General features: G+C 41.9%; 3 protein-coding genes, 2 long non-coding RNA genes and 1 pseudogene across 8 annotated transcripts; 2 read left to right on the top strand and 4 right to left on the bottom strand.

Moving 5' to 3' along the window:
• Positions 1–35,414: 35,414 nt before the first annotated feature.
• Positions 35,415–78,296, top strand: A1CF (APOBEC1 complementation factor; the record flags this gene model as incomplete). Of its 2 annotated transcripts, none has more annotated exons than XM_083364800.1 (11): positions 35,415–35,513; positions 36,392–36,526; positions 41,818–41,948; positions 43,399–43,637; positions 55,767–55,931; positions 59,484–59,581; positions 60,864–61,134; positions 63,136–63,320; positions 65,463–65,599; positions 66,765–66,898; positions 78,148–78,296. In XM_083364800.1, 11 exons carry the CDS (start codon positions 35,415–35,417, stop codon positions 78,294–78,296), a joined length of 1,743 nt encoding a protein of 580 aa, XP_083220926.1. The 2 variants fall into 2 exon arrangements, with proteins under 2 accessions (XP_083220926.1, XP_083220925.1); XM_083364799.1 differs by having other exon boundaries at positions 63,112–63,320.
• A 48,624-nt stretch (positions 78,297–126,920) lies between these two features.
• LOC310641340 (protein Shroom3-like) lies at positions 126,921–130,925 on the bottom strand. The gene is made up of 3 exons (XM_083364309.1): positions 130,760–130,925; positions 128,719–128,991; positions 126,921–127,029 (listed from the first exon to the last, which is right to left on the bottom strand). Exons 1-3 carry the CDS (start codon positions 130,883–130,885, stop codon positions 126,994–126,996), a joined length of 435 nt encoding a protein of 144 aa, XP_083220435.1. The 5' UTR covers positions 130,886–130,925; the 3' UTR covers positions 126,921–126,993.
• A 4,515-nt stretch (positions 130,926–135,440) lies between these two features.
• On the bottom strand, positions 135,441–240,645 carry SGMS1 (sphingomyelin synthase 1). 2 transcript variants are annotated; one of them, XM_083365026.1, is made up of 7 exons: positions 240,420–240,645; positions 210,041–210,097; positions 161,782–162,612; positions 158,194–158,311; positions 154,451–154,604; positions 139,745–139,911; positions 135,441–135,825 (listed from the first exon to the last, which is right to left on the bottom strand). In XM_083365026.1, exons 3-7 carry the CDS (start codon positions 162,402–162,404, stop codon positions 135,646–135,648), a joined length of 1,242 nt encoding a protein of 413 aa, XP_083221152.1. In that variant the 5' UTR covers positions 162,405–162,612; positions 210,041–210,097; positions 240,420–240,645; the 3' UTR covers positions 135,441–135,645. The 2 variants fall into 2 exon arrangements, with proteins under 2 accessions (XP_083221152.1, XP_083221153.1); XM_083365027.1 differs by lacking the exon at positions 240,420–240,645 and adding an exon at positions 228,009–228,098.
• On the bottom strand, positions 193,590–194,478 carry LOC310640890 (large ribosomal subunit protein uL10m-like; annotated as a pseudogene). Its single transcript has one exon. The product of its transcript is annotated as a large ribosomal subunit protein uL10m-like (transcript).
• A 4,674-nt stretch (positions 240,646–245,319) lies between the features above and the next one.
• LOC310641719 lies at positions 245,320–249,589 on the top strand. Its single transcript, XR_014492767.1, has 2 exons — positions 245,320–245,682; positions 248,514–249,589. It is a non-coding gene; the product is annotated as an uncharacterized lncRNA (long non-coding RNA).
• Positions 249,590–274,170: 24,581 nt separating this feature from the next.
• LOC310641718 lies at positions 274,171–286,970 on the bottom strand. Its single transcript, XR_014492766.1, has 3 exons — positions 286,654–286,970; positions 284,536–284,764; positions 274,171–274,251 (listed from the first exon to the last, which is right to left on the bottom strand). It is a non-coding gene; the product is annotated as an uncharacterized lncRNA (long non-coding RNA).
• Positions 286,971–288,358: the final 1,388 nt, after the last annotated feature.

Below are 288,358 nucleotides of genomic sequence, written 5' to 3'. Positions count from 1 at the left end.
TTTTTTTAAAATTTTTGGATTATTCTTTCAGTCACCATGTCAGTTTGGCAAAAAAAAAGTATGGAGAAAACTATACATCATTACTGTGAAGATAGGGGAACACTAGTAAAGGACTTTGTTGACTATACGGTATAGACTTTTCCAAATTGTCTTCTTCCACTTGGGTTGGGGCCACAGCTCCTGTGAAGTTGGAGAATTGTAATTCCAAGTCAACAAGAAAGTGTCACATTAGGAAAGCCAGCTCAAGCCTATTATATTTGAGATATGCAATGTAGGATCTTGCTACTTCATCACTGATGGATGTTCATCCTAAGCTTAAATGTTCTGTGGTGAAAGAGAAGATGCTCTCTCCTGTTTCTCCGAAAGCTTACTCTTTTGTTCAGCTGAAATATGTTTCTTCATGTCACTCCCACCTCCACCTTTGATTGTAAACCTGCTTGTCAAAATTATGGAGTTCTATGGTCTTTCCATTTATAATTGATGTTCTTTCAGTTAGAAATTAGGAGAGCCTGAAACATTTCATGTTTGTAACATCCAGCTTTTGGATTTGGAAGAAAATAGTGCAACTTGGCAGAGTAAATGAACCTTGCCAATTGGGCAATTGTGCTAAATATTTTTTGACCAGTTTTTGCCTGGTCAACGCAGTCTTCTGCTCAGACTGTTAACCTCTGCACACTTGAGCCAGGAAATATATACTTCAGATCTATTCTGGTGGCACTGCTCATTCTCAGAAAGTTTTCAGTGGAAAATTGGTGTGTAGAGTTTTAAAATAATAAGGAGCATACAGTATTCTCTGTAAGAAGTGCAGTATTCAATTATTTCATTGTTTCTGTAAGTCCTAGAATAAATGTACAAACTACCATGCTGACCCTGAAGAATAAACACTGCTCATATCTATAAGTTGTTTTTCAATGAATTGCTTTGCTTCAGAAGATTTTTTATAAAGGTATAGGTTGGAGGTATAGGTTGTTTATAAGGAAAGGTTATTAAAATTATACCAAAGCTGTATTATTTCATAATTCTGTTGTCTAGATTTAGAATAGAAGTACTTGTTATAACCGGATGATGTGAAGAACTTTGTAAGAATATCTGTGTGGAACCTTTCCAATTCAAACTTTTATAGAGTAGAATCAGAGAGCACTCATCTGCCAAAACTCAGCTGGAGTTCAAAACTCAAACAAAGAGAAAAAAAATGCTGCTGAGTTTTAGATATATTTCAGGCGAGCTCTTAGTTCAAAGAAAGCAAAACTATCAGGCGGTAAGGGGGGAAATCCTATATTTATATGATCTTCTCAAAAGTATTCAGTCACCTTTTCTTAGTGTATGGTGAATGTTGAAAAGGATATTATTTGACGCGATAGATTGCAAGAATTTAACTTTTCAATGCTTGCATTGTATTACTCTGGCAGCATCTACAAATGAAGATGAAGCAATTCTGGAAAACGAGCAGCTTCATGTGAAAACAGAAGCTAATATAAATCTTTCAATGATAGGCATCCAGGCTGCACTACGCACTAATCAAGTACAAAGAGTCATAGCTGCATTTGGTGTAAAATTATTAAATATGCAAGTTTATTTATATATTTCAAATGTTTTGTGCTTCTTCAATCTTCATAAATGTGGCAAAGCTGCTCAATGCTACAAACTCAATAAAACAGAATAATCCAAATAGCATCTTTGGTACAATTTACTCCCAAATCATGAGAGTGATACAAGCGCCTAAAATCTGAGTAGATAATGAAAGATCTAAGAAAAAGGCAGTATCTTCCAATTTCCTTTGCAGGAAATCTAACTGTGATTATAAATTTATCTCATATTCTATGGTTACACAAAAAACCCCACACTTTTGTCTGTTATCCATTTTTTTTAAATCATCAAAACTATAAGTCAAAAGTGCACTTGTTTCTGTTTCATGCAAAAGCTCTATCAGGGATTTCTAATCTGTTATAAATGGAAATATTGTGTTTTCTTTGATCAAATGTATCAATTAAGCCATCTCTGGAACTTACATCATTGCTCATCCATTGTTGGTAGTTTTCACTTTTGAGACTAATACTCTCACTGCAGTTGTCATATATAAAACAAAACTCTATGAATTCTTTCTAGTTGTTTATCCATTAGTTCCAAAAGAAAAGTCTGGTTCTACCTTAACCTTTAATATCTTCTGAATAAATGAATATATTTTTATCCTTTTTTTGGCTTTCTTACATGTCCCCCAAATGTGATAAAATGTCTCTTCATGTTGTTCAAATTTCCAGAAAAGAGTCAAAATACCTTATACATTCTCTATTGAGAGATACCAATGATATATCACTTTATAAAAATTATCTTTAAAGCTAGAACATAATGTAAATTTCAGTCCTTTGAACAACATATTTTCCCATTGATCCATTTGGATATTAGAGCCAAAATGTTTCGCCTATTTTATCATACATTCTTCCATACACTTGATTTTCAGTCTCATATTTCAGTAAATGTATAAACATTTTAGCAATAATATGTTTGTCATTAATCCATAATTCTATTTCAAACTCAATGTTACTTTATTCAAAACTGTAAAAAATATCCTCTTAAACAATTGTACATAAGAAAACCACTGACATGTACAGTATATCCTTCTGTTGTCGAAGCTTTCTTGTTTTCATTTTGCAATCAAGTCAAAGATTTCAAATATGTAGATGGAAAACTCTGTTTTCAGGTCTTATTCTCTTTAAGCAAACTGTAGTTATGGAAAAGATGGTTGACATCAAAATGTAAGTATAAAGATTGTTTTTTTAATTATAAAATCAACCTTTGAGTCAGAAATACTCTTTGAGAGTAGATCAGATCACAGATTAAATACATATAAACTGAAAAAGTAGCTTTTGCTTTATATAATGGGTTAGATCCAGATTTAGTTAAATCTAGAGTAAATTTAATCAAATCAATGAACCTTGTTCTGAAGTTAGTGATGAAATTAATCATAGTTACTTTCAGCAGGCTCATTAGAACTGAACATCTTCCAATTCCAATTTCAACGCTAATTCTATAATTTTCTGACAATTATTTCTATGAAGAAATAAAGAAAAAAACAGCTGCTTGTATGTAGCTCTCTTCTCTCAGCTGGCTTACCTTCTTCCCATCAGTTCCATGATAATTCAGCTCTTCCTTCCTTCCTTCCTTCCTTCCTTCCTTCCTTCCTTCCTTCCTTCCTTCCTTCCTTCCTTCCTTCCTTCCTGGAAGAACATTAAGGGAATAATAATAATAATAATAATAATAATAATAATAATAATAATAATAATAATAAAGTTGGAAGGGACCTTGGAGGTCATCTAGTCCAACCCCCTGCTTAGGCAGGAAACCTTATACCATTTCAGGCAAATGGCTGTCCAGTCTCTTCTTAAAAACCTCCAGTGTTGGAGCATTCACCACCTCTGGAGGCAGGTTGTTCCACTGGTTAATTGTTCTAACTGTCATACCATGGTGATTGACTCTTGACTATAAAGGGATGCAATTTTGTAGTTGTTTTCTAAGTTTAAGAAAGTGGTTTGACATTGACTTGTTTCAGTGTGTTTTCTAGTTTCCCACTTCAGCCTAAAGCTCTGATCGTCTCCAATGATTCAAGGGTCAATCAGATCTGATCCTGTTCAGCTTCTGAGCCCAGCTAAAATGGTTCATATCCCAAAAGTGCTTTTCCAAAGGCAATTGGACTTTGGAAAAGCACCTTTAGGACAGCCATGACCTGGATGACTGAGAATCTCCATAAACAAGTGGATCATATGTCGCCACATGCTAAGATAAGCTGACTAATACAGATAACTAATTTTAAAATGCCATTCATTTTCATATGGAATGGGCACAATCTAATGAGGAAAAAAATGAAAGTTTAAATATTCATGCTAATGGAAATGCATTTATACACAGCCAACATCACCACCTCCCAAACATTCTCAAATCCTTGCTTGCGATCTCCTTGCTCATGGCTGTTGTAAGATTGCTTGGAATTAACCACTCTGTTCTCCTGATATCTGACCAGAAATGGACCATGGCTGGTGACCCTTTCCTCTATTTCCATTTTTTGTGCTGCCATATTTGTTTATAGCAAGGAGAAATAACAAGTCATACACCTAAAGTCCCTGCGAACCAGTATGACATTCTGTAATAGCTTCACAGCTGAAGTGACAAAGGTTGACCCAGAGTTCATCCCCTAGGCTTTCCAGACTTCAAGTTTTGCTATTTAAGTTTTTGCATGGCTGAGCTAAAAACAAAAACAAAACTAGCTTACCTGTCTTAGTGGGAGACCACTTGTTGTGGAATTACAGCACAGAAGAGGAGCCCAGAGGCACTAGGCCAGGGGTAGGCAACCTTGCCTCTTTTATGACTCGTGGACTTCAACTCCCAGAATTCCTGAGTCAGCCAGCCATGGCTCAGGCTGAGGAATTCGGGGAGTTCAAGTCCACCAGTCATAAAAGAGCCAAGGTTGCCTAACCCTGCACTAGGCTGCTATGAAAATGGTAACAGAAATGCTGTAAGAGTTAATTTTGTGCTAAGTTATTCTTATGGAAATCAGAAAGTCCATTCTTTAAGCTTCTAGCATGATCAAAAACTACGATTAAGGTTTTAAAAATAACGGGCATGACGTTTTCTGAAATATGAGCAATTTTTAGTTTTTAATCATGGAAGCATCAGAGAGTCACTCACTCTCCTGGGATTCAGAAAACTCTTAAGGCCTGGCTCTATTCCCAGGCCTGAGGTTAATTTGTTTGGGGAAGCATTATTGTCTTTCTATTGTTAGGATTGTTTTTATTTCAGTGTGTCCATTTTCCCCCACGTTTCTAATTGTTTTTACTCTATTTTTTGAATTTTATAAGCTCCCCGCAATCTACTGGAGTGGGTAGCAATAACAAAGTTAATTTTTCTTCATCATCATTATCATCATCATGTTATAGTTTCTCTTCCCTTGCTCTTAGGCCCACATTTATATATATTTATATGTATTTAGGTTTGACTGTCTCCATTGATAATCCTAATTGCCTCAATTCTGACAGGAAAGGGAGACCTCCACACTTTCTCAACATTACTAGCCAGTAGCAAAACCATCAGCCAGTGATAGTATTGTAAGGATTACAGTATGAACTGGTGATTCCCAGCCCAGAGTTGGCCATTATGTAAACAAAGAAAGCCACTCAGTTTCAAGACCACCAGCTCATGCATTTTAGTAATTCAGAAAGGCAGGAGGGAGAAGCCACAAATTTAATCCCAAAATACATAAATGCCATTTATGTTTCATCATCAGCAATGGGAAATCTACTGTTGGATATGATTTTATTCCTGTACTCAATAATCCTAATGACTGAGGAAACAGTCTCACTGGACAACTCTCATTTTTTATTCAAAACTTGGATTTGGAGAACTCATGGCGTGTCTGAGAGCAGAATAGCAGAATGACAGAATAACAATGTTGGAAAGGACCTTAGAGGTCTTCTACTCCAACCCCCTGCTCAGGCAGGAAACCCTATACCATTCAGACAAATGGTTGTCCAGTCTCTTCTTTAAAACATCCAGTGTTGGAGCATTCATAACTTCTGGAGGCAAGTTGTTCCACTGATTGCTTGTTCTAACTGTCAGGAAATTTCTCCTAAGTTCTAGGTTGCTTCTGTCCTTGAATAGTTTCCATTCATTGCTTCTTGTCCTGCCCTCAGGTGTTTTGGAGAACAGGTTGACTCCCTCTTCTTTATGCAATGCTATCATGTCACTTCTACTCCTTTTTTTCATTAAACTAGACATACCCAATTCCAGCAACAATTCTTTATATCTTTTAGCCTCCAGTCCCCTAATCATCTTTGCTGTTCTTCTCTGTGCTATTTCTACAGTCTCAAACGGGGGATAATTGCAAGCAAAAGTGTCTATGGAGATTCTCAATCATCCAGATCACAGTTATCCCAAAGATGCTTTTTCACGAGGCAACTAGACTTTGTTTTTCTTTGAAGACGTTTTGCTTCTCATCCAAGAAGCTTCTTCAGATCTGACTGGATGTTGGGGAATAGAAAGATTTATGATTTATGTTTTAAATCATTCCATTTCCCACCATCCAGTCTGAGCTAAAGAAGCTTCTTGGATGAGAAGCAAAACTCCAATTGCCTCTTGAAAAAACATCCTTGGGATTGCAGGGAGAACTAACATCTAAAGACTCCTGATCTAGCTTGTCAGGGAATTAGGCGCTATCATCCCCCGAAGGCTTAGCAGCTGGGTCAATCAGATTTTAAATGAATCCTAGGCATGCAGACCAAGACATAATTTATTCCTGTAGTTCTATAGACTCAGTCTGGCATTGAAATATAACTGGAAGCTTTAGTAGATCTTGGCACCATGGCGTTTCATCACCCACAGATGTGCTGGAACCACACAGCTGTTCAGTCTCTTGATCGTCAGCTCTTCTGTTTAGCATGCCTGTCAACTTTTCTTCACAATTCTTTCTTCACAATGGGATTTTAGTTCTTAATCCCCTAAATGTTTTTTCAAATGGAGCCAGAAAAATGCCTCACAGTCAAGGAGGGATTTGTGCATGAAATAGTCAAAAGAGAGCCAGCTCTCTCACATTGGCTTCACTATACAGCTATGCAACCTACATTGTGGAAACCAGGGCTTTTTTTTCCTCATAGAATGCTCAGAACGGGGTTCCGGCACCTTTTTTGGATGGAACCTGGTAGGGTAGGCAAGGTGGTTTGTATGACATGTGTGAGTTCCGGCACCTTTTTCTTTTACAAAAAAAGCACTGGTGGGAACCATGAGTGTAAAAAGAGCTAATGGGCTTCATATCACATGGCTTTGTCGTAAACCGCAAGCCCTTTTTTACTTCTTTGCCAGATACCATAAAAAGTTATTGCTTGCTAGATTTTTGCGGGGGACAGTGCAAGACATTCAGCCAGAAGCTGCTACCACAGTACCCCTAGTCACTGTATCTTTGAAAGTCTCACAGTAGCAGCCTTATGTTTTGGGCATGCATTGGGTCCCTTAGTTTATTTATTTATTTAAAAAACCCCATAGAATAATTTAGGTCAATTGTATTCAAGAACTGGCTGTCAGACTCTTAAAGAAATGTTATTTGTGACTCATCTAGTCTGCTCAGCGTTTTTAGAGTTGCAATCACTGTCCTAATTTTTCTATACAGGAAAGCATTAGTAAAGTGTTCAAGTTATGTTCAAAAAAGTCAGAATGGCAGCTGAGACGGTTGGATCAAAGTTCCACCTATTTTTATGTGTATCACATGTGAAACATAAACAGGTGGAGTTTCAATCGCCCTGTCACAGCTTCTGTCTTGACACTTTTAAAGCATACCTGTTGGCACATCTGGAGTATTTTGTTCTATCCCAGGGGATCTAGAGCAACATTAAAGAAAAGTGAAATCAAGTGTAGTGTCTATGGATATACAATACATATGCATTTCTGAGGTTGTAATTAAACATTTAATTAGGAAAAAAATGCAAAAATCATTGCCCAGTGATTTTGCCTATCACGTGCTAAAATATCTGTCAGAGGCCAGTTTCCTAAATCCTTCTAAAAACTATTTTCTAGATATATTTTATAAGAAGTGAGATTTTGAACGAACACAAAAAGTTTATTCAATGATTGAATTATTACTATTTTATAAGCATTGGGGAAAGACTTGGGGAAAAAATACCCAGGTGACTTGTTTTTTTAAGTAACACTTTTAAAAACAAGGAAAGTTTGAAGATCTAGGTTTGGCTCCTTTTTGTTTGTTTTATAAGTCAACACTTCAAAATAGTAGCATTTCCCAGGCATCCTTAGGCCGTGCCATGGCAGTTCAAGCAAAATACCAATAATTCTGGAATTTGCATTAAGAGGATAGAACAAACCTTTGATGTTATGAAGATTCAATAGTATTTCAGAGTCACCTAAATTGATGGAAAAATTTAAAGTAAATATTGAGGTTGAAAGTATTAAAATAGCACCACTCTGGCCACACACGAGGCGCGCTGCTCCATGTATTGCCATATATTATGTCAAATAATTGCTATACCAGCAACACAAGAACATGTCTAAAAAGGGACTTCCGGTGGCGACGCGACGCCGAAGACAGCCGTCTCTGGGCTGTCCACTCCGCAGCTGTGTTTATTCCATCGAAAACAGCGCCGATCAGCTGTTTAGGTGGATCTGAAGCCCCCTCCTTGGGAGAAGAGGAGGGGGTGAGGCCCCATGTAGGGGTTGAGCTCTCCGGGGCCACCTGAGCTGAAAGTTTGGGCGGCTGAAGGATCGAGCCCCCCCGAAGCCTGGGTTGGCTCTGAGCTGCGCAGCGTCTCTGCTCCGTGATTTTTGGAGCAGAGCCAGGCGTTAGCAACCACCCCTGCCAGAAGGAAAGACTCTTGAGTATCAAGGTGCAGGCAGAGCGGTACAGGAGGTCAAGGTGAAGTGGACTTTTATCTTTACTCTCTAGCTCAGGGGTGTCAAACTCAATTTCATTGAGGGCCGCATCGGCATTGCGGTTGCCCTCAGGGGGCCGGGTGGGTATGGCCAGGGTGGGCGTGGCCTACTGGGTGGGCGTGGCTAGAGTGCATATGGCCTACTGGGTGGGCATGGCCAGCTCTACATCGTTTGCATCAAGGGTGCCTATGGGGGCCTGGGCAGGAGTGGGACAGATCTGAGGGTCTCTGGCAGAAGGAGGGTCTCTGGGCTGGGGCCAAGGCAGCGGGGGCCGTTCCCTCACTGTTTCCAGGATGGCTTCGCGGGCCGCATGAAACCACTTCGCGGGTCGCGTCCGGCCCCTGGGCCTTGTGTTTGACATGTCTGCTCTAGCTCAATGGATTTTATAGCTTTAAAGTGAAAGTGCGCAACAAGTGAAAGTGGGGAAAGATGGCGGCTAAAACTTCCAAAGCTCTTCGGAGTGCGGGGGCTTCCCCGGTGCAACAGACTTCGTTGCAAGCTTTGCTTCCTCCTGCACCTCCTCCGGCATTGACGCTTAAGGATTTACAAGATGCCTTTGAAAAGCATTCGCAATTAATGTCAGATATGATGGATGGAAAGATGGAAAAGCTGGAGGAAAAGCTGGAGGAGAAATTGGAGAAATTGGAGGAGAAGATGGAAGAGAAGTTTAGTGCAATGAGGGTAGACATTTTGTCTACAATTGAAAGTGTGGCTGAATGTGTGCAACGTTTGGATGAAAAAGTGGAGGATCTTAGTCAAAAGAACTCTATATTAGAAGTAAAGGTATTAGAGAATGAAAATATAAGGGACAAAATGGACAGAGAATTGAGCCCTGTCCAGTACCATCAGATGCAGTATGCTATTAGAATCAGGGGCTTAAAAGAGAATCCTAAAGAAGATTTAAAGCAGCTGATCTCTGAGGCTTTGGAAATTGAGGGAAGTATGGATAAAATCTTTCGTGTAAATTCATGGATTGCAAGACAGAGGAAGCTACCTAGAGATGTGGTGGTCTACTTTACAAAGAGAGCAATTAGAGATGAAGTTATTCAAGCTGCTTACGATACTAAATTTGTGGTTGTTGAGCAAGAAGTTCTGGTTTTAAAAGAGATTCCTCCAAAGATTTTAAGGAGAAGGAAAGATTTTGCATTCCTTGCACAGGAACTTAAGAAATGTGATATCAAGTTTAGATGGGAGATTCCAGTCGGAATGGTGGTGATGCACGAAGGTAAAAGACATCGTCTGGCTACTGTGACTCAGGCACGTGATTTTTACAGCAATGTGTTAAAAGCAACCCCCCTATCACTTCTGGAAGCTGCAAAGGGATATGGCGAGGGAAAGCCTGAAGACGCTGAAGGTAGACAGACAGAGGAGAATGGTGCTGGAGGGGATCAAGTTACAGTTTCATCGGCTGCTGCTGGAGAGCAGAGGATGACGCGTGCCGCCTTAAGACGAGCGAGACAAGAGCAAGAGCAAGACCAGCAGAAAGTTATGGAATCTCCAAAGCGTACTTACAGTGAAGCTGTGGGAGGGGCGCGGCCCAAAGAAGTTACAGGGGTCATTGCAGACGTGCTCCAAAAGCTTCGGGACGCCAAGAATGGCGGCTAAATTTCTAACTTGGAATGTTAATGGATTAAACTCACCACAGAAGAGAAGGAAAGTTTTTCAATATTTAAAACAATTTAAGACTGATGTTATTTGTTTGCAAGAAATGCATATTAGGGTTATGGACCAAAAGTACTTATCGAACTCAAGGTTGGGTACGCAATTTGTTGCTTCTGCGATGAACAAGAAAAATGGAGTGGTTGTCTACGTTAAAAGTACTCTAACAGCGGAACTAATTGAAGTAGATAAGCAAGGAAGATATGTTATGATAGATTTGCTGCTAGAAGGTAAAAAACGCTTTTAGTTGGATTGTATGCTCCTAATCAACAACAAGCTGACTTTTTTAACTTACTACATACAAAGGTTACCCAATTGGATTATAAATCTTTTATTTTTATGGGAGATTGGAATGGTGTCCTAGACGTGAAGGATGACCTGGAATTGCGAGACATTTGGCGAGATACACATCTACATGAAAAGGATTATACTTTTTTTTCTGATAGGCATCAATCTTTTTCTAGGATTGACTTTATTTTACTGACTAATGACTTTTTTTCTAGGATTAAGAAGGTAAAGATCTGTGCAAGAACTATCTCTGACCATAGTCCAGTTTGGTTAGAGATCAACAAGGACAATAGGGATAGGCGCTCTTGACGCGTAAATGAGAATTTGTTTAGAAATCAGAGAAATGTGGAAGAATGTAAACAGCAGATGAAGGATTTCTTTGAAATTAATATGAATAAGGATACCTCTATGGACATGGTTTGGGATGCTAGCAAGGCCTACATGAGAGGGGTGTTGATATATATGAACAATAAATACAGACGTACTTTGGAAGTTAGAAGGAAAGAACTGGAGAATGAAATTAGGGAAAAAGAAAAGGCCCTAATTTTGAACCCATTGGATGTGAAGATTAAGGAGGTCATTAACCTATTAAGAGGACAATTTGATAAGTTGATGGCTGACCAAGTGGCAACTAATTTATGGTTTGCTAGGCATAATACTTTTTGCAATGCTAATAAGCCAGGCAGATGGCTAGCCTACAGGTTAAGGAAAAAGCAAAGGGCTTCTAATATAGATAAAATTGAATATAAGGGAAAGGTTGTGTTTCAACAGGATCTTATTAAGGAAGCCTTTGTGGATTTTTATTCTAAACTATATGCTAAGGAGAAGATTAATGAAACAGACATTGATGTATATTTGAAGAATGCTAGCATCCCGGTTCTTACGCAAGAACAAAAGGAGGAGATTAATCAATTGATAACAGAAGAAGAAATTCTTATAGCAATTAAGGAACTGAAGGTGGATAAAGAGCCAGGTACGGATGGTCTGACTGCGGCTTATTACAAAAATCTACAATTGGAGCTGATAAAGCCGTTAAAGGAATTGTTTCAGACAATTCAGAGGGGGGAAAGGTGCCTCCGTCTTGGAGAACTGCTTTTATTTCTTTGATTCCGAAGGAAGATCAAGATGCTACTCAAGTAAAAAAGTATAGACCGATATCACTTTTAAATACAGATTACAAGATATTTGCCAAGGTGTTAGCTAATAGACTGATGAGGGTTCTGCAACAGGTGATTCATGGGGATCAAACCGGGTTTATTAGTGGTAGACAAATGAAAAATAATGTGAGGAATATAGTTTATGTGGTGGAGTTTTTGGAAAGGAACAACCAGATCCCTGCGGCGCTAATTTTTCTAGATGCTGAAAAAGCTTTTGATCAATTGAATTGGCAATTTTTGATGAAAGTTTTAGATAAAATGAATTTTGGGGATAAATTTTTGCAACCAATTAGGGCATTATATCAAAAACAAACTGCCCGAATAATAGTTAACAATAGTTTGACTGAAGTATGCAATATTGAGAAGGGCACAAGACAAGGGTGTCCGTTATCACCTTTATTATTTGTTTTAACATTGGAGATATTATTGGTAAAAATACGGAACTCGGAAAAAATTAAGGGTATTCAAATTAGAGATCAGGATTATAGACTGAGGGCGTTTGCAGACGATCTGGTTGTTATGGTGACTCAGCCAGAAAACTCTGTTGTGGACCTGATGGAGATAATAATGCAATATGGGAAGGTTTCTGGATTTAAGGTTAATGCACAAAAAACTAAAATTTTGGCCAAAAATATGACAGTATCGCAAAAGGCCCTTTTAGAAGGATTAACTGGATTTGAGATTGTTAAAAGGGTCAAATATTTGGGGGTGTATTTGTCACCCTCTAATACAAAGTTATATAAAAATAACTATGAAAAGTTATGGGGAAAAATTCAAAAAGAATTGGAGAGCTGGGAAAAACTGCAATTGTCTTTGTTGGGAAGAATTGCAGCAGTGAAAATGAATGTCCTGCCTAAATTTTTATTTTTATTTCAAATGATACCGGTCCTTAAAAAAGATTCTAATTTGGAAGAATGGCAACGGGGTATCAATAAATTTGTCTGGGCAGGGAAAAGGCCACGAGTTAAGCTTAAGATTATGCAGGATACTCGTGAAAGAGGTGGTCTTAAAATGCCTAATCTTAAATTATATTATGAAGCTACTGCGTTATCAGGAATAAGTGATTGGATTAATTTGACACAAGAGAGATTATTAAATCTTGAGGGCCATGACTTGTTATTTGGCTGGCATGCATATTTGTTGTATGATAAGAAGGTAGATAATATGTTTAAAGTGCATATTTTAAGACAGGCATTGTTGAGAGTTTGGAAGAAGTATAGACATAAACTAGATTACAAGATGCTGTTGTGGGCAATCCCAAAACACGCAATAGAAAACATAAATGTTGGCTTCAAACATGATGTGACTACGTATAAGGAGATTTTAAGCTTGGAAAGAAATGTCTGGTGTTTGAAACCGTACAATCTCTTGTGAGATGAGAAGATCGTTCAAACTTGGTTTCAATATACTCAGTTATGGGCCAGGTGGAAAGAAGATCAGAAAATTGGTTTTGCAATGACTGATGAAGATTTGATAAAGCAAATTAGAAACCAGGGTCCAGCACATATCAAACGGATATATCTTGCATTGATAGAAATTGATTCAGAAACAGAACTTGTTAAAGACTGTATGATAAAATGGGCTCAGAATATTCAAGAAGTTATTACAATGGACACGTGGGAAAAGATCTGGGTGAGGAACGTAAAATTCACGCAAGCCCAAAACCTAAGAGAGAACTTTTATAAAATGTTTTATAGATGGCATCTAGACCCCAAAAAGCTTGCAAGTATGTATCCGAATTATCAGCCTAAATGTTGGAGGTGTGGAGGTGAAGATGCAACGTATTTTCATATATGGTGGACCTGCAAAAAGGTTAAGGCTTTTTGGATAAAAATTTGGTGGAATATGCAGAAGATCTTTAAGCAAAGGATAAAGTTTTGTCCGCAACTGTTTTTGTTGGGCATAATTACAGAAGCTACTGTGGTGGACGTTAAGTTGATGCTGATCTTAATCACAGCAGCAAGACTTTTAATAGGTCAATATTGGAAAAAGGAGGAACTGCCGACTATAGAAGACTCTAAAAGTTTCTGACCTGGCAGAAATGGCAAAGATTTCGGCTTACCTGAAAGATCATTCGCAAGAACGTTATATTATGGAGTGGAAAAAGTGGATTGATTATATTCAGAACAAATATGGGACTAAGAAATTTCATTTAGCATTTGAGTAAGTTTTCTTTTCTGTTTTCTTTTCTTTTTATATGTAATATTAATATTGCTTGTAATCATTTTATATGAGCTAGAGGGTGATAGAATTAATAGTTTATTGTTGATAGCATATGGATGCTTATGATTGTTCTTTGTTCTTATACCCTGTATTTAGCTCTGGGAAGTCGGGGGGGGGAGGGGGGAATGGGTGGGAGGGATAGGGAGGGTTAGGTAGAGGGTTAGGTAGGGGTGGGGGGAGGGGGGATTGTTAAAGTTAAAATGTACTGTAAAACTTTTCAATAAAAAAGAACATGTCTAAAAATAATTATCACTGCTTTTGCCTCAAAGCCATTTTTTTTACAATGAAGCTAAATCCAAAATAACAAATCAGTCATTGTCCTGAGCCAGTTGTTTAACCTGGATCACAGACAATTTCAGATCACATCACCTTATGGATGGCTTGCTTCGGTGAAAAGACAAGACTTCCAGCTGGTCTACTGTATACAATAATACTTGGTTCAACATCGTAAAAATGTATAACCTTTAATCATACAATAAGCAGATTATTAAAAGTAAGGGATAAAATTTAAGAAATAAAACTCTGCAAAAACCAACATTCTGTACTTCCTTCTTCCAGGAATATCCTGGAGAAATTGCAACTTCAATCAGTCACAAAACGCTTACTGGTTCTTAATTCTTTGAACATGTGATACTTCTTCAGTCATTACTGAAAACAAATGTAAAGCAGCAGTCAACATATTTTTTTTTAAAAAAAAACTTTAAAGATGAAAAAGCTAACAGCACAGATAATTTTAATACCTCAGAAATAAATATCCTCTAAACCTGAAAACTTTCAAATCGCATTTATGCCAGAAGCACCAAGTCACTTCTGGGTTGAAAGGATTACCCAATGATATCACCATTGCCTGGGGGAATGCCCCGTTGGGGCCTCTTTCATGTCCCTGGCAGGAGCTGGAGCGAAGGATGGGAGCTCACTCCACCTCATGACAGTACCCGGCTCTCAAACATGGGCTTGCTAACCTCCAATCCAGCATCCTAACCAGGCGAGCCACCGTGCTCCTTAACTTTCAAATTTTAGGATGGTGTTAAAACTGGCCATGCCACCACCCGCCATGCTCATGAGTTCATCAAAGCCTGGCACTCCACAAGCAATTCCATCAACAGACACATTGACCTACAACCAGCCTAGGAACTCCGTAGAATCCAAATCAACCAACCAACCGGAGATAGCACCAACCCTTAACCAACCCTCACAAGCCCCCTTCCCCGCACTAGCAGCTTACCTCCCAATGACCCTGACCTGATGTAACCTCCCCATCACAAGACCCTCACTTGGCACACTCTAGAAAGAGAACAGGGAAGAGCAACAAAGATGTTCAGGGGCCTGGAGGCTAAAACATATAAGGAACAGTTGCTGGAATTGGCTACGTCTACTTTAACGAAGAGAAGGCAAGGGGTGACATGATAGCAGTGCTCCAATATCCCACAAAGAAGAGGGAATCAAAGTATTTTCCAAAGTGTCTGAAGGCAGGAGAAGAAGCAATGGCTGGAAACTAACGAAAGAGAGAAGCAACCTAGAACTAAGGAGAAATTTTCTGACAGTTAGAACAATTAACCAGTGGAACAACCTGCCTCCAGAAGCGGTGAATGCTCCAACACTGGGGGAAGTTTTTAAGAAGAGACTGGACAGCCATTTGTCTGTAATAGTATAGGGTTTCCTACCTGAGCAGGGGTTGGACTAGATGATCTCAAAGGTCCCTTCCATCATCATCATCATCATCATCATCATCATCATCATCATCATCATTATTATTTATTGTTATGTTGTTGTTGTTGTTGTTGTTGTTGTTGTTGTTGTTACACTGACACTGATATCCCCTAAACTCTGCTGAAGATGCTACCTAGCCTGGTAACGACACATTCAGAAAACCACCCACAAGCTTTTAGAACAAATCTTCACCCTCAGTGTTAAAACCACTTACAGAAATAACATTGATTTTCCTATCTTGTGAAAGAAGAAATATATAAGTGTTACAATATGTTTTCTGTAATTATGTAATTATATATACATAACTTACTCTATGTAAAAAAAAATACAACTAGCATTTAGTTTCTTTATCTTAGTTAGGGAAACAGCACTTGTAAAATCAGTCACTACTTATTTCATTTTCCTGAAAAATTGAAATGTAAAAGAGAAACTTCTTAATGCAGCTACTAACATACCAATGACAAGTGGGGAATGTTTTTAGGGAAGTAAATCTGAGGTTAATTTAGTTATCTGTGATTGTATGTTTGTGACTAGCTACAGTCTGTCAAGAGAAGCATCTTGTGAATACTTGCAATAGGCATACCAAATTAAATGAACTTACCTCCAACAACTGCAAAGGCTGAGCAATAATCTAATCTTCTATCATCTTCAGGAAGTTACACAGTCTTGAGCTGCTGTGTTTCAGACAGTTCTCTCTGAAGCAAAAATTGTTACTGGATAAATTTAAATACTTTAAAACTGCTGAAGAAAAAAATAATCTTTAATTCTATGTGCACATTTGCCAAAGTGACCCATCTATTCAGTAGTTACAAATATCTCTAAAGGGTTTTCCTATACTACTGAAAACTGATGAAACAGTAAACAATTTTACTTTGTTTCCATCATATTTTTTTCTCTACAATTCATACAATAATTATCAAGCTTTCATGTAACAATAGTCAGGGGAGAGAATAATCACACGTTTGTTCCTAACTGTGCAATGCACATTTGGTCTTGCATGTTTGTTCAGAAGCCTGTTCCACTGAATTTAGTGAGATAGACAAAGGCAATTTTTATAAGATTGCCTTGTTTTCATAGTCCACTGCATCACTAATGACATGTCTATAAGTCTAAACAAACGGTATCTATCAAGGAGGATCTTAACCAAACTGCAAATTAAAACACAAGCCACCTTCATCCTATATACAAACAGCTTTTTCCCCTCCAAGGAGCTGGAATAATAAACAGTCTTGCAGGAAACTGGGGGGAAAAACTTTAGAGATGCTCCTCTCAAAATTAGTCTAATGAGGATTTGTCATTGTGGGTAGTCATAGAATGCTAGATGGTTACTGAAAGATGAATATTTATCTTGAAAGCTGACTGGAAGTTTAAATATGACCACCACATGTGGTAATGCCTGAGGTGATCTTTCTTTCTTTCTTTCTTTCTTTCTTTCTTTCTTTCTTTCTTTCTTTCTTTCTTTCTTTCTTTCTTTCTTTCTTTCTTTCTTTTCCTTCCTTCCTTCCTTCCTTCCTTCCTTCCTTCCTTCCTTCCTTCCTTCCTTCCTTCCTTCCTCCCTCCCTCCCTCCCTCCCTCCCTCCTTCCTTGCTTTCCTTCTTTCCTTCTGATAAGAAGAATCAGTTTGGTGATGGTTCTACCAACATTAGCGCAATGATCAGATTATGGTAAATGAAAATGATGATGATAATAGTCACAACCCTGTGTAAAAGAAAAATTCTATTTACCTCACAAGTAGCCCGACAAGTAGCCCGAATACAGAAGAAATGATCTGAAGATTGTGCTTCAAAATGGGATCTTGAACTTGACACATTTGCCACCAATGTTCTCTTTTCTGTTCCTTTTTTTTTGTCCTGTTTCTGCTTCTTCATCCAAGAAGTTCAGATTGTATCTTACTAGGGGTCAAAGATAAGTACATTCAAATAAACTGTCCAACACAGAAAGAAAGACAGCTCTTTGACATTGTCTAGGCTCCAAGAGAACAGATGGATTTACAGGCCATATTGCTGACTCTTCTGGCTAGTTGTTAAGATAGACTTTCTCTCACAAAAAGAACTGAAGGAGATCTGATTTGTTGTCATACATGCATTTTGCAAGACTCCAGACTTATATTGCCACGGTTCCTTTTGAGATCCCAGTCCTGATTAATGTAAGATAGAAGAGAAGGAAAGACACCAATCAAAGCACCTCAATTTTCCCAGTGTTGTAATTTCTCTGAGTGGGCCATCATGCTGGCACCATGATTTCAATGGTACTCCCAAGAACTGTATGACCTTTTAACATTTTTTTGATCTTGAAAACCTTAGGGTCAGGAATTCAATGTGCTTTCTCCTCCAGTGTCTCATTTGTTCCAGGATGGTCCTGGAAAAGTGGTAAAATAGCAAAGATCTATGTGTTTTTTGCCACTTAAAAAAATACCTGTGATTGGGGAAATTCAACACAGAGAAAAGGCTATATTTCTCCTTGATATGCAGAATTTTAATTGTAGGTTCCTCTTACTCCAGAATGTATTTAAAAATTCAGAGCTTTGCTTTTGGTTCCAACAGTGTAAGACCATACAGGAACTATAATCTTGTACAGGTTGTCCTCGATTTACAACAGTTCATTTAGTGACCATTCAAATTTACAATGGTACTGAAAAAAGTGAGTTATGACTGTTTCTCACACTTATGACTATTGCAATATCCCCATGGTCACGTGATCGCAATTCGGATGCTTGGCAACTGTTTCATATTTATGACAGTGTCCCAGGGTCATGTGATCCCCTTTTGTGACCTTCTGACAAGCAAAGTCAATAGGGAAGCCAGATCCACTTAACAACTGCAGTGATTTCTTAACAACTGTGGCAAGAAAGGTCATAAAGTGGGCACAGTTCACTTAAAAAAAATGTTTCGCTTAATACAGTAGCAGAAATTTGGGGCTCATTTGTGGACATAAGTCAAGGACTACCTGTAATTCATAAAACCTTATCCTTTGGGCCATCTGACTCATCTTATACACAAAGCTAGTGGCTCTAGACCAGGGTCTCCAAACTTCACAACTTTAAGATTTGTGGACTTCATCTCCCAGAATTCCCCAGCCAGAGCATGCTGGGAGTTGAAGTCCACAAGTCTTAAAGTTGCCAAGTTTGGAGACCCCTGCTCTAGGCCCAAAACACTTAAAAAGGTAAAGGTTCCCCCGCACATGCGTGCTAGTCGTTTCTGACTCTAGGGGCCGGTGCTCATCTCCGTTTCAAAGCCCAAGAGCCAGCGCTTGTCCGAGGACGTCTCCATGGTCATGTGGCCGGCATGAGTAGACGCCAAAGGCGCACAGAATGCTGTTACCTTCCCACCGTAGTGGTCCCTATTTTTCTACTTGCATTTTTACGTGCTTTCGAACTGCTAGGTTGGCAGAAGCTGGGACAAGTAACAGGCACTCACTCTGCTACGCGGCACTCGGGATTCGACCCGCCAAACTGCCGACCTTCTGATCGACAAGCTCAGCGTCCTAACCCACTGAGCCACCGCTCAAAACACTTATTTACCTATTGTTATCTGTTATATATGATTGCAAGAGTAAAATGAGCCACTGAAACAAATAGCATCAATTTAAGATGCCAGACAACACCCATCCCGGGAGCGGGGTGGTGGTAAATGAATAAAACACAAACAAGTAATTAATAAAAATATACATGCGGAGTTCCAAATTTTGTTTCTCGCATAGATTTTAGCTGATTACACAAAATCACAATTTGTGTCTATAGTTATGCTTATGAACACCATGACGATATTCATGTACACTGTTTTTGAAAAGTCTGAGAATCTCTCATTTTAAATCATCTTGCTCTAAGGAAGAATTTATGAACTCTGTGTCCTGCTAGCTAATTAAGACTGTGTCCTGTTTAGAAAGCATAATATGAGACATGAACAAAAGAAATTAGATTCCTGTCTGAGAACAGAAATAGATGCTGCTCTCTTGAAGTTTCCATTATCTAATATCCCTACAAAAATAGCCTATTTCTCCGCTGAAATAGAAACTAGATAAGTCTTAATTCTAAGATACTGATTACTAAATTTCCCAATATGGCGATTACCAAGCATTTTCTCCTATATAAAATTTTACATTTTTTAAAGCCTTATAATTAAAAAAAAGCGGGATTTGCTGGCAGAGCAGCCTTCGTTGTTACTTTTATTTGTGTGAGCACTGGGACCAAGTTTGTTGAAAGAGTCAGTGTAAGGAGATGACAAATATTAGTGTTAGGAAACAAATTACTTTTGATTAGTTAAAAAGGAAGTCCTTAAACCAGTCCAATAGATATAGGCTAGCCACAATACTTTTTTATGTGTATTGGATGAAAAGTGCATGTAAAACCAGTGCTTCACATACATAGTCATAGGTGCCATTTTGTTTTTTTTAACCTCCCCCTCTACAAAACAATAAGTTTCTATGGAAGGGTAAGTTGGAGGAAACTGCAATAAATCTAATTAATTAATACTTTATAATTAATTATTATTGCTTTAGGCCCACTGCCATTTGCAAATGGGCAGGTCCTGCAACAGTTATTTTGCATAAACCGTGAGATATGCCCTGGTTTCCAAATGCTCTACATTTCCTCAGAAGTTGTGGATTCCTGATTTATAATTGGTATGTATATTTATTTTTCCTTTGATTACATTTAGAGTGTTGGGTATCGGTTTGAATGTGTTCAATCATACATATGCAGTCATAAATTCCATATAATATTTTCCATTTAAGTAACATAAAACATTCTCATTGGAGAAAAGCCTAACACTGGGAAAGATTGAGGGCAATAGAAGAAGGGGACGACAGGTAATGAGGTGGCTGGATGGAGTCACTGAAGCAGTAGGCATGACCTTAAATGGACTCCAGAAGATGGTAGAGGACAGGAAGGCCTGGAGGAACATTGTCCATGGGGTTGCGATGGGTCGGACACGATTTGGAACTAGCAACAACAACAAAACATAGACATGGTGAATATTCATTTGAATAAACTACATTAATATTGTTTTTTTAACAAGAGCCATTTCTCACTTTTTAAAATAATTATTTCAATGAATAGCAGATATCAAAACAAGTGCATAATGTAATAGATCTATATTTCATAGACCTACAGAAAACATAACCTTGCTAAAGATTTAAATGGAGTTCAAGTAGTCCTGAGAAGGATTGATGTGCTTTGTATTTATTTAAAAAACCAATATTTTAAAATGTTTAACAAGGATTTTGCCCCCTAGGAGATTGACAGACAGATGAATGGATGGATGGATGGATGGGAGTAGATGGAGAAAGAGAGACAAAGAGAGAGAGAGGTTTGGAAGTCTTATTTCCTTGCCACAGTGCCTAAAATGGTGCTAGCCCAGGCCATTGGGGAAGATGAAAAGTACTACTTCTCATGGTACAGAAACAGCAAAGCTTTTAAAAAGAAGGAAGGAAACTTGATTTTTGCAGTAGAAATTATCAGGGCTCCACAAATCTTCTGGAAGAAGTGCTTCATAATGTTAGGGAGTGTGTTCAAAGCATTTCTTTTGGAAAATTCCTCATTAAAGCAACTGCATCTTTACCTCAATCCAGAGCTGGATAGTTGCTGCAGTTGCATATTTGTAGCTATATGTGCACGCATACGTAAAACAGTCCATATGTTATGAAGTTCTTTTGAAGGTTTTGCATAGCTCTACTAATGATCTACTATTACTCCAAAGATCTACTAATTGTTGGAGAATTACTATTTTTTTCTTCTGCAAAAGTTTATTCGCTTTACTTGCCTGTGAGTATAGAATTTTCAGTGAAAAATTTTATACTGCTCTAAAAATATTTTTGGCCATAGCAAAATTCATTTTTCTTTAACATTATGCACTTCTGTTTATATTTCAGATCCTTACCTATCAACACTGGCTAATGCCTCATCACCAATATGTGCTTTACTCCAAATTGTTAGCGTCCTAGACTAAAAATGAGTTTACCAAATAGACTTTATAAGGATGCAGTTTTCTGAAGCTCTGAGGACAATTCAGAAGGAGCTATTCTAATGATAAGATAAAATTAGGTGGGGGTAAAGTTCTGTATCTGAACATTTTCCCAGGTAATCTAGCTGACCAATTTTTAAATGATATCCTTCTCACCTCATGGACATTTATTTAGGTCCACTATTGACTTGTGTCTTGTGGATTTTGTAAACATACGCAGTTTTTGTAGACAATGAGCAGCAGTGACCTAGCTATCTGGTCAAAGGGCTGCACAGAGCAGAGAGATAGGCCAGTTAAAATTTAACTTATAGAACTGTAAACCAACTAGGGGTTTGCTGAACCTTTGGAGCTAGATATAATGATTAGAGAATAGCCAGGGTGACACGTTGCAAGTTCGACATAATCAAGGAGAACTTTTCCAGGTGGTGGTTCTGAAATTGCTCAGGTATGATGTATGCCATTTTCCACCATAGTCTGGGTGGGGATTAACCATAGTATATAGTATTTTAGTTGATCAATGGGTCTAGTAACTATCTGTCTGTTACTAGAGTCTATAAAGAAAATCCTAATATCAGTGTTTTCTGAACTAGAAAGTTTTCAAATGTAAAAATCCAATTTTTGGAATATGTAGCTCCTAAGATTATCATCAGCCATAACTGAGATGGGAATTTCCCCTGATATTGTTCTGTAAAGTTAGTATCACAGGCAATTCAATGTTGTTTTTCCTAATTTTCAAGGCGGGCAGTTGCTGAGAAAGTCATGGGACTCAGTTAGTAGAAATCTACCTTTTTGCTATTTAGCTGATTAGATTACAGTATTTCTACCTTTCTATCAGCAGAATGAAACATTAATGACAGGTTTATGCAAACAGAAATGAAACAACCGACCAACATTATATTGCTTTCATTTATTTAAAAAAAGAAAAGTTCTAATTGTTCCCATTCTGCAATTAATTTTAGATTTGTTAAAGCACAATTTGCTGTAGCTAATCATTATGTGTGTCTTCATTTTTTCTTTACAAAACAGCCATTCATTTTAATATATACATGTTTTCAAACTTATTTAAAGTTTAGATTTAGATTGTTTTTCCAGGATAGATGGGGGGGGGGTTGTTTGACAGAGGTGTTCTCAGATTTTGAAATACCTAGCTAAGTGTCATTGAACAGTAATAACAATGAGATAAAAGAGTCCACATTAAATAATCTACATGTGCTATTTAATGTAAAGTAGATTAATAACAGCAAATGTATCTGTACTGGGGTTCTCTTCATTCATTTTAAAAATACTAAACTTTGTATGTGAGAAAATGGAAGATAGTAACTTTGTAGATTGCTCCCCTATCCTTGTTCTTATCACTGTCCACATAGAAGCTTCCTTTTTTCATGGAGCTTCTCCACCCAACATATTGCACAATCTAATTTTCCAAGGTTCACAATGTCACCATAGACAGCAGAGTCCCCACTGTGCACAGTAACACTCAAACTGAGATAGCCTATTCATAGTGTGTTCTCTCTATGTAGGCTGACACTCTTCCAAAATATGAATGCTTCATGTCCTGTTGTGAGAATTTTAGCAGGCAGATCATGGCAATGGAACATAAATTTATGTCATTGTTCAGCCACAGCCATTTATTATCTAAATAAATTATAATGGTGTTTTCCACCAAGTGAGAAAAAGTCACTTTTTGACAATGGTATTATCCTGTTTATGTTTGAGGGTAAAGATTAAAAGCAATAAAATATTTACACAGTGTAGATAGAACTATTATAATTATAGTTGCACATACTGAAAGTTTGCTGTATATTTGTATGCGAGAATGTGGTGAAAGAATTCATATATTTTATATTAGTGTTGCTTTGTATACTATGAATTGTCTCTTGCCTCAGCTCACCTACATTTCATTGTAATGTTACCATCAAACTAATTTACCGTGTCATGCTTAACCCTTAAAAGAAGGCTGTACTGTTGCTTTGACTTCATTTTAAAAAATTCGATATTTTAGCCCTTTTGAAAAGAACTTAGCATGAAAATCAAAGGGTCTGGAACTGTAAGCTGTAGTATTCTTTCTCTTCATTCAGTAATTTTTTGTTGTTTTCAAATACAAGGTTTTACCATTTCAATATGGCTTTGTTTTAGGTGTCTCTGGTAACGCAGTCTTTTCAAGTGAGTTGCTCTATTGATCCGCAAAAGACAAACATCATTTTTCCTTATCGTATTCATGTAAACAGTAACTAAGCTTCAAGAGAGTGCTGCTAACAGGCAACCTCAGAAGGCAAAGCACAGATGGTGGGAAAGTAATCCAGTAGCGACCTGTCTTCCCACCAGATTAAGAAATTCCATGTTTTTGTTCTTTGCAATGAAGAGGAAGACAAATGTGTCAGCAAAGATGGCAGTGGGTTGTCGGGGTGGTGTGTGTGAAGATAGACCTACTTAGAATATGAAAGTGAATATTGTAAACACTCTGAACAAAGATGTGGAAAATAGCTAGAAGTAGCTATCAAAATGAGATTGTATCATTCACCAATTACATGCTCACAGGTAAGAGTTTCAGGGATCAGGATGTTAGGGTAAATAAATATATATTTAAATATTTCCTATTATTGGATTTATTTATGTATTTATTCATTTAGCATATGAGTCCTATTATTGTATAATATCAGAGCATAATTATTTTTAAAAGAAAATAATAAGAAAACTCGCTTATATCCACAAGGCTGCAGCTGTGGAGGTGGTTAATAGTGTTAAATACCTGAGGGTGCAGATAACTAACAGTCTGACTTGGTCTCTTCGTACGTTATCTTTAATGAAGCGTTCAAACTAGTGTCTGCATTTCCTGTGTCAGATGAGGAGAGCACATCTTTCTCCTTCTGTCCTGGCCACTTTTTACAGAGGCACAATTGAGAGTGTTTTAACAAACTGCATCACTCTTTGGTTTAATGGTAGCAGTGCCTCAGATAGAAGGCCCATACAGACAGTGGTATGGACAGAAGATTATACGAAGCTTGCTTCCCCTGTTATTCGGGATGCTGCTTATAAGCACTATGTGCTTAGAGCTCAGAGTACTGTTAGAGACCCATACACCCACTTCACGGTCTGTTTCTGTTGCTCCCCTCTGGGAGGAGGTTTCAAAGTATTTATAGCAGGACTACTAGATTCTGTAACAGCTTTGTTCCTTTTGCCATCCATCTTGTAAATTAGCAGGATTCTTTTTTTCCCCATTTTCAAATGTATACATTTAGACTAGACAGTGATGTTTCTTTGTGTCATATGTGTGTGTATGTGGATATATGCATAATGGTTTTGTGTTTTTTTAGAGCTGAATGCAATGAAATTTTATTTTAATGTTTGCTGATTTAGTATATATTTAAAGTGACAATAAATTTTCTATTCTATTCTATTCTATTCTGTTCTATTCCATCCCATTCCATTCCATTCTAATTATTTCTATAATGTCCTTAAAAAACAGTTCCCTATTACTGTCAAGAAAATCCATCTACTGCCAATCAGAAGGAATTACTGGTAGTCCTCAAATTACAACTTAATGGAGCTTGTTTATTTTGATTATAAACCATGAATGTCATAAAGCAGGTCTTCACATAACCAAACTTATTTTATAGCTTCTTTTTGTGGTGGCCACTAAGCAAGACCATTGTTCACTATGGGGCTTTTTGCTAAAAAAAAAGAATAAGAAAAAAAGAAAGCACCAGTTTTAAGTAAAAACATTGTAAATTGATGAGCACCCAAAATGCAGTCATGTGACCATGGAGGACAGCTATCAGAATTTCAGAACCAGGTCATAAGTACATTTTGAGGTCCATTGTAGCTTCCGAGCAACCAGTCGTAAGTTGAGAACTAATCAACTATCTGAATAACACTGAATTTAAAAGGCATAATTTTTAAATGTTATTTTGGACAGTGTTTCATATTGGTATATGACACTGTACCTCAAAAAGGCCTCAGGTCCTGTGTTTTTGCAGTCTTGAAATTTACTTTAGACTTTATATGGAAGAGAGAAGATACCTAAGCTTTGTAGAGAAAGGGCAAGATAAAAATAAATAAAATAACATAAAAATAAACAAATAAGCAAAATAAACAACTATATCCCATTCTCCTTAAGGGAACTATATCCTACTATCTCAGGAATTCAAGAACTGCCCGAAACAGTCCTCCACAAAAGAACAGATCGTAATGTGAAAGCTGTACATTAAATAGCACTTAAATAGCATTTAATATTTAATTAATTAATTTGTACCCCTCCTTTATTATTTTACAAATAACTCAAGGCAATGAACATATCCTTTTCCACCTGGCTGACCTGGACTGACAGGGATTTTAATTATGTTTACAATTTTTAACTCTAATTTTTAATTTATTTTAATTTTTAATTTTAATTTATTGTACAGAGGCCTTTAATTTTAATTTTATCTTAATTTCTGTATTCATTGTATGTTATTGTTGTTAGCCACCCTGAGTCCTTCGGGAGATAGGGCGGGATATAAGTCCCATAAATAAATAAATAAATAAATAAATAAATAAATAAATAAATAAATAAATAAATAAATAAATATCCAACACATCTCCCTCCTATTTTCTCCACAGCAACATCCTGTGAGGTGAATTCGTGATCCAGCTGCTTTCTAGTCTGGTGCCTTAACCAATAGGCCAAACCTGGTCTCAAATATATTCCAAAATAATGTACACAGAAGAACTAATTGAATCTGGCAACATATATCTTCAAATTTCTTTTCTTCCAGAAAGTGAGCCAAGATTGGAGTTCTACGCAGAAATATATAGCGTGAAAAATTAGTCTTACTCTCTATTTCAGTGTTTCTCAACCTTGGCAGCTTTAAAACATGTGGACTTCAACTCCCAGAATTCCCCAAACACCAAATCTCCAGAGTTGAAACTCACATATCTTAAAGCTGCCAAGATTGGGAAATGCTACTCTATTTGAAAAGAAAGTTTTTGTATGATGAGTTGTTTGTTCATTTTAAAAAGTCTCTAGCTCTCAGATTTAAGGAAATTATTCTTCAGATAATTTAACAGAGTCTAACAGGTGCCTCTTTCTCTTTTTGATCCAAAAGATGCTATATTTGCAACGTCATTCAGACTCATTCCTGAGGATTATGTGATTTCCCACTGCTGTTTAAAACTCGTTCATTTCTAACAGTTGAAATTGAATGACTTTCTAGAGACTAAGACAGTTTCTATTCTATTCTTTTTTTTAAAAAAACTGGTTTTCTGTAAAGTGTTTATGTCTACATCAAAGCTATATTTAAAAGGAAGATTTAAAAGTCTGGACCAAAAAAACCTAGTACTGAAAGCTTATATTTGAAATAGCTTTGGATTAGAAATATGATGCAAATTGAACTGATCAATATAATTATTTTCTTTTTGAAATGGTACTGAGAGTATCCATCCAATAATAGAATTTGGGAATAAGATACTTGCAGTATTCTAACAGTAGATAATACTTATTCTGAACTGAGAACCCTCTCCACATTTAACCACATTAGAAGCAAAGTCACTTTTTCCTCCTACAGTCTTCTGCTATCCCAAAGATGCTTTTTCAGGAGGCAACTGGACTTTCTTGTTTTTCTTTGAAGACGTTTTGCTTCTCATCCAAGAAGCTTCTTCAGCTTCTGACTGGTTGGTTGGGGAATGGAAAGATTTATACTCCTTGCAGACAGCTGTTCATTTGCATTCTTTTAGTGAGTCGTTAATGCTACCTGGAGGCTTATCTGTCTTCAGGGTCACCTGAGTAGTGCAAATGTATATATCGAGCCTTCTTGGGTTTCAGGTGTTCAGGTTTCAGGTGTTTAAAAATGAATGTGTGTATTTTAGTGGACAGCGGTTATAAAAATGGGATACAGATTAAAAGTGGTTATAAAGATGACCCCAGCAAAATAACTTGAGAATTTTCAGACAGGTGGTATCAGGATAGTCATTCACTTCTCTCTCTTGGTCCACTTGGCAATTTAGAGGAGGAGGATGGACATCATAGTATCCTTCTAGACTAGAAACCTAAAAAAATCAATGGTTGAGTGGTTTCCTTTAATGAATTGCAGAAAGGTGCTGTGCTTAGGGGAGGCTGAATGCAATGATGAACAGGTGTAAAATGCAACTATCAATTGTGAGGCACCTGTAAAGCAAACCATGTTCTTGCACAAACAACTCCCAAAGTAAATACAACGGTGAATATTTTAAAATGGGTTCATCAAGATGGAAAGCCACTCACTGCTTACCTTCTATCTACACATTCTATGCTTAGAAAAATGCCATGATGCCCTTTTGCAGCATTTTCAAACTAGTGTACTAATCAATAAATTAAAAAAGGCTTTTTTTCTGTCTTCAGAATAAGAGCTAAGTTGAAAAACAAAAGCTGTTGTGGCTAAGGTTGGAGAAGGAGTGAGAACTTCATTCGGATTTGTACACCTCATTGCAAAAGTGGGTAAAAGTTACATCATATCTGAAAAGCCATCTGCCAGGTTGATGATAGGGAAGGGACAGCACAAGCTATTGGCAGAATTCTCTTGTTGAATAGCACTGGCCAGCATTGTATAAAGCCTATATTAGACTCTGCAGAGTTGCAGTTATTATCGTATGCATGCTAGGAAATATTTTGCAATACAAGTGGAAAAAGAAACAGACGTTTAAGAAGAGATTAGACAGCCATTTGTCCAGAATGTTATAGGGTCTCCTGCTTGAGCAGGGGGTCGGACTAGAAGACCTCCAAGGTCCCTTCCAACTCTGTTATTCTGTTATTCATAAAGCATGAATCAACGTCTGTGGAAAACATACAGTATAGGAGAAGTAATTTTGAAGGAATCTGTCCTGTTTATCACTGAGAAGCCAAGACTTCAATAAAAAGACATTTTAATCCATACTATCGAGAGCTGTGGTGGTGCAGTGGTTAGAATGCAGTATTGCAGGCTAACTCTGCCGACTGCCAGCAGTTTGATTCTTACTGGCTCAAGATTGACTCAGCCTTCCATCCTTCCAAGGTCGGTAAAGTGAAGACCCAAATTGTTGGGGGCTCTGTAAACGGCTTAGAGAGGACTGTAAAGTACTATGAAGCAATATATGAATCTAAGTGCTGTTGCTAAGTGCTATTGCTATTTGATTAATGATGATTCGATGAGCTATGAAATAGACAGGAAAGATGAGCTGGGAGAAACACTGAGGAAGCACCAGTTATGGATAGACTAAGAAAGGTGCTACTATATGCTTTAAAAAAATTGTCAAGTTTGAAAAAAACACCAGTTCAGCCCAGAAGCAAGTTGTATAACTGTAACCATAGTCAGAATGAAGCCTTGGATCAATTTTTCAATGTATGACGTGAAGAAATGAACAACAAATAAAAATATTGCCTTTCTATTTGGAAATAGAGTGACAGTGAAGGGGAAAGATCCTCACGAGAGTTTTCAAGCTGAGGAAAGAGATCAAAATATATTTTTTATTACAGGAATGAGGCAAATAAAGACACTTTGCGTGCATTCGAGTGGCTTGATCAAATCTCATACCATAATGATATATTTAGTGCTCCGAGTAGCTTTTACTTTCACTTTGGGTTTGTAATATCACATTTTTTTATGCAGGACAAGATTTCAGCATTTTTCTTCAGAAGTATGAATTAGAACAGAAGTGGTTTTTCCGACAATAATTTGATTTTTTTCCCATTCATGATTTCCCCCCCCATTATTATTCAGAAAATACCAATTAACTTTTATTTAATGTTTATTTAACTTTTATTCAAAATCCACCTCCATGCTGCAGAAGATTATTAAGGAATATGGGATATTAAGAATATTAGATAGTACTAGAATATTAGTTAAAGAACAGGGAATATTAGGAATATTTTAAAAAGGAATGCTTTTGAATCTATTCAGCAGTGTCTCTCAAGCTGAATCCTTTTATCTTCCTACTCATAATACCATACTGTATGCTTGATGACTTAGCCTTGGACAGAGTTCTGAAAGTCATTTTCAATAAAAAAATCCCTTCTAAATTTCTGGCTTTCCATACATGTTGAATAACCAGGATTTTTCAACACAGCTGTCAGGTGCCTCCTGCCAATTCTTTGGTTTATGAATGTGAATATGAATATGAATATTTCACATCTAATAGAAATGAAGAATAATAAAAGGAACTGAGTGAATGAGAAATCTGACCGTTCAAACTATCAGATATTAAGACAAATATCAATCTCTTATTAATAATTAGTAATATGTTGTAACTTTAGAGAAAGAGAGGTTACAAGACATTTGTACTTATAACTGCTGCAAAGAATATCAGAGGCCACTTCTTTATATATATTTTTCTTTTCTTTCTATTTTTCTTCAACTTTTTCTTTTTTGCATTGTTTGTTTTTTCTTTGATTTTTTTCTTTTTCTTTTTTCTTACTTTATATCAGTTTGTTTTAGTTTCATCTTCTTGTTTCAACATTTTATTGAATGTTATGTACAAAAAGACAAATATCAATTTCTTCATTTGAGCTAGGAACATCTCTTTGGCTGATATTTACTACTTGAAGATTTTTGCTAAAGGACATTTTTGCTAAAGAGCAATTTTGTGCTAAGAACTATTTTTACAACATGGCATGGAGTAGATTAAAATTTTCAAGGGCTAAATAAGTATTTCATTGATGATGATGCTGATGTGCCATAAAGTTAGCATCAGCTCTTAGCAACCACACAGAAAGATCTTGAAGATGATCTGCCCCAGTCCATTTCTTCAGGTCTAGCAGCTTGATGCTGGTTATCCTTTTCATCATTCCCAGCCTTATTGCTGTCTATAGAGCAGGGATCTTTTTATTTTTATTTTTTTATTTTAATCCCATTTATATTCCGCCCTTCTCCGGAGACTCAGGGCAGCTTACAATCTAAGAAGCACAAATCAATGTGCTTAGCAATAGCCTTCATTCTATGTATATTTATTTTATTTTTATTTTAATTCCATTTATATCCCGCCCTTCTCCGAAGACTCAGGGCGGCTTACAAGCTTAGCAGTAGCCTTCATTCTATGTATATGCCTGCTTATTAGGGCTTTTGGCCCCCACCAAGCGGCATTATTACAAAGTCAGCTTATTGCCCCCAACAATCTGGGTCCTCATTTTACCTACCTCGGAAGGATGGAAGGCTGAGTCAACCTTGAGCCTGGTGGGACTCGAACCTGCACTTTAAACTTTGCCCTTTTATGACTTATGGACTTCAACTCCCAGAATTCCTCAGCCAGCGTGCCTGGCTCAGGAATTCTGGGAGTTGAAGTCCACATGAAGACCCCTTCTATAGAGAGCTAGGTCATCACATAATATGTCTAAACTATGATAATTTGATTCTGGTCATTTGTGTGTCATCTGGCTTAATGTATTCAATTATCTGTTTGTTGGTTTTCTTGCCCATCCCTGGTATTCTCAGCAGTCTTCTCCAGCACCAAAGTTCAAAAGTTTCAATATTCTTTTTAGCCTGTTTCTTCAAAGACCAGCTTTCACTTCTGTTGATTGTCACAAGAAAAAATAATAATGCATTGTGTTCCTTGGCTTTTTGAAATCGCATTTCCCTTTCCATGCAGGTTCCTAACTTGTTTTGGGTGATCTAACAAGCATGTGACATTAAGGATACTGGACAATTGTTTTCACACACTGTTAATTCTACTTCCTTTGGTATTTGTAAGTAGACTCTTCCATCCTGTTGGCTAATGTGTCACTGTCCAGATTTGCTGGCACATTTGATTAGAATCTTTCATTCTTCTGCTGCTGCTTTCCATATATGTGTCAGTTCATGTAGCATCCCAATTTGGTAGTGATCAGAGTGCTGATCTACCTTCATCTTCTACTATTAAAGGTTTTTGTATGTTTGGGGAGCAAAATTTAAAAGGCCTATTTTAAAAGGCCTTTAAAATAAGGATTGGGGAAGCTACAGAAATGCAAATGATGTTATTCGCAAAAAAGTACATTCGTGTGACAATTGCTGAACACTTAAGAAAAATGTGTATACCAGATAAGGAAAACATTGAGTACAATCCCCTTCCCATTTTATATATTCACTGAATTTCTGAAGTTGACCTGGACTGGATGGCTGAATCTTTTTTTTTTTATTGAAAAGTTTTAAGATACAATTTTCCTTTAAAAAACCCCCCTTCCCCCTCCCTCCTCCCCCCCTACCTCCCCCCCTCCCTCCCCCCCTCCCCCCCTCCCCCCCCGACTTCCCAGAGCTAAATACAAGGTATATATAAAAAAAAGCAAACATAAACAACCATATACTAACAACTATAAATTCTAAAATCCATCACTCTCTAGCTTATATAGGATAAAACAAACCTTAGCAATATTAAATATATATAAAAAACTAAAATAAAAAAAGAAACACTCTCTAGCTTATATAGGATAAAACAAACCTTAATAGTATTAAATATATATTAAAAAACAAAAAAAAGGAAAAAAACCCCAAGATAGAAAGAGAAAAAGAAGAAGAAAAAAAAAGGAAAAAAGAGTTATTCAAATACTACATAATACTTCCCAACCCTATACTTATCCTAAATAGACTCCATCCATTTTGTCCATTCCATGATATAACGTTCTTACAGATAATCTTTCAAATTAACCAAAATCTTCACCACCTCAACCAAATCAGAAAACTTTAAAGTCAACTCTTCTATAATCGGCCGTTCCTCTTCCAGTGCCACATCTATAATTATTCCAAACAAAAAAAAAAATTGCGAACAAAACTTTAACCTCCATTTGAGAATCTTCTGTATATTCCACCAAACTTTAATCCAAAAAACCTCACCCTTTCCACAAAACCACCACATATAAAAATATATTGCGTCTACACCCAAACCTTTTCCCACCTCCCATACTTGACTATAAATACGTCATAGAAATTCCATAGACTTCTGCAAATTCTGCTATTTTCTCTTCTTAGATCGTTTTGCAGCAGCACGCGTCACCCTCTGTTCTATAGGATCATCCAACGAGGTTATATCTTGATCTCCTCCAACACCGTTGTCTTCTATCTGACCATCTTCAGCCTCTTGATGCACTCCTTCTCCAGATCCCTTTTCAGCTTCCAGAAGTGTTAATGGCGTTGCATTTAAAACATTATTGTAGAAATCACGCGCTTGCATCACAGTAACCAGACGGTACCTTTTACCTTCGTGCGTCACCATCAACCCAACTGGGATCTCCCATCTGAACCTTATATCTCGTTGCTTGAGCTCTTGCACAAGAAATGTAAAATCCTTCCTTCTCCTTAAAATCTTTGGAGGAATTTCTTTTAAGACCAAAACTTCTTGATTAGCAATCACAACTTTAGTATCATAAGCAGCTCGTATAACTTCATCTCTAGTTTCCCTTTTTGCAAAATATACCACCACATCTCTAGGCAACTTTCTCTGTCCAGCAATCCATGAATTCACACGAAACACTTTATCCATGCCTCCTTTTATTTCAGATGCTGGCTGTTTCAATACTACTTCGAAAGCCTCAGAAACCAGCTGCTTTAGATCTTCCTTAATATTCTCCTTTAAGCCTCTAATTCTAATGGCAAACTGCATCTGGTAATATTGAGCAAGACTCAGTTCCTTTTCCATTTTATCTTCATTCTCCAATACTTTTGCTTCTAATATAGCATTCTTTTGAGTCAAATCTTCTAGCTTTTCCTCCAATTCTTCCACACAACGAGCCACTTTACACACTGAAGACAAGATGTCTACCTTCATCACTCTAAACTTCTGTTCCATCCTCTCCTCCATTCTCTCCTCCAATTTCTCCAATTTCTCCTCCATCTGTGCAAATCTATCATTAATTGATTCCAAAATTACCTGGGTGTGTTTTTCAAGAGCATCTTGTAAGTCCTTTGATGTCAATACATCAGGAGGATGCAGCGCCTGCAGTAATGATTGTTGCACCGGCGAAGTTCCAGCACTCCGAAGAGTTTTAGGGGGTGGTTTAGCCGCCATCTTTTACCAATTGTGACGCACTTTCACTTCAGATTTATAATCCAAAAAAGTCCATCAAGCTGGAGAGTAAAATATAATAATCCTCTTCACCTTTTCCTCTTGTATCGCTCTGCCTGCTCCTTTAATCCATAGTCATTCCTTCAGGCAGGGGTGTTCGCAGACGCCTGGCTCTGCTCCAAGAAATCAGGAGCAGAGGCGCTGGCCAGCTGGGAGCAGCCCAGGCTACGGGGGAGTTCAATCCTTCAGCCGCCCAAGCCATAAGCTCAGGCGGCCCTGGAGAACTCTACCCCTACCTGGGAGCTCACCCCCTCCTCTTCTCCCGAGGAGGGGGCTTCAAATTCGCCCGAACAGCTGATCGGCGCTGTTTCGGGCGAAAATAACTCAGCTGAGCCGCGGGCAGCCTGGAGAGGCTGTCTTCGGCGCCGCGCCGCCACCGGAAGTCCTGGATGGCTGAATCTTATCTGGACTTCCTTGGAAAACATAGATTTGTTTTTTTGTGCAGTTGGTTCCTCCGTGGGTATTAGAATAGAAATCCTTTCATCAGCAACTATCTAAATATTTTTTAAAAAAATAAGGGGTATTTCATACATTGTTAGATACTTTAAGGTACTTTTTAAAGTATCGTGTTTACATGTGCAGCAAGTGAAATGGCTTGAAATGAAGTTCCTGTAAGTTTGAAATGTGTCTGAAATCAAGCTTAACTCCTGGTGTCAACATTTTGATAGATCTCATAACCATAACTTTTCATTCTACCATCAGGTTGGATAACGATGATACTGTTTAGTTGGTTAATATTCAGGACTGCAATAGAAAAAGATGCTTGGTGTCAGTAATGGTCTGTGAGAGCAACCTTGCGAGATAGGGGAAGGAGCTGTCCTGCAAAAGGCATCTCAGCCCAGAAAAGAAGGGGGTGGGGGGCACGGGAAGCAGATCAGAAGAAACCCTCTGTCAGAATCCATTTATATCCCATTCATAAATGTATGTCTAAAATATTATACCCTTCCCTGGATTCTGCCATTTTCCCGAGGGGAGAAGAGAAGATGTTTACTCAGCCTGCCTGTAGGCTGTCTTCAAAGACCAGGGAAAACCTTTTGAACTGAGGACAACAAAGGGAGGGAAGGGCGAAGGAGATCTGGTTTGTATCTCCATTTAAATCTGAAAAGGAAGGAGGCATAGTCATAAAGGCACAGGAAGATCCCTCTTTCCCAGGAAAAGGTTTGACACCTAAGTTAAATTGATGTGGGTCTGACCAAATGGGTTTGAGGGGAGGGGGTTGAATCAGGAACTCTTTATAAGGTATCAAAGTGTAACACAATGCCAGATCCTGTCTTGTATTTCCACAACCGATCATGTCCTAGTAAAAACTCCTTTTGGACAAGACCTGACTCCAAGAGTTCTTTCTTTTCCTAAGATGTGGATTGGGTTCGGTCCTGACACCCTCCCTTGTTTTCTGGGAGATTAAAGGAAAGGAAAGGGGGAAAGTGCTTTCATACTTGCAAGATTCTGTTTCTGTAACTGTTACTGTAACCTGCTACTGTTAGTAGTCATGGTTTGTGCTTCTTGTCTGGACTACCTCCAGGGGCAAAAAGCATCTGATGAGGTATAGTGATCCGTAATATTGAAGTGGGTAAAAAACATTGACCACAAAAGAGTGATAAAAGTTCACTCAGAGAACTTTGAAAATCATTGAAAAGATTACAGGGTGTTTCAAATGCTGCAAGCTAAAGCCAGGCATTGCTGTTAATGAAAGTTTTATACATTATTTTGGACTGGACCATCTGAACAATTTCTTGCTTCAAAGCCCTCACAAATCTTCTGGAGAAAGAAGATTCCCAGCCTGATTCTCTATCCTTTCTGAAGTTTGTTGGATTTCAAGTTCTGTTTTTTAATTACTCGTGAGTGATTCCTATAAAGACCTTCCTCATTGCTGTGATGGAAATTTCCTTTGCAGAACTATTTTAATTTACTTAATTTATCTTAAATTTGATTGCAGTGAGTACACCTAATTAACCTGATTTTTTGGTGGTAATCACACACAATGGAATCAAATAAAAAATCCGGGGATGGATTGACCGGCACAGAGAAAGAAGTTGCCCTTCGCACTTTAATTCAGCGCACAGGATATAGTTTGATTCAGGTAGGAACTTCCCTGTCACATAAATACAACTTTTAGGTTACTAATTTGAAAGTGAAATGAGGAAACTGAAGTCTACTACGCTTCCCAATGGCTTTCACCAGAAGTTCTCCCCTAAGTAATATCTTTTTTTTTAAATGAGGTTCAAATGTTACATGGGTTTTCCAGTGCCAATGGTTTCCATTCTGATAATCTTGCTGCCGGGGTCTTTCTGTGAACTGCCAATTCACATTGCAGCCCTGCATTCAACGTATCAATGTGAACTGAGCATTTAGCAGAGGGACAATTGATGATTGGTCTCAGATTTTTCCAATCAGTTGTTCATTTAATTTCCTTCATGCAGCTTTATGGCTTTAAATCCCATAGACAAAAAATGAATACATGCACATTTCTCCTAAATATACTGTATGCGTGGCCTAATATATTTCCTTAGACAATGCTTTTTACATAATATACATAGCTTTGTATGCAGCTTCCTCTAGTAATGCATTGCAACCTAATATTGTGATGTGCAAATATACACACACATGCACACATGCACTTAATTTACCGTAACGATTCAGAAAGTATATATTTGCAATTTAAATGAGACAATGAAATACAAAATGAACTAAGTTCTTCATTCTTGCACAATTCCAGCCATCTTTATAGGCTCTTTCCTCATGACTAGGTAAGTTCCTTAATCACTTGAGAGGTAAACAGAGGCTCTAAAATAAATGTAATGGAGTGAAGACAGGGCCAGGAGCAAATAAAAATAAGGTAAAATTCAAGTGCAGAAAAAGATATAACTACAGGAAGACAATTCAGTAATATTACTAGGGATATAAGTAATGTTGTAATTAATACAGTTCCAAATTTTGTTTTTGTTTTTTTTTATTAAGGAAAATGGTCAACGAAAATACGGAGGGCCACCACCAGATTGGAATGGACCACCACCAGAACGAGGCTGTGAGATTTTCATTGGAAAACTTCCCCGAGATCTCTTTGAAGATGAACTTATTCCATTATGTGAAAAAGTAATAATACCATTTAGTGGGTTTTCTTTTCCTTGGGGTATAGTCAAAGGAATGAAGTTATTGGCAAGACGCATACCTAAAACAAGTAAAGTTAAATGAACTGGATTTGTGCAGTGCCTGGAGAAATTGGACATCATTGATGTATTTTTGCAGATGTGTGGATGCAACACATTTCTTCGGATATATTTTTTTTTCTAGAACAGAACTGCATGTTAGACAGAGAGTCTACCACAGCAACTCAGATCTTACATTTTCTAAAGCAGAGGTCCCCAACCTTTGGGGCACTGGGGGACCTGTTACATGGAGAGTGGTTTTTCTGCGGACCCGAGGGGCCGTGGTTTCGTGGGCTGCCTGCATCCCACAAATGGGGCTTTGCTTGTTTTTGCAGCCTGGTTCCTGGCATGCTGTGGCCTGGTACCGGTCCACGGACCGGGGCTTGGGGACCCCGGTTCTAAAGCTCAGAGTCAAACCTTCTTGGCCTTTCCAGAGCAGTAGGTTGGCATGTATAAATCTTAACCTTCAATGTATCCATTGTTCACACGGTTCTTACAGAGCTGAAGTCCTGCTCCTGCTCTGCCTCTATCTCATTCACTTTTGATAATTGCACAAAAAATAACCCACTTTTAAATATTGACTGGAGTTAGTCAATTTGCAATTTCCAGTTAAGTATCTTGTTTTGGAACTCCATGTGTAATCTATAACAGTGATTTTACAAGGGCTACTCAAATACCTTTGTGGCTGCCTCTGTCATTTCTAAGTATTGTTCTGGAGACACAATAATCTTCAAGATGACACAGGATTTAGTGCTGTTGGTAGACAAATATGTTATGTAACTTACCTATAGTACTTACAAAGCCTTTTAGAAACTCTTAAAGTGGTTAAAGTATTACACTGACTAATCCACATTCATTTAGAAACTGTTAATTTCTAACTAAAATGATATGTATAAAAGCACATGTAATAAACCAACTAAGGAAATGTATCAGAAATAACTAAAAATCCATAATTTTTGATCCTTTGGATCCTACTTGTATATTAGTCATATATGACCTGAATTTATTAATTATTTTCATACTTTTATCCTATGTGATATTTCTCATATAATTACATAAAATAAGATATATACAGAGGTTTTCTTTCTGACAAATGGGTGTCTTTAAGCCTCACTCTTCAGTGTAAGGTAGATGTGGTCAGAATAGAAATAACTCTCTCCCAGGATACTTGATATCTAATGTGGAATTCTTATATATAGAAAATGTTTTCAAAAACTCAGTATGGTTCTCTATAAATTTCTATGGGGAAGGTTCTTCATTTCCAAAAAGACACTGATATTTCTTTTTTTTTCTCCTTTGATGTTTCCCCTTCAACCTATCAATTTAAATTGTAACATATTTAAAAGCTAAAGACTGAAGATATTTTACTGTAGCTTAACTTTACAAGATGAACCTATGAGGCAACACTCTTGTGTTCAATGGAATGTATTCCAAGCATGCATAGAATTTGCAGTTATAGTCTAGAACAGGGGTCTTCAAACTTGGCCGTTTTATGACTTGTGGACTTCAACTCCCAGAATTCCTCAGCCAGGCATGCTGGCTGAGGAATTCTGGGAATTGAAGTCCACAAGTCATAAAAGGGCCTAGTTTGAAGACCCCTCTTCTAGAATAGACATTTAATTTCCAATGGCTGACTTTTTTGTTTGCAAATATTTTCTTGTTTGGCATATCTATTTTTTAAAGTTAGACTATTAATTCTTTCATGAATAAAAAAAATATGTAACTATAGATTCTCCTTGGAATCATGAGCTTTCAAAAAAACGTCTTCAGAAAACGTAGCACTATTCCATCAGTAGATTTGCTACAATTCCAGTTCCAATCACTGTTTGGACTGAGTGTCTCATATATGATCCTCCCTTGCATTCCTGCAACTGATTGCAATGCTATGGGCTCTGAAATCATGCACTCTTTTAACTCTGTCCTGAAAGAACATTGTTACAACTTTCATTCACATCGCTGCTTGCCATGCACATCAGTAAAATTATTTGTGACAGCAACAGTTATAAAGGGAGTTTTGATGTCAGGGGCCAAAAACAAGGGAAGAAAAGGTAAAAAAAAATCCAAAGTGATCATGAATCCATGAAGCAAAAATGACAAACCCTTGATAACCGTGCAATATATTTTTAATTGAATAGCTGATTGAGACTGCACTCTGTGAGAGAAGCAGAAAATAAGATCTGCATGTTAAATCAGTATCATATAACAAAACAGCTATTTACATTATCCCACTGCCCTACTTAATGGAATCAAAATAGCAGCAGTAATTCATAGGATCAGCTTCACAATGTAGGAGGAACAGTAAGAAAAAAAATTAGCCCCTCCCCCTTCCCAAAGAATGAAGTAAGCTAAAAGAAGAGAATGGTGGGCTGAGTAGGTGAATAAGCATGAAATTCTATCGTAATGTTTGGGAGCATAACAGAAAACTGGGAAGGAAGGGAAATGGAATAGATAGAACAAAAGGAAGACCAAGCAGAAACATTGCGATTGGATCATTTTGTCACAGGAACCATGAATCTAACTACATTTTAATATCTGGAGCAACTTTCCATACTCCAGCAGACGAAATAACTTTCATAGTTTGTAGCTAATGGTTGCCTCTGGTTTATAACTGGAATTGAGAGGAGAGTATCTGGAAGATGGTCACTGGAGTTGGTTGATCTGTGTTACTATATTGTCTGCTGTGACTAGACCTTTGCTCTTATCAAAACTCTGGCTGTCAATAATAATAATAATAATAATAATAATAATAATAATAATAATAATAATAATAATAATAATAATAATAATAATAATAAAAAAGTTGGAAGGCACCTTGGAGGTCATCTAGTCCACCCCGCTGCTCAGGCAGGAAACCCTATACCATTTCAGACAAATGGCTGTCCAGTCTCTTCTTAAAGACTTCCGGTGTTGGAGCATTCACAGCTTCTGGAGGCAGGTTGTTCCACTGGTTAATTGTCCTCACTGTCAGGAAGTTTCTCCTTAGTTCCAGGTTGCTTCTCTCCTTGGTTAGTTTCCATCCATTGTTCCTTGTCTTGCCTTCTGGTGCTTTGGAGAATAGCTTGACTCCCTCTTCCTTGTGGCAGCCCCTGAGATATTGGTACACTGCTATCATGTCCCCCCTGGTCCTTCTCTTCATTAGACTAGACATACCCAATTCCACCAACCGTTCCTCATATGTTTTAGCCTTCCAGTCCACTAATCATCTTTGTATTGGAACCATCATAAACCTTGAAAAGAAGAGTTACTCAGTGCTACCAATCTGAGCTGCAGTCACCTCCATGACCATTAGATGATAGCAAAGTGTTAGACTTTTTAAAATGTACTTGGTGCCGTATAGTTATTTAGATTTAGGCAGCCTGGATCTGGTATAAAGCCCTAATAAGCAGGCATATACATAGAATGAAGGCTACTGCTAAGCTTGTAAGCCGCCCTGAGTCTTCGGAGAAGGGCGGGATATAAATGGAATTAAAATAAAAAAAATTAAAAAAGTAATTATCAAGAGCATGAGCCAAGACGTATATCATAAGCAACAGAACTCTCTCACTTAGTGGCACTAGGTGGAAGGCTAGTTTGCATATCTTGAGGATCAAAAGACATCCTATCAAATCCATCCTTTTGCCTTAAGGCAAAAATATGACTAGCCCTATCTTCATAGCCTGTGAGATAAATTTTCCATCTATCTCTTTCCCCCTGTTTTGAACTTCCACTCCAATAACGTTCACACCATGGCCACTGGCATCTGTAGGTTAGGAAGTATGGGAATTGAAATCAAACATATCTGGAAGATAGCAGTTCTGAGAAAATTGCTCTTCAGAGTACCCTTAATATCTCAGTGTTGCCTAAGTATACAAAAGCAGTCACCTGTCTGTTTATTTTACTTAGGCTTATATGTCATTTCATTCATAGCCAACTTTAAATGGACTATCCCCAGCTTTTTGCTGTTAATGTAGAAATATCCAAAACATCTCATGCTTGTACTGCATCGACGAGGGACCTATTTTTTCTACTATTTTTATCCTGAAGTATTTTTCTCAATGCAAACAGTTCATTGTAACAATATTGCAATAAATTTTACAGCATATTTATACTAAAAATTTAGCAATGATTTTATTAATTTATTATTACAGCTTAAATTAAAAACCAACATTAAACATATTCATTCAAGATAACATGACTTAAATTTAAATCAGTGTTTCTTAAAGTAGGGGGTCCCCCATTCTTTCAGGAGCCCTCAAAAATTAAAATTATTTGCGGGCCTACACAGAAAAATAATACCATATTAAAATCCTACCAAGCATGATAAATAGTACCGTGTTTCCCCGAAAATAAGACTGGGTCTTATATTAATTTTTGCTCCAAAAGATGCATTAGGGCTTATTTTCCAGTTAGGTCTTATTTTCGGGAAAATATGGTACTAAATGCGTCCATCTGGCTGATGAGCTTAACTGGGGCTTATTTTGGGGGTGGGGCTTATATTACGAGCATCCTGAAAAATCATGCTAGGCTGGGCTTATTTTCCAGTTGCGTCTTATTTTCGGGGAAACACAGTAGTAACAGCAGCCAATGTGTTGATTTTAATTTTTAATACAATAAATAAAATAACCCATGCATACAAAAGTTCTTTTGGCTTCCTTCGTAATTTTTAAAAGTGGGCAAGAATCCTAAGAGGGGAAAAAATTAAGAAACACAACGGACAGAAGTCTAAGATTCCTGAAACAAGTCAATTATTACCGGAATGTGTTAATAAAAATAATTCCTAACTTGCTAAGAGCCATGGTGGCACAGTGGTTAGAATGCAGTCCTGCAGGCTAGTTCTGCTGACTGCCAGCTGCCAGCAGTTTGGCAGTTCAATTCTCAGCAGCTCAAGGTTGACTCATCCATCCTTCCGAAGTCGGTAAAATGAGCACCCAGATTGTTGGGGGCAATATGCTGACTCTGTAAACTGCTTAGAGAAGGCTGTAAAGTACTGTGAAGTGATATATAAGTCTAAGTTCTATTGCTATTGCTATCCTGGGGCTTCAGCATATGCCTCTTGTGTTTGTTTGTTTCAGATTTATACATGGGTCAGAAAACAGATCTCAAATAAAGTATGTTGAAAGGTAACCTGTCCTAAAATGAAACAAGCATACAGTCAGAACTGTGAGGACAACAGACCTTGATAAACTGTAACACAGGTAGCAATTCCTTTTCTTAAAAAAACCAAAAAAAACTATGGAACTTTATGCTTGACTTTTCCAGATTGGTAAAATCTACGAGATGCGGATGATGATGGATTTCAGTGGAAACAACAGGGGATATGCCTTTGTAACCTTCTGCAATAAACAAGAGGCAAAGAATGCAATCAAGCAACTGAACAATTATGAAATTCGGTAAGCTGACTTTGCTAATTTTTATTTAGTGGACTGGTATTTTGCCTCCAAAGACCATTAAAATTTACTGAAGCCTATAAAAGTCAATGTCTGGATACCAAAGAACACAAAATAAAGCAACATGTGTAAAAAAAATGGATGGATGAAATGAGACCGTATTTTTCTTCAAATAGGACTTTGTAAGTCTGCTACCTTCCTACAGCTTGCTGCTGAGAATAATAAAAAAATACAAGACTTTTGCAGAATTCCAAATTCCAGGCAGACTGTCCTATATAAACAACGGCTGGAGTTAGTATTCAGTTCACTTGCCTTTTCCTCATTCCTGTTAACTCTCGGTGATTTGTTCTTTTCCTACAAAAAAAGTAAGAGTTGGCTGTACACACCTAAGCTGAAACCACATTTTTGGACTTTATTTTTCTTATACCGCAGCTGTTTTTATATTTACTGATTTGTGAAAAGCATGCCACTTATTTTAAAATCAGCGTTATTAGCCAAGCCACCTGTGATCTTCATTTCTAAAACAACAATACAAATACTGTAAACAAATTTACAGCAAGGATCAATAATTGAAAATCTCCACATCAAGTCCTGAAGTCTACAGATTTCAAGAAAATGATATGCATGTGGCTGGGAAGAGGCGACAGTTGTAAGAAAGAGAATTTGAGAAATCAAGACCTCAAAGTGAAGTCTTTTTTTCATACTCTAGCAGTTAAGGTTCTGTTGCCTACCTAATTTTAATAATTTTAGACAGGTCTTCCCTGAAGAGGGTAAAACTTGCCTTTACAACCTTCTTATGTTACCTACCATTAATTCCACCCTTTTTTTAAATTTACACAAGAAATATATTTAAAGAGAAGATGTTGTAATTATGCTCCTAGATGACTCCTAGCGATAGCACTATGAAACATCATTCTAAAAATACCCTTAATTTAACAAAGGAAGAGCAAAATAAGCGTTTGTGTAAAACTTTCTCTCACCATTTATCCATTTGTGTGAATAGGTTTTCATTAGGCTAGAGCTAAAATAGTCATTTCTCCACAAAAGCTTCATTGTATTGTTAATGAAACATTTAGTAATTTATTGATCACTTGACCCAAAGGGGCTTTTTCCAAAAGGTAACTGGATTATCTTGGTGTTTTTTTTCTTTGAAAACATTTCACTTCTCATCCCAGAAGCTTCTTCAATTCTAGAATTGAAGTTCAGTTCAGGACTGAAGAAGCTTCTTTGATGAGAAGTGAAACATTTTCAAACACACACACACACACACAGCAAACAAACAAAAAGTCCAGTTGCCTTTTGAATAAAAACACATTGAGAATCTCCATGGACATTTACTGATTATTTGGTTGTTCACACCAATCACAGAGCAACGTGGGTTCTAAATCATATTCCCAGCCAAGATTTTCCAAGGAGTTTCATCCCATCAATGAAATTCTCCTTTTTCATACAGGGACGGTCGGTTACTCGGTGTTTGTGCCAGTGTGGACAACTGCCGCTTATTTGTAGGAGGAATTCCAAAAGCCAAGAAAAGGGAAGAAATTTTAGCCGAAATGCGGAAAGTAACGGAGGGGGTGGTTGATGTCATTGTGTACCCCAGTGCAGCTGATAAAGCAAAAAACCGGGGGTTTGCTTTTGTGGAATATGGAAGCCACAGAGCAGCAGCTATGGCAAGACGAAAACTGCTCCCAGGTAAGCCCCCAAAATTCCCTAATACAGTGATGGTGAACCTTTTAGAGACCGAGTGCCCAAACTGCAACCCAAAACCCACTTATGTATCGTCGGGTGCCGGGTGAGCATGGCCCATTGGGTGGGTGTGGCCAATTGGGCGGGTGTAGCCCATTGGGTGGGCATGGCTGTGGTGGTAACGGCAGACTGGGTGGGACTGAAAAGTTCAATCAATTCCAATTTTGCGAGAGTCATTTCCCCCCCCCCACAAGAAGTAGAAATTGATTGAACCTTTTTTTTTTTGCACACAGTGGCGGAGGCCTAAAGTGAAAAGGTTTTATAAAACCCAGCTGAAGGCCTAGGCCTGGGGCAATGGCACGCGCGGCCACAGAGAGGGCTTTGCGTGCCGCCCGTGGCACACGTGCCAGAGGTTCGCCCCCACGGCCCTAATATGTAGCCAAAGCAAAACTCAAGCTGCAATTTGGGAGGGAGGGGAGGGGGTCAAGAAAAAGTAGCAAATTGCTACTTATTGGCTTTGCTAAAAGGTCTGCAGACTTACCCCCAGTACCAGTATTCACTTTAAAAAAAAAGAAAAAGAAACAAAACCCAAAGATTGATCACTAGTTCAGTGCAGTAGCACTTGATTTCATTCCTAGTGTTTTTGTCAAATTTCACGCAAGAAACCTGAGACAGAGGTCGCAGAGTTATCCCTCCCTCCCTTATCTTTCTTTTCAGTATGCACAACTCTCTATGCTGACTAAATTATTTTGGCACCTGAGATGAAGAAAAAAAAATCCCCCGCTTTGAACAGTGGAAAAACCTCTGTCCCTCCATCCCTCTTTTCAATGTGGCTTGGCAGTCTGCTAGCTGTTTTGCATCTTTGGCTGCCTCTGAGGAAGGGTGTAAATCTGTGTGGGTTTTAAGAGAGCAGAGAAGTTGACCAGAATAGACATTTAAGGACAGGACAGGCATTGTTAAAATGGTTAAGAAACTAGAAAGGTTGAGTTTACTCTGCACCGGAGTTTCTCAATCTTTGAAAGCTGAAGTCGTGTGGACTTTAACTCCCAGAATTGCCCAGCCACACTGGGAGATCTGGAGGTTGAAGTCCACGCGTTTTCAAATTGTCTAACTTGAAAGATATTTCATTATGTAGTAAATTGGGCCAAGCATTTGGAGGGTCAGGCATTCCAAACAGTCTTCTGATACTTTGGAGATCCCCCGGAGGATATCCAAGACCCACCAAATGGAAAAGGGATTAATATTTTTTTCAGTCTGTTTATGTTATTGTCACACCCCTGTCACTGGGACCCAGGTAAGATTTGGAGCCTCTTTTAAGACTAACTGTTCCCCTCCAATCCTTAAAGCACCTAGCCCTGATAACAGCTTGATAACCATCCTTAAAGCACCTAGCCTTGATAAGAGCCCTGATAACAGCTTGAAATATCTTGTCAAAATTCATCCCCATTTTCTCACTGAATTTTGGTATCTCAGTGGGGGATTTAGCTGCATGCTAAATCTGATTCAAGGAAAAAAACACTTTCCTTTTAACGTAAGATATGAAGCTAATTATAATAGCAACACGCTCACAAAATCCAGTTCCCAACCCTCACAAGATGAGGAGTTACAGTAGTGTTTCAAACACGATTGCAGTCCTCGACTTACGAGCAGAACTGAGCCCCAAATGTCCATTGCTAAGGAAGAAAGTTGTTAAGCGACTTTTGCCCTATTTTACAACCTTTCTTGCCACAGTTCTTTGGTGAATCGTTGCAGTTGTTAAGTTAAGTGAATCTGGCTCCCCTTATTGATTTTGTTGTAAAAGACGATCACGTGACAGAAGGGTATATAAGGTGACTACAGAGATGCTACAACTTTGAACAGTCACTAAATGGTTGAAAGTTGAGGACTTCCTGTATAGACTGTTGTTGTTGTTGTTAGCTGCGAAGTCGTGTCCGACCCATCGCGACCCTATGGACAACATTCCTCCAGGCCTTCCTGTCTTCTACCATCTTCTGGAGTCCATTTAAGCTCACGCCTACTGCTTCAGTGACTCCATCCAGCCACCTCATTCTCTGTCGTCCCCTTCTTCTATTGCCCTCGATCTTTCCCAGCATTAGGCTCTTCTCCAGTGAGTCCTTCCTTCTCATTAGGTGGCCAAAGTATTTGAGTTTTAGCTTCAGGATCTGGCCTTCTAAAGAGCAGTCAGGATTGATCTCCTCTAGGACTGACCGGTTTGATCGCCTTGCAGTCCAAGGGACTCGCAGGAGTCTTCTCCAGCACCATAGTTCAAAGGCCTCAATTCTTTGGCGCTCAGCCTTTTTTATGGTCCAACTTTCACTGCCATACATTGCAACTGGGAAGACCATAGCCTTGACTATACGCACTTTTGTTGACAGGGTGATGTCTCTGCTTTTTAGTGTGCTGTCTAGATTTGCCATGGCTTTCCTCCCCAGGAGCAAGCGTCTTTTAATTTCTTGGCTACAGTCCCCATCTGCAGTGATCTTGGAGCCCAGGAAAATAAAATCTGTCACTACCTCCATTTCTTCCCCATCTATTTGCCAAGAATTGAGAGGGCCAGATGCCATGATCTTGGTTTTCTTAATGTTAAGTTTCAACCCAAGTTTTGCACTCTCCTTCTTCACCCGCAACAAGAGGCTCTTTAGTTCTTCTTCACTTTCTGCCATTAGAGTGGTATCATCTGCGTATCTTAGGTTGTTGATATTTCTTCCGGCAATCTTAATTCCAACTTTTGATTCATCTAGCCCTGCCTTTCTCATGATGTGCTCTGCATATAAGTTAAATAGGCAGGGCGACAGTATACAGCCTTGCCGGACTCCTTTCCCAATTTTGAACCAATCAGTGGTTCCATGTCCAGTTCTCACTGTTGCTTCTTGACCCGCATATAGGTTTCTCAAGAGACAAATAAGATGGTCTGGTACTCCCATCTCTTTAAGAACTTGCCACAGTTTGTTATGATCCACACAATCAAAGGCTTTAGCATAGTCAATGAAGCAGAAGTAGATGTTTTTCTGGAACTCCCTAGCTTTCTCCATGATCCAGCGTATGTTGGCAATTTGATCTCTAGTTCCTCTGCCTCTTCGAAATCCTGCCTGTACTTCTGGTAGTTCTCGATCCACATACTGCTGAAGTCTAGCTTGTAGGATTTTAAGCATGACTTTACTAGCATGAGAAATGAGTGCAATGGTGCGATAGTTTGAACATTCTTTGGCACTGCCTTTCTTTGGAATTGGAATGTAAACTGATCTTTTCCAATCCTGTGGCCACTGTTGAGTTTTCCAAATTTGCTGGCAAATTGAGTGTAGCACTTTTACTGCACTGTCTTTTAAGATTTTGAATAGCTCAGCTGGAATACTGTCACCTCCACTAGCTTTGTTGTTGCTCAGCTTTTCTAAGGCCCACTTCACCTCACATTCTAGGATGTCTGGCTCGAGGTCAGTGACCACCTCATTGTGATTATCTGGGACATTAAGCTCATTCTTGTATAGTTCTTCTGTGTAATTTTGCCACCTCTTCTTAATCTCTTCTGCCTCTGTTAGGTCCCTGCCATTTTGGTCCTTTATCATGCCCATTTTTGCATGAAACGTTCCCTTCATCTCTCCAATTTTCTTGAAAAGATCTCTGGTCCTCCCTATTCTATTGTTTTCTTCTATTTCTTTGCACTGTTCATTTAAGAAGGCATTCTTATCTCTTCTAGCTATTCTCTGGAATTCTGCATTCAATTGGGCATATCTATGTTTTTCTCCCTTGCCTTTCGCTTCCCTCCTTTCCTCAGCTATTTGCAAAGCTTCCTCAGACAGCCATTTTGCTTTCTTGCATTTCTTTTTCTTTGGGATGGTTTTGGTTGCTACCTGTTGTACAATGTCGCGAACCTCTGTCCATAGTTCTTCAGGCACTCTGTCTATCAGATCTAATTCCTTAAATCTATTTGTCACCTCTACTGTATATTCAACAGGGATATGATTTAATTCATACCTGAGTGGCCTAGTGCTTTTCCCTACTTTCTTCAGTTTAAGCCTAAACTTTGCAAGGAGAAGCTCATGGTCTGAGCCACAGTCAGCTCCTGGTCTTGTTTTTACCGACTGTATAGAGCTTCTCCATCTTTGGCTGCAGAGCATATAGTCAATCTGATTTCTGTGTTGACCGTCTGGTGATGTCCATGTGTAGAGCCGTCTCTTGGGTTGTTGGAAAAGAGTGTTTGCTATGACCATCGTATTCTCTTGACAAAATTCTATCAGCCTGTGCCCTGCTTCATTTTGTACTCCAAGGCCAAACTTGCCTGTTATTCCAGTTATCTTTTGGCTTCCTACTTTAGCATTCCAATCCCCCATGATGATAAGGACATCATTTTTGGGTGTTAGTTCTATAAGGTGCTGTAGGGCTTCATAGAACCGGTCAATTTCATCCTCTTCAGCACTGGTGGTTGGGGCATAGACTTGGACTACTGTGATATTGAATGGTTTGCCTTGGATTCAAACTGAGATCATTCTGTCATTTTGAGGATTGTATCCCAGTATTGATTTTCCTACTCTTTTATTGATTATGAAGGCTACTCCATTTCTTCTGAGGGATTCTTGCCCGCAGTAGTATACCTGATGGTCATCTGAATTAAATTCACCCATTCCTGTCCATTTTAGTTCGCTGATACCTAAGATGTCGATGTTCAGTCTTGTCATCTCTTGTTTGACCACGTCCAGCTTTCCTTGATTCATGGATCTTACATTCCAGGTTCCTATGGAGAAAAAATCTTTACAGCATCGGACTTTCCTTTCACCACCAGACATATCCACAGCTGAGCGTCCTTTCGGCTTTGGCCCAGTCGCTTCATTCTTTCTGGCGCTACTAGTACTAGCCCTCTGTAGGACATGGCTTTTCAACCAGTGGTACGGGTACCACCTGTGGTACATTGGCACCTGGCAGGTGGTACGTGACCATCCTAGATTGTGAGGTGGTCTCACGAGTGAATCGTTAAAGAAGCTTCTAAGCAAAGGCATCACGCAGAGATGCAATCATATTAGCTTTATTCATGATAGATCAAAGAGAAAGAAATACTTGGCATGAAAGCATTCATGCCTGCATGTGAGAGAGAAATAAAATAAAACAAGCTAGCATTACATGGCTAAAAGAAGGACTAAGAGCTAGGAGAGGAGAACTGGAACTAGAAGGAGAAGTGGAGACTAGAACAAAGAGCAGCCCCTCATGCAGAGGTATTTATGGGGGGTCTTGGTCCCTCCCTGACCATAAAACACTCTCACCAATGGGACTGTAGGGTCCGAGACCCTTGGCTCATCAGTGGAAGCAAAGAAGCCTCTTTGCCTCCATCTGATGACCCTTTTGGGGAACTGCCAATGGCTGGCACTAATCATCTAACAATTCCCCTTCTTGCCAGCCAATGACAGGGACCAGTGAATGTATGTAAGGGGCGAGCAGGTGTCATAGACATGCATAAAAACATTCAGAAGGCCAAACACAAACGCTTACACAGAAGGTTGTGCTGGTCAATGGGAACAGGCTTGGTAAACATATCAGCTATCTGGTCAGCTGTATTACAGTGCTCAACATGTATAAAACCCTTTTTGGTAAGCTGCCTGACATTTTTATAGCGTATGTCTATATGGCGAGATCTGGATCCTACTGCATAAGCCTCCGAGATTGCAATTGCGGCAGTGTTGTCCTCTAGAATTTGGATGGGCAGAGGGGGAGATGCCCAGATGCTTGTTATCAGCTCATTGAACCAAGTCAAATCATTGGCCGTGTCTGACAGGCTGGCATATTCAGCCTCGGCCGTGGAGCAAGAAATAAATTTTTGCTGCCTAACATTCCAATGTATTGGGCAGCCATTTAGCAATATGAGGAAACCAGAAGTGCTCCATCTAGTTTTGGTGTCGCCAGCCCAGTCTGCGTCTGAGTAAGCGGAGAGCTGGGCCGTCTTCCCCTTCTCTGGTTCTAGCATAAGGAGAGCATCAGCTGTGCCCTTTAGGTATCTAAGCACCCTTTTAACAGCAGTCCAGTGGAATTCCTTTGGGTGTTCCACATGCCTGGACAATAGATTCACAGCTAAAGCTATGTCAGGTCTGCTCCAATTGCTGATGTATAGCAAGGAGCCAATCACAGATCTGTAAAGCGTGTTATCTGTGAACTCAGGACTGTCCTTATGGGTGTGGTTGTAAAAGTCGCTTTGCATTGGGCTATGTGTAGCATTTGATTCTGTCATTTTGCATTTGGCCAGTAATTCCTCTATCTTTTCTTTTTGAGATAGAGCGAACCCCCCTTTAGTGGCCAAAATATGCACACCCAAGTACTTGTCAACCCGCCCCAAAGACTTCAGAGTAAATTTTTCTTCCAGGGCCTTGGCAAATTCATCACACCCTTTCTTGTTAGGCCCTACATATAATAGGTCGTCCACATAAACTAACACCCGTTCTGTGGTTCCCTTGGAATTGCGTGTGAAAACACATTGATCTGCATGAGATGCTGAGAAACCAACTCGTTCTAAACTCTTTCTAAGACAGTCATACCATAATTTCCCTGACTGCTTGAGTCCATGTAACCCTTTGTGGAGCAACCATGTATTTCCCCCTTCTTGCTGGTAGCCAGGTGGGGCCCTCACGTAGATCTGCCGGTCCAAGTTGGCGTGGAGGTAAGCCGTCTGGATGTCGAATTGGAAGACTTCCTCTCCCAGAGCGGCTGCAGTCACGAGGGCGGCCTTGACGCTCTCTGCCCGGACGGTTGGAGAGTAAGTCTCCGAGTAGTCTTCCATATAACGCTGAGCAAAGCCCTGGGCTACCAAACGGGCGTTATACAGGTAGAGGCCATTGGCAAGTGGTTTGGCTTTGTAAACCCACCTTGTGCCAATGACTTTCCTCTCCTTTGGAGGTTGCTGGGGGGTGAAGACCTTAAGTTGTTTTAAGCTCTGCATTTCCTTCTCCATTGCGAGCTGCCATTTCTCTTGCTCTTCGATGGGTAGCTCCTGGATGTCAGAGAAGGATTTTGGGGTGACCACAACGCTGTTGACAGACGCGATGTGGCCAATGTCAATTCTCTTTGGCGGGACCCCTTTGTTGGACCGCTTTGACCTCCTTACCTTCTGCCACTCACCGCTCTTTTCTTCCGCGGGTCTCTGAGGCGTCGCTGGGGGTGAAGACGGCGTGTCTTCCTCCGTGGGACTGGATGCATCTTCGTCTTGTTCCTCACTTTCGTCGGTGGCAGGGTACGAGGTCGCCTCTGGTGATGTCGCGGTCGGTGTGTCCTTGCTGGGTCGGTTGGCGTATGGGCTCAGATCATTTGAGTGGATCTGGGTCCAATTGGAATCCTCTTCGAAAGAGGCAGATTGGGAAGTCACAGGCCTGCCCCCTTCTCCCAGGAAACGATAGGCCTTGGAGCCAGGAGCATAGCCCAAGAACCTTAGTCTCTGAGAAACAGATCTCCCCTTCTTCCGCAGCTGCTTGGGGATGTGTACCCATGCATAGGAACCAAACACGCGCAAATGTCCCAGGTTTGGTTTCCTACCGTGAACCAGGAAATATGGGGTCTGGTTCACAACACTGCTCCAGGTGCGGTTTAAAGTGTAATTGGCATAATGAATTGCCTCCCCCCAGTATGATTCTGCGAAATTTGCGTCCGCAATCAGACTACGCATCATGGTTTGCAGAACTCCATTTCTTTTCTCAGCTACACCATTTTGCGAAGGGGTGAACGGTGCAGTTAGAAAATGGCGGATGCCCTTACGCCTTACCCAGTCCTGGAACTTCTGAGACATGAACTCAGCCCCGCGATCGCTCTGCAATTGTGCGATCTTGGTCTTGTACTGGGTCTCTACGAAGTTGTACAGTGACTTTATGGCGTCAAAGGCTTCAGATTTTTCTGTGAGAGTATACACGTGACCATAACGTGAAAAATCATCAACGGCAGTGAGAAAATACCTTTTCTTTCCTAGGGATGGTGTAAAAGGCCCAACCAAATCAACATGCACTAGTTGGTATGGGTACTGAGCCTTACGGGATGACACCTTTGGTATAGGGGCAGCCTTCCTCTTTGTTTTCTTGCAAATGGCACAGTCCAGAAACACGTCACAGTCCTTGAGCTGGACTCCCTCAGCAAATTCTCCCATCTTTTTAACTACAGGGAAGCTTGCATGTCCTAGCCTTCTGTGCATGAGGTGGACGCACTTATTGTGAATTGGCTTCCCCATTGACACTCTCTTGGCTCTGGTTGCCTTGAGTGGTGCTGTAGGTGCCTGCTGGGATTCAGGCTTCTTGCCCACACTGCCCTTGGAAAGCCTTGGGGCAGGCTGTGGTGGCTTGGGAGAAAAATATGGTAAGCCATTTATGATTGTAATATTTCCAATGACCCTCTGGTCCCGGGTGACATGACCTCCCCCCTTGCGAAATAAAACTTCCACTTTGTCATCGTCACACAATTTGGTAATGCTTAAAAGGTTGTTGGCTATGGAAGGGGCGTGTAAGACACCTTCAACTTTCCCAAGTCCAGGTACAGAAACAAACCCCTCCCCAACAATCGAAGCAGTATCACCGTTTGCCACTTTGACAGATGAGTTAATTTTCTTTAACCTTTTTAAAACCTTGACTCATATTAGTAATGTGAGAAGAAGCTCCAGAGTCCAGTAACCATAAGTCAGTGGAGCTATCAGCCTTTGTTGTGGGGGTGAGGGAACAAGTATGCAGAGAATTTCCCTTGCCCCTGCCATGCCCCCTTCCTTGCCCCTTGCCCCTTACTTGATTGGGACCATGTTTAGGGGCTTGATGTTGATGGGGGCAGTCTTTCTTGAGGTGCTCCTCAGAGCCACAGATGAAACACTTAAGTAGAGTATTAATTTGCTCTGAGTTGTGGCGCCCCTTTCTGGCTTGCTGAGTGGTGACTCTGGCGTATTCTCCAGCATCCCGTCTCCTTCTATCTTCTTCGATCAGTCTCCCTGTGAGGTAGGACAGATTTAAGTCTTCCCTCTTGACCGCTTCGAGTGAAACAATGAAATTTCTCCAACTCCTGTCTAGGGAAGTAAAGATTATGGAGAGCATGTTCACATCAATTACGGGAAAATCTCGGGAAATCAATTCTGCCCTGAGTGCCTTTAATTTTGCAAGATGTTCAGGCATGCTGGCACCAAACTTCAGTTTGGTTGTATAAAGCTCAGTTGTATATCTGGTGATGGAACTAATGGTATCGCTGTTGAATAAATTGTATAATAATTCCCAGACCTGAGCAGCTCTGAGACCTTCTGGGATGCTGGGGAAGAAGTTATTGTCCAGCGAACTGAGCAGAGCAGAATAAGCCTGCAAGTGTCGCTGCTCTTCTTGACGTCCCCATGGGGGAGGGGGTGGTTTTTGAACCATTTGTAGAATCCCATTCTTTAAGAGATATAGCTGTATATCTTTACTCCAACTGCTGTAATTTTCTCCTCCCAGTTGTAGTTTTTTAAAATCTCTAGGAAGATCTGTGGCTAGAAACTCAGACCCATATTCAAAGAAATCTGAGATGTCCATTGACATAAAGGGGAGTGGAAAAGTGGTTCCTAAAGTAAAAGGGGTCCCTCTAGTGGTCGAGGAGGGAATCCTTTCTTGACTATTTAGTAACTCCAGATGGGCGTGCCCGGAAACCATGTGATCCGAGGGAGGGCGTTGTTCAGGATTTCTCCCTTCATCCCATGAGGCATTGGGGGGCGGAGCCCAGATTTGCGAGTTCGGAGTTGCCTCAATGAATCCTCTCGAGGTTTGCAGGCAAATGGATTTTCATCATTGCCTGGCTTGCCTGGCTGGTCCTGGAGACCTGAAGAGAAGGTGGGAGGCCGCGGGGGTTGATTGTTGGGAGGCTGCAGGCTGGATTCCCCCCAGCAGTTGGGCCCTGGGGAGAGGATGGGAGGCCTTGGGGGGGGTGGGCACTCCTGATGCTGGGGCCACTGTCTTGCTGGCCTCTAAGGCAGTGGCCAGGGCTTGCATGGCTGTCTGGAGAGCCGTTGTAACAGTTTTGGCTGGACAGACATCATTGTCATCATAGCACTTTAGGCTTTGTGGTGGGGAGAACTCAGGAATTAACATACTGCTTTGGCTGGAAGCCAGGGATTGCATGTCATTTCTGCTGTATGCCAGGGACTGCTGGCTTTCCAGACTTAAAAAATTCTTGTCTTTGTTAGACCGTGTGGGCTTACAGGGGGCCGCCATCTTGTTTCCTGTGCCAGACCACGTGGGCGGAGCCATCTTGTTTCCGCTTGCCCCAGGAAGCTGTAGCTCACAGCTGGGTGGGGGGGTTCGCGCCAAAAGCCCTGGGGTCCCGGGGTCACTAAGGGTGGCGGGCGCCATATTTGGAGGCCTCGTGGCCGCTAGGGAAAGACTCACCGTGTGTTCGGAGGCTTCCCGCGCGGTTTCCTGGGCTGCCCCCCTTTCCCCTGCATTGCAAAGATCTCTTTAAGCAGCTCTTCACGTTCCTGTGCAGTCAGCTTACTCACGCGGCGTTTGGCTTCAGCCAGGTCCGTCTCTGCAGCATCTGAGCAGCCTTGGGCAGTCTGCAAACCTTCTATGCTCTCCTCTGTGGCGTTCAGTTGTAAAGAGGCATGTGAAGGGGTCCTAGACGCTCTGCTGGATCCTCTGACGGAATGAAGGTCATTTATGCTCTCACCTGCAGCTGAGGTTGCTTCAGGGACTGAAGTCTTGGATGTAGGCAGGGACGCCGTCTTTGATCGATGACTCCTGGTCACGATAGTAGAAGTCCTGCCATCTGTTATAAGTGGATTTGAGTTGGGTTTTCCAGACATCTTGTTGGATAGGTCCTAGGCTGGCTTGGAAGCTTTCCTTTAAACCATCCTCTGCTACCAACTTGTGAGGTGGTCTCACGAGTGAATCGTTAAAGAAGCTTCCAAGCAAAGGCATCACGCAGAGATGCAATCATATTAGCTTTATTCATGATAGAGCAAAGAGAAAGAAATACTTGGCATGAAAGCATTCGTGCCTGCATGTGAGAGAGAAATAAAATAAAACAAGCTAGCATTACATGACTAAAAGAAGGACTAAGAGCTAGGAGAGGAGAACTGGAACTAGAAGGAGAAGTGGAGACTAGAACAAAGAGCAGCCCCTCGTGCAGAGGTATTTATGGGGGGTCTTGGTCCCTCCCTGACCATAAAACACTCTCACCAATGGGGCTGTAGGGTCCGAGACCCTTGGCTCATCAGTGGAAGCAAAGAAGCCTCTTTGCCTCCATCTGATGACCCTTTTGGGGAACTGCCAATGGCTGGCACTAATCATCTAACATAGATAAGTGGTAGCGGGGGAGGGGAATGAGCTGAACCGGTGGCAGCAACACACAAGCCTGAGAGAGAGATGGCTGGAGCTGCAGGGCTGTCAGGGCTCAGCAGAAGTGCCAGGATCAGCACCAGGCTCCAGCTGGAGCTTGGCACTGATCCTGGCACTTCTGCTGAGCCCAGAAGAAACGCCGATCAACTAGAATGTTGCAGCATCTCCAGGGTCTTGTGATTTACATTCAGATGCTTGGCAACTGATTCATATTTATGACGGTCACAGTGTCCAAGGATCATGTGAAGTGACTAAAACCTGCTGCAACCACCCAGCAGACCAGGGGAATGAAAACCAACCCCCCCACACCCCCGCTGCCAATCCTCAACAGAAATGCTCACAACAATGAAAACCTCAGACAGGAGGAAGAGCGCCGCCGGGCAGGCAGGCAGGTATCTTGCTCAGCTGTGGCTTGGGGGGACACTTTTTTCAGTGCCATTGTAACTTCAAACAGTCACTAAGCGAACTGTTGTAAGTCGAGGAATACCTGTACTTCATCACTTTTTTTTGTGGTGATCATGTTTTTGACGCCTTGCTAGGCAACTGGTGGTACTCGGATGTTGCCATATCCTAAAAGTGGTACAGTGGGTGAAAAGGTTGAAAAGCCCTTCTCTAGGAAGGTTCAGATTGACAGTTAAACTATAAAGTATGGGCAATGTAAAAAAACAAACAAACCCTAATCTACTTTTTCCTTGACCTTTTCAATCAACAGTATCTTTTACAATATTGTAGCATAAATTCAGTTCACCGCTGCATCTCTTCAGCACAAACCTTCTTATCTCCTTCAGTAAAGATGCTTTCCCTTTTTACATTTATTTTACTTCCAATTACATTGCAGGACGGATACAATTATGGGGACATCCGATTGCCGTAGATTGGGCAGAACCAGAAGTTGAGGTTGATGAAGATACAATGTCATCCGTTAAAATCCTCTATGTGCGAAATCTTATGTTATCTACTACTGAAGAAACAATTGAAAAAGAATTCAACAACATTAAGCCAGGTAAACAAAACAACAACAACAACAGCTTGGTCAATTTTGTAGTCAGCTAGGAAGTTTAATAAATCAATCCACCATTTATCTAGAAAAAACACTAATTACAATTGAAACATTTTTAATTTGTATGGATGCCAAAAAACTAAAAGTAAGAAAGAACTATTTTACTGTCCACAAACAATATTTGTTGGAATAAATTACAACTTCAGTTAACCATGCTAACCGTGGCTAATAGGTAGTCTAAAACATCTGGATTAACACAGGCTCATAATGTAATTAACTGTTTAAAATTGATCTAAAACACCACTATGTTTTGCTCAAATGAACATCAAAACCAATGTTTAAGTGGTGCATTCCAGAATTCTTAAATAAATTTGTTCTTCAAGACTCACAAACCATAATTTTCCTATGCAAAACTGAAGTTCATACTTCAGTAACCAGCCACAACACTAAGCAAATGATGTGTATACTCCCCCTTTCAAATCCCTAGTTATTGGTGATATCAACCACACATAATCTCTTAGTCTAACCAAGCTCACAGCCATGTTGTATGCATAAAAAAACCAGTGCGTTGTTTTGAATTTCCTGCAAGAACAGTAGATAATCAAGCTGTCAATCAATAAACATTATTGTAAATTTCCCATGGCCAAAGTCATGCTGTGGAACATTTGCTGTCCCAACAAAAGTGCAATGATAAGTCACAGTAGCAAAGTGAGTTGTGCTCGTCACTGATTGAACTACAGCATAGCCAGAGGCATGCAACTTCAAGCATTTTGGAAATCTCCTTATGCTAGAGAATTTGTATGTGCAGATATACTTTCAAAAAACAAGTGCTTTACTTATGAATCAATTTTTTACAGTTGTTCATATATCCAGTGAAACCCTGGATAGTGAACAAAATAAAACAACTAGTCATAAAACCCCTCAAAAGAAACCCAAAGAAGTAAGTCAATCCCCATAATTAATATTCTGGCATCAAAGCCTGAGGGAAGATCCAAGATTTCCTGGTCTTCCCAAAAGCCAACAGGGCTGAGGCCTCTATATTTCTGGAGGGCAGGTGCCATGACAGAAAAGTCACACTTCCTGGGACTTAGCAGGTAACACTGTTTCACCAAGGGGACCTGGGGATGAAACATGGATAGCAAAATGGATAGAGACCATCAGGGATAATTGGTCCCACATCTAAAAACACACATCTTGAATTGCATCCAGAAGCATGTGTAGACCACAAGGCAGAGGTTTACATGAGTGAACCATGGTATGCTCAATACTACATACGCACATACTACAGGCTTCATTGGAATGATGTCTTTCTTTTAGCATTTTTTGTCTACTTGGAGTCCATGGGGACAATTACTTAAATAGTAGCCAATAGTGTGCTGCAATAGCCAAAAAAGCCAATGCAATCCTAGGCTGCATTAATAGAGGGATAGAATCAAGATCACGTGAATTATTAGTACCTCTTTACAAAGCCTTAGTAAGACCACACTTGGAATACTGAATCAAGTTTTGGTCACCATAATGTATTAAAAAATGTTGAAACTCTGGACAGAGTGCAGAGAAGAGCAACAAGGATGATTAGGGGTCTGGAAGCTAAAACATATGGTTGGAGGAATTGGGTATGTCTAGTCTAGTGAAAAGAAGATAGCAGCTGCCACAGGTATGAGGGGGGTCAAACTACCGTATTTTCCAAAGCACCTAAAGGCAGGAAACTAATCAAGAAGAGAAGCAACCTAGAACTAAGGAGAAATTTCCTAACATTGAGAACAATTAATGAGTGGAATGTCTTACCTTCAGAAGTTGTGGGTGCCCCATCACTGGAGGCTTTTAAGAAGAGACTGGACAGCCATTTGTCTGAAATGGTATAGGGTCACCTGCTTGCACACGGGATTAGACTAGATGACCTCCAAAGTCCCTCCCAACTCTGTTATTCTCTGTTCTTTATTCAATGTACCTGCATTTAAGTTTCAAGCTGGTCCCCATTATAACTTTTCTCTATATAGCAATTTAATTCTGAGGCCTGCATTCACTCTCAGAGTTTTTGAGGCAGAGGGTGAAAACCTTCTGTCCACACGGCCATATAATGTTGTAAATTCAAAAACATCAAGTAAGGAATTTCCTTATATTCACACATTTAAAGAACACCAACAGATTTTCAGCAGTTAAGAGTATTTGAAAATTTCAAGGTCCGATGCCAGTACTTTTTAAGCACTTCTTAATGAATAGCTGGCACCAGAGTCGTTTTGTATAAAAGTAGGCAAACAAGAGAGATGTGAGAAAGATGCCAGTTTTTGCTGACAAGCGTAAATTGCGCACAAATTGGTTGTTACTCAAAAGAAAAAGTAACAGAACAAGCCAGCAATTATAAGGTACTTATGTTGTGTGATTTTTGCTCATCCCTTTGAACACTGTTTAAATTGAGAGTTCAGATTTATGCACCGTGTTCTTTAACATCCACAGGAACAGCCGAAACATTCTCAGATGGAGATTTAAACTTCACTGCCATCAATATATAGATTGCATCAAGTTCTAACCTCTCCTGTCCATCACTTGCCAGGAAAGCTCTGACATTTCTAAACCAACTAAGAAATCAATAAAGCTTTGCTACTACTCCAGTTTCTCTCAAATAAAGGGCTCCTAGTGTTATCAGAAAGCTGCAGTGTGTAACTACAGTAGTCCTTCTTTCCCACTTTATTAGATGTTTTTTCTAGAAATAGAAATAACCCCAAAAGTGATGAGAAAAATTCTAAATGGAATACAACAGTGTATGAGCTTCTAATATCATACGAATGACAATTGCTTATCCTACACAACACAGCCTGGTAGTAATGAGCTGTACAGGTATTCCTCAACTTATCACCACAACTGAGGCCAAAATTGATGTTGCTAAGCGAGACATTTGTTAAGTGAATTTTGCCCAATTTTACGACCTTTCTTACCTTAGTTGTTAAGTGAATCACTGTGATTGTTAAGTTAGTAATGTGGTTGTTAAGTGAATCTGGCTTCCCCATGGACTTTGTTTGTCAGAAGATCACAAAAGGTGATCAGATGACACACACCCCCAGATGACTTACAACCATCATAAATGTGAGTCAGTTGCCAAGCATCCAAATTTTGATCATGTGAACAATGGGGATACTACAATGGTCGTAAGTGTGAAAAATGGACATAAATCACTTTTTTCAATGTCATTGTAACTTTGAACAGTCACTAAATGAATGGTTGTAAGTCAAGGATTACCTGTGACAGGATTGATATGATGGCATGCTGCTTCTTGCTATGTAGAACAGGACACACAAAAGGAAATTCCCTTTTGGATGCAGCAACTGCTAAATATACCCATGGGGGAAAATAGTACAAAACTTTTAAACTAGTAGAGATTCAGACAGTGCAATTATGGTTCATGGTTTATATTGCCAGGATTTAATCATATGCAGCACAAAAATCGTAATTTAAAATTCAAGCATGAGATCCCAGCTTAAAGGCAGAGCATAAGCATATGCCTTTTAATGTACCAATATGCATACAACAGGTCTATCTTCCAAATCTCTACTACAGGTTCAGTGGAACGCGTGAAGAAAATTAGAGACTATGCATTTGTGCACTTTAATAATCGAGAAGATGCTGTGGAAGCCATGAACATCTTAAATGGCAAGGTAATGATGGATTCGTTCTGCAGTTGCTGGAAAGCAGACAGAGAGTTGCATGCATGTTGCATAATATGATTCATAATGTCAGTTCAGGTACTGGCAATACTGCTATTGGGGTATAGTGCACACAAATAATATGCACTATAAAAGGCTTGGCAGAGAGTCTGAAGTGAATTGCTTCATTTTGCACTCCAGCAGTTTTTCTACTATGAAATATGTGGTCCGTTGTTCTTTGGATTTTGAGCTGCCTGATAAATCATTAGAGCCAACCAAAAGCAACTGCATTATTTATAATCCCATAAATGTTCAGGTAGCAAAATATCAGTCTAAACTAGTCCATTTCAACTGTGCACAATTTGTTTTCAAAAATACCAAGTGAGCTCTGTGTGTATGTGTGTGTGTTCCTGTGTCTGTTTGTGTGTGTGTGTGTGTGTGTCTGTGTGTCTGTGTTATGATGTACCTCTCCTGCTGGTCTTCAAACATCTCTGCAAGTCTTGCCCCACTTATGTAGACAATTTTCATACAGAGATACCAAATCTGTATGACAGTAAATCCAGATTTATAGTACAGGTAGTCTCGATTTATAACAGTTGAAGTTGCCATTTGAAGTTACAATGGCACAAAAAAGTGACTTATGACCATTTTTCACACTTATAACCATTGCAGCATCCTCATGGTCATGTGATCAAAATTCAGACACTTGGCAACTGACTCATATTTATGACTGTTGCAATGTCCCGGGGTCATGTGATCAACTTTTGCGACCTTCTGACAGACAAAGTCCATGGGAAAGCCAGATTCGCTTAACAACCATGTTACTAACTTAACAACTACAGTGATTCACTTCACAACAGTGCTAGAAAAGGTTGTAAAATGGGACAAAATTCACTTACCAAATGTCTCACTTAGCAAAAGAAAATTTGGGCTCAGTTGAGGTCATAAGTCAAGGGATACCTATATGTATACGAGAAAATATTTTCAGAAACTATAATTGCAAATGAGCTACACACCAAAAGAGGCATTTCTTTCATTCCTATGACCCCTTGTTATATGTGCATATGTATGGGTTAGTATCTAGTATTTTATAAATTATTTATTTTTCTCATCCTATATTTCATATATAGGATGAGATATGTACTGAATTGGCAAAATATAGCTCAAGACTGTACTGGTTGGAAACATGTAGAAGAGGCCTTCATCCTGCAGTGGATAGACAATGGCTAGAGTGATGATGATCAAGATGAATGATATATCATATATCTTCCTTGTGTTCTCTTTCATCTTCAAGGTGTTGGATGGCTCTCCCATTGAAGTCACATTAGCAAAGCCAGTTGACAAAGACAGCTATGTTAGATACACCAGAGGTACAGGGGGACGAGGAGCAGCATTGCCAGAATTTACTTACACCTTTGGCCATGTCTATGATCCGGCCACAGCTTATCTAGGAGCTCCAGTTTTCTATGCACCACAAGCCTATGCTGCCATTCCCGGTCTTCATTTTCCTGCTGCTAAAGGCCATCTCACCAACAGAGGCATTATTAGGCCTTCATCTATTAGAGGTAATTCTATTGAGCAATGTGCAATGTGTCAGTGTTGTTACCTGGTTGAACTGTCCTTCATTATTTTTCCTTTTTGACGGGTATGTTCTGATATGGAATGGTTCGCTTTAATAAATACCCATTTTCCCTCTCTTACATATATGCACCCATTTTTATTTAAAGATCTTTAAGGAAATCTGTATTGCTCTTCAAAATAAAATTAGCCTGACTAATTGACATGTACTATATATGAATGAAATATATGGCCAAAAGAATCCTGGGTGTTGTGATATATATGACCTTTCTCCAATCTGGCATTTTTAAACTATATTAGAGCTCCCAAATTTAAATCTGCTATATTTAAACTACATTACAGTTTCCAAATTTCCAGTCAATATGCCAATGCCAAGTGGCTGTTATAAGGGTTTTAGTTCAATATAAAGGCACAAATTAGAGAAAGCTAAAATGTATGACTGAGATTTAATTTAAAAAGGTTATCTCATTCAGAGTATCAATTGTATGGATTACAGGAATATTGAGTGAAAATCTGGTCCATGAAGAATTCTTTTGCAACTCTACAAGCAAGTAGCAACTGTATTTAGCAAAAGCATTTAGACACGTTACAGCACTCTCTGGGAGATTTCCAATGTTGAAGCATTATTTGCATATTGCCCCCAGCACTCTGGGTCCTCATTTTACTGATCTCAGAAGCATGGAATCAATCTTGATTTCCATCAGGATTAAACTCCAGGTTGTGGGCAGAGTTTGCCTGCAATACTGCACTTTAACCACTGCCCCACCGGGGCTCTTTCTTAGATTTGGGTCATTTGATAGAGCATGAAGCTCTGCTTAAAGGAATAGAACAGACTGTTCAGTTTTGAACTAGACCTCTCTTGATTTGCCTTTGATGGAAAGCTTAATCAACTAAAAAGTGCCCATGGTAGTGAAACCAAATGTCTCTTTCTGAAGACTAAGAAATTCAGCGAGGAAATATCAAAAGTGATATACACAGATGTGTGAACCATCCCAAATGCTAACATAATGAACTAATTCCAATGTGTGATAGGGATGAGGTCAGTAAAACAATCATGTCAAAATTAGATTAAAATTAAAAAGCTTAACTTTAAATCCCAGTCTTTACAGCAATTGTGGCTTTGGAGCCCCTGCTTTTTACCTATAAATGAAAATCCTCCTAGAATTGGCTCCCAGAAAAAAAATGAAAATAATAACTGCAGAGAAAAGAGCAGATAAGAAAGTTATTTAGAATTAGTCCAAGACATTCAGTCCCCGAGCCTTCAGGCATTTAATGAAATGGAAAACGGGAAGGCCTATGTTACATTAATAATGACATAAATAGAAAATCAGTGCAGAAAATGTACAATGTGTAAACTAATATTGTGATTGCCCCTTGCAGAAGATTGCAATTCCCAGGTTCAGTGTTTTTTTTGTAGCCTGAAATATGTTTTTAAAAAAACCTAGGATACCCAACATCTGTGAGGTAAACTTACAAAGACTAAAAATAATTAGAAACCCATATGATACATCCCGGTTCACAATAAAATCCTATTGTTAGCTGTGCACATTGCTGTGGATTATCACTCTTCATTTCAAGGACAATAAAAAGAGGTTGTGCTTTGTGTACTGCTACTTCTCAATGAAGTACATTCCATTAAAATACTAAAAATAATGTCAGGAGCTGAAACTTATAATAGAGTATAATGTTACAATAGATCAAGGGTCTTCAAACTTGGCCACTTTAAGACTTGTGGACTTTAACTCCCAGAATTCTGGCTGAGGAATTCTGGGAGTTGAAGTCCACAAGTCATGAAAGGGCCAAGTTTGAAGACCCCCGCAGTAAAAGGTTACCGACTTTTAATTCTCACATCAAAACTCCACATTAACTCCTCACTGCGTGTGCAATCAAGCCTTCCAATACTGTAAGAATCAGGAAGATTTTCCTGTGATTTGATTCAGTTCAATGCCTTCTTACATTCCTAGAAATTTACATGAATGTACCTGTAGGGGCTGCTGGAATTAGAGGACTAGGCGGTCGAGGCTACTTGGCTAACCCTGCCCTGGGTCGTGGATACCAGCTGAAAGGAGAAAAAAGAGGGGAGGACAAACTCTATGACCTTTTGCCTGGAATGGAGCTTACGCCAATGAATCACATCAGTTTAAAGCCACAAGGAATTAAACTTGCGCCACAGGTGGGTAAAACAGATGTAAAGGAAATGTTTCAACTCTTGGCTACTGTTATGATTCAGGGTCAGCCTGTGGGTTTGGCAGTTGGGTCGGATGATTCAGAGGAGGAGGAGGGGGGTGTTGGAGAGGTTGCTGAGGGTGTTGGAGAGCTTGCTAATGAGAGCCCTCAGCCAGGCCCCTCCCACCTGGTTACAACGCAGACCCAGCTGTGTGAGCCTGACAGCGTGGATGAAGATGACCCACAGCTGGCCCTGTTCAAGGATGCCCGACACAGGAGGCAGTCAATCAGGAGTAAACAGAGGAAGGCAATGGGGCACCTCGGAAGGAGGCAGAGAGAAGCCACGCCCTGAACTGTTTAAAAGGGGAATGCGTGGGAGGGCTGGTTTGCTGAAGGCAACTGTTTGAATAGCTCCTGTTTCATGGTTTGTGTCTTGTTTTTGCTCTGTTTGCTTTTATGTCCATAAATTTGGCAGGCTTAGTTCCAGCCTCTTGCCTTCTTGTAAAGGGGTTGTCCCTGCCTTATCTGCAGGGCCGGTAGTAGGCTGGTACAGAACAGCTACTACCTTCACCGTTCCTGGAAGAAATCTTTGCAGACTGAGCATTTTTGGGAGGGCGGGGTGGGTATTCTATTTGATTTCACTACACACAGTTTTGACATGGAGCAGCATTCCTATAGTAACATTGCTTCCCAACTCCTTTCATGCACAATCAGATTATGCTGGATATACTGTCTGATTATAGGAAGTCATCTGTGAAAACGCATCCTTTTCTGCACGCACAGTGCCATGTTATTAACTGATAACCCAAATAAACAAGAGTAAACAATAGTTTGTACAGATCGGAAAACTCTTTACCAAAGGCGAAGGCATTTTATGCTTGGCAGAGAAAATGGAGCAAATGTTTGAAAGATTTTTATTTCATTTTGCTTTAAGTCATTGAGTCGGATTTATGCAAAAGTCCATGCAGTTTTCTTGGCAAGATTGCAATGGTGGTTTCCCTACTATTCTGACTTTTTCCAGGATGCTTTCTGTTTTCCCAGTTTAATGTTAAAACAGAGTGACTGACCCAGGTCGTCCTGTTGGTTTCCATGCCTACAGAAACATTGGTACTGGAGTTCCCCCCCCCTCCCTTAATACAGCATTTTAACGGGACCGGTCTTTTTTGGTTTTGATTTTATGATTGTTTTTATTGTAAAGTGACTCGACTTAGAGTCACTTTAATGTGAGATTGGCCGTTATGTAATATGCTATATTTAATAAAACAAAGTTATGTACCTTGATAGAATATTTACTAAAGATGAGAAAATGAATGGAGAAATTTTAAAGAACTTTGATAGGTTGCAGACAGCATGAAGCCTTCTGTGTGAGGAGATGCTTATATGGCTAGGAACAAGAGGATGCTTCCACCCTCTTTGTCATATGGTTTAGATTTTATGATTTTTTTTATTGTAACGTGACTCCACGTAAAGTCACTGTAATGTGAGATTGGCCGTTACGTAATATGCTATATTTAATAAAGCAAAGTTATGTACCTTGATAGAATATTTATTAAAGATGAGAAAATAAATGGAGAAATTTTAAAGAAGTTTGATGGGTTGCAGACAGCATGAAGCCTTCTGTGTAAAGAGATGCTTATATGGCTAGGAATAAGAGGATACTTCTACCCTCTTTGTCATATGGAAATGGGCATGTCAGGAGACACAGAAAAATCAAATGAGACAGGAATGGGATCTTAAAAATCATATGTGATAAAACAAAAAGAGGTCCCAAATGAATGGGAGCTAAATGAAAGTACACAGAATCGAGAAGAGGATTATCAATACAAGAGAAGTAGGTTGAAATAGTTTGGACCAGAAAATGATTGAGGCCTGATTTGCCAAAAAAATGCATGAAGGAAGAGTGAATGGATCAGAACTGATTGGAGGTGGAAAGCAATATATGAATCAACGTATGCCTGAGACGGAAGAAGGGCAGCTTGCACAAATAGAAAATTATGGAAGAAAGGTATAGTGTCAAGTAGATTTAGGTAGATTTTTCTGTGTCCTTATCACCTGCCTACTCACTTCCTTTGTGATTTGCATAATGTCACTCCATACGTGGTGGTTATATATGTACGGGAATGTCATTAGATTCATTTTGTCATAATAGATATTGGAAGAAATCTGCCAGAAGAATAACTGGGGGCAACCTGTTTACCAACTTTATTCTGCCGTTGGACAAAACCAAAGACAACTCTTCTTATATAAAATCACTATCCCTGCCCTTGCCACTCAGAATCCTACAATGTAAGTAGCTATTATAGTCACTGGGCTTAACTAGGGTTGAAGGGTTTTGTAAATAAACCATTACAATCCCTGGATAATTTGAAATTGCAAAAGAATTAGAAGGATGTGGAAGAGCAGCTACAGCAGCATCTATATTGAAATTCCATTTAAAAAAAACAAAGATTTTTTTATGTTTAGGCTTCAGAATAAATAAAGGTGAATTTAGATACATTGATACACATACGTGTATCTACAACTGTGTATGGGTTTCTGTAGACTGGACAAGAATATAAATGACATTTGAACATAAACCAGAGAAGTGGGTGCTTTTTAATAGCCCAACCAGCATGGCCAAAGATGAAGGATGCTTGGCCTTACATCTCATCAATATCTGGAGGTCCATATGTTCCTCATAAAATCTAAAACCTACACCGCCAAATGGATTCTTAGTGAGCCAAGAATCCTACAGTGCTAAACTAATTCTGCATGGTTTGGTATCTGTGCCGTGTAGCCTGATAAACTGAGGCATATGGATTCTCCATGGCTATTTATGTTGAAATGATGGCTTAGTTTAAGACTCCTGCCTAAATAGGGAGATTTTCTCATCATCGTTGGCACTTAATCTTATTTTGTATCTAATTTTACTGTTCAGTGGAATTCCTAATTCCACTAAATGCTACTTTTATGATTGAATGTCATACAATGAACTCTAAAAGCAGATGCAAGAGCCCCAGAGGGTGAAAAATAAGCTCTGACATACCATCCCATACCCACTAACTCTTTTCTCTGGTTAAATTAAGGATTAACAAAAAAGCCACAACAAAAAAGCTTTGAAAACAGCAAAGACTGAGAAGAGAAACACTTAAAATCAGAAGTGCCAATGCTGACTAAGGTCCAATGCATTTCAGGGGGGGGGGGGAAATTCCTTTCTTTATTGACATTCCAAGTGTACATAAAAATATACAAGATTACATTTACATTTCCTGGTGAAATAATTTACAAACTGGTATCTGTTATCAATTATTTTGCAGGCACTATTGATTAATGTAGGATTATATTAAATTATTAAATTATTTTAAGATGGTCAGTGATTCAGCCAGAGGAGGAATGCAAGGGACTGTTCCCAAAAGTGCTAACTTTGAGAAGATCAAAGCAATTACGGTAATATTTGCTGCTTTTTTTATAGACATCCCTTCACACCACCAAAGCTAAGTGCCTATGTAGATGAAGCCAAAACATATGCAGCAGAACATACTCTTCAGACATTGGGGATTCCCACTGAAGGAGCAGAAAACTCTGCCACTAATGTACCATTTCCTGGTATGTAATGGTTGTATTTTGCATCGGACTAACTTAAACTAAACTAAGAAAGTTTAGCAACAAACCTCTTCATAAAATCTTCTGAAATTCTGGTGATTCTTAACTATTACAGCCTGGTGGGCCATGAGGAAAAGAATTGATGCCAAAGGGGGTTTTGTGTGTGTGAAATATTACAATCCAAATATTTTCCCCCCAGGATAATGAAATGTAATCCTATAAACTGACTATTCATAAGGAAATTCTAAAGAATTTGCTTTTAGAAGAATGGGTACAGGTTTGCCGTCAGAGTGCGTATTTAAAGGTAGCAAAATCACAGTCACATTGAATTCTTGCACCTTTGCAAGTATTTAGCTGCTTCTCATTATAATAGTTCAGTTTTTAAAAATCACTGTTTCTTTGGGCAATTAATAGCTTAGATGGACTGCTACATACTCAACCAAAAATAGAAGTAACTGCATGTCATCAAAAGAAGTCTTAACAAGGGAAATGTATGAAACTGCTCTGAAACACAGAGCTTGAATTAACACTTTTGGTTTATTCCAATAAATGGCCTTTTTGCTATCACACTTTTTTATTTTAAATTTTGGCAGCCAGTGGCAATAACACCAACAAAGTGTGGGAGTGATTTGTGTGTGTGTGTGTGTGTGTGTGTGTGTGTGTGTGTGTTTGAATCCATTGACTCATTCTCCAGTTTTGTAAGCCACAATTACACTTCTCAAGCAAGAATGAGCACTGACATGCAAACAGCGGTTTCTGTGTTAGGGTACTATTTTTTTCGGAGTGAATTCCCTATCCTGCTTCAGTGATTTCAGTAAAGCCGGAGAAATGTAACAGATGAACATGCATGAGCACAAAGCTTTGAGTCATTTGCAATTTTTAACAATTACTAGAAAGCTAGTATGATGGACTAGGACAGGGGTAGGCAACCTTGGCTCTTTTATGACTCGCGGACTTCAACTTCCTGTGCTGGCTCAGGAATTCTGGGAATTGAAGTCCACAAGTCATAAAAGAGCCAAGGTTGCCTACCCCTGGGCTAGGAGAAGGGAGGAATCTCATGGTGGAAAAGCAAGGCATAGAAACACCTGGCAAGCCCCTACAGCCATAGAAGTGCACAGATACATATGTACATGAATCAGGACAAAGTGATAGTTCCAGTGTTAATATATAACTACAGATAGTCCACGACTTACATCCACAATTGAGCCCTAAATTTCTGTTGCAAAGCGAGACAGTTGTTAAGTGAATTTTGCTCCATTTTACGACTTTCCTTGCCACAGTTGTTAAGTGAACCCCTGCAGAGGTTAAGTTAGTAACACAATTATGAAGTGAATCTGGTTGCCCCATTAACTTTGCTTGTCAGAAGGTTGTTGAAAGATGATCACATAGCCAAGGACACTGCAACCATCATAAATATGAGTCCATTGCCAAGCATCATTGCCAAGAAAAGATGATTAGAGGACTGGAGGCTAAAACATTATAAGGAACGGCTGCTGGAATTGGGTATGTCTAGTCTAATGAAGAGAAGGACGAGGGGTGACATGATAGCAGTATTCCAATATCTCAGGGGTTGCCACAAAGAAAAGGGAGTCAAGCTATTCTCCAAAGCACCTGAAGGCAGGACAAAAAGCAACAGATGGAAACTAGTCAAGGAGAGAAGCAACCTAGAACTAAGGAGAAATTTCCTGAACAATTAACCAGTGGAACAACCAGCCTCCAGAAGTGGTGAATGCTCCAACACTGGATGTTTTTAAGAAGAGATTGGACAGCCATTTGTCTGAAATGGTACAGGGTTTCCTGCCTGAGCAGGGGATTGGACTACATGACCTCTAAGGTCCCTTCCAACTTCTTCTTCTTCTTCTTCTTCTTCTTCTTCTTCTTCTTCTTCTTCTTCTTCTTCTTCTTCTTCTTCTTCTTCTTCTTCTTCTTTTTCTTTTTCTTTTTCTTTTTCTTTTTCTTTTTCTTCTTCTTCTTCTTCTTCTTCTTCTTATTATTATTATTATTATTATTATTTGAATTTGAATTTGAATTTGAATTTTGATTTGATTGACCATGGGGATACTGCAAAGGTCGTGAGTGTAAAAAAGGATCATAAGTCACTTTGTTGTTGTAACTTCAGTCACTAAAACATCATCATCATCATCACCCGGTGAAGCACTACTTTGATGTGGTTGTGGTGCTTGTGTACTCTGAGGAAGATGAGAGCTATGCCAGAAGTTCAACCATACTGGACAGGTCTCATCAGAGAAGTCAGACAAAAAGTGTCTCTCCCATAAAAAAATAAGGTGAAACGTACATTTCAGAAAGCCATACTGGCTTGGATGTCGCCAGGGTTAACAAGGTCTGCGCTAGATGTTGGAGTTCCTGGATATCTGGTGAACAATGGATTACAGGACTCAGGACTGTTGGCTGAGCAACCAGGGCCAGCAGCTGCAGAACTACTGGAAGAAAAGGTGTTTACCCATCGCAAATACACAGTGATTGAAAACAGAGAAATAATGATCTGTTATTACAGATCAAGTCCAACAAGTAGAGGATATCTAAAATGAATGCACCAGTTCTGGAAAGAACAACATCCAGGATCAGAAATAACAGAATAGAGACTAGCAAATCAATGCTGATTTATAATACGAAATAAAGTATTCACAGAAACAGAATTGGACGAACTGCAAAGGTTTACCCAGGGCAAAGAAATCAAAGCCTTGCCAGAAGTAATTCAGAATGTAGAGGCAAACCGGGGGGGGGGGAGTTGGCAGTGAAGGAATCCAGCAGAGATATGCAATTGTTCTCATTTGGAAACCAGGCACCTCTTCCTCAGGAAGAACAAAACCCTCTAACTAAAGAAATAAAAGAATTGAAACAAAGAATAACTGAGCATCCAGAACAGCACAAAAACAAAAAAATAAGGCTGCCTGCATTGAAGATTGTTCCAAAGAAACAACTAGCACAAGCATTAAAAGATGCAAATACTGCAATATCAAGTATAAGCACCAATTCACTGCAAGAAACAACCCAACTAATGTACAGCACAGCGGCAGTTATAACTGAATACCTGGGATGCAAACTGAAGAAAAACAAACAAACAGTGCACCACAAAAATGGAAAATAAGATCAGCAAGTTAAGATCACATGCAAGCAAGCTAGAACAGATGAAAGAAGCTGAAGAACAAGAAGACCAAAGAATACCTAATCAAGAAATAACACTTAGAAACAAAGAAAATCAAGGAAGCACTGGAAATAATAAAGCAGGAAATAACAGCTATAGCCAGGAAAATCAGTAGATACGAAGCTCGAATTGCAAATTATACGCAGGACCTCCAATTTCAATCCAATCAGAAACATTTCTACCAATCCATCAATGAAGAAACTGCAATGAATCAGTCAGTACCTGACAAGGAAGAAACAGTGCAGTTCTGGAAGCAGATATGGGATAACCTAAAGAAATACAACAAGGATACGGCTTGGTTAAAAGAGGTGGATGCAAATAAAACAGAAGTTGAAATGAAAGAGCTAGTAATAACAACAAAATGGTAGAAAAAAAGAGCAAGGAAGATCAAAAATTGGTCAGCACCAGGTGAAGATGAACTGCATGGTTTTTGGTTGAAACATCTAACTGTTATATACCCACTCATTGCCAAGTAGTTCAACAATATACTACAAGGAGGAGAAATTGAAAAGTGGCTAACAACTGGGGAAACCTACCTAATAATGAAAAATCCAGCAAAAGGGGCAACACCGGGCAACTACAGGCCAATTACCTGCTTACTAACAACGTTCAAATTGCTAACTGGTGTGGTAGCTAATGCAGCACAACAGCATCTAGTTGAAAACAATCTCTTTCCACCTGAGCAGAAAGGAAACTGCCCCAATAGCAGAGGAACAAAAGATCAACTCCTAATAGACAAAATGATCTTGGAAAACTGCAAGAAAAGGAAGACCAACCTGAATGTGGCATGGATTGACTACAAAAAGGCATTTGACTCTGCCACATGACTGGATAATCAAGTGCCTAGAAATAACAGGAGTCTGTAGAAACATCAGAAAATTTGGGCAAAGATCGATGGCACAATGGAAGACACAGTTGCGGGTCAATGTTGAGAGACTGTGAGAGGTTAATATCAAGAGACGAATATTTCAAGGAGATTCATTATCACCACTAATATTTGTTATTGCACTGTTTCCTCTGTCAACAATACTGAATAATACCATGAAGGCAATCAACACCTGGGCAATTCCGGTCATTACGTACACAGCTGGAATAGTGGACTGGACTCAAGCAGAACTAAAAGCAATGGATAGGAAGACCAGAAAAATAATGACAATGAATTATGCCCTTCATCCACACAGTGACATTGACACACTCTATCTACCAAGTCAAATAGGTGGGTGTGGAATGTTGCAAGTACATCAGATGGTTGAAGAAGAAAAAGTGGCTTTGGAAGAATATCTGAAGGATAATGATGAAGATGCACTGAAATTAGTATATCAGGAAGCCTTACTGACTACTGTAGAGACCAAACCGGCCTACAAGAAAGACCAAATGAAGAACAGAATAGAGGCATGGGAAGACAAAGCACTACATGGCCAGTACATTAAAAAATAGCTGGGAAAGCAGATAATAACAAGACCTGGCAATGGCTAAGAGCAGGAAAATTGAAGAAAGAGACCGAGGGACTAATTCTGGCTGCAGAAGACCAAGCCTTAAGGACAAATGCATACAAAGTCAAAATTGAGAAGACAGCAACAGAAAGTAAGTGCCGCCTATGCAAAGAAGCTGAAGAAACAGTGGACCACCTGGTAAGCTTCTGCGAGAAGATCGCACAGACTGACTACAAGCAGCGGCATGACAAAGTAGCAACAATGGTGCTTTGGAAGATCTGCAAGAAAGATCATTTGCCTGTAAGCAAGAACTGATGGGATCATAAAATAGAGAAAGTCATAGAAAATGATAAAATTAAACTGCTCTGGGACTTCAGAATTCAAACAGACAAACGCCTGCAACATAACACCCTGGACTTAACAATTGTCAATAAGAAAGACAAAAAAGTCTGGATAGGGGATATGGCAGTCCCTGGAGACAGCAGAATAAACGAGAAAGAACTGGAGAAAATAACAAAATACGAAGATCTACAAATAGAAATAGAAAGACTGTGGCAAAGGCAAGCAAGGGTAATACCAATAGTAATAGGCACCTTGGCTGCAATCCCAAAACAACTGGAGCACCACTTCGCCATTAGTCAATTGCAAAAGGCAGCCTTACTAGGAACTGCTTTAATCCTGCGACGATATCTGTAATACCATCAAACATCCACATCTGCCTATCCCAAGTCCTTGGTAAGGACTCGATAGGTAGACAAAAAATGCCAAATCCAGTCTGAACATCTGGCTGACTGTGCGATGATGATGATTAATAATAATAATAATAATAATAATAATAATAATAATAATAATAATAATAATAATAATAATAATAATAAAGTTGGAAGGGACCTTGGAGGTCATGTAGTCCAACCCACTGCTCAGGCAGGAAACCCTAGACATTTCAGACAAATGGCTGTCCAGTCTCTTCTTAAAAACCTCCAGTGTTGGAGCATGCACCACTTCTGGAGGCAGGTTGTTCCACTGATTAATTGTTCTAACTATCAAGAAATTTCTCCTTAGTTCTAGGTTGCTTCTGTCTTTGGTTAGTTTCTATTCTTTACTTCTTGTCCAGTTTCAGGTGCTTTGGAGAATAGCTTGACTCCCTCTTCTTTGTGGCAGCCCTTGAGATATTGGAGCACTGCTTATTATGTCACCGCCTCATCCTTCTCTTCATTAGACTAGACATACCCAATCCCAGCAACTGTTCCTTATATGTTTTAGACTCCAGTCCCCTAATCATCTTTGTTGCTTTTGTCTGTACTCTTTCTAGAGCAGACATATCAAACACAAGGCCCCGGGGGCCGGATGCGGCCCGCGAAGTGGTTTCATGTGGCCCGCGAAGCCATCCTGGAAAAAGTGAGGGAACGGCCCCCACTGTCTTGGCCCTGGCCCTGGCTGGCCAGGAGCCAATGTACAATTTTGTGGTGGTCATCTATGCTGAAATACATTCAGTCTTAGCTCCACAAGGCCATCTGGAAACAGCGAGGGACTGGCCCATGCCATGTCGGCAATGCCCCCTCAGTGCATGCTGGGGAGGTATTACCCTTTGTGAGGAATGAAGAAATGCACCATTGCCTGGAAGTGGCCAGCACATGGCCCTGCCTACTTCGGGCAGGCTAGGGATTGGGCAGCATTGTGCTTCTCTTCAGATTCATGCCACCCGGCTCAGCCTCTCGGCACTGTGAGTAGAGCACCCTGCTACCTGCCAAAACCAGACAGGCTAGGGGCTGGGCAGCATTGCACAGGTAACATCGACTCTCCATGGTGCTCATGGCATCCCCTCCCATAGAGCCCACCAAGCCGGATATCTGAAGTAGGCGAGGGCCATGTGCTGGCCATTTCCAGACAATGGTGCATTTCTTCATTCCTCACAAAGGATGACACTTCCCCAGCTGTGTTTCTTGCCTGTTTTTCTCCCTCCCTCATCTCAAATATTTTCCCCCCACTCTGTTCTTTGGAAGGAAGGAAGGACTGAGGGAAGTCCTACCTTAGACCTGCCCAGCTGCCCTTTCACCATCCCCTTGCCCCCTCCTCCTGGCCTATGCTGGGGGGTCTCCCTATTGCTAAGGAAGCTTTGGATACAAAGCCAGGTCTCCTCACATGGAGAGGGAATGGGCCTCCCTCTTGATTTTGCCCTCATACCCATCATGAGCAACCTGGCTAAGGAGAGCAAGCACAGCAGCAGCAGCCTTGAGGAGGAGGTAAATGCAGCTGGGCACCCCCTTGGGGAAGTGGGGCTGGGCTTAGTGCCATGGGTGCTTGAGGGCTGGGCTAGGCATTTGACCTCTGCACCACCGTCCAGTCCCCCCCCAAGGCCTGAGAGGAACAGTAAGGCTCCTCCGGTGGACCATGCCTTGGCACTTCCCTGGTCCCATCTCCTTCTGCCAGAGACCCTCAGATCTGTCCCACTCCTGCCCAGGCCCCCACAGGCACCCTTGACACAAATGATGTAGAGCTGATCATTCCCACCAAGTAAATGCAGCCATGCACTCCAGCCACGCCCACCCAGTAGGCCACGCCCACCCTGGCCACACCCAGCCCCCCCCGAGGGCAACTGCAATGCTGATGCGGCCCTCAATGAAATTGAGTTTGATACCCCTGTTCTAGAGTCTCAACATCTTTTTTACATCATGGTGACCAAAAGTGGATACAGTATTCCAAGTGTGGCCTTACCAAGGCATTGTAAAGTGGTATTAACATTTCACGTAATCTTGATTCTATCCCTCTGTTAATGCAGCCTAGCACTGTGTTGGCTTTTTTGGCAACTGCAGCACACTGCTGGGTCATATTTAAGGAGTCCGGGATTCCTCTCACAGTTGCTACTATTGAGCAAGGTACTGTTGTAAGTCGAGGACCACCTGTAATCCTTGGAAGAGTATTGAGAAAGGGTATGGGGAATGGGGCAGGGAAGGTTAAAAAGCCAAAGCTTTCATTGCTTAGCCAAACTGCTATCATGACTTTTAAAACTCTCCTAGATGTTCCAGATGTTGAGATGTGGTCCTTCTTATTGCCATCTAAAAACCTGGAATGCTTTCATGAGGGAGAAGCATCCACAGGAATTTATTCTATAGTTAAAATTACCTTGCAGTTACACTGAATACAAAGTAATATAGGGAGCCAATTATTATAATTCATTATACTTATTTACTTTGTACTTATTTACACTATTTAATATATACAGGAACTTAATGAGAACCAAAACTTTCTGGATTTTACTCATATAGAGTATATCTTTCATGTTGAATTACTCTTTTTTTTGTTTTTACATTACTGGAAACACAGTATACATACCAGTCAGTCCTTTTGATTAATACCTGTAAGGAATCATTCAGAAGCATCAGAGCTTTTTAAAAAAATTTAAAATCCATCCCGTTTCCTGCCACAAAGAAAAATCAATTTGTCTAGGCTTGTTCAAGCTTCCGCATTATGTAAGATACACTGATGTTTTATTGAACTCAGCACCATTTGCTGCTTAATTACAATGACCTTCTACTGCCATTGTTCATTTAGTTGGAAAGCTCTGAAACATTTTATCCTTTCAATTCAAGTGAACCTAATAGTCCAATAAAAAACAATATCGGTTAGGTTCATCAAAGCTGATATGAAATGCATCATTCTAAACTATCTCTCTCTCTTCAACCGCCCTTGAATAGGAGATAGTCTAGCTAGGCAAAATAAAATAAGGCTATTTGTAGATGGGAAAGGCATGTAATAGAATAAAAAGAAGAGTTGGAAGAGACCACCCCCTTGGTCAAGCAGGAAACCCTATATCATTTCAGACAAAAGGTTGTCCAATCTCTTCTTTAAAATGTTCAGTGTTGGAGCATTCACAACTTCTGGAAGCAAGTTGTTCCACTGATTTATTGTTCTGTCAAGAAATTTCTTCTTAGTTCTAGGTTGCTTCTCTCCTTGATTAGTTTCCATCCGTTACTTCTTGTCCTGCCTTCAGGTGCTTTAGAGAATAGGCCAACTCCCTCTTCTTTGCGGCAGCACCTGAGATATTGGGAACTGCTATCGTATGACCCCTAGCCCTTCTTATATAGAAAGGGGATTATTTTTAAAATATTATTTTTATAAATGATTAAATAGCTGAATTGCACTTTATGCTAGTTCGATATTTTGTCATTTTTTTCTATGTAAGAAGTGGCAAAATGATTTAAAGGCAGAAGAAGAAGATAGAATGAGGTTATAATCTTAGTTGCAATTGAATACAGATTCACTGGAGATTATGCCTGAGTAGCACACATCGGATTGGTATTACACTAAAGTATAGCTAGATGGCTAACTAGCCTAGTTGTTTAAAGGACATAAAGCTAAGAGATAACAAAGTTATATGAAGAACACGAAGTAAAATATTAGGAGCCTGCTACGAACTACTGTGGATGACAATTCATGACTCAAACTTCAAGCTTTCGTACTTGTGCACTGTTGTCAGACACAACTAGGTAAACCATGGGGTTTGTGTTGTGACATCCCAGTGCATGTGGTGTTTAGCAACAGTGTGTAGGAGCAGCCAAAAAAGGCTAAGCAATCCTAGGTTGTATTATGATGTGAAGTACTAGTACTGCTCTACAGAGCCTGGGTAAGACTACACTTGGAATACCTAATATCTAGTTTTGGTCACCTCAATACAAAAAAGATGTAGAGACTCTAGAAAGAGTTCAGTGAAGAGCAACAAAGATGATTAGGGGGTTGGAGACTAAAATATACTAAGAACGATTGCAGGAACTGGGTATACCTAGCCTATTGAAAAGAAAGTCCAGAGGTGATACAATAGCAGAGAAATATAAAGTCTTACACTTAGGCAAGAAAAGCCAAAAGTACACATACAGATTAGGTGAAACCTGGCTTAATAGCAGTAACTGTGAGAGGGATCTTGGAGTCCTTAGTGGGCAATCAATTAAATATGAGCCAGCAGTGTGCAGCAACAGCCAAAAAAGCCAATGCAATCCTATATTGCATTAACAGATGGATTGAATCAAGATCACGTGAGGTAGTAGTACCGCTCTTTAAAGACTTAGTAAGACCACCCCTAGACCACTGCATCCAGTTTTGGTCATCACATGATAAAAAAGATACTGAGATTTTAGAAAGAGTGCAGAGAAGAGCAACAAAGATGATTAGGGGCCTGGAGGCTAAAGCATATGAAGAACGGTTACAAGAACTGGGCATGGCTAGTCTAGGGGTGACATACAGCAGTGTTCCAATATTTGAGAAGAGGGGGACAACCTATTTTCCAAAGCATTCGAAAGCCAGACAAGGAACAATGGATGGAAACTGATCAAGGAGAGATTTAACCTAGAAATAAGGATAAATTTTCTGACAGAGAGAATAATTAACCAGTGGAACAGCTTGCCTTCCGAAGTTATGGGTGCTTCATTACTGAAGGCTTTCAGGAAGAGACTGGAGAGCCACTTGTCAGAAATGGTATGGGGGGCAGTCTAATCTTTGGGGGAGTTGATGTTCTAGAGAGAGGGAGCCATCATAGAGAAAGGCCTTCTTCTGGATCCCACCAGATGTATCTCTTTAGGGGAAGGGACCGGCAATATTCCTTGCCTCCCCGGTCTAGTGACCGGCATGTGTCTTGCCTTCTGGTGCTTTGGAAAATAAGTTGACCCCCCTCCTCTTTGTGACAGCCCCTCAAATACTGGAATACTGCTATCATGTCTACCTTAGTCCTTTTTTTTTTGTCTAGACCAGCCAAACCCATATCCTGCAGCCATTCTTCATATGTTTTAGTCTCCGGGCCTTTAACTATCTTAGTTGCTCTTCTTTGCACTTTTTCCAACGTCTCAACATCTTTTTCATAAAATGGTGACCAAAACTGGATGCAGTATTCCAGGTGTGGTCTCACTAAGGTTTTAAAAAGTGATACTAATACTTCACGTGATAATGATTCTATGTTTCTGTTTATATAAGGATCGTATTAGCTTTTTTGGCTCTGCCGCCCACTGCTGGATCAAATTGAAGTGATTGTCCCCTAGGACTCCAAGGTCCCTCTCACAGTCACTATTTTTGAGCCAGGTTTCGCCTACTCTGTACTTGTACCTTTGGTTTCTCCTGCCTAGATGTAAAACTTTGCTTTTCTCCATATTAAAATTCATGTTGTTGGCTAGGGCCCATTGTTCAAGTCTGTCAAGACCTTTTTGCATCCTGAGCTTGTCTTCTGGGGTGTCGGCTATTCCTGCCAGCTTAGTGTCATCTGCAAATTTGATGATATTTGATATTATTTCATATAATTTGATATTGTGCATTGCTGTAGATAAAGCATCACTTTCAATTCAAGTAGGACTTGTAAATAGGACTGACAAACTAGGATGGAAAAATCCAGATGACCACGAGATAGAAGGAAAAAGATATTTGCTGCCACATAGTGAGCAACTGAATTTTTGCACCCCACTCTGGTCCTGTAGTACAAATGATTTCCCTACTAATTACGGTAGCCAAGTACGGCCAAATTCATGTGTTTGGTTTTAAAAGCATGCTTAGAAAATAATGTTTTGGTGTGAATATTATTGTAGACTAAAATTATGCATAAATTATGCATAAAATTATGCATTGTGTCAATCTCTACAGTTCTGGTAAAAAAATGGTTTCTTATTTTTCTCCAGGATATATTGCTAACACAGCTGCCACTGTCGCAGCTACCCAGCTTAAGCAAGCAGTGAATCTAGGACAAGATTTGACAACCTACACAGCTTATGAAGCATATCCAGCCTTTGCGGTAGCTACTCGTAATGATGGTTATGGAGCCTTTTAAATATATATACATATATATATATATATTTGTTTTCGTAGATTCTCGCGGGTGTCTGTATGTGTAGATCTAGAGTCTCGGGTTTCTTCCCGCGTTCCTTTCATCTTCAGAAACGTCGCCACAACTTTCTGAAGATGAAAGGAACGCGGGAAGAAACCCGAGACTCTAGATCTACACACACACACACACACACACACACACACACACACACACACACACACATATATATATATATATATATATATATATATATATATATATATATATATACGTACATGTATACAGTACATACCTCCAGCTTTATTTAAATATCTCTTTTTCATTTATTAAGCTCTGACAGGAGTAAGAACTATTCCAGGTTAATTATAAGTCACCCTTAATTATTCTCAATTAATGATAAAGCTTAATTTGATATGGCAAGAATTCTTTGCTTTCGTTTAGCAAGGTAAATAGTGGTTGACAGTGATGTACTTTTTAAAAAAGCTTTTAAAGTGGGGAAAAATAATTGTAACCAGAAAGGAAAGAAAACTTTTTCAGAGGGTGTCTCTCTGTGTGTATATGTATCCTTGATGGCAATTTTCAATAATTACCGCTTTCAATAATACTTTTAGTAACTGTATTAAAAGTAATAGCTTGTAATAGCTTCATAACTTCAAAGGTCTTCAAGCTTTTAGTAGTGGAAAGTTCTTTGAAGTTATGAAGCTATCACATTTCTAATTTTCTTGTCTTAAAACGTTCTGTGTAGCTACAAAATTGGAATAGCTGGATTGTCACAATCTAGGAGCACGTGCTAGAAAATGTGTGAATGCATTTACAACGCTGCCACTGTTAGGTTGATCTTGGGTAAGATGCCCTATTTTGTGAGGATAGAGACATACAAACACAGTTTCAGGCACTTCTTATTGTTTCCTTCAATTTTCCTTTCCTAGCACCATTTTTCTCTTATTTCTTGTTCAGTATAATGCATGTGGTAGGGACGCAGTGGCTCAGTGGGTTAGGATGCTGAGCTTGTCAATCAGAAGGTCGGCAGTTTGGCGGGTCGAATCTCGAGTGCCGCATAACAGAGTGAGCGCCTGTTATTCGTCCCAGCTTCTGCCAACCTAGCAGTTCTAAAGCACCTAAAAATGCAAGTAGAAAAATAGGGACCACTACGGTGGGAAGGTAACAGCGTTCCGTGCGCCTTTGGCGTCTAGTCATGTTGGCCACATGACCACGGAGATGTCCTCGGACAAGCGCTGGTTCTTCGGCTTTGAAACGGAAATGAGCACCGGCCCCTAGAGTTGGAAACGACTAGCACGCATGTGCAGGGGAAACTTTACCTTTACTTTATAATGCATGTGCATACGTACTAGTAAAAGAGTAGTACATTTTTACTAAAAGAGGACCCCTTGCAAAGAATTGATTCAATTCCATTTTCCACATGCTGCAATTATCCCTCTTCTTATAATTTGCCTTTTTAAATAAGCATATTAGGTGCAAAAACATATTTAAGGTCACTTGAACTTTGACTCTTAGCAGTTATTCTGGCTTTTGTTTATAAAACTGTCGTTGTAGCCATTTGTCACAACCAATAACAAAATCTACAGCGCAGTCCTATACATATCTTCCCAGATATTCATTTACTGAATTCAAAAAAATATTCTCAATATCAGCCCATTTGAATTAGTGTTTTTAAACTGCAATTAATACTGAGTTAGGTTGATACCACTGTTGATTAGCAAATTATAACCTCACCTAGAAATAAGCTGAGGTGAATTCAGTGGGACCTACTTCTGAGTAGACATATAAAAGACTGAATGGTTCTAAGATGTACAGTAGTAGAAAAGACTGCCATTACAAAGTATAATTTTCTGTCTGAGTTTTAAAACTGACCGTTTTTTTAAAATCTAAAAATAATGTTTCTGCCTATCTTATGAGAAAAAAAATCTGAGCTTAAATTATGAGAACATAATTGAAGACAAATTAATTCTCAGAATTCATAATTATTTTTTGGACTAAAAAAATATTTTGGAATGAAAGCTTGAAATGTCCAAGGTCACACAAATGCATCTTAAGCAGCAAATCCCAAGTATTCAGTTATAGTTACTAGAAAGTTACTAGAAATTTCCGTTTAGACTTGATTACAAGTTATCTTTTAGTTGAATTTTGTAGTATGTGTTTAATTTTAATATTTTAGTAAACTAGTTGAAAATATTTCCTAGACTAAACTGCATAGCTGATATAAAATGGTTCTATTTTCAATCCCATTTAGTTGGTATATTTGCATATGGATTTCAAGGAAAGCAAAAATTTCTGTATCCCTCACAGAAAACAAAAGCTGTTCTGAAAGAATGTCAATATGCATGAAGGTTGAATTTTGAAATGAATTATATCATGACAAACATGAATCATATACAGAACCCACATTTTTTTCCAAATTTAATATCTAATTTGGCTCTTTTATTCTTTGCTCATAAAATACATTCATGAAAAATTGCAAATTATAAAGGTTTATTCCTTGCTGATGCTATTGCGAATCATCATGAGAATAGAAATAGTAGCTTGATGGGGAAGGGAATTCTTAGCAACTGCCATGTCAAAGTAATTTTTCTAATCAAAGCTCTTTATTGCTTACTTGGCACAGATTCCAGATTCTTTTCAGTTTTGGTTCTTGTAAATGATTCTTCTTTATGACTGAGTTTGAAGGGTCTCTCTCACCCTTCCAGATGTGTGGGTTACAACTATTATCAAGCTGATTGGGGGATCTGAACTTTTATCTCAACCTTCTCAAATCAAAGATCAACATTAATAACTACTGATACATAAATGTAGTTTATGTCAGGAGTGTCCAACTTGGACAACTTTAAGACTTGTGGACTTCAACTCCCAGAATTCTCCAGCCAGTTGGCTGAGGAACTCTGGGAATTGAAGTCCGCAGCTCTTAAATTTGCCAAGTTTGGACACCCCTGGTTTAGGCTATTCACTAATGGACAATAGGGTTAATTAAAATGGACCTCTAGATAACTAGCTATTGTGAATATTCATTTAATGTGGGTGATGAGCATCATAGGTGCCCATTCTAAATGGGCTGATGCCAAAAGAATGAAATGTTATCATGACATCACAACACATTTCATAATTGTTTTGCAATATCTCCTGCAAATAGATAATGATGGGTTCATTGCAATATTATGATGAACATTTCATTACTAGCCCACCACTACCAAGGCTAACAACGGATTTATATTTCATTGTCACAGCGGCAACATTTTTACTTTTCTTCTTGAAGCCACTGATTGACCTCCAGGGACCCGGGGATCCTTTTCAAACACCTCAGGCAGCATCTTGTAATGAGATGTGGTCATCTTCATGGTCCAGCTGCCTTTATATTGTAAAATGCCATCCCTCTGGCCAATAGCTTTTAAAACAGCTTTTATTGTCCTTCTGTAAAACAACATGAGAACTGGGAAATTAACTGGCTTTCAAATGCATCCTGTTTCTGAGCCAGAAACATACTAGTAGAGAATGAATGGCATTAAAAACACAGAAAGCTGTGTTAGCTCATTGGGTTTAGTACTGTCTGCATTTATAAACTGTGATTCTCAAAAGGGTCATTACCTGCGTATGCCAGGAATTGAAAAGCACAAGCTTTCCTTATTGCTACATCTTTAGGAGTGCCTCATTCAAGAGATGGCAGGCCTCCCTACATCTAATGGTGTTGGAGCACATTTTAATCAGGAGGAGTTTGTTCTTCTGTGGCACTCTGAAGGAAAGGACTGCTACCTGCAGTGTATTTTGATGGCATGCAACTGTTAGGGCCACAAAACAGAACCATTCTGCAATTTAAAAAACACTGTCTTAGCCACAACACGAGGCCATTTAAGAACGCCCCATTTCCTCACTGCAGAAAAGCTGTTAGATGTACTATAGGCAAACTTTATTCATACTGAGCAAATCAAGTCTTGGAAGAGTTGAATTATTTCAATTTCTTTCCAAAGGGATATGAAGCCCATTATGGAAACTTTTCTAGTTTAAACTTCATACGTAAATAAGCATATGAGTCAGTTGAGGAATGGCCAATAAAACATGAATCATGTTTACACGGTCTTCCAATCCATGTTAGGACATACTAGACTGATGTGAGAAAAAGAAGATCCAGTGTGTGAAAGATGGTCATCAGTCACTTTTTTTCAGTGCCGTTGTAACTTTGAACAGTCACTAAATGAACTATTGTAAATTGAGGACTACCTGTACTTGCATAAAAGCTGTAAGCTCCCATTCTCATCATGAACTATGTATACAAAAGATGCCAGCCATCACCTGCTATAATCTTCAATCTGCTACTGCCTGGTTAACTTCTGATTCTAATACCCAGATCTCTCAGGCTGGCTCATGTGGATCCCTTCTCAGCTTGACATTATACCTGCAATTGACTTTTTTTTAAAAAAATTATGCACAGATAACCTTTAGATATTTTGCATACAAGAGCTCAGTATTCCTAAATACAGTAAATGACCCAATAAACATTGTATTTCATTCATCATGGAATAAAGGAAATATTGTGCAGTGTGGAGTATAAAATATAGTTTAGAACCAAAATGCAAGCAACGGTAAAGTTTTTGCAAATGATGTGATACCTCTCTCAATATGTATTCTTGGTGCAAGCAGAAACCAGCCTCAGATATATGGCTGCCCTAGGTTGTATTATCAGTGTTATCCCAGTGCTGTTAAAAATTACTGCATACCGGTTCCTTCTTCATGCTTTAAAAATACGCTCATTCTATGTGCATTACCGTGCTCCGTTGCATTGGTTAAACGTAATGCACTGTACATTCCTTTTCTGGTTCCTGGTTCCAATTTGGAAATTTCTATGATTTTAAATTTGCACCAGACAGCAGGAAAAAAATTTTTTAAATGACGCCAGTCTGCTCAATGGTTTCAACTGCATATTTTATATTACTTTAATCTTGCCCTCTCTTCTATCATCTCTTAACCTGTCAACCTCTCAAGTCATGTCAATGCTGCCTCCCCAAATGGCAGTGACTTTTCTAGGACTCAGATAAGAGGTTCCCTTTTTTTTAAACCAGTCCAATGGTTTAGAGACCTTTTATCCCAAAGAGGAAGCGTACCAGTGATGTATTTCAGATCTTAACCTTTTCTATATTGGCATGAGTCATTATGACCTTGACAAAACTGTCTAACCTGTTCGATGATTCATGAGTAAACCATCATATAGTTTGCCACAAACATGTCTTTGTGATATGGAGCATGTATAATGGTCTGAAGAACATTTCCCATGGCTATTGTTAACACTTCACTGTGTGGACAAAATGCAATGTGGGTCAGTCTCAAGGTTGTTTTAAATCGGTCTTACTAATTATACACTTACCAAAGTTTCCAAGGATTACTGAATTCTAACATCGAATGTGTTAACATAAAATAGGGCTATGGAATTAAAATTGTTTCTCACTTCTGTTAACTGTATACTCACCAGTTTCCCCGTGCACATTATTTATATACAGTAAGATAAAGCTGATGCCAACAACATAGAAACAGTATTAAAAAGTGTATATGTAAAAGCACTTATATTTTCGTATTTGTATTACCATCTTTGTATAGAACTGTAAACTGTAAAAGCATATATAATTACTTTGATTTGACATAACAAGTTGTTTTAAAAACAGAGTTCACCAGTCACATCTTGAACTGTAAATAATTAAGAAAAGAAATTGTCAAATTACAGTCTATGACTTTTTTTGTTAATCAAATAGATGTTAAGAAATGAGTAAATGTTCTTATGTAAAAGTGTTAAATTCTTTTATACTGTCTGGTTAGAATGATATTTCAGTATTACCATCCTTGATGCTCTTCCTAGAGATGGATCAATCAACCTATATCTGGTCCATGACAATTACTTGTATATGAAGTATTGTTTCATTTTCATCAATTTTCTACATTTTTAAAATCTACCCATGCATTCACACACACATGTTCACTTTAACCCATGCATTTAGAACACAAAACTATATAATATATCTTTTTTCTGTATATGCATTTCCCCAATTTGTGCATATTTGTTCATAAATTTTCTTAATTTAATACATTTTAATGCAATTTTCAACAGGCCTATACTGCAAGATTTGGAAAGGATACATACTATAGAATAAGAAGTTCTGATCTGCATATTCTATAATAATTGTGTTAGCTTATTTAAATCAAATCCTGTCTCCTCTCTAGCCTCAGCCATATTTAACTTTTAGCATTGATCTTTAGCATTTAGTGTTATCTCCTCTACTTCCATGGAAACCATTTGTCCTGGTATTCATCTGCATATAAACTAGGTTTTCTCTCCTGACACTTGAAACCATGCCACCCAACATTTCACAGAGGGAAACAAGAACTCTTATTTATTAATAATGTACTCATCTTAGATCAAAGATCATAATCTAAGTGCCATGCTTTGTCCTTTGTCCATTATTATATATTGCTAAAGAGATTCTGCCTACTTTCTGCTGAATTCATTTATTTTACAGTAGCTTTTAAAATACATATGCTAGTAAACAGTCTTATTTATAAACATAAAAAAGAGAAAGGAAGCACACTTTTTGGAAGGCTTAATACTGAATTGAATTTAGATTTCATTGTATTTGCTAGAGAAGAGACGCCATTTTAAAATATTTGAATTTCCAATAAAACCTTAATACACAAAGGATGCCTGTATAGAAAATATTTTATCAGATACAGGCCTTCAAGCTGTTCTTGCTTATTTGATTTAGGCTAAAGCAGCGTCCCTTGACAAAAGATGGTCCAGATATAGCTGCATATTCTCAATGGGAAAATGAATAGCACTTTCTGATGTAAATCAGAAAGGAGAAGCTTTGGAGCCTGGGACTATGACTCTTTCTGATCACAGTGGGCAGCATTTCAATTCTGTCTGAATTCAATTCTGCATCCCTACTTCATATGAACTAGTCCTGGTCTCCAACCTTCAGCCCTATCAAACTACTTTCTTTTTATTTCATAGGTTGATATACCTAAAATTGAACCATAAGCCAATCAAATTTCTCTACCTAGGAAACCTCATGGGAAAATGCATATAGTGGTAATATTTAAACCTTCATCCACAGGGATGAAAACATGGTTACTATATAGAGCTTAAAGGGCTCCACAAATCTGGTCCATAACAATCCAGGAAATCTCTAGTCCAGTTTTATATGGTGTTTCAAGAGAAAAACTAGCTGCACAAAGGACTCCATACAGTGATAGCCTTCACACGAAACACCAGACCTACAGAAGTTCCACTTCACAAAATTAATTATTTAACTACAAAAAGGTGTAGTAGTGATACAGCTTTGCCTCGCTTGCTTGAAGCAAGCATCAATACCCTTTAGTAGTTAAATGATCTCGTGAAGCAGAACTTTTATAGGCCTGATGTTTCATGGGAAAGCTATTGCTGCACGGAGTCCTTTGCTCAAACGGCTCTTCTCTTGAATGACCACATGAAACTGGTGGGTGACCAGTTGGGATCAGAAAGTGCTGTGTTGCCTTTCCAATCCCTGGTTAGCCTTGTCTGCTGCATTCTACTGTGGTCTCCCTGGAGAACTGAACATAGCAATCCTAGACAGTGGTCTATCAAAACTGCACAATGGTACTAAAGCCACTCCCCTAGCAGTACTGTGTTTTATTTCAGTGCAAGGCTGGACTAGACTAACAGCAGATTGACCAGATCAATTCTTTCCCTGCCTCCTGAATAGCGCATGTAAGAATTTGGAAATTGGCATTTGTTCTATAGGGAAGGGAAGGGGAAGGGGAAGGGGAAGGGAGGGGAAGGGAAGGAAAGGGAGGGGAAAGGGAAGGGGAAGGGGAAGGGGAAGGGGAAGGGGAAGGGAAGGAAATGGAGGGGGAGAAGGAGGGGGAGAGGAGGGGAGGAGGAAAGGAAGGGGAAGGGAAGGGAAGGGAGGGGAAGGGGAAGGGAACGGAGGGGGAGAGGGAGGGGAGAGGGAAGGGGAGGGGAAGGGAAGGGAGGGGGAAGGGGAAGGGAAGGGAGGGGGAAGGGAAGGGAAGGGAAGGAAAAGGAAGGAAGACAAAATCCTAAATAAATGCTACTTCTGACTCACCTCTCCTCATGGCTCCAAATTCTTTTATGTTTTATCTTTGCTTATCTTGGACCATGACAAAAGGAGGCATATTAAGAGCCTAGAGTTGGCAGACTTCTGCAGTCAAGCCCGCTTCATTCCTGCTGCAATGTTGTGGCTGGAGGGGGGGGATGGGGGGGGGTTCTCTGCCAGTTGATCACATGGAATGTATAGAAAATACAAAGGAACCATCCGGTGAGTTTTGCTGAACAGAGTACGGGTATAATCTGGGTACGGGTACAGATTATACGGGTATAATCTGGAAGCACCATTCAGCTATGAAGGGGACTAAAAGGACAATAGTAAGGTAAAGGTAAAGGTTCCCCCGCACATGCGTGCTAGTCGTTTCCGACTCTAGGGGCCAGTGCTCATCTCCGTTTCAAAGCCGAAGAGCCAGCGCTTGTCCAAGGACGTCTCCGTGGTCATGTGGCCGGCATGACTAGACGCCAAAGGCGCACGGAACGCTGTTACCTTCCCACCGTAGTGGTCCCTATTTTTCTACTTGCATTTTTACGTGCTTTCGAACTGCTAGGTTGGCAGAAGCTGGGACGAGTAACAGGCGCTCACTCTGTTACGCAGCACTTGGGATTCGACCTGCCAAACTGCCGATCTTCTGATCGACAAGCTCAGCGTCCTAACCCACTGAGCCACCGCGAAAAGGACAATAAGGATTGGCAATAAGGACAGACCATTTTATTCAGGTATAATTTTTTGCCACTTCAAAAAGAAGGGGATAGCTGTTAACTCAGCAGTGTGGAAAGGGTCTAAAATATAACCCTTTAGCAAACAGCCAGTTAGGTAAGCAGCATCCCATATCTCCTATATATGATATCTTTCCGCCAAATAGACCTTTCAAAATCCTAGTTTAGCATGAGAGCAATTGGATCAAATTGGGACTTCATAAAATCATAGGGCTGGAAGGGACCTCAGAGGTCTTCTAGTCTAACCACTTGTTTAGGGCAGTCAAATGGTTGTCCAGTGTATTTTTTTGAAAACCTCCAGTGATGGAGCACCCACAACCTCAGGAGGCAAGCTATTCCATTGATTAATTGCTCTCACTATCAGAAAATTTCTCCTTACTTCTAGGATTGATCACTCCTTGACAAACTTCCACCCATTATTTCTTGTCTTGCCATCTGGTGCCCTAGAGAAATAAGTCAATCCCCTCTTTAAAGGGCTACAATTTACTTTGGTTTTGACCTGTACATTCCCTTCGTGTTGTATTCAATTTTAAATGCCAAGGACCATGATTCACTCTAGACTGTGTAATATAAAAACAATCTTAACAGCCTCAGTTTTCTACACAGGTACAGATCATCCTAGTTGTTCTGTACAGTTAAGGTTTCTCCAAAGCATGAGAAAATTGTGCTAGAAATCTGCCCAGCCCAGACCTCTTATGGAGTTGGGACAGTGGTGGGATTCAAATATGTGAACAACCAATTCTCTGTGTGGATGCTGCTTCCGGAAATCCATTCTAGGCTTGGGCAACAAAAAATTAGCTACCAGTTCTGCTGAAGTGGTGTGAACTGGCTGAATCCCACCACTGAGTTGGGAGTACAAAAAATCTCTCATAATATACTGCTTTGCTTTTCATGAACAACCAAACATCCTGTTATGTTTCCTGAGTTTTTTTTCCCCCACAAAGCTCTTTCTAACTTGTCCATCCAACCTGCCTTGTCTAGGTCAGGCAATACACTAACAATAGTTTAAAATTTAGCTAAAGCTATGTACTAAGGTAGTTAAAATAAATAAACACAAATTTATTAGGCTACTACTGTCCAGCTTTGTTAGTCTACAAGTCTTGTACAATAAAGGCTGGATAAAAGGGAACCATAGGTCAAGGAATCTGAAGACCACCACAGTACAAAAATAAATACCAAAATACGCACTCTCACCACTCAAATCCCAAATGTTTCATCTAAGACTCAAACGGATATGTGGCTTGTATAAGCTTATATTTTTTATCAAAAAGGATCCCAGAAAAGTTTTCAAGAAGAAAACAGGGTCCCTACAGTGACATGATACAAAAAGGAGGAAAAAAAGGATGCTAGGAAAGTAGGAAAGGCAAAATCATGCACTAATCACATTCTTTGAAGGTTTAGCTAGAAATAATTCAGAAAGGATCCTTCAAATTGTACTTTACAGCAGTTTTTTCTAATACATCTAATTAAGCTTTATTGTATGGAAGCAGCTGCACATTATCTTGTATGTTGGTGAACTTTATGAATAGCTACGTAATAATCCTATCATTAACTTAGTCTGATAAATAGAACGACTGGAAGACAGATTAAAAAAACAAAGAAATAATTAGGAACCAGTTAAAACTGGCCAATAAGGGAAGGATAAAAATAAACAAATTCATCCACCATCTCTCACTGACAGATATAGGAATATAGGAATAAAGTAGAAACAAGCAGACCTCTCAGGAGACAATGGCTGCTTATCACTCAGGGCTACTGCATAATGATTTGTATAAGATGTCCACACTATTTTTCAAACTAAACCTTTCCCAAGAGTTTACACAGTCACCCTTTTAGACTGGGAAAAAGTTTAATGCCATAGTAGAAAATGTTACCCCTAACAGTAGCAACATCACTAGCGATAGGATTTAGGCTTATATAGCACCCCATAGTGCTTTATAGTATTCTCTGGGCAGTTGTCAGCATTATTTGCACATGGTCCCCAACAATCTGGGTCCTCACGTTACTAAGCTTGGAAGGATGGAATCCTGACTCAACCTCGAGTCCTGTCAGGATCGAACTCCAGGCTGCAGGCAGAGTTAATCTGCAATATTACATTATAATCACTGTAGCATGAGGGCTCCTTTCACCAAAATTTGAATGCTGGGTTGCTCTCCAACCTAAAAAAAGGTTGTATTTCTGAATCATTCCCATTTACCTCCATACTGGATGGCAACATTTTCACTGGAAATCGTGACATTTTTCTGGGAGGTGAGAAGGCAAGTGTCTAGGTGTGGTATTTGATCCTTTTTCGTTGCATTGATGAGATGAAAAGTGTTCCTTTTAATCTTGCATAACCTCCACAGGCTATACTTCACAGTATTTTTTATTTTTTATTTTTTATTTTAATTCCATTTATATCCCGCCCTTCTCCGAAGACTCAGGGCGGCTTACAAGCTTAGCAGTAGCCTTCATTCTATGTATATGCCTGCTTATTAGGGCTTTCACACACACACACCCCAAGCGGCATTATTACAAAGTCAGCTTATTGCCCCCAACAATCTGGGTCCTCATTTTACCTACCTCGGAAGGATGGAAGGCTGAGTCAACCTTGAGCCTGGTGGGATGCGAACCTGCACTAATTGCAGGCAGCTGGTGTTACTTAAGGAGGCATCAGCCCACTGCTCCACCAAGGCTCAGTACCCCAGAACCATCAAGATGATGGTCACAACCATGCAATTGAAATGATGCCCCTTCGTACATGAATTGTGCACTTGATTGCATAGTTGCATCTTGACTGTTTGGGCCTCCCCTCCCCCCCCCATGGATACACCTGTTCTGCCTCTATATTTGAAAAAGTGGACAGTGCATCTTTCAATTCAAAACAAAAATTAAAAAAAGCTTCTTGGCATAATTTACACACTGATGAGCATTGTGTTAGCATAATATACACACAGTGCTCGACTTACAACCAAGATACAATCCGGGTCAGTCACCGGGACCAGAGATTTAGTCTTCCAAGCTTTCGGACTCATGCTGGAGCCCGTCCTCAGGGAACTTCTCCCTAGCAGAGTCAACTTACAACAGTTCTTTCAGTGACCAGTCAAAGTTACAACGGCACAGAAAAAAAGAGAGTTATGTGTTCTAAACCAGCCCTCTTCTCGCACCCCTAATCAAAGGAAGAGTCTGGAAAGCGTCCAAGATCAAAAGGCTTCTGCCAAGTTTTAATTACACTGTTACAAAAATACAAGAGCTTGACTTCTCAAAGAAAAAGTTGCTTTCAGCAACTAGCCCCTCCCCAAACACTTCTTTTATAGAGAGCTCAGGGCGTGGTCTCCCTGTGCCTCCTCCCGAGGAGTCCCATAGCCTTCCTTTGTTTGTCCCTGCTCGTCTGCCTCCTGCGTCGGGCGTCCTTGAACAGGGCCAGCTGTGGGTCATCATCCTCCGCACTCTCGGGCTCACACAGCTGAGAAGAGGTTCCCGGCTGAGGACTCTGCAAAGTCTCCAAATCATCATCAGCCGGTTCGTTTCCCTCCTCCCCCACATCTGAGTCCTCCGATACATCGGACCCGGCTGTCGGGCCCACAGGCTGGCCCTGAGTCACAACACTATCCCGCACCGCAGGGCCCTTCCCCCGGGTCTGCCGATCCGGATGCGGTCGGGATGGGAACTGTTCGTGAAAAGCAGTCACCAACGCAGGGGCATGAACGGCGGTCGCGTCTTCCCATGTGAAGTCCTCCGGCCCGTACCCTTTCCACTCGATCAGGTACTGGAAGCGACCTTTCAGCCAGCGGGAATCCCTGATGCTGGCGACCTCGTACTCGGGGGTGCTGTCGCCATCACGAGGTCCTGATGGGGGAGGTTCCGCTTGGCGAAGTGGACAAGCCGGTTGTTCGGGGACCAACAAGGACCGATGGAAGACGGGGTGCACGCGCAGGGAACGTGGCAGAGTTAAACGATAGGCGACCGGGTTGATGACGGCCTCGACTGGGAACGGTCCAAGGTAACGGTGGTCCAGCTTCCTCGCCGGCCGAGTGGATGGTAGGTTCCTGGTGGACAGCCAGACCCGATCCCCCACCGATAATGGAGGCGTATCCCTTCTCGACCGATCGGCGAACCTCTTGTAGTCGGCCTTGGCCTTCTCCAGCTGCCGTCGCACCAACCGATGGATCGCCTGTAACTCCGCCATGAATTCGTTCGCTGCCGGCTCCGGTGAGTCCACGGGAGAAAGGGGGAAAAACCGAGGGTGATAACCCACATTGGCCAAGAACGGTGTCATCTGCGTGGAGGTGTGCTGCGAGTTGTTAAAGGCAAACTCGGCTATGGCCAAATAGTCCACCCAATTGTCCTGCTGCAGGTTAACGTAGCAGCGCAGATATTGCTCCAAAATGCCGATGACCTTCTCGGTACCCCCGTCGGTCTGAGGATGATGCGCGGACGAGAGGCAAACCTTAATGTCCAACGCCCGCATCAACTCCTGCCAGAAGCGGGCTGTAAACTGGGCCCCCCTATCGGAGACGACTCTATCGGGAAGGCCGTGCAGCCGGAACACCTGTTGGATGAACATGCGACTAGTGGCGCGAGCTGACGGTAAGCCGCGACAGGGGATGAAGTGCGCCATCTTGGTCAACATGTCCACCACCACAAACACTGTCGTGAAGCCGGAGGATGGGGGTAGATCCGTCAGAAAGTCCATGGACACAGCCCCCCAGGGTCTCTTGGGCGTTGGCAAAGGCTGCAGTAAACCAGGCGGGGCCCCTGTCGCTGACTTGGCCTGCCTGCATGGGACGCAGGAGGTGACATAAGACTGGACATCGTGTCGGACTCGGGGCCACCAGAATGTACGGGAGACCAGGTTCAGAGTCTTGAACAGGCCAAAATGCCCCGCAGCCGGGTTATCATGACATTGGCTGAGGACGAGTCCCCTGAGTGGCCCTCCTGGAACATAGAGCCGGTCACGATAATACAGGAGTCCATCCGTGACCGACCAAGGCGAATCTGGCCCCACCTCTTCCTTCCGCTGAGCCACCCACGCCTCCTGCTGCTGCGCCTCCCGGATCCGAGCCCGTATATCCACCGGCTCCCGCACCGCAGCAAAAGACTCGACGGGGATCACGGTCCTGGGCGGAAGCTTGTCTTCCACTCGGGTGTACTCGGGCTTCCTGGACAGAGCATCCGCTCTCTGGTTGTGCCCGCTTGGTATGTACCGCACCCGGAAGTCAAACCTCGCAAAGAAGAGGGACCACCGGATCTGGCGTTGGTTCAAATTCCGAGCGGTCTGCAGGCTTTCCAGATTCTTGTGGTCCGTCCGGACCTCGATTTGATGCCGCGCCCCCTCCAGATGATGCCTCCAAGCCTCGAACGCCGCCTTGATGGCCAGCAGCTCCTTCTCCCAGATGGTATAGTTGCGCTCCGAAGGATTCAATTTCCGTGAGTGATACGCGCAAGGGAAAAGGGTACCGTTGGGCGTCGCTGCCTGAAGTAACACGGCCCCAATGGCAATGTCGGAGGCGTCCGCCTCCACGACAAATGGCCGTTGCGGGTCAGGATGCTTCAAGATGGGCTCCTTCATGAAGGCGTCCTTCAGAGCTTGGAACGCCTGTTGTCGGGGGCGTTCCACTGGAACCGAGTCTTCTTCTGCAGGAGCCGGGTGAGGGGGGCTGTCAAGGCAGCAAAGCCAGGGATGAATGTCCGATAGTAGTTGGCAAATCCAAGAAGTCGCTGAATATCCTTCACGCGACGCGGGGGTTGCCAACTCTGCAATGACTCAACTTTACTCGGTTCCATGGCGATGCCCTCAGGAGAAATGCGGTGACCCAGGAAATCAATGGTCACCTGGTAGAACTGGCACTTCTCCAACTTGGCAAACAGCCGATGATTCCGGAGGCGCTGCAGGACCTGACGGAGATGCTGATGATGCGCTTCACGCGACGGGGAGTAAATCAGGATGTCGTCCAGGTAAATCACAACGAACTGGTCCAACAGATCCCGAAAGACGTCATTCATAAAATGCTGAAACACAGCGGGGGCGTTGGTCAGGCCAAACGGCATCACCGTGTACTCGAAATGTCCATAGCGAGTACCAAACGCCGTCTTCCACTCATCACCCGGCCGAACCCTGACGAGGTTGTAAGCTCCACGCAGGTCCAGTTTCGTGAAGATCTTAGCCTCCCGGAGTCGGTCCAAGAGCTCGGGGATGAGGGGCAGCGGGTAGCGGTTACGCACCGTGATAGCGTTGAGTTTCCGGTAGTCACAGCAAAGCCGTAACTCGCCCGACTTCTTTTTGACGAAGAGCACGGGCGCAGACACTGGCGAGGACGAGGGCCGGATGAAACCACGAGCCAAGTTCTTCGTCAGGAAGTCCCGCAATGCAGCCAACTCGGGCTCCGACATGGAGTACAAACGCCCCACTGGGAGAGGCGCATCAGGGACTAGGTCAATGGAGCAGTCGTAGGGCCTGTGCGGGGGTAATTGGTCCGCCTCTGACTCGCTGAACACGTCAGCAAAGTCGGACAGTTCGGGAGGCAAGGAAACCCCTGAGGAACCCTCCACCTGGCCGGCACAGATATGGCGGGTGTGGTCCACGCACTGCAAACTTGGGAAGGTGACCAAGTTCTGAGACCAATAGATCTGTGGATCATGCGCCCGGAGCCACGCCAGTCCCAAGACCACGGGGAAGTGCAGATCCGAAGTGACGTAGAACTGAATGGCCTCCACATGGGTACTGATGGCCATACTCACGGGTTGCGTGGCGGCCGTGATAGGCCCGGACAGGAGCACTCGACCATCGATGGTCTCCACAAGCATGGGCGGATCCACTGGACACTGGGGAACAGCCCATTTGGCCACAAAGGCCGAATCCATAAAGTTAGTGGTAGCCCCAGAGTCAATTAAGGCATGGACTGGAATCCCCTCTGACTTGCCAGGGAGGATCAGACGTGCCTCCAAAATCAAATGCCGTGGAGGTTCACAGGCACCGTTGGAACGGCGTCGCTCGGAGTGGATGTTGTGGGTCGCCCGATCTTTCACACCGTCTAGATCGGGCTCGGGCCGTTTCCCGATAACAAAGCAGGGGACTTTCTCAGGGCAGGCTTGGTCACTGACGCCCGCTGACGCTTCTTCGGGCAAGAAGCAGCCAAATGTCCAGGGTCCCCACAGTAAAAACACAACCCCTCCGATCGTCGTCTGTCCATTTCCGTCACCGATAGACGGGACCTGGCGGCACCCAGCTCCATTGGCTCCTCCCTCTGGACCGGGGGCTCACGCACAACAGGGGCGGCAGGGGTCTGTGGGGTGGCACGGCGACTCTTACGCTGCTGCAGCCGGGCATCGATCCGCAGACAAAGATGGATCAGCCCATTCAGGTCTGAGGGAATGTCCACGCGGGCCAGCTCATCCAACATCTCCTCTGACAAGCCATCCTGAAAGGCATCCACGAGCGCAACCTCATTCCAGGCAGAATCCTGGCTAAGCAGCCGGAAATCGCTGATATAGGCCTGTAGAGGGCGCTGACCCTGCCTCAAAGCTTTCAGGCGTCGGGTGGCCGTCTGTGCCTTAATCGGGTCCTCGTACATGAGGCGCATATGGTCACAAAACCCCCCAAAGTTATCCAACAAAGGGCTAGGCTGTGCCAACAGAGGCGTGCCCCAACGAGCTGCATCTCCCGACAGAAGGCTCAACACGAATCCCACCTTATCTCGGTCAGTGGGGAAATCAGCTGCTTTCACGCTGATATAAAGCTGGCATTGTCCCAGGAAGGCAGGAAACAGTTCTGGATTACCAGCGAATTTATCCGGCATAGCTATCTGACATTTCCTCCTGGGTGGGGGGGCAGCATGTACCTGAGCCTGCAGTTGTGCCACCTGAGTGGCCAGCAAGGTGAGTTGCTGGTTGAGCTGGACATTCTCGGCAAGAAGCTGCTCCATCGTAGTATTAAGGGGTGGGTGGCTGAAAGCAAACTGTTCTAAACCAGCCCTCTTCTCGCACCCCTAATCAAAGGAAGAGTCTGGAAAGCGTCCAAGATCAAAAGGCTTCTGCCAAGTTTTAATTACACTGTTACAAAAATACAAGAGCTTGACTTCTCAAAGAAAAAGTTGCTTTCAGCAACTAGCCCCTCCCCAAACACTTCTTTTATAGAGAGCTCAGGGCGTGGTCTCCCTGTGCCTCCTCCCGAGGAGTCCCATAGCCTTCCTTTGTTTGTCCCTGCTCGTCTGCCTCCTGCGTCGGGCGTCCTTGAACAGGGCCAGCTGTGGGTCATCATCCTCCGCACTCTCGGGCTCACACAGCTGAGAAGAGGTTCCCGGCTGAGGACTCTGCAAAGTCTCCAAATCATCATCAGCCGGTTCGTTTCCCTCCTCCCCCACATCTGAGTCCTCCGATACATCGGACCCGGCTGTCGGGCCCACAGGCTGGCCCTGAGTCACAACACTATGGCTATTTTTCACACTTACAGCTGTTGCAGCCTCCCTATGGTCACATGATCAAAATTCAGACGCTTGGCAACTACTTCATATTTATAACGGTTGCAGTTTCCCGAGGTCATGTGATCATCTTTTGCAACCTTCTGACAAGCAAAGTTAATGAGGAAGCCAGGTTCACTCAACAACTGTATTACTAACTTGATAACTTCCGTAATTCACTTAGCAACTGTGTCAAGAAAGTTCATAAAATGGGGCAAGCTCACAGAACAAATGCCTCACTTAGCAACAGAAATTTGGGGCTCGATTGTGGTCATATGTTGAGGACTACCTGTACTTGATTCAGTGGTGGGATTCAAAGACCTGAACAACCGGTTCTATTATGTGATGCAGGCCTGGCCCTCCGATGCCTAGAATGGACTTCTGGAAGTGGCATCAACGCACTTCTGGTGGGCTGTTCTAGGCCTGGGAGGCCTCCGAGGCCCAGACTGGACTTCCAGAAGCCAGACGGTTCTCGGAATTCAGGTAAATTTAACTACCGAACTGGTGTGAACCGGCTGAATCCCACCACTGACTTCATTGTTATAACAAGAAGTGTATTTCTCCTGTTGGGTACATTCGGAGAGAAGTTTCTTTATTTGAGGTCCAAGGTGGGACTATCCAGGAAATCTCTGTAGAAGTTTCTGTAGTCTGGCTGCAAGAGCCGAACAACGATAGCTTTAAGGCTGCAATATATCATTCCAGAACCCTTAAGACCACAACCCCAGATTTATCACTGAAGGCTTCTGCCTCTATAGATGGATTTATTTAACTCCTAATACACAGGAATTCCAGTAAAACCTTCTCTGAACATGGCCCCTCCTTGTGGAAAACTTCATTAAGACTTATTTCAACATGCTTTAAAAAAATATATCCTCATTTAAAGACCACCTGAATGGCACACACGAGTAATAAAAGAGGACAAGAATGGTCATAAACAATAGAGAGGCGGCAGACAAAAGCTTGCACTACCAGTTTTGTGATTATATTTCTACTCTTAATAGGATAAATAGCTTTTTTATGTGGAATCAGCCCATTGATTTATCATATCCATCACCGGCTATGCTAACTGGCAGCAGCTATATAAAAGAAGAATTGTTTGCTAGCATGCTACTCAAGATACATTAATTGGAAAAGTTCTATATTGATTCTGGTCTTTTCTTGGCTCAAAGAATTATGGTACCTCAAGAAGGTGCAAGTGTGACCTGCAACCAAATATCATAAATTTATCCTCATCTTCCAACTGTAATATTCCATTCAAGGTTCCAGACAGTCCAGAATGTTAATTTATTTTTATAGTATCCTGTTTTCTTTCTGGGAAGTAAATTAAAACAAACTTGAGTATGAGAACTTGAGTAATGATAAAGTAACAACGGAACCTTTGAAAAATGGGGAAGTCTCCTTTGAGCTGAGCTCAGATCCTAGGGATTGTATGGACTTGTTTATAGGCCAACAGGGGTGGTTTGGCATTGTCTGGGATTTCCTGGTTAGTACTATCCGAGTACTAATCAGGTCTATTCTTGCTTACTGTAGCTTCTAAAGAACAACAGCTGGCATAACATATTCCGAAAAATAAACATCTTAAATATAAAGACTGACTTAAATATATTTTTTTTCACCAAAGCAGAATGCATTTTTGGTATCTCCAAGCTATTTTCAGGTGCAGCCACTTTGCACAGATCTCAGCAGATGTCTCAAACCTGATATTCTTTGGTGGAGGCAAATCCTCTCATGGATCAGGGTGTTTTGGAGCCAAAATGTTTACTGAATATTTAGAAAGAGAGCAGTAGTCATTTGTATATGCGGAAGTAACAGAAATGACAGATTTTAAAGTCAGTTTTGCCTGTAGTTCCATGATATAAATGATGTTCTGAGGACCTGCCTTGCCCCAATGGGATTGGCCTACCCCACTCATTACAGTGGAAGAGGCTTGCTAAGGACCTGTCAAGGAATGTCAGCTGACAAGGTCAAGGAGAAGAGCCTTTTCCGCTGTGGCCCCCACCCTGTGGAATGTTCTGCCACCAGAGGTGAGATCTGCCCCCATCCTTTTGGCCTTCCAAAAGGGGCTTAAAACCTGGTTTTGCTGGCCAGCTTGGGGGTCCGACGGGGGTGCTCTTTGGTGGAGGAGTTGCCAGGGTGATAAATTTAATTTAATTTAATTTAATAATATTTATATACCGCCCTTCTCCCTGAGGACTCAGGGCGGTTCACAGGGCAGAATAAAATACTAAATACAAACGTTAAAACAAGATTAAATAAAGAAGATCCCATCCCTGTGTCACTCATCCCTTTGGTTTTTAGTTCTTACTTAAGTCTTACTCATTCTAACTTGATACGTTTATCTTTTTACTACTTTGTAGGCCGTCTAGTGTCACTTTAGAGGTGACGTTTATTTAATAAATAAATAAAATTTTAAAATGCTACATAGTTGGATTTCTCCTGCATTTTCAGTTATCTCAAGCTAGATGGTTCCTACCAATTGGGCAATCCAGCAGGCCTGTTCAAATCAAGCATCATTCACAAAGAACGTTCTACAGTGCTAAGGTGTAATATTACAAGATTTCAGCTTTCATACATGGTGGCCTGGTGGTTAAGAGGCTGGGCTTGTCAACCAGAAAGTTGGTAGTTCGAGACCCAAGTACCACATGACAGGGTGTTCTGAACCAGCCCTCTTCTCGCAACCCCTATTCAAAAAGAAGAGTCTGGAGAGCGTCCAAGGCTAAAAGGCTTCTGCCAAGATTTAATTACGCAGTTAACAAAAACACTAGAGCTTGTCTTCTCAAGCGGAAAAGTTGCTTTCAGCAACCAGCCCCTCCCCAAACACTCCTTTTATAGAGAGCTCAGGGCGTGGTCTCCCTGTGCCTCCTCCCGAGGAGTCTCACAGCCTTTCTTTGTTTGTTCCTGCTCGACTGCCTCCTGCATCGGGCGTCCTTGAACAGGGCCAGCTGTGGGTCATCTTCCTCCGCACTCTCGGGCTCACGCAGCTGAGAAGAGGTCCCCGGCTGAGGACTCTGCAAAGCCTCCAAATCATCATCAGCCGGTTCGTTTCCCTCCTCCCCCACATCTGAGTCCTCCGATACATCGGAGCCGGCTGTCGGACCCACAGGCTGGCCCTGAGTCACAACACAGGGTGAGTTCCCATTCTTGCTCCAGCTCCTGCCAATCTCGCAGTTTGGAAGCATGCAAATGCCAGTAGATAAATAGGTACCACTTCAGTGGCAAGGTAACAGCATTCTGTGCGCTTTGGCATATAGTCATGCCAGCCACAGGACCACAGAAGCATCTTCAGACAACAGGGGCTCCCTGGACTAGGAGATGGAAATGAGCGCCCTAGAATCAGACACAACTAAACAATGAATTAGCTTATCATAGACCAGCAAATAAAAATGAGTATTCAGGAATACAATACATAATAAAGCCCCAGTCTTAACCTAAACATGAAATCAGTATGAGATTTTCTACTACAGCTTGAGAAAGAGATGGATTAACACTTTTCCTGGCAGTCTCTGATTATCTGTTGCTCAACTCTCTTTGCTGGGGATTTCTTTTGAAAAAGTATCTCAGTTCACAGAAAGAGGGAGGATATAGGAAACAATTCAAAAAACCGTCTCTAGTTTTCCAGAGAGTAAAAGGAAAGAGGGAGAAATCCTTTCAGTTTTGCAAGTTTTGTTTTAATGTATCTTTACAATAAAGCGCTAGTACTCCTGGTTGTGACTTTTCCTTCCGTTTCCCAAGGTCATTTCCACATACCATTACAAATAGTTTGATGGCAGGAAGCAGACAAAAACTAAAAAAAAATATTAAAACACCAACTAGCTAACTCTATGCAATCTGCACTGCATGTTCTACATCTCAGGCACAGAGTGCTATCTCTAACTATTTGGTATTACCCGGGATCTTCCAGCTATTTGAGACTTCAGGCAAATGATTGTTGTCTTCTGGACATTAGTCAGACAATTGTGATCACTGCACTACTAAGCAAGAGGTCTTCAATGTTCTCCTGAGGCTAACAGCTCTTCTACATTAGGGACCATTAAGGAACTATTTAATTAATTAATGTCTATGTTGCCCATCTCACCTACAAGGTGAGTCTGGGTGGATCACAAATTAGAGATAGGTGAAAAATAATGAAAAGATTAAAACTAACCAATATTAAAATATTATTAAAAGCTGTGCTAAAACCACACCTACAAGAGCTAACAGACGGATGGGATGGGGATATCTTCTAAGGACCAGTTCCATGGAGAGGTATATTTCCACTGATGGAGAGGGTGTGGTTTTGCATGCTGCCTGCATCCTGCAGATGGGGCTTTATTTGTGTGGCCTGGTTTATGACATGCTATGGAGACCCCTATTCTACCCTGTCAGCAACCTCTGGCAGTGAGCGCCACCCCCCAGGACCTCAGGCCAACCAGCAAAGGCAGGTTTTGAAACCCTTCTGGAAAGCCAAAAGGGGGCAATTCTCACCTCCAGAGATGGGGCCACAACAGAAAAGGCTCTTCCCCTTGATCCTGCCTGCTTCAATAATTTAGCTTTTTCCAGCTACTTGAGATCACTGAGGGTCCAAACCATATATAATAAAAGTTGAAAAGCAAAAGACCTTACCAATAGCCCTGCCTAGTTTTTTTTCTGAGTTAGTATTATTTGTAAATGTCTAGTTGAATGAAGAGAAGGACGAGCGGGGGGGAATGAGAGCAGTGTTCCAATATCTCAGGGGCTGCCACAAAGAGGAAGGAGTCAAGCTATTCTCCAAAACACCCGAAGGCAAGACAAGAAGCAACGGATGGAAACTAACCAAAGACAGAAGCAACCTAGAACTAAGGAGAAACTTTCTGACAGTTAGAACAATTAACCAATGGAACAACCTGCCTCCAGAAGCTGTGAATGCTCCAACACTGGAAGTTTTTAAGAAGAGACTGGACAGAGGACTTCCGGTGGCGGCGCGGCGCCGGAGACAGCCGTTTCGGGCTGCCTGCTGCTCAGCTGAGTTGTTTTCACCCGAAACAGCGCCGATCAGCTGTTCGGGTGGATTTGAAGCCCCCTCCTCGGGAGAAGAGGAGGGGGTGAGGCCCCAGGTAGGGGTTGAGTTCTCCGGGGCCGCCTGAGCTTAAAGTTTGGGCGGCTGAAGGATTGAACTCCCCCGTAGCCTGGGTTGCTCCCAGCTGTTCAGCGTCTCTGCTCCGGGATTTTTGGAGCAGAGCCAGGCGTTTGCGACCACCCCTGCCAGAAGGAAAGACCTTGGAATAAAAAGGAGCAGGCAGAGCGGTGCAGGAGGTCAAGGTGAAGAGGACTTTTATTTTTACTCTCGAGCTTAATGGACTTTATAAACTTAAAGTGAAAGTGCGCAACAAGTGAAAGTGAAAAGATGGCGGCTAAACCTCCCTCAAAAACTCTTCGGAGTGCGGGAACTTCCCCGGTGCAACAGACATCGTTGCAAGCTTTGCTTCCTCCTGCTGCATTGACATCGAAGGATTTAGAAGATGCTTTGGAAAAACAATCCCAGGTAATATCAGAAATGCTGGGTGACAAGTTGGCAAAGGTGGAGGAGAAACTCGAGAAATTGGAGGAGAGGATAGAAGAGAAGTTTTGTGCGATGAGGGTAGACATTTTGTCTACAGTGCAAAGCGTGGCTGAATGTGTGCAAAGTTTGGATGAAAAAGTGGAGGATCTGAGTCAAAAGAATGCTATATTAGAAGTAAAGGTACTGGAGAATGAAGATTTAAGGGATAGAATGGACGGAGAATTGAGTCTTGTCCAGTATCACCAGATGCAGTATGCTATTAGAATCAGGGGCTTAAAAGAGAATCCTAAAGAAGACCTAAAGCAGCTGATTTCTGAGGCTTTGGAAGAAGTATTGGGTCAGCCAGCATCTGAAATAAAGGGATGCATGGATAAAGTTTTTCGTGTAAATTCATGGATTGCTAGACAGAGAAAGCTACCTAGAGATGTGGTGGTTTATTTTACAAAGAGAGAAACCAGAGATGATGTTATTCAAGCCGCTTATGACACTAAAGTTGTGATTGCTGACCAAGAAGTTTTGGTTTTAAAAGAAATTCCTCCAAAGATTCTAAGGAGAAGGAAAGACTTTGCATTTCTCGTGCAAGAACTTAAGCAACGTGAAATAAAGTTTAGATGGGAGATTCCTGTCGGATTGGTGGTGATGTATGAAGGTAAAAGATACCGTCTGGTTACTGTGACACAGGCGCGTGACTTCTACAATAATGTTTTAAAAGCGACCCCACTATCACTTCTGGAAGCTGCAAAGGGATTTGGAGAAGGGAAATCCCAAGAGGCTGAAGGTGGACAGAAAGAGGAGAATGGTGCTGGAGGGGATCAAATTATAGCCTCGTCGGCTGTTGCTGGAGAGCAGAGGGTGACACGTGCCGCTTTAAAACGAGCAAAACAGATAAAAGAGCAAGACCAACAGAAGTTTATGGAACTTTCAAAGCGTACTTACAGTGAAGCGGTGGGAGGAGCGTGGCCCAAAGAAGATAGAGGGGCTATTAAAGATGTGCTCCAACAGCTTCGGGATGCCACGCATGGCGACTAAATTTCTAACTTGGAATGTTAATGGACTAAATTCACCACAGAAGAGAAAGAAAGTTTTTCAATATTTAAAACAATTCAAGATTGATGTTATATGTTTGCAAGAAACGCATATTAGGGCTATGGACCAAAAGTATTTATCCAACTCAAGATTGGGCACGCAATTTGTTGCCTCTGCGATGAATAAGAAAAATGGAGTGGTTGTTTATGTTAAAAGCGCTTTATCAGCGGAATTAATTGAAGCAGATAAGCATGGTAGATATGTTATGATAGATTTGCTGCTAGAAGGCAAAAAAACGCTTTTAGTTGGACTGTATGCTCCTAATCAACAGCAAGCTGATTTTTTTAGCTCACTTCATACAAAGCTTACTCAATTGGATTACAAATCGTTTATTTTTATGGGGGATTGGAATGGTGTTTTGGATGTAAAGATGGATAAGGCTGGTCTTTTTAAGCGCTCTCCGAGTCATGCCAGATTGCCTAAATCTTTTTTTGAAATGAAGGACGATTTGGAACTGCGAGATATTTGGTGTGACACTCACCTGCATGAAAAGGATTATACTTTTTTTTCTGATAGACATCAATCTTTTTCCAGGATTGATTTTATTTTGCTGACTAATGACTTTTTTTCTAGGATTAAGAAGGTAAAGATCTGTGCAAGAGCTATTTCCGACCATAGTCCAGTTTGGTTAGAGATCAATAAGGACAATAGAGATAGGCGCTCGTGGCGCGTAAATGAGAACTTGTTTAGAAATCAGAGAAATGTGGAAGAATGTAAACAGCAGATGAAGGATTTTTTTGAAATTAATATGAATAAAGATACTTCTATGGACATGGTTTGGGATGCTAGCAAGGCCTATATGAGAGGGGTGTTGATATATATGAATAATAAACACAGACGTACTTTGGAAGCCAGAAGGAAAGAATTGGAGAATGAAATTAGGGAAAAAGAAAAGGCCTTGATTTTGAACCCATTGGATGTGAAGGCTATGGAGGTTATTAAGCTATTAAGAGGACAATTTGACAAATTAATGGCTGATCAAGTGGCAACCAATTTGCGGTTCGCTAGGCATAATACTTTTTGCAATGCTAACAAGCCAGGTAGATGGATAGCTTATAGATTAAGGAAAAAGCAAAGGGCTTCTAATATAGATAAAATTGAACATAAGGGAAAGGTTGTGTTTCAACAGGATCTTATTAAGGAAGCCTTTCTGGACTTTTATTCTAAATTATATGCTAAGGAGAAGATTAATGAAAAAGATATTGATGTATATTTGGAGAATGCTAGCATCCCGGTTCTTACGCAGGCACAAAAAGAGGAGATTAACCAATTGATAACAGAAGAAGAAATTCTTACAGCAATTAAGGAATTGAAGTTGGATAAAGCGCCAGGTACGGATGGTCTGACTGCGGTTTACTACAAAAACTTACAAATGGAGTTGATAAAGCCGTTAAAGGAACTGTTTCAGATAATTCAGAGAGGAGGAAAGGTGCCTCCGTCTTGGAGAACTGCTTTTATCTCTTTGATACCGAAGGAAGATCAAGTTGCTACTCAAGTAAAAAATTATAGACCGATATCACTTTTAAATACAGATTATAAGATATTTGCTAAGGTGTTGGCTAATAGACTGATGAGGGTTCTGCAACAGGTGATTCATGGGGATCAAACTGGGTTTATTAGTGGTAGGCAAATGAAAAATAATGTGAGGCATATAGTTGATGTGTTAGAGTTTTTGGAAAGGAACAACCAGATCCCTGCGGCGCTAATTTTTTTAGATGCTGAAAAAGCTTTTGATCAATTGAATTGGCAATTTTTGATGAAAGTTTTAGATAAAATGAATTTTGGGGATGAATTTTTGCAACCAATTAGGGCATTATATCAAAAACAAACTGCCCGAATAATAGTTAACAATAGTTTGACTGAAGCTTGTAATATTGAGAAGGGCACAAGGCAAGGGTGTCCGTTATCGCCTTTGTTATTTGTGCTAACATTGGAGATATTATTGATAAAAATACGGAATTCGGAAAGAATTAAGGGTATACAAATTAGAGATCAGGATTATAGATTGAGAGCGTTCGCAGATGATCTGGTTGTTACGGTGACCCAGCCGGATAACTCTGTTGTGGACCTGATGGAGATAATAATGCAATATGGCAAGGTTTCTGGATTTAAAGTTAATGTACAAAAAACTAAAATTCTGGCCAAAAATATGACAGCATCGCAAAAGGCCCTTTTAGAAGGATTAACTGGATTTGAGATTGTTAAAAGGGTCAAATATTTGGGGGTGTTTTTGTCACCCTCTAATACAAAGTTATATAAAAATAACTATGAAAGATTATGGGGAAAAATTCAAAAAGAAATGGAGAGCTGGGAAAAATTGCAACTGTCTTTGTTGGGGCAAATCGCAGCAGTGAAAATGAATGTCCTGCCTAAATTTTTATTCTTATTTCAAATGATACCGGTTCTTAAGAAAGATTCTAATCTGGAGGAATGGCAGCGAGGTATCAATAAATTTGTTTGGGCAGGGAAAAGGCCACGAGTTAAGCTTAAGATTATGCAGGATACTCGTGAAAGAGGTGGTCTTAAAATGCCCAATCTTAAATTATATTATGAAGCTGCTGCGTTAGCAGGAATAAGTGATTGGATTAATTTGACACAAGAGAGATTATTAAATCTTGAGGGCCACGACTTGTTGTTTGGCTGGCATGCATATTTGTTGTATGATAAGAAGGTAGATAATGTGTTTAAAGTGCATATTTTAAGACAGGCATTGTTGAGAGTTTGGAAGAAGTATAGACATAAGCTAAATTACAAGATGCTGTTGTGGGCAATCCCAAAACACGCAATGTCTGGAAAGAAATGTCTGGTGTCTGAAACCGTACAGCCTCTTGCGAGATGAGAAGATTATTCAAACTTGGTTTCAATATATCCAGCTACGGGCCAGGTGGAAAGAAGATCAGAAAACTGGTTTTACAATGACTGATGAAAATCTGATAAAGCAAATTAGAAATCAGGGTCCAGCACATATCAAACGGATATATCTTGCATTGATAGAAATTGACTCAGAAACAGAACTTGTTAAAGATTGTATGATAAAATGGGCCCAAAATATCCAAGAAGTTATTACAATGGACACGTGGGAAAAGATTTGGGTGAGGAATGTAAAATTTACACAAGCTCAAAATTTAAGAGAGAATTTTTATAAAATGTTTTATAGATGGCATTTAGATCCTAAAAAGCTTGCAAGTATGTATCCGAATTATCAGCCCAAATGCTGGAGGTGCGGTGACGAAGATGCAACATATTTTCACATATGGTGGACTTGTAAAAAGGTTAAGGCTTTTTGGATAAAAATTTGGTGGAATATGCAGAAGATCTTCAAGCAAAAGATAAAGTTTTGTCCGCAATTCTTTTTGCTGGGTATAATTACAGAAGCTACTGTTGTGGACACTAAGTTGATGTTGAATTTAATTACAGCAGCAAGACTTTTAATAGGTCAGTACTGGAAGAAGGAGGAATTGCCGACTATAGAAGAATGGACTTTAAAGGTTTCTGACCTGGCAGAAATGGCAAAGATCTCGGCTTATTTGAAAGATCATTCGCAAGAACGCTATATTATGGAGTGGAAAAATGGATTGAATATATCCAGAAGAAATATGGGACTAATAAGTTTCATTTAGCATTTGAATAAGTCTTCCTTTCTATTTTCTTTTTTTTTCTATATGAAATATCAGTATTGTTTTTAGTTATCTTATATGAGTTAGAGAGTGATAGATTTAAGAACTTATTGTTGGTAGCATATGGATGTTTATGATTGTTTTTTGTTTTTATACCCTGTACTTAGCTCTGGGAAGTCGGGGGGGGAGGGGTAGGGAGGGATAGGTAGGGGAGGGGGAGGGGGGATTGTTAAAGATAAAATGTATTTTAAAACTTTTCAATTAAAAAAAAAGAAGAGACTGGACAGCCATTTGTCTGAAACGGTATAGGGTTTCCTGCCTGAGCAGGGGGTTGGACTAGGTGACCTCCAAGGTCCCTTCCAACATTATTATTGTTGTTGTTGTTGTTGTTGTTGTTGTTGTTAAATCATTCTATTGGGTTGTAACTTACATGGAAAAGGTTTGCATATATGTTGTACATATAGGCAGGAGCAAGTGTCTACCTATCTGAGGAACTTCAGAGCATTTCACAGAAGATTTCTCTGGAGCTTCAATCAAAGCTATGCTTTAGATAAATTGGGCAAGTGCTATCTATTGCACTCATTAGGGATTACTACAATTTTCAATCATATGTTATAAAGCTAGGTAGGCCAAGGTAGAATGTCCATTTCTGAACACCTCTTGTTTCTCAGCCAGAAAGCTCCTCTGCTCCAGCCCATCTCAAAGTTTCTAAAACAGTTGCTAAACATCATTATCTTATTGTACTCAAGGGGTTTATGAAGCAATAATTAGCAGAATCCACCTTACTGCCTTTGGAAAACAGAGATAACTGCTGATTCATAATGAGCACAATTTTACAGATGGAGGTGAAAAGCAAACCCAGTCTTTGCCTTAATTAGCAGAGCTGAAATGTAAGAATAAGGGATTTTTGCCAACTAATTTATTAGGTTTTGAAGCTTGGCAAGTGAAACAGCCTGGCATTCAAGTAAATGACCCTTAATTACACTTGTGGCCATCACGGACTCATTTAGGCAGCATTTATTTATTTATGGACCAAAACCAGGGCTAAAAAAGAAATGTGGCTAGCATGGTGAATAGAAAAGATAGAAATACATGAAAATCCTGGAACAACTCATAGTAAAGAGATACTTGGCAGATTCAAAAACCTGTTGTGGTAGACAGGCAGTGGGCAACCTTCTTAGGGATTCCTCACGGTGGTCACATCAAGGAAGAGCAGTAGCCTCAGAACTGCAGGAGCAATTAAAAATACTGACAATTGAGACAAGGAGCTTTGGATGCTATTGGGTATATAAGAGGCATCTTAACAGCACATCATGAGAAAGGCAGGGCTAGATGAATCAAAAGTTGGAATTAAGATTGCCGGAAGAAATATCAACAACCTAAGATACGCAGATGATACCACTCTAATGGCAGAAAGTGAAGAAGAACTAAAGAGCCTCTTATTGCGGGTGAAGAAGGAGAGTGCAAAACTTGGGTTGAAACTTAACATTAAGAAAACCAAGATCATGGCATCTGGCCCTCTCAATTCCTGGCAAATAGATGGGGAAGAAATGGAGGTAGTGACAGATTTTATTTTCCTGGGCTCCAAGATCACTGCAGATGGGGACTGTAGCCAAGAAATTAAAAGACACTTGCTCCTGGGAAGGAAAGCCATGGCAAATCTAGACAGCACACTAAAAAGCAGAGACATCACCCTGTCAACAAAAGTGCGTATAGTCAAGGCTATGGTCTTCCCAGTTGCAATGTATGGCAGTGAAAGTTGGACCATAAGAAAGGCTGAGCACCAAAGAATTGAGGCCTTTGAACTATGGTGCTGGAGAAGACTCCTGCGAGTCCCTTGGACTGCAAGGCGATCAAACCGGTCAGTCCTAGAGGAGATCAACCCCGACTGCTCTTTAGAAGGCCAGATCCTGAAGCTAAAACTCAAATACTTTGGCCACCTAATGAGAAGGAAGGACTCACTGGAGAAGAGCCTAATGCTGGGAAAGATCGAGGGCAATAGAAGAAGGGGACGACAGAGAATGAGGTGGCTGGATGGAGTCACTGAAGCAGTAGGCGTGAGCTTAAATGGACTCCAGAAGATGGTAGAGGACAGGAAGGCCTGGAGGAATGTTGTCCATAGGGTCGCGATGGGTCGGACACGACTTCGCAGCTAACAACAGCACAAATACTGTAGAGTCAATTTCCGTATCTGAGTATAGACAACAGACTGAGCTCTTATGCAGGTGATAAGTGTATCTGTTGGTTGTCTTCTAATGGGCAATGCCCAAATTAATGCCAGGGTAAACAGACGGACCAAGAAGGTTCCTCAAAGATTTGCTTCAGCTAGAATTAAAATTAGCGGAGTCTTAATTGATTCCGCTTAAACTGCATCCTAACACATATTGAACCAACAGAGATTGAGCGAGGGATGCATGTTACTGTTTTTAGGATGTTTGATCGAATTGTTTCTAAGCTTGGGTTCTCCTTAGACGGATAGGTAGTTTTCGACTTATGACCAAAGATTGAGCCCCAAATTTTCATTGCCAACATTGAAACGTTTGTTAAGTCGGTTTTGCCCAATTTTATGACCTTTCTTGACACAGTTCTTAAGTGAATCACTGAAGTTATCAAATTAGTAATACGGGGTTGTTAAGTGAACCTGGCTTTCCCCAGTGACTTTGCTGTCAGGTAAAAAAAAGGTAATTATATGGGGGGGGAACCCCAGGACATTGCAACCATCATAAATAAGAGTCAGTTGCCAAGTGTCTGAATTTTGATCACAAGACCAGGGGGATGTTGCAACGGTTGTGTGAAAAACAGTAATAGGTCACTTTTTTCAGTGCTGTTGTAACTTTGAACAGTCACTAAACAAACTGTTGTAAGTGGAGGACTACCTGTACACACCTGAGTATCATATAGCATTGTATCTGAAACTTTGGCTTTACAACGTGGGAACTATAAAATTATTGGAAATGGGATTTATTTGTGGCAGCAGGCAGACGTGCTACAATAAGTCAACCCTGGAAGTCCAGAGATAATATGCCAGAATAAGGGCTGAGACTTTGGTCTTGACTAATTCATTGCTATATGTGATCACCTCTCTTTTCAAACTTTAGAAGATATATACATTCTTTTCATTTTAGGAGTTCAGGGAAAATGACAATGACTGACCTTGGAAGCTTTGCTGGAGCTAATAATTTTCTTTGAAACAATCACAGAGTTCTTTTATTTAAATCTATGCAGATACAACTGTCTGGCATTTTCATTTGTATTAATTAGGTACTCCTATTAACCTCCAAATCATATTATTATAATGGTCTATAACTGAATTTCCTAGTACAGACAAAAAAATTCCCAAACTGTCAGAAATTCAGACAAATTGAACAGATAATAACATGCCTGGATATCCGCTCACTCCATTTAACCTGCCCGACTCCAGCTGCAATTTCAATGACAAGGTGAAACAGATTTGAAACATAGGGGCCTCTTGGGAGAGACTAAGAGATTATTCCTGTCTTGACTTATGCCCACTTGTAGTCAACTAGGTGAATTTCTGAACAGCAGCATACCTGCAAATAATCAATGACTAACATTTATGGACCTGACTCACAAGTAAATTTCATAGGACAGCCATCTTGAGCTGCTCCAGTATAGAATATACAGGTTAAAAAAAAATTTATCATTAGGAGATAGAGAACAACTAGGAATTGCAAAAACACAATGTCATCGTTTGCCCAAGTTCAGACATTCTGCTGCTGAGCAGATGACTAGTCTCTTACCAGTGTATTTTTTCAGATCATGCTATGTGTGCTTAATCTGCAACCGTACCTACTGTGGAGAAATATGTGCATGTGTGGATATATGTGTGTGTATGCGTGTGTATGTGTGTGTGAGATGTTTGGACTGAATTAGGCCCACCCTAGCCCAGTGGGTATGTCAGGAATACATTAATAACTTCTACTTGGAAGCAAACATACCCAGTGCACCATTTATTCTGCTATCTTACTATGCACACTATTCAGTTTTGAACAGTATCTATCAAGATCTATCTTGTTGATTGTCCATGTTTCTGATGGAAACAAAACATTACAGTTTATTAAATAGTTAATAAAGGAAATCTCTAATTGATCTCTCAATCTTTGTATAGCCCAGGGTTAGGCAACCTTGGCTCTTTTATGACTCGTGGACTTCAACTCCCAGAATTCCTGAGCCAGCCTGCTGGCTCAGGAATTCTGGGAGTTGAAGTCCACGAGTCATAAAAGAGCCAAGGTTGCCTAACCCTGGTATAGCCAATAACTTCCAACTCTGGAAGGTGCTTTCCAGTCGCTCAGCCAATGATATTCCATGAGATAAAAAAAGCAAATACATTGAAGCTCTAAACCTCACTCTAAATAATGATAATGTTTGTTACAGAATTCAAACCCTGAGCTGTGCACAGGATTTGCAAGGAAATGCACAGGAGAGCAAGAAAAGTTCAGTGGGAGACATTCAGCATGATATATTGCTAGCAAAGAGAGCCCATTTAGGTACTGAATCGATGGGACAATGTGCAGAGCTCCGGTACGTGTTGTTCCCAGTGAGAACAAAAGGCCCAGGGAGTAGCTGTGGAATGAACACTGGGGAATCAACAAAGCTACAAAAGCCACTCTCGGCTCTATTACTCTCTCTGTCCTTTGTAAAGTGCAGAGGCACCCAGAGGGCATCTGTGGTGTGATCAGTGCAATCCTATTTGTACCCCTTTTGAACATGCAGGTAACATAATGCAGCAATTTTACTGATAGTCCCTAACTGAAGAAAATGGGAGAAAGACTATTCTAATCTACCGGAATATTTATAATTTCCCATCTTGCATTAGTTCCAAATTCTACAGAGACCCATGCTGTACTTTTCTCTCTCCAGGGGGAGGAAAATATATCATGGAAAAAGTAGGTTTTTACTGCCTCCTTAATAAGGTATCTTTATTTATAGTAGATATATTGTTTTCTGTCAGATAGGGAGACTCCAGTCACGTCCACTGATTCCCTGCTGGATAATCTCCAATCTGATTGGGGGATTTTTTAAAAAGCAGAAACATTGGGGAGAAAAACAAGCAAGAACCAACTGTTTCCAGTGGGCAGAATGAAACAGATCTATTTATTTAAAACGTATGTATAGGCACACATCTTAAAGCCAAACTCTGGGGGCTTTCCAACCCAAATATTCCTGCCTCAGCAGCCAGAAACTAGGAAGGTATTATTTAATAAGCCTTAAGCCTATCTTCTGGAGTATTGGCTGGCAGGAATAGCCAATACTCCAGAAGATAGGCTGAAGATACAGAAGGATCTGGACAGACTCGAACACTGGGCACTATCTAACAAAATAAAATTCAATGGTGAAAAAAGTAAGTGTCGCGCCCCGCGGCTCGACGCCCAGCGGCGCCACGGGCGCGACACTTACCGGCGCCAGCTTCACCTGCTCCTAGCACTGACGTCCTCGATGGGGCCCGGGCCGAGAGACCACCCCAACGGCTGCGGCAGCAACGACGGCCTCCACACGTGCACGCCGAGCCGGCTGGAGCCTCGACGGTGCGCGCGTGTGTCGTGCAGCCTGGCCCCGCCCTGCCGGCTACGGTGGCCTTGCAGGGACCTGGGCCCAGCTTTGTCCTGCCGGCTACGGCAGCCTCACAGGATCATGGGCCCGAAACAGCTGTGGAATCGGCCCTTGCGGTGCTGGCAGGCGGGGCCCACGGCAGCGGAGCCCGTTTGCAAAACAAGAGGACTGAGGGCTCGCCAGCCTTGCGAAGGGGGGGCAAGCGGCAGGGGAAAGCTGTGTTTGCAACAGGAGGAAAGGTGCCGGGACCAGGGACGGATGTGGGGGTGGTGCCTAGCGGCGACGGGACGAGCGTTCGCGAGGAAACTCACCTGGGAGGTGGAGGGTGACGGGGCGTGTCGCAAAGGGGGGTGTTTGGGAGAAACAGGAGTTAAGTAGGGGATGGGCGGAAGTGGGTGCGGCCGGGTGGGGCATGGGTGTGTACATGCAATGTGTATTTAACAGCGTTGGATGCGGGTAGCAGCCAACGCTGGCTTTGTTCCGTTTGAAGATCGTTTGTTTTGCTCATTAAACCGTTTTGGAAACTCAGCTTTCGTTTCGGTTGCTTGAATCTCCTGCTCTCCGGACGAGGTTTGAGAGAAAGCCAGCGTTGCTCACCCTTTCATTTTCCCTTCCGAGCGACAACTGGGTGAGTTGTATGGTGGAGGGATCGCAGGGGCCCGCCTCGGCGGCTGCTTCGGAGAAGAAGGTCGGGCCTGAGATGGGGGCCGGGGCTGGTGCAGCCTCCCCCAGGCCAGTGGATGTGGGAGAGGTCGTGCTCCCGGCGGTTCGGCCTAAGCAGCGGCCATCGTTGCTCGAGGATCGCTTGGTGGAGCCAAGGGAGGCAGAGGCCCAGAGCCACGGCAGAGGGAGGAGGCCGGGTCTTGCCCTGGGCCAAAGAGGATATGAGGAGGCCCACGAACCTCGGCTGAGGGGTCCTTCGTTAGTATGGAGGGAGCGCTGCCTTGTGGAAGATGAGGGGGAGGAGTGGAGTTATTCCACCACCCTGGTAACCGGACTATGGACATTCTGCGAACCAGGTTCGGGGAGGCTGGTGGCCAGGAACCGGGCCAATGGTCCCCTGCCGGGGCTCCGCCTTTGGATGCGCCATCCCACCTGAACCAACCTGGTCTGGGCATGCCTCATGAGGGTTCTGCTCCTGTAGGCCTCGGGCGAGGTGCTGCAGGGTTGTGGTCAGGGACGGACGACAGGCCCGGGCAGTCGACAACACGGCTAGTTGGAGCCTCTCCTGTGCTGGGCCCGCAAGTGGCTTCATGGGGACACGGAGTGGTATGGGGACCTCCGCCTTTGTCGGTTACTTATGATGGCCACCCTGACCGCCTGGCGATGTTCCTGGGCCAGGTGATAGGACATATGGACCAGTATGCCCAGGCCTACGTGTCCCAGCGGGCTATGGTGGTGGCAGTAACAGCTTGCCTGCAAGGGGAGGCAGCGGCTTGGGCAGCCGATTTATATAGTGACCACGCTCGGGAGCTCGGGGATGTTGGCCTGTTTTTGGAGTCATTGCGGGCTCGTTTCGAGGACATTTCCCGGGTAAAGCGGGCCGAAGCCGACATCCTTTCTCTACGGCAGCGAGGTCGATCTGCGCTGGAGTACGTGAGGGAGTTCCGTAAGGTGGCCGGGAAGTTGCGTTCGTGGCCGGAGCGTCTTCTTGTCCACCATTTTAGGGCTGGCATGGACGGGGCTCTCCGTCGAGCTTGTGTGGTCCGCGGCGTTCCAGCACGGCTGCAGGAGTGGTACCGTGTGGCCGTGGAGCTGGACGTGGGTTTGCAGGACGTGCGAGGCCGGTTTGAACCTCCTTCTGGAAGCCGACGGCCGGCCGAGAAGACGAAAGTGGCAGAGCCATCTGTAGCAGCATCTACACGGCCTTCCTCCCAGCCAGCACGGGCTGCTCTGAGGTGTTTCAGATGTGACCAGCCAGGACACCGGGCAGTCGATTGCCCTCTGCCTCCTGCCCAGCCAGCCCCTGTTTCTCCAGCACAGGGGACCGGGACTCGGAGATCCATGGAGCGGACACGGGCCGCTCACCAACTAGGCGGAGATGTCTCCAGACCAGCTGCTCCTGTTCGGGTGGAGGCGCCGGTAGAAACACAGCCTCCTCCGTACGAGAGTCCAGAGGAACAGGATCTAGACGAAGATCCGATGGTAAGTGCTCCGGTTTGTCCCTTTGTATTCCCTGTGGTGCTGGTCAGTCCCCGCACCGGTCAGAGAACGGCATTTAAAGCCCTCGTAGACTCAGGTAGCACACGGTGCCTAATGAGCCAAGCGGTGGTAGCAAGGCTGGGGGTCACGGTGAAGCGACTAACTAGCCCGCTACGCTTTCAGCAGGTGGACGGGTCTCTTTTGGGGGGGGCACCTGTTACTCATGTCACTGAACCGGTCCGATTGGAGATGGGCGATCACTAGGAGACTTTACGGTTTATAGTGGTGCCTTCTATGACCGAGGCGGTTATTTTAGGGCTCACATGGTTGGATCGGTGGGGTCCTACGATCTGGTGGGAGGGGGGTAGCCGCCATCTCCGGTTGGGGTTGGGCCCACAACCTCCGCGAGAGCATGCATTCTTGGGACCACTACACACAGGGGAACGGGAGAGGGTCTGTGCGGGTGGGTTAGCGCAAGAGGCTCAAGTACCCCGTGAATACTCCGACCTGTTGGACGTCTTCAATGAACGGGAGTGCGACACGCTACCACCTCATCGCTCCACGGACTGCGCCATTGAGCTGGAAAAGGGTGCTAGGCTACCAAAACCCCGGATGTACGCCATGTCCCCGAAAGAAATGCAGGAACTCCAGCGGTACATCGACAAGAACCTGGAGCAGGGATTTATCCAGCCAGCACAGTCTAGGATGGCGGCGCCCGTGCTGTTTCGTGAGAAAAAGGATGGTGGGCTTAGACTGTGCGTGGACTATCGCGGTGTGAACGCGGTGTGCGCTGAGCACCTTTACCCGCTACCACTAATGAAAGATCTGTTGGCCCACCTGGCTAAAGGTCGGGTCTTTACCAAACTAGACCTCAGGGAGGCCTATTATCATGTCCGAATCAAAGCAGGGGACGAATGGAAGACGGCGTTCAACTGTCCTCTGGGTAGTTTCCAGTTTAGGGTGATGCCGTTTGGGCTACAGGGTGCTCCCGCCGTCTTTATGCAATTGATTAACCAGGTCTTGTATGAATTCTTATATCGTGGGGTCTTGGTTTACCTGGACGATATCCTGGTTTACACCAAGACGATGGAGGAGCACGTCGCCTTGGTTAGGCAGGTATTAACGAAATTGCGGGACGCACGGCTCTTTGTGAAACTATCCAAGTGCGAGTTCCACCGGCAGCGACTTGATTATTTGGGGTACAGAATCTCTGCAGGGGGGGTAGAAATGGACCCAAAAAAGGTGGAGGCCATCCAGCAGTGGCAGGCCCCGCGGACACGGCGGCACTTACAAGCGTTTCTAGGCTTCGCGAACTTTTATCGCCAATTCATACCCTGTTTTGCGGCCATAGCCCTGCCACTTACGGACCTTCTTCGCACACGACAACTAACCGTACGACCACGTCCTGGATTACGGGTGGGGTGGACTGCAGAGTGCCAACGAGCTTTTGATACGTTAAAAGCTCTTTTTTCTAAAGAACCAATCTTACGACACCCAAACCCTGCCCTGCCTTTCGTGGTCCAAGCCGACGTGGTCCAAGGTTCCGCTTCAGATTGAAATATGTTCCGGGGGGGAAGAACTTCCTGGCGGATGCGCTGTCACGTATGCCACAGTTTGAAGGGAAGAGGGAGGACGTTGTACAAGCGCTTGTGCCTACCGGAGGTCCAGATCAGGAGGGGGACACCGCTCTAGCAGCACAGGACGAGTTCTGTGAAGAGCTTCGGAAGGCCCTTCAGGGGGATACCTGGCTACAGGCCCACCCAGAATTCGTTGCCATGCGTGATGGCTTGGCCTGGCATGGGACCCGACTTTATGTACCAGCCCCTTTGAGGGAGCGAGTGCTGTACCAGTGCCACGACACAAAGCAAGCTGGACACTATGGGTTTCTGAAGACCCTGCATTTGGCACGTCGGCAATTTTGGTGGCCGCACATGGCAAAAACGGTGGAGGACTATGTACGGCGATGCCACATTTGTGCCACCACAAAACCTATGGTGGGAAAACCTTTGGGCCTCCTACAGAGGGTAGCTGATCCTACTCGTCCATGGCAGGATATAGCCATGGACTTCATTGTTGAGTTGCCCGACAGTAAAGGCCATAACGTTATTTGGACGGTGGTAGACTTATTTTCTAAGCAGGCCCACTTTATTCCCTGTAAAGGGTAGCCCTCAGCACGTCGATTGGCTTGGCTCTTTGTAACCCACGTCTACCGTTTACATGGAGTGCCACGCCGTATCATTTCGGACAGAGGAGTTCAGTTTACGGCACGTTTCTGGAAGGAATTTGTCAAATTCATCGGGTCAACCCAAGGACTCAGTACGGCGTACCACCCTAGCACCAATGGCGCAGCAGAACGGGCTAATGCTGCCGTTGAGCGATATCTACGTTGCTACGTATCGTACCAGCAAACCAACTGGGTGGATCTTTTAGCGTTTGCGGAAGTAGCATATAACAACGCTGTACATAGCAGTACGGGGTTTTCCCCTTTCAAAGTGGTTATGGGTAACGATTTTGTCCCCATCCCCGAATGCAGCCCGGGGCACGAGGATCCCTGTCAGCCACAGGAATGGATGAGGCAGATTGAGGGGGCCTGGGGTGCTGTGAAAAAAGCGTTGGAGCGGGCTGCGATAACGAATAAGGTGCAGGCTGATAAGCGAAAAGCGTTCGCAGTCCCGAAGGTGGGGGATTTGGTCTACCTGTCTACCAAGTATCTACGCAGCCATGTCCCCTGTAAAAAGTTAGGGCCCAAATACATCGGGCCATTCCGGGTGGTACAGGTAATTAACCCCGTAACAGTACGGCTACGACTACCGAAGATCCTAGGCAAACTTCACCCAGTGTTCCAAAGTAGCCTACTGAAGCCTGCCACCACAGCCTCAACGGCAGTGGGGAAGGGTGGGCCTGGGCCTACCCATGGCGACCATTATGAGGTCCAAGAGATTCTTGACTCCAGGGTTCGTAGGGGGGGGTGTCCAGTACCTAGTCAGGTGGAAGGGATATCCTGTGGAGGAAGCGACATGGGTAGGGGACGCAGATGTACATGCTCCTCGGTTGGTGCGGGCATTTCACCGATTGCACCCTGGGAAGCCAAGGGGAGGTCGAGGGAATACTGCGGACTGGGTGAACGATTGCTTACCTCTTATGTCTTCCCCTGCAGGAGGGGCCCTGGTAGGAGGGGCGGCATGTCGCGCCCCGCGGGCTCGACGCCCAGCGGCGCCACGGGCGCGACACTTACCGGCGCCAGCTTCACCTGCTCCTAGCACTGACGTCCTCGATGGGGCCCGGGCCGAGAGACCACCCCAACGGCTGCGGCAGCAACGACGGCCTCCACACGTGCACGCCGAGCCGGCTGGAGCCTCGACGGTGCGCGCATGCGTCGTGCAGCCTGGCCCCGCCCTGCCGGCTACGGTGGCCTTGCAGGGACCTGGGCCCAGCTTTGTCCTGCCGGCTACGGCAGCCTCACAGGATCATGGGCCCGAAACAGCTGTGGAATCGGCCCTTGCGGTGCTGGCAGGCGGGGCCCACGGCAGCGGAGCCCGTTTGCAAAACAAGAGGACTGAGGGCTTGCCAGCCTTGCGAAGGGGGAGCAAGCGGCAGGGGAAAGCTGTGTTTGCAACAGGAGGAAAGGTGCCGGGACCAGGGACGGATGTGGGGGTGGTGCCTAGCGGCGACGGGACGAGCGTTCGCGAGGAAACTCACCTGGGAGGTGGAGGGTGCCGGGTGACGGGGCGTGTCGCAAAGGGGGGTGTTTGGGAGAAACAGGAGTTAAGTAGGGGATGGGCGGAAGTGGGTGCGGCCGGGTGGGGCGTGGGTGTGTACATGCAATGTGTATTTAACAGCGTTGGATGCGGGTAGCAGCCAACGCTGGCTTTGTTCCGTTTGAAGATCGTTTGTTTTGCTCATTAAACCGTTTTGGAAACTCAGCTTTCGTCTCGGTTGCTTGAATCTCCTGCTCTCCGGACGAGGTTTGAGAGTAAGGTTCTACATCTAGGCAGGAAAAATCAAATGCATAGGTATAGTATAGGTGGTACCTTGCTCAATAGTAGTAACTGTGAGAGGGATCTCAGAGTCTTAGTAGACAATCACTTCAATATGACCCAGCAGTGTGCTGCAGCTGCCAAAAATGCCAACACAGTGCTAGGCTGCATTAACAGAGGGATAGAATCAAGATCAAGTGAAGTACTAATACCACTTTACAATGCTTTGGTAAGGCCACACCTGGAATACTGCATCCAGTTTTGGTCACCACGATGTAAAAAAGATGTCGAGACTAAAGGGTACAGAGAAGAGCAACCAAGATGATTAGGGGGCTGGAGGCTAAAACATATAGGGAACGGTTGCTGGAATTGGGTATGTGTAGTTTAACGAAGAGAAGGGTGAGGGGTGACATGATAGCAGTGTTCCAATATCTCAGGGGCTGCCACAAAGAAGAGGAAGTCAAGCTATTCTCCAAAGCACCTGAAAGCAGGACAAGAAGCAACGGATGGAAACTAGTCAAGGAGAGAAGCAACCTAGAACTAAGGAGAAACTTCCTGACAGTTAGAACAATTAACCAGTGGAACAACCTGCCTCCAGCGGTGGTGAATGCTCCAACACTGGAGGTTTTTAAGAAGAGACTGGACAGCCATTTGCCTGAAATGGTATAGTGTTTCCTGCTTGAGCAGGGGGTTGGACTAGATGACCTCCAAGGTCCCCTCCAACTTTATATTATTATTATTATTATTATTATTATTATTATTATTATTATTATTATTATTATTATTATTATTATCATCATCAATATATTTTGACTGTGTTTTGTCACATGGGATTGGGCTCTTGGGAGATTTTCTGACTGAAGTAACCTGATAACTTAATTGGTTTAGAAACACGTGATTTGTTGGGTCTAGATACCCTGTCCTTTCTTTTAGGTCTTCAGATGGCTGCCTTGAAGTCTTCTTTCCTTTTTCTCCATATGAAAAAGGTAGGGCTAAGAGAAAATTACAGGCCTCAAAGTCACTCAGTGAGCTGCCACATCTGTGGTAAAGTTGAACTTGCATCGTCTTCTTGGTCCCAGACCAGCATCTTTACCACAACCCCAAACTGCCTTACAGATAGTCCTCGACTTACAGCCATTTGTTTAGTGATCATTGAAAGTTACAATGGCTTTGGAAAAAAGTGACTTATGACCATTTTTCACACTTTTAACCAGTGGTGGGATTCAAATATGTGAACAACCGGTTCTCTGTGTGGATGCCGCTTCCGGAAGTCCATTCTGGACCTGGGCAACAAAAAATTAGCTACCAGTTCTGCCAAAGTGGTGTGAACTGGCTGAATCCCACCACTCCTTATAACGATAGCAGCATCCCCATGGTCACATGATCCAAATCTGGATGCTTGGCAACTGGCCCATATTTATGACAGCTGTGGTGTCCCAAGGTCACAGGATTAACTTTTGCTGCCTTCTGACAAGCAACGTCAATGGGGAAGCCAGATTCCTTTAACAACCATGTTGCTAACTTCACAACTGCCATGATTCGCTTAACAACTGTGGCAAGAAAGGTCATAAAATGGGGCAAAACTCACTTAGCCAACCTCAATGTATACATGGTTGTACTTTGACAATAAAGGATAATTAATTAATTAATTAATTAACTAACAACTGTCTCACTTAGCAACAGAAATTTTGGGCTCAGTTGTGCTTGTAAGTTGAGGACTACTCGCACCGGAAAGATCTGTTTGCTGTTCTATCTCAGGTAGCAACTTTCTTCCCAGAGGAGATGTTTTCTAGACTTTGGTCCCAACATGAAATAAGTGATATGAGGTGGCCGTAAATCGATACAATTTAGCTGAGAGTTTGCTAAAGATTCCTATCACAAAATGACTGGTACTAAAATGTCTCCTGCCTTTTCCTCTTCCAACTGCATGAACAGCTTCAGGCGTGGGGAGAAATGTCTGTGAAAGCAATTCAATGTAGAGAAAGGCAAGGTTTTACATTTAGGCAAGAAAAACCAAATGTTCAGGTACAGATTAGATGAAATCTGGCTCGATAACAGTAACTGTGAGAGGGATTTTGGAGTCCTAGTGGACGATCACTCAGATATGAGCCAGCAGTGTGAGGTAGCAACCAAAAAAGCCAATGCAACCCTAGGCTGCCTTAACAGAGGGATAAGAATCAAATCACGTGAAATGGTAGTACTGCCTTAGTAAGACCACACTTATAATATTGCATCCAGTTTTGGGCACCATATTATAAAAAAGAAGCTGAGACTCTGGAAAGAGTGCAGAAAAGAGCAACAGAGATGATTAGAGGGCTGGAAGCTAAAGCATATGAAGAACGGCTGCAGGAATTTTATTGTCTGGTTTAGTGAAAAGAAGAACTAGGGGTGACGTGATAGCAGTCTTCCAGTATCTCAGGGGCTGCCACAAAGAAGAAGGGGTCACCCTGTTCTCCAAAGCACCTGAAGGCAGAACAAGAAACAATGGATGGAAACTAATCAAGGAGAGAAGCAGCCTAGAACTATGGAGAACTTTCCTAACAGTAGGGACAATTAATCAGTGGAACGGCTTGCCTTCAGAAGCTGTGGGTGCTACATCACTGGACGCTTTTATCATCTTTTTATCATCTATAAATAAATGCATTCAGGGTTTAGATAATTAATGGGAAAGCTCAAGATGTGTGAACTTGGCTTTGCTAACAATTTGTTTTGTCATTTCCTATATTCTGCCTCGTTTAACACTGAGCTTCTGCAGTAATGCATTTAACTAAAAAAAATAATATATGGTTCGCAGTTCAGTGCTATGGCTTCCTTTTCCTTTGTGATAGCATAAAATACTGTGTATGAGTCTTGGTGGAGCAGTGGGCTAATGCCTCCTTAAGTAACACCAGCTGCCTGCAATTAGTGCAGGTTCAAGTCCCACCAGGCTCAAGGTTGACTCAGCCTTCCATCCTTCCGAGGTAGGTAAAATGAGGACCCAGATTGTTGGGGGCAATAAGCTGACTTTGTAAAAATGCCGCTGGGGGGGGGGGGGGCGAAAGCCCTAATAAGCAGGTATATACATAGAATAAAGGCTATTGCTAAGTACATTGGTTTGTGCTTAAATTGTAAGCTGCCCTGAGTCTTCGGAGAAGGGCGGGATATAAATGGGATTTTTTTAAAAAATTAAAAATTAAAAATGAGTCAAAAATCCCAAATTCAAATGTAACTGAAGCTAGAAACTTTGGTAAGTCTCTCCTAATGTCACCTAACTAGGGCAATATAGAGAATAAGATCAATACTGATAAAGCCCCCCAGACTTAACAACTGACAATAAGAAGGATGGGAAAATGAGAAGGACACAATAGATGGATAAAAATGCCAAATCCAGCCTAGACATCTGGCTGGCCATGTGACCAACCATAATATAAATAAGAATAGACTTGTATGTAGAAGATTGTATTAGTTGTTTCAAGCATATAATTTGAGGATTATAGGTGCCATGGAGCACTATGGATTTCAGGAAAAAAATACATTAGATTGGATCATTTTATAATGTATGTGATATGTTTTGGACATTCAGATATGGCCAGGACGAACAACGCTGCCCCTCCTGTGAGGTTAATTGCAATGTTACTGATAGAGCTTTGACATCTGTGGATAGAGTTCTGTTTATCTTTACGGCTTTGGGTAAAAGGAGCAGAAACTTTAAAAATAAATATCGCCTTGATGCTTCTGGGTTTCATTTTAAAGCAAAAGTACATGTTGCCTAATGCTAGGTTGGCAAAAATGTTTTTCCAGGGTTATATCTTGGGAATCAGTGGCAATGTGGCATCAGCTGGAAGTTTTCTGAGACAAGATCCAGGATAGATGTTTTAAAGAATTTGACTTCAATGTTATTTTTCCTTATCTCTGTTGTGCCAGGCTGTAGATTTACTAATATAACATAATAGGTCCTTGTGCATTTTGCAGGAGTATGGAAACAATGTTTTCAAAATGGAACTTGCAAAAAATATATTTTTTAAGAAGTTCAATGTCTGCATGGTCAAAGTAGAGCTGTAATACAATATATCTGAAGGAGGAATATAGCAGTATGCCATTTCATTATTTTGCAATGTCCCATAGCAATCATCATATCATTGTTGTGCTAAATTGAAGTTTCCCCTCATTTATTCTGATGTTATTTTTTTCTGAGAATTTGAAGAAACTAGATAACAGCAGATGACTACAGATACATCCACCCACCCACTCACCCACCCACACATATCACCCAAAGCCAACAGGCTATTTTAAGCCTAATTTCCTGGTGGCATTTGTTGACAACAAGAGAGAGAAAAGCAACAATCCTAATGCCCATCAAACTGTGGATTCTTATAATATGCCAGTGATTTTCAGGGAATTGTATGGATAAGACCAAAGAGAAATGGCTTTTCACAAGCTTTGCTTTTCTTCTTTAGTGAGCACTAGACTTTGCATTATCTGAAAAAAAATCGTAAAAATAGCAGATACCTTTTTGGTTAGTTAATCTTAGAAGTGGAATGAAATCCTTTTGGGCACCATCCCAAAATGGAAGGGATTATGCCCAACATATTTCTCAAATATACTGTGCTACTGCATGCATATGGCTTCCTGAGAGTAACAAAAGTAGTATTTCAACCCTTTTGATGGGTACAACATCCTTTCCTTCCTAAACTTTACGTTCTAAATTTCTGATTTTCTAAAATTCTGGTAAGACTAGACTATTCATTAATTTCTTACACATGGAATATAAGAATGGTGTTGAAATGGCATCCTGTAGAAAACTGGAGGTATTTAGTCAAAAATCCCAGCTCTTGGGATAGGCCTATTGTTTCCATGAACAAAATACTTAGATTTCTCTGAAATGATCAGCAACAGAGTGGAAAAAAACAGTTTTTGACTTTAGTTAGGTAACGCTGGGAAATTTTTCCTCCCGTTGCTTCTCCTGGGCTTCTACACACATAGGAAAAGTGGACAAGCAGGACGGGGGGAGGTGTGGAAGGGAAAGAACAGACCTACAAGCAGTCATCATAACCTGAGTAAATGTGAATATATTTTAAAATGGGTTCAATCTGGAATCTTCGCAGACAGTACTGCTTGCTTAGGATCTGACATTCCATAGAAGACTAGCGACATCTGCTGGCCATTCAGGTTCAGTATAGCTTTGAATAGTGAAATACAGGTAGTCAGTCCTCAACTTACAAGCACAACTGAGCCCAAAATTCCTGTTGCTAAGTGAGACAGTTGTTAAGTGAGTTTTGCCCCATTTTACGACTTTTCTTGGCACATTTGTTAAGTGAATCACTGCAGTTGTTAAAGTAGTAACATGGTTGTTAAGTGAACTTGGGTCCCCCCCCCTTAACTTTGCTTGTCAGAAGGTTGCAAAAGATGATCACATGACCCTGGGACAGTGCAACTGACATAAATATGGGCCAGTTGTCAAGCATCCAAATGTAAATCCTGTGATCCTGGGGATGCTGCAAGAGTCATAAGTGTGAACAATGGTCATAAGTCACTTTTTTCGGTGCTGTTGTAACTTTGAATGGTCACAGTTGCTAGAATTGGGTATGTCTAGTCCAGGGGTCAGCAACCTGAAACAGTGAAAGAGCCACTCGGAACCGGTTCCCTCACAAAAGGAAAATCTGGGAGCCGCAAAAAATGTGTGCGCATGCACATACATGCGCGCATGCGCAAAACAGGGTTTGACTGAAGAGTGGAGCCAAGGCGAGATATGCACCTACCCTGCATATTTGAATTGATTGGTTGAACTTTTTTAGTCCCACTTTTTTTGGGGGGGACTGCACATGGCAGAGGACTGGGAGCTGCAGGAGACGGCTGAAAGAGCCGCATGCGGCTCCAGAGCCGCGGGTTGCAGACCTGTGGTCTAGTCTAATGAAGAGAAGGACTAGGGGTGACATGATAGCAGTGTTCCAATATCTCAGGGGCTGCCACAAAGAAGAGGGAGGCAAGCTATTCTCCAAAGCACCTGAAGGTAGGACAAGAAGCAACGGATGGAAACTAACCAAAGAGGGAAGCAACCTGGAACTAAGGAGAAACTTCCTGACAGTTAGAACAATTAATCAGTGGAACAACCTGCCTCCAGAAGCGGTGAATGCGCCAACATTGGAAGTTTTTAAGGAGAGACTGGACAGCCATTTGTCTGAAATGTTATAGGGTTTCCTGCCTGAGCAGGGGGTTGGACTAGATGACCTCCAAGGTCCCTTCCAACTCTATTATTGTTATTATTATTGCTGTTGCTGTTGTTAAATGAACTGTTATAAGTCAAGGACTACCTGTACCTGTCCTTTCCAAATCAGGGTGGTATTTGGATCTATTCTAGAATTTTTCCACTTTTTTTGTACTGCCGGCATCAGGAATTTTTTTCCCCATGGACCTGAAGTTCTTGACTTTTAAAAAGAGAATAACAGAATAAAAGAGTTGGAAGGAGCCTTGGAGGTCTTCTAGTCCAACCCCCTGTTCAAGCCAAGGATCCTATAGCGTTCCAGACAAATGGCTGTCCAATCTCTTCTTTAAAAACTGCAGTGATGGAGCGCCCACAACATCTGGAGGCAAGCTGTCAGGAAACGTCTCCTTAGTTCTAGGATGGATCTTTCTTTAATGAACTTCTGCCCATTACTTCTTGTCCTGCCCTTAGGTGCTTTGGGGAATAGGTTGGCCTCCTCTTTTTGGTGACAGCCCCTTAGATATTGGAAGACTGGTCCCAGGTCAGCCAGGATCATTCCATCTCAAATCTCTTCCTGGTTGAAATTTTTTCCCCCTTCCTATTCAATGTGCCTAGGGCAGGTATCAGGAATTTTCTTCCCAGGGACCTGAAATTGTTGATTTTTAAAGAGAGCATCCAGGACCATTTCTAAGGATACTCCACCCCAAATCTCATTTTGGCATCCCATTTAAATAAAAAAATTTAGGGTAGGGTAGAATTCGCATAGTGTGGCTGATCTAGCAAGGCATCATTATATCACTGCTGATTTCCTGAAGTGGAGATACATTGCCCAGCTATAACTGAAATATGACAAGCCCATGAAGAGATTTCTTTAGGAAAGGATATAGCACTTAGATTTATATACCCTTTAGTAATGTTTTACAGTCCTCTCTAAGCGGTTTAGAGTCAGCAATGATCTGGGTCTTTATTTTATCAACCTCGGAAGGATGGAAGGCTGAGTCAGCCTTTAGCCAGTCAGGATCGAACTTCTGGCTGTGAGCAGTGAGCTAGCCTGCAATACTGCATTCTAACCACTGTGCGCCACCATAGCTCAAAAGGATATGGGCCACCAGCAATTAGAATGCCGTTATTATATTCTGTGGGTTTCCACAGGGACTTTTATTATGTAACAATTTTAACAAACTTAATTATTTCCTAATTTCTACCTTAGCACTTAGACAACCAGCTTAGTATAATTTTTAAGGTACCAGGCTAGAAACCAGAAAACCCAAGTTCTGGTTCCACCTTAAGCACTATCTGGATTACCTTGGGACAGATATTCTCTCCTTAAGAAGAAGATGGACTTCTGACAAACCACTTCGGACAGCTGCAAATTCTCAACTCCACCACACTACATGAAATCTTCCTCCTGCACATCCACAATCTGGTGCTATCAATGTTTTTCCTTTTAAGATTGGAGACTCAGGTTGCCTTAATGTCCCAGGGGAGAAACCGAGAAGGAATTGCTCAGCCTGGGTACTTCAAGACTTGGAAGTCAAACACACACAACCAGACAGAAATTAAAAGACAAAGAGGTCGCTATTTTAATACAGCATTCAGAAAACAGAAAAATGAAATACGGTCCAGGATCCTGAAATGGAAGCATTTTTAGAAACGATCTCATTGGTTCCCTATTTGTGTATAACTGGTCTTGTACCTACATAGCTGCTGAATCCAGCAATCTGGCCAAAGTCTGAGAACAGCTTGGTAGGTTTTCATCCAGCCTTCAGTAGCAAAGAAGCGGCTAACAAGAGTCTCTTTTAGCAGGTGACACTTTCAATAAAATGCTCTTTCCAGAAGGGCAAATCTGGAGCTTTCTTCTTTGTTGCTTTTGACTTTGCCACTGACAATTTATCATGTTTAAAACGACTTTTAAACTGTTGTGATGTACTGCTTTATTGTCTGGGTTTTTAAAATTAGTTTACATTGACCACTGTGATTGGAAAGCTCACTCCACAACACTAACAATGATGGTTTATCAGTTCAGAAAGACACAAAGTCACACTGAGTCCCTGGTCTTTTGCACCTAGATGAGCTAACAGCAAAAGAAACAAGTGACATCAAGTTTATGGAGCATGTTGAGATGAAACACAGTTCAAACACGAACATGCATAGGCAGAAGATCTCCAATACGGGGGGGGGGGGATGCAACTGATAAGGAAATAGCTACAAAAAGAGATATGGGTATCCTTCATCACTACAGACACATTCCTAGAAAGGAAACAGAGCAGCTTTGATACTCACCTAAGCCGAGATCTAAGATGGTGACCTTGCACCTGCAGATGGAAGATACAAGGAAGCATGGAAAAGCAGCCTTGAATCCTTTCTTAGCATATGTAATCCTTCCTCTATTTGTGTAAGGATATGTATCTATGATTATACAATATAATTGATTCAATCTGAGTTCTTTTTCTAAACTTTTCACCTCAGTGAAAGGATGGATGCATTGTTTTAGAAATAAACTGCTAGGTTTCAGAGAAGGCTCTCTTTGATCTGCTCGGAAAGCACAACCGAAATGCGATATTGCAATAATATGCTGATCTTCTTGTATTGTTTGTGCAGCTTTCCTTGTTCTTTAGATATTGGTTTTTAATTCTAGCATTTTTCCTTTCTTCACACCTTTGCTTATGTTTTTTTTTATTCTTTGGTTTTATGGGTTAGGGTTCTAAGGTGGGGGACAAGATGGTGTCTGTGGCTGTGCTTTTGAACCCTTGCCTTCTTTTTTTTTTTTGCATACAAGGCAGATGATTTTTCAGTGATAAAATACAATATTTTAAAAGCAGATATTCCATAATAAAATACTGAACACCAAGTAGCAAACAATAAACAGAATTGGACAACATAACATCCTCTAGATCAGTGGTTTCCAGTCTCAGCAACTTGAGTGAACTTTAGCACCCAGAATTCCCCAGCTAGCATGTTGGCTGGGGAATTCTGGGAGTTTATTTATTTAGCATATGGCATCTTCAAACTTCATGCAATCACTGATATTATATATGATAAATTCTGGGAGTTGAATTCAACTCATCTTATTATTACTGAGAAACACTTTTCTAGATCTTTGGTTCTATTATCCAGAATAGTACTAAATACAGTGGTGGGATTCAGCCGCTTTGTGCCGGTTCAGGAGAACTGGTAGCTAAACTTACCTGAATTCAGAGAACCGGCTGGGTTCCAGAAGTCCAGTTTAGGCCTCGGAAGTCTGGAGGAGGCCTCCCAGGCCTAGAACAGCCCACTGGCAGTGTGTGGATGCCACTTCCGGAAGTCCATTCTAGGCATCGGAGGCCTGGTGGAGGCCTTCCAGGCCTAGAACAGCTCACCAGAAGTGCATGATGCCATCGGAGGCCCAGGCCTGCATCAAATATGAAAACTGGTTGTTCAGGTATTTGAATCTCACCACTGACTAAATCAGGGGTGTCAAACTCAATTTCATTGAGGGCCGCATCAGCATTGCAGTTGCCCTCAGGGGGCCGGGTGGGTATGGCCTGGGTGGGCGTGGCCTACCGGGTGGGTGTGGCCAGCTCTACATTGTTCGCATCAAGGGTGCCTATGGGGGCCTGGGCAGGAGTGGGACAGATCTGAGGGTTTCTGGCAGAAGGAGGGTCTCCGGGCCAGGGCCAAGGCAGTGGGGGCTGTTCCCTCACTGTTTCCAGGATGGCTTCGTGGGCCACATGAAACCACTTTGCGGGCCGGATCTGGCCCCCGGGCCTTGTTTGACATGTCTGCTCTAAGCACAGGCTAATAATAATAATAACAACAACAACAACAACAACAACAAAGTTGGAAGGGATCTAGTCCAACCCCTGCTCAAGGAGGAAACCCTATATCATTTCAGACAAATGGCTGTCCAGTCTCTTCTTAAAAACTTCCAGTGTTGGAGCATTCACGGCTTCTGGAGGCAGGTTGTTCCACTGGTTAATTGTTCCAACTGTCAGGAAGTTTCTCCTTAGTTCTAGGTTGCTTCTCTCCTACTTGATCAAGGCCTCATGATTAAACGCCAAGGAGAGTGCCTGAAACTTACTTGTACACCCCACACACACTAGTCGACACAAAGGAAAACTCATAAATGTCTCATTTATTGGAACCATGACAGTATGGGTTTACTCATGTCTTTAGCATCTGGCTTGGCCCATTTGAATACTCATCTCAGCTGTGTTCTCCATGCAAAATTTAGCCATTTAGGCCTGCTCTGGGCACTTTCCTTTTCTGCATTGTTCCAAACAGCTGCTTTTAACAGAATAACAGAGTTGGAAGGGACCTTGGAGGTCTTTTAGTCCAACCCCTGCTCAAGGAGGAAACCCTATACCATGTCAGACAAATGGCTGTCCAGTCTCTTCTTAAAAACTTCCAGTGTTGGAGCATTCACCGCTTCTGGAGGCTGGTTGTTCCACTGGTTAAATTGTTCTAACTATCAGGAAGTTTGGGAATTGAAGTCCCCGAGTCATAAAAGAGCCAAGGTTGCCTACCCCTGGCCTAGGCCTAGGCCGCTCTATGACTTGTGGACTTCAACTCCCAGAATTCCTGAGCCAGCCGTGCTGAGGGGAAAGGGAGAGTTTCCAAGCTGAGCCATGCTGGCTCAGGAATTCTGGGAGTTGAAGTCCACGAGTCATAAAGAGCCAAGGTTGCCTACCCCTGCCCTATATAGTCCTCAGCTTACAAGTTTGTTTAGTGACAGTGGCACCGTAAAACCTGATATATGACCGTTTTTCAGACTGACCATCTTTCTAGCCTCCCCATGGTCACGTGATCAAAATTCGGACCCTTGGCAACTAACTTGTATTTTTGACAACTGAAGTGTCCCAGGATCATGTGATCACTTGTCAGGACCTCCTGACAACCAAAGTCAAGATTCACTTAACAACTGTGTTACTAACTTAACAACCGCAGCGACTCACTTAACAACGGTGGCAAGAAAGGGCGTAAAATGGGGCAAAACCCATTTAACAACCGTCTGGCTTAGCCATGGAAACTTTGGGCTCAGCGGTGGTCGTAGGCTGAGGACTACCCGTGTTTGGGTTCTGACGTTGGAAAATTGCCGTACCCATTCTTGTTTATCCGCATCTTCGCCAAGGCTGCTGAGTACGTTCTCCACTCGAGCCAGGCGTCCTGAGAGGGAAAGCAAGAGGCTGACCACCTTATCCAGGTCTCCAATGAACATTCGGTACTTGTCAAATTCGTTGGGCTTGCAGAGACCACTGATCAGCGCTTCCACTTCCTCTCCCAAGGTGTTGTTGAGCTTGACGTCTGCTAGTAGGCTCTCCTTGGCCTCCTTCAGAGTCTCCAGTTTGTGGGTCAAGCTCTGGATGAGTTCGGCCTGGTTGATAATAAGCAAACAGAAATCAGTCACCACTGGGAGGCAAACTAACAACCTATGAGTGATCTCTCTAGATGATAGATAGATAGATAGATAGATAGATAGATAGATAGATAGATAGATAGATAGACAGACAGATAGATAGATAAAAGGATGTATGGATGGATAGATCTAGATAGATGGATAGTAGATAGGTAGGTAGGTAGTAGGTAGGTAGAGATTTATATATATATATCCGTCATCATCAGGCTTTAGCTTCCTTCTTCTGGGAGAAGCATGTGGCTGTTAGTTCCTATTTTTTAAACTGCCAGAGCGGGTGTTTAAAAAATAGGAACTAACAGCCACATGCTTCTCCCAGAAGAAGGAAGCTAAAGCCTGATGATGACGGATGGGACTCCGTCGAAACGTTGCGCCCACACCTTTAGTTCTACGCGGGGAAAAACCCGAAAAACCAAGGATCCACATACAGGCACCCGCGAAAACCTCAGAAAACATATATATATATATATATATATATATATATATATATATATATATATATATATATATATATATATATATATATATATATATATATATATATATATATATTTGTTTTTGTAGATTCTCGCGGGTGTCTGTATGTGTAGATCTAGAGTCTCGGGTTTCTTCCCGCGTTCCTTTCATCTTCAGAAAGTTGTGGCGACGTTTCGACGAAATCCCATCCGTCATCATCAGGCCGGAGTGTTCCTCCTGCTGCTTCCAGGAGCAATGCGTGGTCTGGGTATTCCTTTCCTTCCAACTGCCGGTGGGGCTGTGTTCTGACTGGGAGGAGGCGTGGCTGCTTTCTGATTGGGTGGGGGTGTCCTCCGACTGGGTGGAGGCGTGGTTGTCTTCTGATTGAGTGGAGGCGTGGCTGTCTTCTGATTGGGTGGATGCGTGGTTGTCTTCTGATTGGTTGGAGGCGTGGCTGTCTTCTGATTGGGTGGGGTGTGTTCTGAATGGGTGGGGTTTTTTGTTGTGTTGTAATATCCTGAGTGTTGTGATTTGGTGTCCTGAGGAGTGGGCTGTGTAGTGGCCTCCAGAGCTTTGGTTTGGCTCCGAGTTCGAGGACCTGCTATGTATCTCTGGTATGGGTCAGTCATATATATATAATTTATCTATCTATCTATCTATCTGTCTATCTATCTGTCTATTTATCATCCATCTATCCATCCATCGCTCTAGATCTATCTACTATCCATCTAGATCTATCCATCCATACATCCTTTTATCTATCATCTATCTATCTATCTATCTATCTATCTATCTATCTATCTATCTATCTATCTATATCTATCCATCCATCTAGATCTATCCATCCATCCTTCTATCTATCTATCTATCTATCTATCTATCTATCTATCTATCTATCTATCTATCTATCATCTATCTATCTATATCTACCATCCATCCATCTATCCATATCTATCTGTCTGTCTGTTTGTCTCTCTCTCTCTCTCTCTCTTCTCTATTTATCTATCTATCTATCTATCTATCTCTATCCATCCCTCTTTCTCTCTCTTAACATTGCAAGGTAAGTCAAATGACAGTAGCATTTCATCAGTGCAGTACAGGCCCCGCCCCTTTCGTGCATGCACTGTGAAAAGGTGGAGCTTACATCCAACAGTGGCATGCTGCTTTTGTCATTTCAATGGAAATCTCTTGATTCCACAGATGTCTTCGGATTCACACCGCTCTGCTTAAGAGTATGCCAGTCCCTTCTGCACTGGACATGCTCAAAACTCACCTTCTTCTCATTGATGTCCACCTGTTCATCATCTCCACCTGCTTCTTCAGGCAAATTCTTGATTTTATTCAAGAGTTCAGCTTTGGGTACAGACACACTGTAGTACGTCGGGCAGGTGACCGGCATTATAGCAGCTTCCTTTTTTTCATTCCTAGACACAGTTGAGAGCAAATATATAAATGGGAATGTAGAGGAATATTTTTGGCCTTCTTGTGCCAATTAAAATACGTTGTGGAGCTACTGTGGATGGGCAAGAAATGAGTTTTTCTTTCTGATTGTGAGTTGCTTTGAGAATTAAATCTCAGCTTATATCAATTGGTCAACCTCCCAGTTAAGAACCTAAACTTTCAGAGGTCTCAAAGGTGATCATGGCAAGGTGGAAATTACAGACACTGAAGGTGTCCAGATGGGGGCCATGAATGCTGATTGACATCAATTTAAAAGTGATGTGAAGTATTACTACCATTTTATGCCTTGGTAGGATCCTATTTGGAATATTGCATCCAGTTTGAGTTGCTACAATATGAAAAAAAAAGATGTTAGGACTCCAGAAAGAGTGCAGAGAAGAGCAACAAGGATGATTAAGGGGCTGGAGGCTAAAACATATGAAGAACGGTTGCAGGAATTGGGTATGTCTAGTTGAATGAAAAGGACTACAGGTGACATGCTAGGAGTCTTCCGATATCTCAGACGTTGCCACAAAGAAGAAGGGGTCAAGCTATTCTCCAAAGCACCTGAAGGCAGGACAAGAAGCAACAGATGGAAACTAACCAAGGAGAGAAGCAACCTAGAAATAAGGAGAAATTTCTGGACATTTAGAACAATTAACCAGTGGAACAATTAGCCTCCAGAAGTTGTGGGTGTTCCAACACTGGAAGTTTTTAAGAAGAGATTGGACAAACATTTGTCTGAAATGGCATAGGGTCTCCAGTCTGTTATTCTATTATCATAGACATGTTCTTCAAGGACCTTGATGGTAACACCAGACCACCACTGGAGGGTGCAAGCTATCTTTTTTTTTACTTCCAAGGATCTCCCCATTCATTAATCTCTTAAAGAATTCCATATTTCTGCAGAAACTTGATTGTCAGGTTTAATTTCAAGTGAACAGAGAACTTGCACGGAGGTATCATAAAGCATTTAATCCTCCTTTCTTAGCACAGGAATCGAAATGAAAACTTTAAGGCTACCTTATCCCTCTTATTCAAATTGCACACTGCAAAAGGAAATCATGGGCAAGCATATCTCAGAGCAGGGGATAGGACTAGATGACCTACAACAGGGGTGTCAAACTCAATTTCATTGAGGGTCGCATCAGCATTGCAGTTGCCCTCAAGGGGCCGGGTGGGTATGGCCCGGGTGGGCGTGGCCTACTGGGTGGGCGTAGCTAGACTGTGTATGGCGTACTAGGTGGGCATGGCCAGCTCTATATTGTTCGCATCAAGGGTGCCTATGGGGGCCTGGGCAGGAGTGGGACACATCTGAGGGTCTCTGGCAGGAGGAGGGTCTCTGGGCCAGGGCCAAGGCAGTGGGGGCCGTTCCCTCACTGTTTCCAGGATGGCTTTGCGGGCCGCATGAAACCACTTCGCGGGCCAGATCCGGCCCCCGGGCCTTGTGTTCGACATGTCTGGACTAAATAGTCAGTAGCTCTGCTGAGTGGAGTTAATAGGAAGTAAAACCCAGAATATCTGGAGTACACCTGATTTACAATAAAATGTTTAAGCAGAAAAGTACATATAAATATACACAAAACTGGAAGACATTAAAATAGAGTAGTTTTGATTAATACAATAGTTGAGTCACAATCCAGTCTGAAGGATAAGCCAGGCTTGGCAACCACTGCCCAATACAAGAGGGCCTTTAGAGCCAATTTGAGATAATTTATCTCTTCCAAGCATTCTATACTCTGTCCTGGGCAACTCTGCAGCATCCAACAAGCGAAGCCAATGGGAAAGCTGGCAGGAAGTTGACAATCATGGTCATATGAGGTCCTTGCTTAATTATACAGTCCTACAGTCCTAATTATACAATGATAGCCAGGAAATGCTGGAATTGCTGTCAGGGGTGATCATGTGACGTCAAGTTTTCTGATCATATCACTTAGCAACAGAAATTCTGGTCCCAATTACCACAGTTAACTCAGACTTACCTGTAATGAAATTAGCTTATATTCCCAACTTTTTGCAGAGGCTGATGCTAGTTAGAGCTGAGAGGAAGTGAAAAAACTGACCCAGATGGTTTCTGTACCTAAGGGGAGATTAGAATTTGGTTCTCCATGTTTGTAGTCAAGCACCTTAACATCCCGGCTCTCTTCAAGATTATCAGCTTACTTAAATTGCTTTCAAAACTCAAGCCACATTTAATGTTTGATAGGTAGAGGGAACCAGCTACGTATATATTTGCCTGCATTGTAAAACCATTTCAAATACTTTTGACTTAATTCTGATGAACATAGAGCTCTTCTTCACATCAGTGAGACCAGACTCAAATGATCCTACTTCAGACATACTATGCAAAAGCCAAGTTCTCTGGAGAAAGCTTTAATGCTGGGAAAAGTAAAAGCAAAGAGGAAAGCAAGTAGCAAAATGAATGGATTCAGTTATAATAGTGATGGGTGCACTGTTGAGAGACTCAAAAGGTGCTTTTTCAATAGGCAACTGGACTTTGTTTTTTTCCCCCCTTGGAGATATTTCGCTTCTCATCCAAGAAGCTTCATCAATTCTGGCAGGATATGGGGTGGGTGGGGAAATGGAAGGATTAGTTCTAACAGGATGGGGCGGGGGAAGGAAATGGAAGGATCATATTTCTTTGCAGTTGTAAGTTATTTTATGTATTTTTTTGTCCCAGAGAACATGTTGGGTTTTATAGATTGCAAAAAAAAAACACGATATTAAAAAGCTGGAAAGACACCCATTCTCCATCATTTGTAGCATGATTTAAAGAGCTCTCTTCTCCCTCTATAGTTGAATAAGCTTTTCATCGCTTAATGTACTAGCTGATACACACAGGAATTTGACAATATGTAGCAGCATCTATGAGAGCCACTTTGGCATAGTGATTAAGGCACCAGGTTAAAAGCTGGGAGACTGGGAGTTCTAGTCCCACCTTGGACATAAAGCCAGTTGGGTGATCTTGCAACAGTTGCTCTCTCTCCGCCACAGTTCCAAATCAGTTCCAAAATCTTGCCAAGAAAACTACAGGGATTTGTCCCGCTAGTTGCCAACACTGACTTGAAGGCATACTTGTGCACAGAAATGCATACCTTCTATGGTTCCTTTTTTCATTTTTTCCATTGTTAAGTAGACATTAATAATATATCCACACGTATGTGAGAGTTCCTTTTAATATGGATTAGATGTGTGCTTTCCCAAGGTTTACTTTATGTTTTGTTTGCTTGCTGCATTTGACAGACTTAGGACACCACTTTTTAAAAGCCTTTTATTTTCCTTCACTGTTATTGTTTTACAATACAAATTTTGAACACACAAAAAATCTACAGAACATAATTCTGCTTCACGTAAAATACAGAATGAATACATACATACATACATATATATATATATATATATATATATATATATATATATATATATATATATATGCTTCTTCATTCTTAAAAAAACTATTTTTGTTCTGCACATTGGCAAGTATAGGATAGAATACTACCCGCAAACAAAAGTTTGTATGGCAGGATTTAAAATTTCAGAGTTACATGCAGTTTCTGCACAAACCTGTTTTAAATAAATCATTTGTTTTTCAACAATATTTTCATTTAGGGATCAGACATGTTTTTAATTTGAATTTATTTTTATTTGTTTATACTTTGAAAAATAAACTTATAATAAGGAAGTCATGGCTGTTTTCTTGCTATAGTTAAAATCCATGTATGGAGTAGACAATAAAATAATTTAAATAGTATATTTCATTCTAACCTGCTCACAAAGTGTGAAGACATGATTATCATATTAGATTTCCCCCCCCCCGCCCAATTCAGTCATCTGAATATTGCAAACAGATTTCCAGTTTTAGACATAAAAATCAAAATTTGATAATGTGTACAATACATATAATCTTGGTTTTGTGGAATACTTTATTTCAAACAAAAGATTGTAAAGACTGCCTACTGACCATACTATCAAGACAAGAAAGGCACTAAGAACAGACAGATCTTTCTCCCAAGAAGCATTTTTTAAAGTTTAACTCTTTTCTCTATCATGTAAAAACCTTTTTTAGAATTTATTTGAATGCGTTATCTTTTGAAAAATAAAGTTAGTAAATACTTAGAAAATCACTTTACAACAGAATAATATTTTTTTTGCACCGTTTGACACTGTCACTGCAGATTTACAAAATCAATTACCAAACCTTTCTGTGTCTATCATTTGTAGCTTCAGTGAAACAGATAGAAAGATTCCTGTATATTTATCCCAGTCAGGTATTTAGAAACCTTCATATAGACATTTGCTAGAAAATGGCTTACAGCCCAATCTTTGGGGCAAGAGATATGAAAATTATGTTTTCCCAAGAAAATAATATGCTTCATTCCCAGAGTTGACTGGAAAGACCAGAACTTATGATATAAAAGCATTTTTTGTTATGTTGCTGCATCATATACAAAGAAACATGGTGATGAGCAATGCAAATCCATAATCTATTAACAAGAAATGTATACAGTGCATGATAAGTTACCATATCTTTATTGTTGTCCATCGCAAATCCTTTGGAGGAAAAAAAAGTTATCACAGTGCTTACCAGGTAAGAGATTTAAGTCAAGGTAATGGTTAAAAGGTAGAATTAAGGGACCAGTTCAATTGCTATGGCATCACATCTTGGGGAATTCTGAGCACTTTTGGACAGTTCTCTCGCCATCTCCTTTTTGTTATCCGTTATGTATCATTCACCAGTTTACTGTATTTTGCTGACCGACCCAGATGCAAAGCCTGCCAGGAAAAAGGCCAATGATAGGAACGTGGTACAATGCCTTGGACATTCTTTTCAAAGTATTGGAAAGGTCTGTACCACCACACCCGTGCAAGAAGATTAGTCTGCGAAGCTTCTTTTAGCACCTGGGGAAAAAATTATAAATAAACTATTTGAAAAGAGAAAAAAACAGCACTCGGAATAATGCATTTATTCTTCAGGAAACCCACAAACTTTTCTAGTGCATTTCACACTGTTGTTAGGTAAAGATCTCCTCATCTGGCCCTTTCAATACAGACCCACTGTAGTGCTTTTTTAAAAAAACAGGATTATTAGAAGAGGTGAAAAGAGATTGTGGTTGGGAGCTCCCTCCTTAAAACAGTGGTGTTTCTTACTTTTATTTATTACTTCTAAACAACCCCTCAAAAAAAACAATTTATACAAAGCACAAGAGGAAGCAGGTTATAGAAGGAGTTTAGTGTTAATATTCTAACAACTCTACTGTAAAAATAGAATAAAATGGAATACAGTAAAACTCATGAAGGAAAAGAAGGAAAGTTTGTACAAGCTTGGCAGTCTTATAAATTTTGCTAATACAAAAATGTACAGGTATCTAAACATTACATACATGCATACATATACATATACTGTACATATACATATACGTATGTATGTATGTATGTATGTATGTATGTATGTATGTATCTGTGTGTATGTCTATCTTTGTATCTCTGGAACTTCAGGGGCCTTAACCAACATGAGAGCCAGTTTGGTATAGTAGTTAAAGGGATGGCGAACCTATGGCACGTTTGCCACAGGCGGCACGCGGAGCTGTCCCTGCTGGAACGTGAGCCATTTTGGGCCTCAGTTGCTTCCTTTGTACTCTTTGCGCATGCCCAGTGTCTCACGCACTCCGCACATGCACAGCTTTTGTGCTCTCTGCGCATGTGCAGGCCGGGAACAGGAGTCTGCCGGCAGCTTCCGCCCAGCGGGCTGACCAGGCGTTGCACTTGGTTTCCTGGTGTGCTGTGTGTGGCGGGGTGTGAGGAGGTGGTGCCTGCCAGTGGCACAAAGATGGCGGGGATGGCAAAAATGGTGGCAGCGGGGACGGTAAACATGACGGTGACAGGGAGGGCAAAGATGGGGCGGTGGGGGCAGCTGTGGCGAAGCGCATCCTTTGTTGCATTGCTTTTTCATTCAATCCAAGCGCAACACAAAGATGGTGGGGACGGCAAAGATGGCGGCAGTGAGGACAGTAAACATGGCGGTGGCGGCGGGGAGGGTGAAGATGGTGGGGGGGGGTGGCTGTGGCGAAGTGCGTCCTCGCCACCGGCCCTGGCCACAGGAGCGCCCTTTGTTGCATTGCTTTTTCTTCATTCGATCCGAGCGTGGCTTGGCAAACCAGAGGATTTGCAGCTCCCCACAGGATCTGAGGGACGGGATGGGACCCGACACACCCTGCCTGGCAGCAAGCCCAGCAGCCTCTGTCTCGTTTCTCTGTACTGTACTGTACTTAAAGCGAGGAGAGAGAGAGAGAGAGAGAGAAGTGATTTATTGAGAGGAAGTTTTATTAATCACCCGTCAGATGCCCAGCGGAGTCCTGAGCCGGGATCTTGATTAGCATAGCGCCTGCCCCATCTATGTTGTTGCAGAGCACACGTGAGTGGAGAGGAAGAGTCCGAAGCGAGCAAGTGAGCAAGGGGGGGAGGGACAGGGATGGCGGCAGCATACAACCTGCACAAGCTAGGCACCACCCGTGTGCCATGGGATAGGACGGCAAGCTGCTGACATCATTACCTTACGACCAGGGAATCCCCCCGAGCAGCTGAGGCTCCTGGAGCCTCAGGAACTGCATGGCCAGCTGGAGGAGGGAGGCGGAGGCCAGCGATGCTGGTTTTAGGGACAGCCCCGGATGCTGGCTGTTTGGATGGGGGGGTGGACCTAAGGGGACTGCCTATATGTAAGGCGCTGGGAGCAAGTGACTCCCAGCGCTGACTTTGCTGTCAATAAACATTCCTGCCTAGCCTTGTTGACCATCATTTGTCATCTGTGGGACCAGGGCTGATAAGGTAATTCTTGTAAATAGAATTAAATTTATAATTTTACTATTTCTGCTGGGTTGAGCATTCTTGTTCTCCATTTAAGAGTTCAAGCCAATCATTTTTCTGTTAAAACTGGTTTAATTCTTCCATTTCTTTCCTTTTGTTCCCTTAAAACTAGTTTGATTCTTCCATTTAAAATTGAAAGTGGTTTGATTGCATTTATTTCCATTTATCTTCTTAAAACTGGTTTACTTCTTCCTTTCCTTTTGTTCCCTTAAAATGTTTGATTCTTCCATTATAATTTATTTATTTTATTTTATTAATTTTATTTTTATACCGCCCTTCTCCCGAAGGACTCAGGGCGGTGAACAGGGCAGTGCATGTTAAAAGACAAAATACAAAAATTAAAAGAGATTAAACAAAATGCCCACAACTCTTACAATAAGTTAAAATACATTAAAAATAAGTTAAAACACATTAATAAAACCCAACCCCATCCCATCAGGCCAGGCCAGCTTGTTCGAAGAGGTAAGTCTTTAGATCGTGCCGGAAGGAGCGGAGGTCGGGCGCCATCCAGAGCTCAACCGGAAGATGGTTCCATAGATCCGGCGCGCCCACAGAGTTTGATTGCACTTATTTCCATTTATCTTCTTAAAACTGGTTTACTTCTTCCTTTTCTTTCCTTTTGTTCCCTTAAAACTAGTTTGATTCTTCCATTTATAATTTAAACTTGAGGAAGTTCTATTACCTTCAAAGTTACACTGAAGTACACAACTTCACAAGTAACAGGGACCAAATCAATATTCATCGAATAAGCATAATTTTCAGAACATATTTTACCACCTGCATCATGTTATCATGGGATTTAGTGCTATGACTAAATTCACGATGATGATGCTGGCATCAAAAGTGAACTTGTCAAATTATCTGTTGCTCCAAACAGTTAACTATTATCAAGAAAATAATAATGGACTTAGTCTTATGACACATGTAACACTTACTTAAAGATTTTTTTTCCTATGAACAAAACCGAGTCTAATTATAAAACTCAAAGTTATGAAACAGACAAGTTCACTATATGTGTTGTATATTTAACAGCATAACACTTTTCTGCCTTAGGAACAATCTTTCCTCTTTCTTCCGCAATCCTTGCAGGAAATAAACTCTTGGATGACTCATGTGTCACCTTCAGTCATCCGCTGAGTGATGGGCTAAAACGCGTGGCTTCCCAACTTGCTGAAATGGGTCTTTCAACTTATTCTTCCTCCCAGCTATCTTAGAATAACTGAGGCATGAGAAAAGAGTGTTGCCCAATATCCAGCGGAGCAATCTCCAATTAATTTGGGAAGAGGGAATGGCCACAAGGGCTCCAGTTTCTGCAAAAGAGGTTTGTGCACAGTCGAGTATCATGGCCTTATCCACTGCTCCAATTCTTGTCCAGTCCTTCATAGATAATCCTCAACTTACAGCCACAACAATTGAGCGCAAAATTTCTGTTGCTAAGCGAGACAGTGAATTTTGTTCCATTTTACGATCTTTTTTGCCATGGTCGTTAAGTGAATCACTGCAAGTGTTAATTTAGTAACCTGGTTGTTGAGTGAATATGGCTTCTCCATTTGATTTTTGTTATCAGAAGATTGCAAAACGCGATCACATGACTGCGAGACACTGCAACCGTCATAAATATGAGTCAATTGCCAAGCATCTGAATTTTGATCACATGACCACGAGGTTGCTGCAACTATCATAAGTGTGAAAAACGGTCATAAGTCACTCTTTTCAGTGTCATCATAACTTTGAATTGTCATTAAATGAACTGCTGTAAGTCAAGGACTACCTGTATTTTAAAATTCACCTAAAAACTAATCCTTCAAGTAAGAGATTAAACTATACATGGGATACTGTAGGAAGAAGGGATATAGCCAGAAAATACGTTTATGCTGAAATGATTGTTATACTGGACTGGTCTTGAGCAAGCCAGACCCACATAATACATTTCACAGGGGAAAGAAAAGAAACTCACTTGTTGATTGGCCATGGTATGATACCACCAGAAAAGTCTTGTAGTGATGTAGTAAGCCACCACCACATCCACAGTGTAGTGATCATGAGCTAAGAGAATACAGAACATCCCAACCATGCTGAGAGCCCAGCAAATCCAATGATACCACCATAATCGCCGAGGTGAATCTGAAAATAAGGGAAAACACAAGGCTTTAATTAATTAATTCTTTAAACACAAACTGGCGGACGAAAGACCGGCCATAGAAATATGGCCTGTCACTAGGCTGCTGACAGCCAAAGTCAAATTTACCATCAGGCACCTACAAAGCAGCGCGGATGAGATTGGGTGAGATCTACCTCTCTTCAATCCTAGTTATTTTTTCCACCTGTATAAGCTACCCAAAGTATTTCCCCCCCTGTAAGAGAGGGAAGGGAGATTCTATCCCACCCTCTAAAAACAGCGGCGACTGACTATCCAGGGGAGTTTAAAACATTGCAAGAATAACCTGATTCTAACAGGAGTTTTATCCTTCTAAAATTTGTGGACTAAAAGATTTTTTTATTCTTATTGAAGATTTGGGTTTCTACCTACAAAAAAGAAGTAAAATTGGAAAAAGGATTCTAAAAATTTCAGACTTTTTTTTTAAAAAAAACCCTAAATGGTATGGGCGACATCTTGTGGTTAAACCTGGTATTATAATTTGTTATTCTCTAAAAGAGACTTGGCTCGACGCCCAGACTATAGATAAGACTTTTGCAACCTTGACAGATATCATCTGAGAGAAGCCCAGCTGTGTTCTATACTCAGTGACAAAATTATTTTCATTCTGATTGTAAAGCTTTTAACGTAACACTCTACAAAGAGAAGATGGATGAAGATCAGGAACAGATTCTCTTTATGTTGAAAGCAATTTATGAAACTATTCTTACAGCTACTGATGAAATAAGAAGCTACAGAAAAGAACAAGATATCAGCCCAGATATACAAACTGAAACTTTGATTACAACTAAAGAATCAACTACACAGAATATAATAGAAGTGGAACAATTAAATACTATGATAGAAGATTCAACTGATCAACAAACACAGTTAATGGAAAACCCAGACAACATGGAAAAAGGAAAAGACTTTCTATATAAACCAGAAGAAACTTGAAGATCAAGAAGAAGAACAGACTGAAGGGAAGATAAACCTTTCAGGACAACTACGTTGAGATGGAAAAATAGAGAGACAATTTGTTAGTCCTTGCAAAAAAATGGTGACCAGATGGTCTTTTCTACTTCAAACAATATATATAACAACACAGGGAGATCTATTGGACAACTTAAAATCATGGACATGGAAGGTGAGTTGGCAAAGAAAGAACGCTAGAATAAGGCTGAAGAAAATTGGGGTTTTGACTTATTAGTGAGAATTAAAATAGAACATACTCAAATAGACGAGTACTTTGAATACATATTTTGTTATGAGCTGATATAAAGAAAACTTTAGTCAATTAAAACTTGGAAGTATAAATATTAAAAGTTAAACTAGAATATTGATTTGCTTATAAAGGTTGAATGTAAAAGTACTTAAGATATATATACATAAGCTAAAAATCTACTGATAAATGTAATAAATATGTTTTTACTTAGCTGTTATAATAAAAATTACTAGCTTAAATACGAGATAGTAGGCATTAAGAGAAAAAGAGAAGTATTTAATGTTGAAATAAGAGAAAATTTTGGTTACTAAATTTAAGACATTTGGAAAATAATAGAAAATAAGAATGTTGTCGGGCCTCGGCAGCCCGACACACGAGGGGGGGCCCCTCCACCCCCCCGGCACACCCGGCTACCCTCCCTCCGAACCCACCTGGAGACGGCATGGCCCGGAGAGCTCGGAGGCCCGCGACGCTCCCCTCGCCGCTCCCGGACGCGCCGCGGCTCCTCCCGGCCCCGCCAAACTGCAGCACGGCCCGGGGAGTCCAACGGCCCGCGGCGTTCGTCTCGGCGCTTCCGGACGCGCCGCGGCTGCTTCCTGCGCCCGGCGGCGCGTCATCCAGGGGCTCCCCGGCGTGGGAGGCTCCGAATCCCGGGCCGTCTCTTCTGGCGCTTCCGGACGCGCCGCAGCTGCAGGCCTCGCCCGCCGACGCGACGACGCGCGGTTCCCCGGCTCGGGAGCAACGGACCCCGGACTGCAGCCAGCTTGGCGGAGGCCTGAGCCGACTTCCTAACTGTGCGGCCTCGGGGGACTTCCTGGCTGCGCGGCGCAGTGTGGCGACGCTGTCAGGGGACGGGTCCTTCCCCCCTGCGGTGTCCGGGTGGCTGGGTGACAGGGGGCTTCGGGGGTGGGTGCAGCAGGGAGTGGGTGAGGGTGAAGGGAAAGGGCGCGGTGGTGGTGACACGTTGGGGGAGCCTTACCTGCCTGAGCGTCGGGCGAAAGGCTTTGTAAGGGAGGGGTGGGGAAGTTATAGGGACTGGGAGGGCGGAGGCTTGTTTGGGTGGAGTTTGGGTGGGGTTTTTGGATGTGTATATAGCAGCGTTGGATGCAGATAGCAGCCAACGCTGGCTTTGTTTCTCGTTGCGGCTAAAGCTCTGTGGAATAAAGTGCTTCTAGACTGCAGCAGGAGTCTCTCGTTCCTGTTTTCGGTATCTACCCTGTTCGTTGCAGGACGAGTTTTGACAGAAAGCCAGCGTTGCGCTAGCGTTGCGGCCCTACTGCCTTTCAGCTGTGTTCCCTTTGTGTGCCATGGCGGAGGGTGTGCAAGGGGCCGCGTTGGAGACCGCTTCGGAGGAGGCACCTGGGCCGGAGGTGACAACCCCTGTGGAGAGGGACGTGGAGGACGTCCAACCTGTTGTGAGGCCCAAAGTGCGGGACGTGCAACCAACAGACCCTGCGGTGGAGTCTCAGGGCGTTAGTAGCCAAACCCAGGGGGGAGAGTGGTGGCTGAGCTCCATCCTGGGGCGCACGGGGCTCGAGCAAGGGCGAACGGCCCGACCCGGTGGGGCTCCACTGGGCTGGAGGGAGCGTCGGCTTACCGATGATGATGGCGAGGAATACAGCTATTCAACTGCTCCCGGGAGCCAAACTATGGATGTGCTGCGCGAAAGGTTCGGAGAGGTCGGGGCACGTGACGGCGGTTCCTGGGGAGCCATGGCCCCTGACGAAGACAAGGGACAGTGGTCCCTCGGGGGGGCACCCAGTCAGTCAGCAACATCCCGATTCCGACTAGCTAGCCCAAAGTTCAAGGTGCCTGGGGAGGGGGGCGTTCGGGCCCCAACCACACGAGCACAAGGGGGGCGTGAGGCTTGGCCGACGCCTGACCGGGGTCCTGGACGTCCCGCACCCAGGTCGGTGGGGGTGTCCCAGGCTCAGACCCGTCCACCTGTTGGGCATTGGGGACCGGGCGTGGTGTGGGGACCCCCACCGCTCACTACAACCTATGATGGGCATCCCGACCGCCTGGCCATGTTCCTGGGGCAGGTGATTAACCATCTGGACGGGTACGCCCATACCTATCCATCACAGTGGGCGATGGTGGTGGCGGTCACCGCGTGCCTTCAGGGCGAGGCTGCAACCTGGGCAGCGGACCTCTACAGTGACCACGCCCGTGAGCTCGGGGACGTGGGGCTGTTCTTGGAAGCCCTCCGCGTCCGCTTTGAAGACGTATCCCGCTTACATCGCGCGGAGGCCGAAGTGTTAGCCATCAGGCAGCGAGGACGGCCGGCAGAGCAGTACGTGCTTGAGTTCCGCAGGGTTGCGGGCAGGCTACGTTCGTGGCCTGAGCGCCTGCTGGTGCACCACTTCCGGGCCGGTCTTGATGGAGCTCTCCGGCGGGCGTGTGTGGTGCGGGGGGTTCCAGCACGGCTTCAGGACTGGTTCCGGGTGGCGGTGGAGCTGGACATTGGGTTGCAGGATACCCGGGGCAGACCAGCAGTGGCCCCTGGAGCCTGGAGGACCCCGGAGGGGCCGAAGACAGAGAATCGGAAGCCCGTGGTGGTGGCGACACAACCCGGGGCCCCACCGGCGCCCCGTCCAACAATCCGCTGTTTCCGCTGCGACCAACCGGGGCATCGGGCGGTGGACTGTCCGTTACCTCCGCCGCGACCAGGGCCCAATCCTCCGGAGGCGCGGGTCTCGACCCCCAGAAGAGCTGCAGACCGCTCCAGAACAGCATACCAGGTGGCCGACAAGACACCTCGGACATCGACACCGAAACGCCCAGCAGGCCCGGCGGATGGACGAACGGACACGTCCGATGGCTCCGAGGATCACGAGTACGAGGAGGACCCGATGGTAAGCGCTCCGGTGTGTCCTTTTGTGCTGCCTGTAGTGTTGATCAGCCCACGGACGGGTGAGAGGAGGGAGTGTAAGGCCCTGATTGATACAGGCAGCACACGCTGCCTTATTAGCTTGGTGATGGCAAGGGAGGCCGGTATTCCTCTTCAGCGGCTCCCCAAACCTATCCGGTTTCAGCAGGTAGACGGGTCCCTTTTGGGTGGAGCACCTATTACACATGTAACGGCACCGGTGAGGATGGAGTTGGGTACACACTGGGAGACTCTCCGGTTTGTTGTGGTGCCGTCTATGACGGAGGCAGTCATCCTGGGGCTTACGTGGTTGGACAAGTGGGGCCCCACAGTCTGGTGGGAGGGGGGATGCCGACACCTCCGCCTCGGGACAGGGCCCCAGCCTCCTGAAAAGCATTCCTTCCTGGGTCCGGAGGGGGTTAATGGGCCTGAGGGGGCCGCAGGGGTGGGCACCGGGCTCGAGACACAGGTACCACGGGAGTATAGCGATCTCGCAGATGTCTTTGATGAGAAGGAGTGTGACGCCTTGCCACCCCACCGCCCCACGGACTGCGCTATTGAACTGGAGCCAGGAGCAAAATTGCCGAAACCCCGCATGTACGCAATGGCACCCCGGGAGATGCAGGAGCTCCGTCAATATATAGACAAGAACTTGCGGAGGGGGTTCATTCAGCCTGCTCGGTCCAGGATGGCGGCTCCTGTCCTGTTCAGAGAGAAGAAAGACGGGACCCTGAGACTGTGCGTTGATTATCGGGGGGTCAACGCGGTGTGTGTGGAGCACTTGTACCCCCTCCCTTTGGTGAAGGACCTTTTAGCTCATTTGGCTACGGGCCGGGTGTTCACCAAGTTGGACTTAAGGGAGGCGTATTACCGTGTCCGGATAAAAGCCGGTGATGAATGGAAGACGGCTTTCAACTGCCCGTTGGGGAGCTTCCAGTTTAGGGTAATGCCGTTTGGCCTGCAAGGAGCCCCCGCGGTATTTATGCAGTTGATTAACCAAGTCCTGCACGACCATCTGTACCGGGGGGTCCTTGTCTATCTTGATGACATCCTTATATATACATCTACGCTAGAGGAGCATGTTGCCTTAGTGCGGAGTGTGCTGACCAAGTTGAGGGACGCTCGGCTATATGTGAAGCTGTCGAAATGCGAGTTTCACAAGCCCCGGCTGGACTACTTGGGATATCGTGTGTCCTCCAACGGGGTGGAGATGGACCCGGGGAAAGTGGAGGCTATCCAACAGTGGCAAGCCCCACGGACCCGGAAACAGTTGCAGAGTTTCCTTGGCTTCGCCAACTTTTATCGGCAATTCATTCCACATTTCGCTTCCATCGCCTTGCCGCTCACGGACCTACTGCGGACTAAACAAATGGCAACGTTGCCGCGGCCAGGGCAGAAGCTTGTGTGGACCACTACATGCCAGCGGGCTTTTGAGGCGCTCAAGGCGCAGTTTGCCAGGGAGCCCGTTCTGCAACACCCGAACCCTGGCCTGCCCTACGTGGTTCAGGCTGATGCAAGCGACGTGGCTGTTGGAGCTGTTCTTCTGCAACGGCATGCAAAGGGAAGTTTGCGGCCCTGCGCGTACGCCTCCAAGAAGTTAACGACCGCGGAGAGGGCTTGGGCCATCTGGGAGAAGGAGGCCTTTGCGGTCCGCTGGGCCCTGGGGACTTGGAGACACCTTCTGGAGGGGGCTAGCCAGGAGTTCGAGGTTTGGACGGACCATAAAAACCTGGAAGCCCTGCAAACACCCCGCCGACTGTCCCCGAAACACGTACGGTGGGCCCAATACTTCCAACGCTTCCGGTTTCGCCTCAAGTATGTGCCTGGGGGTAAGAATTTCCTGGCGGATGCCTTGTCTCGGCTACCGCAGTACGATTGCCGGAAGGAGGAGGTAGTGCAGGCACTGGTACCGCCGCCCCGCCCGGTGGAGGAGACGGAGCACAGGGCCAACACCGTGACAGACGATTTCCTGCGGGCCTGTAGGGGAGCGTTGGCGACTGACGACTGGATGCGGGCGCACCCCGACACCCTCACGTTGCGGGATGGTTTAGCTTGGCACGGGGCCAGGTTGTATGTGCCTGCAGCGGCACGAGATCAGGCACTTTACCAATGCCATGACGCTAGGCAGGCAGGTCATTACGGGTTCGTGAAAACCCTGCATCTGGCCCGCCGCCAGTTCTGGTGGCCAACCATGAGACGGGACATTGAAAGCTACGTGCAAAGGTGCCGCATCTGCGCAACCACTAAGCCCTCCACCAAGAAACCGGCAGGCCTCCTGCAACAGGTGGCCGACCCCGTACGACCTTGGCAGGACATCGCGATGGACTTTGTGGTTGAGCTACCGGAAAGCAGGGGATATAACACATTGTGGACAGTTATAGACCTGTTCTCAAAACAGGCCCACTTCATCCCCTGTAAGGGATTGCCCTCGGCCCGTCGACTAGCCTGGCTGTTTGTTCAACATATCTATCGTCTCCACGGGGTGCCACGACGTATCATCTCCGACCGTGGGGTGCAGTTTACGGCCCGGTTCTGGAGGGAGTTCGTGCGTTATATTGGAGCGACACAAGGTCTGAGCTCGGCGTACCACCCAAGCACGAACGGAGCCGCAGAACGCGCGAACGCGGCGGTGGAGCGATACCTGCGCTGTTATGTGTCGTACCAACAGTCCGAATGGGTGGACTTGATATCCTTCGCGGAAGTTGCCTACAACAATGCAGTGCATAGCAGCACTGGGTTCTCCCCCTTTAAAGTGGTATCCGGTTACGAGTTCGTTCCTATCGCGGGGTGCGATCAGGGGGCCCCGGCATCCTGCACACCTGGGGCGTGGATGCACCGATTGGAGGAGGTGTGGGGGGTGGCTAAGAAGGCGTTAGAACAAGCAGCAGAGTCATACAAAGAGCAGGCGGACAGGAAAAGACGGTCGTTTGCACCCCCCAAAGTGGGTGATCTCGTCTACCTCTCTACAAAATACCTGCGGCTGCAGGTGCCATGTAGAAAGCTAGGACCCAAGTACCTCGGACCCTTCCGAGTTATACAGGTAGTCAACCCCGTCACCGTCAGACTCCGGCTACCTCCTCTACTTGGAAAGATACACCCCGTTTTCCACAGCAGCCTGCTGAAGCCCGCTACGACCGCCTCTGCAGCGGCAGGGGAGGGTGGCCCGGGACCAGTACAGGGCAGTCACTACGAGGTACAGGAGATCCTGGACTCCCGGAAACGAAGAGGGCGGGTGCAATACTTGGTGCTCTGGAAGGGGTACCCCATGGAGGAGGCCACCTGGGTACGGGATGAGGATGTGTGTGCACCACGCCTTCTCCGTGCCTTCCACCGGAAACACCCGGGGAAGCCGGGGAAGACCCCGGGGGGGACAGTTAACCACGTTACGGATCGCTCACCTCTCTCTCCTTGCATTCCAGGTGAGCCCCTGGTAGAGGGGGCGGCATGTCGGGCCTCGGCAGCCCGACACACGAGGGGGGGCCCCTCCACCCCCCCGGCACACCCGGCTACCCTCCCTCCGAACCCACCTGGAGACGGCATGGCCCGGAGAGCTCGGAGGCCCGCGACGCTCCCCTCGCCGCTCCCGGACGCGCCGCGGCTCCTCCCGGCCCCGCCAAACTGCAGCACGGCCCGGGGAGTCCAACGGCCCGCGGCGTTCGTCTCGGCGCTTCCGGACGCGCCGCGGCTGCTTCCTGCGCCCGGCGGCGCGTCATCCAGGGGCTCCCCGGCGTGGGAGGCTCCGAATCCCGGGCCGTCTCTTCTGGCGCTTCCGGACGCGCCGCAGCTGCAGGCCTCGCCCGCCGACGCGACGACGCGCGGTTCCCCGGCTCGGGAGCAACGGACCCCGGACTGCAGCCAGCTTGGCGGAGGCCTGAGCCGACTTCCTAACTGTGCGGCCTCGGGGGACTTCCTGGCTGCGCGGCGCAGTGTGGCGACGCTGTCAGGGGACGGGTCCTTCCCCCCTGCGGTGTCCGGGTGGCTGGGTGACAGGGGGCTTCGGGGGTGGGTGCAGCAGGGAGTGGGTGAGGGTGAAGGGAAAGGGCGCGGTGGTGGTGACACGTTGGGGGAGCCTTACCTGCCTGAGCGTCGGGCGAAAGGCTTTGTAAGGGAGGGGTGGGGAAGTTATAGGGACTGGGAGGGCGGAGGCTTGTTTGGGTGGAGTTTGGGTGGGGTTTTTGGATGTGTATATAGCAGCGTTGGATGCAGATAGCAGCCAACGCTGGCTTTGTTTCTCGTTGCGGCTAAAGCTCTGTGGAATAAAGTGCTTCTAGACTGCAGCAGGAGTCTCTCGTTCCTGTTTTCGGTATCTACCCTGTTCGTTGCAGGACGAGTTTTGACAAATGTTATACTGCATTATTAATTAGTTGATGTAAAATGGTGAGAAATAGAGTGTATTTAAAGAGATAAGATGTGTATTCTGAATATTAGATTTTGTGATGAACTGCGATAAAGGAAATTGTGGTCATTTAAAACTTGGAAACTATAAATATTAAATGTTAAACTTAAATATTAATGGGAAACTAAAAACTGGGAAAAACTAATTAGGACAATGATTGTCTATAAAGATTGAATGTTAAAATAACCAGGAGATGTATAAACTAAAAATTATTGATAAATGTAAGAAAGTTTTTTATTTAATTGATATAATAAGTATTGTATTAGTTTAAACATGAGACAGTAAATACTAAGGGAAAAAGAGAGGAAATACTTAATGTAGTAGTTTGAGACTTGTACTAAAGATATTTGTATGTTATTGAATTATCAATTAACTCAGCTGCTACGTTGCTTTTTAAATATTTAAATGTAAAATTAGAAAATCAATAAAACTTTTTTTTAAAAAAAAGATCATTCCCAAGTAGAACGGATTGAGCTGTGGTGTTGCAGTGGTTACAATATAATATTGCAGACTAATGCTGCATTCCACTGCCAAGAGTTCAATCCTGACCAGCTCAAGGTTGACTCAGCCTTCCAGATTGTCGGGGGCAATAGGCTGACTCTGTAAACTGCTTAGAGACGGCTATAAAGCACAATGAAGCTGTATATAAGTCTAAGTGCTATTGCTAATGCTATGCAGAAAAGTCTTCATATACTTGAGGGGCTATCATAAAGAAGATGATCCAGACTAATTCTCTGTAGCTCCAATGGGTACAAGCTTTGCAGAGGGAGATTAATAATAATAATAATAATAATAATAGTAATAATAATAATAATAATAATAATAATAATAATAATAATAATAATAATAATTTATTTATTATTATTATTATTATTATTATTATTATTTGTATACCACCCTTCTCCCGAAGGACTCAGGGCGGTGAACAGGGCAATAAATAGTAAAATACAGAAATACAAAAATTAAAAATGGATTAAACAAAGAGCCCAGTATTTCAGAACAGTAAGTTAAAATACTTTTAAAACATTAAAACAATAATAAAACCCAAACCCATCAGGCCAGGCCGGCTTGTTCAAACAAGTAGGTCTTTAGATCATGTCGGAAGGAGTGAAGGTCGGGCGCCATCCAGAGCTCAACCAGTAAACGGTTCCACAAATCCGGTGCACCCACAGAGAAGGACCTCCCCCTGGGGGCCACCAGCCGACATTCTCTGACCGGAGGCACCCTGAGGAGGCCCTCTCTGTGGGAGCGCACTGGGCAGAGGGAAGTTGATGCCGGCAGCAGGTGCTCCCTAAGGTACTCTGGACCCATGCCATGTAGGGCTTTAAAGGTCATTACCAGCACCTTGAATCTCACCCGGAAGACAACTGGCAGCCAATGCAGCTCACGGAGCAAAGGTGTAACATGGGAGTATCGGGAGACTCCCAACACAACTCTCGCGGCTGCATTCTGCACCAGTTGGAGCCTCCGAGTGGTCCTCAAGGGCAGCCCCATGTAGAGAACGTTGCAGTAGTCTAAACGAGAGGTCATGAGCGCATGAGTGACCGTACGCAAGGCATCCCGGTCTAGATAGGGCCGCAACTGGCGCACCAGGCGAACCTGGGCGAAGGCCCCCCTAGTCACAGCTCCTATATGATCTTCTAAGGAGAGCTGTGAATCTAGGAGGACTCCCAAGTTGCGAGCCCTATCTACGGGGGGTAATAGCTCACCCCCCATAGAAAGAGGTGGAATATTCTGAATATCCCGAGATGCCGGTACGCACAGCCACTCAGTCTTGTCAGGGTTGAGTCGAAGCCTGTTCCTCCCCATCCAGACCCGAACCGCCTCCAGGCAACGGGACATCACGTTGAGGGCATCACTGGGGTGGTTTGGGGTCGAAATAAAAATCTGGGTATCATCAGCATAATGGTGATACCCAACTCCAAAACCACGAATGATCTCACCCAGCGGTTTCATGTAGATGTTGAACAGGAGAGGCGAGAGGACTGACCCCTGAGGGACTCCACAAGCGAGAGGCCTCGAGGTCGACCTCTGCCCCCCTGCCAACACCGACTGCGAACGTCCCAGGAGATAGGAGAACCACTGAAGAACCGTGCCTCCCACTCCCAATCCCCTGAGACGCCGCAGCAGGATACCATGGTCGATGGTATCGAAAGCCGCTGAGAGGTCTAATAGGACTAGGACAGAGGAATATCCCCTGTCCCGGGCCCTCCAGAGATCATTCACCAGAGCGACCAATGCCGTCTCCGTGCTGTACCCGGGCCTGAAACCCGATTGGTACGGGTCTAGATAATCCGCTTCATCCAGAACCAGAGGGAGTTGATGCGCCACCACGCTCTCAACAACCTTCGCGAGAAAGTGAAGGTTGGAGACCGGACGAAAATTGTTTAACACAGCTGGGTCCAAGGCAGGCTTCTTGAGGAGGGGTCTCACCACCGCCTCCTTCAAGACGGCGGGGAAGCTACCCTCACTCAAAGAGGCAGATATAACCGCCTGGAACCAGCCTCGTGTCCCTTCCCGAGCCGCGTAAACCAGCCAGGAAGGGCACGGGTCCAATAAGCACCTGGTGGAGCTCAACCTCCCCATAATCCTGTCCACTTCCTCCGGAGTCACAGGATCGAACTCCTCCCAGATAACATTGACAAGACCACCCATGTCCTGATCGTCAGATTCTGCCCAGTCAGAGTCCAAACCGGTCCGAATCCGAGCGATTTTGTCCAACAGATGTTGGCTAAATTCCTCGGCACGACCCTGCAAGGGCTCCTCCCTCACCTCCTGATTAAGGAGGGAGCGGGTTACCCTAAACAGGGCGGCCGGGCGATTATCTGTGGACGCTATGAGGGTAGCGAAGTGGTTAGACCTCGCCACCCTTATTCGCCACGAGGTAAGACCTAGTACAGGTTCTTAGTCCCAATCGGTCGGATTCAGACCGGCTGGATATCCAACAGCTCTCTAGGCCCCGTCTCCAACACTTCATCTCCCAGAGCTCCACGGAAAACCATGGAGCCCGGTGGGATCAGCACCGGGTCAGGGGCCGTAAGGGTACAACTCGGTCGAGTGCCTCCGTGGCTGCCCTTTCCCAGGCTTCCACTAAGGCATCCGCCGAGCTGTGAGCAAAGGAGGCAGGTGGAGACCCCAGTGCTGCCTGGAACCTCTGTGGGTCCATTAAGCGCCTGGGGCGGAACCATCTAGTTGGTTCAACACGCCAACGGCGGGGAGTGGCAAAACGGAAGACCAGCCGCAGGAGATGATGATCGGTCCATGACAGGGGCATAACAATTGGAAAACCCCCACCAAGATCATCTAACCACCGTCCAGATAAGAAAACCAAATCAAGGGTGTGGCCCCCTACATGAGTCGGTCCATGAATTACTTGCGTCAGGTCCATGGCCATCATGGAAGCCATGAACTCCCGAGCTAACTCAGATGATCCTCCCAGGGATGGTAGATTGAAGTCACCCAAAACCATAGGTTTTGGGTGACTTCAATCAAATGAAGGAAGAATTTTCTGACTGTGAGAGGTATTAAGCCATGCTGGCTCAAGAATTTTGGGAGTTGAAGTCCACAAGTCATAAAGATACCATGGTTCCCCACCTCTGTACTAAGTAGTGAAGTATTTGTCATCTGAAGCCATAAGTACTCCATCATGGGAGATATTTTAAGCAAAGACTGGAGAGCCATTAGTTAGGGCTAGTATGAGATTCCTGCCATATGGATAGGATTGGACTAATAGGCCCAGTGCAAGACATCTTCCAATCCTCTGATTCTATGATTTCCAGAACCTGAAATGATTCTAAATCCACCTTGATAAACGTGGAGTGTTTTGGAGAAAACTGTCACCATTCAAATGAGATCTCAACTGAAGATACGTATTTTTATGTCATTACACTGTTAACTTGTTTTTTCACGATCCGACTGTTGAATTACAAATTCTGTATTTTCAAACTCACATACTTCTCCAATCAAGTTGAGAGGGCTGGTGTATGATTAACTTTAGCATAGAAATATTTTGTAGATAACCACATATTTTTGGAGAGAAAAGAATAACTAAGATGTTTGGGCTACCTTCTATTCTCTGTCAATTTATGGTCTCGTACCAAGGACTATAGCTTCTAAGGCCCTGTCATGCTACATTACTGACAAAAGTAAAAAAGAATGGAGTATATAAAAAACTTTTCCAAGAGTTGAACCTCCATAACATTTCAACTTGAAGTTTGTAAAGTTGGAACAGTATCAGCATCAAAGCAAGTGGATGAGATAGACTTTCTAAGGGTAAAAGAAAGGAATAATCTCTCGGTCATATTACCCCTTGAGAAATAATAAAAAAATTTCCTCTTATTGCAATGTGATTACCAATTGATGTAATTTTTGATGTAAAAAATGTTAAGGATGAACTGAATGTTTCAGTATTAAGGGTTCATTTATTATCAATAATATTTTATTACACTTAATAATAAATATTTAACATAAGCATTCCATTTTAAATGCAAGCATGGTATACACTGTAGAGTACTATCATGACTGATATTTTAACGTCAGCTAGATACAGCAATAACTGGATTGCTAATTTATGTAATTTAAATATAAATGTGCAATCTAGAGCACAGCTTGATTTTTGTAGCTAAATTAATCTCATTTCTGCAATGTTCTGCAATAGAATTAATTTCTCTGTGCATATTCTGAAAAATGATTGGATGGAATCAGATTCATGTCTTTCTGTCAACAGAAAGTTTTGATCAGCAAAACAGGAATGGTGATTTCTCCTGATCTTGAAATTCTTCAGAATATATTCCACAGAGCCAATTGGGAAGGTCATAAATGGAAATCAGATATGAATAGCACTTAGACTTACATACCGCTTCATAATGCTTTATGGCACTTTCTAAGCAGTTTACAAATGTCAACATATTGCCTCCAACAATCTGGGTCCTCATTTTACCACCCTTGGAAGAATGGAAGGCTGAGTCAACCTTGTGCCAGTCAGGATCAAACTGCTGGCAGTTGGCAGTGTTAACCTGTAATACTGCATTCTAACCACTGCACCGCCACAAAACTGAGATGTTGTGATATTATAATTGTGCACTAGTTGGCAAGCCCCTGTATCATGATTGTGTGACCTTGGGAACCTAACAATGGCTGCCACTACAAGGAACAGTTGTTAAGTCCCCCTTGCTCAGCCATTGTTGCAACTTCGAATGGTTCCTGAACAAGTGGTTGTTCAACGAGGATTACTTGCATAACAATAAGAACTAAAATGTTGTTGTGTTACTCTAGTTGCTTCAACATTATTCTAATCTCATCTGCTTCAATTATAAGTTGGCTAACTCACTATTTTTCATTTTGAAAAAGTCTTATTCGGGATTGTTTGTAATTACTGAAAATTAAGTAAGCTCACTCATAGGAAACAAGTACTGTATGATTAAGATCTTTGTCCAATTCATGCGAATGTTACTAGCTATTGCAAAATTTAATAAATACTGATAGAATAGGTACAGTGTACCAAATATAACATATAGCAATTGCAAACATTGTTGCATTAATCTATATTTTATATTTTTAGATCATTGAAAAGTTAATATCCTTAACAAATCTTCTCTTCTTTTGGGGAGTTATAGCCTAAAATAGGGGTCCCCAACCTGTGGGCTCTGGCCCACTAGTGGGCTATGAGGGGTTTGCAACTGGGCCAGGGAAACAGCCGGTGAGCATGTGCGCACACATCCTCATTGCGCAAGCAGCGGATGAGTGCATGTGGGCATGCCCCATTTGCAGTGAGCAGCAAGCACATGTGCATGCTGCTCACACAAATGGAGCCGCACATGTGCACTTGCTGGCCACTTGAACCATCCGCTTCCCCCCCCCCCGTCCCCCACTGCCAGTCTGCAAAACCAGAAATGTTGCGGAACCCTGCCCTAAAAGATACTTCTTAAAAAACATATAATAAAAGTATAAAGCTCTGACAAAGGGCAGCAACTTTGCAGGGTGATCTCAATTAATCAAATAACATACATCGTTCTATCGAATAACGGAGATACTTACACTCTTTGATAAATAAGTATGTCAGAGTTAACATCACCGTATGGCCGCTGTATAAGTAGTCACCACACATGTCATGTGCTCCTGTGATTGAGAGACCACCCCCGGCAAGCAGCTTCATGATCCTCCTCATGTGTGACTCCCAGTCGCCAAAAAGCTTCAGAAAGGAGGAAGGGATAAATCAACATTTTAGTTCAAATGTGTCTAACTGAAAAATATTACCCTGCAAATAATTAGATTTCCAGGCCACTGAATGAATCAAAGCAGCAGAGGGAATAAATAGCAATAAAGAATTTTGTTCCAACACAAAGGCTAAGCTTCAGGGAGGTACATTCATTACACAAAAGCTTATACAAGATTGTGTTTGTTGATCTTTTCCAGAACCACAATTTTCTTCACTAGTTAAAAAACTATAACACAGATACTCTTATGAAAATTGCACAGAGAACTTTTCTTTACATAAACATAGACTTTCCGGGAGGTGGGGGGGTTAGTTGTGATTGTTTCATCAAAACAGAAAGTAGTAACCTAAAATCACTTTCATTGTTCAACATAAATAGGCTAAAACATCAGAGAAACAACTTATTCAGCACAATAATTTTCTTTCTTTCTGTACTGTAATCAGTCAAATGACAATAAGAAATCTGAATCATTGTTTAGGTGGGGTGAGCTGACCTATCTTCTTTGCAGAAGGATGTTGATTAACAAGAAATGGTTGAAATGAATACAGGTAATCCTCAACTTATGACCAAAATTGGGCCCAACATTTCAGTTGCTTAAGTGAAACATTTGTTCAGAGAATTTTGTTCCATTTTACAACATCTCTTGCCACTGTTGTTAAGTGAATCACTGCTGTGATTAAGTTAATAACATGTTTGTTAAGTGAATCTGGCATCCCCATTGACTTAGCTTGTAAGAAGGTTGCAAAAGGTGATCACATGACCCCGGGACACTGCAACCGTCATAAATGTGAGTTAGTTGTCAAGCATCTGAATGTAAATCATGTGACTGTGGGGATGCTGCAATGGACGTAAGTGTGAAGAACAGTCAGAAGTCACTTTTTTTAGTGCCGTTATAACTTTGAATGGTCACTAAATGAACTGTTGTAAATCAGGGACTACCTATATTATTCTTTTTTGGATAGAAACAAAACATATCATCGAGTATGGTGAATTCAAACTCACAAAGTTAGGGCCAAGTTTAATAAGTTTATTCCTCACTGTATGTTCATTTTTTCCTATATATTGGTATTGTATGATATTAGGAAAAATAAAGGCTACAGTGATCCTGCAGGAAAACACTGGTTTAAACGCAAGCAAATCCTACATAGGTATCTAAATTTTCAAGGTCACTAACTCATTTATCCCTTTTCTTTTATAACTTTAAACAATGGGATTTAGCTGGCATCTCAATGAGAAATGTGAATGAAGTCACTCACATGTGTTTACAACAGCCATAAAACTACGGAGTTCCTAATATATTGCAGTATTTTCTGGGAAGTTGGCAAGAAAAGTGTAATGCATTGTAAGAACCCTATTATTATGTTTTTAAGAGAGCTGACAAGAATAGAAACTTTAACTTTCCAAACTCATAAATGACAACTTAAACCTGCTAGTTATAAATATGTATTAAGGATAAGAAGAAATAGAGTGCACTTGGCATCCGTTTGGTTTATAATACTGTAACGTTACTGTTATCAAATTAATACTAAAAAAATCTTAACCACAAAGTTAGATAATTAACAGGAGCTCATACTAGATAATCAACAGTAGCTCACTTCTATTTCATGGCCATGTCTGAAAATATTTCATAGCAGTTACGAAGTCAGCAAATAAAATAAAAACAAATAAGTGTCCATTAAATATTAATAAGTTATATTCTTTAAAATCTATTTTTTAATGAAAATGGTGGCTTTCAGAATTCAACTATGTTCATTGTTGTGGAGAAATCAGTCCTTATGTACATTGTGTAACTCAAGAAATAGTCACAGTTCTTTTAGGGATTATATTAGAATAACTAAGATCAAGAATGAACACTGTGGCAATATCAGACCTTATGCAGGCATGTCTTGATTCACTTGAGTTCCTGCACTGAACTTCCAAGAATCAACCATGGTATCCTTCTGGACTGGCTCTCGACTGGTTAGGAGTATGGATACTGTTTTGCATTGGTTTTTCTACTTCCTCCATGACCAGTTCCACTTGGTGCTGGTAGCGGGGAAGAGATCCATTCCTTGGCCTCTTCTATAAAGGATGCTTGAGAGGTCTAGTTTCTCCTCTTTTCTATTTAACACTGACATCCCGCAGAATAGGATATGGTATCATCAGCATATAGATTATCATCAGTTAATGGATTCAGTTGTCCATCTGCACCTCATGCTGAGCAGGAGATGCCATTCAAGTGCTTACCCAGAGCTTAGAGACTATGAAAGACTCAATTGGGAGGGTACCAGTTTAGACTCAACCCTGGCAAGACGAACTAACTTTGAGCCTCTGAATTCCTATGAGTTGTCATCACCCTTGCCTTTTGAAGGGGCAGCATTCCCAAGGACGAGAGTTGTGTACAATTTGGTGATCGGGGATCCTTGATGTTACCTAGTTTGGGTAATGAAACATCTGCAAGAAAACAACCAAGCTCAGAGAGCACCAAGGACCCCTCATTTTAACAATGAATTAACAATATTCTCCTTTATTGGTAATCTGGTGATCCTCCTAAGCTCTTGCTCAAATCTAGCCATGATTATGGCCGCCATTGCATAGCTTTGGATTGTCACCAATTGTGCCCCTTCCTGGACTAGGAGGCCTTGCTCACCTTTTTTCAAAATTTTAATAATCTTAGTTACTGTAATGTACTTTGCATGGAGCTGCTGTTGAAGACCACTCAGAAGTTGGAACTGACCCAGCATGCAGTAGCACTTCAGTTCACAAGGTTTCATCTTTTGTTTATGTGGCACTGCTGATAGGTCAACTGGACTATCAGGTTAGATAGGATGGGCACATTCTAGGCCTCTTCCCTTAAATGTCACCAAATATTATGGAATGTCTAAGAAGCATCTTTTCCATGGTTGCTATTGGAACAGTTTATCCTGTGAGATTCAGAGGGGCCCATCCAATTAACCTTCTGGGAGGCTGTGAAAAATCTCTATCTTGTCCAATTAAAATTTTGGTCTAGACAGAAAAACACAATTATTAAATAGCCCTGTCTACCTCTGCATCTATGTATCTGCATCTATGTGTTGTGCTTCTCCTAATTGTCAAGCAATTTTCTGGATGATAAATTGTGGAACAATATTAAGGATGTTACCCTAAATTGATTACAGTTATTTCTATTACAGTATGTTCAAATATGGCAATTGGAGAGTTTATAAATGCCTTTGAAAGTCACATGCCTTCCTAAGGAAGGAGATCAATTTTGACAGTCTTTCTTGCCTTTGAGGATGGATGAAACCTGGGTCTATTTCAATGCAATAACCAAATTGATTGATTTTGAACTAAAAGACATGAAGGGGTGATAGAAATATTGAACTAAATCCTGACAGAACCTGTTCTGAGCAATAGAAAGTTGAGCAATAAGCAATACTGACCATCTGGGGGGGGGGGGGGGGGGGGGGGAGAAAAAAATTCAACCAACTTCCTTGAGTGAGAAATTCATTAATCACTCTGAGCCAGCTCTTCCAGAATCTCTCAGAAGATGAAAATAAATAAGTAAATGATGTTAGACAGTGAGAGCAAGACAAAAAAGATTACCTTTGGAGAACAGTTGAAATGCATGCCAGGTACTGGGAGTGTAGTTACATACATTGTAATACACCGGTATAAATACAATGTGCCAACTATACAAAGAAATCTTCTGCCAATAATAGACCTGGAAGGAGAAAGAAAAGATAGAACTATTTGAAGTGCTTCAGAATACTGTAAAAAGAGTGTTTTCTATGCATTCAACGAGACACTACTCCATTTAGGCCCAAAAACTACTAAAAAAAGAAATCAAATGAACTATTCCCACTTCATAGAACTAGAATACACCCAAGAAGACTGCAATGTTAGTAGCAATTCAGGGAAACGGATAAGAAGATTCTTCAAACTGTTTTTACATTAAATCCGGTTCTTAGCTTTCTTTTCTACCTAGCCAAAAACTATAGTCAGTTTCCCAAAAAGCTGCAAACCACTGAACACAGTGCGAGCTGTATCTGGAGTAATATGGTGTAGAGAAGCTTCACGGTCAAGAGGCTGCATACATAGTCACAGTGTTCTCCAACCAAATAAATGTATTTATCCCCCATTCGTGGGTTTTTAAATCTTTATGGGATTTTAGGTTCACTATGGAGATTTCCTCATTTTTTCCCGTGCAAGTTAATGGCAATGCATTTACGTTTAGAATAGAAGGAGTCTGAAAAACACAAATTATATGAAGAGAAAAATGATTTTTTCTTCCTAACTATTAAGTTAGTTATTCTACCTTTAGTCGCCATTTGGAGACCTTTTGCCATTTTTTTTTAATGGACATAAAAATGGTTTGCTTAAAACTAAATAGGTTCACGCTCAAACACTCTACTGCTTTTACCAGTAGGTAATAGTTAATTCTAAGGCCTCTTTTTAGTTCCTCTGGACTACTTAAATGTTCAGATAGAAGACATTTCCTCAGATTCTTTCATTTTATCACAGTAACTACTTCAGGTGAGCTATTTTGAGTTTTTATTAACAGCCTTGGAAGACAACATTCCAGTTTAAAAGAACAACAAGCCCCACTAGGTAGCTAGCTGATACTAGATGTTCTGAAGCAGCCTAATTAGGCTTAAAATGTGCCTAAGGGCAGAAAGTTAAACTTGAAAGTTTAAAAGAAAATCTAAGAAGGAAACAACTAGAAACCACTTTCATATCATTACCAAAAAATAAAAATGGGGAGAGTTGAACTCAACTCAGAGAGACTTTGTTTTTATTGTTGATAGCAAAATGTTATCAATCAGATATAGTTTCCAGATTTAGCATACTTATGGCACAGTCATTGAAATCAATGGGATTCCAATTAATGTCTATGTAGTATGACAACATAAAAATCCAGCCAATTGAGTGTAGTCATATATATTCATATTCACGCACGTATCAAATAAATATTAAGTATAAATAATGTCAAGCTGAACAGACTGTGAAGATTTACTTTGGGAAAGCTTTTTAGATGCTTTCCACTGAAAATCCAAGTATATAATTCACCACTAATGCTATTTTACAATTTTTTTTTCCAAGAGTGCTAAAGTGCTTAGCTCTAATATGTAGGGAAGCTATTATCCAATCCTCCCTTTAGTGTACAAAACTACTAATACAGTTTTCTTGGATCCAGACCATTATATGAAATATTAATGGACGCTTTCCCTCAAAACATTGCCATATTTCAAAAGCAAGCACTCCAAAATGTTTTTCAAGTTGGAGACTGCATAACAAATATTTGGCTTCACGGATCGCATTATAAAACTTTTATTACACAATATTATCCCAGAGTAATCCAATGTTGTTCTCAATCATTTTGTCAAAATTTCACTTTTAGAACGAGAAGAAATATTTTTCAGCATAAAGCGAACCTAAGGAAACTGAAATTAATGGGATTAACAACTTTATGTTGCTTTCAATCATTCTTCCATAGATATGCTTGCTGGCTTAATTTGGGGGCTTTGAAATCTTCATCTTGAATCTTAGAAATCGTCAACACTGATACCTATTTAGGAGTAAAACCCCAAATTTCAACATACTTGTTTTAGATACTAAATACAACACAAGAAGAGTATAAACTCATCGTCTGGATACAAGCCAGTTTTGAGAACTATTTTACCTAACTTTTTAACTGGTGTAAAATCCCCTGCTCTATTCAACTCAGGGCATATTAATCATATACATGAAATCTGCCAAATATATTTTTTATCATAATTGTCCTGAGAAAGCTTTCAACAAGGATGTAATATTATGGAGGCTGAATAATATGTACTTTGCTTCTTTGAAAGGCCTGATGATGACGAGATCAAGAAATATTCTTGCATAATGATAATCTTCCCTCCCCTCTATTTTATATATCTCTGCCCCCAACCTGCATCCCAGAAATGCCACATTACAAAATTTCCCAAAATCTCCTGAACTGCAGGGGGTACACAATGCTTCTCTGGACAATATATTTTGCCTTGCAAGAGAATCTAACAGGATCTCCATTTTATTTTCTTCTTCACACAACTGAAGGCATCAGTGATGCCCTTTCTCTCTCATCTTAAGGAGTCAACGATTTGTAGAAATTACTTGCTAAATCTAACTTTTCCTAAACTGAGAATTGCATCCTTTAAAGCTGGATTCGGCATTCTTCCATCTGCACTTCTTCAACGCATGTATAATAAAATGGTAAAGTAAATAGTAAACTTTGCTATTTTACTAGTAATAGTAAAATCACGGTAGCTGAACGTATTTGCCCATATGGTGATAAGGAAGTTGAAACGATCTCACAAATAATTATGCTGTCAATTTTACAGGGATATTAGGCACATCTATATTTTGCCCCTAACAGATCCAGATGAATTTTAGAGGAACCTTCTCCTTTAGGATCTAAAACTACTCATTACATGTGCAATAGCTAAATTTTGGGTTGCCACAATGAAAGTAAGACAAAACTGATTAAAGACATAATTGCCTTAGTTTTAAATCATTACTTATCATTTGATGTATCTTAACCAATAAACTGTTAGGAGATATAGTGTTTTTATTTTATACCTATTAATGCTTTCTATTTATATTACCTAGATAACATCTTAACGCAGTAATAGTGAATGTTATGTGATTTATTTTGCTAGTTATTAGTGTGGCATTGCACCTATGTATTTGCTTCACTCTGCTTTTGTTCCTTTTAAACTTTGCTGATTTATTCATCAAATAAATATTATTGCATAGTTTACACTGTATTGTGTAAATCAGAGGTGCCCAAAAGGTTGGGGACCTCTGATTTACACAATGCAGGGACCGTTCCCATGAAGAGAGGTTTTTCCAAGGACTGGAGGGGGTGTGGTTTTGTGTGCTGCCTGCATCACACAGATGGGGCTTTGCTTGTTTGTGCAGACCAGTTACTGGCATGCTGCGGACCCGTACTGGTCCACGGACCGGGGATTGGGGACCCCTGGTGTAAATAATTATTCCGCAGCATATTTTATTGATATTGCTCTAATTTTTACTCACAGGTCCCTTCATGTATACTTTTATCACCTATGTTTACCATTAAATAGAGTCCTTAAAATAGAAAAAAAATCACAATTTAAAGCAAACATCTATAACAATAAAACCAGGAGCAACCACCATCCGTCTACTTACTTGTATTTTAAAAGCAGCCACTGAACTAACCAAAGTCCCACAAGGATCAAACCATTAACTTCACAGATAGAAAAGGCCCACTGAACCCGGTTAAAGTAATCAAAGAAAGCATCCGGCAGGGGGGGCTCCTCCTCTTTCGGAGGCACTCGTTCGTGGACAAGTGAGATTGTCACCGTGGTCAGGAGTAAACAAGAGAGTGCATAAAGGAAAGCCAAAAATGTCTTCTCCCACTCCAAAGGATACTGAGAACGTTCCAGGTCCGGCATGGGGATTTTTATCATTTCTTTTCTGTAGCCATTTGGCACCCCGTTTGGTTTGGGGGTTTTGCTGAAGCCATTTTCGCTGGTCGGGGCTTCTGTGCTGATGCTTAGGTGGCCGTTGGCATGCCCATTTTTGTGTGCCTCAATGTGGTGTTCTATTTTCAAAGTCTCTATCATGTCTAAGAGCTGCTGTCCACTGTCAGAGGTCACTCGCGACAAAGGGGGTTTCTCAAAATCAGCCTTGGTTAGGTTGATCAAATCATGCCCAGATAAATGCTTCAGCGGTTCACAGTATTCGGGCACCGCATTCTCCAACAACCAATCTGCCACTTCCTTGCGTGACCAGAGCTCAACTTCTTTCATTTCTTCGGAGTACTTGCATGCAGTCTTCTAACTTACTTTAAAGAGGACAATTGTCACTGTCACTATTTCTGCAGAAGACAAAATCCCTCTTTGGTTTGTTCATCCTGCTTAAGCCACAGCAGAAACCAGTTCTGCAGGCTGATGCAAAACAGCCTCAAATCCTTTGACAATGTGGTATCTTCCTTCTGCATCTGCAGTTGCCTTTTTCCTGATAATTTAAGGAATGAAGAAAAAGATTAGGAGATAAATTACTGTCTACTCAAACTTCCTCTACTTAGACAATTTGTACTAGAATTTAACCAACTGCATTTTGCTTCTCTCTGTCTCTTTTTTTTAATGCTCAGTCCATTAATCTATCAGTGGTAATCATCAATGGCTTGATTCCAAGCCATCTGACTCAAAGCTAGTCCATATTGTTTTACTACCTGATTTGATGGACAAGATAATACCCTCATTTTAATCTTATGTGATAAAGCAATCAGATTTTATTTTTATCCTGATGATCCTTTATTGCACCTAAACTGGTGGATGAGATAGCACAGGGCAAACAAAGCCTCACCATTACGTATACCCTGATCTGCTTAAAGTCTTTCTCTGGAAGAACTATTTCCCTGTTATGTCACTTAATTACAGTCTGTCCAAGGGGAACCTCGGCTTACACCCCTTCATTTAGTCACCATTCAAAGTTACAGTGGCACTGCAAAAAGTGATTTACAATTGACCCTTGTATTTATGACCACTGCAACATCCCACGGTCACGTGATCAACATTTGGGTGTTTGGCAACTGGTATATATTTACAATGGTTGCAGCATCCCAAGGTCACATGATCATCATCTGTCACCTTTCCAGCTGGTTTATGACTGTCAAAGTTAGTAGAAGAAGCCAGATTCAGTTAATGAACCTGTGAGTCATTTAAATGACTTGATTCAGTGATTCACTTAACAACCGTGGCAAAAAGAACACAAAATCAGGTGCCAAGTCATGTAACAACCACCTTGCTTAGCAACTGAAATTCTGTGCAATTGTTGTTGTAAGTTGAGGACTATCTATACAAGACAGACAGCAGTGCACGAACTAATGAGGAGGACAAGGGCGATTGCAGTAAGGTAGCTCAGCAGAAATACCCAGAAATGCCCTTTAATGACTCTCTCTCTCTCTCTCTCTCTCTCTCTCTCTCTCTCTCTCTCTCTCTCTCTCTCTCTCTCTCTCCCTCCCTCCCTCCCTCCCTCCCTCCCTCCTGAGATTCAGTTCTCAACTCCTGGAGCAAATATAGATGGTTATTCTAACACTATACAGCACAATGCGTAGCACAGAACTCACACGTACGTATATGCAAAGAATATAAATCTGTAAAATTTATAATTAGTAACAATTCCAATCAAAATTATAAATAAAACTAACCAAAATATTAGTAAATCATTTGGCCATTTTCCCCACTGTTGTTCATATACCAAGCTAATCTAATAGCTTTTATTTTATTCAACCCAACAAGCCTTTTGGACCAGGAAAAACTTAAAAACTGATCAAAATGATCAAAAACGTTTTCTGTTTTACTCTTTTTGAAATATGGCCACAGTAGTAATTTTGCTGTCCTGACAATCAAGCCATTTCTTGCTCTGGTTTCATTCAAATAGTATCTACAGTTGCAAGAAAAAGTATGTGAACCCATTGGGATTACATGGAGTTTTGCATGAATTGGCCATAAAATGCGCTCTAAACGTCATGTAAGTCACAACAATAGAAAAACACAGTCTGCTTAAAATAATACTACACAAACATTAGCTGTTGTCATGTTTTAATTGAACATAAGATGTTCAATGTTCACAGTGCAAGGTGGAAAAAGTATGTGAACCTTTGGACTTAATAACTTGTTGGCAGAAGCTGGGATGAGTAATAGGCGCTCACTCTGTTACGCGGCACTCGGGATTCGACCCGCCAAACTGCCGACCATCTAATCGACAAGCCCAGCGTCCTAACCCACTGAGCCACCACGTCCCTGAACCAAGAATACCTACGTACTATTCAAGAAGACCAATCTGGATAGACAGTTGCTCAGCAGAGTAACAACTGTTTATGCCCCCTTCTCTTTCTTGAACTCCAGTAGCTTCCTACAGTATTCCAATCAACTGGTGTAGAAATGAAGAAAGATTTCAAACTGCTGAATCTGCTACCCTGTGGCAACCCTTCGTTATAACTCTGCAGTTGCAAAAATACCAAGCAAGTTACCAGAAAGTCCTAGTACATGCAAATCTTGCACGATGAAGTCATACCTCCCTTGCAATGGGAACATTACCCATCAAAACTAATCCTGTCACTGAATTGACAATGAAGAAATAAACTTTCTTTAAAAAGCACGGGTCAATATGTCTGCCATGATTTTGAGTACATAAATTTGTTTGAATTTCCAACCAAATTTGATTTCTAGTTAAGTACAAGTAAGAAGCTCAGACTTGTGATGAAGGTTTTTTGTTGCTCCTTTCTCCTCTTCCTCCTCTGAACCATAAACCACACAGAGAAATACTATGTGATATCTTTGAATCCTATAAATCAGACATGTCAAACACAAGGCCCAGGGGCCAGATCCGGCCCGCGAAGTGGTTTCATGCGGCCCACGAAGCCATCCTGGAAACACTGAGGGAACAGCCCCCACTGCCTTGGCCCTGGCCCAGAGACCCTCCTCCTGCCAGAGACCCTCAGATCTGTCCCACTCCTGCCCAGGCCCCCATAGGCACCCTTGATGCGAATGATGTAGAGCTGGCCATGCCCACCCGGTAGGCCATATGCACTCTAGCCACGCCCACCCAGCAGGCCACGCCCACCTAGGCCATACCCACCCGGCCCCTTGAGGGCAACCGCAATGCTGATGCGGCCCTCAATGAAATTGAGTTTGACACCCCTGCTATAAATTGTATTAACGTAAAGGTGACGTCCACTGAGATACATTTTGAGCTAAACATATTACACATTTATTCTTTCAATAGCTAATTTAAAAATAATTAAAAGCCCTTCATGATTGGAAGGATAATTGTTGAGAAAATGAAGTTAATGCATAATGTTTATATTATTTGAAGAAATGACCCAAAGGCATATTTCTCAAGCATGGTTAAATTCATGAGCTTACCATTCCTGTTACAATGACACCATACAATGAAAATACAAACATGAATTTTCTTCCTAAAGTATTATGTTGCCAAAATATTGTAATAAAATATTGACATCCCTGGAAAAGTGAGTAAAGATAAGGAAAGAATATGAAAGTTAATATAAGCTGGCAGAGAATATATTTTTCAAGTAATTTAGCAAAAAAAAAAATCCCCTGCCCCCAAATATTCTTTACATATTCATTTATAATTCAGTGCTCTTTCTGTTCATACGCAGAGGTTGATTTCACAGAATCACTGATAATGTGATCATTTTGGAGATTGTGATTGCAGATAATCTCTATCCTTGCACCTAGAAAATAAAGCTTAGGTGAACAAACAGTGATTCCTTGCAGTGGTTGGAAAACAATTGAACTATGCAGCTGCCATGCTTCTATTGTATTTTACAAGATGGTCTCTCAAGTAACCATGAATCAGAGTTCTGAAGATAACAGATCATGGAGTGATATGGATGATGAGAATTTCAAGCTTTGGAGCACACAGGATTATGTATTTCTTGCATTTGAGCTCATTCAGTTTCTTTGGTGACCCAAACAGGGACAATACTTGGTGAACTCTGATGTGTCACTGAAAATGTCATGACATGTCACCTTTCGCACATATGACATAGGTTTGTCATCAGTGTACTTGCACTGCAACCTGAGATAAATTCTGTGAGATGAACTGTTTGCTCTAATGTACCTGAAACAGGAGAACAACAACAATGCATAGAGTTGTCTCTTTCACCACACTAATTTCTACAGTACAGTGTTAATTTCTTCCTGGCATAGGTTAATTCTTGAGAGCAATTTCTTAAAAGGGGGGAAGAGTAACGCTGAAATTAAAAAAGAAGCTTTAAAAGTTAATATTTACTCCAAGCATACATTTCGGTGTTGCAAGTATGAAGACTTACATTGTCTCCGATAAGCTCCTATCATTGGTTTTGTTCTAGGAAGAAAAATATCACTGGTCCACAGTGGTGATCAAGAAATACAGTCCATAGGGAAGCAAATGTACTTCTATATTATGTTTATAACTAATGTACAAGGAGAAGACAGTCTTAAATCTATCTTTTCAGATATGTTAATGCAGCCTACATATGACCTTGGGGAAAAGAGGTAGTAGTGATTACACTTGTGGAAAAGACAATTAAATTCTTTATATAGGAAATTACTCCTGGGGCACAGATGGGGTTTGCTTGATTTATCACATGACTTTTAGTTTAAGTGACTGTGCAGCTAATTTCTGAGTAAACAAAACTCATTTGGTAGGCCTGGATGCTGATTAGCTCATGCTAATATTCTTCTTTTCACCCAGAAAGAACAGATAAAGGAAACAAACAGCTCTTTAAAGGACAGAATAGTCTTTTCGTTTTTTCTCCAAAAGTTTTCTAAACAAAGAAAAATTAGAATGCCCAATGAAGAAATTGTGGTTCATAGAAAAATAATTATTTCTAGATTTGCCATAAATCAAATAGGGGGGCTAGTACATTTAAAGAATTGGAGTTAATTCTGTGAGTTATCTCTGTCACTATGTGTTCTACCAGTCTGCCAACTATAGATTTTAAATACTGGAATTTCCCTTGTTGCTGGGCTATTCTCTTTTTTTCCCCATCAACTAAACTGCCTTAAGTGCTTAAAGAAACAGAAACTAGGTGTATAAACATAACAGAGTAATAATAATACAAATAATAGTAATATGGGTGTGGAATTTTGCAAGTACACCAGACAGCTGAAGAAAAAAAAAGAACTGAACTGTCTGAAGTACAATGAAGAAAAGGCACTGAAGATACTATATCATGCATGTTTACTGAGTTGTAGAAACTGGCTTACAAGAAAGACCAAATGAAGAATAGGAAAGAGACATGGCAAGAAAAAAGCATTACAAGGTCAGTATCTAAATATAGCAGACAAAGTAGATAACAGCAGGACTTGGCAATGGGAAAATTGAAGGAAGAGAATAGGGGCTAATTCTGACTGGACGAGATCAAGCCTTGAGAACAAACTCATATAAAGCCAAAATTGAGAAGGCAACAGATAGCAAATGCCACCCTTGCAAAGAAGCTAAAGGAACAGTGGACCACCTAGTAAATTTATTTTATTTTTTTTATTTTATTTCCATTTATATCCCGCCCTTCTCCGAAGACTCAGGGCGGCTTACAAGCTTAGCAGTAGCCTTCATTCTATGTATATGCCTGCTTGTTAGGGCTTTCACACCCCCCCCCCCAAGCGGCATTATTACAAAGTCAGCTTAATTGCCCCCAACAATCTGGGTCCTCATTTTACCTACATTGGAAGGATGGAAGGCTGAGTCAACCTTGAGCCTGGTGGGACTCGAACCTGCACTAATTGCAGGCAGCTGGTGTTACTTAAGGAGGCATCAGCCCACTGCTCCACCAAGGCTACATGCCTCAAGATCGCACAGACTAACTATAAACAATGGCATGAACAAAGTAGCAACAATGGTGTATTGGAAGATCTGCCAGCACAGTGAGACAGATTGGACCACAAAGTAGACAAAGTACTGGAAAGTGGGAAACGAAGAAGCTAAAATACTCTGGGACTTTAGAATTTAAACCGACAAATACCTGCTGCATAACACGCCAGAGTTAACAATTGTCAATAAGACAAAAAGGTCTGGATACTGGATGTAGCAGCACCTGGAGTAGAAGAGAAAGAACCGAAGAAGATAACAAAGTACTAAGACCTGGAAACAGGAATAGAATGACTGTGGCAAAAAGTAAGCAAAGTTAATACCAATAGTAATAGGTGCCTGGGGTGTAATCCCAAAACAACTGGATGACCACTTGAATACCATCAGCATTGACAAAATCACTATCACTCACTTGTAAAAGGCAGCTTTACTCGGAACAGCTTACATACTGTGATTATACCTTTAATATCATCAAACAACAGCATCTACCTATCCCAGATCCTTGGGAAGGTCTCGGCAAGCTGATAAAAATGCCAAATCCAGCCTAAACACCTGGCTGACGGTGCAACAAACCATATGAAAGATGTAAAAATAAAAAAATAAAATGAAGCACATATTTAAACCTTGAACAGTAAAATATATAGGAAAAAACTTCAATCAGCCAAACAAAAGGAAAAATCTTACTACGAAAGCTACTTTTAATAGTCCTCTATTATTTACAGTTTTATTTACTTATCACATTTATACAGTCATCCATCGTATCAGAAGTGACTCTGGGCAGTATATAACAATCAAACAAAATAATATAAAAACAATCATTACAAAAATATGACAATCATTAAAATTAAAGTATCAAAAAGTACTCAAACTGCAAATTGAGTAACTAACTATATTAACCATAAAAGGGGGGACACATTAAAATGTCACTGGTCCCCTAGGACCCCCAAGCCTGCTGGCATAACCATATTTTGAGGGACTTCTTAAATGTCAATAGGGAAGTAGCTAACCTCGCTACTTTGGAGAAAGGGGAAATGTTCCAGGCCCCAAAAGCACAGAAGCTAATTGCTTATTCAAAAGATTACAAGCAGAATTTGTCTGCACATTTTGGTGGAGGAAATTACACAAATATGGGAAACCATCAAAAAGAACAAATCTTTCAGGCTTCCCTTTATAACTGCTGTTTTTTGCAATCTACAGTTTGCTGACCATACAGTTAATGGTCCTGAGTGGGTGGGAAGTTTCCCATATAAAGTTAAAATATGCTTTTAAAAAAAACCCACTAAACATCCACACCCAACATATTTGAGCTAACTGCTTTCATTTTATCACCAAAGCTACTCCCAAAGGCTCTATTTCTCTTGTTGCTTTTTCTGCGATGAGTCACTCATTATTGAAAGCAGTGAGGAATGGTTGCTATCAAAATTGACAATATGGATGCTCTGATAAGTAACTGTGAGAGGGATCTCGGAGTCCTAGTAGACAATCACTTCAATATGAGCTAGCAGTGTGCTGCAGCTGCCAAAAAAGCCAACACAGTGCTAGGCTGCATTAACAGAGGGATAGAATCAAGATCAAGTGAAGTACTAATACCACTTTACAATGCTTTGGTAAGGCCACACCTGGAATACTGCATCCAGTTTTGGTCAACACGATGTAAAAAAGATGTCAAGACTCTAGAAAGGGTACAGAGAAGAGCAACAAAGATGATTAGGGGGCTGGAGGCTAAAACATATAGGGAACGGTTGCTGGAATTGGGTATGTGTAGTTTAACGAAGAGAAGAGTGAGGGGTGATATGATAGCAGTGTTCCAATATCTCAGGGGCTGCCACAAAGAAGAGGGAGCCAAGCTATTCTCCAAAGCACCTGAAAGCAGGACAAGAAGCAACGGGTGGAAACTGGTCAAGGAGAGAAGCAACCTAGAACTAAGGAGAAACTTCCTGACAGTTAGAACAATTAACCAGTGGAACAACCTGCCTCCAGAGGCGGTGAATGCTCCAACACTGGAGGTTTTTAAGAAGAGACTGGACAGCCATTTGCCTGAAATGGTATAAGGTTTCCTGCCTGAGCAGGGGGTTGGACTAGATGACCTCCAAGGTCCCTTCCAACTTATGTATTATTATTATTATTATTATTATTATTATTATTATTATTATTATTATTATTATTATTATTATTATTAAAGTTAAACTAGACCACCACCGCCACCTAAGCACACTGTAATTGCCAACACTCCCGGCTGTCTTCATCTGAATGATTAAGGAAGAGGAAAGACTACAAGTCTTAAGTCTTCCTTAGTCATTCAGCTGAAGCTAGTTGGGAGTGATGGCAATTACAGTTGATTAAACTGGTCATTCAAACCAGACCTATCTCCTCCAATTCATCCCTATGGGAAGGGTAGTTAAGTATTGTAGTGGCTGGTCACTTCTAAACTCACCCAACCATGTGACTCATTATCAAAACATCTACACACATCCTGATTAGTCCCAAGAAGGAAGTACACAGACACAAGCACACAAACATGCCACCCCTGCAAATATATTACTACATTCCGTCAAAGAATAAACAGATGTCACCTCTAGTAACTGGCAGGGAAATGGCTGGAAGGACAGTTTTATATGGAGTATATCCTGCATTTCCACAATCACAGCAAGCTACATATCACAAGAAAACGATGGAAAAAATGTGAACAGGAAACTCTGTTTAAAATATGGAAATACCGGAGGAAAGGTTATTTGTACATTGAGCAGCAAGTGGAAACACAGCGGACAGAGGTGGGAAATGAGGAAAACATTAGTTTGAGAGGCAACGTATCCTTTCAAATGCATTACACAAATTAAAATTGTCAGGAAAACACACACATTTTCATATATCTCCAAAGAAAGAGAAATAATATGAATTATATGATATAATTACATATATTTGAAATTGGTTTCACAAATTGTCATTTCATGCCAGTCTGTTGAGGTAGGCCAGATCAGGAAACAGGCTCTACAAGGACCATTGAAACTCTATTGTTGTAAGGTTTAATAATAAGACTCTTGAAAGTTTACTGGAGATTTTCTCCGCTGAGAATTAAGGCGGGACAATTTTTGGTTTCTGCCTCACTCCTTTCTTTCAGAGCTAAATTCATGTTTATGCAACTTGCAGTCCTTCTTTGTGGTTATTGCTACACTACATTTTTCATTTGGCTTTTTTTTTTCTTTGCAATCCCCAACAAAAAAAGGATTTCTTCAAAAAAAATGTTAGCATTTTTGGCATAAAAAAAATTTCTACTTTGGTATAATGAAGAATACATTTCTCACAACAGTGGTCTCCTTTATTTTCCACTTCTTTCAATACGAGCAGTCGTATGGGAACGGGGTGTGGTAGTTGGTTAGCAGGAAGATACTTAAAAATACTTCCTCCACCACCCTTTCCATCGCCATCCTTTTTTAGAAAATACCCATATTTAATACGGGCATTAAAATGTGAATTGAAAGGCCCAAAAGAGTACAGAAATCATCAGCATTCCAGCAAGTAATCCCTGGACTTTTCCAAACATGATGTTCAGATCAAAAAGAAGAAATTGAAGAGGAAGAATCAGGTGAATAGGCAAGTACACCAAGAGAAAGGATTGCCCAATTGCTAATTCCAATCATTGTTTTGGCCAAAGCCTTTTTTGTTTTTTTCCTCTATATCCTACATTAGAACACCACCATACTGCTCTCCAAGACCTAGACACAACAATGAATGAGTAACAAACCATTTTATGAGCATTTGAAATTAAGATTTTAGCACACAAAAATAATGATTCATTCTTACAGAACTGCTTATAACTACCAGAGGAAAAGCAATGTAAACATGAGAGTTAATTGTGTGGCAGAAGCTTCCTTAGCAACAATCTAATTGGAAGTAGTAAACAAAACTTAAAAGATACAAGGACACATAAACACTCATGCACAAAGCCCTGCAGTTATTTGTATAGCCTAACTGCACAAAACCTGAGGTTGGAACACATCCAATATAATGCAATATATGATTTCCAAGGAAATAATGTTGTTGGTCTGTTGCAACAACACCATCACAAATCATGTGCTATTTCAAAGACTAAGAGCTTTAATGAGAAATTTCATCTTCAAATTACAGATGAAATTTAGCTTATTTAAAGGTGATTTTCCATGTTTATATCATATTAAGGATATTGTCTTCTCAGGTTCCTATCACAGAGAACAATGTAATAAACATGACTGCTTCTTTTATGTTCCCAGAAACACTTCAGTATGAAAAGAAACACAATACAAAATGACACTCTATATAAATTTCAACCTCTGATGAGTATTATGTTAAATCAATGCTTTTCAAACCTGAGCAAATTACCCCAAATTGGTTAAGAGTGTTTTTACTTTGGGTAATGTGAACCTGTGAACAATCACAAAAGGACATTTAAATAAGGCAGGTGGTTTACAAAAAAAAAAATCTTTCTCATAAGCAATTTGGGTAATGAAGGAAAAAAGTTGGGAAGCACTGAATTAAATGCTTCAAATCATGCACAAATTTCAAAAATTATGTAACAAATCACCCATCAATTACATATATCGACAAATAGCTTGACTGACTAACAAATCGCTACTAGAAATGTCCAATAATTCAGTGCCATTCAGTCTGTAATAGCTAGCCATGGCTACAATCTGGTCAGTGAGAATGAAAAGACATCATCCCAAATCCCAAACTGAAAAAGAGACCAAACACAGACAGAAAAAATAAAATTGTACGGAGGAACGAGCTGTTGCATAGCTTAAAAAGAAAAAGTTACGTGTTACTCTCAAGTTTCTTTCCTTCAGGTATTAGGCAGTTTCAGAGAAAAGTGAAGGGGAAAAGTTAAACTTTTTCACTCACGTACTCGTTACCTCCCGTATAGATATCTGCAATGCTCTCTACATGGGGCTGCCCTTGAAGACCGACCGAAGGTTCCAGCTGGTGCAGAATGCGGCCGTGCGGGTAGTGATGGGAGCATCCCGATACTCCCATATTACACCCCTCCTGTGTGAGCTGCATTGGTTACCAGTGGTCCTCCGGGTGAGATTTAAGGTGCTGGTACTTACCTTTAAAGCCCTACATGGCTTAGGCCCGGGATATTTGCAGGACCGTCTGCTGCCGGGAACGACTTCCCATCGCCCAGTGCTCTCACACAGAGAGGGCCTCCTCAGGGTGCCGTCGGCTAGACAATGTCGGCTGGCGACCCCCAGGGGGAGGGCCTTCTCTGTGGGAGCGCCAGCCCTGTGGAACCAACGCCCCCTTGAGCTCTGGATGGCCCCGGACCTCCGGTCCTTTCGCCGCAGCCTTCAAACATTCCTTTTTCATCAGGCTGACCTGGACTGACGACAGGGATTTTAAAATGTTTTTTAATTTTTAATTTATTAATTTTAATTTTGGGGGGCTAATTTAATTTTTTTAACTTTTGTATCGCTGTATTTTATTGTTGTTAGCCGCCCTGAGTTCTTCGGGAGATAGGGCGGCATATAAGTCCCAAAAATAAATAAATAAATAAACTCCTTAGAATCACCTGAAGGCCAGTAGTAGTTTTTCAAAGAAAGAAGTAAAAACAATAATAATAAAAAAGGCAGAACAGGTGGAAGGGAGAGGGAAGGTTAACTAGGTTTGGCAGGAGATGCTGCTGTAATAAAAGGTAATTCCCACAGGATGTGGAACAGAGAGACAACAACTGGATGAGTTAGGAACCCGACCATTTACAGTCAAGAAATAACCAGGAAGTTCCTGGAGGCAGCTGAAGTCAGGAGAAATCTGTACAGATGTGATAGACAATAAAATAGAGTTCTTGGTCCTATAGTAACAGAACAAATGCTTGGTGATTCAGGTGCTGAAGAAATAGGCAAGGGTGAGTTCAAAAGGAATAAGAATAGTAAATTTTGCTATAGTTTCAAGCAGGCAGATAGGTAGGCAAAATGGTTAACTTTCCTAAGGCTTAGCTTTCTTAATGGTTAGCTTTCCTAAGTATTGGAGGAAAGGGGGAGAAACTAGTAGTTGAATGTTTCAGCTTATAAAGTAAAAAAGTAGAGATTGGATTTGTTTAATTGAAATTCTGGTAGTATCACTTGTAAGTTAGATTTTGCTAGTTTACATACTCTACCCTTATGCTTGATTAGTAAACATGCATACATACCTAAATCCTTATTAGAATCATTGTAAATATATTTTGCACTATGTTTTGCAGAATTGAGATAAAGTACCGTACTCCCTGGTTGCTGCATGTGTCTGGCTTTGTTCCTATCTGTAGTAACCCTCCAACAAAGTAGAAAAGCCCTTGAGAATTAATTGACTCTAGCCCAACTTAAAACACAACTTAAAAAGTTGCGATGTTCCAAAAACGCACTGGGGAAGATTAAAACCCAACAGGAATGAAAAGAATTGGCCTGCCACAGACCTTTTTCACAGATCTATTTAAAGCACCAACCAAATGTGAAAATTGAAACTATGCAAAAATCGCCCTCTTTTTATTCTCAGTGGATGGGCAGTATTCATTTCATTAACAAACCCATCCGTGGGAACACAGGAAAAGAGCAAAAGAATCTGCCTTTTGACTGCTTAGAACTGCCTCCCTCCGGAGAGCCTGAGATTTTAGCCTTCTATAAGGAGGTAAAGAACTGGTCCGTTCCCCTAAGGCAGGGGGGTCTTCAAACGTGGCCCTTTTATGACTTGTGGACTTCAACTCCCAGAATGCCTCAGTCAGCGTACACGCTGGCTGAGGAATTCTGGGAGTTGAAGTCCACAAGTCATAAAAGGGCCACGTTTGAAGACCCCTGCCCTAAGCACTGGGCTATAATGGGGATGAGCATGCGAAGTATGGATTATTTTGGGGTGTGGTGGGAAGGTTAGGAAGTTAGGTTTGGCTTGTTTTACTGATTTTGCAAGTGAACCATTTAGGATTACTCTATAACATTGGCAGCTCTTTGAATTTTATAAATACATACATAAACACAATCTATTGGAGTAACAGGACGTCTAAAAAATCAAATTACTATTTAAAAGACGAAGATTAAAAAGCAACCCTTCCAATGCAGCAGACACTCTATACCAGGGATGTCAAACTGCCAGCCCGCGGGCCAGATGCGTCACCCCAAAACCGGGCCCACCCCATTGCCGGCAATGGGGAAAAAAAGTCGTGCTATGTCACAACACGTCACGCGACGTCGTGAGTTTGACGTCGTGTGCTCTATACCAGGGCTTTTCAACCGGTGGCACACACACCACTTGTGGTACTTTGCCACATGGCAGGTGGTACGCGATTGCTAGCCAAGTGTAGCAAGGGAGGGGAATGAGCCGAAGCGAGCCAAGCCTGAGAGAGAGGCAGCTGCAGGACTGGCTGGGCTCGGCAGAAGCCCCAGGAGCCAGCAGGGCTCCCGCTGATTGGCTCCCGCTGATTGGCGCTTCCAGAAGCAGCTCAGAGCTGGAAGTGAACAGAAGAAAAGGGGGGGGGAGAGGAGAGGCTATAAAAGAACATGGTTTGGGTGGAGGAAGGAGAAAAAGAGAACATATTATAGTAGTGAATTCTTTGGTAAACCAGTGACTATTGCGAAGTATAAAATGTAAGATAGATTTCCCCTTTTGTTCTTCCTGGTTTGCAAATTTTTAATTTGTTTTTTTTAATATTTTCTTTTTCTTTTTAAGATTAAAAATGGATTCGTTAAAAAAAAGGCTTTGATACTCAAAATATGAGAGATGCTATATCCTATGCCAAAACAGCTGTGATCTTCCCAATCCAAGTACTAATTATGGTTGACCCTACTTATTTTCCAAGTTCAATCTACAAAACTCTGGAACAACGAAATAGAATATTCAGAAATGATCAGTCTATAGTAATTTGATGTGGAGGAAAAAATGGACATGCCTAAATGATGCTGCTATCCATTAATTAGCTCAAATGAAATTCAAATTAATTTCCCCTAAGTTATTTAAATATTCAAACTACCCTAAACTTAAACCAACAAAATGCTGGTATGTTAATTCTGAGAAGATTACAGAACATTAAAGTGGGAGAAGTGTAGACTAAAAGCTTGATTTATTAAAAAAAAACTTTTATTTTTCTGGTAAATTGTTGAATGATGTGCTCTACCTTTAGAAAAGAAGTAAATGATGATTCTGTTTTTCCAGACTAGAGGTTCTCAATGCATGAAACTGGATGTTTAAAGAGATCTACACAAAGCTGTCCGAAGAGGAATACTGAGATCCTTTACCAAAAGGTCCTCTTAACTGTAATATAAATCAGACAGCCAAGTGTGTGTTGATTTAAGATAATGCCAACAAAGTGAATAGCAGGATAGAATAGATGTTACGATCAGCAACACATTACCTTAAGTTGCTAACAATCTGTATTTCCTATTTAGTTTGCACAAAACAATTTCCAAAAATGGCCTTGGAAAAAAGTCAGCTAGCCAAATTGAAGGAAGTAGTTAAAGACATATCATTACCCAGAATTAGTCTCACCTAATTCAAATCAAGCCTGTGAAGAAAAATTTAAACAGATTAAAATGTCAACACCAAAGAAACACACAGAAATTTACAAAATACTCCCATTTGATGGGAATAATAGAGATTGTAGTCCAAAATACCTAAGAAGCTCCATTTTATTTCCAAACTATGGAAATACATGAAAAAAGATAAAATAATCATAAATCGTATGAAATTACCTAAACACAGAAGTTAAACTTTCATTGGGAAATGTAACAATGATTCATTATTATGGAATAACGACCACAAAATAATAAAGCTCTATTGGGGTTCTACTATATATTGGACAGCTTTTATTATTTACTCAGAATCCAGTGCTTCAAATTTCTGTTTTACTTTATTTATTTTTCTCTTTTTGAGGTTTTCTGGTAAATTCAGTAGGAAATTTGAATTAAACTACAGGGTTTAGGATACCCTATTTTAGTGTGTGTATTGGTGCCTTTGGACACAAACCAATAAAATCTTTGTTTCTATTAAATTGAAGTAATTTAGTAATAAACTTTATCTCGGTAACAACTTTAGAGAGGTTTGGATCCTCCAGATAACAAATTTGTGTGATATTTAAGGAGGCATAAAATATATTTCACACAAAATTTATCTGATTTTTATTGCAGGACTGCTAATTTTCCTTAAAAATCTACTGCAATAATGAGGTTTTGCAATTTTGGCTAAATTCTAAGGAGGTTACAATACACTCCTCAACTAAGAACACAAAAGTAAAAAGCTAATTCAGAAAAATGTGATGTCAAAATAACCTGAAACTTTTTTTAATCATTCCTCACATTTTCTACCTTTTGCACATAAGTCAATGCAACTACATTTAAATCATTTGCTGTAAACATTCACTATAAATACCTACTTTAAATGACTGGAATTTTCATTTAAAACATTTCTTATATGTCTAAAAAAATATCTTAGAATTATCAGATGGAGCACTACTGAATAAGTATAGTTAATTACTTAATGGATTGATAATTATGACTGAAGCAGACTCAAGGCTGAAGTAGACGTCTGCTGCACTGCACAAAACGTATGTGGTTGTCATTTGGGGATGGTTGCAAAGGCATTTTTTTAATACACAAAGTTTAATGTTTCCCACTTGAGTGTGCCTTGCCTTCCCCTGCCTCCCAGCAGGAAGGTGGAACCAATCAGCATGCAGGACGCACACCTCCACACAGTGCGCAGTTGGGATTCGGGAGGTGTTTATCGTGGCCTGTCTGCAATCCTCTGCAACTTCCATTCACCCGTCAACCCCTTGGCAGCGTAAGTATGTGGCAACAGCTATGGGCAATTGTGGGCAACTCTAAATTAGACTTAAGACATTCTATTTTCCGACATTTCAACAATGGCTGTTATCCATATAATATATGAAATCATGTTGAAAGGTCAAAACGCAAAATCATAAGCTCAGTGAAGATATATATATATATATATATATATATATATATATATATATATATATATATATATATATATATATAATTTAATTTAATTTAATTTAATTTAATTTAATTTAATTTAATTTAATTTAATTTAATTTAATTTAATTTAATTTATTGAGATTTTTATACCGCCCTTCTCCCAAAGGGACTCAGGGCGGTTCACAGGGCATAAATATAAATAACAATACAAACATTAAAAGACAATTAAATCAATGCCCAAGTTAAAACAAGAATAATAAAACAAGCCTATAAAAAACCCATGTACTCCCATCAGGCCAGACCCGCTAGTTCAAATAAATGGGTCTTCAACGGAAGGATCGGAGGTCTGATGCCATCCGGAGCTCAACCGGCAGTTGGTTCCATAACGCCGGAGCACCCACAGAGAAGGCCCTCCCCCTGGGGGCCACCAGTCGACATTCCTTGACAGGAGGCACCCTGAGGAGGCCCTCTCTGTGGGCGCGCACAGGGCGGAGGGGAGTCGACGCCGGCAGCAGGTGGTCCTCGAGGTATCGCGGACCCATGCCATGTAGGGACTTAAAGATCATAACCAAAACCTTGAACCTTACCCGGAAGACAACTGGTAACCAATGCAGCTCACGGAGCAAAGGTGTAACATGGGAGTACCGGGAAACTCCCAAGACAACTCTCGCGGCCGCATTCTGTACCAGTTGGAGCCTCCGAGTAGTCTTCAAGGGAAGTCCCATGTAGAGAGCATTACAGTAGTCTAGGCGAGAGGTCACGAGCGCATGAGTGACCGTACATAAGGCCTCCCGGTCCAGATAGGGCCGCAACTGGCGCACCAGGCGAACCTGGGCAAAAGCCCCCCTAGTCACGGCCACTATGTGATCCTCCAAAGTGAGTCGTGAATCTAGGAGGACTCCCAAGTTGCGAGCCCTATCCACAGGGGGTAAAAGCTCACCCCCCATAGAAAGAGATGGAACATCCCAGGTGTCCCGGGAAGCCGGAATGTACAGCCACTCAGTCTTGTCAGGGTTGAGTTGAAGTCTGTTCCTCCCCATCCAGACCCGAACCGCCTCCAGGCAACGGGACATCACAGCGAGGGCATCACTGGGGTGGTTTGGGGTCGAAATAAAAAGTTGGGTATCATCAGCATATTGATGATACCCAACTCCAAAACCACGAATGATCTCACCCAGCGGTTTCATATAGATGTTGAACAGGAGAGGCGAGAGGACCGACCCCTGAGGAACTCCACAAGCGAGAGTCCTAGGGGTCGACCTCTGCCCCCCTGCCAACACCGACTGCGAGCGTCCCAGGAGATAGGAGGAGAACCACTGAAAAACCGTGCCTCCCACTCCCAATCCCCTGAGACGCTGCAGCAGGATACCATGGTCGATGGTATCGAAAGCCGCCGAGAGGTCTAATAGGACTAGGACAGAGGAATATCCCCTGTCCCGAGCCCTCCAGAGATCATTCACCAGAGCAACCAATGCCGTCTCCGTGCTGTGCCCGGGCCTGAAACCCGATTGGTAAGGGTCCAGATAATCCGCTTCATCCAGGACCAGAGGGAGCTGATGCGCCACCACACTCTCAACAACCTTCGCAAGAAAGCGAAGGTTGGAGACTGGACGAAAGTTGTTCAATACAGCTGGGTCCAAGGCAGGCTTCTTGAGGAGAGGTCTCACCACCGCCTCCTTCAAGATGGTGGGGAAATAACCCTCGCTCAAAGAAGCAGATATAACCGCCTGGAGCCAGCCTCGTGTCCTCTCCCTAGCTGCATAAACCAGCCAAGAAGGGCACGGATCCAATAAACATGTGGTGGAACTCAGCTTCCCCATAATCCTGTCCACTTCATCAGGGGTCACAGAATCAAACTCCTCCCAGATAACATTGACAAGACCGCCCGCGTCCTGATCGCCAGACTCTGCCCAGCTGGAGTCCAAACCGGTCCGAATCCGAGCGATTTTATCCGACAGATGTTGGCTAAACTCCTCGGCACGACCCTGCAAGGGATCCTCCCTCACCTCCTGATTAAGAAGGGAGCGAGTCACCCTAAACAAGGTGGCCGGGCGATTATCTGCGGATGCGATGAGGGTGGAGAAGTAATTACACCTCGCCTCCCTCATCGCAGCGAGATAAGACCTAATGTAGGTTCTTAACCGCAATCGGTCGGGTTCAGATCGGCTGGACCTCCAGCAGCTCTCTAGGCCCCGTTTCCGACGCTTCATCTCCCGGAGCTCCGCGGAGAACCATGGAGCTCGCTGGGATCTGCGCCGGGTCAGGGGCCGCAAGGGTACAACCCGGTCGAGTGCCTCAGTGGCTGCCCTTTCCCAGGCTTCCACTAAGGCATCCTCCGAGCTGTGAGCAATGGAGGCAGGTGGGGACCCCAGCGCCGCTTGGAATCTATCAGGATCCATTAGGCGTCTGGGGCGGTACCATCTAGTTGGCTCCGTACCCCCACGGCGGGGGGTGGCAAAATGGAAGACCAGCCGCAGGAGGTGATGATCGGTCCATGACAGGGGCATAATAAATGGAAAGCCCCCACCAAGATCATCCAACCACCGTCCAGATAAGAAAATCAGGTCAAGGGTGTGGCCTCCCTCATGAGTTGGTTCAGAAATTACCTGCGTCAGGTCCATGGCCGTCATGGAAGCCGTCATGGGATATATATATATATCCCACCTTTATTATTTTTACAAATAACTCAAGGCAGCAAACATATTCAGTACACCTTCTTTCTCCTAGTTTCTCCACAAGAACATCCCTGGTGAGGTAAAATGGGCTGAGAGACCATGACTGGCCCAAGCAGATCACTTTCACGATGGCTAAGACAGGATTTGAACTTAGAATCTCTTGTTTTCTAGCCTGGCATGTTAATTATTACACCAAACATGACTCATGTTTATGCCAAAATGCTAAGAACTTGATCCTAACTTGTCACATGACATGACAAACAATAAAATATACCACACAGCTGTATCATTATGCTAATGGTTATGATTTCATTTCTAAAAATAGATCGGGGGGGGACAGACTTTCTGTAGCTCTTTAGTCATATTTAATATTTTTTTCTTACCTTCTTGCAAACTAGTAGGAGAAATTATACATAGATCTGGGCCCCCATATGTTCCTTACACATTTCACATTGAAGGTTTTTGCTATACTAATCTTTATAGCAAATTACTAACTTATAAAGCAAATACCCACCCTTGTGGACTCTATCATGATCGTATAGGCCAGGGGTATCAAACTGCCGGCCCGGTGGCCGGATGTGTCACGTGGAAGCCACACCCACCCCATTGTCGGCAATGGCAAAACTGTCCCAATACATTGCGCGATGACATGTTACATCGCAAGTTTGACATGTTTGATATTGTTGTTAGTTGCGAAGTTGTGTCCGACCCATCGCGACCCCATGGACAATGTTCCTCCAGGCTTTCTTGTCCTCTACCAATGTCTGATATAGGCAGACCAGAAGTGAGCAAATGTTTATTCCATTTGACCAGAATAAATGGTACAACACTGCTGTAGTATAGCTGAATAAATACAAGATATGAATAGGGGAGCCACAATGAAATACATGACACATAATATACCTCAACAAAGAGCCTGTCCAGACCAGCATTTAGTATTCAGTTATCTCAAAGCTGGATACATCTGGACTCTCAAAAATAGATGGTTATGAACCACTAGGACAAGGAAAACTGATCTCTAGAAAGCATTGTACTCACTAGGGGATCAGACCAAGGTTAAACTACCATGTTTCCCCGAAAGTAAGGCTTATCCCAAAAATAAGCCCTAGCTTGATTTTTGGGGTGGGTCGAATACCTAACCCTAACCCTACCCCAAAAATAAGCCCTAGTTTTGGGGCGAGGCAAACACCTAAAAATCAAACTTGGGTGAGGGTGTGGAGCTGCCCTACGCGCCCTGCACCCACTTACCTTTGCAGCTAGGCCTCTCCTCGCCCGCCCACTTCTTCTGCGGCATCCCCTGCAACCAGCCTACATTTCTCAGGCCTTTCTGGAAGGTCTCTGCAGCCAGGAACCGAGCTATGGATCCATAGCTCGGTTCTGCAGCCGAGGTCTTGAATCCATAGCTCAGTACTCGGCTGCAGAGGCCTTCTGGAAAGCCTGACTGTAACATGTAGGCCTGAGCTCCATTCCCCACTGGAGAATGAAGCTGCTCCTTTGGCCATAGAAGATACAGGCTGGCTGGGTGGGGCTGTCGGTGCCAGAGATGAGTATAAAAGACACCCCCACCCCGAAAAATAAGAACTGGTGCCTCTTTGGAGGCAATAATAACAACAACAACAACAATAATAATACCCGGTCTTATTTTCAGGAAACATGGTAAGTAGTGTACTTTACAGTTAATTGTGTAATTTTTTTATAACTTGTAGCCAAAATCTGAATTATATCTAGATGTAACATCAGGATTTCAAACATTTTCATACAAGTTATGGATTTATACAGATTATAAATTCTGTCAATCATGTTGACAGAAATTCACCTGAAGGCAGAACAAGAAGTAATGGATGGAAACTAATCAAGGAGAAAACCAACCTAGAAAGAAGAAATTTCCTAACAGTGAGAATAATAACTTTAAAGGGCAAAGTGACAAGAGGCTTCACTGGAAATAATTACATCATCATAAAAAAAAATCCTCTGTAGCTATCTGGGTATATGACATCTGAAATGCTACTGAAGCCAGAACACAATGTATTCTCCCAAATCTGTACAGTCCAGAACATCCAGAAACATCACCCAAATTGCAGCACACACTAGTTACTACTAATTCAGTCTGGTAATGTCCTAGACTTTCATAACTCTGTCTACTAAGACAGTAAGCCTCCTAAGATTTACTGCTAGATAAACATGGAAAGAACTGCACGTTCAAATTCCAATCTTAAATACATTTAATCAGCCTTCCAAGTTAACTGGGCTTGATTCCAAATCAAACTGTATAGGTGAAGTCTCCTCTGTGTTACATGGGAAACAGAAATGTAATTCTTATTGAAATACTGAAGAGATACTAGATACATGTTATTAAAATGCACCGTAAGATATATACACTGAATATAATACAGTAATTATTAATTGTCCTTGAGTATTATTACTGACACCATAAATCATTAACCGAGAACCAGTTTGGCATAGTGGTTAAGGCACCAGACTAGAAAGAGAGAGACTGGGACTGTCCTAGTCATGCCTTAGGCATGAAATCAATGCCAGTCTCTCTCTCAGCCCTGGGAAGGAGGCAATGGCAACCCCGCCCGCCCGCCCCCAAAAAACACCTTGCCATGAAAACTGCAGGGACTAGTCCAGGCTGTTTCTAGTCATCAAACCCGACTCAAAGGTCCAAATAATAATATAATAAATAAAGTATACTGCTCAAAAAAATAAAGGGAACACTTAAACAACACAATGTACTGTATTTAATAGTAGGATGTCTTATTTTCTGTTCCCTTTATTTTTTTGAGCAGTATATTAACTACCACTGCAGGACCAAATACAAAGGAATGGTAAAATTTACATTTTCAATGCTATGATTTTTTTTCCTTGGATAAGTATGTTTTCTATATGCTGGTAGCGTGCAGATGAGATGTGCAGATGAGATGTGGGCAGGACAAAGTTTAGATATGAACAACTATGTATCCAGTATTGAGCTTAGTTGTAGGACCAAACATAGGTGAGCAAATTTATTCCACTCTCTTATTATAGTTACACTCTGTAACTACCGGTAGTTTTGATTTATTTAAACCCTCCATTAGCACTGTTGTTTACGCAGTTAATAATATCATTATTATTTAACAAATGCCTGGCTTTATTTTTTATTGCCTCACCTATATAATAAAACAGTGATTTTGTTTATTCTTTCAGTAAAAGGATAAACAGTGCTGAGAAGTAAAAAATATCTGCACATACCCATAGAAAATGTTTACAATGAAATGTCACCGATTACCAACAGAGCATGGATGGGCAACTCCCTAGTCACCAATCTATGTCCTTCTAAAAAAATACTAACTTTCAACAATACTGATTTTTACCTTTTCATTAGTAAAAGTATACGTTAAAAAATGGATGAAATGAAATGAAATCCTATTTATTTTATCAATGACCAGTAAAATATGGAAAAATATAGATCAAAGTAAAAATCAAATAAATGAGAAAATACTACAGTATTGAAGTTAAAATAACAAAAATGTAACATACACTGCTACATAATGGTATGTTAATTTATACATGGAAGTATAAATCTAAAATATCACAATACGTATATGTGTGTGTGTGTGTGTGTGTGTGTGTCTTAAGTGAGTTTTTTTGAACACCCTGTTTCGACCCAAATATGGGTCGTTTTTCTTCTCTCTCTCTCTCTCTCTGTACGTATGTGTGTGTGTGTGGGACACACAAACACACACAGAGACAGCTAGCATGTATTAAACCTAAATGATGAATAAAGCAGGTGATTATTTCTGTGATTATTTCTTGACCAGTTATACCTTATTTCCATTATAAAGGTAAAGGTAAAGGTAAAGGTTCCCCCACACATGCGTGCTAGTCGTTTCTGAGTCTAGGGGCCGGTGCTCATCTCCGTTTCAAAGCCGAAGAGCCAGCGCTTGTCCGAGGACGTCTCCATGGTCATGTGGCCGGCATGACTAGACGCCAAAGGCGCACGGAACGCTGTTACCTTCCCACCGTAGTGGTCCCTATTTTTCTACTTGCATTTTTACGTGCTTTCAAACTGCTAGGTTGGCAGAAGCTGGGACGAGTAACAGGCGCTCACTCTGTTACGCGGCACTCGGGATTTGACCCGCCAAACTGCCAACCTTCTGATCGACAAGCTCAGCATCCTAACCCACTGAGCCACCGCGTCCCTTATAGCAACATTATAACAACACAGAATTTGGCGACTGAACAAGTGATAAAAAGGGTTTGAATCTTCTAGAAGATGGTTCACATAAACGTCTGCCTTCTTGGAAATGTATGCATTAGAGATATATATAATTATTTATTTATTTATTTATTTTATTGGATTTATATACCGCCCTTCTCCCGAAGGACTCGGGGCGGTGTACAGGGTAGTTAAAACACAATATACAAAGTTAAAAATAAATTAAATTAAATTAGCCCCAACAAATAAATCACATTCTAAAAATTTAAAATTCCAATCCTTCAGTCCAGGCCAGCAAGCTCAAATAACCAAGCTTTCAGGTCCCGGCAAAAGGAGCGAAGGTCGGGAGCCATCCGGAGCTCAACAGGGAGCTGGTTCCAGAGGGCAGGTGCACCCACAGAGAATGCTCTCCCCCTGGGGGCCGCCAGTCGGCATTCCCTGGCTGACGGCACCCTGAGGAGGCCCTCTCTGTGGGAGCGCACAGGATGATGGGAACTTAATGCCGGCAGAAGGTGCTCCCGTAAATAATCCGGACCCATGCCATTTAAGGCTTTATAGGTCATCACCAGCACCTTGAATCTCACCCGGAGGGCAACTGGAAGCCAATGCAGCTTGCAGAGCAGAGGTGTTATATGGGAGTATCGGGAGACCCCCAGCACCACTCGCGTGGCCGCATTCTGCACCAGCTGAAGCCTCCAAGTGGTCCTCAAGGGCAGCCCCATGTAGAGAGCATTGCAGTAGTCAATCCGAGAGGTCATGAGCGCATGAGTAAATGTACTCAGGGCATCTTGGTCCAAATAGGGCCGCAACTGGCGCACCAGGCGAACCTGGGCAAAAGGCCCCCTGGTCACAGCTCTTATACGATCTTCTAAACTGAGCTGTGAATCAAGGAGGACACCCAAGTTGCGAGCCCTATCTGGGGGGGGTAACACCTCACCCCCCATAGTTAAAGATGGAATAAACTGGGTAACCCGAGATGCCGGTATGAACAGCCACTCAGTCTTGTCAGGATTAAGATGAAGCCTGTTCCTCCCCATCCAGGCCCTCACTGCCTCCAGGCACCGGGACATCACGGCGAGGGCATCACTGGGTTGATTTGGGGTGGAAATAAAAAGTTGGGTATCATCAGCATACTGATGATACCCCACCCCAAAACCACGAATGATCTCACCCAGCGGCTTCATATAGATGTTGAACAGGAGGGGCGAGAAGTCCGACCCCTGAGGAACTCCACAACCGAGAGGCCTCGAGGCCGACCTCTGCCCCCCTGACAACATCGACTGCAAACGACCCAGGAGGTAGGAGGAGAACCACTGTAAAACAGTACCACCCACTCCCAACCCCGAGGCGCCGCAGTAAGATACCATGGTCGATGGTATCAAAAGCCGCTGAGAGGTCTAATAGGACTAGGACAGAGGAACAACCCCTGTCCCGAGCCCGCCAGAGATCATTCACCTGCGCGACCAATGGCATCTCTGTGCTGTACCTGGGCCTAAAACCCGATTGGTAGGGGTCCAGATAATCCGCTTCCTCCAGGAACAGAGGGAGCTGATGTGCCACCACACTCTCAACAACCTTCGCTAGAAAGCGAAGGTTGGAGACCGGACGATAGTTTGTTCAAAATAGCCGATGAGGGCAGCGAAGTAGTTGGACTTTGCTGCCTCCATCGCTGTGAGATAAGACCTTGTAAAGGTTCTTAACCGCAATCGGTCAGATTCAGACCGGCTGGATCTCCCACAGCTCTCTAGGCTCCGTCTCCGACGCTTCATGTCCTGGAGCTCCACGGAAAACCATGGAGCCAGCCGGGATCTGCGCTGGGACAGGGGCCGCATGGGCACAACGCGGTCAAGTGCCTCTGTGGCTGCCCTTTCCCAGGCTTCCACTAAGGCATCGACTGGGCTGTGAGTGAAGATGGCAGGCACAGGTCCAAGCACCACCTGGAACCGTTCAGGATCCATTAGGCGCCTGGGGCGGAACCACCTGGTGGGTTCCGCAACCCAGTGACGGGGGGTGGCAAAACGGAAGGCCAGCCACAAGAGGTGATGATCGGTCCATGACAGGGGTGTAATAACTGAAGATCCCCTTCCCAGATCATCAAGCCACCGTCCAGATAAAAAATTAAGATCGAGTGTGTGACCCCCCTCATTAGTCGGGCCCTGAATTACTTGGGTCAGGTCCATGGCCGTCATGGAGGACATGAACTCCCGCGCCAACCCTGACGAGCCTCCCAGGGACAGCAGGTTGAAGTCCACCAGAACCATAAGTCTGGGGAACTCAACCGCCAACCCAGAGAGGATGTCGAGGAGCTTGGGCAGGGCTGCTGCTACGCAGGTAGGCGAAAAATACACCAGCAACAAACCCAACTGAGCCCCCGGGCCACATCTCAGGAGGAGCGACTCACACCTGAGTATCTGAATAACGGTAGCCTCCCATGGGCATAAGGTCTCCCTTACAACCACCGCAACACTCCCACCCCTTACCTGAGCCCGGGGCTGGTGAAGCACATGGAAACCTAGTGGGCAAAGTTCAGTCAGAGGGACACCTCCCTCTGGACCCAACCAGGTCTCTGTAATGCAAGCCAAATCCTTCAAGACAGCAGGGAATAAACAGATTATAAACAGCTCTATCCCTGTAGAGTTTACAAAGTAGTAATACGTGTAAAATGGTTTCAGTCTCATCATGTAGATGGTAAGGTATTATGTCTGGCTTTGAAAACTTATCCCTTACTCTTTGGCTTAACAGTTGTTTGGCTCGACCATATTGTTAAAAAAAACTAGGAATACAGGAAACCCATGAGATGCCAACTTATGCTCTATGGCAGGGATCCTAAACCTCCCAGGCCGTGGTCCACCTCCAGACCTGGAGATGTTTGGAACTGGGCTGCGGAAGTGGCAGCCGAGCACACATTCCCACTTGCACAGAGGGTGAGCAGGTGAACATGCATGCCTGCCTGCCACTCACACAGAATCATCCCCTCCCTGCCAGTCTGCAAAGCTGAAAACGTTGAGGAACTCTGCTCTATGGCCTGTTTCCTGGGAGAAGTAAAATTGTCTATTAAAACTACAGGGATCACTCCAACTGGGAAGAACTGGATTTTCAGCCGGTAGTTTAACTTCCTCCTCTAGAGCCTTACCTTGACTGCAGGCATTCCCGCCTCACACCTTATCTGGGTTTTTGCAGTTCCATTGGGTGCAGTGAAGACTGATCTCAAAAATTCTGTTTATAATGTCTGCAGTACTTCTTTGCATAAATTCCTGCTAGTGCACCATAAAAGATTTGGGCCAGTGGCTTGGCCTCAAAAAATTATAATGCTGCAAGGATTAATTGGCCTCTGCTTGTGTAAAAGAAGCACTTGATAGCACTTGTGGACTAAAGAGCTGGCTGCACTGTGTGATTCTAGTGAGCGCTCCAGCTGCCTTTAGAGTGAAAAAACCATCCCAAAATATTTAAATTAGTAAATTGCTCTAAATTGTACCCTTCCGCTTTCAAGGATTGTTGGGTGGCTGTTTTACCAAAGACCACCAGAATGTTAGCTTTTTCAAAATTAAGAATTGGATGATTTTTTCTGCAGTACTATATTATTATTGTTATTGCTTTTTTTATTATTACTCTACAGGGTTTTGTGAAATTATGGTGGCACCATCACCATACAGGAACATAGGGATTTGTGCCCTGCTAGTTTAGGTGGAGATCTAGATTATGTAGAAGATCCACCACCGAACTGATGTATGAACTGAAAAAAGAGAGGGAAGAATACATCCTTGTTGAACTGCTTTCACAACATTTATTGTGGCAGAGAGACACCTTTGGGGATTGTACTTACTCTAAAGGTGGTGTTGGAAAGAAGGTACCCATTGTTGTGGTTTTTTAAAAATTATTTTTCCCAAAAAAGAATTTCTGGGAGTGCATTCTTGTGCAAGATGTGGCCTACTGTGGACCTCCAGTCTTTGAATCTGCCTAGTAATCTCGGATTATGCTCTCAGTCCTTATTGAGGTTCAGGGCTTGTAATTTAAATGTTTCATGTATAATTTGCTAAGGACACTCAAAAGCCTGATGAGTCTATAATTGCATGGATCATTCCTACTACCTTTTTATAATTGGGGCTATTATTGTCATCCCCCAATCTTTTGAAATGTAACCAGTCTTAACTATGAATGTAAACAGGAATGATAATAAAAGCGCCCAGAGGCTTCACTTTCTTAGGGTCTTGCGGAAGAACAGGGTAGAACAACGGCTCTTTTACTGGTCTACTATACAGAGCGTCCTCTCGTATGGTATTGTTGTTTGGTATGCTGGTCTGACAGCCACGGATAGGAAAGTATTACAGAGGGTGGCGAGTACAGCACAAGACATTGTGGGCTGTTCCCTGACACCACTGGATGACCTCGCCAGGGCTCGTTGCCTTGGAAGAGTGAGGAAGATTCTCAGGGACGACTCACACCCTGGACGGTATCTCTTTACTCTCCTACCATCGGGTAGGAGATATAGGAGTATAGCCAGCCGTACCAACAGGCTTAAAAACACCTTTTATCCGTGGGCTGTTAGGCTTTTGAACGAGAAATAACTTGTGTGAATTTTATGCAGAATTGACTTGGGTGGCCAGTGTGTGGTGTAGTTGGTTCACATGGTGTAGTAAGATGGTTTGTTGTCACTGTGTGTTGGGGGGTGGGAGCACAAAGGGAGGCTCAGCTAATCTCAATGTATACATAGTTGTACTTTGACAATGAAGATTCATTCTCCAGCTAGGATTCTTTTTAATTATTTCAGGCAAAACACATCTGGAGCATTCTTCATCTTAAGAAATGAGTTAAGGGTCACTTCTTGGACAAAGATAGGGGGACCATTTTGAACTGGAAAAAGATGCACTATAAAAGGTGGATGTTGGGTTTCAGGGACAAATACACCATTTTGAACTTTGTCTAGGATGTTCTGACTCTCTATTTATATTATTAGCACATGTACAACTCCCTCAAACACTCCTCCCAGGTCTGAACTGATAATTGATGGGTGAGAGAGGATAGCAGTTTTCCTAATCTTTGGGAAATTTGCAAGAAAAGGGACAAATCCCTCTTCCTGCCTGCCTGAATTAATTTCTGCCAGGTCTCCTTCATTGTCAGTCTTTTCTTTTTAGGAGAGCTTTGCTTTGAGCCTTTAAATTCCATATGGAAAGTAGTTAGTCCTCAAAAGGGGAATGTTTATTTCCTATGGAGACTCTGAACTTCTCATCCAGGAAGTTTCTTCCATTCTGAACTGAAGACGTTTCTGGGAGGAAAGGTGAAATGTTTTCAAAGAAAAACAACAACCAATAAAGCCCAGTTGCCTTGTAGAAAAGCACCTTTGCGTCAAGAATGTTTATTCTTTCTATACACTGTTTGAAACTACCGTACCTTTTTCACAGTGCACAATCCATTTTTATGCTTTTTATACCCCAGTTACTGGAGTGTTGCTTTTTTTTCCCTTTCAAACAGATGAAACATTTCAGATTAAAAATTAGCAGGTCATACAAGTCTAAGTACAGTTTGGGGGATGATTCTGTCCAGAAGATGTACCCACACTTCTGAAATTTGTGGAGCTGCCAGCCACTCAATAACTGCTTTTGCATGATTTTCATTTCATTTAGTTTGTACCTCTGTCTTGTTATCTTCCAGCATTGGGGCATGAATTTTTTTTTCTGGTTTTACCGATTCCTACAGGGATGTCATAATTAGTATTGGGGTAGTGATCGCGATCTAATCATGAATCATGTAGGGAAATTACGAGAGTACTTGATGTGATCCAGTAATCAACTGTTACTCTTCTATCTGATCCCCAATGAGCACGTTCCGCTGGGTGGAAGCCATTAAGCCATTAAGCATTAAGCAAATGTGTTGATGTCTACCTAACACATAATCCTGTCCAATTAGATTTTAAAACCTTGAATTTCCTACTGTATACAGTCCTCGACTTACAGCCACAATTGAGTCCAAAATTTTAAGTGAAACGGTTGTTAAGTGAGTTTTGCCCCATGCTACAATCTTTCTTGTCATAGTCATTAAGTGAATCACTCCAGTTGTTAAGGAAATCTGGCTTCTCCATTGACTCTGCTTGTCAGAAGATCACAAAAGGTGATCACATGACCCCCAAAACACTGCACCCATCATAAATGAGTCAGTTGCTAACTACCTGAATTTTGATCATGTAATCATGATTGTTAAGTGTAGAGAATGATCCCAAGTCACTTTTTTCAGTGCCATTGTAACTTTAAACGGTCACTAAATGAGCTGTTGTAAGTCGAGGACTACCTGCAATGCAATAAGACTCAGACTTAAACAAAACTATTTGCAACTTTAAAACTGCTCCTCCAAAAAGACAACCTTTTCCCCCCAATTTTTGTAAAGGCACCCAAGGTGAAAAACGTTTGTCCCTGCAGTAGTGTATGTAGGGGATCCTTAGAATGCAGAATTGCACGCTGATTGTTCTCACTGCCTGGAATTCAATCCTGACTGGCTCAAGGTTGACACAGCCTTCCATCCTTCCCAGGTCAGTAAAACGAGGAGCCAGATTATTGGAAGCGATAGGCTGACTGTAAATTGCTGTAAGGCTGTGAAGCACTAGGAAGCAGTATATAAGTGCTATTGCTATGGTCCTACAGCAGAATTCCTCTGACCTTCTTTTCATGCACGCTGCCATGAATGAATGAACCTTTATTATCAAAGTACAACATGTGTACTGTGAGATTGGCTGAGCCTCCCTTTTGTGCCCCTCCCCTGCAACTCACAGTGACAACAAACCCACCATCTTGTCACACCATGTGAGCTAATTGCACAACACACCAGCCTCGCAAGTCAACCATACATAGAGTTATTTCTCGTTCAGGAGCCTGACAGCCCATGGATAGAAACTGTTCTTCAGCCTGTTGGTACGGTTGGCTATACTCCTGTATCTCCTACCCGACAGTAGGAGAGTAAAGAGGTACCGACCAGGATGTGAGTCATCCCTGAGAATTTTCCTCTTTCTTCCAAGGCGGCGAGCCCTGGCGATGTCATCCAGTGGTGTCAGGGGACAGCCCACAATGTCTTGTGCTGTGCTCACCACCCTCTGTAATACTTTCCTATCCGCGGCTGTTCAGGCCAGCATACCAGACCACAATACAGTGCGAGAGGACGCTTTCTATAGTAGACTGGTAGTATTTGGTTAGTATCAAATTAAGAAAACCTATTAGAGCAAATGTTGCACAGTGTGCCAGCATGGACAGTTCTTGGGGCCTCTAGGTCTAGAATGACCCAGGTTATACCACCGCTCCACAATCTGCACTGGCTATCAGCCTGCTTCTGGGTAAAATTCAAGTTGTTGGTTATTAATTTTAAAGCCCTGCACAGAATGTGTTCACGTTACTTGAGTAGCCGTCTCATCCCACTGGGACTGGCCCATCCCATCCACACTGGCAGAGGAGGCAAGCTGCGGGCCCTTTCAGCCAAGGAATTCTGGCCCGCGAGATCCAAGAGAAGGGCCTGAAAACCTGGCTCTGCCAGATGGATTGGAGCCCTAACAGGTGGGGCATCACATTGTAGGTGGCTGATGAACTGAGATGCAATCCCACCTCCCCCCCTGCACATCCTGTTCCCTCCCCTCCCCCATTTTTTAATTATATTTTTTCTGGACTGGGCTTTCTATTTTTAATATTTTAGAAATATTTATATGTTGGGATTTTAATGTCTTATGCTGCAAGCTGCCCAGTCTCATGCTGTTACGAGATGGGCAGGCCAATAAACATAATAAATAATGTTCCAAATATTATTTACATATAACTTTCCTTATACAAATTTCAAATATCAAACCCACTTGGCAAATAATGCTGTGTTTATATTACTTCATTTATTAACAAGTAACGTCTATACTAAAACACTGACAGCGTGAATGAGAGAAGATACATTTATGAAGTATATGCTTTTATATAATATAGGGAGAGGTAGTGATATTGTATTCCTCCCAAAATACATCTAACTGAGATATGTGGAAGAATGGAAGATTTTACCCTCAGGGACTGACTAAACATAATACTGCACCAATGATTTCCTAAACAAATTTTTTATCCTCCATTACGAATATTAGCATTCCGGTTTTATTCAAGTTATGGTTGAATAAAATTCAAGTTATGGTTTTTCCCTAGTTTTTAATGGCAAAATGGATTGCACAAACTTTTAACAAAAACAAGCTGACATTATATATTATTCGTTAAATTATTTTGCTGCCTATCTTGCCATACCGCTACTCTAGGTTCTAATTCCAAAAGCTGGGCCCTGCAGCAAAAAAGGCTATTTTTCTGGATCCCAACAATCTGTGTTTTTTGATCAACGGGATCCAAAATAAGCCTTCTCTGCCAGCATGAGTAGGATTGGTTTGTCCAGCAAGACGAGATGGTTCATCAGTTTGTTTTTCTTCCTCATCATACATACAATGCCTATATTTATCCCGAGTAATTTCCGTCCAAACACATTTGTACTATAACCAAAGATTATCTTCTTCCTGTGTTTTTTTACATATTCAAGATGCTCATGCCAAAAAGATTGCCTCATCCAGCATATTACTTTAACCTTTTAAATTTCTTCTATAACTCTGTTTTCTAATTCTACCTGCAACGCAGAGCTTAATTGATCCTGATAATTAGAATCCCCATCCAGATGACTAAACTCTGACAGTATATTTTTCTGCATGTAGTTTAACTGATAACCAGAACTTTATCAAGCGCACTAACCCCTCCCACCAACCAAAGGGCATGCAACGAAGTAAACGTGGCAATTTTTACATCAAAGAACTAAACTGCTTCCAGTTTAGCTGATCTTCCCATCTGGTTTTTCTTCAACCTTTTCATTTTCCTGTTGAGCATAGTGGTCCAGCAAAGATGAACAGAGCCACACTGCAGAAGTCTGATACTATGGGATGTCATGACCGAGAACAAACCTGCAGTTTCCCCCCTGGGCAGTTACTATGGATGGCAGCTTAGCAAAATTTACAAAGCCTTGTTTTGCTTAGGATCACATTGTCGATGCAAGCTCCTGGCATGTCAATCTGTGGCACACGCTTCAGGATTTGTAGTGTTTCCTGGGCCCTTGTTTCCATACTGACAAGTAGAAGGTTGCGTTCCACAAAGAGAGGAAGGAGATTCTTGTACTTAAGATTCCAAAAGAAAGGGAATCATGATCTTATTGGGGAAAAATCTGACATGGATATTATACTTTCGCAGCCGATGCCTCAATGTTACCATATCATTTCCAGGAATATAACGGTTATTGGCACACAACAATCATTTTACTCTCAAGAAATATTTGTTTCACTTGGCGCAATAAGAGTCTTTCATAGCCAGTCTCTTCCTTAGGAAGAATGACAGGGTGCTTCATACAGGTCTCTGAAGTCAGAGCTTTGGGTGGGATATATTCCGTCACTGCCATGAGCTTTTCCTTCACAATGTGCACTGGATTCCGGTGGCGTGTGACAGATTTGGAGCCATGGCAGATAAGCTGCACGGTGGGCAGCCAGCCAGTTTTATAGACCCTTTTAGCCCAACCACTAACAGCAGCCATTTTTTATTAAACAAAACTGGTACCAATTTCACTCTCCAGGTGCAAGAGAAGTCAGTTTTCAGCTAGAAGAATAAATTAAATGCAACACAACAATGTTATCCGTGCTGTTATATGACATTAACACATACTTCCAGAGAGCTTTTCCTATCTGCTAAAATAAACTTTAGGTAAAATTTGTTGTACTAAACACGTTATTAGATATCTACCCAGGATTTACAACGTTTACGTGAGTAGAAATTAGGGGAGGTAAATTCTAGAATTATAATTGGCCAGAAGTCAAAATGTTCTGCTAGATGTTTATTTCCTCCAAATGTTAATAGACAAGGAAATAGAAATGGCCACTTGACATCTAATGTAATGGAACAATTCAGTCAGCAAAACACTTTGGAACATTCAACTTGAGAGCCTGTTAAATGGGGCTTGTGTTTTATTCCAAATCACAGCATAAATGGAGCATATAGGAGAGAATGTTAAATGTCCTCTCTCTATTTCTGACAAACAGCAGTGATACTGTACTTCGGACAGTATCTGGAATCTGCCTTCACAGTTCAAGCGAGGGCATTGTTTGCACATATACAGGTGAAACTCGAAAAATGAGAATATCGTGCAAAAGTTCATTTATTTCAGTAATGCAACTTAAAAGGGGAAACTAATATATGAGATAGACTCATTACATGCAAAGCAAGATAGTTCAAGCTGTGATTTATCATAATTGTGATGATTATGGCGTACAGCTCATGAAAACCCCAAATCCACAATATCAGTAAATTAGAAGATTACATACAATCAATAAAACAAGGAGTGTACATAGAACAATATCGGACCTCTGAAAAGTAAAAGCATGCATATGTACTCAGTACTTGGTTTGGGGCCCCTTTTGCAGCAATTACTGTCTCAATGCGGCGTGGCATGGAAGCTATCAGCCTGTGGAACTGCTGAGGTGTTATGGAAGACCAGGATGCTTCAATAGCGGCCTTCAGCTCTTCTGCATTGTTCAGTCTCATGTCTCTCATCTTTCTCTTGGCAATGCCCCATAGATTCTCTATGCGGTTCAGGTCAGGCGAGTTTTCTGCCCAATCAAGCACAGTAATCCCACGGTCATTGAACCAGGTTTTGGTGCTTTTGGCAGTGTGGGCAGGTGCCAAGTCCTGCTGGAAAATGAAGTCAGCATCCCCATAAAGCTCGTCTGCAGAAGGAAGCATGAAGTGCTCCAAAATTTCCTGGTAGACGGCTGCGTTGACCCTGGACTTAATGAAGCACAATGTACCAACACCAGCAGATGACATGGCTCCCCAAATCAACACAGACTGTGGAAACTTCTCACTGGACTTCAAGCATCTTGCAGTGTGTGCCTCTCCATTCTTCCTCCAGACTATGGGTCCTTGGCTTCCAAATGAGATTCAAAAGTTGCTCTCATCAGAAAAGAGGACTTTGGACCACTGAGCAACAGACCAGGTCTGTTTTTCTTTAGCCCAGGTAAGACGCTTCTGACGTTGTTTGTTGTTCAGGAGCAGCTTGACAAGAGGAATACAACATTTGAGGCCCATGTCCAGGATCCGTCTGTGTGTGGTGGCTCTTGATGCACTGACTCTAGCCTCAGTCCACTCCTTGTGAAACTTTTGCACGATATTCTAATTTTTTGAGTTTCACCTGTAAGTTTATTGGCGACTCGAATGTGAACAAGTGTTTTCCAGCCAATTTCCTTTTCTAGGGAAGTTTATACCAAAATTAAATAATGGGAAGCTAGCAATTGTCCTAAAATATGTTTGAACTGTTAGATGCCTCTGGCAGAGATTGTGTGCCTGGATGAACTATGGAAGACAACAGATTTTCTTTAAATATATATATATATTTATGGGATATATCTATGTGGGCAAACGGTATTGTCAATCCATAACTAAATCTGTGCCCCATATAAAAGCTGTGACACTGCTTTGCCATGAAATATTTTTAATACAGAAAGAGTTAACTGAATCTTACTCTGAGATAAACATTTAGCATTAATGTCCATTTAGTGTTTTGCAGTTACTAAAGTTGTAATAAAATGTACTATCCAGGATAACAATTTCTGGAAATATATAAACAAGTGTTTAAAGAGATGGCATTGCTCTGCTCTCCATGGATTAACTAAGTATGTTAGGTTGCATACTTAGTTAAGGTAGGTATGGAAAGACCATAATTTTGGTTTTATTACAGTCAGAATGTACCATATGTAAAAACTAATCAATTAACCACTGTATGAGTAATAATTAAAAAGAGATAATATAGGAACTTTGAATTCCTGATTTAATAAAGCTACTAGGCTGTAAGATTCCAGGAAGTCTGATTATTCCAGTAAGTTGAATAACAATCTAACTAGTAGATTGTCAAGTCTCCAAGACTCTTTTTCCCAAATAGAACTTTTCTAAATAGCAATTTTAAATAAAAGTTAATACAGGTAATCCTCAACATATGACCACAATTAGGCCCAACATTTCTGATAACAAGATAGCTGTTAAGTGACTTTTGCCCCATTTCATGACCTTTCTAGCCACAGTTGTTAATGAATCACCGCAGTTGTTAAGTTACAACTGTAATTCCTCTTCACAAACTGTTTTCCTTGTTAGCTTCTGGGAGGAGGGGGCTTCATGGTATCCGTAGCAGAACATCCAGATTCAGCCAGTTTCATTCCATACAGCATTAACCTTGTGAACTCTCAAGCTTCTTCCTTACGTTATATATTTAAGATGGACAGTATTTAATATTTATTTGTTATGTATGTGTAGGGTCTATACATATGTGTATATAGTATGGTTAGGTGTGTGTCATGTATGTGTTCCACTTTGAGAGCGGGCAACTAAATTTCATTTTGGATGTGTGCCATTGTGCCCACAGTAAAAAAAAAATGATAATAAAGGTTATCTTATCTTAATTGAGCCCAGAACTATGGTTTCAAATCATGCTGACCATACCTGATTTTACGACCTTTTTTGATGGATTTGTTAAGCAAATGCTGCAGTCATTAAGCAAATCAATGGGCATTGTTTGCCAGAAACTGGGAGTAAATGCTGGTTTCCAGCAAAAAAAGTCATAAATACAGAATCATGTATTTCATGCAAACAGCTGTAAATGCTGGCCAGTTGCCAAACTCCCAAAATGTAATCATGGGACTGGGGAGGGACAGCCACTGGAACTTTGAATCTGGGTTATCAGTAGGCCTGGGAAGGTCCGTTGTAGCTTCGAATGTTTGTTAACCGATTGTGTCAAGGTATAAATCACCTGAGTAGAGGGCGCATAATCTTACTAAAGGTGATTTATACCTTGACAGACTGGTCCTAAGTCAAGGACTAAGTGTATGGATTTTTTAAATAGTTAATGTTATTCTATTTTATCTAGATAGAAGCTGTATAAAACGTTTTTATATAAGACAAGTCATATATAAACAGATAAAAGTTGTATACTTTTATGGCAAACAATAGCAAAGACATAAAAAGGGAGATATAAATAGTGAACAGACATGCAGAACATTTAAACTGGAAACTCAAAAGAGTTAGAAAAATGAAGATTCAATACAATGCAAACAGAAAGAACCTTTATATAATGCTCCAAACAAGAAGAGCAAAAATAAAAGAATCTGATGCAAATCAGAAGAAAAATGTAATTAACCTAGCAGACAACAATCCGAAGCAAGTGTGGCAGGGACTGCAGCACTTAACCAACCACAAGGGCAGTACGAGGAACACGGTTAATACCAATGCCTCGTTGGCAGAGGAGCTGAATATCTTCTTCGCTCGCTACAAGGTGAAAAGACCAGACCCCGTAGCCTCTGCTGGCCGGCCTTCTGATTCTCAGCCACTCACCTTGTGTGAACATCAAGTGAAAGCCGTATTGAAGGCTGTGAATCCCAGCAAAGCTGCAGGCCCAGATGGGGTGCTGGGGATAGTGGTTAAGAACTGTGCCGACCAATTAGCAGGGGTCCTGACAAGGATCTTTAACATCTCCTTGCAAACGGCTTGTGTACCATCATGCATGAAAGCAGCTACCATTGTCCCAGTCCCAAAAAAACCCCAGCAATTGAGTGCCTGAATGACTACAGACCTGTTGCATTAACGTCTGTAGTGATAAAATGCTTCGAAAGACTGGTTCTCCAACATCTTAGGACATGCCTCCCACTGGATTTTGACAAACATCAACTGGCCTACAGGGGGAACAGGTCGAGAGATGATGCCATAGCTACTGCTCTACATTGTGTAGCAAGCCATCTAGAGAAACATGGAAGCTATGTCAGGATGCTTTTCATTGATTACAGCTCAGCTTTCAACATCATTTTGCCGAGCATTTTTAGTGAAAAGCTGATTGACTTGAATTTTTCCCCCTCCATCTGCGATTGGTTTAAAGACTTTCTTAGGGACCGGCTACAAACAGTGAAGATCGGGTCTGTTTTATCCACCCCCCTCAAGCTTTGCACTGACTCTCCACAGGGCTGCATGCTTAGCCCCTACCTGTACTCATTGTACACTTACAATTGTGTATCATCCGACCCATCTACTGCCATAATTAAGTTCACAGATGATACCACCGTAGTGGGTCTTATTACAGGTGGAGATGAAACAGCATATGGGGGGGAGGTACAAAAACTATCCATATGGTGTTCAGAGAACAACTTACAACTGAACATTGGCAAGACAAAAGAGATGGTACTAGACTTCCAGAGGAAAAGAGAGGAATCTGTCCCACTTTACATTGGGGGGGGGGCTGTGTGGAGAGAGTTTCCTCCTTTAAATTCCTGGGAATCTACCTCTGTGAAGATCTTACCTAGAAAGTTAATACAACCAAAGTGGCCAGAAAGGCCCAACAGAGACTTCACTTTCTCAGGGTCTTGCGGAAGAACAGGGTAAAAAAACGGCTAACGACCCTCTTATATCGGTCTATTATAGAGAGCGTCCTCTCACACTGTATTGTGGTTTGGTATGCTGGCCTGACAGCCGCGGATAGGAAAGTATTACAGAGGGTGGTGAGCACAGCACAAAACATTGTGGGCTGTCCCCTGATACCACTGGATGACATCGCCAGGGCTCGCTGCCTTGGAAGAGTGAGAAAAATTGTCAGGGATGACTCACACCATGGTCAGTACCTCTTTACTCTCCTACCATCAGGGAGGAGATACAGGAGTATAGCCAGCCGTACCAACAGGCTGAAGAACAGCTTTTATCCATGGGCTGTCAGGCTCTTGGACGGGAAATAATTTTATAATTTTATGTATGACTGACTTGTGAGGCCGGTGTGTTGTGCAATTAGCTCACATGGTGTAACAAGATGGTGGGTTTGTTGTCACTGTGAGTTGGGGGCACAAAGGGAGGCTCAGCCAATCTCACTATATACATGGTTGTACTTTGACAATAAAGGTACATTCATTCAACTTCCTTTCTAGAATAACTCTTATCTAAATATTAACATTATTAACTTTATTCCAATTTAGAGACAGGTAATTCTTTGAACTAGTGGACTTAGGGCAGGGGTGTCAAACTCGCCACATCACGTGACGTGTCACAACGTATCTCGACTTTTTTTCCATTGCCGGCAATGGGGTGGGCGCAGCTTCCATATGATGAAACCGGCCCGCAGGCCCGTCAGTCTGACAGCCCTGATTTAGGAGAAACTAGAGTTCATTTTAGATGAAACTATAATACAGTTTCTCAAAGTACTATTCATTTCAGTAATTCTCCCATTAATGAGCCTTAATGAGATTAATGAGAATCATTTGCTATTTTAACAAAAATGTCATCTGATATTTTATCAACATAACTTTGAAATGACCTAATATGTGTGTTCGTCTACACCAAGAAAAATTATTATAATTGTTGTGGCAATGATTTTTCCTATAGCACTATAGCTGCAACAGTTTGATCTGGAAGAAGCAGAAATGAAAAAACCTCAATACATTTGAATTTTGGTGTTGTAGAAGACCTTTAAGGATATAATGGATCACAAAACAAAACAAGGCCAGATTTTCATTCAAAGTACTACTGTAATGACTAGGCTCTGACTATCATATTTTGGTCATGTGGGTACCCAGTTCCTTTAGTTCCTTCATGACACTTGAAAAGTTGGAGAAAAAAGGAGAGAGGATGGGCATTAACACGGCAGGTGGATTTAATTATGTCAGCAGTGAATGCACAACCAATAGACTCAAAAGGTCAAACAGAAGACAAACCATTTGGGAGAGAATCTATCCTTGAGGTCACTAAGATTTGATACCAAATTGATAACACTCATCAATCAATCAATCAATCAATCAATAGGCATACGCCCATAAGAATTTTCCTAAATCCCTCTATCTATACTTATATGTTTTCCGCTTAACAAAGAGAGGCTTGTATGGATCAATAAACTCCAGTTGCACAGCTAATTTGACTTTATGTCTGGTGTGAATATATGGGATGGGGTGGGTGATGAAGAGAAGGAAATCAATTATCATATAATGTTAAATCAGCTTAATCTAGCCCTAGTTTGCAAAACTAGTTGCCATACAATATTAAGCCATAATGGGTGTGTTCACTTATTTGCACAAAAATAACTCAATTAAAGCTTAGGGTATTATGAGAAGCCAGAAACATTAAGTACTGCTGCTTGATTCAGTACTTTACAAACTTCATTTTTTAAAATTTCTTACTTAATTGCTCAATTTCTTACGTAATTGCTTCTTAAAGTCATAACTGTTATCACCCATTCTCTCAATTTCACAATATCATGCCTTCAGAATGCTTCCTATCAGGACTAAAAGTCTTTTATCTGCAAATACAGGAATTCCTTGCTTACTAATATGTTCCCAAATTCATCAGTAATTTTTTGGTACTATGTTGTATAAAGCTGGAATTTTACCTTTATGCTATAGTATTCTACATTCTGCCTGGTCCAATTCTCCCTCCGGGTATCATTGCAAATGTCTCTGTCCTCAGTACAACACTGGTGTGGAACTAGCAATGGGGTATTTCTACACCTGTATTTGTCTAAATAATTTGATGATGGAGGCAAATGATCTAAATCTAAAAATTACACGCCAATCAGCTGGAATGTTGCAGCATCTCCAGGGTCTTGTGATTTACATTCAGATGCTTGGCAACTGATTCATATTTATGACGGTCATAATGACCCAGGGTCTTGCAAAGTGACCAAAAACTGCTGCAACCACCCAGCAGACGGGGGGGAATAAAAACCAAATACCCCTGTCCCCACCCCTGCTGCCAATCCTCAACAGAAATACTCACAACAATGAAAACCTCGGACAGGAGGAAGAGCGCTGCCGGGCAAGCAGGCCAGTGTCTTGGGGGGCACTTTTTTCAGTGCCGTTGTAACTTCGAACAGTCACTAAGCGAACTGTTGTAAGTTGAGGACTAGTACTTCATCACTTTTTTCGTTGGGGTTTTTTGTTTTTTTTTGGTCATCAAGTTTTTGACACCTTGCTAGGCGATTGGTGGTACTCGGATGTTGCCATATACTAAAAGTAGTATAATGGGTGAAAAGGTTGAAAAGCCCTGGCCTACGTAATTCCTAAAGTGTGTAAAATGTTATTGAAAGTATCTGTATTGAGAGAAAGTTAAAGAAAATGATGTTTTAGTTTAAAGAAAAAAATAGATTTTCAAAAAGGATGTATACAAAAGAAAAAAATAATCTATGAGGGTTATTTGGGGGGAGGGACTTAAATTTAACATAGTCTATAAAGAATATTAGGTGCAAATAGAAATACATATTATTACCACAGCAAGGAAGATAAAGCAGAAATGGTTAAATTGATTAATTTATTCAAAGAGAGAATACACTTAACTAAGATTTTCATTTGGATATCACTTCTGGATTTTATGCTAGTGATGAAAAAAAAAACTCTGACTTTGGTTTTGTCGATTAGATAGATATGTCGTTATAGAAATAGCTAGTTATATAGTAATGTGTAAAAGCAAAAAGTTGAGGCTGGAGTGTTTCTTTCTTCTGCTGTGCTAAAAAGAGTGCGAAGTCAACGCCTTTTTTCCCCTTGTACCTTACATTTTCTTTCCCCCTTTCTTATTCTTTCCCCTAATTTCCCATTTCTATTTCTCTTTGTATTTTATATATAGATAAAACAATAAAAGCCAAAAAGAAAAAAGAAAAAAAGAAGTTCCATAACACTGCTGAGAAAACATGGATGAGTCAAGTCATTCAAAGGTTCAGTTCTGAGACAACTCATAACAAATATTACATCAGAGTACACAAAAGACTTACTTTTAAAGAGCATGTTTTTTTCTCTGATGTATATAAATGTGATTTTTAGAGTTTAAAAAAGCATAACATTTTCTTACATCATTGATGCAATTTTGAATTAAGGTCTGACAGCATGGAACACTGGAAACTGGATATTTGCTATTGCTAAAACTCCTAAGAATATTTTCACTCAAAATAGGAGAAAAAGAAATCAAAGCTAAAGCTAAAAGTGCAAGAGAGGGGAGGAAAGTAAAAAAAAAAGAGAGAAAAGATACAACACGTCAGCCAGTACCATTGTAAATTTACCTCATAATCTATCATTACATAACTGTCTTCTTTCTATAATCTATCCTGTTTACTAATCAAAACCATAAATCATAAGCTTATTTTTTTTCTATTTTGCACAAAAGCCCATAAAGCAGAGGTCCCCAACCTTTTGGGCACCAGGGACAGGCACCATGGAGAAAGGTTTTTCCGCGGACTGGAGGATGCATGGTTTGGAATACTGCCTGCATCCCGAGGATGGAGCTTTGCTTGTTTGTGCGGCCCGCTTGCTGGCATGCTGTGGACCGGTGCTGGTCCACAGACCAGGGGTTGGGGACCTCTGCCATAAAGGGTTTCTAATTTTAATAGATATTATCTTTTCTCTGATCAAAAAGGCAATTTAGCCATCATCTCAACAAATGCCATCATTTTAAATCTTTCTAATAACTGTAGATAAGAAAGCCATTGACAACTATATCCCTCTGCCACCAGTTCTTCTCTTGATTTTATTTTACATTCCCGTTGACAAAATTCTAAATCACCCAACTTATAAACTCCTTGATACATATGTCTAACACCAGGGAGGACAGAAAATCTTAGAGGATTGAAATTAAGAGGATTAAAGCAAGAATTCTCAACAAGATTCTAAAATCTTGTGATAATGTTAGTTACTAAAATGATAAATCTGTGTAACTCCACTCCAATAAAACTAATTAATAAACGGTTGATTAAAACTGTTGTGATCGGAAGAAAGCTTAGACAGAAGGTGAGACTCCACAGAATTATGTCACCTTCTCATAAAACGTGTTCCAGGTTTTACTGCTTGCTTTGTACAAAAAAGCAGTACTTGTAAAGCAAAGCATGGCCAAAAGTCACTCTACGCATTGTTGGCCAGAGCACCAAAAAACACAACTGAGTTTTGATAGCACTCCTAGTTTTGACTATGCAAGCCTGAACAATTTTTTAAAATGTGTGCTTATAGAAAGTGAGAGAGAACACACCATCTATACACTGAGAATTTGTGGATTAACATTTAATTATTGCTCAGAAATCTATTTTTGCTAAATATATATAGATCAAGGATTGGTCACATATTCCATTCTGGTTTTTCAGTAAGAAAGATTAGTAAGTTCTTCTTATGCTTATAAAAACCTTCCAGAATATTTAACAATGTTGGATAGTTTTTCATGTCTACAGTATATTATTTAAAATAAAATAAAAAATCCTGAAATATTATATAGAACTTTTAAATACAAGAGACACTCCTCAAAGTTTTTAAAAATTCACGTAAGAAGGGTTTTTGGATTTGAATTCTGTGAGTCACTTGAGAACAATTTATAATCTAATATGTAGTCTAATATCTTGGTGATTCACCAAGAACAAACTACAAAATAATTCATTCCTTTAAAGTTAATTACATTAAACAAAACTCTTCTATTGGAAAAGGTTTAATAAAATTACTACACGTTAGCATAACATGGAAATACTCAGTCATTTTCTTGGCAAGTGCTTGATGAAGTGGAAAAAATTACGTAAGTAGTCTTGGGCAAATGTTCCATTTATTCCTTGTCTTTTGAAATGTTGCAACATAAATTATAAATTCTTAGAGGAGGGGGACTTGGTAGCTAAATTTTATACTGAAAAACTATAATTTTATCCTGGGAATTCTCCGGGATTAATGGTTTTCAAAATTGGGAAATAACTTGACTAAAAAAATTGTCACAACAGTAAAATCTTGACAATTTCTTCCACTAAGGATTGTTTTATTCATTTTAGGTATAGCAATAAAGGAGTTGTTGCTTAATTTCTCCTGGGCCAAAAATACTGAAATTAAATACCGTATTTTCCGGTGTATAAGACGACCCGGCGTATAAGACGACACCCTACTTTTAAGAAGTTTTTCAAGGTTTTTTGTCTTATACGCCGGAAAATACTTACATGCCCTGCCCTCCCTGTCCGTCGCAGAGGAGGCGAAGGCCCGACTGGCCCCGCCGGCCCTCCCACTGCTCCCGCGCTTCTGCTGGCCCCCGAGACGCAGCGTTTCCCGGGTGGCAGGCAGCGCCGGAGGGCAGCCGCCACCCGCCACAGCCGGCACCCCTCCTGCTTTCCCCCCCAGGCCTTGAACTTCTCCCATTCGGCGCAGGGTGGGGCAGCTCCGCCCGCAGCCTCTTTTTCATGTGCTGCTTCCCTCTCACCGTCGGCCGAGGCTCGGCCCGGGCTCCCAGTCCCTCTTCCCGACCGGCTTCCCGCCCTGCCCCTCATGGAGCTGGACTGGGCGTGCAGCCTCTCGGTGTGGCTGCTTTTCCTGGGCAGCCTGGCGGTGCGGCTCCTGCGCTCGGACCTGATGCTGAGCCGGCGGCTGCTGCTGCGCATGGGGCTACTGCCCCTCAGCGCCGCGCTCACGGCAGCTGCCTGCTGGCTCGTCTCGGCCAGCACCACCTGGCGGAAGTGCAGCGTCGGACGGGAGCAGGACTTCCCTGCCGGCTCCCGTCCGATGCTCTTAGGGAAGAGCGAGCCGGCAGGGAAGTCCTGCAAACGCACGCGCACACAGGACTTCCCTGCCGGCTCCACGCTCTTCGCTCGAGGCAGCTGCTGCCTCAAGAGGGAAGAGCGAGCCGGCTCTTTCCTCTTGAGGCAGCAGCTGCCTCAAGAGCGAAGAGCGTCGGACGGGAGTCGGCAGGGCAGTCCTGCACACGCGCGCACTCCCCAGCTGCTAAGGAGCAGCCGGGGAGTGCGCGCGTGCGCAGGACTGCCCTGCCGGCTCCCGCCAGACGCCACCCACTGATTTTCCGGCGTATAAGGCGACTGGGCGTATAAGACGACCCCCCAACTTTTGAGAAGATTTTCAGGGGTTCAAAAGTCGGCTTATACGCCGGAAAATACGGTATTTACAACTTTAAAACTCCGTTTCAGATTCTAGGTAGATTTATACAGGTAGTCCTTGAGTTACAACAGTTCATTTAGTAACCATTCAGAGTTACAATGGCAACGAAAAAGTGCTTTATGACCATTTTTCACAGTTGTGACCTTTGTAGGATACTTATGATCATGTGATCAAAATTCAGAAGCTTGGCAACGTGTTCATACTTATGACCATTGCTGTATCCCAAGGTCAGGTGATCTTCTGACAAGCAAAGTCCATAGGAAAGCCAGATTCACTTATCAAACAGATTATTAATTTATCAACTGTGGTGATTCACTTAACAACTGTGGCAAGAAAGGTTGTACACTGAGGCAAAACTCATTCAATGAATGTCTCACTTAACAACATAAATTTTGGGCTCAATTGTGCTTGTAAGTCAAAGACCACCTGTATATATTTCCAAATTGCGGCTCTATTTTGTTTTTGTTTTTGTCCCCTTTTATGCAACTTTTTGTTTTCTGGGGTCAGGTTGATGAACTGTTAAATCATTAATGAAGTTTAAAAAAAAACAAGAAACAAGAAACAAGAAAGTTAATATATTTGTCCAGAGTCCTTTTTGATAAATAGGCTTTTTGACTCTGTAACATCCAGTCTATGTGTCCATCCGGTGGCAAACAATCAACATTTCTTCTTTAAATATAATCCTCACTTAAAGATTGCCCTGTTTGGCAAACATCTAAAAATACAACAGTGCTGAAAAAGCAACTTTATGGCCAGTCCTTGGACTTGTGATTGTGATAGCATCCCCATGGTCATGTGATCAAGATTCTTGCACTTCAAAACCAGCAGACATTTACCAGTGTTATGGATAGTTGAAGCGTCCTGTCATGCGATCACCATTTGCAACCTTCTCTGACAGCTTCCCACAAGCAAAGTCAATGGAGAAGCTGGTAGGGAAGGTCATAAGTCACTCCAATAAATCACCTGCACCCTCCACCCCTCTAGCAGCAACCATGTTGGTCACAAGTACCCTGGCGGCAACCACTTTGGCCCTGCCACACCCATACTATGCCTCACCAGCCATTCTCATACCCTCTCTCACCCAGCAGCAGCCAACCTATCCCGGCCACGCTCATCCTGGCCACCTGAAGATCCTCCCCACTCAGTGGCAGCCACGTGTTTCAGTGCTTGTGAGTTAACCAGGACTTTTGACTTCCAGCCGGCTTCACCGCTGACTTTCCATGTTGGAATCCTTGCTTAATGACCTGAAATTCTCACTTAACGACAGCAACAGAGTGCCTGGATTGCTGTCACTAAGCAATGTGGTCACATGACTTCACACTTAACAACTGTATTGCTTAGTAATGGAAATTTCAGTTCCAAGTAACATAGTTAAGCAGAGACTACCTATTTACACGTTCAGTCCTTCTCTCTTCCTAGCTTCTGTGCTAACCACTTTCAAGCTAGTGTCTTCCTGGCTAAATCAAATAGGAACCACTCCATGACATCTATTGTGCTATATCATGATTATCTAAGGGAGAACAGAGAGAGAACCTTTGCATATCATTGGCTTACAAGACAGGAATTCATATCTTAGTTTATTTCTAGACATACTGAATTTTTCATACCATTCATGCTGATTCATCACCGCTTCTCCCTTATAGTTTAAAATATGTTATTTCAGGATCATACATCATTGTTTATAATACACACACATACACATACACACACACACACATATTTTGCCAAATTAAGGGTTGCCCCAATTAATCTGGCAACACATTTAAAAACTATTATTTGAATACAAATGTATACACTAACTTATGTATTTTCTTTTTAAGGAAGTGGTCTTTCCCTCCCTCACATATGAAACAAAGATTCTTTTCAGATAACCATATTTAGAAGCAACATACATCCCGTCAGCAGTTTGCTCCTCCTGACTTCCAAATCATATTATACTGAGAGATACAAATTGAATTGAATTGTTCTCTATTGGAATAAAGTTTTATAGTGTATTTCTCTTTCTTCATCCTTAAAAATGTCAGTGGGAGTCACCAAGAACTCTGCGACTCCTATGCAGGAATAATCCCAGTATATGGACAAATAAATGGATGGATACTATCCTAATAGCCATACCTGAAAAATTTAACCTTAGCTGAAAGTTAATCTAGTTTATATAACTGTGCAAATGAGTATGTAGTAAATGTAAAAGTGAAAAGCAAAATTTGGAGAGGACATGTGACACAAATTATTATTATTATTATTATTATTTATTTGATTTATATACCGCCCTTCTCCTTGGTAGGACTCAGGGCGGTTCACAGGGCACATATAAAAAACAAAAAACACTATACAAAAATTAAAAAGAATTAAACCCTTGCCCAATAAAACAGTAATACAGATTAAAAACAATTAAAAAACCCATAATCCCCATCAGGCCAGACCAGCTAATTCGAACAGATGGGTCTTCAGGCCCCGACGGAAAGTTCGAAGGTCTGGTGCCATCCGGAGCTCCACCGGCAACTGATTCCATAAAGCCGGGGCCCCCACAGAGAAGGCCCTCCCCCTGGGGGCCACCAGTCGACATTCCCTGACTGGCGGCACCCTGAGGAGGCCCTCTCTGTGGGAACGCACAGGGCGGAGGGGAGTCGATGCCGGCAGCAGGTGGTCCCTGAGGTAACCCGGACCCATGCCATGTAGGGCCTTAAAGATCGTAACCAACACCTTGAACCTCACCCGAAAGACAACTGGTAACCAATGCAGCTCGCGGAGCAAAGGTGTAACATGGGAGTACCGGGAAACTCCCAAGACAACTCTCGCGGCCGCATTCTGTACCAGTTGGAGCCTCCGGGTGGTCTTCAAGGGAAGCCCCATGTAGAGAGCATTACAGTAGTCAAGGCGAGAGGTCACGAGCGCATGAGTGACTGTACACAGGGCATCCCGGTTTAGATAGGGCCGCAACTGGCGCACCAGGCGAACCTGGGCGAAAGCCCCCCTAGTCACGGCCACTATATGCTCTTCCAAAGTAAGCCGCGAATCTAGAAGGACTCCCAAGTTGCGAGCCCTATCCACGGGGGGTAAGAGCTCACCCCCCATAGAAAGAGATGGAACATTTGGAATGTCCCGGGATGCCGGAATGCACAGCCACTCAGTCTTGTCAGGGTTGAGCTGAAGTCTGTTCCTCCCCATCCAGACCCGAACCGCCTCCAGGCAACGGGACATCACGGCGAGGGCATCACTGGGGTGGTTTGGGGTCGAAAAGAAAAGTTGGGTATCATCGGCATACTGATGATACCCAACTCCAAAACCACGAATGATCTCACCCAGCGGTTTCATATAGATGTTGAACAGGAGAGGCGAGAGAACCGACCCCTGAGGAACTCCACAAACGAGAGACCTAGGGGCCGATCTCTGCCCCCCTGCCAACACCGACTCCGAGCGTCCCAGGAGATAGGAGGAGAACCACTGAAGAACTGTGCCTCCCACTCCCAATCCCCTGAGACGCCGCAGCAAGATACCATGGTCGATGGTATCGAAAGCCGCTGAGAGGTCTAATAGGACTAGGATAGAGGAATATCCCCTATCCCGCGCCCTCCAGAGATCATTCACCAGAGCGACCAATGCCGTCTCCGTGCTGTACCCGGGCCTGAAACCCGATTGGTAGGGGTCCAGATAATCCGCTTCATCCAGGACCAGAGGGAGCTGATGCGCCACCACACTCTCAACAACCTTCGCAAGAAAGCGAAGGTTGGAGACTGGACGAAAGTTGTTCAAAACGGCTGGGTCCAGGACAGGCTTCTTGAGGAGAGGTCTCACCACCGCCTCCTTCAAGACGGCGGGGAAATACCCCTCACTCAAAGAAGCAGATATAACCGCCTGGAACCAGCCTCGTGTCCTCTCCCTAGCTGCATAAGCCAGCCAGGAAGGGCACGGGTCCAACAAACATGTGGAGGAGCTCAGCCTCCCCATAATCCTGTCCACTTCATCAGGGGTCACAGAATCAAACTCTTCCCAGATAACATTGACAAGACCGCCCGTGTCCTGATCGCCTGACTCTGCCCAGCTGGAGTCCAAACCGGTCCGAATCCGAGCGATTTTATCCGACAGATGATGACTAAATTCCTCGGCACGACCTTGCAAGGGATCCTCTCTCACCTCCTGATTGAGAAGTGAGCGAGTCATGCTTTTTAAAACATGATCTCTTTTTCTGTAATGCACTGCTCTTAAAATCCTCTGGCTCAACAGCTTTTCTTCCATCCTTTATTGACCCAGATGCATAAGAAGATTATTCCAATAATAAGTTAAGAAGATAAACATTCTTCTAAATAGAAAAAATTACATAAAATAGGAGAATATTTACCATTATAATTCTGTTCCCAGATTAATCATCTTTGCTTCGGGATGGGTGGCTTCTTGTCTACAAAGAGAAGAAAAAGGGTATTTAATTTCTCTTTTCAATAATTTGATTAAATGGAAACTTAATTATTCAAACTAAAAACCCCATTACAATGTTCTTGGACCACCACTAAAATGAACTCGCAATACTGCATTTGCTAACACTTAAATGCTGGTTTGCTCATACAAAACCACAAGACTGCTTTTTGAATTGAAAAACTAAGAACTGGCCCTGAATTCAGGATGCTATTTAAATATTCCCCAAGTATTATTTCTCTCATGGCCTTTGCATAACGACCTGAATTAAGTTCCTAGGAGACTAAAATAGTTTTTTTTTCCCTTGTGACAACAATTTTGTTTGCTTTCAGTTTACTCTGAAACTAAACTCTCAGGCTTAGTTACTCTTTAACTAAGAAAAATAGAGATTTAACTTATATAATGTGGTTTACATAGCCTGGGTCCAGGGTACTGTTTTATCCTTTAAAAAGCACCGCTGTTTTATGATTTCACAGTTACTTTCACTGTGGATTAAATAATCTAGAGTTTTTACTGACTGGCTTATAACAGATCAGTTCTCCATTCCTAAAAGTATGCTGGAAAAGAAGTGAATACTGATCATATCATTAGGGTATTTTTTTGGTTTCAAAGTAAATGTAGTTGCTTTGTTAGGCTTCAGGAGAGATCCTACATCAGGGGTGTCAAACTCAATTTCACTTGAGGGCCGCATTAGCATTGCGGTTGCCCTCAAGGGGCTGGGTGGGTATGGCCTGGGTGGCCGTGGCCTGCTGGGTGGGCGTGGCTAGAGTGCGTATGGCCTACTGGGTGGGCATGGCCAGCTCTACATCGTTCACATCAAGGGTGCCTATGGGGGCCTGGGCAGGAGTGGGACAGATCTGAGGGTCTCTGGCAGAAGGAGGGTCTCTGGGCCAGGGTCAAGGCAGTGGGGGCAGTTCCCTCACTGTTTCCAGGAAGGCTTCGCGGACCACATGAAACCACTTCGCGGGCCGCATCCAGCCCCCGGGCCTTGTGTTTGACATGTCTGTCCTATATACATGCAACCAGTCTGCAGGAGCATTTTACATATTTACTATTCAGCTTCTGACAATATGGTAAATATTGAAAGAGCCCATTATTTCAACAGCTTTTGTGATATACAGCAGCAGCAGGAGGATGTGGTGGTGGTTTTTGGTTTTTTTGCCCTGCCCAATGGGGCTAAGGAATTTGATATTTTAATAAGTGAAGCATAATAGGTGTGTTTTTAATACATCATTTTTACTCAGGCTAGCTTGTTTTTAATGATTCATATGAAAAAAAATCATTAGTTCACCAACCCCAATAACATTAAGGTCTTTATTCAATATATGAGGCAACAGAGCTGTTCCTCTTCACACATATTCTATTTATTCCCAAATTTGTTTCAGATCAGAGATTTGGGAGGCTGCAGACTGAAAAACGGTAATCCATTCAATCAGCAACTTTTCTTCCACTGGTAGAAAAACAGAACGCGAGGCATGGTTTCCATGGATTTAGGCAGAGATTTAGGCAGAGATCTTTGCTGCCAAATTCTGTCTCAAAATACTACAAATTAAAACTCTCTTCATGAATGCATATACATTCATTCATTCATATTCACACTGCCATACAAATTTTTTTGACACTGAATTTTGGTAGAGATTTCACAAAGACTTTGAAAATATTTTCCCATAAATTTTTAAGTTTGCATGAAGTAATAAAAGAGGAAGCAAAGAAGAAAACATCTGACAGATACTTTGAACTAAAGAGCCTGAGGAACAGAACTTTGATAAACTTTCCTTGTCAACAGTAGTAACAGTTCTTTCCTAGAACTGTTTCAAATAGTACACTGTTCGTTTATGTACCACACCTGTTATACAAAACAAAAACACTGGGCACACTTGCATAAAGGGCAATTATTTTGCTATAATATTGTGGTTTTAAGACATGTTGTTCATCTAATCAACAAGATCAGACATGTCAAACACAAGGCCCGGGGGCCGGATGCGGCCCGCGTAGTGGTTTCATGTGGCCCGCGAAGCCATCCTGAAAACAGTGAGGGAACGGCCCCCACTGCCTTGGCCCTGGCCCAGAGACCCTCCTTCTGCCAGAGACCCTCAAATCTGTCCCACTCCTGCCCAGGCCCCCATAGGCACCCTTGATGCCAATGATGTAGAGTTGGCCACGCCCACCCAGTAGGCCATATGCACTCTAGCCACACCCACCCGGTAGGCCATGCCCACCCAGGCCACACCCACCCGGCCCCCTGAGGGCAACCGCAATGCTGATGCGGCCCTCAATGAAATTGAGTTTGACACCCCTGAACAAGATGCTACTTTATTTATATGTCATACAAATAGTTTCTTGATTTCTACATCAAAATCTGTATTACACACCAGCGACTCAGATTAAATAAGATTTACAGTAATAAATAAAATAGTAAAAACTAAGGCAAACAAGATTTAAAAATACACAAATGTTTGCACTATTTTGCTATCAACAGTGCACAAGTTTTTTCTCTCACAATATCTTTATTACAAATCTCAGTTACAACCTCAAATATTTCCTCTCTTTTTCCCTTAACATTTACTGTCTCGTATTTAAGCTAATACAGTTCTTATTATATCAACTCAGTAAAAACATCATTTATCAATAAATTTTAGTTTATATGTATTATTTTTTACATTCAATCTTCATAAACAATCCATATCCTGTTATTACTTTTTTCCCAATTTTTAGTTTCTCATCAATACTGCAATTTAACCTTTGACATTTATAATTTTCAGGCTTTAGGTAACCAAGATTTCCTTTATCTCAATTCATAACAGAATCTAATATCCAAAATACACATTTTATCTATTTAAATATAATCTTGTTCTATTTCCTGAAAGTTATCTATTTCCCACCATATTAAATCATCAACCTAATAATACAATATCTCCTTTAATAAATCAAAACCATTATATATATATTACCTGGGTTATTCAATAAATCAAACATATTCATTATAATTAATTTTAGGTCTAATTTTTAAATATTAAACAGATAAAATCCTTATTTTCAACTAATTTTGAAATATTTTAAATCTAATACCAGAATTCCCCTTATCTCAACTTCTCCCTTTAACCCTTTAATTAATAATATGAAATCCCCTCTAATAAATCAAAACCCAAATTTTCTTCCGCCTTATTCTGGCTTTCTTCCTTTGCCAACTAGGTTTCCATATTAGTGCTTTTAGATCATCAAATTGATCTCCCTCTATTATTATATATATTATTTGAAATAAAGGAGACCTTCCAAAAATTTTTTGGAAGGACTAGCCCATTTATATTCATTAAGTTGTCTCCCTATTATTCCAATTCCCCATGATTGCCCTGATATGTTTATCTTCCATTCAATCTGTTCTTCTTTCTCAAATTTCTTCTGATTTATATCGAAAGTCTTTTCCATTTTCAGTATTGTCACTCCCTTTTCTGGATTTTCCATTAACTGTATTTGTTGGTCAGTTGAGTCCTCTGTCTTAATATTTGATTGTTCCACTTCTTCTGTTATCTTCTGCGTTGTTAGTTCTTTCGTTGTAGTCAAAGTTTGAGTTTGTGTATCTAAGCTGGCATCTTGATCATTTATGTTAGGTCTTATTTTATCACAAGCTGAAAGAATGGTTACATGTATTGCTTTCAACATGGAAAGGATCTTTTCCTGGTCTTCATCCATCTCTTTCACATGTTTATAAATAGTCTTCATAGTAGAAATCGTTTGTCAAACATGATTTTATAGTTCAAGGTATTTCATCATCTCATATAGTAACCCAATATTCCTCAAATAAAGAGATAGGAAGGCAATTCCCCACATATAACTCTGAAAGTGAGTAAAGATTTACATTCACAGTTCAAATAGGTCAATTATGCCAACCAGCTGTTCTCTTACAGCTGAGTTTCTCACAGGTGGTGCCAAGGTCAGAAGAGTATTATCTAAGGTCTGGGCTTCAAGCCAAGTCTCTTTTAGGAAATAACAATTTGTAAACCAAACTTTGCCACAAGATGTCACCGATGCAGTTTAAGATTTTTTAAGCCCAAAATTTTTATAATCCTTTTTCCAAATTTGTTTCCTTTTTGTAGATAAAAGCAAAAGTCTCCAATAAAAATAGGAAAACGTTTGGTCCCCAAGTTTCAGGAACATATAAATCCAATTAGATTAAAGTTGTTCTTTTAGTGCTTTAATTCCCCTGGTAGTCAGTCGCCAGTATTCTTAGAGGGTGGGATAAAAATTCCCTTCCCTCTCTCCTCATGGGGGGAAAGATACTTCAGGCAGCTTTTACAGGAAAAGAAAGTACTTAGGGTAAAGAGAAGTTTGGATCTCACCCAGTTTCATCCGCATTGCTTTCAAAGTGCTTGGTGGTAAGTTTGACTTCGGCTGTCTGCAGATTAGTGATGAGCCATATTACTATGGCCGGTCTTTTCTCCGCCAATTTGGAGGGCTGTCCCGGATCGAGCGGAAAGGCTGCTGCCCTCCTGTGATCTAGCCCTCCTCCTTGCTCGTCGCCCCTACAGGGTGACTTTTGACCCTTTCCTGGGTCCTCCAGCAGAGCGAAACCAAACGCGGAAGACAGAGCTCGCCTTCCAGTGTCCTTCCTTCTTTTGACTTTTGTAAACCCGGCTTCTACCTGCAGAGCAACACTAAACATTAATTTCACCTCTTGAAATAGCTTTCTTAGGAATTTTGACTGTGTCCTTTCCAAAATCTGGTGATTAATACTTTGGTTTAATTATACTCCATATAAGAGTTAGGATAATTTCTTCGCTTTAAAAGCTTGAGGGTGATTTCTATATTAAACTTCCTCAAAACAGACAAATACCAATTTTAAAAGGCCATTAAAAAATACAGCTAGACATTTTAATGCACTTTTCTGCCCAAATTCAAACCAAGTTAGAGTGATGTTCACACAAAATTAATACAGTCCAGCCTGAATCACAGGATTTGTCTACCAGAAGCTTCACTTCTCAATATTTTCAATGTAAGCTCTTCTGCAAAAGACATTTCGCAAGAGGTAAGAATAACAACTAAGAATGATAATCAGTTTGGTCTAGTGCAGGGGTCTTCCAACTTGGCCCTTTTATGACTTGTAGAGTTCAACTCCCAAAATTCCTCAGCCAGCGTCTGGGAGTTGAAGTTCACAAGTCATAAAAGAGCCAAGTTGGAAGACCCCTGGTCTAGTGGTTAAGCACAAGGATAGAAACCAGCTGGGTGACTTTGGGCTGTCACTCACTGTCAGCCCAACTCACCTCGCAGGATTACTGTTGTGGGGAAAAAAGCAGGAGGAAGTAATAGTATTCAGTATGTTCACTCCTTTGAGTTATTTATAAAAATAGTAAAAGTGGGATTTAAAAAACATCTCAAAAATATATCCATTGATCCAGTGTTGTCACAGGGAAATCTGTCAAGTTCAAATAAAGACAACTTTATGTCTCTTGCTGAAATGCAGCACTCTATAAAAAGATGAAAGTATGATTATAAGAAAGAATCCTCCATGGAAGATATCTGATCATGCAAGCCTGCTGAACAATAACATTAAACAAGTTGAAAACATCTTATCTCCACAATGAATACTTTTAGAAAATTCCATGTGCCATTTCCATTGGGATAGACTGTGTTATGCTTACTTTGGGACCCTACTTAAGCCCTTCTATAGATTTACTTTGAATAAGTATAATTCCTATTGGCAAATATGAGAAAAGTTTTTAGCCCTTAAGATGTTACCATAACAATGCAGGCAGTTCCTTTATTCCCTTTAGGGGGCACTGAGGTTTATACGGTGAAGGGAAAAATTATTTGACCCCCTGCTGATTTTGTACATTTGCCCACTAAGAAATGATCAGTCTATAGTTTTAATGGAAGGTTTATTTTAACAGTGAAGACAGAATGACAATAAAAAAATAAAGTTATAAACTGATTTGCATTTTAATGAGTGAAACAAGTATTTGACCCCTTTGCAAAACATGACTTTGTACTTGGTGGCAAAACCCTTGTTGGCAATCACAGAGGACAGACATTTTTTGTAGTTAGCCACCAGGTTTGCACACATCTCAGGAAGGATTTTGTCCCACTCCTCTTTGCACATCCTCTCCAAGTCATTAAGGTTTCAAGGCTGACATCTGGCAGTTCGAACCTTCAGCTCCTTCCACAGATTTTCTATGAGATTAAGGTCTGGAGAATAGCTGGGCCACTCCAGCACCTTAATGTGTTTCTTCTTGAGCCACTCTTTTGTTGACTTGGCTGTGTGTTTTGGGTCATTGCATGACCCATTTACAATGCCCTGGCTGAGGGAAGGAGGTACTCACCCAAGATTTGATGGTACACAGCCCCATCCACCATCCCTTTGACGTGGTGAAGTTGTCCTGTCCCCTTAGCAGAAAAATACCCTCAAAACATAATATTTCCACCTCCATATTTGAAGGTGGGGATGGGGTTCTTGAGGTCATAGGCAGCATTCCTCCTCCTCCAAACAAGGCGAGTTGAGTTGATGCCAAAGAGCTCGATTTTGGTCTCATCTGACCACAACACTTTCACCCAGTTCTCCTCTGAATCATTCAGATGTTGATTGGCAAACTTCAGACGGGGGCTGTACATGTGCTTTCTCGAGCAGGGGGACCTTGCGGGCACTGCAGGATTTCAGTCCTTCACGGCTTAGTGTGTTCTTGGTGACTATGGTCCCAGCTCCCTTTAAGAGGATGCTCCTAATCTCAGCTCATTACCTGTATAAACGACACCTGGGAGCCAGAAATCTTGCTGATAAATACGGGATCAAATACTTATTTCACTCATTAAAATGCAAATCAATTTAGAACATTTTTGAAATGCATTTTTCTGGATTTTTTTTCTCTCACTGTTAAAATAAACCTACCATTAAAATTATAGACTGATCACTTCTTTGTCAGTGGGCAAACGTACAAAATCAGCAGGGGATCAAATAATTTTTTTCCTTCAATATATATTAGTGGTGGGAGTTTTCAAACGTAGAATATTTACTATGATATCTAGGTTTCTCCCCAGTCTAATTCCGTAAAATCCTAATAAGATCTTGTACCACAGACCAGGAAAAAACCCACTATCAAATGGGCCTATGATGAATGAGCACTATTAAGGAAGCCCAGAGGATTTTGTGGTGGCAGGAATTCCATATTTGGCTCTGCACACCAAAGATAGGCTAACTTTGGCAAATTTGAGAATGGTGTCTGCAAAGACTCAGAAGCTACACATAAGATTCCACACTGAACACACAGAAGTTTTTATCTCTTATACATCATTTTGAAGAAGGAGGAGGAGGAGGAGGAGGAGGAGGAGGAGGAGGAGGAGGAGACGACAAACAGTGTAAAATTACTGTATGCACTTTAGAAGCAAGGAAGAATAATAATTCAACAGAATTCCTTCCAAACTGAATAGGCAAATACAGGCCAACACAGGCAAGTATATACTTGTATGAGCAAAATATTATAATTTCACACAGACACCAATGAAGTCTGAACAGGACTAATCAGAAAAGAGATTTTTCATGACAGCAAAAAGCTCAATGAAGAATTTGGCAATTATGAAAATAGCAAATACCATCCATGTGGTTTTTGGGAGTAGACCAAAAATAATACTTTTTGTACTGTACCTTTTAATAAGTCTATGATAAATCCATAGTAAACAAGCTTCTGACTGTACATTGCAATAAGCACATTTCCTCTTCCCAAATTTAAATGGCAGAGGAATCCCAGCCTCCATAACGAATTTTAGAGGGTCAAACTCTCTTCTGTCTGTGTCTGTTCCACTCTGGGATTTTATCCTTGAAACCATGTAAGAGAATCATACTATGCTTCAGTACTACTGACTGCGTGTAACCAACCAAATACGTAGTCCTTGACTTACAACAGTTCATTTAGTGACCGTTTGAAGTTAAAACTGCACTGAAAAAAAGGACCTATGATTATTTTCCACACAATTGCTACATCATCCCCATGATCATGTGTTCAAAGTTCAGATGCTTGGCAACTGGCTCATATTTATGATGGCTGCAAGAGTCATGTGATCACCTTTGGCGACCTTCTGACAAGCAAAGTCAATGGGGAAGACGGATTCAGCTGCGATATTAATTTAACAATTGCAGTGATTCACTTAGCAACTGTGGCAGAGAAAAGTCATAAAATGGGGCAAAACTACTTGACAAATATCTCATAGCAACAAAAATTTGGAGGTCAATTGTGATCGTAAGTCGAGGACTACCTGTATCATCATTACTGCCACAGACTACCATGATATTGTACTTTCCTAACAGACATTCATGAAAAACAGATACCCCCTTCCCCCAATTAATTCATTACAATTAAATTTAATTGCTTTATTGTTCCCATGACTACATCTCAAAAGGTACATTACACAGATGGCAAACATAAGAAATTGGGTGATTAAAGATCCCATCAGTTAGAGCAGGGGTGTCAAACTCAATTTCACTGAGGGCTGCATCAGCATTACGGTTGCCCTCAGGGGGCCGGGTGGGCGTGGCCTGGGTGGGCGTGGCCTACTGGGTAGGCGTGGCTAGAGTGCGTATGGCCTACTGGGTGGGCATGGCCAGCTCTACATCGTTGGCATCAAGGGTGCCTATGGGGGCCTGGGCAGGAGTGGGACAGATCTGAGGGTCTCTGGTGGAAGGGGGGTCTCTGGGCCAGGGCCAAGGCAGTGGGGGCCATTCCCTCACTGTTTCCAGGATGGCTTCGTGGGCCGCATGAAACCACTTTGCGGGCCAGATCCGGCCCCCGGGCCTTGTGTTTGACATGTCTGAGTTAGAGCACTTATTCGTATAAGGAAAGATTACAAGCTTTGGATTTAGAAAGATGGATGATGGTTAAGACTGAAGCTGGTTTTATTTACTTATTTAGCGTATGGATGATATGAAGAAAGCCTTTGATTCTCAACCCTGACAAAATATAAAAAAGCAAATCTTCCCATCAAAAGTGAATGTCCAAAAACTTGAGTTAAGTGAGAAAGAACACTTAGTCACACACTATGTACTAAAACTATTGAAACAGTTTCTGAAAAATGAGATGACAATCACAGTAATTCACACTTTAAAACAGAATTGGATACAGTTCAAGTAAGAAAATATAATTGGCAACTAGTCATAATGGCCACCTAGGACTTCCAGGAACAAAACCAACATAGTTTCAAACCAGATAATTAGAAACAAGAGTAAGATATTGTTACTGACCTATAGTAATTCTATAGTAATTACCTATAGTAATTACCTATACTCTTCGGCTTTGAAACGGAGATGAGCACCGGCCCCTAGAGTTGAAAACAACTAGCACACATGTGTGGGGGAACCTTTACCTTTATAGTAATTTTCCAGGGGTGTTTAATCAGCTTATTGGGAAAAGAGGATATTGCCCTGTATTGGGCTGGATCTAATCCAGGAGACACTATTTATGTGGCCATAGTAATTATTATCTGTTGCCATAACTGTAATAAACTGCTATATTATTGTCCACGAGTCTTCTACTTCAACATACGTACAATATTCAGCCCAAATTTTTGTTCGGTACAAGTTTTATTTTCATTTAGTTGATACCAAGATTTTAAGATTTCACTTCTACACCTGCTTTTCCAGGTGGATATTTGCAGCAGAATAGTTAAATAAAATCAGCCAACACTTAATACTGAATATTACTGAATATTTTTACCAAGTTCCCAGACATCTTGAATCAATTAATTTAATTAATTAAAACAAATTAACATGTCCAATACTTATAAAAAAAACCTTAATTCCTTTCCTATTTTATAAAGAAGGAGAGCGAATCTTGACTATTGTCAACTCTACCAATTCAGTGTATGAAAATTTCATGGAAAGAACTATTTTTTTTATGTTATGATCTGTGAATGAGACAAATAATTCACAGTTGCTTTGAAAGTTTAAAACCCTTAATTCTTGTCTCCAAGACCCTTAGATACATCTAGATCTGCATTCAATATTTGGGCTGAGAATAATAGGTTCCAAGGGCTATCAACACTATTTTTAGTCAGTGTTGCTTCATTCCATTTGTCTGAAATGGTATATAGCAGGAGTCTCTAACCTTGGCAACTTTAAGACTTATGGATTTCAACTCCCAGATTCCTCAGCTTTGACTGGCTGAGGAATTCTGGGAGTTGAAGTCCACAAGTCTTAAAGTTGCCAAGGTTGGAGATCCCTGGCATATCGAGTTTCCTCCTTGAGCAGTGGGTTGGACTAGAAGACCTTCATGGTCCTTTCCAACTCTGTTACTCTGTTTCCTTTTAGTCATTCAGTTATTGGCTTTTGGCACAAGGGACAAATGGATGGATCTTTCCTGCCCTAATAAACCATAATTTGCAGACTAATTGTCTAAAAGTTGAACTCACTGGTTTGATAACTAGCTTAACTTGGTCAAACCTGGTGGAAGTTTGTATGTAGTCAAAGATGTTGTTACAGTTTGGACTCTCGTTCTTCATCTTGCACAGTGACATTTTTTTAACTGTCCTACTGCAGAGCAACACAATGTTAAAGCAAAACATAGAAATTCAGGATTTTAGCTAAAAAAAAATAAAAACAAGTAAGTATGCTTGGAAACGAAAAGACAGAAGCCAGGACAGGGGTTTCTAAGTAGTTTTGGATTGCTGAATTTTTAAGCATGTAAAAAATTATGGATGTAGACCGGTTTTATTATTATCAATCTTACAGGAAATAGGGCAGTAGTTGGGAGGCTAAGTTGCCCGTCATTTAATGAAATCCAATATCATGTGGGGGCTGTTTTATTGTAAAGAAAGACACGCATACACATACGCATACGCACAAACACACACACACAGAGATGTCTTCTATTTCTTTATAGTAGAACAGCCTTGAATTGTTCAGTCATATATAAGTATTCCTTGTTCAGCAATCATTTGTTCAATGACTGTTCAAAGTTGCATATTTGGATTAGCCAAGGTCATAACCAGAATTCCGTTAAAAACAACAACTCAGTCTAACTTTTCAATATGTTCAGTGATATCAGAAAGCAAACAGCTAATAGCGCCATGTTTCTATCAGCCAATTCTAGTGACTAAGCGCAAGCTTGTTTTCAACTTACTTCAGAAATTACACTGGGGATCCCAAAGGTGATCAGAAATGTTTCCATGGGGAGTTGTCTCAAGAGAAGAAAATTTGGCATATTATGTGGCAATTGTATATACATACTACACTATCATTCTTCGTTTCTTCATTTTTAAAGTTTTACTTAACAAACTCAAGAACAGTATTAACATTTAACACAACAGCAGTTATATTACATGACACACTTTATACCAGACATGTCAAACACAAGGCCCGGGGGCCGGATCTGGCCCACAAAGTGGTTTCATGTGGCCCGCAAAGCCATCCTGGAGACAGTGAGGGAACGGCCCCCACTGCTTTGGCCCTGGACCAGAGACCCTCCTGCCAGAGACCCTCAGATCTCCTGCCCAGGCCCCCATAGGCACCCTTTATGCGAACGATGTAGAGTTGGCCATGCCCACCCAGTAGGCCATACGCACTCTAGCCACGCCCACCCAGTAGGCCACGCCCACCCTGGCCATACCCACCCGGCCCATTGAGGGCAACCGCAATGCTGATGCAGCCCTTAATGGAATTGAGTTTGACACCCCTGCTTTATACAGTTTATTTACTCTTTCAGTCTTAGGATAATAATAAAAAAAATCAATAAACCTTAACAGCTTTTCCCTAAAGGTAGGTTGATGTTGGCAATCCTTGTGCTTTATTCTTTATTCTTCCTTATATACTCAATACTATTGTCGTGGAAAAACCCAATGGAAAAGACAAGAGACAGCAACACAAACCAATAATTCTTACTTTAAGATTCAGAGTTTATTTTTTCTAATAATTTGGAAGATAGCAAGCATAATAATACATCATCACGTACATTAATAACCCATTGCAATGAGGACCATATGACAATAGCCGAATCCAATAGGACAGCTATAGCCAATGGGAAATCAATCAGGTCCAGTCCCAACCTTTTATACTCTTTCTTGTTCTAAGACTGTAGTCAGACGGTCCGCTGACTTTTGCTGACTTCTTACTGACCCCCTGACCTACTTTCCACATATACCTGTGTTCATTGCAACCCGCATCCATCAGCTATTTTCAGTTCCCTATTTCTCCCACGGTTATAATACTCATGTTCCAAATATGCCTAGACCTATCTATTTTGCAATTTCATATTACACAAAGCTCAGCAGATTACAAATAGTACATTCGTATTGTGAAATAGTATAAAGTTCAAGTCAAAGCTTTGTTTCAAATCACTAGTGTGGGGCCTATCTCAGGTTTGCTTCAGCCTCATCTTATTATGTGAGGAGGGGACTATATTTTCGTCTCCCACACTATATAATTGTTCAAGTCACTTTTCCCCATCACCGTTCTGGTGGTTTAACTTCCCTTATATAACTTTATTTCACATTGGAGAATAGAATATTACAATCCATCACACCTTTTCAAGCTTGGTATTTCTTTCGTTGAGAAAACCAGCATAAAAGCCAATAATATGATAAGCAACCTTTTTTAAAAACCAATAGGAGAAGTATAGACCAATAAGTAGCTAATTACCGTATGTATGGCAATTAATTTATTATATAAACAATGGTATGAAATATAATTTTCTCCAGATGTTGCTAAAAATAACTCCCTTAAAGCCTCACCCCCAATGTATAATACTGTAGTAAACTATAATTCAGCAAAATCTGGAAGGCTATTAGTTCAGGACATGAAGATTGAGGCATCAAAAATAGTTCAGATAGAATTTAATCCTATTTTATATATCTGTGGTGATTATTCAGCATCTTTAGGAATATAATCCTTCTAGCACACTGGCAAATTTAGTTTATTAATATGAATTATAATCCATAATATATTTTCTTTAGCATGTAATTCTAGTAAAGAGGGTCCCATAATGCAATTAGTAGTTTTCATTATTCAGCTTCATTTCAAAATCAAATATTTCATTCTTATTATCCTGTATCTGGTGGTGCTGGTGATGACCTATAAAGCCCTAAATGGCATGGGCCCAGATTATCTTAGGGAACACCTGCTGCCAGCATCAACTTCCCATCGTCCTGTGCACTCCCATAGGGAGGGCCTCCTTAGGAGTGCCGGCGGGTGATCCCCAGAGGGAGGGTGTTCTCTGTGGGCGCGCCTGCCCTATGGAATGATCTGCCTGTGGAACTCCAGACCGCCCCTGACCTTCATTCGTTTCGCCGGGACCTGAAAACCTGGTTCTTTGATCTATCTGGCCTGGACTGAGGGGTTTCAAGTTTTTAAACTTTGTTTTAATTTGTTGGGCTATTAATTAATTTAATTCATTTTAATTCTATTTTTACTTCAACTTTTATATTGTCTTTTAAATTTTGCCCTGTAAACCGCCCTGAGTCCTTCGGGAATAAGGCAGTATATAAAACTAATTAAATAAATAAATAAAATAAATATCTTCTTTCATTAGAAGTTCTTTGAATTATTTTACTTCTTTTATGGTTTGGCAGTATTCCAAATTTATCATACTACTTGATTTTGGATTACCTGGTTTATCTACTAAAATATACTTGATTAATTTATCCAGATAGTTTGATTATTTTAGTTTTGAACAAGGCTTTCCTAATAGACAGGGAGCATGGCGGCGTGTCAGGATGAGCTCCTGTCCTAGCCCCAGCTCCTGCCAACTAGTAGTTCAAAAGCATACAAATGTGAATAGATAAACAGGTACCATTTCAGTGGGAAGATAACAGTGCTCCATGATGTCATGCTGGACACATATGACCACGGAAATGTCTTGGACAGCACTGACTCAATGGTCTTGAAATTTCCCCATGTAGAGGGCACTGACTAGTGAAGTAAAATCTGCACGGATTCCTAGTTCCTAATAGATAAGTTATTCATTTTGATTTGTTCTTGAACTTGAATATTTGGATTTAAAGAGGGCACAGGATCATTTTCTTATTCCATTTTTTCTCATTTTTGAAAAATGAATGTTAGAAACAGGCTGTCATTTCTTTCATGATTATTTTTTTTCTTCTGTGATTGGAGCTACAACTTTCAAAGGCTACTAGTCATTATTTCAAAATGGCAATAGACAGATAATTTAACTCCTGGGGCAGATGTTGGAAGAGTCATATATGCAAACAGGGGAAGTTCTGCTTTACCATCCCCTTTAAATACTATTATCCCATACTCCTTACTATTCCAGGTATTATAATTCAACAGAAAATAACTTCTTTAACTGTTACCGTAAGGGCTTGGTTATTTTTAAGGAAGTTAAAAAAACAGAACATCCTCAAGGGGAAGTGATAGCAATAAATATAACATGTTTCCTTAAATTTGAGTTGTGTCATTTTAATCTAGATATTTTTAGATTTTTTTTTATTCTCCCTTTATTTTTATAAGTAACTCAAGGAAGCAAATATATCCAACACTATTTTCTCCTCCTATTTTCTCCGTCACAGCAAACCTGTGAGATGAGTCAGGCTGAGAGAAAGTAACGGGCCAAAAGTCACCCAGTCAGTTTTTCATGCCTAAGATAAACTGGAACTCAAAAGTCTCATGGTTTTTAGCCTGGAGCCTTAGTCACAAGACCAAACTGGCTCTCTATAAGAAACAGAGCAATTTACTTGTGTTTCTAATGGTTGGTATGCAATGAGACAATGCGTTTTCAGACCTAGGAACCAAAACCGATGACCAAACATCTTTAAAATTGTCTCCTCACTTACCTGCCTGCCCACCCCTTGAGATCTGATGGAGAGACCCTTTGTGATGTCCCATCAGTGGTAGGGTACAACTCCTGGAAACCCAAGGTGCTTTTTCCAAAAGGCAAACTGGACTTTCTTGGTTATTTTTTCTCTGAAAACATTTCACTTCTCATCCAAGGATTTTCTTCGGTTCTCTTCTTTTTCAGAATTAAAAAAGCTTCTTAGATGAGAAGTGAAAGGTTTTCAAAGAAAAGAACCAACAAAATCCAGTTGCCTTTTGGAAAAAGCACCTTGGGAGGGTCATGACCTGGATGATTGAGTTTCTCCACAGACAATTCCTGGAAACAAAACAAAAGAACTCAACAGTCACATCTGAACTGAGGTCTTAGAAGAACATCTAGACACCCCTCATAGTAGCCTTTATTAGCTGGTTTAAGACTTTCCTATTTAAAAAGGCATTTTTCCACAGGCCATGCATGTTTTTCCTGAATATGCTATTTACTATAGTTTTCCCTTCTACCAGATGACCAATATGTTTATATTCAAACTGCCTCGTTGTCCATATGCCTTAAAAAGGTGGGACATAATTTAATTTAAATAAATAAATCATTCATAGATAAAAAAATAAAAATAATTCCAGTAAATAAATAATCTAAATAGTTCCAACAGGTAACCAAAGAAGTCTGAAGAATACGAATACAATATATACTTACAAAACTATCAGCTAAGAGAAGGGGAAGTCCCCAGGGACTTACCATTCAGAGGAAGAAACTTAGGAAGGACCTGCCCTAATTAATCAGACGATTAAAAGTAATGGCAGGAAGTTTGTACCTTCAGACTTGCAAGATTCTGTTAATGTAGCCTTTGTGATAAAATACAATTAGATCATCTAGTCATGTCTGATTTATCCAGAAGGCCTGATATTATACTTACAATCCATCGTCAAAATAATTTTCTATGTAGCTGCTAGCAGCACAATACTTACGTTAACATGAGTATATGTTGCCATTAAAAGTGTGGAAACTTTTATTTATAGGCTACAATACCCTAAAGTTCAAATGTACAGCATCTATGTAATTTCAGCCATCTAACCCAACTCTTCTATTCCAGCAAGATATTTCTTTGTACGAATGCTGTGAGAGCAATCAAAACTAGGAATAGCTGCCAACCCATTTCATTTACTAGGACACTCAGTTGCATGTTCTGCACACTGAAAACACATTAATTAACTGATAAAAATATTCCTAGTATATTACAGTAGAAAAAAATAAAAAAATAAAGTTTTAATTCACAGGGTTCTGGTCTCTGTGGTTACCAAGAGAAGAGAATGCATTCTATTGTTAGCATTTTACATAAGTGGAGAAATTGGCAAGATCTTTAAGTCTTGGAAGAAAAGGTGATTGAGGTTTTATTAAGCTTTCTGCAGATATGCTAAGCTAAAATTCTTCTAAAAGTATTTTATTTTTATTTTATGTTATGATTCAGAAAGATGCCTTTTTACCTTTTTAGTCAATGTCAGTATTAGGAATATTGACTGATTAAATTAAAAATCAAGAAAATAATGTATGATAAGTCAGCAGCAACTTCATCCTTCTGAGAAGGATGAAAATAACTTGTGCATTTCTTTGAATTAACAAACTCTTAGCCAGGATGGTATAAATATTACTGAATATTCAATAACTAAATACCCAAATAATGTGTTCTTAATTGCCAATATAAGATACATTTCTCATCTAAATACAATGGGGGGGGGGGAATAAGCAACTGTCATAGCAGACTTTGGAAATAATGCTGAAGATAAAAATTCTTACTTTTCAAATTTAAAACATAGGATCATGTTATATTTAAAAACTTCTTTCCAAGCTAATTTTACTGAGATACAAACATAAAACTGAAACTATTAAGATTTTTTCTTCTATTTCCCCATTTATGAATTACCGGTACTACAAGATTCCCGGATTTTACACTGCCACTGATAAAACAACTGATTACTTCTCATATTAGCACTTATGCATAATATTTTAAGTAGTAGTAGTATTCCAATATGACAACTTAATAATTTTTGTGCAAGATCATTTTATAAATATTTGTGTCCCACCTTTATTATTTTTGCAAATAATTCAAGACTGCAAACATATCCAATACAACTTTCTACTCTTATTTTCTCCTCAACAACTACCCTGTGAGGTGAGTTGGGCTGAGAGTGGCGGGCCTAAGATTATTCAGCTGGCTTTCATGGCTATGGCAGGACTGGAATTCTCTAGCTTTCTAGCCTGGTACTTTATCTACTAGACCAGGGGTAGGAAACCTTGGCTCTTTTATGATTCGTGGATTTCAACTCCCAGAATTCCTGAGCCAGCCATGCTGAGGGGAAAGGGAGAGGTTTCCAAGCCGAGCCATGCTGGCTCAGGAATTCTGGGAGTTGAAGTTCACAAGTCATAAAAGAGCCAAGGTTGCCTACCCCTGTACTAGACCAAAGGGACTTTCAAATATGTACTATAATTAGTTGCTGCACAGTTCAGAGACACTGAACAGTAAATAAGTCTGCAAACTCTACTATGTGTGACTTGAATTGTGAAGGTCTGGAATTTACACCCACACACAAACGCAACTAGATACACACACACAAACACACAAAGAGAGAAAGAGAGACAGACAGACAGACAGAATCAATTCATATTTTTTTACAATGGAAGCATTGGAAAAGTTAAAAAAAACTCCTATGAAATATTTCCCTTGTGAAAAAAAACCTGTACTTAGAATGTACTATATGATTATTACATTTGTCAATCTTAACAGTCCACAAATAAAAAGTTACATGTGGCCCTGTGCTTCAGATTGTTTTAATTTTTTTTACCATCAAGTCAGTATCAACTTTTACTGACTATGCAAGTACAGCTTCTCAAGACGAATCTGTCCTTTAGGCAGAAACTGGAGCCGTTTTGCAAATTCATGCAGATTTTTTGTCAAAAATCAGTCCACATGTCCATTAGGCTTTCTCAGTTTCCCAAATCCTTGCCCAGCTAGAACTATATCTTAGTTCTAACAACAAACTGCCACGATAAATGTGTGTCTTCCCAATGGAGCTACAGACTTAGCAAGCCTCCATGGTTTATAAACCCAATTTTAGTCCTCCATTTCCTAGGAAAGTGCCTTACCATCTGGAAAAGACAGATGAATGTCCTCCAGTGACACTCTGGTTCTTGGAGGCTGCAGTCTCTATGGCTGCCAGACACAGCACACTGCAGCTGAAAAAAAACAGAGCTGTAACTGTCAGGCTGACACAAAGAAAGCTTTTCTAAGGCATAGCTGAATTAACTTTGTAGGGAAAATAATGATAACAATGATTGTATTAATGACCAACAGGGATAGCGAAACAGGCCTAACGTTGATGAACCATTATGAAACATATGTATATTTGGACTGAGTGACTTACAGAAGTTGGCAGAGCTGATTTGGGCGCCATACCTTTTTATTCAGGCCACAGCCACTTCTGAGTAGGGGACCCATATCTTGACTCAGAAAGCTGAAATTACCACTGATAATGAAAGAAACTGCTCTCGTCAAAAGTGTAACCTGTGCAGAATACCTTCTGTCCAATGTGACCAATCTTAATTATTATCTATGTTTGCTATTCCTTTTTAATATTATGACAACCACCTTTCTATCTGAATAAATGTGTATTAGCAAGTATGAGAATTTTATTTTTTATTTTTTCTTATTTTTCAGATTGCATCCTTTTACAAAAAATTACATTTTTAGGTTGCAATCTTGTGTTCACTTACTTGAGAGAAGGTGCAACTGAATTGAGCACTGCTTACTTCTGATGGGCCTGGGACTCTTTTATATAGATAGTCCTTGACTTACAACCACAACTGAGTCCCAAATGTCTGTTCTTAAGTGAATTTTTCCCCATTTTACACAGTTGTTAAATGTATCACTGCAGTTCTTAAGTTAGTAACATAGTTGTTCTTGAATCTGACTTCCCTATTGACTTCGCTTGTCACAAAGTTGCAAAATGTGATCATATGAATCCAGGACACTGTGGCCGTCATAAATATGAATCCTGTCAAGCATCCGAATTTTGATCATGTGAACATGGGGATGCTGCAATGGCCATAAATGTGAAAAATAATTGTAAATCATTTTTTTCAGTGCTGTTTGTAACTTGAAACAACCCCTAAATGAAAGGTTGTAAGTCATGGACTACCTTTATATGTTGCCTTGGAAAGGCTTTCATCTTTTACAATCCAGTTTACAAAAAATAAACAGAATGTTCACATAAATTTCATGAATCTATCGACTAGTACAATATTATATATTAAGTTACAAGTTATGGGAAGCTCTTATCTGCAGGCCAAACATCACTTTCTTGGGTTCTCATGCAGTCTGTTGAACCTTAAGCAAAATCTTCTACCTCTTATGAGGAAGCAAAACTACTATAGCTTGAATACTTGGTCCAAGTTAATACTTGAAAGCACTCTGACTTCCTAGTGCTTCGCTCCTTCACCAAAGAGAAAGTACCTTAAAATGGTTCTCCCTGGGAGACAAGTTAGAAATTATTAAATTAATATTATTTAGCCAATATATTTGGGTTTAAAAAAGGGACTGTAGGGATTTAACTTTTTATTATTGATTACTATCATTGGTTTATCCAGGGACGCGGTGGCTCAGTGGGTTAGGACGCTGAGCTTGTTGATCAGAAGGTCGGCAGTTTGGCGGGTCAAATCCCGAGTGCCGCGTAACAGAGTGAGCGCCTGTTACTCGACCCAGCTTCTGCTAACCTAGCAGTTCGAAAGCAGTTCGAAAATGCAAGTAGAAAAATAGGGACCACTATGGTGGGAAGGTAACAGCGTTCCGTGCGCCTTTGGCGTCCAGTCATGCCGGCCACAAGACCACGGAGATGTCCTCGAACAAACACTGGCTCTTCGGCTTTGAAACGGAGATAAGCACCAGCCCCTAGAGTTGGAAACGACTAGCACGCATGTGCGGGGGAACCTTTACCTTTACTTTTATCATTGGTTTATTTTATTTTTAATTCTACTTTTTTAAAGCCTTGTTTTTTGTTCTTTGGGGAAAAAGTATGACAGATATTCTGAACCAAATTTAATAGCAGGGACTTGTACTATTGTTAGAAATCCATTTTATATTTTGATGTTAAGTTCTCTTGTAAAAATAGACACAATAATGTTGATAAGAAGGTTGCCAATGTATATTTCGTTGCATTTTCAACTCATTTTTCAACATTTGGTCTAGCTTTCCCAAATACTTGGAATTACCTCTTCTTTGCCACTAATAGTATTAGAAGTGGCAGAAGAAATTAGTCACCTCACACAATGTGCAAAATTAACAGTCACACATCTAACATCCAAGATAAAGGCTGAGATTTCTGAAAACACACTTCAAACGAACACTTGCAATTTCGTCTGTGGTATTTTCCTCTTTAACTCACATCACTTCAACCTGCTAAAGGTAAAGGTAAAGGTTCCCCCGCACATGTGTGCTAGTCATTTCCGACTCTAGGGGCCGGTGCTCAACCTGCTAAACAACAGATTAAAAGATTTAATACTAAAATAGCTTTGGGGAACACAGCTCTTATTCCACATACTAATTCTTCTATTAATAATGCCAGGATTTCTACAATGGGTACAAACTGAAGACATATATTATAAGTGTAATTATTCCACTTTGCTTTTAATATTTTGGAGTAGCAGAGAAATAGTAAGCTATTAACACCTTGCAGAACAAGTTTTGCATACCAACCAATCATGCAGAACCAGCTTGTCACAACATTTATGCAAAAATGTTGAGCAAAGAACAGGTTCTACTATGTGACCCCCTCTTAGGGCCGATAACATAAGTGGATGGGAATCACAATGTCCCTCATGCCAGTGACAAATCATATATTTGCTTTAGATTCATTGTTTCAAATACCAAGAAGCCATAATTCAGATTTGTCTTTAGGTAAAGACAAGACAACATTACTTCAAGGTTGTCCAAGCTCCTCAGAGTTCTGACCACTTCTGCTCTGGTTTGTTTGGGGTTTTTTTGGTAACCCCTTTCTGCAACTGAACTTCAGCTTCAAAAGAAAGATGAACAAAACTCTCAATGGTTTCGAGAGAGGTGCCCATTAGAAAGAGGTTACCATCTAACTTTAGAAACTGCAGGCTACGTTTAAATCTTGGCTTGCATTTGATAATACACAATATTATCAAAAATATCATTAAACACATGCAAAGTAACATTTAATGCAAAGACAAATCCTCAATTTCAGTGCCTGGGATTTGTAGTATATTTCTATATGGTCTGTTATATGAATAGGTCTTCCCCCAATTTGGCAGAACAAAAGTAACTTCTGTAGTATGATGAGTTTTTATTTGAAAGGAAAGGAAAGGCAGTGCCAGGAATCTGCTCAGTGTGCCAAGTCAATAGCAGAAGATCAAAGTGAATTACAGAAGCATTCTGTGGATATCTTAATACACAATTTTCAATGGGAATGATACATGATAGATGCTGTCTTCCAGAGGCCAGAACTGTAAAAATGGAAGCTTGTTACAAATAGTGCATGTTATATACTCTGAAGGAAATCTGAGAACTTTGAATAAAATTCAGGGCAATGCTTAGCTAGCATCAGTAATAGTCTCTTTAAAGGTCCTGCTCATACAATAATTTTAAAATTAATTTATAGGTAGACTTGCTAATACTGACAGCAGTGTCACAATATTGACAGGCCATTACATCCATGCTACCTACTGTAAATTAAGAAAGAAATTAGTGACCCTATGCAATAAGCCATAGCTTGAACTAAATAAGCAGTTTAATGCAAAACTATTTCTTGTAGAAACAAAAATTAATGTATTTACAAAACTCTTTTTCTACTGTTAATTGTCTTATGTTTTTGACTTAGAATTTCCACTATCACTTTCGTTTGGCCAGAATGTATGGGCTGATATAAGTTATATTCAGCAACATTGTCCCTTCTTAAGAGAAAATAAGGCAGAAATCATTTTTTTTCCTTCAGAAATAATGCCAGCACTGATGGGAAACCATATGGATAAGTATTCACAAATGGGAATACATAAGAAACACTATAGGAGGGCACCATGATGTAAGAAATAGAGACTTACTGCTCAACCAGAAGTTACATCTGTGATCAAATTATAACTTTATTATTTAAACTTTTGTGAAGGATACGATCTGCCAGATGCAATGGACCTAATTACTGCTGTGATTTACTCAATAAACAAAACATATGTGAATTAATTTAGTTAGACAGAGCTTGAGTCAACTGGAAAAGAAGAAGCAGAAGCTTTACAGGAAAAAGAAGCAGAGTAATTAATAAAGCTAGAAAGACTGATACTAAACTTGAAAGAAATATTCAAAAATGCAAAGCCTAATAGGAAATGACTAGAAGACAGAAGAATTTAACATTTAATTACACCATATATTAATTAGCAATTTCCAGATTAATCCCATATACAAATAATTCAGTACTATAACAGGATTTTCATTCCTGCTTAAGCTTGATTAATCTCATATCTAAGCTACAGTGCAATCAAACAATATGAAAACAAGAGAGTGTCCATTTTATTTAAGTGCTAAAAGCAGAATCAAAAAAGGAATATCCCCCATTGAAAATCTCATGGGCATAAACTGTCAATTTCCTGGAGGAAGGCAGGCTGCAATGAAATAGCAGGGTGGCCAAACATGTGCTTCATATAACAGATGATATACAGAATAAGAAAAACAGGATTTCAGACATTTCTTAATGCTACATGGAAAGTTGAAGACATAGCATTTGAATGAAACTGAGGATGCCTCAACCACATGGAATGCAAAACCGGTGCTCAGAATCTGATGACACCAGTTGGTTTGGCAATCCTGCCTGACACGGGGGTTCGGCGTAGGAGAGCATGCCATTTTCAGGAATCCTGTGCCCTGTTCCCTGCTGAACTTTATTCCCATACCAAATCCCAGGTCATCCATGGACAGTGTTATGCTGTTATCCTGTTATGCTAGCCCTTCCTTTGTTTTTCAAGTTTCTTATGCAGGAATTTTGCTTCAGTTCACCATGACCTCTGAATCATCAACCCCAAAGGTAATGTACTAATAACTGCTGATTATTTGTTGGGTAATGTATGTGAATCAGAGAAGAGGCTACAATCCTTCACATACATGGAAATTACCAGGAATTATCTTTTAAGAAATATAAAGTATTCTGATGAACTTCTTTGCTTGGACAAGCCTATATGCATTTTGATCACTACTTCCAATCATCATCTGCAACTAAAGATCACAATTCTTTAACTCTGGCCTGCCTATCCTCCTTGCCTTGGACACACTTTTTACCATCTGCCTACCTATCCTCTCCCCTCTCCCTTTGGACTTTCGACATACCTGGGTATCGGCCACGGTGGGAGAGTGGCTGGACTTTTCCATCTGCAACCACATAGAGGTGGGAGCTCTATGGGTTTGCCTACCCAGAGGATATCTGGTCCACCCCCAGGAACGGAGCCTCTACCCGTTGTGAGAGAACGGGTTGCGGCCTGTCTTGGGGGCCACCCAACTGAGTGGCAGTGAAGTTGGGTGGATCCAGGTTTCTGTCATGTTCAATCCTCCCATGGACAACTAGGGATGCCTATCCTGGACTGTTTGGACTTTTATACTTATGCGGCAATATACGAGTACGCGTTTGTACGCCCTCAGGGGTGCCCCCCTCTCCTGGGTGCGACCTGCCTCCTTAAATGTTGATGACCTTGATGACGGGCCCGAGTTTTGGGTCTCTGAGAGATGGCTGGGCAGGGGCAGGGGCTATCCATGTAATTCTAGGAAGCCTCTGATTATTTTTTTATCCAAATTTTTTATAAGGTTAGGGAGCGGGGTGGGAGATAGCGGTGGTTTGGCTATGGGGGGTGGCCGATCTACCATGGTTCAGACCAGCCTTGGGTCTGATGGCACGGGGGGAGAACGGGGTGGCGTTGTCGCCGGGGCTCATGAGCGGGTCGTGGGATTATCAATTCCCACGACGGGGAAAGGCAGCAGGCGGATAGACAGGGGGCCATATCGTTACCGGGAGGGCCGTCCCCGCTATTTGCAAGCGGTGAGGCGCTCCGACCCTCTGCTTCTTCCCCGAGGTTCCGGGAGGAGGATGTGCAGCCTCCTGAGCTCCGGCTGGTGTACCTGAATGCCAGGTCCGTGGTTAATAAAGCTCCCCTCGTTAGGGATTTAGTTGAGGGTGAGCAGGCGGACCTGGCTTGCATCACGGAGACTTGGTTGGGCCCAGAGGGTGGGGTCCCTTTGGTTGACCTCTGCCCACCAGGCTTCCGGGTGCTGCACCGGCCAAGAGCTCAAGGTAGGGGTGGGGGAGTGGCGGTTATTATTAGGGAGACCTTATGTCCGCGGGAGACCACCGTTTCTCAGATAGTAGGGTGTGAGTCTCTCTTTGTGAGATTTGGTTCTGGGGCGCAGTTGGGTTTGCTGCTGACGTACATTTCGCCTAGTCGTGCAGCGGCAGCCCTGCCCGAGCTGCTTGATATCCTCTCAGGGTTGGTGGTTGAGTTTCCCAAACTTATAGTTTTGGGAGACTTCAATCTACCATCCCTGGGAGGCTCATCTGAGCTAGCTCGGGAGTTCATGGCTTCCATGACGGCCATGGACCTGACGCAAGTAATTTCTGAACCAACTCATGAGGGAGGCCACACTCTTGACCTGATTTTTTTATCTAGACGGTGGTTGGATGATCTTGGTGGGGGCTCTCCATTTATTATGCCCCTATCATGGACCGATCATCATCTCCTGCGGATGGTCTTCCGTTTTGCCACCCCCCGCCGTGGGGATACGGAACCAATTAGATGGTACCGCCCCAGACGCTTAATGGATCCTGATAGATTCCAAGCGGCGCTGGGGTCCCCACCTGCCTCCATTGCTCACAGCTCGGCGGATGCCTTAGTGGAAACCTGGGAAAGGGCAGCCACTGAGGCACTTGACCGGGTTGTACCCTTGCGGCCTCTGACCCGGCGCAGATCCCAGCGAGCTCCATGGTTCTCCGCGGAGCTCCGGGAGATGAAGCGTCGGAAACGGGGCCTAGAGAGCTGTTGGAGGTCGAGCCGATCCGAACCCGACCGGTTGCGGTTAAGAACCTATATTAGGTCTTATCTCGCAGCGATGAGGGTGGCGAGGTGTAATTACTTCTCTACCCTCATTGCGTCCGCAGATAATCGCCCGGCCGCCCTGTTTAGGGTGACTCGCTCGCTCCTTAATCAGGAGGTGAGGGAGGATCCCTTGCAGGGTCGTGCTGAGGAATTTAGTCAACATCTGTCGGATAAAATCGCTCGGATTCGGACCGGTTTGGACTCCAGCTGGGCAGAGTCAGGCGATCAGGACACGAACGGTCTTGTCAATGTTATCTGGGAAGAGTTTGATTCTGTGACCCCTGATGGTGGACAGGATTATGGGGAGGCTGAGCTCCTCCACATGTTTGTTGGATCCGTGCCCTTCCTGGCTGGTTTATGCAGCTAGGGAGAGGACACGAGGCTGGCTCCAGGCGGTTATATCTGCTTCTTTGAGTGAGGGTTATTTCCCCACCGTCTTGAAGGAGGCGGTGGTGAGACCTCTCCTCAAGAAGCCTGCCTTGGACCCAGCTGTATTGAACAACTTTCGTCCAGTCTCCAACCTTCGCTTTCTTGCGAAGGTTGTTGAGAGTGTGGTGGCGCATCAGCTCCCTCTGGTCCTGGATGAAGCGGATTATCTGGACCCCTACCAATCGGGTTTCAGGCCCGGGTACAGCACGGAGACGGCATTGGTCGCTTTGGTGAATGATCTCTGGAGGGCTCGGGACAGGGGATATTCCTCTGTCCTAGTCCTATTAGACCTCTCGGCGGCTTTCGATACCATCGACCATGGTATCTTGCTGCGGCGTCTCAGGGGATTGGGAGTGGGAGGCACGGTTCTTCGGTGGTTCTCCTCCTATCTCCTGGGACATTCGCAGTCGGTGTTGGCAGGGGGGGCAGAGATCGGCCCCTAGGTCTCTCGTTTGTGGAGTTCCTCAGGGGTCGGTTCTCTCGCCTCTCCTGTTCAACATCTACATGAAACCGCTGGGTGAGATCATTCGTGGTTTTGGAGTTGGGTATCATCAATATGCCGATGATACCCAACTTTTCTTTTCGACCCCAAACCACCCCAGTGATGCCCTCGCTGTGATGTCCCGTTGCCTGGAGGCGGTTCGGGTCTGGATGGGGAGGAACAGACTTCAGCTCAACCCTGACAAGACTGAGTGGCTGTGCATTCCGACATCCCGGGACATTCAAAATGTTCCATCTTTTTCTATGGGGGGTGAGCTCTTACCCCCCGTGGATAGGGCTCGCAACTTGGGAGTCCTCCTAGATTCACGGCTTACCCTAGAAGATCATGTAGTGGCCGTGACTAGGGGGGCTTTTGCCCAGGTTCGCCTGGTGCGCCAGTTGCGGCCCTATCTGGACCGGGATGCCCTGTGCACGGTCACTCATGCGCTCGTGACCTCTCGCCTTGACTACTGTAATGCTCTCTACATGGGGCTTCCCTTGAAGACCACTCGGAGGCTCCAACTGGTACAGAATGCGGCCGCGAGAGTTGTCTTGGGAGTTTCCCGGTACTCCCATGTTACACCTTTGCTCCGCGAGCTGCATTGGTTACCAGTTGTCTTCCGGGTGAGGTTCAAGGTCTTGGTTATGATCTTTAAGTCCCTACATGGCATGGGTCTGGGGTACCTCGGGGACCACCTGCTGCCGGCTTCAACTCCCCTCCGCCCTGTGCGTTCCCACAGAGAGGGCCTCCTCAGGGTGCCTCCGGTCAGGGAATGCCGACTGGCGGCCCCCAGGGGGAGAGCCTTCTCTGTGGGTGCCCCGGCTTTGTGGAACCAACTGCCGGTGGAGCTCCGGATGGCATCGGACCTCCGAACTTTCCGCCGTGGTCTGAAGACCCATTTGTTTGAATTGGCCGGTCTGGCCTGATGGGGGAGCTGGGTTTTAAATTGTTATTTTAGATTGTATTATTGTTTTTTAATTGGGCATTGATTTAATCTCTGTTTTAACTTTTGTATAGTATTGTATTTTTATTTATATGCCCTGTGAACCGCCCTGAGTCCCCAGGGAGAAGGGCGGTATATAAATTAAATAAAACGTAAAACGTAAACGTAAACTGATTTGCTTTTATAAAGCCACAGCTGGACAACAGAAAGATGACAAGACATTTTGTGCACACAAGAGTACAACCTAGCATTCTTTGGGTGTTTGAGAACTTATCAAAATAAATATTATTTATTTCCCACCTTTATTGTTTTTTATATATAACTCAAGGCAGTGAACATACCAAATGTTTCTTCTTCCTTCTATTTCCCTGACCACAACAACCCTGTGAGATAGGTTATGGTGAGAGTGATAACACAAAGTCACCAAGCCAGCTTTCATTCCTAGAACTCAGTCTCCTGGTTTCTAGCCTGACTCCTTAACCACTAGAGCAAACTGGCTCTAATTCATAAATTTAAGGTTAATTAAGGTTCAAGGTTTAGAAACAGATGTCAAATTCTCAGTATACTGCAATCATTCTCGTAGTTGCCAAAGAGAATTAATTTTCAGCATAATCGGCAAAGAGAAAATTGTACTCATCTTTATACTTTTCCTAAGAAAGCTAATTTATACTGCTTATATTTTTGCATGATTCTATCGGCATTTTCAATATTCTACAAGGCCGTTTTATATAAAACAAAATTTTAGATGTCTATGCTTTAGGGAGCAATAACTCAACTTCAACTTTGGTAGGTATACCCATTTTTAAATATCTGTTCGTCACAAATACATCTTTATTTTTCATTATATGTGTGTACCTAAAAATATAATGATTAAGGAAGCCTTAAATGACTGACAGAAACTATGAGAAACCGTGAACAGGATAAAAACGTACCAACATATGAGAATATCCCATATTAAAAACAGGCATGTAATTTGAGTAGCCAAATTAGCTTAAATCATTGCTTGTGCTTACTGCCTATTATAATAGTCAGTTAAACCAGTCTTTGAACTGGGTCTTTGTACGACTAGCTGCCAGCTCAACAGGTGCTACCAGATAAGGTGCCAACTCTTGTTCTCATAATCATAGAAACCCGTCAGCCAGTCTGCAATGCTTAGAAATGAATTATCTTACTCTACCTAGATTCAAACCTCACGACTTGGCATGCTTGATTTGGCTTAGCATGATGCATAAACCCAGCCACTGTTCCTAATTTATCACCTAATGGCTACAGCACAGCACACAATTCAGCCACCAAATCAGATCATTAATCCGTCTATTTCAGCACCAGTGACTATTAGCAGCTCTCTAGAGCAGGGGTCTTCAAACTCGGCCCTTTTATGACTCATGGACTTCAACTCCCAGAATTCCTCAGCCAGCATGCCTGGCTGAGAAATTCTGGGAGTTGAAGTCCATGAGTCATAAAAGGGCCGAGTTTGAAGACCTCTGCTCTAGAGCTTTGGACAACATTAATCCCAGCCTTATCTTTAAAAGCAACCTCAGTTTTACTAGCTTGAATGACTTCAGTCATATGTGATGCATTGAAAGATTTTATTATCAACAATTATTTACTAGTATCGGGATAAGGAACTTGTCCTTCAGATCTTATACTGTTTAAGTATATATTTCATATTTTGGCAACAGGAAGAGATGCCAATAGATATTAAATGCAGGACTTTTCTAAAAGAAAAGTATTTCAAATTCAGCTTCTAACTAGGTTTGTATCATCCAGAGATGTACTTTAATACTACGTCCAAATACCAATATATGCATAACATAAGGCCAGTAGTATTATCTCAGGCTATATTCCTAATTGCACAAGTCTCAGCTCACAGCCAAACAGGAAAACTGACAGTGGAAATGCTACATCAGAGATCACAGCAAAGAGTACCTGTCCTGCCCTGAAAAACACATTTCTTTATTATTACTTGGTTTAGAACTTCATTGCTTCAAATTGGTTGTATCTTACCTCCTACTTGACAACAAAGCTACAGGTAGTATCTTTCACTGCACAAAGACAAGCAATTGGTTTACAATGGTGGACCAGCAAGGAATAGGGAAAAAATATTCTTCATTGGCCTGCACATTTATAGTGTCAATTTTTTTAGGGAGGAAAAAGTATTGAAGCTTTTGTATTTATTTGAACTACATCTTCAAACAAACTTGAAGATTTCACCTGATAGAAAATTGGTGATCAAAGCAAAACAGCAGTTAATATTGGGCAGTGAAAGATATCCGACAATCCTCAAAGAAGATTGCATGTGGGTGAGGGATTCTCCTAGTCTTTTTGACAACCTGACAATACTGTTTGTAATTTTTTTAGTATTTCAAATCCGGCTCCACTGATGATGCACAAGAGAGCCATAAGCAAATTACTGTCTCTCAGGCAAAGCTGCTTACCTACAATTCGGCCTACCATAATATTCTCCAGGACAGGGCAGATGGCTGAATTAGTGCCATGTTGCATCAGAAGCCATATGACTGAGCAATGTTGTATATGAACTTTTGCTATTAATAAGCTCTCAGTTCATATATTATGCAACGTACATATAACTGCAGGCATACAGTTAAACTACTGGCTGAAAAACCTTCCACTGCTCTAATGTGCAATTACAGTACGTTATCCTTCCATCACACTTCTGTGGCTTTTCTTAGCATGGAAATCTTACACCTAACGTAAACACTTCCCCCCCCCATGCAAATCTCAACAGCTCTTTAGCAAAAAAAAAAAAACTCCATCACTCGCATCCTCCCAGTTTACCTGCCTTCTTGGTCGTACAGTATATACCCACATGCCTACCGTAACAATTTCACACCCGACCTCCTCCACCTTCGCCTCAGCATCCCTTGCTCTCTATCGCAGCAACCAACGGGGCCAAGAGCAATTCTGCCCAATGGAAAGCCATCCTTCATCTGCGCCATCCACCCGCAGCTCCCTAAATTGCCCAGCAGAGGGCATCTGCAAAAGACCAGCTAGCCAAGTCCCAAACCTCTAAAACAGGGGTCTTCAAACTTGGCCCTTTTAGGACTTGTGGACTTCAACTCCCAGAATTCCTCAGCCAGCAAAGCTGGCTGAGGAATTCTGGGAGGTGAAGTCCACAAGTCCTAAAAGGGCCAAGTTTGAAGACCCCTGCTCTAAAAAGATCTCCATTTGGGGCAGGCGACCCTAAGCCAACCTTTCCGGCTTGCTCTTCTCCGGTCTTCCCCTCCCTGCTCCGGACCAGCAGGCTTGCCAGTTCTCTCCAGCCATTACCTGCTTAACATGACGACCGACGACCAACGGCGCACAGACGGCGGTGGCTCCCTTAAGTTTCTTCCCAGCCTGTTCTTCCCGCCTCCGGAGGGAGGGAAAGAGGCCTTCGGCTGCTTCCTTCCCGAGCAACTCCGACGAGCTGGCCCCAATCAATCCCCGCCACTGCTCTTTCCCCACCCTTTCCAAGCTGGCCCTTCGCCCGCGCGCGGCTTCCCCCGGCCGCCCGACCAGCTACCCCGGCAAGGCGAGGGCGAGAAGCGAAGGGGCCGCTTACCCCACTCCGCTCTGCAAGTACGGGATCCCGGGCGGCTGAGACCACGTCAGGCTCTTCTGGACCGGCCGCGGCTGCCTCCCGGAGCTGCCTTTACCTGCACCGGGAGACGCACGCGCGCGCGCCGGGAGCGCAGCAGCAGCAGCAGCAGCACCAACAGCAGCGGCAGCAGCAGCAGCCACGGCGGAGTCCCGGACGGCGACGTAAGCGGGGAGGGTCTATTGAGCAAGCAGCAAGAGAACGACGCCTCCGCCACGTGATGGGCCCTGTCAGCCTGCGCAGCCGTCTTACCTCTCGGTGGCCCCGCCTGGCGAAGGAGGGAGGGAGGGAGGGAGGGAGGGAGGCTAGGGCAGGGCTCAGCAACCTGAAAGAGCCTCTCGGAACCGGCTCCCTCACAAAAGGAAAAACTGGGAGCCGCAGAAAAATGTGTGCACATGTGCAGAACAGGGTTTGACTGAAGAGTGGAGCCAAGGCGAGATATGCACCTACCCTGCATGTTTGAATTTATTTTATTTTATTCATTTATTTATTAAATTTTTATACCGCCCTTCTCCCGAAGGACTCAGGGCGGTGTACAGGGCAGTAAATATCAAAATATAAATACAAAAGTTAAAAAAGAGATTAAAAAGAATTAAATAATTATGCCCAATATAATACAATAATAAAACCGTGTTAAAACTAAGTCCAACCCCAAACCCATCAGACCAGGCTAGATTGTTCAAATAAATAAGTTTTTAAATTGCGCCAGAAGGAGCGAAGGTCGGGGGGGGGGCATCCAGAGCTCAACCGGCAAGCAGTTCCATAGATCTGGCGTGCCTACAGAGAAGGCCCTCCCCCTGGGGGCCACCAATCGACATTCTCTGATCGGAGGCACCCTGAGGAGGCCCTCTCTGTGGGAGCGCACTGGACAGAGGGAAGTTGACGCCGGCAGCAGGTGCTGCCGTAGGTAATCCGGACCCATTCAACCAATTGATTGGTTGAAATTTTTTAGTCCCAGTTTTTTTTGGGGGGGACTGCACATGGCAGAGGACTGGGAGCGGCAGGAGACGGCTGAAAGAGCCGCACACGGCTCCAGAGCTGCGGGTTGCAGACCTGTGGGCTAGGGAGCCGCCGAGCCTCTTCAGGGGTGACGGCGGGGACGGGGCGCGCGCCGAGTCCGAGAGAGGTGGAGAAGAAGGTTGAATCGAAGAGTTGCAACGGGAGCCCGGCGTTTCCCGGGCTTAAGATAACCTTGCTGAAGACCCGGCCTCCCTGAGACAATCATAATTATTAAATTAAATTATTACATAATTTAATTTATTTTGTTTGGGGCTCAATTTAATTTAATCTATTTTTAACTTCTGTATGTCATATTTTAATTGCCCTGGACGCGGTGGCTCAGTGGGTTAGGACGTTGAGCTTGTCGATCAGAAGGTCGGCATTTTGGTGGGTCGAATCCCGATTGCTGCGTAAAAGAGTGTGAGCGCCTGTTAATTGTCCCAGCTTCTGCCAACCTAGCAGTTCGAAAGCAAGTAGAAAAATAGGGACCACTATGGTGGGAAGGTAACAGCGTTCCGTGCGCCTCTGGCATCTAGTCATGCCGGCCACATGACCACGGAGACGTCCTGGACAAGCGCTGGCTCTTTTGAGGCAGGCCATAAGGAAAAATATAAATAATACATATGGATGCTGTATGTCATAAATGTGAGGTAGGACACAACAGTGAGGCATAGAGAATAATGCGTGTATTAGAAGAAGAACAAGGAAATGGAAAATGTCAAACCACACATTCACCCCTGGGGCACCTTTGGTATAGCTGTCACAGAATTCAGTTACAGCTAACCACATATGTCTCGCTTGTACCCAACCACAGACATAGCACAGGAAACGTAGATGCTAGCAAGGTGCCTGTGATCATTGTCAGAAACAAGGTTGCATGATATTTAGCTAGAATTTCGCACTGCAAAGGGGGGCTAGGGATGAGCTAGAAGGGGGCTTAGAATCCATGTAACCAATCAGAATTAATAATTTACATTTCCGTGTTCTGTGACTTTTGAAAACTATAAATGTACCTGCTTGTTTCCTGGAAAGTTGTTCAGACATTGCCTTTGCTTTCTAATCTGAACCTTTTGCACACAAAATAAAACAAACTTCTTTTGATTCCGAGGTCTGAGTCTCTTAAATTCTGCAACACTTTGGCTTTAGCACGCATGTGCGGGGGAACCTTTACCGCCCTGAGTCCCTCAGGAGAAGGGCGGTATATAAATCTAATATATAAATAAATCTTGGGGCTGCAGCTGCTCAGAGTGAGCACCGACTCGAGGGCAATTGATCGGTCCCTGAAGGCAGAAAAGGCCTCAAGTCAAGGTCCACTCCTGGGTTGCGTAGACCGGGTCCAAGGGCTTTGCCACTTCTTCCCCTTGAACCTGCTTTGACTTTCCACTCTGATCAAAAGCCTAGGCGTTTTTTTCCCCCAGCCGTTTACAGAAAGTCCTTGATTTACAACAGTTCGCTTAGTGACCGTTCAAAGTTACAAAGGGACTGGAAAAACAAGTGACTTATGACCATTTTACGCACCATCTTTGTAGCATTCCCCACGATCATGTGATCAAAATTCAGAGGCTTGGCAACTGGTTCATACTTACAACGGTTGCTGTGTCCCTGGGTCAGGTGATCCCCTTTTGCGACTTTCTGAGAAGCAAAATCAATGGGGAAGCCAGATTCACTTAACAGCCATGTTACTAACTTAACAACTGCAGTGGTTCACTTAACTGTGGCAAGAAAGGTTGTAAAATGGGGCAAAATTCACTTGACAACTGTCTTGCTTAACAATTATAATTTGGGGCTCAATTGTGGTTGTAGGTCAAGGACTACCGGTATCTGAATATGTACCAGGCCTCTGACCTTCATTAGCTTCTCGATACTGACCAAGTTTGTTCAAGTGATGGGATTTGCTAGTACCCAAGTATCTTGTACCCACCTCAGCTAGTGAGTTTGTAGGTTCCTGGGTTTCTACAATGTGCACTATTAGGCATGGAGTCAGTGTATCCTGTAAGTAAAGTTGAAGTGAGGGAGGACTTGTGTTTTGCATTTAAGAAAAGGAGGAAATCAACTACAGGTCACCCTAAAATTTCTGTTGCTAAGTGAAATATTTTAAAGTGACTTTTGCCCCATTTTCCGACCAATCTTGCCACAGTTGTTAAATAAATCACTGCAGTTGTTAAGTTAGTAACATGGTTCTTAAGTGACAAGCATTGACTCTGCTTGACAGAAGGCCGCATAAGCTGATCACATCATGAATGTGAACCATCCTGGAAACTGAGGGAACGGCCCCCACTCCCTTGGCCCTGGCCCAGAGACCCTCCTTCTGCCAGAGACCCTCAGATCTGTCCCACTCCTGCCCAGGCCCTCATAGGCACCCTTGATGCGAACGATGTAGAACCGGCCATGCCCACCCAGTAGGCCATACACACTTTAGCGATGCCTACCCAGTAGGCCACACCCACCCAGGCCATACCCACCCGGCCCCCTGAGGGCAACCGCAATGCTGATGCGGCCCTCAATGAAATTGAGTCTGACACCCCTGGTTTAGGGCTATGTATTTCAGCTTCTGTGGCATTTGCAAGCCCTTCTGGACAGCCTTGGCCAACTCTCTAGCTTTTCCTAATAAGTTTATTGTGAGTGTACAGTGGAAGAGAGAAAAATTCTGCAATAAATAAATAGTAGGGCCCAAAGAGAAAACTACCCACTGGAAGACTAAAATATGAGCCACCTCCCTTGCTCTGAAAATGGGTGGCTATATAAATGCTTCAGTTAAAATAAAATACAGTACAGTACCTATAATCAGGCCTTATGCTTAGATGGTATCACTTCTTTTCCTCATTTCCTAATAATTGTACCACCAAGTCATAGAAGCCAGTAAAAAGATTGCCAAATCCATGAATCAGCACATTAAATGTAATGTGTAACTTTAATGACAATATGTTTATTCCCAGAAGTGAACTTTATTACCTGAAACAGTTTATTTGAAATTAAGAGCTGTGTGTGTAAAATAAAGATTGTGGCAAATGTATAAACGTGCTTCCATAGAAATAGCCTCACTGAGTTCAATTATGGGTAGATTCTGTTGAAAGAAAAATCTTCATCAAGGTCCAGTCCAAGCTGGGAATAAACAAAATGGAGACTGAAGGTTGTAGTTTATTGAAGAGGAGACCCAGGCAGAAAGATGGCTCTGGAAAAACTGACCACATGTAGTATGGATTTTATACCTTCTTGAGCTTTTGTTTGGAGTTGTTCCTGTGGCATGAACTTTGACCTGAATCCGAGTGTGCCTTTCTGGTATTCTGATGGTGGTGGGTTAATCCTATTATGTCCCAAAGGTTATACCTGCTTCCCTGGGGATGTGGCTGATGTCTATGTGCTGTGTTGGATTTTTTCGGTGTGAGGGATTGTTAATTCTAGGGATCTTTGTCTTTCTAATCCAAGCTTCCTGGCTCCAATCTTTCTGACAAGATTATCACATCTGCATTTCTGTAGACCTGGTTTCTGTTTGGGGCAGAGAGACTTTGGAGGAGGGGTTGGTTTCTGACTTTAAGATCCCTTGGGGAAATATAATATACTGCCTTTTAATATTCCCAAAAATATTTCTTTCTGGGAGGGGTGACTTCCCACAATTCCATACAAGTCTAAGGTGGATACTGAAAAGATTTCTTCAACTATGAAAAGATCAATCACATATATTTCAGCATGATAAATTGCTGCTAAAATAATAAAATAAATTTGTTTTTCATTGATTATGGGTCATTAACCTCTAGGATAGGGCTTTTCAACCGGTGGTATGCATACCACATGCGGTACTTTGCTACATGGCAAGTGGTACACGATCGTCCTAGAGAAGTGTAGCGGAGGAGGGCAATGAGCCCAAGTGACCCAAGCCTGAGGGAGAGGCAGCTGCAGCTGCAGCACTGTCTGGGCTCGGCAGAAGCCCCAGGAGCCAATAGGGCTCCAGCTGATTCGTGCTTCTGGAAGCAGCACAGAGCTGGTGTTGAACTGAAGAAAAAGTGGAGGAAGAGAAGAGAGGCTACAAAATGAGATGGTTTGGACAGGAAAGGGAAAAAAAGACAACAGGGAAAGAGAAGGAGACCTCAGTAGGTAGGGAGGAAACAGGGACAGAGGAGAAGCAGCTCTTGCTGGAAGAAAAGAAAAGGGCACCTGGCTCGTTTTTTTTTCCAGCCAGGAGAATATAATCAGCACTGATGAAATGAAAAACCGGCATGTTGGAAAGGAGGTAGGTTTATTTAGTTCTGGGTCAGCTGTCAGCTTGATTGGGTTACCATAAGGATTTTTCTACAGTTTTTACAGTGTTTTGTAATTCACAGGTTCAGTTTATATAGTTTGGTTATTGGAATCTTTTAGTCTGTATTTTAGGCTAGCAATTAATCTAAAGTGTTGACTTCCATAGGTTGAATCCCTTTAAACAAATGTAATTAGTTTTACCCCCTTATCTTGAGTCTCTCTATGGCTTTTAGAAAGTTTTCTTTGAAGGCAAACAAGCTTAATTTAAGGCTAAAGCTTCTCGCAATTGCTGGAGCCTTTCAGTCTCGGACTGCAACATTGTGACACATGACATGCCTGAGGCAGCTTAAAGGAAAAAAAAAACAGAATTTATATATTTCTTTATTTTGTGAGCCTTTCTCGCTTTGCACTTGATTCCTGTGTCTTTAAGGATACAGGGAAGGGATTGGGAGGGGGGGTGCATTTTTACTACTCTGTGGAAAGAGCTTGGAAGGGAGAGAGGAAGAAGGGCCAACCAGTGCTTGGGTATGGTTAGGAGGGCACTGACTTTTCTAGGCTACCCTATCTATTTTTCCTGGTAAAATACATGTGAAAATCCCATTGGAGGAAAATTTCACTTAGGGTTAGGGTTAGGTCACCATGAACTCATAGAGCAAAATAGACATTGCCAGAAAACTCACAGTTCTTGAGTATGGTTAGGAGGGCATTGAGTTTTCTAGTCTGCCATACCTGTGTTTCCTGGTAAAACACAGGGGGAAATCCTATTGAAAGAAAATTCCACTTAGGGTTAGGGTTAGGTCACCATGGACTCGTAGAGCAAAATGGACATCAACAAAAATTCAGAGTGCTTGGGTATGGTTAGGAGGGCACAGACTTTTCTAGGCTACCCTATCTATGTTTCCTGGTAAAATACATGGTAAAATCCCATTGGAGAAATATTGCACTTAGGGTTAGGGTTAGGTTACCATGAACTCGGAGAGCAAAATGGACATCAACAACAAACTTGGAATGTGTCAGGGCCCACTTCAATACTTCATCCCAAGACAGCAGAACTCATGGAAACGGATTTTTCCAAAAGGAACTTTTATTGGGAGAAGCTGATAGTAGGCATACTAAATAGGATCTGAGGGTTTCTCACTCAAATCGATAGGTAAAAAAGTGTTGCAAACAAAACTCAACCTATAGTTCATCCGGTCAGTTCAAATGGCCCAATCCCCAGGTGTTAGGATCCTCATGAGAACAGGGAGATAATATCAGGCCATATTCGGTTGTAGCTGCAATGTTTAGGCGGCTCTTTGGACATTCTCCTGGTAGTGTAGAGATAAACCAGTTGCCAGAGATTACATTCCTTTCTTTCCCTCCCTCTGCTAGCTGTCATTAAAGGATGGGAAAGTTCACTGAAGAATAATGCAGGAAAGCAAAGTGTTACTTTGTAGCAATAGAGGAAACCAAGGCAATAACCCTCAAGCTCTCCCCCTCCCCCCTAGGATGATGGTAGAACCCAGAGTGAGGAGAGTGAGATCCAGGCCAGGATGAAAGATGAAGAAAAGGGGAAGAAAAGGAAGAGGGGGGAGGACAGAAAGGGGAACGTATTACTATGGGTTCTGACATCCTGCCTCCCTTTAAAAAATGAGAGATCCACCTGTAAAGAGATAAAGATAAATATAGCAAGGATTAGTTGGATTTGTTTGGATACTCAGTGTGAAATTATTTTATCAACTTTGGTGCGTTAATGTGGCATTTGTGAACCCACAAAGGGGGAAAAAAGGAAAAGAAAAATTAATAAGAAAAAAAGTGAAAATATAAAGGAAAAAGGAAAAAAAGAAAAACAAGAAAGAAAAAAGAAAAAAATAGGAAAAAGAAAAAGAATATAGAAAACAAGAAAGGAAAATAGAAAAAAGAATAATAGGAAAAAAGAAAAGGAAAAATGGAAAAAAGGAAAAAGAAAAGAAAAAGAATTTAATAATAAAAATAAAAAAGTGAAAATATAAAGAAAAAAGGAAAAAGGAAAAAGGAAAAAAGTGAAAAAAGGAGAAGAAACAAAAATAATAAAAAGAAAAAACAAAAAATTAAAGGGAAAATAGTGATATGCAGGTTTGTGGTTTTGCTGGTAAAAAATACAGAAAATCAGTAGTTCCTTCAAGCTTTACATTTTTATTCAGCTGAACAAAAAGACAGGCTCTTCTAAATGAGAGCAGCCCCGAAAGACAAGAAATCCTTGTATTTATTCTTTCTGGTTACATATGAGCCTTGGTGGAGCAGTGGGCTAATGCCTCCTTAAGTAACACCAGCTGCCTGCAATTAGTGCAGGTTCGAGTCCCACCAGGCTCAAGGTTGACTCAGCCTTCCATCCTTCCGAGGTAAGTAAAATGAGGACCCAGATTGTTGGGGGCAATAAGCTGACTTTGTAATAATGCCGCTTGGCGGGGGCCGAAAGCCCTAATAAGCAGGCATATATATAGAATGAAGGCTATTGCTAAGCACATTGGTTTGTGCTTAAATTGTAAGCCGCCCTGAGTCTTCGGAGAAGGGCGGGATATAAATGGGATAAAAATAAATAAAATAAATAAATAAGCAAGCCATCCAGCAAAGCTGACACGCATATGATAAAAATTTCACCCAGTAAGTCTGGCTTACTGTAGATAAGAGAGCAGAAGTAACAAATATGTTCCCTTTTGGGTGTTTCCCTAAAGATATCGTATGTTCTTGGGTGGGTTAGGACATTGGATATTTTCCTTGCTGACCTTTCATGACCCTGCATCCAGGACTTTGCAAGAGCCCATATTCACAATTGATATTTCCTATACTGTCCCCTACTTCCAGGTCAACAACAGAAAAAAAACAAAAGAGAAAAGAGAAAAAGCAAATGAAAAAAGAAAGAAAAATGAAAAGGTGGAAGGGGGAAAAAGAAAAAGAAAAAAGAAATTAAGAAAAGAAAAATGAAAAGGGAGAGGAAAAAATAAAAAAAACAAGAAATGAAAAAAAGAAATGAAAAAAGGAAAAGAAAAGGAAAAAAAGGAAAAGGAAAAATTAATAAGAAAAAGAAAAAAGTGAAAATATAAAGAAAAGGAAAAGGAAAGGAAAAGGAAAAAGAAAAGAAAAATAGAAAAATAGAAAAAATAAAAGAAAAAATAAAAAGGAAAGGAAAAAAACAAAAGAAATAGAAAAAAGAATAAAAATAATGGAAAAAAGAAAAAAGAAGAAATTAATAAGAAAAAGAAAAAAGTGAAAATATAAAGAAAAGAATAAAGGAAAAAAGGAAAAATCAGAAAAAGAAAAGAAAAAGAGAAAATGAAATGAAAAAGGAAAATAGAAAAAAGGAAAAAAGAAAAAGAAGAAATAACTAAGAAAAAGGAAACAAATGAAAATATAAAGAAAAGGAAAAAGAAGGAAATAAAAAAAGAAGAAATTACTAAGAAAAAGAAATTAAAAGAGAACTAGAAAAAGGTGAAAATATAAAGAAAAGGAAAAATAAAGGAAAAAACAGGAAAAAGAAAAAGAAAAGAAAAAGGACAAACAAAAAAGGAAAAAGGAAAAGGAAAAGGAAAAAAGAAAAAAATGAAAAAATGAAAAAGGGGAAAAGAACAAAAAGAAAGGAAAAATAAATTAATAAAAGAAAAAGGAATACAGAAAAAAGAAAGGGGAAAAAGAGAAAGCAAATGAAAAAAGAGAAAAAGAAAAAGGGAAAGAAGGAAAAAAGCAAAAGAAAAGAAGGAAAAAGGAAAAGGAAAAAAGGAAAAACAAAACCAAAAAAGGGAAAAAGAAAAAAGAAGAAAAAAGAAAAGGAAATGAAAAAAGAAAAAGGAAAATAGAAAAAAGAAATGTGAAAAAGAAAAAAACACAAAAAAAATAAAAAGGAAAGGGGGAAAAAAGGAAAGGAAAGGAAAAGAAAAATAAAAGGTGCGGGGTTTCATCCAAGTTGCAACACCCCGGGTGGCAAGGATGGGTCACTTCGTCTATGCATTATAGGCGCCTGAATGCTGTATGTGTGGAAAACATGAACCCCTCCCCGTTATGAAGGACACGTTAGCGCACCTGTCAAAAGGATTTGTGGAAGGCATATTATTGCATAAGAATACGGGAGGGGATGAATGGAAGACTGTGTTCAATTGTTCAATGAGCTATTTTCAATTTAAGGTGCTACCTTTTGAACTACAGGGAGCTCCTGCTGAATTTATGCAATTAATAAATGAGGTTCTTCATGAGCACTTAAGGAGATTTAGTTTACCTTGATGACATCTTAATCTACACTGAAACCAAGGTGGAGCAAGTTAATTAGAGCAATGTTAAATAAGCTGCGCTCTGCTAAGTTGTTTGCCAAACTCTCCAAATGTGAATTCCACAAAGATCATATCGACTATTTGGGCTATCACATCTCCAGTGAGGGTGTCGAAATGGACCCGGAGGAAGTATGAGCTGTGTTGGAGTGGGAAGCCCCTCATACTAGAAAGCAATTACAAAGCTTTTTAGGCTTTCCGAACTTTTACCGACAGTTTTTTCCCTTGTTTGCACAAATTGCACTCCCCATTACAAATCTATTAAAGACTAAAGGCAGGGTCAAGCCAAAACCCACCCAGACGCTGAAATGGACGGGGGAGTGTCAAGCCACATTCGAAAAATTAAAGAGGCTTTTCTCTGTGGAACCAATTTCAAAGCACCTGGATCTGGAGAAAACTTTTGTCATTCAAGCTGAAGCTAGTGGTGTGGCCATAGGAACAGTCCTGCTCCAGAGGAACGAGGAGGACCAATTGCAACCATGCACATAAGCTTCTAAAAAGCTGCCTGAAACTGAACAGTGGTGGCCATCCTGGGAGAAGGAAGCCTATGCTGTACGATGGGCACTCCTAATCTGGAGCATTTCATGTTGTTGTTAGTTGCGAAGTCGTGTCCGACCCATCGCGACCCTATGGACAATGTTCCTCCAGGCTTTCCTGTCCTCTGCCATCTTCTGAGCATTTCATAGAGGAGAGCAAAATACTGTTCCAAATGTGAACCGAGCATAAGAACCTTGAAGCAATGAAAACCCCTAGGAAGTTGTCTCCCAAACAAGCATGGTGGTCCCAACATTTCCACCAATTTAACTTTACAATCCACTACCTCCCTGGGGGGAGGAATTTCCTAGCAAATACCCTATCTATAATGCCACAATATAATAGTGCAAAATCTGAAGTAGTTAAACCATTTACGACTCCTAAACAATTTGCAGCCCCTGTCACTACCCGAGCATAAAGCAAGGCCACGATGCCAATAGACAAGACAGCATGCCAGGAGTTCAAAACAGCACTGGAAACTGATGAGTGGTTTCAGGGGCATAAGAACCTGTGTTTAATCAAAGATGACCTGGCTTGGATTGGGGAGAAAATATATGTTCCAGCAACTCTAAGACAGAATAAGGCAAGCTGGACATGATTCAAAGATTGCTAGACATTTTGGATTCATCAAAACCCTGTTGTTGTTAGCTGCAAAGTCATGTCTGACCCATCACAACCCTATGGACAACATTCCTCCAGGCCTTCCTGTCCTCTACCATCTTCTGGAGTCCATTTAAGCTCACGCCTACTGCTTCAGTGACTCCATCCAGCCGCCTCATTTTCTGTCGTCCCTTTCTTCTATTGCCCTCAATCTTTCCCAGCTTTAGGCTCTTCTCCAGTGAGTCCTTCCTTCTCATTACGTGGCCAAAGTATTTGAGTTTCAACTTCAGGATCTGGCCTTCTAAAGATCAGTCAGGGTTGATCTCCTCTAGGACTGACTGGTTTGGTCACCTTGCAGTCCAAGGGACTCGCAGGAGTCTTCTCCAGCACCATAGTTCAAAGGCCTCAATTCTTCGGCGCTCAGCCTTTCTTATGATCCAACTTTCACAGCCATACATTGCAAATAGGAAGACCATAGCCTTGACTATATGCACTTTTGTTGACAGGGTAATGTCTCTGCTTTTTATTGTGCTGTCTAGATTTGCCATGGCTTTCCTCCCCAGGAGCAAGCGTCTTTTAATTTCTTGGCTACAGTCCCCATCTGCAGTGATCTTGGAGCCCAGGAAAATAAAATCTGTCACTACCTCCATTTCTTCCCCATCTATTTGCCAGGAATTGAGAGGTCTGGATGCCATGATCTTGGTTTTCTTAATGTTAAGTTTCAACCCAACTTTTGCACTCTCCTTCTTCACTCGCAACAAGAGGCTCTTTAGTTCTTCTTTACTTTCTGCCATTAGAGTGGTATCATCTGCATATCTTAGGTTGTTGATATTTCTCCCGGCAATCTTAATTCCAACTTTTGATTCATCTAGCCCTTTCTTTCTCATGATGTGCTCTGCATATAAGTTAAATAGGCAGGGCGACAGTATACAGCCTTGCTGGACTCCTTTCCCAATTTTGAACCAATCAGTGGTTCCCTGTCCAGTTCTCGCTGTTGCTTCTTGACCCGCATATAAGTTTCTCAAGACACAAATAAGATGGTCTGGTACTCCCATCTCTTTAAGAACTTGCCACAGTTTGTTGTGATCCATACAATCAAAGGCTTTAGCATAGTCAATGAAGCAGAAGTAGATGTTTTTCTGGAACTCCCTAGCTTTCTCCATGATCCAGCGTATGTTGACAATTTGATCTCTAGTTCCTCTGCCTCTTCGAAATCCTGCCTGTACTTCTGGTAGTTCTCGATCCACATACTGCTGGAGTCTAGCTTATAGGATTTTAAGTATAACTTTACTAGCATGTGAAATGAGTGCAATGGTGCGATAGTTTGAACATTCTTTGACACTGCCTTTCTTTGGAATTGGAATGTAAACTGATCTTTTCCAATCCTGTGGCCACTGTTGAGTTTTCCAAATTTGCTGGCAAATTGAGTGTAGCATTTTTACTGCATCGTCTTTTAAAATTTTGAATAGCTCAGCTGGAATACTGTCACCTCCACTAGCTTTGTTGTTGCTCAGCTTTCCTAAGGCCCACTTCACTTCACATTCTAGGATGTCTAGCTTGAGGTCAGTGACCACCTCATCGTGGTTATCAGGGATGTTAAGCTCGTTCTTGTATAGTTCTGTGTAATTTTGCCACCTCTTCTTAATTTCTTCTGCCTCTGTTAGGTCCCTGCCATTTTGGTCCTTTATCATGCCCATTTTTGCATGAAACCTTCCCTTTATCTCTCCAATTTTCTTGAAGAGATCTCTGGTCCTCCCTATTCTATTTTTTCTCTTCTATTTTTTGCACTGTTCATTTAAGAAGGCATTCTTATCTCTTCTAGCTATTCTCTGGAATTCTGCATTCAATTGGGCGTAACTTTCTTTTTCTCCCTTGCCTTTCACTTCCCTCCTTTCCTCAGCTATTTGCAAAGCTTCCTCAGACAGCCATTTTGCTTTCTTGCATTTCTTTTTCTTTGGCATGGTTTTAGTTCCTACCTCTTGTACAATGTTGCGAACCTCTGTCCATAGTTCTTCAGGCACTCTATCAGATCTAATTCCTTAAATCTATTTGTCACCTCTACTGTATATTCATCAGGGATATGATTTAGTTCATACCTGAGTGGCCTAGTCCTTTTCCCTACTTTCTTCAGTTTAAGTCTAAATTTTGCAACGAGAAGCTCATGGTCTGAGTGACAGTCAGCTCCTGGTCTTGTTTTTAGACTTTCTCCATCTTTGGCTGCAGAGCATATAGTCAATCTGATTTTTGTGTTGACCGTCTGGTGATTTCCATGTGTAGAGCCGTCTCTTGGGTTTTTGGAAAAGAGTGTTTACTATGACCATTGTATTCTCTTGACAAAATTCTATCAGCCTGTGCCCTGCTTCATTTTGTACTCCAAGGCCAAACTTGCCTGTTATTCTGGTTATCTTTTGGCATTCCAATCCCCCATGATGATAAGGACATCATTTTTTGGTGTTAGTTCTATAAGGTGCTGTAGGGCTTCCTAGAACTGGTCAATTTCATCCTCTTCAGCACTGGTGGTTGGGGCATAGACTTGGACTACTGTGATATTGAATGGTTTGCCTTGGATTCGAACTGAGATCATTCTGTCTTTTGGGGGATTGTATCCCAGTATTGCTTTTCTTACTCTTTTATTGACTATGAAGGCTACTCCATTTCTTCTGAGGGATTCTTGCCCGCAGTAGTATACCTGATGGTCATCTGAATTAAATTCACCCATTCCTGTCCATTTTAGTTCGCCGATTCCTAAGATGTTGATGTTCAGTCTTCTCATCTCTTGTTTGACCACGTCCAGCTTTCCTTGATTCATGGATCTTACATTCCAGGTTCCTATGGAGAAAAAATCTTTACAGCATCGGACTTTCCTTTCACCACCAGATACATCCACAGCTGAGCGTCCTTTCGGCTTTGGCCCAGTCTCTTCATTCTTTCTGGTGCTACTAGTACTGGCCCTCTGCTCTTCCCCAGTAGCATATTGGATGCCTTCCGACCTGGGGGGCTCATCTTCCAGCGTCATATCTTTTTGCCTTTTGGTACTCTCCATGGGGTTTTCATGGCAAAGATACTGGAGTGGGTTGCCATTTCCTTCTCCAGTGCATCAAGTTTTGTCAGAACTCTCTGCTATGACCTTGGGTGGCCCTGCATGGCATAGCTCATAACTTCATTGAATTACGCAAGCCCCTTCGCCACAACAAGGCAGTAATCCATGAAGGGGATCAAAACCCTACATCTGCTTAAAAGGCAATTTTGATGGCCTGTCAATGCTGCTAGCATTGGATGTTCTTGCTTTGACAACAGATGGAAATGAAGCCATTTTACTCTCTTGCTTTGAGTATTAGTTGATGCTGGAAGGGGGAATGTGGACAAGAGCCTCATGGGGTAGCAATGGTGGCGAAGAAAGACATATAGGGGGCGGGGCAGCCTGGTGTTTGAAGCTGCCTCAGCTGGTTGCTTGGCCTCAGCAGGCCCCAATGAGGCAGCATTTACTCACCGGCTGCCCAGCCTCATGGCAGCAGCGAGCGGTGGGCATGCACCACAGTGTGAAAAATGGTTTTAAGTCACTTTTTAAAGTGCTGTTTTCACTTCAAACAATCACTAAGCGAACTGTTCTAAGGTGAGGACTACTGTACTTTATCACTTTTTTCCTTTTTTGGGTGGGGCATCAAGTTTACATCAAGTTTTTGACACCTTGCTAGGTGACTGGAAAAGCCCAGTTACAGTACCTGGATTGCAGCTGCTTTCTTGCAGGTATGTGGAATGTCATGGGACCCACAGGGTTTGCAAAGTTAAGTGAAGAAGTTGGTTACAGCTTATAAGGAAAGATAAAATAGACAACCAAGAATGCTTTATTGACCATTCTTCGTCCAGATTTTATATCAGTTGCATCTGCTAATATAGGTGTTCTGCTTCAGATTTCTCTGTTATTTTCAGTATCTGGTAAAATGAATTAGTACTTTTCCAACAACCTGTAAAATCCAAGACACTGCTTTCATTGTTTAATTCCCCCCTCCTAGATTGATGATTCAGGGAATATCCATTTCTTTAGTGTTAACTAATAGTGTTAGTTATTTAGAGATAGATTTGTATTGGTTGCTTCATTTTTTTAAAAAAATTGTAGACTCCAACTCTTGTATAACCCCCCCAAAAAAATGACTACAGCAAAAAAATCAAAAACAGATAATAGAAGATCATTCCAAGAGGACTGGACAAAGTCATTTGGAGCGATTGAACGCAGTGGGAAAGCGTTATGTGTTCTAGGCAATGAAAGTGTTGTGTGTTGCACATCAAGTGTCAGACGGCACTTTGAAACCAACCACAAAAATGTTGCCCAACTTGGTGATACTGAAAGAAAAGAGTTTCTTGAAGGGAAATTGAGGAACTATCATTCCCAGCATCTTAGCTTTTCCAACTATCTTTCCAGAACAAATCACCTGACAGCTGCCAGTTTTAAATTTTCACTGTGCATAGCAAAACATGGTAAGCCCCTCTCTGATGGGGAGATTATCAAAACAGCCATTTTCGTCTGGGAATGATTCTCTTTTTCATAATTTCCCAAACAAGGATAAAATTATTCAACGCATCTCTGGGATACCACTTAGCAGAAATACTGTAAAGATCAAGTCCAGCGCATGGCAAGTGATGTTAGTCACCACTGACTTATAAAAGGCAGCCTGTTACTCCATGTGCTTGGACGAAAGCACAGATATAAATAATCATGCAAGGCTGGCAGTAATTTTGCGTTATGCTGTTGGTGACAACATGAGAGAAGAGCTGGTGAAACTGATGTCTTTGCCTGAAAGAACACAAGGTGTAGATATCTACAATGCTGTGAAGGAAGCTTTTTTTGTCACAAGACATGACCAGAAAAGGTGGTTTCAGTTACAAGTGATGGAGCACCTTCTATGGTGGGGGCAACATCTGGTTTCATACAGTTGTTTCTTCAAGAAACAAAACAAAGTAATTCAGTTCCACTGCATCATTCACCAGGAAGTTATTTGTCCCAAGGAAAGCAACAAACAATTTGACAATGTCCTCAAAGACATCACAAAAATAGTGAATTACATCATGGCTCTTGCTCTGAATTGTCGGCAGTTTCAAGTACTTCTTGAGGAGGTTCAGGCACAGTATAATTGTTTATTTATGTACAATAATGTCCCGTGGCTGAGCAGAGGATGAGTCCTGGAGAGATTTGTGGCCTGCTTGGATGAAATTAGGCTGTTTATAAATGAAAAAGGGTAACAATATCCACAGCTCACTGATATGGCCTGGCCTACCAACCTCATATTTTTACAGACTTTACACAACAGTTCAGTCTACTGAACAAAAAATTACAACGTGTAGGGAAAACAGCAGAAAGGATGTTTTTTAATATCAAAACATTTGAGAGAAAACTGCAGGTTTTTGAAAGAGACCTTGAAAGTGGGCAGCTGAAATATTTTCATAATCTAAAAGTTCATTTAGAAAATTCTGCAAGATTTGCAGACAATCCTACAAGCCATCAGGAAATCTACAAGCAATTTTCTAGCATTGTAGCAGCTGCAAAGGTGAATTTTAGTAACAGATTTCTGTAAGATGGAGGCAACCCTGTGTTTTCTTACTTCTCTAGATAAAGCCAAATGAAGAACATGATCTTTCCTGCTTGGCGTGGTTAGATTTAGGAAATCTGGAAATGGAGCTACTGAAATTTCAAGAAAACATGATCTGGAAAAATAAATTCTGTGACCTGCGTGAAACACTAGAGAAGATGGAAGGGATGACAAAGGACAGCACAGTTAGTTCTGAGAACGAGATCCTCAAAGTGTGGAATTCTCTGCCAAATAATTTTAAATCAATGAACGCACTTGGGATTGCTTTCCTTACTTTGTTTGGATCGTCCTATGGTTGTGAGCAGCTGTTTTCAGCTTTGAATTATATCAAATCTGACACCAGAAGCAGACTTACCAAATATGAACCAAGGGTAGATAAATTATCAGCAGGGATACAACAGCAAAAATCACATTAGTTCTTTAAAAGCATGCCAAATGCAAACTTTTACTTTTCAATAGAAAGTTGTTTGTATCATTGAAAGCTCTGTTATTAGGTTTTGGGGAGGTGGAGTGAGTGGGGGATTTTTACTTTTTGCCTCGTTTTGCTCTTTTAAAAAGAACGCGCCCCAACGCCCCCTTGCATAGCCAGAAGCCTTGCACCATCGCCGTTCTCCTGCCGCGCTCCCCAGCCCCTCTCTTTCCCTTCCTTTGAAACAAATACCCCCCCCCCCAATTCTCCCATTCCTTCCTTTTGAATTAAAACAAGAGAAAGCCAAGTTTTTTCTTTTGTGGTCTTTACATATTTAACCTGCAGCTAGAAGGAAGTGGGGAAGAAAACCATTGCGAGACACTCTTCTGTTTTAACTTTTTTTCCTTGTCGCTTTTTGGAGTTTTCATCCTGCTTTCGTGAGAAGGCAGCGTTTGGGAGGGGGTGTAGTTGCCCTTCTCCCCCAAGCCATAAGCTGAACAAGATGCCCACCTGCCTGCGCTCTTCCCCCTGTCCAAGGCTTTCATTGTCATGAGCATTTCTGTTGAGGATTGGCAGGGGGTCTGTTTGGTTTTTATTCCCTTCCCATTTGCTGGGTGGTTGCAGCAGGTTTTGGTCTATTCTGTCATGCTTTGAGGTTACCCACAAAGCACATTTGTTTTGGGGGGGATCCCCACTCCGGTTGCTAAGCTTGCTTAAACCCTCTTCCACCTCCTCCTCCTCCTCACCGGAGCCCCCCTTTGTCTGCAACCAGCCCCTGCCCCAGCCCCTGCCTTGCCTTGCCCCATGGCAATGGCACCCCTGCCCTGCCCCCTCCCTTGCCTCGCCTCACCCTGCAGGACAAGCCTCCTGCCCACTGCCCCACCCACCAGAGAACCCCTGGATCTTCCCCAACCCTGCCCGGCCCCCACAGGCATCCCTCTCCAGGAGCGACATCTAGGTGGACATGCCCACCCATGCTGCCATGACTAACATAGCCATGCCCACTCGGTGGCCATGGCCACTCGGTGGGCCACGCCCACTCAGTGGGCCACGCCCATCTGGCACTCGGTGATGCATAAGTGGGGTTTGGGTTGCAGTTTGGGCACTCAGTCTCTAAAAGGTTTGCCATCACTGGACTAGGCCAGCTCCTACAGCTTTTTTGACAAGGTTTTTTGAAAGTGGCTTGCCATTGCCTCCTTCTTCCTAGGGCTGAGGGAAAGAGATTGGCCCAAGGCCATATAGGTGGCTTTTGTGCCTAAGCCAGGACTAAACTCAATTTCTAGTTTCCCAATTTCTAGCCTGATGCTTTAACCACTACTCAACTGGGCTCTTGTTATAGCAACGACATTACGGAGATTGTACTGAAACTAGACTGAATAATATACTGAAGGTGAAAGAGAGGCTATAAATGAGGGCACACCACATTTCATTAAACTATAATGCAATATAAAGGAATTATTATAATAAAATATAATTATCCATTATAAATTATTGATCCCTCTGGCCTAATATTATCAAGTTTGGCTATCCAGATCATCAGGCAAGTGTGTCTAGGACACGGGTCAGCAACCCACAGCTCCGGAGCCGCATGCGGCTCTTTCAGCCATCTTCTGCAGCTCCCAGTCCTCTGCCATGTGCAGTCCAAAAAACCCCAAAAACCTGGGACTAAAAATGTTCAACCAATCAATTCAAACTTCTCATGAAAAAAAAACTTGCGAAGCTTGAATTGATTGATTTTCTTTGGTTTGTGGGACTGCCCACAACCCTCTTTTCTTCCTCAGACTGCACATGGCGGCAGCAGAGGAAGAGACAGGAGGACTGCTGGAAAGGTGAGTGGGTTGGTCAGTGAGTGGGTCGGTCACTGCTGGGGGTGGAGGAGGCTGCCCAGGTTCGGCCTTAGCGGAAGCCAACGACATTAGCGGTGGAGGCGATGGCGAGAGAGAGACACTGGAGGTCTGCCGCATCTCCGTCAGCCTCCGCCTCCCCCACAGAAACAAATCCCCATGCCAGCTCTCATGGCAGCAGTGAGCCCCAAAGAGAGGGCAATCGCTCCACTGGCGGCGGCTGCTGTTGGGGCAGCCCAGTGCAGTCTCCTTCTCTTTGTTTCAGTTTGCTTTCTGCATTTGGAAGAAAGACACAAGATTTGGCGTTTCTCCATGCACGCTAATCAGCAGGCATGGAGAAACGCCCATTCCCTCTGCTGAGCTGTCCCAGTTGTTTGCATTGCAGAAGGCAAGCATTTGGAAAGAAGACACAAGATTCGGCGTTTCTCCGTGCGTGCTGATCAGCGGGTGCGGAGAAACGCCCATTCCCTCTGCTGAGCCGTCCCAGTTGCTTGCATTGCAGAAGGCAAGCATTTGGAAAAAAGACACGAGATTTGGTGTTTCTCCACGCGCGCTGATCTCGCGCTTCTTACAGTCTCCTTCTCTTTGTTTCAGCTTGCTTTCTGCATTTGGGATGAAGACTCGAGAGAGGGAGACTGTAAGGAGCGCGAGATCAGCGCGCAGGGAGAAACACCGAATCTCGAGTCTTCATTCCAAATGCTTGCATTCTGCAACGCAAGCAACTGGGATGGTTCAGCAGAGGGAATGGGCGTTTCTCCGCGCCCACTGATCAGTGCGCACGGAGAAACACGGATTCCCTGTGCGCCCTTGCGAGATATGGAGGTGCTCCAGGGAAGTAACTGGGATGGCTCAGCAGAGGGAATGGGCATTTCTCCTCACCCGCTGATCAGCGCCTGCGGAGAAATGCTGAATCTCGTGTCTTCTTTCCAAATGCTTGCCTTCTGCAACGCAAGCAACTGGGACGGCTCAGCAGAGGGAATGGGCCGAATCTCATGTCTTTATTCCAAATGCAGAAAGCAAACTGAAACAAAGAGAAGGAGACTGCACTGGGCCACCCCAACAGCAGCCGCCGCCAATGGAGCGATTGCCCACTCCTTGGGGCTCGTTGCTGCCATGAGATTTGTATCTGCGGGGGAGGTGGAGGCTGACGGAGATGCGGCAGAACTCCAGTGTCTCTCGCCGCCCCCTCCACCGCTACTGTCGTTGGCTTCCGCTAAGGCCGAACCTGGGCAGCCTCCTCCACCCCCAGCAGTGACATCTGGGGATTCTCAGGTTAAATCGGAACCAAGCAGCAAGTGAAAAGGTTAGCAGAAGCAGCAGTAGCGGGAGTGGTTTTAATTGCTAAGCGTCCCCATGGATGTCAATGGGGGTGACGCGGCTGGCCTTTTGAGTTGGTGAGTGAATGAGAGTGAGAAAGAAACATTTTTTGAGCAGTGTGAGTGAATGAGAGTGTGAAAGAGGCTTTTTAGAGCAAAAGTGAGGTAATGAGAGACCGAGAGAGAAGCTTTTGCAAACAAAACATGAGTGAATGAGAGCGAGAGAGAAGCTTTTCCAAGCAAAGGCGAGTGAATGAGAGCGGAGGGGGCAGGGAGGCTGCATGTCTCCCCTTAGGCTCCACTGTTCTGTCAATCAAGCCTGTTGTTTTGTGCATGAGCGTGCATGCGTGTCCTTTGCGGCTCCCAGTTTTTTTTCTTTTGTGAGGGAACCAGTTCCAAGTGGCTCTTTCACTGTTTCAGGTTGCCGACCCCTGGTCTAGGATATGGAACCCTTATAATTGCGGGTGCCAGAAATAGAATATGGGATCTTTTCTGTGTAAAATATGTGTGCTACTTAAGTTTAAGTTTAAGTTTAAGTTTATTATATTTGTATACCGCCCTTCTCCCGAAGGACTCAGGGCGGTGAACAGGGCACATATAAAATACAAAGTACAAAAATTAAAAAAAGAATTAAATACAGAGCCCGAGCTAAAACAATAAATAATAATGTAAAACCACAATAAAAAAACCCAACACATCCCCCATCAGGCTAGGCCGGCTTGTTCAAATAAATAGGTCTTCAGATCGTGTCGGAAGGAGCGAAGGTCAGGCTCCCTTTTTTCCAGAAGTACAACTTTGGATTTTGAACCAAATCTCCACAAGCATCCTACAGATATCTGCCACCCTTATCATTCTGCAAATAATTTTCTGCACCTGTCTTATCTATTATGAACCAATTTTGAGAAATAAGCAAATATAATGTGCTCTTTCTAGAAATTTATAGATTGGTTTGTTTGCAGCAGTCTCATTTGAGGAATTTCACAGTTTTTGTTTGCAATTCTGATTGGAAATGTCAAGCTGTGGCAATCTCATAACAAAGCAACTTCTTTTAAACCTTCCCCCCACCCCTCAGCCTCCTACAATTTGTACACAAGCAATTAAGGACGTTAAATTTCAGCCTTGAGGGTGCTTTTCCAGTTGTAATAATAAAGTAAGTACTAGTTCATTCCTTGTATTTGCTTTGTAAACTTAATTTCTGTTTTCTTTTTACATTTTTGCTTATTCAGGTTTTTTTTATACCTATTGGGGTTCAGTTAGCAGAAAAAGGATTAAAGATTAGTATGTCACATTTCATTGCAGTGTCAATATTGAAATGGAGTGCTACAAGAAAGGTGAATGAATAAAGTTTTTAGATGACTAATTTATAGAGCAAAGGCCATAGCAGTCTCACATGTATTTTTAACCCTAATCAGCTTCCTCATTATTTGTAATCATAAAGTTATTTTTTCCAAAGGGGTTGCATTGGGCTTCTTGGCCTCTGCAAATTTGAAAACCAACATAATTTTGGGTGGACTGCATACAAGGAAAAGGGTGGTGCAGTGGCTCAGCAGTTAAGAAAAGCTGGCAACCCAGGTCCGAGACCCAAGTGCCATGCAACGGGGTGAGCTCCTGTCCTCATCCCAGCTCTTACCAACCTCGCAGTTTGCAACATGCAAGTGTGAGTAGATTAATACAGGGCTTTTCAACCTTTTCACCCATTGTACCACTTTTAGGATATGGCAACATCTGAGTACCACCAGTCGCCTAGCAAGGTCAAAAACCTGATGACTAAAAAAAAAGGGAAAAAAGTGATGAAGTACAGGTAGTCCTCGACTTACAACAGTTCGCTTAGTGACTGTTCGAAGTTACAATGGCACTGAAAAAAGTGCCCCCCAAGCCACAGCCGAGTAAGACACCTGCCTGCCTGCCCGGCGGCGCTCTTCCTCCTGTCCGAGGTTTTCATTGTTGTGAGCATTTCTGTTGAGGATTGGCAGCGGGGGTGGGGTGGGGGGGTGTTTGGTTTTTATTCCCCCCCCTGTCTGCTGGGTGGTTGCAGCAGGATTTGGTCACTTCACATGACCCTGGGACACTGTGACCGTCATAAATATGAATCAGTTGTCAAGCATCTGAATGTAAATCACAAAACCCTGGAGATGCTGCAACATTCCAGCTGATTGGCGCTTCTTCTGGGCTCAGAAGTGCCAGGATCAGCGCCAAGCTCCAGCTGGAGCCTGGCGCTTATCCTGGGGCTTCCACTGAGCCGTGACAGCCCCAAAGAAGCGCAGATCCTGGCTCTTCCGCTGAGCTCTGACAGCCCTGCAGCTCCAGCCATATCTCGCTCAGGTTTGTGTGGTGCTGCCACCGGTTCAACTCATTCCCCTCCCCCACTACCACTTTTCTAGGATGGTCGCGTACCACCTGCTAGGTGCCAATGTACCACAGATAGTACCCATACCACTGGTTGAAAAGCTCTGGATTAATAGTTCCCACTCCAGTGGGAAGGTAACAGCGCTCCATGATTCCATGCTGGCCACATGACCGCAAAAATATCTTTGGACACCACTGGCTCAATGGCTTTGAAATGGAGATGAGCACAATCCCCTATAGATGGCAACAACTAGTGGAGTAAAATCCACAGGGACTCCTTTACCTTTACCTTTTACATACAGGGAAAACATTTTCCTAAGTTTATTTAGAGCTGATGGCATGGGGGTTAGAATTAGTATGCTCGAGATTTCAAAAATACATCCTTTGCAGACAGCATGCTGTAATTCTATCTCCCCCACAGACTAAAACGTGGTTCAGAACCACAGGTGGCCCACCAACGTCCTATTTATGGTTGCCAGAGTGTTGGCTTTGTGTTTTGTTTTGTTTTGTTTCTTTTTTGGTAATTTTTTAATATTTTGTGTGCTTTGAAAGGGCAAACTGGCTGCTTTAGGTCTTGAAGATGCATAAAATCTTTGAAACTCTTGAACCTCTCCTAACCATTCCCCTTTTGTTTTTAGAAGATCCTTCTCGGCATAGCACAGATCTGAAGGGACTGTTGTTAAAGCAACTGACTCAAGCCTATCTATATCTCAGCTCCAGGCATCCAGATGACCACTAGATGGCAGCAAGGAAATGTAGATATGTAAAGTACAGTAACTTTTTCTATTCTTGGGTGCCATCTAACAAGTGTCTGAAATTTTCAGACCAAATTTAATTTGCCCACAGGTACCTGATTTCTTTTCTTTTTTTCTTTTTTTAACGCCAGCTATTTCTAAACAGTTAAATGAAACTATGAACACACATCTACTTCATACTTGTTCCGTTTTAAAATTATGTCATTCTTGACACATGCTTTCAGAAGAAACTATTTAGTACAGTGTATGGACCCAGGCAGGTGCATAGTGGCCTAGCCATTAAGATGCTGGGCTTATAGATCAGAAGGTTGGCAGTTCAAGCCCCCAGCACCATGTGACAGGATGAGCTCCTGTTCCTTCCCCAGCTCCTGCCAACCTAGCAGTTCAAAAGCATGCAAATGCAAGTAGATAAATAGGTTCCACTTCGATGGGAAGATAACAGCGCTCTGTGTCCCTTGGCATACGATCAAGCCTACCACATGACCACAGAAGTGTGTTCAGACAACACTGCCTCTCTCAACTAGGAAATGAGATGAGCACTTGCCTCCTAGAGTCGGACATGATTGGACAGGAGACAACTTTACCTTTATTTTTTGTTTATGGACATAGGCTGTTTCCTAATGATGGCTGTGGGTGGATTGTTTCCAACTGAACACAAAATACTGTATGCTGAAGATGACATCACGTGTTCATGAAGATAAATAGGAAAGAAAAAGATCATGGCTCTTCCTTAAAATGCTTTCAGTTCAGAGCCATATTTGAAATCTTTTCAGATTTGCTCACTTTATTAAGCCCTCGTTACTACCCAAACTGATCAGCATAGAGTTTAATTACTGCTATTCACAGATGGACACAAACCTGTTGGGTTTGCTTCCCATGTACACATATGAAAAATACAGCTTATAAGGTTCAGGATAGGAATTATAAACTGTTGTTAGAAGCATTAATTTAACAGGCAGGTGGATTTGGAGGTTTTTTGATAGTTGATAGATTAGGTTGTGGTGGTTGTTTTTACATTAAATCTGAACCAGTCAGCGCAATCTTTCTATGGAATCATTTATGTAGCATTTTATAAATGTATCTATCTGGGCTTCATTTCAATTAATAGTTTAATAGTTTATTATATTTGTATACCGCCCTTCTCCCGAAGGACTCAGGGTGGTGAACAGGGCACATATAAAATACAAAGTACAAAAGTTAAAAGAGAAAAGAAGTTTATATTTTATGGAACATATAAGAATTCCTGGGTTTTGTTGCTTTCTTTTCACTAAATGCCTCCTGGAGAAATTTGGTTAAGTCATAATAGTTTAAGATATTTCCTTTTCACATCATCAAAGCTGACATCAGTTAGAGCATAGAAAAACTCAAGCAGTGCAAGATTGGAAGATGTGGGGAGACCCATAGAATCACCAAGAATGGCTAACTCCATCACCATCGTTTTCTTTTCAAACCAGCCATAATATGTATGTACAAAACTTACGTGTTTTAAGAAAAATAAGTCAATCTTGATTTCTTACAGATAATTCGGTTAGGTTATTTTCTTTTTTAAATTTATAATATTTTATTAGTTTTCTAATTTTACAATTAAACATTTAAAAAGCAACATGGTGACAGTTAGTCAATAATTCAATAACATACATAAATCTTTAACACAAATCTTAAGTTACAACATCAGATACTTCCTCTCAGTGCTTTTTTTCTTAAAAAAAAGGTGCCGGAACTCTCATCTTGGTGGGCGCAAAAGGCGAGCGGGGGGCGGTGCTGCTGCAGTCACGGATGCGAGGGGTGTTGGTGGCGGGCTGGCCCCCAGGGCCAGAGCCAGTGCGGCTGGTGCTCTGGGAGCAGCGGGGCCCGCTCTATATGGCAGGGCTGTGCGGGGCGGGTGGCAGAAGTGGGGTGGGCCAGGCGATGCAGGGTAGCCACTTAGGCACGCAGGGCGAGGAGACGGTGGCACAGGTCAAGCACCTTTTAGGCCACCAGCCTGGCTGACACGGGTGAGCACAAGGAAGGAGTGTACATGGACTCCACAGAACCCACCTCCCACTCCTTGTCCTCTCTTACTTACCTAGTTGAGATGGTGTAGTTGGGCAGCAGGGAGGGATGCAAAGTTCCTGCCAACTCACCTTCGCTGCAGACAACTTGCCGGTGCAACGTTTGCTGGCCAGGACTTTTGGCACGCTCAGCAGTAATTCCTATTGGCTTTCGAAAGCCAATAGGTTTTCGAAAGCCAATAGAGGGAGTAGCATAGCTTGTGCAAAAGCTCTTTGTGTGTGTGTGCAAAAAAGGGTGCCAGAATGCCATTCTGAGCGTTCTATGAGGAAAAAATGCCCTGCTTTTATGTTTTAATCTTATGATTTTAAAAATATTGTAAGTTGCCTCAAACCTCGCCATGTGGATTGCATACAAATATTATATAATCGGTAAATAAAGGTAGAACATATGTTAAATATACATCAAATGATAATATGCTTCCCTACAAAGTCAATTTGGGGGGTGTCCACGAACCGCTGTTCAGTCCAGGCTCGGGACAGATCACGGTGGGATGGGGCCTGGGTTGGGTGCCTCCGGGGCCCCGGAGCGGGGTGTGGGATTCCCTATCCCCACGACATCTGGGAATGGCAGCAGGCGATTGTACAAAGGGCCGTATTGACATCCGGGAGTGCGTCCCTGCTGTCTCCAAGCGGTGATGTGCTCCGACTCTCTGGTTTCAACCCGTGGTTCCGGGAACAAGGGTGAGCAGCCACCTGAGCTTAGGCTTGTGTATTTTAACGCCAGGTCTGTAGTTAATAAGGCTCCTCTCATCCGAGATTTGGTTGAGGAGGAGCATGCGGACCTGGCTTGCATTACGGAGACCTGGTTGGGCCCAGAGGGTGGTGTCCCTCTGACTGAATTCTGCCCTCCAGGTTTCCGGGTGCTCCACTGGCCTCGGGCTCAGGGTAGGGGCGGGGGTGTGGCGGTGGTTGTGAGGGAGACCTTATGTCCACGGGAGGCTACCGTTGTCCAGATATCCGGGTGTGAATCACTCCTCCTGAGATGTGGCCCAAGGGCTCAGTTGGGCTTGCTGCTGGTGTACCTTTCGCCCAGTCGCATAGCAGCAGCCCTGCCTGAACTTCTCGATATCCTCTCGGGGTTGGTGATTGAGTTCCCCAAACTTATGATTTGGGGGGACTTTAGTCTGCCATCCCTGGGGGGACCATCAGAGTTGGCTTGGGAGTTCATGGCTTCCATGACGGCCATGGACCTGATGCAAGTAATTCAGGGCCCAACTCATGGGGGGGTCACATGCTCGATTTTGTTTTTCTATCTGGACGGTGGTTGGATGATCTGGGTGGGGGTTCTCCAATTATTATGCCCCTGTCATGGACCGATCATCATCTCCTGCGGCTGGCCTTCCGTTTTGCCACCCCCCGTCGCTGGGCCACGGAACCAACAAGATGGTTCCGCCCCAGGCGCCTAATGGACCCTGAGCAGTTTCAGGTGGTGCTTGGGTCCCCGCCTGCCGCCTTCGCTCACAGCCCGGCTGATGCCTTGGTGGAAGCCTGGGAAAGGGCAGCCACAGAGGCACTCGACCGCGTTGTACCCATGTAGCTCCTGACCCGGCGCAGATCCCAGTGGGCTCCATGGTTTTCCGTGCAGCTCTGGGAGATGAAGCGTTGGAGACGGGGCCTAGAGAGCTGTTGGAGATCCAGCCGGTCTGAATCCGACCGATTGCGACTAAGGTCCTCTACGAGGTCTTATCTCGCGGCGATGAGGGCGGCAAAGTCTAACTACTTTGCTGCCCTCATCGCGTCCACAGATAATCGCCTGGCCGCCCTGTTCAGGGTGACCCGCTCCCTCAATCAGGAGGTGAGGGAGAAGCCCTTGCAGGGTCATGCCAAGGAGTTTAGCCAACATCTGAGTGACAAAGTAGCTCAGATTCGGGACGGTCTGGACTCCGACTGGGCAGAGTCTGACGGAGGTGACACGAGCGGTCTTGGTGATGTTATCTGGGAAGAGTTTGACCCTGTGACTCCGGAAGAGGTGGACAGGATCATGGGGAGGCTGAGCTCCACCACGTTTTTATTGTACCCGTGCCCCTCCTGGCTGGTCTATGTGGCTTGGGAAGGAACACGAGGCTGGCTCCAGGCAGTGATAACTGCTTCTTTGAGTGAGGGTAGCTTTCCTGCCGCCTTGAAGGAGGCGGTGGTGAGGCCCCTCCTCAAGAAGCCTGCCCTGGACCCGGCTATTTTGAACAACTATAGTCCAGTCTCCAACCTTCGCTTTCTTGCGAAGGTTGTTGAGAGCGTGGTGGCACATCAGCTCCCTCTGTTCCTGGAGGAAGCTGATTATCTGGACCCATACCAATCAGCCTTTAGACCCGGGTACAGCATGGACACGGCATTGGTCGTGCTGGTGAATGATCTCTGGCAGGCTCGGGACAGAGGTTGTTCATTTGTCCTAGTCCTATTAGACCTCTCATCGGCTTTCGATACCATCGACCATGGTATCTTACTGCGGCCTGTCAGGGGGTTGGGAGTGGGGGGCACTGTTTTTCAGTGGTTCTCCTCCTACCTCCTGGGACGCTCAGAGTCAGTGCTGACAGGAGGGCAGAGGTCGGCCTCGAGGCCTCTCGTTTGTGGAGTTCCTCAGGGGTCAGTCCTCTCGCCTCTCCTGTTCATCTATATGAAGCCGCTGGGTGAGATCATTCGTGGTTTTGGGGTGGGGTATCATCAGTATGCTGATGATACCCAGCTTTTCATCTCTACCCCAAACCAACCCAGTGATGCCCTTGATGTGATGTCCCGTTGCCTAGAGGCGGTTCGGGTCTAGATGGGGAGGAACAGGCTTCGGCTCAATCCCGACAAGACTGAGTGGTTGTACGTTCCGGCATCTCGGGAAATTCAGTCCATTCCATCTTTAACCATGGGGGGTGAGGTGTTACCCCCCGTAGATAGGGCTCGCAACTTGGGTGTCCTCCTGGACTCACAGCTCAGTTTGGAAGACCATGTAGGAGCTGTGACCAGGGGGGCTTTTGCCCAGGTTCGCCTGGTGCGCCAGTTGTGACCCTATCTGGACTGGGATGCCCTGCGTACAGTCACTCATGCACTCGTGACCTCTCGTATAGACTACTGCAATGCTCTGTACATGGGGCTGCCCTTGAGGACCACTCGGAGGCTTCAGCTGGTGCAGAATGCGACTGCGTGAGTTGTGATGGGGGTCTCCCGATACTCCCATGTAACACCTCTTCTCCGCGAGCTGCATTGGCTTCCAGTTGCCCTCCGGGTGAGATTCAAGGTGCTGGTGATTACCTATGAAGCCCTAAATGGCATGGGTCTGGATTACTTACGGAAGCACCTGCTGCCGGTGTCATCTTCCCTTCGTCCTGTGCGCTCCCACAGAGAGGGCCTCCTCAGGGTGCCATCGGTCAGAGAGTGTCAGCTGGTGGCCCCCAGGGGGAAAGCATTCTCTGTGGGCGCGCCAACCCTTTGGAATAAATTACCGGTTGAGCTCCGGATGGCTCCCGACCTTCGCTCTTTCTGCCGTGATCTGAAAACCTACTTATTTGAACAGGCCGGCCTGGTTTAAGGGTTTGGGATATTTTTAACTATTTATTGTTAGGGCTTAATTAATTTAATCTTACTTTTAACTCTTGTATGTAGTGCTTTTATTGCCCTGTACACCACCCTGAGTCCTTCGGGAGAAGGGTGGTATAGAAATTCAATAAAATAAATAAAATAATTAAATAAATAAATTCTTGCTCAATGATAGATGAAGGAGTTAACTCAGAAAGCCAAGAGGAAAATCTAGAAGAGGTCTGTGCAACTTGTAGAAGGGAAAGGCCCACACTGATAAATTAAAAATCTTTGTGGTCTGCAAAGGAATGCTGGTGGGCTAATCCATGATTTGGTGACTAGAGGAGCATCTACAGTGTTGGAGTTCATGGTCATGGTAAGCCATGGAGGCACTAGGCAACATGACTTTCAGGGCAGTGGTGGTGATTTTATTACTTTTTTTAAAAAAAAAGTCTGTGCTCTGTCCAAGGGTGCTTGGTAGGCTGCATGTACAGGCCTGATCTATAATTTATTTTGGAGCATTCAACTATCTAGAGCAGGCATGTCAAACTCATTTTGCTTGAGGCAACTTGTTATAAAAGAATTGCCATTAATTTGTTTTAATAAAATAATTTAAATCAATTTTTCACTTGATTTCAAATTAAATGAATTATATTGGTTGACAATGAGATTTTTTTAGTACAATTGCCAAATGCAATAAACTGGATTTAGGTACATGTGTGCACTAATTATTTCAACACCAATATATTTTAACAACATATTCTATTTGTAAATGAATGCAAATGCAAATTATACAATTTTTTGTGCAAAAATAAAACAAAATAACAAATTTAAGGGCTGTTATCATTAGTTATCCTTAGATAAAAATAATTCCATCATCCAAAACTTTGTTATACTGTAGTTAACAAACAGATGCTTTGGGATTAAAAAAAAGACTGACTACATTTGATTGTGTATCACCATGGCATTAAAACAAAATTCGAACAGTGTATGAAAAATAAAGGTTCCCTAAACATCTGCTGGCTATATCTATACATTTTCCTTGATAGCACTCTATTGCCTTCTTTTTAGCCTTTTTTTCAACTTCCCAGCTTAAAAAAGACAAGGCACCAGGAGCTGAAAGTTACAGAGACTGTTTAAGCAGGTTGCTAAGCAACCTGTTCACACTCGGCCCTTCTTACCCTCCCACTTTTAAATTAGCCTGTACGGATTGCATTTCCTTCGATTTGAGCCATCTGAAGGCCTGCAATGCATTCTGCTGCTCTGCAACCTGGCTGCCTGATGAGAATTTGGCTCTGCGGAACAGTTTCCTTGTGTGTGTGTGTGTGTGTGTGTGTGTGTGTGTGTGTGTGCAAAAAAAGGTGCCGGAACGCCATTCTGAGAGTTCTATGGGGAAAAAAGCCCTGGATATATCACATATAATTGAAGATTGTAATTAGTTGTGTGTGCACGTTCAGCAAGTGTGATGTATTTGTGCTAGCATTTCTAGGCCTCTTTCCAACCACATCCAAATCTAGAAAAATTTGTAACAAACATTGGAATTCTTAAGGCCATGTTTGGTATTTCCCAGCAATCTGTTACTGGAAGAAAAAAAGCAATCCCTGCTGCGTTACTGGTCCCAGAGAAGCATTTGCATGTATGCAGGTATCCTTAGGGTGCCATAGTTATGGATGAGAAATATTGGTTGCAAAGTTGGCATTTCTGGATGTAATACAGATATTTTGGACTTATTTTTGTTTCTTTGCATGTTTGATATTTTTAAAAAGGCATAGGCTACTGACTATGCTTATGCACATATGTAACATCTTTTGCTAGGATACATGACCACTGCTTTTCCAGAATGTGAAAAGTGAAAGATTGTGACTAAACAAAATTTTAATGTACAGATAATACCACCAGAAATTATTTTAGCCTTTTTAATAAATGTTGTTATTGATGTTAAGCTCACCATGGAAAACATCATGTATTGTTATGTATATACTAGGTTAATTATCTAAAGATTGAAGTGCAACATAACTAGATTCTAAATAATCTATTTTTCAAAACACACAACAGTCCAAACAGTAAAAGTAAAGTCCAAATTAAGAATATTTCATTCTTAAGAATTGTTTAATTTAAAGTGGTTTAGTTGTAATAGATGGTTAGATTCAAAATAGTTTTCAAGAATATGTACAAAAGGTACTAATTTTTTTCTAGCATCAGCTAAATTAGACATATTACATTGAGAAAAATGTTTCTCATTTCTTTCCTGTTACCTTTATTAATTTCATTGGAGAGATGTTAACATAGGAAATAGATTATTTTATTATCTAATTTTACCTTCCAAAAGACAGACACAGATGAAAAATGTTTTAGATTGTAAAAGTTTAGTTCCTAAAGAAGTAATCCTGTAAATAATTTTAATGACCTCGTCTAGTGCAGGCTCTTCTATGACTCAAGGACTTCAACTCCCAGAATTCCTGAGCCAGCATGGCTCAGCTTGGAAACCTCTCCCTTTCCCCTCAGCATGGCTGGCTCAGGATTTCTGGGAGTTGAAGTCCACGAGTCATGAAAAATGGCCAAGATTGTCTAGCCCTACAATAGGCTTTCAGAGGGAGCTTTTTTTTTTTTTTGCAAAACGAAAGGTGCCGGAATGCCATTCTGAGTGTTCTATGAGAAAAAAAGCCCTAATATAGTTCTTATTATTATCAACTAAGTAAAACCATCTTTGTTACATTTATCAATAATTTTTAGCTTATACATATCTTAATTGTGTTTGCATTCAATCCTTAAATACAACCAATGTCCTGTTTTGCTTTTTTCCCAAGCTTTAATTGCCCATCAATATTCAAATTAACATTTGGTATTTATACTGTAATTTCCAAGCTTTAGGTAACCAAAGTTTCCCTTATCTCAACTTCTACCTCCTTTTCATTACAAAATCTAACATTCTAAATACACATCTTATCTATTTGCATATAATAACAGAGTACATCCATACTTCTCAAAATATATGAAATTCACCTTATATCTTAAATTATTTCATGTCTCTTAGAACAAAGACTGCCTAATTTATCTTTTGTAACCTGCAGAGAATCTTTGTATTTTGCTAAGGAGGGAAGTAGTTCTGTTTTGAAGAACTTAATTTTATATTTCCAAAAATAGACAGAAACAATAAATTCCTTGAAAAGTCCTTGGTGCAGTCTGTGATCTAGCTTAGACACCTGCATTCAACTCCATTCAGTGTTAAGACTATAATATGACACATGATGCATCTTAAACAAAAGTGGTATTTTTCCGCCTTCTCCCACACTTTTTAAATAAAAATTTCCAACAAACTTTTAAAATCAAAATTTAGACATAAAAATAAAATCTAGTCAGTTTGGTGTAGGGATTAATGCAGTGGTGGGATTCAGCCAGTTCATACCACTTCGGCAGAACCAGTAGCTAATTTTTTGCTGCCCGGGCCCAGAATGGACTTCCGGAAGTGGCATCCACACAGAGCAGGGCTTTTTAACCAATGATACGGGTACCACCTGTGGTACATTGGCACCTGGCAGGTGGTACACGACCATCCTAGAAAAGTGGTAGTGGGGGAGGGGAATGAGCTGAACCGGTGGCAGCACCGCACAAGCCTGAGCGAGAGATGGCTGGAGCTGCAGGGCTGTCAGGGCTCAGTGGAAGCGCCAGGATCAGTGCTGCTTTCCAGCTGATAGGCACTTCTTTGGGGCTGTCAGGGTTCAGTGGAAGCACCAGGATCAGCGCCAGGCTCCAGCTGGAGCTCGGCGCTGATCCTGGTGCTTCTGCTGAGCCCTGAAGAAGCACCAATCAGCTGGAAAGCAGCACTGATCCTGGCGCTTCTGCTGAGCCTAGAAGAAGCACAAATCAGCTGGAATGTTGCAGCATCCCCAGGGTCTTGTGATTTACATTCAGATGCTTGGCAACTGATTCATATTTATGACGGTCACAGTGTCCCAGGGTCATGTGAAGTGACCAAAACCTGCTGCAACCACCCAGCAGATGGGGGGAATAAAAACCAAACACGCAACCCCACCCCACCCCTACTGCCAATCCTCAACAGAAATGCTCACAACAATGAAAACCTCGGACAGGAGGAAGAGCGCCGCCAGGCGGGCAGGCAGGTGTCTTGCTCGGCTGTGGCTTGGGGGGCACTTTTTTCAGTGCCATTGTAACTTCGAACAGTCACTAAGCGAACTGTTGTAAGTCGAGGACTACCTGTACTTCATCACTTTTTTCCTTCTTTTTTTTTGGGTCAAGTTTTGGACACCTTGCTAGGTGGTACTTGGATATTGCCATATCCTGAAAGTGGTATAATGAGTGAAAAGGTTGAAAAGCCCTGACAGAGAGAACCGGTTGTTCACATATTTGAATCCCACCACTGGATTAATGTGCTGGACCTAAAATCAGTAGACTGTGAATTCTAGATATGCCTTAGGCCTGAAAGCTGGCTGGGTGACTTTGGGCCATTCACACTCTCTCAGGCCAATCTACCTCACAGAGCTGTTATTGTGGGGATAATAAGAGAGAAAGGGATTAAGTCTGTTCATCATCTTGTGTTGACTGTGTGTGTGTGTGTGTGTGTGTGTGTGTGTGCACATATACACATATATAAAGGCAGGATAAAAATCTAATCACCATCATCTCATCTGATGAAAAATGCATGGAAATGTGAAAATTTCAACACATTGTAAAAATGTAAACTGTCACTGGTCTTTTTTAGTGTGTTGTATTAAAATTGCCCTCCCTCCCCTTCCCCTCCCCGATCGATACAGATTTTCCTTTTACTTTTAAACATAGATTTAATCTAATTTTATAATTCTTACAGCAAGCATTCGTGCTTGATTAGGGAATTGTTCCAACTTGCAAGTCTTCCAGATAATTTTATAATGAGCGTATAGATCTTTTAGGCTCTTTATAGAGAGGAAAATGATTTATTACTATTTTTGCCTTCATGGCATTTCTTTAGCAGTGGCTCACGTGGCAAAGAAGCACAGTTGTTCCTCATATCTCTATTACATGCTCCATCAAGCTGAGGGTTGATGGAGAAGCCTGCAGTGGCTTTTCACTGAGCTTGCCGGTGTTACCTTCCCACAGAGAATATTTTTCAAATACAACATGGAGCTAATGGATGGCCATGTTGTTTATTTTCACTGTAGATTACAATTTTAACCTTGGTGCAAAACAATTTCTTTACACTGTTTAGGTAGCAGAAATCTAGGGATAGATTCGTCTGTACCAGTTTATTTCTTCTTACAATTACTGGACTGAACTTGCTCAAAACAATATATTTCAGAAGTTCACGGATGCTTGACTTCTTCAGGCTTAATAGTATATTTGGACATACTGAAAGGATAAATTGCAAAAAGTTGAAGGCGGCAGGACAAAGGAGGTGATAGAAAAAACACAAATACCAATTCTAATCTAATCCAATTTTGATTACATCAATTTGATCTAAATATCAGTGCAAGAAAAGCATGGGAAGAATTTCAGAAGGGACCCCTCCCTAGTTTTCTGGAGACCAAACAGAGGAGTGGAAAAATACTTACAGTTTTGCAAGATTCTGTTAATGTAAATTTACAATAAACTAGGATTAGTTCATCTGGGCGTACTTCTTGTCTGGACTACTCCACAAGGCTGACAGCAATCTTGCAAATTTCAAAGTATATTTCGTTGCCTAGGCTGTGGTCTTCCTCCCAAGGTCATTCTTACATACACCAAACACTGAGCATCTATGGAGATTCTCAGTCATCCAGGTCATAGCTGTCCCACAGATGCTTTAACCACTTCATAAATGCATGGCACAACATAGGAGAACAAACCCACCAGGACAAGACTCAACAGTCCATCTGCATTTGAAAGACAAAGTCCACGTTTCAAAGATAGCAAAGACCTCATTTTGAACAGAGAGGACCATTGGTTTGAAAGAGGGGTCAAAGAGGCGATCTGTGTCAAAACTGAATACCTTCTCTCAACAGAGAGGGAAGGATACATAATCTATTTCCAGTCCACAACACAGTCATTTCAACAGTTCCAAGAAGGCTCCACACCCATTTGCACTACTCAGGTGACCCTGACAACATAGATAAACCTCCAGGTGGCCTCAACGACTCCCTAAAACAGGGGTGTCAAACTCAATTTCATTGAGGGCCACATCACCATTGTGGTTGCCCTTGGGGGGGTAGGTGTGGCTAGCATGGGCATGGCTGGGGTGGGCATGGCCTACAGCAGAACTGTCAAAATGGTGGCTGTGATAGTTGGTCAGAGCTTCTCTTTTTTATGTGCAACAGCTTTAGCATTTAGGAACAGAGGTAAGTTAGTTGCTTTTCTATTAATGCATAATCCTCAAAAGAGCTTCCTGCAGGGACCTTGCCATGCTCTAATTCAGACTGGAAATATAGCAAAGGGAAATACTTTCCCCTACTCTGCTTTGTCCTGTTGTCCCCACTGGAAATGGCTGTTTGCAACACACAAGGAAGGGATACTTCCCTAAGAGTTCACAATTCAGGAATACCAGTGTTAGCTTGGATTGCCAATAAAATCCTGTCTGTGATAAAAGAGAACACAAAATTGCTTTCTCCTTTGAGCCCAAGTCACAATGGATCCAGGATTGAAGCAGAACTGTGTGAACTGGGGCATCTCCAACCAAATTGCCTCTCCTTCCTTCCTTCCTTCCTTCCTTCCTTCCTTCCTTCCTTCCTTCCTTCCTTCCTTCCTTTTTTCCCTCCCTCTCACCTTCCATTCCTTCCTCCCTGTTCCTTCCTTCCTCCCTTTTTCCCCTCCCTCTTTCTCCCTCTTTCTCCCTTCCTCCATCCCTCCCCTTTTTCCCTCCCTCCCTCCCTCCCTCCACTCCTTCCTCCCTCCGTTCCTCCCTTTTTTCCCCTCCCTCCTATCCTCCGTTCCTCACTGCCTTTTTTCTCTCCCTCCCAACCTCCATTCCTTCATCCCTCCCTCTGTTCCTTCTTTCTTCCATTCATTCCTTTGCCTTCTCATCTCTTTCCTTCCTCCGCACTCAGAAAGGAGTGATGGGAGGGGCAGATATTGCCAGTGCTGCCCTGTTGCCACTGGTCTTGCTAACCCACATGGGCGGGGTGGGGCAGCTGTCCCGATGAAAGGAAAGCCTTGTGGCTGCGAAGCTGGAGGTGCTGGTGGGAGGGGTGGTGACGCTGATCTACAACCTGGTTGTGTCCATCAAAGCCGGAATGTGTTCAGCCTCAGATCCACAGGGCAGCCTTGGAACCAGCCCTGGAACCAGCAAGGAGCTGCCGCACTGTCTCTGTCCTGCCCCACCCCCCGGGTGTGCACACAGGAGACAGCCAGCACCAGCATCCTGGGTGAAGTCAGCCTGCAGGGCAAGACGGCCAGCAGGAACACCGGACTCCACTTGCATGCACACCCAGGGCAGGGCTGCCCCATGGATCTAAGGCTGAGCGCATTCTGGTTTTGATGGACACAACCAGGTTGTAGATCAGTGCCGCCACCCCTCCCACCAGCACCTCCAGCCTCGCAGCCACAAGGCTTTCCTTTCATCGGGACAACCCCTGCCTGCTCGCGTGGGATAGCAAGACCAGTGGCAACATGGTAGCGCTGGCAATCTCTCCCCCTCCCATCACCCCTTCCTGAGTGCAGAGGAAGGAAAGCAATGAGGAGGAGAGAAAAAAGGAACGAAGGAATGAAGGTTCCACAGGGCAGCCCTGGAATCAGCAAGGCGCTGCCTTGCCCCCTGGGTGTGCGCAAAGGAGACAACCAGTGCTGGCGTCCTTGGGTGAAGTCAGCCTGTGGGGCAAGACAACCAACAGGGATGCCGGACTCCACTTTTGCGTGCACCCAGGGGGCAGGGTGGGTCTGCCCTGTGGATCTAAGGCTGAGCGCATTCTGGCTTTGATAGATGCAACCAGGTTGTAGATCAGTGCCCAGTTGGCCTGGGCTAGGTTGAGGTGTGGCAGGCCGATCCTTTGCTGTTTCAAATATTTTATTAGTTTTCCAGTTTTACATTTGAGTATTTGGAAAGCAATGTGGTCATTGGGTTAAACAATAGTTCAATAACAAAATCTTTAATAGGTATCTCACGTTACATCATCAAATATTTTTTCTCTGTTTCCCTTAACATTTGCTATTTCATATTTAAGCTAATAAATTTCTAATTGTAACAAACAGTAAAAATTTCATTATCACAATTATAAATAACATTTTTTGCTTATACATATCTTTATAAATCTCGATAAACAATCCATGTCCTGTTATTAAGTTTTACCTAATTTTTAATTACAGTATTCCAATCTGATCTTTGATATCCATAGTATTTAACTTTCAGGTAACCCAAATTTCCTTTATCTCACTTCATAAAAATTATAATGTCTAAAATACACATATTAGTTACTTAAATATATTCTTATTCTATTTCATAAACATTTTTTATTTCTCACCCTAATACATCATCACCTTAATAATAGAGCATATGTATTAGTATTATATGATGTATTATTAGTTATTCATTATTATTTAGTTATTCAGTTATGTTTAAGGGGAGTTAAAGTGCGATAGAATTTAATGTGTTTTTTTAGTTAGCATATTTTAGCTTAAGTTTGTAAAAGTTAATACCCTGTATTCAGCTCTGGGAAGTCGGGGGGGGGGAGGGCGAGGGAGGGTAAGTGGGGGGAGGGAGGGAGTTTATGTTTTTAAAATGTATTCTAAAACTTTTCAATTAAAAAAAATAATAGAGTATTATTAGTTCAAATACATCATCTATATTATCTGGGCTATTTCCTAATAGCTTATATTTCCCTTGTAAATCTAAATCCTCAGTATTAGACAGATTAATCCCTTATTTTTTACTATTTTCTAACTATTTTAAATCTAGTAATCAAATTTCCCTTTGTCTCAAACTCTCCCTTTAGCTCACTAGTTGACAGTTTAGGGTCCTCTCTAGTAAACCAAAAAGCCTGTTTTTCAACCTAATTCTAGCTTTCTTCTTTTGCCAACCAGGCTTCCCTACCAATGCTTTTAACTCATCAAACAGATCTCTCTTCATTCTTGTATGTGTTACTTGGATTGACGGAGACCTTCTAATTGCCAATTTTCTGAAAGATGTGGTCCATTTATAATCATTAGATTATAAGTACAAATTTTAACATAGCCAAGGTTTTTTTGCTGATCCTCCTCCATTTCTGATGTAGTTATAAACAGTCTTTCTAGTGAAGACTATTTATTAAACAAAAGTCACAAAAACCGTTCCTAGAAACCAATTTCACTGCCCAGTTGCTCTCTCAGAGCTAAATCTCTCATAGATAATACCAAGGTCAGGTCTGGGCTGTGAGCAAGTCTCTTTGTCAGAAGCAATAAACTGCTGTACCAGGCTTTACCACAAGATGTCCCCGCTAGCATTTAGAGTCTTTTTCAGATCCCAGGCTAAGTTCTTATCCTATTTAAGTTCTTTTTTTGCAAATAAAATAACAGGTTCCAGTAAGAATAGGAAAATTTTGGGTCTTTGCAATGCTTTGTTTCCCCTGGGTGGTCAGACACCGCCATTTTAGAGTGTGGGGAAAAAAATCCCTCTCTCCTCACAAAGGGAAAAATTTTCAAGAAGCTTTTAACAGAAAAAGTACTTGGGGTACAGAGAAGGTAAGATCTCACCCAATTCCTCCACGTTGCTTTCAAGGTGCTTGTTAGTAAATTTGGCCTCGGCTGTCAGCACTTGATGATGGGCCATATTAGTGGCTCGTCTTTTCCCCGTCAGTTTGAAGAGCTGCGCCGGATCAAATGGGAGGGCTGCCGCCCTTCCGCGATCACTCGGGGGTCATCTTTGTGCTCGTTGCCCCTACAGGGTGACTTCTGACCCTCTTCAGGGTCCCCCAGCGGGAGAAAACCGGATGGTGGAGAAAGCGATTGCCCCAAACATCCACCAGCACTGTGATCACAAACTGGAAGCCAGTCCTTTGCTGTTTCCAGGGCAGGTCCCTGGGCCAGATGGAACCACATAGCAGGCCAAACCCAGCCCACAGGCCTTGCGTTTGACATGTCTGCTCTAAAAGAATGCAAATGACCAGCTGTCTGCAAGGAGTATAAATCATTCCATCCCCCATCATCCAGTCAGAGCTGAAGAAGCTTCTTGGATGAAAAATGAAACATCTTCAAAGAAAAACAAGAAAGTCCAGTTGCCTCATGGAAAAATACCTTTGGGATTATACACTCGGATGGGTACATGTGGTCTGAGCCTTCAAATTATTTCAGAAGGTTTATCATGTTTATCAAAACACCTAGGGTGTGTTGATTTATGTCATATATGTGGTTTTATGTTGTGCTCACTTTGGCAACACAATCTAGAATTGGCTTTAAGTTCTTACTTCACTGTTTTAATTTTAAGCGTCTTGGTTTTTTTAATTGCACTTAATTACTATAAGGTATCAAGAGGAATAATTGTAATAAATAATCCCCCCTTCCCCCTTGTGCAGGTGTACACTGGAGCATGACTGGAGATTTTAGGGAGGGTTTTAAGAGGATTTGCAAACCTCTTAAAGTGCCCCACAAGCATAGATTATATTCAAGGATATTTACTGTATTAAAAATTAAAGTTGACGTCTTTGCTGCCACTATGATTTCTCATGATTATTTGATGGGATTTTAATCTTTTTCTTTTAAACACAGGCTGACAAATAATTTTGATTTTGCAGACCCCCTGAGAGGGACGTGGGAGACCGCCAAGGATCCTTGGACCACAGTTCAAGAAACACAACTCTAGACCATACTTTTGGCATTTCTGATTGGCACAGTAAAACCATGTAAAGGTGAACTGAAATAAGCAGAAAAGGCCTGTCTGAGGGCCAGGCCAGACACATGAGATTACTAATGGACCCGCCCAGTAGCCAGCTCACTCTCTCCTTTGAGCATTTTATCTGTATTTCTGCATCTAACAATTGAGATAAGGAAGAGAGCATGAGCATTCCAATCAACACCTACTAAAGAGAGGGAAGCAGCGTTACACAACAGAAACACTTCCCATAAAAATATTCTTAGCAAAGAGCCAACTTAGTTACCAGAAACGTTATCATACCATCCCTAGATGTTATCTCCTGGAGATGATACCTTATTCAACACAACTTTGGCAAAGGGTTGTTATCTGCGTTGCCAAGCTATTGACGAGATGTCCCTAGGCAGTGTTTCTCAACCCTGGCAGCTTTAAAACAGGAGGATTTCAACCTTCAGAATTCCCCAGCCAGCATGCTGGGAATTGAAGTCCATATATCTTAAAAGTTGCCAAGATTGAAAAACATTGCCGTACCTGCCTGACTTAAAAATATCTCTGCTGGCTGAATAAACTATCAAGCCATCTCTGGATGTTATTATCTCTGAAGTACAGGTAGTCTTTGGCTTACAACCATTTGTTTAAAGACCGTTCAAAGTTACGGCACTGGAAAAAGTGACTTATGACTGTTTTTCACATTTATGACCGTTGCAGCATCCCCGTAGTCACGGGATAAAGATTCAGATGCTTGGGCAACTGGTTCATATTTATGATAGTTGCAGTGTCCTGGGGTCATGTGATCCCCTTTTGCAAAGTCAATGGGGGAGCAAGGGTCACTTAACAACCATGTTGCTAACTTAACAATTGCAGTGATTCACTTAACAAATATGATAAGAAAAGTCACAAAATGGGGCAAAACTCACTTAACAAATTTCTCACTTAGCAACATAAATTTTGGGCTCAATTGTGGTTGTAAGTTGAAGACTACCTGTACTGTAAAAAAAATAGAAATATTTTTTATATTTAAATATAATGCTTTATGCTAAAGCATATGTATATGGCAACATATCAAGCAAGGATTATCTGTATAAATAAGTGACACTAGATAGTTTGAACTTTAGTACAGACCTAAAGTTCAGTAAAGAAAGACTGCAACATAATCAGTTGCTCCAAAATGGGCTATTTAAGGGAAAGAAGGGACATACATTAGTAAATGTTTCTTTTTCAGCAATTCTCTTAATATTTATTCAATAAAATCCTTTTTAGCATTTCCCTCTGGTTTGAATTAGTGACTAGTCCCTGTACCTGCAAGAATCTGCTGGTTTCTAACTGGCCACTAGGTGGCAACACACTAATGAACACTGATTAAATCAGGTATGTTCTATATTGAACTGAAAGGCCAATTGCTGAGCAGCTGATAATGGTTCCCCAAGAATTATAAATTACAAAAGTAAACATTCATTGTCTTACCTTTGAGGAAAGCTAGGTTAGAAAACAGACACCACAAGAACTATTGTTATATGGAGTATAATTCATTGGGAAAATCTATGTAGCAGCTAGGAGTCAAGAATTATGACACATAATCAGTTAATCATAACATCCTTAAAGCATGTCTGAGCTTCTCTCTTTCATCAAAGGTGATCTTGAGTTTCCTTTTTACCCCTCCCATGTTTCCCAGCTGCACCAATGTCAAACTGTTGCAATCCTCCTTTAAGGTCATCTCGATATTCTCTACATTCACATAATGTTTGGATATTTCTACAGATTGAGACTTAATAAGAACAGCTGGTCAATCCTGCTTTATTTTAATTCTGAAATCAGAAATCAAGGTTTATAGAAGGCTGAATCATCTGAACGTTTCCTCTCTCTCATAAGGTAACCAAGATGATGCTTGCCTCAAGCCCAGTGGACCTGAATTCAAAAAAATCTCCCAACAGAGATTAGGTGCCACTCAATGTTGAATATCTTGTTCAGGAACAGAATGTTGGCCATTGGCCATTCTGAGTTATTCTCGATCCAATTAAGGCAGGGGTCTTCAAACTTGGCCCTTTTATGACTTGTGGACTTCAACTCCCAGAATTCCTCAGCCAGCGAGCCTGGCTGAGGAATTCTGGAAGTCCACAAGTCATAAAAGGGCCAAGTTTGAAGACCCCTGAAATAAGCTTTCTTCAGAAGTTATCCAATTATCATTTTTTGGAAAGAAACTGCGAAGGCATTTCTGGAGTATTTTCTCATTCTATAAATACCCTGCCATACAGAAGTTTGTGAATTTTCCATCTGTATCTCCCATATTTTCTGAACACTACTGTATTTTTAAATGTCTAAATTAGGCAGGAAGAGATTAAATAGTTTCACAATGTTCTTGTTCGGTAGAATTAGTTCTTATCAATTTCAGAGCACCTCTTACTTTAGATAAAGGTAAAGGTAAAGGTTCCCCCGCACATGCGTGCTAGTCGTTTCCGACTCTAGGGGCCGGTGCTCATCTCCGTTTCAAAGCCGAAGAGCCAGCGCTTGTCCGAGGACGTCTCCGTGGTCATGTGGCCGGCATGACTAGACGCCGAAGGCGCACGGAACGCTGTTACCTTCCCACCGTAGTGGTCCCTATTTTTCTCTTACTTTAGATAGGTATTCCTAAATCTAATAAGCTTTACCAGGAAAGAATCAAGCTCATAAAGTTGTTGCTGGAGTCAACCAAATATCTCATTCATACTCATAAAGTCCAACAAAGTTGACACGCTTGTACCTAGGAGTTTTCCCAATTTATGCCCTCATTACTTTGAAAATGCAGATTAGGGAACATCTTGTTTTTTAAAAGCACGCCTTGTTTGCTATACACATATGCTTTGGCTACAGCATTATGTTTAATTTTTTACAATATGGATACTGTCCAACTCTTGGTTTAAAATTAAAAAATACGACTGCAAGTAAGAAATCATAAGACGCTTGAAAACCACATTTAAAAAAAAAACAATCCATCAAGCTCAACTGCTATATCACGTTGCCCCAACGCCTGGAGAAATAGCCAAATTTTAATATTTTTCTGAAAGTTATTAACATGGTCACTTGTTAATAACTTGCAAGCAAAGTCTCTGTTTTACGCCTGTTGTAAATCTTTTTATCTGTTCAATAGTGAATTATGGCTTTCTAAATATTAAATCTTTAGTTTTTGACTAGTCTAGACAAAATTCCAGACATGATTTAACTAAACTATAATCTTTACTGCAGGCAGGAACAAAGCCTCAACACAATAATTATTTATCCACAGCAGCACAAAGAACTCAAGAGACTTTATATATCTACTGTAGGTTCCAGAGTTAAGACCTCCCATTCTTCCAAAATAATAGATAATGGATAGCATGTTGGTTGGTGACCTTGGGAGATAGCTGACATGTTTACAAAATAGCTTTCTATTCTAGAAACTTCTAGTTTCTGCTTTGCCTCTTTACCACTTACACCAGGGGTCTTCAAACTTGGCCCTTGTATAACTTGTGGACTTCAACTCCCAGAATTCCTCAGCCATAAAAGCGCCAAGTTTGAAGACCCCTGACTTACACAGTTGTTTACAGAGATAGTCCTCAACTTAGGACCACAATCAGGATCAGAAATTCTGTTACAAATTGTTGTGGTTGCAAGTCAACTTGGACCCAATTTTATGATGGCCATTAAGCAAAACACCACGGTCATTAAGCAAGTGATCAAAAGTTGAGGCCTAGCTATACTGTTTTTCTATTTAAAAAATGTCTGATACAAGAAGCTTCACATAGTCTTTCTGATATTTGTTGCACATTGTTTTGGTTCTTGGTGAGCAGCATAGCATTATCCACATTGCAAACGTAAACTATGTTAAACAAGAACTTAGCAGAGAAGTGTTTTCCACAGAAGGGACTTTTGAAAGATCTTGGCAGAATTAGGAATGCTTAAAGAACAAGATGGGACTAGGATTGGTTTCCAGCATCTTAGGCTAGGATGATCCTCCTTCCTTTCAATGAAATATTCATTTACTCAGTTTCTATTGCCACCCATCCCAATGACTCTGGGCGGCTTATATTGCTTACAACAGATACAATTTTGCATATCTGTTGAATGATAAAATTCAGGAAATAGGGCATCACTTCCCTGACCTATTTATGTTATCAAATGTACAGCAAGATGTTTGAAGCTTCTGTGATGTTAAAAAACTATTCCAGTCATTCCTATCTGGTGGCATTATTAGAATAGATATTGGCTGTAAAATTTAATGATAGGGTTAAGAGTGTAGTCTCACATCCCTACCCAGATACATGGCTCACTAGGAGAACTGGGGTGAAGAAGGAGAGTGCAAAAGTTGTCTTGAAACTTAACATTAAGAAAACCAAGATCATGGCATCTGGCCAATTCCTGGTAAATAGATGAGGAAGAAATGGAGGTAGTGACAGATTTTATTTACCTGGGCTCCAAGGCCACCGCAGATGGGGACTGCAGCCAAGAAAAGACGCTTGCTCCTGGCAAGGCGATCAAACTGGTCAGTCCTAGAGAAGATCAACCCTGACTGATCTTTAGAAGGCCAGATCCTGAAGTTGAAACTCAAATACTTTGGCCACCTAATGAGAAGGGAGGACTCACTGGAGAAGAGCCTAATGCTGGGAAAGATTGAGGGCAAGAGAAGAATGGGACAACAGAGAATGAGGTGGCTGGATGGAGTCACTGAAGAAGTATGCATGAGCTTAAATGGACTCCAGAAGATGGTAGAGGACAGGAATGCCTGGAGGAACGTTGTCCATGCGGTCGTGATGGGTTGGTCATGACTTCACAGCTAACAACAATAACAAGGAGAACTGGACTCCTTTTATATTCAGTGTAATCTGTTTTGTCAATCTGTTGAAAAGACAAAAATGAGAAACATACTCTACCTTGACTCCTTCAAAGAAAAGTGTGAGGTAAACCTTAAAAGTAGATACATTTCTCTTTCGTGGTTCAATTATTTCCGGAAATTTTGCAACACGAACATTCAGGGGCTTCCAGAATATATACGCCCAACTCTGTGTTTATTGGACTTGATCTTCATTCAGAGTTGCAGGAAATGAAATGTGATGATCTTTTCATTATTTTATAAATGCAAAAATGATCCCACAGCAGAAACTGAATGAGAAATAGACATGACTCAGAGTCACATGAACACCCAAACAGATAATGTTTTCTCTCTCCTAAAAAGCCTTACTTTGCTGATGTTGCAACTTTTTTTGTTGATACTTTATTTGCAATTGTCGCCTACTCACTCTTATCACATACTGTTTTCTTCCCTGTTTATTAATTAAAGCTGTGTTGTCCCATTATCTGAAACCCATATATTTGAACAAATCTATTCAAAGGCACCTGCTTAGTCATTTCAAACCTGGTACTTTGTTGAGTTCCTGTACAGTACAGAGGTTACCAGTTCTTCATCTTTCAATCTAATCTCTGCAGAGTTTGAGGGTAACATTTTATTGAGCCATGTAATGTCTTAAATGGAAGCCACAGTATCCTACAGGAAAACTTCATTCCATTCTTGGAATTCCATCCTTGGAACCTTTCCACATCCTGGTACCATCCAACTATCCTGGACTCTGAACTACAACTTATATCTGCGTCACCCAGCATGCCAAAAATCATGGTAATAATTGTCACCGTCATTGGAAAGCAAGTTACATCAAAGATCTTAGCTGTTTCTATTTGTTTTGTTTGGCGTTGTTCTGAATATACTGAAACCCAGAATTGCTTTTTAAAAGAGCGGGATAAACTCTAAAAAATGAAACTGTATTAATGAGTTATAATTATAATACATATATTCAGGGCTTTTTTTCTCATAGAACGCTCAGAACAGAGTTCCGGCACCTTTTTTGGATGGAACCTTGTAGAGTAGGCAAGGCGGGTTGTATGACGTGTGAGTTCCGGCACCTTTTTCTTTTACAAAAAAAGCACTGCATATATTGCAATTAAATGGTAGGTGAGCCCTGGTATAAACCAAACAAGACTAAGGATCTGAAATGATTTATTGTGGAAACTGCCTAGTATTTTAATTTTACCCCTTTGTTTCTTTGATGCTGACCTAACCAAGAATTAAAATATGGCTTAGTTTTAAGCCATCTGTGAAATCAAATTCTTTCAGCTAAGGCCTTGTTTTTAGATAAAATGTAATAGGCTGTTAAAATTAATTTTTATTCACAAGAAAACCTCATGAATCCATGCAGTTTAGGCACCAAAGCACATGGTTTTGGGCTAAATAACATTTAGTTGAAATGTTATTCAAGTCACCTATGGACCTCAAATCTGAAAGACAGATGGCTGAAAATATTATTTTAACATTGTTAATTGGTTATATATTTTGCTTGTTTTTATATTCTTTAATAATACATTGAATGAGAATCATTAGCCTGATAACAGAGAATTAATTATCTGTGCTTGCATCCATGTGTAGTCAGAAGAGCACAATTTATGTGCAGGAGGAAATTATAGCTAGGCAGTTATCCTTGATTGGTTAGGCTAGACTCTTTGCATAGAACCAGGTATGCTGTACCTTTATTGTGGCTAAACATATTTTGAGATCATATTAAGAGTTCTCTCATGAAATGGTTATCACAAGGGGACTTACACAGTAAGCATGATCACAATCCCAAAATTCACATGTACCAAAGATGAAACAAGTGAGGTTGCTAGCCATATCAGGCTCTGACCTATCATTACAAATTATTATTTTTTCAGCTGATAGACACACTCTATCCCTTAGGAAGAACTCTTTGTTAGTTGATCTGAATTATTGCATGTTTCTTGTACAGAATGGATAGATCAAACAGAAAAATGTTCTCCATGTCTAATAAGTCAGTATGTTCGGGATATAAGGTGTATATGAAATTCTCAGTAACATGTACAATGTTCTATGTAGTAGAGATTCTACATAATAGCCATATGAGGAACTGTCTTATATTGTCACTTTATATTGGTCTGCCTTAGCTAGCACTGAAAACTCTTTATGGTTTCAAGAACATTCCCACCTCCTTTTGGATATGAAAATAGTCCTCCTGCATGCAAAGCACGTGCTCCATTAAAGAATTATCTTCTCTAGAGATCTACACATCCAGCTTCTCTTCTTCTACAACCTTGAGGGAGATGGAAGGTTCAGAAATGTGAAAAATAAACATTTGTTAAGGAATAAACAAACATTTGTTAGGCTGAATACTATAATTGTTTTTGTAATTACTTGGTTTATATCAATTCCTATAATTACATGGATATGCACACACCCAATCTTGGAACGGCTGCAGCCACTTTGCAATTTTAAAGAGCAGATTCAGAGAAGTGCTTCTTTCATCAAATCATTTGCATGGTTTTGGTAAATATGAATTAAATTTTGAGGATTTTGAAGCCTCCATTATGTTTTTTACACATCCAAGTCGTAAAGGTGTGAATTGCATTTGTGTGATTTTTTCCCCCAAGGATAGAACATATTAGAGAAGAGTTGAGTTGGTGCAAGGAAGGGATCATGTACTATATTCTTAAACTGTTATAATGTATAATACAATAATTGTTATATTAGAATGGTCACAGGAATAACATGTAATGTTTAGTCAGCTGCTAAATTCACCTCTAGTATACTATTAAATTTTTAAAAAAGAGCCCCAAGATTATTATTTTTCAACAGGCACCTACTTCTTTAAAAAAAATGCTAGGAAATGCAGTTTTAAGGACTAATTTTAACCATCATGTGTTCTAGCTTTCCTGCATTCTAAGGCCTTTGGGACATGAAACTGATTTCTTCTGTAAAACCCACAACCAAAACACAAACAGATTAAATATGAGATATAACTTATGCTGAGGGCTTTCATTCTAAACAAATTCACTAAGATATCAGTTGCACTACATCTAATGGAGTTTTCTTCTGCGATGTTGGAAAAATTCAGATCAAACTTATATATTGGGATTGACCAATACAATTGGAGACACCAATATTTTTTTCAGATGCACAGATGCCTAATTCAGGGATGTCTGGGTTGATCTTTAGAGACCCCGAGAGCTGCTTCTTATCTGCAGCTGCTCAAATACTACAAGATACCTTCCTCCAGGTATCCCCCACGAAACTGGGAGCTACAAAAAAAGACAGACTTCTATTAAATATATAGAAATAGGTAGACCTGGTCATTGTGTGACACATTCTGAGCAATACAGCTCTGCTATGACCAAATTCCTTCAAAATACTTTGGAGGATTCAAGGGTGCAAAGGTAATACATCTGTGCAACTTTCTAATCTAAAGCAGTCCCGTGATCCTGGCAAAATATACTTACTGCTGCTTTGAAGAATTACAGATGGATGCTATGTTCACACCACAGCACATGCCATTTTTTTTAGCATTAGATGCAAACTGTTGTACAGCTTTACTGAGCAACACTCTTTAGCCCCAAACAATTCTGTAAGACACACTTTATTTATTGGCTGCCAAACTTCAGTGGACTGCGGATAGCAAACATAATTAGGAAAAACATATACATGGCTAAAAAAACCATAAAATTGGATAGCCCAAACTAAAATGATCTAATCACAAAACAAAACCAGGGGCATTAAACAAATAGTAAATATCAACTCCAAGCCTGGGACCAAAGCCAGGCCTTCAAGGCCTTCAGAAACCCCAGCAAAGAGAGCCACAGTCCTGAAACAGGGGGTACATTGAGAGGTACCTGTTACTGCTTGTGTCGCTACATTCT

The sequence above is a fragment of the Vipera ursinii genome, assembly GCF_947247035.1.
Source record: "Vipera ursinii genome assembly, chromosome: 5".
In the NCBI taxonomy this organism is placed as follows: domain Eukaryota; kingdom Metazoa; phylum Chordata; class Lepidosauria; order Squamata; family Viperidae; genus Vipera; species Vipera ursinii.
Note: the sequence above shows the minus strand (reverse complement) of the source record. Positions and strands in the feature narration are given on the sequence as shown.

Bases quoted from the DNA above. Each gene is read 5' to 3' on its own strand.
- LOC310641340 (XM_083364309.1), bottom strand. From the start codon at position 130,885: ATGCCGGTCACCTGCCCGACGTACTACAGTGTGTCTGTACCCAAAGCT. The intron at 128,992-130,759 runs GTGAGTTTTGAG...ATTATCAACCAG, and splicing joins TGGACATCAATGAGAAGAAG to GCCGAACTCATCCAGAGCTT. The intron at 127,030-128,718 runs GTACGGCAATTT...TATTTGATGCAG, and splicing joins ATGCGGATAAACAAGAATGG to GCCTGGGCCTCCGATGGCAT.
- SGMS1 (XM_083365026.1), bottom strand. From the start codon at position 162,404: ATGAAAGAAGTTGAGCTCTGGTCACGCAAGGAAGTGGCAGATTGGTTG. The intron at 158,312-161,781 runs GTAAGTAGACGG...TTCTCCTTCCAG, and splicing joins TGGCTGCTTTTAAAATACAA to GTCTATTATTGGCAGAAGAT. The intron at 154,605-158,193 runs GTAATCTTTTTT...TCCTTTCTGAAG, and splicing joins ATTTCAACTGTTCTCCAAAG to CTTTTTGGCGACTGGGAGTC.